Raw genomic sequence first — 288,358 nt, 5'->3', positions numbered from 1 at the left:
ATGACTTCCACATCTATACAGTACTTTCCTTACCTATGGACCTTACTGTCTAAGTACCTTGAGATCAACAGATGAAAAACACTGCAGAAGCTTTGATTATTGCTATCTCTACTTAGAGCACCTGCGTCATTTCAAATCTCAGTGAAACAGTTTTCACCCACTGGCCTTTTAAAAGTCATGTAAGGTCTGAAAATCATTTTGGTTTTTTATGTGATAGACTGTCATATCCATGAATCATTGCCTAAAGAATTTCATAAAAATGAAGTTACACTTCAGTAACACTGAAGGTCAACATTGGGGTTTTTTTTCCCATACTTTGAGAAGTTCTTTTAGAAGCTGCTTCATCATTTATCTATGTAGATCTAGTAGATTGCGAAGACCTACTTTTGGACTGTGACCTAGAAAAACTAAGAGCATTAGTTCTTGAACAGTAGCCTGCCCAATCCAAAGATATAGGATAAATATTTGATCTTGAAATCACAGAAATACCTAATGATATAAATAAATTTACTGCTTCCATACTTAGGTCATTCAACAATTATTTGTAATGACAGATTGATAGTCAGTTTTATCTTAACCAGCATTCAGAACAGAACTGATGATAAAAATATGGCTATGGGAAAATGAAAAACTGCACCCTAATAATGAGTCAGGCCCATATTGTATTACTGGTTAGACAAGCTTAAATCAATTTTAATATTAAATTTAATATTAAATAAACGTCATTGCAACATTATGTACCAGAATATCAGTGAGATTTATGGCATGAAATTACCAAGTTATGCCTGACATTTTCGTATCCAGAGTAGTAACCAAATTACCTATCCTACATACCTTTTGGGCTTGGGTTTTGTATGCAGTTAAACAGATGATGCATTTGAGCCTCATAAACTATAATGTCATCTGCTGATAATTGATTGAGACTACAAATTGGTGGTGCAATTAACCACTAAGCACTTGCAAAAGATTGCCATGTAAAACTGTATGCTCACTGCCCCACGTATCCACAGTATCTTATGCAGGTAGAGTGAGAGGTAGCACTCTGGCACTTATCTCTCTGGGAATTGAGACTGCTCTGCCAAACATTGTTTCCAGTGGTATTCATCCTGTTTCCTGGCTGTTTTGTTCTCAGGGTGCCTTTTCAGATCAACCACTTTTTACTTTTTACCCTTGTTCCTCCTTAAAAGCCTCATGTTACTGCTTACTGCTCTTCTAAGGCACAGTATGTCTCCCTGTGGAGTCTCTTGAAGTTGTCTCTGTCTTTACAGCCAGGGCAGCCTGAGGTGAGCCCAGAGTATCCCCCTTCCAGAGATCACCTTGCTATGGTGCCCTCTATCCTTGCTTATCAGGCTTTGGATCTTGAGTTAATGTATGCAGATAGCAGATGAATGATGCAATAAAATAGAGATCTTGCTCCAAATTAAGATCTCTCCTTCACTGCTCCCATCCTTTTCAGCTTAGTTGGTAATTGAATTTCTCCTGCTAAATTTAGATCCACAAGAGTCGCTGGAGATGCCTCTTTTCTCTGCTGTGCCTCTCTTCTAACTACTCTTCAGCTGATGAAGAGTCTCTGGACTTCTGCTTGGTCCACCTTCCCTGTATATAACAGCCATGCTTTGTGGGCTACAGCCATAGAACTTATCTTACCCAGTCACTGTGCCTTCTTGTCTGTGTAGTGTGGTATCTTCCTGCCCTGACTTTCTCATCTGGAGAACTCTTTTTTTCTTCCACCTTTTCCCTGTAACTGGAACCTGACACATGGCCTAGGGCCAGGGCAAGGGATTGGGTGAAAGAAGAGCCCTCCCTTTTACTTTGAGATTCAGGAGGTCTTTCAGGAAGGGTATTCCTCATGCTGTTTCCAACAGCCCATGCTTTGCACTTGCCGTGTCCAAAAGCTCAGTGTAAGATAAATCCTTCCTTTAATGCACGTGCTTAATATTACAGTACTCTTTGTTCTTAAGGGTGATATTAATCCCCAGGTCACAGGAAACCTTTATACTCTGCATATGCTACCACAGCGAAGTGTCAGAGCAGGGGAGGGGACTGAAGGCCTTGCAGAGCTAAGCTGCAGAGCCTTAAACTGAGGAATCAGCTTAGGAGTGGTTTGGGTCTCACGGCCTCTTTGAACTTAGCTCAGAGAAGGACACGCAATTTACACTGAACATTGGACTACAGTACTGTGATTAGTCAGATTGCTAGTAAGTTAAATAACTAGGTTTCTCATGTAAGTTTCTTTCTCATTTTGGGTTAGTCTCTCACATTTTAGTGATTTGAATTGCTTTTCTTCATTGAACGCTTGTTAGGGCAAACCTTCCTGCTGTCAGAATTCCCATTGCAAAATGTTATTATTCACAAAATTATTTTCACACTTTAAAGCCGGTCTCATGCTGCCCATATTTTTTTACTCTGTGACAGGAACTTGCTTGGTGAATTGCTTGAGATGTAATGGGGAGAAGAGAAGGTTATCATTTGCATAAGTATCTGGTTTCAGGATATTTTGTTAAACTCAGAATGTGAGATCATGTCTTATTATGTTAAACAGTTCACGTTTTTACCATGTTAGTTTGCCACAAACCTATTGGGGTTTTGAAATGCACTGTCATTTGAAAAAAAAATCCAGACCTCGAAGTGGTATGGCTGAAGAAAAAATCTTTTCTACAAAACAATAGGTAAAGAGAAAAGGAAATAACACAGTGACTGGAAAAATATTGTTTCGTTACCATTAAAGGACTAAAACCTGATTAGTGTAAGTAAAGGCCTAGATATGACCAAGTTTGGTGGATCAGTCTTGGTTCCTGAGGGAACCACAATTCACATCACAAAACCACTGATTTTTAAGTCTCTCAGAAATGTGGCCTTCCTGTCAGCTTCTAACCTGGATTCACAGATGCTGCTTTCTAGACCTAAGCCTGTGCCCTCAGTCCAGCCTCAGCAGAGGCGAGGACAGCACTACCTGAGGAATTCCCCATCCAGTACTTCTCAGGCCACACAGGGTTCGTCTTCTTGTGCACTTCTGCTGACCAGCAGACTGTCCAGAAGGATTTGAAGTGTGGGTAGATGTTTGAGCATCCTTTTTCTTTGTGCTACAATTTTTGGTATTTCCTTTTTAGAGGCTAGGCTTTGTTTCCCCTACTGTAAAGCTAATTATATCCAACAGACTTTCCTGAAATTCACGGCATCTATAGTTATCTAATACAGAGGGAAAATTGCCTCCCAGCTTTTCATGCTAACAGGTCTCGGTTAGCCTTGAAGATCTGAATTGTACCCCTTACCTGTCTGAGTTTGCTGTATGTTATTTGTAATAGTCCATACATACTCCAGTAGTAACCCTGCCTGTGTGAATGTATTGCCCCCTCCCCATACCCCATGCAGTTTACACTCAAAATGTAAGATCTGAGATTGTATGGAAAGATACAGACAGAAGTAAGAGGAAAGGAAGACAGGACTGAGATGCAGCACAAGCAAAAAGGTCTTTACACACCAGCTTCCTTACTCTTCTCCAGTTTCCTGTAAGGGGTTGTGGCAAGGGAGAGATTTTAGGGGGAATTTGAACACAGACCTTGAAGTATCTTGGCAGATGTTTAAGGACTTACCTTTAAGGAAGGAGCTTTCCAAAGCAGAGCACCACAAATCTCTTGTTAATAGGCCAGTCACTTGGGAGTAAACACAGAATAAAGCAGACACCTTCATCCCAGGGTGAGCACTGAAAGCTAGTCTGTTTTCATGAATAAGCAAAAAAGAACCAAAGGAACCCCCCCCAAGTCTAAAAGTAAAGCAGTTAAATATGCCCTGTAACGAGATGCAGCTGTGGAGACATGGAGAGATACTGGAGAAAGGTTTTACTTCTGCTTCCCTTTATTTCTTAAAGCATTGCAAAAAGGAAAAGCAGACAAAAAACAGACACAAGAAAAAGTCATTATAAAGCTTTGCTGAAGACATGTGAGGAGTGCTGTTCTCCTCAAAAATGAGATGCACAAGAAATATTTTTGAAGAGTACAGATGAGGAGAGTAATTCATGTGTGGTATATAGCTTAAGAGCCTACTTCCAGTTTTCACGGGGCTAATTAAGTCCCTGATTTATTAAAAACAAAATTTTATGGCATTTCAAACCACAAGAGCAAAACAAGACTCCTGGAAAACCTAGAATTAAACCTTTATATTTAACGTTTATAAAGCAAATGACTCAAAGAAGATATGCAAATGACTAAAAGAGATAGTTCTCCAGCTTAGTGGACATGCAGAGAATCCAAATATTTGAAAGACAGGAGACCTGACAAGGAAAGGCATTTTCCTAAGCTCACAGTGGGAAGTTCTGTTCAAATCCCAGGGATGGCACAGAGCACATTCTAAAGCACCACTTTGAATTGATGACAAGCGGGTAATGAAGATCAGCTTTGTTCGCCAATCAAAGTCTGGAGGCCATTTCTGAAGAGTGAATAAGGCTCGATAGTTAGAATGGGATGGTCTGGAAAATGAAATGAAATGAAAATAAATTATACTAAATGAAGGAAGGAAACTTAGTAATATAGCAGAAGGGGGAAGCCAGTGGACAGACACAAAGGGAATGACAAGGTGTTCAAATTGACAGGTTCACAGTAACATTTTGAATACATAGTAGTGAGCCAAAGTTTGTCAAGGCCAGAGAAGACAATGTTTCAGCAGTTGAGGTGAACAGTGATCATGGGCTAAGGCTTCTAAAGGTACTTTGTCACATTCAACCACATCCACACTGGGCCTGATTTGCCTGTGCGGGGACTGGATCTCAGAACCACAGTACAGGTATGCATCTCTTCCCAGGGGCACAATGAGTTTGGGAACAGAAGCCACAAGCCTTGGACATCTTAGGCAAGCAGCTTCTGTGGAAATATCAAAGGGCTCTTGACGAGGTGGAGATAGGGGAATAAGAATACCAAGAGGGGAAGGGAAGTTCTGGGGAGAAACATGAGTGTCTGGATCAGCGAAAGGTTTATGTAGCTTCTCAGTGCTTTCAGATTTCACTGTCAGGCTGTGAATGAAGCATATTCACCAACAAAACCTGCCCAGAAGCCACTACCAATGAAAGCACATTTTAGTAAAGATGAGATAGTGCAGCACCTGAATCTCTGTCAGTAATGCTCTTTAAAATTTGCATGACAGAGCAAGGTGTTATGGAAACAGAGCATGGGGGATGGGGACCACTTCAGAATCCCTTCTTGCTATAACCTCACCTCGCTTTTCTGCTTCCCACACCTTCTCCTTGCCTCTTTCCTTGCAGTTTTATCTACAAAACCCATAGAATGAATAGTGGCTTTATTATAGATTGTTCATTCAGAGCTTGTCAAAGAACCTGTTCCTGGGAATTATGTCTAAGACCTGTAGGCTTGATACCCTGATGTATGGAAGTGACATGCTTGATCTGCTTGCCTTCAGTCCATGGGCCACCATGTGTTACTGAAAGTTTACAGTGATGTGTGCAAGGCTTGAGAATTTTCATTAGAATACATGTTAAATCATAGGCTGGAGGCTCTGGAAAACAAAGATAAGGAATTTCTGGCAGAGGATTGTAGAATAAAACCCATACTTCACAAGAATCTTATTGCTTTTGAAGTGTAGCAGTTGCAAAAAAAAAATTGAAATTGTCACCCCATAACCCAGACGTCTCTGCAAGTGGGATACTGTAGCCAAGCACCAGGTTGTGACTGGCATCATGTGAGTCAGCAAACTAAAAGCATGTCCTATACCTTCCAAAAATGTATCAGCTGCAGGATTTGTTGTTCAACCCACTCTTCACCGCAGAATCTGATCTCATGTACAAAGCCTTACCCTTGCATTAGTGATAACTCAAACTCCCTTGGTCTTCCCTAGTTTACAAAGTACTTGAAACCACATTTCTAGGACTTAGTAATTCCCCTTTCCCAAAGTCTCTACCAGGGCTAAGTATGAAAGCAAAACCCTGAAATGTCAGAGAGGCCAGATGTGCGAGGGGAGGATGGTTCGTTCATCATCCAAAGTGATAGTTTGAAAAAGCTGACAAGCCTCTACCTCTCTGTTCAGAAGCTCTTTCTTACTATACCTGTTTGCTGACAGATATTATAATTCCCTACAAGCTTTATCTTTTTCATATTCTTAGACAACCACCTCTATAGCAACTCTAAGACTATTAACTTGGATGTGTGAGTGTGGCCACCTTGGTCTCCTGGTTATTTGAGTTGAGTACCGATTAGTGCCTGCTATAAAGCCTCTGATTGCAGCAAGCATCCAACTAAGGTGCTTCTTCACAGCTCCAGCTGCCTCCTGCCACTATCATCACCTGAAAACCCAGCTAGGAAATCCAGCATCCAAAAGAATTCTTAATATTTTGGCCACAGGGATAACGGATACCAGAAAGTATGATAGTGGGCAGTTTGGTTGGCCTGTGTGCTAGGGATGAAGAGGAGAATGAAGGAGGTTTGAAAATGTGTTTCTAGGGGGGAAAGAGATAATAAAACAGGACTGAAAAATGAGTAAGAGGGCTTAAAAAGGAGGATGGGCTTGTGGGTAACACACCGCTTGGGGAATTTTTCTTTTAGGTAACAGTGAGATTATATCTGGTTCATACAAAGAAAACAAAAGTATTGGATGGGGTCCAATGAAAACCAAGCCATACGCAAAATGGGGGCAAATGTTTTGAATTTTATAATTTTGGTGAATTGTTGAAGGAAAGGGGAAATTTTTGAGAAAATGCATGTACATCTTTTCCTAAAGCTTTCTTCAAGCCCCCACCAACAATATTTTTCATTTTTAAATCATCACCCCTTTTGCAAAGAAAACAAAGGTGTTTTACACACTGGCAAAATGTAATTTTGTCTCTTCGCTGCATAGAACCAGTACTGCCTGAAATGAGAAAAATGTGAAGGGAACCCTTTGCAGCAAAAGCAACTGCAGTTAAGCAGAGCTTTCTTGAGAAAGTTTCACTTCCTAAGGCTTTTTGCTATGTTTGCTCATTTAAATGGCCATTGTATTAACCCACTTTTTGTGATTTTCAAACATCAGCAACCAACTTACATCTTGTAAAAGAAAAAGTGTAAAGCAAAAGGCCTGGTTCTCATTACTTTAAGGTCCTAACTGCATCAACAAATTTTGCTGCCACAATCTTCTAAGTGTAAGTGGCATTGCAGTGATGTTACCTGCCTGATATATCAGACTGTGTTGAGTTATTGCCAGAGGTCAAGATTCACTGAAAATACATGGTACACCTGTACCAAGGTCTTTGGGCTAGAGGGTTTAGGCAGGTTTGAAGGGATTTAACTACGAAAGCTATTTGTGGTTGCTTTTTTAATACTGCATCCTGAAAGAGAGTAATTTCATCTGCAAATTATTTAATAGTAGGCTGTGTATTAAGTCATAACGCACTGAGCTGGCGAATGCAGGCTCTGGAGAGAGTGCAGCTATAATTTCTGTCTGTGACTTTGCAGTGACTGATCAATGTTTTGTTGAGTTCCTGGGCCACTGAGGAGCTGGAGACACATGGAGCTGCAGGCTCTGGAGTCTTGAGAAGTTTGGATTTGCATGATAAACTGTCGAGCCTGGGATATAGTAATATATTTCAGGAGCTTGGCCAGTATGATCATATTCTTTAATATCAAGAAAAAAAAACTTAAGAATTTCCAATGAAGTAGTTCTCATTGTTTTTCAAATTAAATTATTTGATTTTTCTTGTTCAAAGCAATACTTTCTTTCAAAAATCCCTGTTATTTTTCAACATTCAAACCATATTTAAATAGCTACCATCAAAATGAAGCATTAACATTTTTTAGGAACAAATGTCTCATTTGAAGCCTCTAAATTATTATTTGTTTTACTTTTCAATTTACAAAAAAAATCAATTTCTTTTTCCTTTCAGTCTGATTGAAATGAGTCCTCTTGACTTTCCAAATTTACCAACGAAACAAAAAAAATTAATTATTCATCAAGTTCCAATGAACACCCTTCATAAAAATTCTGAATTATGCAAACTAATCACCTTCTGGGAAATATGTATAGATCATTTTATGGTACAAGCTTCCAATGTGACTCAATGCCTCTTCTCTTGCACACTATAACCCCCCTCACTCATCTGATTATTCAGACTTTTGCGTTGTCTATGGTTTTCACTTCATTTCCCCCCCACTACCACCATTGATCTTCTCTAGTTTTCCTCTGCTCACAACAAAATATCCTTTATCTTTCGAGATATCAAATGCTACCATCCTGTGAGGCAAATGCATCTAGGAGGACAGAAATAGTTAAATGACTTGGCTCATGAAGTTACTCGCTCTGATGGTGTCAGCAGAAAGGGTGAGGAGAAGCCACCTGCCCCCGTTGCTCCCATGGCATCCCCAGGTAGCAGGGGTACAGGGATGATGGAGATGGCAGGGATGGCAGGCCTCGCCTGCCAGCTGCTCTTGCTCAGGATCTCGAGCAGAGCAGGCATTCTTGTTTCGTACAGGGAGGAACAAGGAACTCTCCTCACAGAGGTCTGGCCTTGCAGGTGGACCGCTAGGGATAGCAAACACTGAGAAACGCAACAGAAATAAGACACAGAACCTCAAACTGAGGAACCAGAAGCAGAGGGGGAAAGGAAGAAGCTTTGATCTCTCCCTCCTCTTGCAGTCACCCCGTTCTCTTCATTTCCCCCTTCTCTGTGCCCTATGACTGCAGATGCTGCACGAGTGAGCGTGGTGGGAAGCAACGGCTGCCAGTCTCCTCCTCACAGTCAACCAACACTCCCCTAAAGTGAATCACAGTCTCTCCCTCCCCGGCAGCCTCTCTGAAGTGGGACCCCAGCCTCATTCACCCACATACTACTACTCTCTTCAGCTGACCTTAAAGAGGAACACAGCTGCCACTTGCTTTTAATATTGCTGCTTGCAGTTTGCACAAGAAGTGATGTCTTCTCTTTCCTGTGCTTCTTGCTCATGCACAGGGCCAGCAGGGCCCCCGGTGTGGTGTCCTGGTTGCCCCAGCTGGGCACCTGTCTTCTCTTTGCACTAAAACGGACAGCAGCCACATGCACGCTGTGCGCGTGGTAATCCACTTGCTCTGTGCCTTCGGAGATTAACTATGTTTTTAGAGAACCTGCATGTGCAGTTCTAGGGGTCCACTTTGTTATCTTAATTAAGTGCCCACAGTTTTTTCAAGGCTTTTGTCCAGTAACCTGGTTTAACGGCAAATGTCATAAAGGCCACAGCTAGAGTTTTGTACACTCCAAACCATGGAAATGCCTACCATAGTTATTTGCATAATTGTTGGCCATTTTTCCCCCTTGGTAGCCGGAAGTTTTCTGCAAGAGTGGCTGCCTACAGCGACCGTCATCCATTTAGCAGGAAAGAGAGGGCAGATACCAAGGTATTTTTTTACCAAGAACAAATCAGTTCTTTGATCCCAATGCCACCAAGAGCTCCAGCCCTTGCAGAGCAGGGAAAAGAAGGGCTTAGCTGGTGGCATCTTATCTTCTGAGCTGTTTGTGCTCATTTCAGGGACATTATGAAGCCCAGACAATCAACATGTCTTCATGGGAAATCACATTTCATGTGGCTTGACTTCTGGTGAAGACACGACAAAAAGTTTATCCTTGTGCTCTTTAGCTGCAGGCTGCAGGCAGCTCTAATTTGCATTGGCAATCATCAGCCTCCAAGAGGAAATTCTCGTCAGCGAGCAGCACTGTTTACCAACAACAGGGCCACCTCTGCTGTTACACTGTGGGCACACATTCGGTGTAGGCACTGCTGTGCTGCTTTTGAGCTGCTAAAAGATTCCTGTCATGACCGCAACCTCACACAAGGCAGTACTAAGCCTTTCCTGCCAAGGGAGGACTGGCCTGCAGTGAGTCGCACAGTTAGGTGTGTGCCACTGCCAGGGCTCAGTTCTTACATCTTAAGTTAAAGTGGCTGTCGCCTTCCCACCTCAGCATTTCCCTCAGGTAGGCCAAAACTGTCATCTTTCAATCTACTAAACTTGTGGGGTTTTGCCGTATTTATTACTGTGATGTGAGTGAGAAGACACTGCACAATGCCTGAATTATCTCATCACACAGAAGAAGGAAGAGCCCCTGTTTTACGGGTGTGATTTCACTGACAGCCTGAGCCAATGGAAGAGCATCACTACTGCTAGCAAAATGGGCAGGATCATTCCCTGCCCTCCAAAATCCCAAGCCCTGTGGCTTGCCCTGCCTTGTAGCAGCACTCGCCCTTGTGCAGCTGTGCAAGTTAAATCCTTTCCCTGCTCTAGTTTATCCCACAGCCAAATTAATCCCAGTGCCAGCACAGGGGGGTGGGGTGGTGCAGCTGGAGGCCAGAGGGGCAGCCTGGATGGCGCTGCCTCTTCCTGACGATGCTGACTGAGATCAGGTAAAGCGGATCATGAAAACATGTCCTAAAATACTGCCAGGCACAAAACTCTCTTGACAGTCAAGACAGGGCTGGAGAATTCCTCAAGGCTTTCTCTTCAACCACTTACATTTTGTTTGTGTTTAAATGTTTCTGAGTCTTAGTGTTGACTCTCCAGCACACCATATATAGTATATTTAATGTATAGTGAAGATAATTAAATCCTAAGAATGTGATGTGTGATACAGCTGAGCTGTGTGAGCAGTGACAGTTCAGGGAATAAATCAATGGAATGAATCTTTGAAATTGAAATTCATTTCTGCACAGTTGCCTGGTGAGGCACCTGAGGTTTACTCAGCATTGACCTCAGAGGCCCCAAGCAATGACTGCAGTAGTAGACTCTATGAAAACGCCACATTTTCTCTGATAGAAAGGGCTGAAGGAGGGGCTGATTGAATGATCGCTGTGAAAAATATCAGCGATGTTGAATTTGGGCAGGGAAATGTCTTCCAAAGGCAGATACAGACAGTTCCCTCCAGAGACAGACAGGCGTGGCAAGTGAATGTGATGGCGTTAAAGCAGGGCTGAACTTCCCAAAGGATAAGGCAAACCTGGACTTGTTGAGGACCTCAGAGGGAGCTCAGGGAAAAGGAGTCCTGGGTGCCCAGAATTTTACTGCAGCACTTGCTGTTCGTAAGGTAAATCCTGCTGGATCAGTCTCAGACATAGGAATAAGGGAAACATGAGGAACCCTGCTACATGCCTGTGTGAGCAGCGGACACTGCTTTGGGTGTTTGCCATAAGGTACTTGCTTCTGGAATGAATGGCTCTGGGCCTCAGGAATACCCTGGCTGCACTCACAAGCATTCTCCAGCAGCTGTGCCTGAGTGTCGTAAGGTATTTAAATTCAAAGATCAAGTGTTAGCTACCAGCTCGCTGTGCTGGCAGGAGGGGAGCCAGCCTTTACCCCAGGGGCAGGGGTGAGCTGGCAGGTGCCCTCACCAAAGGGCCCTACACACGTGGAGCGAGGATGTTCCAGTACCAGCTCCAGTTAAGCAGTTTGGGTGCAGCCACCCGGCTTTGGAAGCTGAGAGGTTTTCCCAGGAGTGTTCCTGGACCCATTTAATTTACCAACAGGCACAGGTCATACAGTCCAAAGCAAGATTTAGCCCCAGGAAAATGGTGAAAAGGGAACTTTTTTTACAGGCTTTCTCAGCAGATGTTCCTGTAACTCTGGGGTTTGGCACTCTGAGGCTTCATAAGTGACTCACGAGGTTCCCCCCTTCTAGGAAGAACATGCCTTTTACATTAAAGAGTGGGCCCCAAATATTAAAAGCATTGCTAGCTTTTCCCCTCCCCTCCCCTGAAATACACCCATATATACATGCTTCACATTTATGGTGTGGTCATCCTCAGGGTTGCCTTAGGGCCAGGTTTTGTAATCTTGTATCTAGGTCTTGTAAATGGGGCTGTGATTGCCATTGTAACATATAGATGATTAAGTCAAGACTCTGCTATAAATGGATAATGAAAAATTAACTTAAAAACAAGTAAAAAATGAGCTGAGTAAACAATAATATTCTCATCAGACCTCCTCGATAGGTGGGCAGAGCAATATCTATCCCTTTATCTTTCCCCTTTGGCAAGTGTTATATCTTATCATGTAGTGTATTCTTAGAAAATCATCTGCCATATCTTCCTGAAGAATTCGTTTCTCGCAAGCCCTCCCTCTTTTCACTTTGAGAGCTGTGGGTTTGTACGAAGCGTCATTGTAAAACAGATCTACCACAGTCAAATGTCATTTGGCATACTATATTCTCAGAACCAGCAATACCGCGCCCAAGGCAGGAATGACGAAATACCAAGGGTAACTATGAAACACATGTGAGCCAAGTCTTTCCTTTCATACCCTCCTCAGCACTGCTGGTCTTTGCTTTAATGCCAAATGGATGTGTAGCACAGCTGGGTCCCCCTATCAGATGTCCTCAAGAAGGGAATGTGTGCCCTGCTTTTTCTACTCCATATTGCCTGTGGTCATGCCAGGGAGGCCACAGCTGAAAGCTGGGTGCCTTCTGCAGGTGACAGACCCATTTGAACTGAGGTCTGGTTGCAGAGATTCGCAGGGCCCCAGACAAGGCACACAAGGCACATTATGGCAGGCTCTGCATGGAATAAGGAAAAGGCAGTGTCAGTATCAGATATCCAGTCCAGAGCTTGAACAGATCCAGTCCTTCAAGTTCATTCCTCATTACACAGTCACTACAGCACCGTTCCCCAGTCAGCAGGCAAGGCATTGCAGGTGTAGCATCCCAGCAGCTATTCTGCTGGAAGGACCACACAGGAAAAAAAAAACAGTGGCCATCCTTTGGATGCGTTTGTGCAGAGCCTAATTCTCCTGCCAGCGAACATTTCATCGTCACCACGCATTACTTGGTGCTGCTCTCGGCATAAATCTTGCAGGGCCGAAGGAGTATCACTGCATGTGGATGTGAGGGGAGAAGCTCAAAGTTTAGTAGTAGTTTGGGAGCTTATGGGGAATGTGGGGACTATTTCCTGCTCTCCTGGGGGGGAGTCATACTTTGTCATGCACAGGGTTAAACTGGGAAGCACAAGTTTAAACCAGGAATAGTTGACTAGATGAAGCAAAGCTTGTTCCTGGGTTTTGTACCATTGGCCTTTGTTTAGCAACTGAGACAAGTGAGCGCTATGGAGTGAATGGAGTTGTGAGAACTGTGGTGAACTTCCCTGGAGCCTCCAGTTCCCTTAGTTTGAGTTCATAGAAGGAATCAGCGAGCAGGCCCCCCGACCTTTTTCTCCCCTCCCCACATCCTCCCGTGTTGGAACTGTCCAAGCCAGGCCTGGGAGACCTCTGGTGCTCAGCCCTGAAAAGCCACTGCTTGCAAGAACATTTGTTACTTTCGGAAATACACCACATTCCTCAGTACCCTGGGGAGAGGCTGAATGGGATCTCAGCAGAAGAGGCACCTCCAAACTCTTTTTCCCACATGCAGTTTTCCAAGGCTCAGCTCACAAACTGAACAGCAGCTGCAGCCCGTTGTGTGTAGCAGCATACCGGAGCGGGTGGTTTGCCAGAAGGGATGCACAGCTTTCCCTCCAGCTCCGCATAACTTGGGCCTCTTCTTCTTGCAGCAGCGCAGTTAGCTGCATGGCACAAAACTGAGGCAAAGCACATCCCAAAATTTGCAGGGTGCTGCTAGTTACCTCCCTGCAGGCCTTTAAAGGCAGGCGAATTTTGATCCAGAAGGATCAGCAGGTGGAGAGACATTGCTCATTGAGGTACCAGGAACTGCCACCTTTCCTAGCAGCGCCCTCCTGTCCCCCATCTGCTTGCAGCAGAAGGGCTGGGATCAGTGTGTGTGAGGAGAGTCGGGATGTGGCCCTCGGCTATGCATCGCCCTTCGGAGAAGGCATGTACCGGGGTCGGGGGGGAAGGGGTGTGCATGTGCAGCGGGGAATGTGGGCGCTGGGGGTTTGCACAGACGTTTGCTGCAAAAGGGCATTTCACTGCCTCCTCCAGCCGGCCTGGCAGAGGGGAGGCCGGAGGGGACCTGCCCAGCGGCGCTGCAGCCTGCGGCAGCCCCGCGGCCTCGGCGCCCGCCGGGCAGAGACGAGCGGGGACACCCGGCCCCGGCCCGGGCCGCTCTTCCCGCCTGTCCCGCAGCCTCCGCGCCCGCGGCTCGGGGCCGCCTCAGCGCGGCTCGCCGGCGTGGCGGCGGGCGGCGGCCGCGGGGGGGCGCGCTGGCAGCCGGGGCTGCGCGGAGCTGCGCGGGGGGAGGGCGCGGGGCCGGGCCGCAGCCCGCGCGTGAGGGGCGGTGGCGGGCCCGCGGCGGCGGCGGGCCTCGGGGTTGCGCCACGTTTCAGCAGTTCGTTGTCATTTCCGTCGGCAGAAACCACCTTACGGTTTTATGGGAGGACACCGCCCCCCCCCACCCCCCCCAAACCTGTCACCCCTCATGCCTTCCAACCTCCTATTCTCCCCTTCTCTTGGGCTGTGTGTTTCCCGTCACTTTAGCCCAACAAAGGGCTGGTGCCCTTTGCAAGGACCAGAAGGAACTCTGGTGCCCGTGCGGAGACCAGAAGGGGCTGTGCGGCGGGGAGTGTGCCTGTGCGCTGGGAGAGGAGGAGGGCACTGCATTTGTGTGTACAAGCTTTAGGGCAGTGCATGCTTCAGTCCGCTTTCACTGACTCTCTGACCACAGCATGGTTAACAGGAGATGACAGTGTGAATGCAGCTTTCTGTAAATTTTGGATGCTGCTGAAGCCCAGTGCGTTTCCACCAGTGCACCCGCAAGTAGACCTACAGCGAATAGGGGCTTGCCGAATCACACGCTGGAGAGCTTGAAGAAGAAAAACCACATATAAGTGTTCCTTGTTTAATACCCATGACCCAAAAGTTCCTGTGCAAGAATGAACCCTTTTTTTTTTTAGTCCAGGGACAACACTGTAGTGCTATACTAGCTCTACAAGTTTAAAGGCAGGGAAAGGGTTTGCAGAATTTTTTAATGTCATTTCAGTCATTTAAAAGCACTCTGCCTTGCATACTTGGGTCACGGTTAGGAAAGCAATTGAATTTCTAAGTGTTGGGCACACACAGTGATCTATTTCAAATGATGGTGGTTGCCATTTTGTGCTGAAAGAAAGGCAGGCATTGGTGAACATTAAATTTCAGGATCATATTCTGTATTTCCTCATTTCCTCTTTTATTACTTGATTCTCATTTTAATTCTTGATTAATTTCTTTCCTTCTGTTTTATTTTTTTATCTCCTTCTAGCTCTAAGGCTGCCCATGTACAGAAGCTTAGTTGGTTTTATTATTGTGAGGGCTTGCATTGAGGTTATATGTTTATATATTTTTAACCAAAAATAGACCAACCCTGTAACTGTTTCTGGCTTTCCCTTGTTTATCGAGTTGCTCAGCCTTTGCATACAAGAGCTCACTGGTGTACTGCAAAACCTCACTGTGTCTGAATTTATAGCACACGCACACTCCACCATAATTAGCAATCCTCACCCTGAACACTGCTGAGTCATCATCCAAATATTCCAGTTTTCATCTATTTTTCATCGTGGTCAAGTCAGACCATGAATCCAAATGACACCTGAATACTGGGTGGATAACATTTTTACCTGAAATAATTAAAGCTTTGAGGATTAGAATCCCCCTGTGTTCAAGTGGAAAAGATGAATTTTGTGCAACCAAATAAAAATGAAAAGAGTAAACAGAGCTGTTGCTTGTGCTTTCCCCGCTGTGAGACATCATTACTTCAGGCAACTCTTCAGGCTCATTTGGGTGTTGCAGCTCTTAGAGGATGGCTGGGCTTAGAGAAGCAGTGTACTCCTGTCCCCCAAATGACCATATGTAAGTTACTGTACCACTGCCATGGTTAGCTGAGCAGTCATGGTACAGAGACAGGGAGTTTTGTGAGGCCATTTGAGATAAGTAGTTCTTTGGCAGTTCTCTGCTTCTGTGAAGCTCTGGGCACTATAAAGCCTTTAAATTATTTTTCTCTTAGCAAGCACTCAAACTCACAGGGTTTTTCTTCTCTGAGGGCTTGCATGTAGCCTGTGTTGCCTAAGTCCATCTTCTTCTGTGGAGTCTTTCAAAGCCTTGAGCCCAATCACACCAGCCTGTGTGAAGAGCTGGGTCAGGGTTTTCTTGCTGTGGGTTGGTGGCATAGCTTCCTCAAGCCAGAAGCAGATGACCTTCAAGAACCAGAAGCAAACTGTTTTCCTAGACTTGTCATCTAACTGATCAGAGTTAGGACTTCGGTAGGCAGGAATTAAGAGTGATGGATGAGCGTGTGCCATTATTAATTGGAACATTTCATCAGGTCAGAGCCAGAGAGCAAGGCCCCATTGCTGGCAGTGGTGTGTATCAGGACACAGTACCTGATGTTAGTTGAATGCGTTGGAATATCATTGGCAGCAGAGCAAGCTCAGGCTGCAGCTCTTGTTTGTTTAGATGGCAATGAACAATTAGGGCAGAAACAGTCCCCCTAGAAAGATCATTTCAATGTCTCGAAATTTTAAAATAATTGCCTGTTTAATATTGTGTAAATGCTCACAGAACTGGCTGCTGGGTCTAGCAAGGAGCTGTGTTAAACAAATACACACCCATTGTAACAGAGGGGATGTGCTGCTGTATTACAGGATGGAGTATCCAGTAGGAAATCTTAATTGAGTACTGATCAGCCTATCCTTTTTTAAAGTACATTTGTGTTAATGCCTTCTCCCAGTGCTATAGTGATGTGTTTATTTTTTTGGTCTCTTGTTAGTCTGGCACATAGACAAACCAGTGTTAGAATCATTTAAAAATCAAGTTGTAAAAGGGGGTGAGACATTTCTGTTCTTAAAATAGCAGTTTCTTTTGAAACTGTTGAATGAGATGGATTTATCTGAGGACGGGTTGTGTGTGTGTGCAGGAGGACTGCACACGCTATCTTTGAAGATAGCTGCATTAACTGTGACAAAGACTAAAGTCTGCACCAGAAAGATTTCTCCTGTGATCTGAATTATCTGCATCCTCTTGCCCAGTCTGGCTTCAGCAAAAGTCACTCCAGACTTGAAGCAGATGAGTCTTCCTTCCGCAAGCATTTGGTTAATATCCAGGTGTGGGTAACAGCAGATGGGAACGGTCCCTTAGAGCCTCTCTGGTGATAAAGGAAAGGCCCCGCTACTCTCATCAGTGGGGACAGAGGTCACAACAGCACTTGGAGGAGCAGCAAACAGTTTTCTACCCACCTATGAGGAAATACCTGGATGTCAGCAGTGTTATCATGATGCTTCCTGCCCAGACCACTCTTCTTTTACAGATGATGTTATGGACTAGGCCTATGATATTATTCTCCTAGGATTTCTGGCAGAATAGCCAGCTTAAGCAGAAGATGAACCAAACAGAAGGTAGAGTGGAGCACAAGATAGGAAGGCTTCTCTCTGGAAACTTCCTAAGGCGGGCTGCTAGCCAATGCAGGTGTTCACATCTAAGGTAGTTCTCCAGAGCCCTCTTCAAATCAGTGGAGAGAAATCATCTCTTTACTGGAGGTGTCAGAAGTTAGATGAGATGAACCCTCTTCTTTAGGCTTTCTGTCATTGGCCATGAGTGTGGACTCACTGTAGTGTCAAGTATAGATCTTCATAAGATGACTGAAATACAGGTCATTTTAACCATGTTGACTGAAAAGTTACAGTCATGCCATTTTTGTGAATAAACAAAGCGATTAGGAAAATAGGGAACTGAGTCTCTGCATAGTCCTGATAAGAAACGGGATCACTCTGATAGGAATGAAAGAACTCAGTTCAAAGAAGGTGGAGATTTGACACCAAATCAGGGGCTGAGCTATTTCTAGGGCAAAATGTTTGTGAATACAAGGTGCCCAGGTGTAGAAGACAGCTATTCTATTTATATTATATGATGATAGTATAATGAAGTGGAGAAGCAAAGGAAATACATTATCTCCCATAAGATATATTAAGTATTTGTGCTCCTTCACTGAGGACTCTTTTCCAGTTTTCATTTTTTGCCACAACAAATCTCTCATATCTTCCACCAGGGTGTTACTTTATTGTGCACCAGAGGAGGGAGATACATGCCCACAAACCTTCTAAGAAACACATTTACAGGAAATAAAAAACACACAAGCCAGTCTTTCTGCCCCACTCTCTGTGTGGAGAGTAAGCCCTTATTCTCTTTCACACCTGTTAAATAGTTTATTTTGGGATTAAACTAGTGCTAACTATTGAAAATGTAGTGGGCTACATAGTGATCATCACATGGTCTTCACCAGGTGCTGCAATGCATGAGTGTTATCTGAGGAAATCATAGCCCACTGAGTGTCATATACAAATGACAATCACTGCTGTTCTAAGTCCATCTTTTTAATTGCTTTTCTGGCAGATGGATTCTGCACAGGGTCTCATTTTCTCACTGCAGGCTGCCTTTGTTTTTTCACACTTTTTAATCAGATAATTCAGTATGGTTTGCAGATACATCACACTGCATAGACATATACAGCACTAAAAAGATCTCTTTTTTTTTTTTTTTTTTTCGAAGCATTGGAGTTGCTCCATAATGGTGACTTAACTCTTCATAACCTAAAACAACTCAATAGAAAGAAAACAGATTTTACACATTGCTGTTTTGGCTTTGAGATAATGGAGAAGCTTCCACTTTCTGTCCATCCTCCTTGCCATGCGAAAGAAATAAAAGGTTGATAGTCAGGCCGCATTTAGATGAAAGATTCAAGCTTCAAGTTGTGTCCTGAAATACTTTCTAAGTAAGAGCATCTGCAAACTTTTTGCAAAATTATTTGCTTTATTCAGCATAAGATGATCCAACATTTTGGCCTCATATGGGGCCCTTTCAAAATGTATGGAAAACTCAAAGGCTTTTAAAGGAATCCATGTCCTAAAAACTTAATGGATTATTTAGGTGGCATGCATAGTTCAGCCTTGTAGTGCCTGAATTGGTCTCTGTACATCTGGTGACTCAGGAGTTCCTGACTTATTTAAATAACTTTGAGATATTTGTCTCGGGGGAATAGGGATCCCATATTGATTTGTGGTTTTGTTGCTTCAGAGTATCTGATTCCTTGAGGAGCTTCTGTTTGTCCTTCTTTTGCTTGTTTGTAACAGGAGGTTGTTCTGAATGTGCTGTTCTTTGTGTGTCTCACTCTTTACAGCAAGACTCTTCACCTCTCAGGACCCAGGCTGTTGCCAAGCGGATTGCTAAATTTCTTTTGAGGTTTTGAAAGAACTCTTCTTCACATGGCTGTCTTCTCTGTGCACAGGACTCATCAAGCCACATGGAGAGGGCTCTGCTTCAGGAGCAGAGACCTCAGATTTGAGGGCAAAAGAGCCATTAGACAGCCTCTGTGCTTGTATTTTTGTAATAGTCCTTCAAACCACTTATGAGTTGACATGCTATTTCCCTGGGGAATGACATTCCTGCCCTAATGTAGAAGTATGTCTTCCTGCAGTTGGTGTCATCAGTGAGATTCAGCATTAGCTAAACAAATACCAGCACATGCTCATATTGCGAAGAAGGCACAGTACTTGTGCTTTCATTCAGCATCGCTGTAACAAATTTCCCTGTCCTGTCAGTTAATATTTGCAAGAACAGCTGGAACCTGGAGGCCACTGGGCTGTAGATGATAAATTTGTTTTGATCCAAGGAAGGGAGGGTTCCTTTGAAATAAAAGGTATTTGATAATAGAGAATCAGTGTTGAAATCTAAATTACCATGATCCAATTGCCAAGGCTTCCTCGCTGCAGAAGGAGGTTAATTAAGCAGCAATCCCTTCTCCTGAGCAGTCTCTGCTTTGAGAGAATGAGTAACGACGTGAGCTGGAGTCTACAGTACATAATGCCATTAGGTTTATTACTCCCTTTTTACAGCTTGCAGTAAAAAGAACTGTTGTAATTAACAAATTAAGTGGATACAATGCTGCAGTCAAGGTCAGGGTGAGGCATAAAATGCAGATCCCAGTTCTGGCCAAGTCACATGATGGCAGGAGAAAGCACCATAGTTTGTCAGGAAAGGAAAATGGGATCAGCTTTTCCTTTGAGTGCAAAGAAATCTCTCCCTCACATGCATCTGACAGCATCCTATCAAAACTCTCCAGGTATGATACATGGGAGTGAAGAGGAAGTTAATGAAAGTGTCAGTAGCCAGGGAAGGGAGAAAATGTTCAACCAGTTAGCCAGAAACTGGAGACACTCCTCTGCAAATTGCTGGCTGTGGCAGGTTATATGTGCTGTTATGAAAAAAAAAAATAATAGGTGGCTCCAGTTCCAAATTTCACGCTCTTGCACCAGTGTAAATCCCAGTCACCACTGACAGTTCACTGTTGTGTAGCGATGTAGAATGTTTTCCTCTTCTCAAGCATTAAACTGGTGCTTGACTGGAAACAAAGCCAGCTAAGCCTGAAAGGCTGTAAGAATATATATTCCTTTCTTTTCATTCCTTTTTCATTGGTTATACACCCAATTTAAAAGCAAGCAGCCACACATGCCAATCACATTACAATTCCTTACATTTTCTTGTATTCTGTTTCCCAGTCAATCAACTCTCATTTGTTTTGCTTTTACCCTCTACACTCTTCAGGGCATGGAATATCACTTTTCAGCTTGTACTGTGTGAAAAAATAGATCTTTGATTATTACTGTAATACAAATGCATATTTGTGATCACAATGATTGCAATCACAGAAAATGGAAATCATAAAGATTGTTTTTCAAAGCTCCTGTTAAAGGCCATGAGATGATTGCTAGCTAATGGTAGAAACACATTTCTTTCAGGAGAAGCTAGTCCATCATGAAGGCTTAATATCTTCCACTGGAGCAGCTAGGTTTTGTTGGAAACAAGACACCATTGCCAGATGGAGCATAGGTCTGCGTGTTTATGTTCTGATGCAAAATGCATGTGAAAAGCCTCAAGAGTTCTGGGTCCCCCAGGATGAGGCAAGAGAGTTAGTAAGATCTACTTTGCAAGAGGCTGACTGATGCATTCAAATAGCAAGTTCCTTCAGGCATGGCTTTTTCCATTAGAAAGGGCCACACTTTGCCAACCAGAGAACAGGGCAATCGGCAGTTACTGAGCAGCATGGGCTATTTGTGCAAGGAGACCTTACACTGAGCAAAGCTGGGGAAATAGAAAAGCACGCTGGAATAACTGTAAAGGAAACATTATATACTCACAGAACTGTCTATATGCATGTATGTTTACCCCCTCCCAAACATATATACGTGTTCCCCATGGGGAAAAGCATTTTGAGTATGTTCTAATTTGAGGGGGTGAGGTGGGGCTAGAGAACCATAAAAAAGCTTCTTCTTGCCTTTTGAGAAACACTCTTTTTTCTTCTGGTTTGTGTATATGTGCTTGAAATGCATTCTGTCCCTCCTCCTTGTATCACCCCCAGCACTGTGATGTTGCAAAGTTGCAAGTCAAGCATCAGCAATTCTTTCCCTCAATGAACTGCTTCAGAGCAGAGCTGTGCTTGAATACAGTGTGAGGGGATTACCTGTGGTTTCTGGGTTGTGAAATGAGAGATATCACTTACAGAGCTCTCTGTTAATACTGCTTTCTTGGCTTCCCTTTGATGATGACTCGTGTAGCCATATAAATAAGTGATAAAGTGAAAAATAAGCTCGGGTAAGACCACCGCTCTGATGTCCATATGTGTTACAAGTGGTAAATAAGAGGCCCATCAGAAGGGATGTGAAATGTGTGGAAGGAAGAAAACAAGAACATTTATATGTTTCTGTCCTAGCGCCTGCAACTTTGCAGGTTTGTTTTTATACTTTTCCCTCTGTGGCTTCCAGTGCTGACATTTGCTGAGGAAGGGATGAGGGTCTGATATAACACCTTCTAAAGTTATCACTGTAATTTGCACTACAATATGAGGAGCTTGACCTAGGTTTGGGGTCCCAGGTGATGTAGAAAAAGGTAGTGAGTAGCCCAAAGATCTTGTGGTCTCAATAAGGAAGATACATAGGAAGTGCCAATGAAAGCTCAGAGGCAGCACTGAGGATAAAGCTTATCCATCTTTGCTTCGCTGTGTCATCTCTACATTACACTGCTTCTTCCAAGTTTTTCTGATGACCCCTTAGCCCAGTTAATCTTGGCCACCAAATTGAGGAGTTGTAGGGACAGAAGGTGTCTTAGACCAGCTTCTTAGCTACCCAGAGATTCAAAGAGCTTCAGGGCATCTGCAGGAAAAGACGAAGGAATAGACTTCCGTCTGTTCTAGAGTGTGGCAGGTATGTTGCACGTTAATACACATAGTAGTATATATTATTTAAAGTTTTGGTCAGACATGTCTTTATTCTTGCTGTACATGAATATGCTTGCAATCTGTGCAAGAATAAATTGCAGACTCATTTATTCTTGGTATGCAAAGCAAGTTTGACAGTTTACAGAGGGAATGTATGCCAAGGATGGCCTGTCAATACCCTGGCAATCTTCATGAGGAATAAAAAATGTGAGTAAGTCTCAACCTCCTGCTCCCAAGCCAGACACATCACCTTCAGTTGCCTCCTTGCTGTGTAATGAGGTATATTCCTGATCTTTCCTGAAGAGCAATGTGACAGATGATCTTCACAAGGCTCCAGCCTGGTGGCATGGACAAATTCTGACACAGGTCTTTGATTTTCTGCAGCCTTCAGTTTGCCATACTCCCTCACCACAGCGTACTGCCATGCTGCTTTACCCCTTTCTCCCACAGTAGCATATATGCCATCTCCTTTCTAAATGGACATGTGCTTCCCAAGCCTGTCTTCTGGTAACCAAAGATTGTCACCCTCTGTTCATAAGTGCTAGGGGACATCTTGGGTTATGGAAAATCTGTGAGAGATGGGCAATCTCTGTGACCACAGGAAAACTCATTACAAAAAAAAAAAACAACGCCTACAACTGATCAGACAGGGATTAGGTCTTTTTTTTCCTGAGAAGCAGGTAGATCCACACAGGACACACAGACACATATGCTGGCAGTTTTCTGTGGTGCAAGGTGAGGGAGGATGGGAGAAATGCATCAACTATAAAAGCAACCATTGTTCTCTGCAGCTTGTGTCTGGGAAGCCCAGGTGGAAGGTATGAGCTGTGGCAGAAGCACGGATGTGAAATTGCAGCTGTGACCAGACTGCGCATTTCCTGGCTCAAGCAACTAATTCCTCTTTTTCCTGTGGAGCAGATGGTTGCCCACAAGATGCATATGCACACGTTAGTGTGGTACAGCGGGTAGAGTTCACAAGTGGTGTGGAGAATGGCCCAGCTATGATTTCTGCCCTCACAGCTGCTGAGCTTCATACATGTGCATGAGGATCATGCCTCTGCTTCTCCCTTCCTTTATCTTTTTCATTTTTAATCTTCTCAAGCAGGGAGCAGCACATCACTCCTGTGTGTGCCACATGTATAGTCTGTGTATGTCACAAGTACAACTTCTAGCCCAGCACAGTGCCAGCCCAAGTGCTTTCCAGATGACACCGTAGCAGAGATGAAGCATGGAGAGACCAGGCAGGATGAGCACACCGGCTCCAGCTGGGGGAGGAGGGACATCTGAGTGCAAGCCAGCCTTCACAGTGATGATGAGTCACCCAGGTACACACGATAACTACAGTGGTGGCCCTTCCAACACCCGCAAACATCCTTTGCACTGTCTCTTGGTTTCCTGTTCCCAGGGCAAAAACTGTTTGCCTTTAGCAAATTAAATCTGTTTCTTCCCTGTATTTTCCCTCTGCCTTGGGTCCTTTAGTATTTTGCTGTGCTTCTGCAGCTACATGCATCTGAGATCCTAAACTTGGAGAGATTACAGTGTGAACTCACTCCTAACTGATTTGAGAATGATACTCAGCTGCTGGCGCTCATGCCATTCAACCAGAGGCAGTACTGGATTGATCAAGTGCCTCGCATTTCACAGGTCTTCACTTCTGATGTTTTTCTTGTGTTGTTCTCTAGTCAGAAGTGCTAAACATTAGTTTTTTTACCCAGATTGCAACCCAGCATTTACATGAGGGAAGACACTCCCACAGCAAGTTGCACAGATGTGCAACTTCCTCACACAGCTAATGATATTAACATCAATTGGATTCCTCCCCTAAGTAAACGGACACAAGAACTTGTTTGCAAGAACAAGGAATTAATCATTATTGACCAATGATTCATTATGGCAGCTATCAAGAACAAGTGAGTTTAATTTTTCGTAAAGAGGTCTGTTTAGTGGGAAAGGTGAATGTCATATTTTGCACTTGGGTGAGAAGGATTAGTCAGGTACTTGGTTTGCTTGGGCTGTAGCTGGGGCACCACAGCAGTGCAACAAGCGCTCCTGCTTGATGATTAGAACAGCTGTAGCAGAGCCACAGGGAATCCACTCTGTTCTGCAGTTGAAACGGAATGGTTATCAGTATTCTCACTGGGCTTGGTGATAAAAGGGAGAGTCTCACGAATATATCTCAAATCCAGGGATAGAGCAAATTACAGCAAATTTGGAGGTGGAAGAAAGTCTTATTTTTAAACACAGATACTCTGAATTTATAATTTTCACTTTTCTGATACTTCTTATATCTCAGAGGCTGGTGAGTCAAACATCATGAATCTAGAGATATCTTAGTCCCAATGACCATACCGTGATTGGTGTGCAATCCAAGATATATGGGGTTTTTTTTTATTTCATTTTTACATATGTACGTAGTGATGGAGAGAAAAGACAGAAGCTTGCATCTATGTTGTATACTTGTTTGCGTGTCCATACGTAAAGTATCCCTCAGTAGTTCCAATGTAGGAGATGCCTTTGCTTTAAGTCTTTCCTAAAATAGTGAGTTCTGTGCAGCGTATGCAGCAAGCAGTGTTTAACTGTGTGCAGAGATTCCCTCTATGTCACAGACACAAACATGCAAGCACAGAAGAACCACATCTTCTACATCTTCTATGCAGACGCTAACACTTGCGCCATGGGTGGTGAACCAGGGCTTCCAGTTTCTGCCAGCATCCCTCAATAGCAGCCCAAACAAAATGTTCTTATGTGAATTGATTGCACGGCAGATAGATAGCCTTTCTTGTTGCAAATCCCCATAGTTCAGCAGATGGGAGGACAGGGGAGGGAAAATCAAACTCCATGCCCTGAGAGCCAGACTATCTTACTGATTTACAAATGACCTCGGGGATCTGCAATCATTCTGGGCACTTGATATTGCTCAAGTCCCCTAGCCTCTCTCTGTCTCTTGCACTCTTTCAGCATAATAAAAGCTAAGGAAATTCAGGAGACTAAATTCAGTGCTGCAGATTAGTGACGGGAAGGAAACTGGATATGCATGAATTAAAAAAGAGCATTTGCCTTCTCTGATCTGCAGATGTTTTTCTCTCAGAAATGCAACTTCTTTTTTTTGCAGGTGGCACCCACACATCTCTTTCACTTGCTGTCGATGATAATAAAGGAGATAAACAACTGGAGCTCATGCAGTTAGACTTAATCTTTGTATGTCATCATCACCAAGCAAAGCCACAGCAATAGGAAAACAGAGCTGTTTTCTGCTGCTTGTTTCTAACTGACATTTTTTCACCAAGTTGCTCATGTAACCTATGGACTCTTTGAACTGCATTTTGTGCCTGCTATCTTTCACAGTTGTGTAGGTACTGCCATGCGGCACTGAGCTGCAGTACATATATCCTCCGCCTATACCCCAGTCTTCATTTTGCCTCTCTGCCTCAGTGGTTTGAAATCAGATAGCAGAACTACAACAGAAACTCCTTCACAAATATTGATAGAAGGGTAACAAGAGAGGAATACTCTGATTTTAAAACCTTATACTGCTGGTTAAATGTAGCACTTGTAAGTAAGCAATCATTTAGTTCAGAAAGGAGAAGAGGCAGAAATAAGAGTATTTTAAAAATCTTTTTTTCGTTAGGTGTATATGCATGGTTATTTTGACCTAAATCTCAGGAAATAACCACAGAACCTTCATCCTTCCAAGGGCTGCTTTTATTGGAGGAAATTCACTAGAGCTGCAGCCCAAACTAATGCATTTCTCTAGTTGCTGGAGACAAGCCCTGGAGTCACTTAACTCCACTTTTCCTGCAGTCAGCTATTCATCCATCCTGCCTTTCCAGCCTGCTGTGGTTTGCTTGGCCATCAACCTTTGAATATAATTCACTGCTTTCATCTCAAGAGTTTCCTGGGACGCAACAGCACACCCAAGTCCACACAAAAGACCTAACCTGGCTTTCACCATCAATGCAGCTAGTTTCTCATTGACACATAGCAACCTGTGCAGTAAAAAGTACTTCTTCAGGAAAGGAGGACTAGGATGTTTTTAATACTGTTATTTCTAGTATATGGCCAGGGAGAGGCAGAAGTCTGCTTTGTGTAGTGCATCCTGCAGCTGGTTTGTTCATTTCCATTCCCTGAGGGACTATTCCAGAGTTTCACTGAAGTGGTTTCAGAGTGGTTTCTCCTTTAACCCCTTTTGCTTCTCCCATCTTTAGTGGTGGATTGCTCCATCACAGCGCTGGACTTGAAAGTAGTGTCAACTTTGTGTGTCTGCAGCAGGGAGAGAGGTTATTCCCTTGCTGTCCAATTTTGTATCTCTCATACTTCTTTGTTGTTGTTAAGATAAAACATTGGCTTTGTGTCAGCATTCTGCTAATGAGAGAAAGAGCTACATGGGTTAAAGCTCCCAAAGGCAACATTCCACCATGGACTTCAGCCTCTGTCCCTGGGCATCAGGAGCTGATGACCTATGCAAACAGAGAAACAATTTCCTTTCTCCAGACAGTTTTGATTCTGATAGGGAAGGCTGAGAAGCCCAGGAAGAAATCCAAGCAGCCTGCTTCACAATTTTCATGAGAAAAAAAAAAAAATCAGCTCTCATCTTGACCACTGGTGTTTGAAGATCAAAGTAGCTCAAGGGCTGTCACAGGCAGCAAGCATAGCAGGAAAATTAGTTCATTCTGACTCACAACAGAGTGATCTAATCTAGTGGGGCACTGACAAGGCTATCAGGCATTAATTTAGCTGTTGTCTAAGTTAGCCTGATTGATGGTTGTGTCCTGCTACAGCCCTCTGTATGAAGCGCTTGAGATGTCACTCGGACTCTACCTGCAGTGTCACCGAGTGCCTACTCTGACTATACCTGGAGCCTCTTACTGCAGCCCTGCGCCCAACGCAAGGGAGCGGACCAGCATCTTTTAGCAGTCTATGCTTAGATTAGAAGGCAAAGTCCCTGCGGGCAGGGAAAAAAACGCAATTGTAATTAAAGAGCCACTCTGGTCACACAAGGGGGCAGAAGAGAGGCTGGATAGGAAAGCTTCCTTCTGGCGTTTCCTGCCTTTGATTTCTTAATTTTGCAACCTGATCTCTTTTCTTTTAAGGTACTTTAGTATGTAATTTCTTAAGCTTCTTTATTTTAGAGCAAAAGGATTTTGTAAAAAGGCCATTTGATCCTCCTACCAGATTGAAACCACTATACTAATTTCCACAGAACTGTACTGTTACAAATTGCTTGTTTGCATCTTTGTTTTTGCTGGTTAGGGAGTAATCTTTCCTGACTGAAAAACCAGAGTTGCTCCAGCCCATGAGAACACTTCAACCTGATCCAGAATAGTTCCCTTGAAGGAATAAAAAGCCAGTGAGGCAAATTAGTGATGTGGCCACATAATGATATGATGGCTAGGAAAACTATGGCATTTGAAAATTCCTCGTCATTTCAATGGTCAGATGAATAAGATGGAGTCAGCTCCCCAAAACTGAAGTGCTCCTGGTAAGTTTATGGGTCCTGAAAATAAAGTTTCTTTTCGTTTTTATTAACAACAAAAGGACAAAAGGTAAGAACCAGTGCCCTGATCCTGGAGATCCAGTAAAAAAAAAAAAAAAAAAGAAAGAAAGAAAGAACCACCATGAATTTGAGACCATTCAACTTTTTCTCTCTTTGAAAACGGGTTTGTATGAAATTGGCAGCCTCCTAATACTTTGTTAGCCAAATTGGCTGCATCAGACTATCTGCATGCCCCTGAGGCTGGAATAGCAACATACTGTAATGTGATGCTCTAACAAAAGCACCTAATTGTGAAGAACAATCCATTTGCATCAAGATAAGCAGCTAGTAATGTTTCTCTCTTACAGCCACTTACAGACACTGACTTTGGCTACAAATTACTGCCTAGTGCTCTTTTCAGCCTTTTGCACTCTTTATTGGACCTTAAGAAAGCTGATGTTGTACTCATTACCCTAACCTGTTTTCTGGTTAGTGTGAGTGACTAACAAAATTATGTCTTAGTCTGTGATTCATCTTGAATAAAGTATTTTCCAGTCACACAGCAAAAGCGTTGCTGAAAGCGGAAAGATTTGATCTTTAGCACTGAAGCCTTTGCTTGTGTACTCGTAAAACTCAAGCTTTTTGTACCATGTTACTTACTAGTATCAAACATGCCATCGGTAGCCAAAGTTGCTTCTGCTGTCAGGGCATGTCTACAGGCATAATGAAGTTGGCAATAGCCAAAAGCCTGCTATGCACAGGAAATGAAACGTACAGGAATTATACGCACTGTGGGAAGCACGTGGTGTGTAGGATTCCCACGTGGTTGTTCGGCACGACTGAAAATCTGAAGATGATGGGAAAAATCAGAGGGATGAAAGACCCCAAATCCTTCGAACAGAAAATGAGTACCTATCCAATCACCACATGGCTCCAATCTCCTATAACAACTCCTTACCATACAAGACAGTCTTTGTAAAGCAAGTAACTAGTCAGGGGAACACGTGGAAGGCTGCACAATGGTGCAGATTAGCAAACTGAATGGGTTCCTGAACTGCTGAGTCCAGCATAGAAATGAAAGTAAAAGACATCATATGCAAAGAAGGAAGATGTGATATTGCTTGACAGATGTGCAGGGTTCATGTTTATAGCTGCAGAAGAAAGAAGAGGTATTTTGAAAAATCTGATACAGGAGGAGGATATTTGAATTTGGGGGATTCAAAGCTGAGGAACATTCGAGAGTTTTTGGCTTTAGTAAACCTGACAACCCCAATGGTGAAGGTTCAAGATGCTGCAAAGATAGCACATGCTACCTCCTCGGCATTCATCTCCTAGGGGCTTGGTTCCTGGAAGCACAGAAAAGCCAGGCTGTTGCTTTGTGCTGTGCTGGAGACGTGCAGAACAGGAATCAGCATGCAGTGGGCTGGAGCTGCACAACCCTTGGTTGACCCCTTGCAACATATGTTGATTGCAGTTCAGATATGATGACTGCAGATCAGATGTTCGTTTGACACTCAGATCCAGAAGTAGGGGAAAGGAGGATGAAAAATTAAATCATTGTTCAGCAGGATTATATTTGCATTTGAATTAAGACCTGCGTGCAAGGCAGAAAACTCTATTGGTGTCCTGTTGCCCTCCATGAGGGCCAGTTTCCGAGTTTGGAGCAGCAACAGAGGGAGGTTTCTCTTTACATCATGCTGTAAACAGCATATAGATCCCAAAGGCAGGGCCAGGGAGGGCCAGGGCTGTCCTGGCATGTTTTGCATTGCCTAAAACCAGATGGAATAAATTAGGATTGCTCTGTTTGTCGTATATACTAATCCACATATGCAGAGCCAGACTCTAGGCTTAACTGGCTTGCTTCTCTGCAAACACTTTCCTTTAGTCCCTTACAGTGGTGGATAAAAGGTATTTACTGGTATCTTATCTCCAACAGTCTGTAATTCGTGTCCCTACAGTGCTTTAATGTAACAGCGATATTCATTTTAACACAGTGCTGGAGCCTGTCCTGTCCTGGTTCTCCTCATTTTTTTCTTCATAAATTTAGGATGTTTCCCTGTATCTCCCTTTCTTTTTGGTCAGTCAAATGAATTAATACCCGTTCCAGATGTTCCAGGACTTACTTTCCAGTATCATGTTCTGGGAGCTATCAGTATGTTTTAAATATGGAAATTACAAAAGTGTTAGGGGAAGGAAAGCAAATTATACCGACATTTTCTTTAGAAAGTAATACTTTCCTCTGACGAGCCTCAGGGCCAAGGCATTTATTCAGGATTTAATTTACTGTATCTATTTAATAATTTTAAAAGGAGATTGCAAAAAGTATAATGAAACTCTAAGGAATATAGATATCATGAAATAGAAACGTCTATATCTAAAAATACACATATACAGTTTAAACAAAGAATGTTTATCCTGTTTTATGTTTTTGATATACATTTGTCATCTCACCTTACCTTTGCACTACAAGATGTGATTTTTTGCATCGCATTGTAATCAGAGCACTTGTTAATGTTGGGTTATACAATGACAACACCGGTAAATTGAACGGAGCATGGCAAGACAGTGCTGTATGGAGATGGAGGACTGTGCCCAGCCTGCTGCTCTCTGCCATGATCATCCACTTCTCCCCTCCAAGTCAGGAGGGAGGTGGCAAGGTGTTAGCATCCCCTCTCAGTCAGTGCCAGCAAAGAAGGCCAAGCTCGGACCGCCATGGGTCCTGCCTGGCTCCATGCCCTCCGCTCCCTGCACGTGCTCCTCGCTGCCTCAGCTGTAGAACAAAGGCGCAGCAAGAGGCTTTTCAGGAAAAGAGAATAAAAAATGTATGTGGAAAAATGTCAGCCTTGGGGGGTTTGTGCATGTGGTGAGGGGAAAGGAGAAGAAATAAATAAAAAGACTTTGTTTTGAAGTTCTTCAACCCAGTCATGAGCTTTTGAGTTTGCTGAACTGACCCAGAGCAAAGCTCTCGGGGCCTGCTGGCTCTAAGACCACAGTCCTGTGCCAAATGCACCGTGTTGCCTCATGGCGGTGGGCGCTCAGGCCAAGCTTGCCATTAGCATTGTGGGCCCTGCCCTGGCAGAGCTGTGCCCGGCTGGGGGAACAGCAGGCACCTCACTGCTGCTCAGAGGTGGCACAGCACCCTCCAGGAACACGGTCCATGGCGATATGACTCAGAAGGAATGGTGTGGGGCTCAGTCAGCAAACTCAAATAAAACTTCCAGTTTGGAACTGCCAAAGTTTTTTTCTTGGGTTAAGATGTCAAAGCAGATTGTTGACACACTTCCGCGTCTCTATTTTTGTCATGTACCCTCAAAGAGAGAAAGAATAGTCTTAACCCAATTTAAAGGAAAGTAAGTGTTGTACATCCACATCTTATTTCAAGGCGGGAATATGGATTTATTTGTCATTTAATTGTTTATTCAGTAGTCTCTATAAAATAAACCTCATTCTCCTTAGTATGAAAAGAGATTTTATGCCAAGACAACCCCAATTACAGTTTAGGATGTCTTGTTAATGTAAACATGCTTAATTGAAAGAATGAAGCAGGTTTTGCTGAAGTCTTTGTCCTTCTCCGGCATGGAGCATTCCTGAAGAACATCTTTAGATAGAAAGGTAACCTCCAGTCAACACAAAGTTCCTTGAAGTGCCCAGAGCAGTCCTTCCAGGCAGCTGAGCACTTGCAGATCCAATTCACCTTGGTAGGAATGAAGGACCCTCTCACACCCCCAAAATTGGGTGCTTATGGGAAAAAAAATTCAAGCGATCTCTAGTTGCTCATAACTGGACCCAGATTTTCAAAAGAGCTCTGGTACAACCTAGGTGCCAGAAGATGTGCATGAATTTTCAGGAGGACTCAGCAGAACGCCTTTTGGATAGAAAAAAATTTCAAAGATTAAAGTAAAGCTCTCCTCAAAATCTGACCTCTATGTCTTCTAATGCTTCCCATATGACTTATGTTCCCTCACTGTAGGAGGCAAACAAAACAGAAATGGGGTTCTTCATGACAACAACAGATCTTACTTCCTCTCCTGCTTGTCTTGATTTTGTCTTCAGGTTGATTACTTTCTCACTCTGTGGAGTTGCTTGTTCGTGACTTCAAATGATTTACAAAGTGTCCAGCATAAGGACTCACATGTTGAAGGTTTAGTAGTTTTCTATCAATCAGCTTGATTTGTCCTGGCAGCCCATTGGTGCCATAGCCTAATAGCTTGGATACCTTCCGGCTGACTTTTCCATCTTTCTTTCAAGCATGTGTTTTGAACTTCAAACTGTGCCCTGATCTTGTAGGGAAGAGAACATTACCTTTTTTTTTACATTTTGCCACATTTAACAGCAGCAAGGGTTTCTGAGGATTAAACACACAGGAAAGGAAATTAAGGGTTAAATCTAAGGCAGCAGTTATTGGGAAAGGTCAGAAGTTCTGGTTCTCCCAACAGCTGAGCAAAACCACAAGTGTTAGGAGGAGATCCGCTCTGAGGTCTGATGCCATCTTTCTGTCTTACCCACTGACAACCCTCAACACAAGTTGTATCACATTTTTGCTTGTCATGTAGAACAATCCTTTTTTACTTCCCTCTCCCCCACCCCCCCTTTTCCCGCTTTTTTATGTTTGTTTGTTTTTTCTTTTAGTATATTATATCAAAGTTTAGCCAATACTTGCTATGGTGTAGGTTTCCATGGTCAATAACAACAAACATGATGAGAAAATGAGCAGCTGTCCTTCCATGCCCAAGAGCAAGTGTCTGCCTAGATGCACACGAGGCTACTGGTGGGTCAGCTGGTGGGTATCACGGCTGCCAGGACCGATATGCGGTGTAGTCTCGTGTTGGCGCATAGGATGGGTAACCTTTGTTCTTCTGGTATGGTGGGTGCCGGGGTGTCATGTTCATGTAGTCACTCTGGTGGTACATATTCTTTTTGGATTTTTGCTGTGGGAGAAGGGGGAAGAGAAGTGGGAAAACTTTTCTGCAATTAGTCTGCCTCACCTGGCGCGCTCATTCATAAAGGGAGAAGAAGAAAGGGAACAGGGTTCCTTTGAGCAGAGGGCTTTTGACTGTTAATAATGGATTTGATTAATTTTCCTTCTTTGAATTAACAAATTGTCTCACCCAACTCTCATATTAACTGGCGACAGTTCTGGCCCTAGGTCCTGGTTCAGGGAAGTAGTCATATTTCTAAGGCAGCCTCAGGTTTAAATACATTTACAGAGGAATTAGAACACATGTTCTCATAAAATAATCTATGGAATTTTCCCAACCTGAATGTAGGTGTCCAGTTTATCTGCTGAGAGATTTACAGTGCTAGTTCTCCAGGTAAAGGAATGCTGCAAACCAAGGATACAAACTGATGCCTCTCACCATCAATTCTCAGCTGTGGAATGACTCAGCAGAAGCAATATAGTCTGAGAAGTGAAGGCTGTCCTCATTTATTAGGAGGAAAAAAGAAATTAGCTTAATTTGAACAGAGTAAGAGAAGGAAAAATCAGCCCAGGCTATGTGTATCATGGCTTGCCTACCATTTACAGCAGTAACACACAATGTATATGTTGTTCTGACCTTTCCTTCAAGGGGCAAAAGAATCAGAGCTGATATTAATCTTTTATCTGTCTCACTATCTGGGCTTCAAAAATCTCAGTTCTACTGTTGAATTCCTGCCATATAATGCCCCTATGAGACAAGGGAAGCATCCTCTCTTTCACAAATGGGAGCAGCAGAAGACAGGTGAAATAATTTGCCTATAATCACAGAGGAAATTTGTGGCTACAGCAGCATTTGAACCTCTGACTGCTGCAGGCTGGGCACAAGGTTAGTGGTTTTGTGTAGCTTAAGGTTTTATTGATCAGGGGCTAGGTAAAGTGCTTCCATGCTTTTTCCTTAATACTGATCATACCTTCTTTTCCAGTCTCCTTTTTACTCCTTAAGTTTCCTTCCTATGTACATAAATATTTGCGTATGCTGAAATGCACTTGTGATGCTGTGGAATTGGAGGATGTTTGTATTAGAAAATCTGATGGCTGAGTTATGCTGTACATGCAGAGTGGGGCAGTTACTGTGAAACATTTTAAGCTTTTTTAATATTAATGTCATATATATGCAAGATGTTTAACATAAGTTACATACTGCTTAAGCCATGCAATGCAGTTGATGCATGTAAATCATTAGATAAAAAACCTTTACCTGTATGTGTTTATCTCCATAATATAGCATTTTTAATTCACCTAAGAGGTAATTTTGCACAGGAGAAAGACATCTTGCTAGCATGAGCGAATGCTGGACTGTTACAGGATCAAAGACTGCTACCTTTGGAGAGGAAAGCAGTTTTCCTCCAGGGAAGGCACTGTGTGAAAATAGACAAATCTTTAGCTGCTTTCAGGAACTCAAGTGAAACAGGCTTGCCATGGCTGTCAAGTATCATATTTTAGGACCTTTTTTTACAATTCACAATGTCACCTAGGCAGCTGTATTTATATTCAGCAACACTCTAAATCCATCCACACTCTGGGTACATATTATCAGGGGAATACCACCACCAGCAGCGATAACAGCAGGTAAAAACTGATGCAGCAAACAGCACACATCGCAATGCAGCCTTGTCACTCTTGCTAGGGGCAGACACGTTAGTACCAAAGTGTGTAGCCATGAGGTACCAAACAAATATAGCAGCAAGAAAATGGTTCCAGTTGTAAATGATGGATTCAAAGCTACAGTATCTCACCAGGGCACAGCACTGTAACGCCAGCAGCTGTTTGCTGTAATCCTCTCAGCTCTCCTACGAGTCAGCCTCGACAATAAGGCACAAAGAAAGACCACTTAACCTGCCTCTGTATTTTCCTATGGCGATGCCCCATTTGATTGTTTTCCATCAGAAATAGCCATATATTGAGCAAGTGTATTTTTGTGAAACACTTAACAGATCTCAAGCTTCAGCTAGCACTGAGAGTGGCTTTCTGTATACAGGCAACATTTAACCTGTCAGGGACTCCAGGTTCTTTATAAAGGCTACCTCGTAAATGTGTTGAAAATTGCTATTTAACACCAAATATACAGGGGAAAGGCAGAGTGCAAGGAACAGAGCTCTCTAAGGTCATTGTTCAAGTCTTTCCCATGTGGTGTAAGTAGAGTAAATCAGCTCTGGGAGATCACGATCCTAAGACTTGTCTAGTAAGATGTCCTTCCGCTGCCTCTGCATCATGGCTCACTCTCTCTTTACTCCAGTAGGCAGAACTGGATGTGACCTGGGCCAGCCGACTCTCCAGAAAGATTAGAAAGCAAAAATAATGAGCCATAAGACTGTATCAGCTTTCTTAGGGTTAATGTACAGAAGCAGACGAGGGACTGCTGAGATCCCCGTGCTCCTTTTCTCTTGCAGTTGAGCTGACAGAAGTACTGGGTACTTGAGGGAATTGCTGGATAGGCACAAGACATCGGTGCAGGTGTTCTTGGGCCAACTGAGGGTTCCCTAAAGGTTGTTTTGCTGTAGGTGAGCTCCTAATGTCAGTATAGTCTCAAAGGGTTTTGCCAGGAATGCTTGTACTAGATTTCCCTGACAGGGACAACTGGCAGAGCTAGAGACACTGTGCTGGTGTTGCTGGTGTGCAGGACATTACTGTTAGCTTTAGGACTCTACTGCAGAGCTCCAGCTGCCCACCAGGAGAGCATTTGGCGTTTCAACTCATGTGGGGCATAGCGTGGGTGTGCATATATAGCTGGGGTGAAGAAGCACTGTGACCCTGAAGTGAGGGGTGTCGGTGAGTTTGTGATAAATGTGGCAAGTGTAGCCTGAGAAACGAGCTAGGAACAAAGAGCATATAGAGCAAAGGGAAACAGTAGTTTCTTACCCAATAGTTAATAAAAACTGCTGTTATTAGCATACTGTAGAAAGCAAGAACTCCAGTCACTGCCACCATAATCCACAAAGGAATTTCAGACTGAGGCTGTATTTGGATGGGTGTCTCTTTAAAGAAAAGAACAAAGAAAACTTTAAGTACATGAGAGCAAAAACCTCAATCTCTGCTTATTTACTCCTTGTTCCAATGTGCCATTTATATTAATCATCCCTTTAAGATGTCTTCTTCAGGACATCAGTTGCAAGAATATGGTTTTACCAGGCAATCCAACTTTTTTTTTTTTTTTTTTTTTTTTTTTTTTTAAGGAAACCGACTGCCTCCAGTAGTCATGTTGGGAGTGTGTAGGGAGGATAGGGAGGATACTGGTCTACAGAGATTTCCCGGCTTACCTTTCACGTGAATGATGGTCCCATTGCTCTTCTCATTGTAGACATATGGGGGTGGATACATGACCTCAATTTTGCAGAAGTAGATGTCAGTTTGGCTGGCACTCATATTCCAAAGACTGAAGATTACTTTGTCTTTATCATGAATCCCCTGGCAGTTGAATTCTTTATTTGAATTACTGCTAGTTTTGGTTATATTCCATGAAACAAAGCAAACTTCAACTGCACTGTCCGTTCCTTTGTGCAGCGAAGCTCGAAATTCCTTCCCTGTTCCATTGTATGTGTAGTTGCAGACTAGAGTTGCAGTTTTGTTAGTTACAGTGAGCAAAGGGCGCTGAGAGACTAAAATCTTGTTTTCTGGAAGGGAGGGGAGGGGAGAGAGTGAGAAAAACACTTGTTTATAAAATACAGTATGAGACTTCAGAACCACACATCTTCCCGTGCAACTCTTCTCCATATCTCCTCTCTCCTGCTGACACTCCCTACTAGGCACTACGTAACCACCAAGCTCCAGAAGCAGTTTCTCACAGGAGTTCTTGTTGCAGCAGCCCCCCTCTGTATAAATAATTATATAGTCATGAGGGGAGACTGTGAGGTCAAGAGTGTTTTTCTTCAGAGTTAGAACACTAGTACATGAAGTGGCCCATGTGATTAAGATTTAATGTCAGGGCTCAGTGGGCTACTCTGTGTGTGTGTATGTATAAGGCCACTGTAGTCCATCCTTTCCTTAGCAAGCAGATTCTCTGGGGGACATTATGGAGTGAAAATACTGTGAATTAAATGCTTAGTTTAGCAGTCAGATAAGAGAATATTATTTATGCATTTGCTTTTTAATCCAAGGAGGAGACACGAAGAGTTTGCAGGTCGAATTTGATGAACCATTTCAAGGGTTTGGACCTTGGATAATGAGCACTAAAAGCATGAATTGCTATCATTTTAATGTAAAATAAGTAATTTCTCTAGCTAGCAGCTGTAGTAGATTCTTAATCTCTCAAAGGACTCAGGAGCTGACTAATTTGACACTGCATTGGCACTTAGCACTTGAATGGCTTGCAAAAAGACACATCACACAAAGGTAAAATTCAATTTGTATTGACCGGACTGATACATAAACAGGAAATGTTTTCTGACATGTAGACCTCTGTGCTACCATCTGCCAAACAATGAAACTCTGCAAGGACTATGCAGAAAGACGACTTCTTCCAAGAAAATTCATCCTATACAAATCAGGCCCTACTTCTTAAACGATGATTCGTAAGTAAAGAGGAAGGGAGTTCTTGCCAGAACTACAGACAGCCCTTTTGTGTGTGTATATGACTGCGTAAATCTTCATGCAAGCTCAGCTCATATAGGTCTTAGTAGCCTTTTATAGATCCCTGAGAATTGCTGTGGTTGTGAGAATGACAATTGTATCTCTTGTCCTCAAAATATGCTGCAAAATTTATATTATTTCTACTTAATCCACGTGAGAGACTTAAAAAAGGCTAGTCAGGGAAATGGAGTGGGAAGCAGGCCAGAGCCAGAATGCCCAGCAACAAGAATTTCACCATGTTTAACAATATTTAGGACCAAATGGATACATTTAGTATGTTCACACCTGCACGAGAAGATGGAGTACCCCAAACTCTTGAGTAGGATACTCCTTTGGGATGAATGCGATACAGAGGGTAAAGTAAACACAGAGAGATGCATGAGATGGCCGGGACTAGTGGTAGGGTGTGGGCAGTAAAAACAACCCACGGCTAGCAGGTTCTCCAGTTACCAACCCAACCCATGAAACCACTGAAGTTCATTTTCTCACTGAAAGCCTTATTTACCAGCCCTCTCCTCTCATGAGAGCAGGAAGGTATGAGACAGGGAATGCTCTACTGCCTTGTCTTTAGCAAGGAAAGATTATAGTCCATCTTCCTTCTGTCTCTTTGTTCAAGATAGCATGGAGGGTGGAGCAGAGCTCGTCACGGCTCTGAAATTCCATGTTTTCAGGAAACCCAAACACTGTGAAACTTTGTTTTGATGAAGGATGAGTGTTTCCAGGCTTTCCAGCAGAAAGAGACGCGTATCTTGGAATCCTGATACTAAGCAGCAGATTAATAACAGACAGGGCAGGTTTCTGCTTGAGGTGCTGCCTGTGGTGAATTTTCATCGAAATGAAGACATTTCAGCAAAACACTTCAGTTTCATCGAATCAGCATTTTCCGACAAAGGCTCTCACATAGGCTTATAAGGCGTTCTAGTAAGGGGTGAGGTTTGGATTCCACCCCTTTAGATGAGGTATTTGGTCATATTATTTTGGCCAGAAAATGGATCTTTGGCCTAAATGGCAATGTGCAAGTCTAAGTCTGCGTTAGAATTGTTCTACCTTTACCACAGCAGAATTCTACACATCTCATTTGAGACAGAGTTTATTCTTCTGATTTGCACTGTAGCAGTGCCCACCACTACAACCCTGATTGTCAAAGGGACCGACTACACCTTCAGAAGAGACCTTTTCTGTCTCAGAGTTTACAACCAAAATAGGCATCCCGGAACAGACACTTGCAAAAGCATAACACTTCAGAAAAACGCTTGCTTGCTTTTCACTGTAAGTACTTAAAGAAAACTAATGTTTATTGCTCAGCCTGATCAGATTTCCGCTATGGCCAGAGGAAAGACAAAGAACACTGAAAATCTCATCACTGAGGGACCACCTTAAAATGTTATTCTGATTCATCTGCAGACCCCTATGATTTACCCCCACCTTCTGCTGTTGTTAGCTAATCTGAATTCCTGATGTTTAGTACATAGCTTCATGCCTTGAGCTCCACTATTTAACTACAGCTTTGGACTATTTATGTCCCTGCCATGGTATTGTGCTAATTGGCAAACAGTCTCTTTTGATACACCCACCTAAAAAAATAAGTTCCTTTAACTTATTTCCACCTCTTGGATTTATGGTCCAGTCTGTTAGCCTCGGCATGCAGGCTGGATGTTGATAACCCAGCCCCATACTGCTGATGTTAGGATGCAGGCTGGCCGAGCAGTGAGAAAATGTTTATTTATGGATCATTAAATGAAGGCTGCTCCTACATGATTTAAGCTAAGCACCCAAATCCATTTTCAGAAAGTGGGTCTACTAGTTCAGATCTAAATTGATGGAGGGAGATCTTTTGGTTTTCATTTATAGGAACTAATTAGCACCACATGAATTGGCTGGACTGCGATGCCAGCAGGGACAAGGCAGGCTTACCCCACAGGCATGTTAGACAGACCTTGTTCTCATCCTCCTCCTCCGGGCTTGGATTTTCTTTCAATTGAAGGAAGTCAATCATGCCAAAATGTGTATTAGTTTCATGGAGAAAACAGAGTAAGGCCAAACATCCTTTACTTCACTTGTGATCTGAATAGGATTTGATTATATTCTTAGTAGGATCTGGACCATTCTGAGCAAACATGGGCTGAGGCTGCTTTTGCCTTCACAGAGGCAGTTTTTCTTGTAAGTGTCGCTTTGGGTTTGTTAAAATGGTGAAACTCTGAAACATTTAGTATGTGTTTCCATTAGTGTATGCTTTCCCCTAAATAGGGTTATGATTGCCATTTCCAGAGCTGTGTTCAGTCATGCTGCATAGTAATAAATATCTGTATCTTGGCCTTACCCAGCCAAGAAAATGGCAGTTATGAAAAATCATTGTCTACAGTTTCAAAAGGCTGTGAAGTCTAAAAATGTAAAATCATTTAAGTCAGTTTGCACAGGCTGCAAGGTCTCTCAGAATCTTAGGATTTATATGCAATAGTGTGTAAGGTCTCTAAACATTTGTTAAACTTTTTATACCTTATTTGTCATGCTAGACATTTGTTAAAATCACATGTGAAGGTTTTTTGCATCATGAAAAAAAAAGCCATCCATATATAATATCCATAAAATACTGACTCTCTAATCATGGACCCCTGATGCAAGCAAAACTTCATTGAAGTTTTGTTTTCTTTCTTTCTTATTTGCCAAGAAAGTGAAATAGAGACGACAAAGTACGGAAAATAACTATTTTGAAGGGGTTTTTTTTCCAGAACTTTCCATGAATCATCATCAGCTATTGGAAAAAATATTCTGCTAAAAATATTTTGTGCTCTCCTTTCTTTCTTTTCTATGCCAGTTGACTTCAAGAAGCTATTTGCCAGAGCAAGGAATCTGGGATAAGTTGGGATTTCTATAAGCACAATGAGGAAATGGCTCACTTAAGTCCCTGGAGGAACAGGGGAAAACCTGAAGGGAGTTTATTTAATCCACAAACAGAAAGCCACACATCTATGTTACAAACAAAGCTCTTCCATTTTTGCTGCTGCTGATCTGTTGTTCAATCACCTTTACTCTTCTTTCCCAGGTACAAGGGTCTTTCTCTTTTACTTTGGTTTTATGTCACCCAGCTGTGTGCCTAATGTGCAGCTGGAGGGATCTGCCCCTTCTAGCCGTTACAGACGTGCTTTCTGCTAGTCTTTCCTACTTCAGTGTGAGTACTGCAGGAAGCATAGTACTACATAAAGCCCAGGTGACACTCTTACTTTAATCAAACTCTGTGCGAGCACAGGGGTTTTTCTTGTCAGTTTGTGAAATTTTTTTATTTTTTTTTAAAAAACAAGAATTTTTTGATGTCATCCTAATCTCAGCTAACCATAAACCGTCTGCATTCTGGTAACCTTAGTGGGCTAGAGGTTGATTTTTAACACCCAGAGACCATAAGCCAGAAGGTTATGCGCGTAGTAAAAAGATGAGGTAATTTGTGGTATGCTGCAGTGGGAACCCACTTATATTACTTATTTCACAAAATACATGGGGCAGGCAACTTGATCGTTGCTTCTCTGACAGACCATAGCAAGGTAATTATTTTGCCAACAAAAAGGTGGGGAAGACAAACTTTGTAAATGTTAGTGTTCATGCAAAAGGGAAATGAACAAACTGATCTTTAAGTCCCTTTCCGTGACTCAGACTCAACCTGCAGCGCTCGCTGGTAGTCTAACAACAGCAGAATGGGACAAATTCTGTTGTCTTCCCCAAAACAAAACACCTGAGGGCTATACTACACTTTGTGTCTTGAGGAAATCCTGCAGGGTTTTGACCTGCCTTAATGTTTTCCATGTACTAAGGATCAGTCATCTCAATCAAAATGAAGAGAAGAGGTGGAGAAAAGGTACGGGTAAAAGATGAGAGCCCTGAGAAGCAAGTGACCTCATGTGCTTCTCTTCAAGCAGTTGAATAGTCTCAGTGAAGCTATTAAGTCCTTCATGCAAAACCAGCGTTTAAATGTCTGTAGAGTCATGGCATAACCCTTGTGTCTGATAACCACACACTGTATTTTATTTTGTTGCAATTCAAAGGAGTTGCTTAAAAGCTGTACACACCTCATGGAAATGTTTTTAAAACTGTTAACCCATGGCTGACACTTATCCCCTCCTGGGGATCAGTGCCTTCTCTGACAACCCAGGGGCCCACTGTGGAAATAATTATGATATTGCAAACACAGAATTATAAACGTGGGCAAAGGACAAGGAAGAGAAAGCCTATGATCGCTTAAAGAAATGTAGATCATGGTGTCATGCAAATTACAATGCCTTCACTGAGGAAAAGAATTATAGAAAAATTAGGCAGAAATAAGGAAAATAGATTCAATAATATCTCTCATATTAGAAAAAGAAACTCTTTGAAGATGTTCTATATGTGAAAAGTTTTGTACTGGAAAACAGACTTTTTTTCCTCTCTGTAAAATACAAAACACTGATATTTGGAGAAGACCCAATAACAACAGTTCACAGGCCAGCGGTTTGAAAAATTATCTGTTTTAAGATTATCCTAGAAAAAGCCCTCATCCCTTGCTTTGCTTTGCATTTTGTCGTACTCCTTGGAAAGACGTGTTAGCTCTGGACATATGAACACTGCATCAGCAAGACAACACCCAGGCAAAATACCCTCAGCCACATCAACTGAAGGTTCGGAAAGATTCACTAAGACTCAGGATTTCAAAATCACAAACAGACATTTTTTGTTGTTGAAGATCTTTTCAGAAAGAAGCTAGGTATCTAGTAAGTATCAATAAACTACTAAACCATGCAAAATTCAGAAACTCAGCAATTCCCATCCTCCCCTCTTTGAGCTCAGTAAGCAACTCTGCTTTTGGTCCTTTTATTTGCTAGTCCTGTGAAGATGTGAGTGGGCTCAGCTCTGCAGCCCATCACACCGAGCCAGGCCGTGGTGGGACCTGGAGCTTTGCACAGGGGACTTGGGGGTGGTGGAGAGGCTGCCCCAAGAGAGGCACTGGCACCAGGTCTGCTCAGCCCCCCTCCCCCCCGAGAGAAGGAACTTGTGAGCAAAATTTGTAAAGGCTGGGGGGAAAAGGTGAAATAAACCCTCTGCTATCTGTGCATGCAATTTCCAAATGCATCTAAAGAGGAGTCAAATTCAAAGAAAGCTCTTGGGTTTTATCTTGGAGGGATACTTGTGGCAGGATAAAAATCAGCCTCTTAGTTATATCAAGTCGATCCATGTGCAGTCTTAGCAGCATGCTCTGTCTCTCCCCTTTCATCCAAACACAGAATAATTTGTGCAAAATCAATTCAAAGCTAGACCAGACCTTCTCCCTCCTGATGATCAAAGTGAGGAAAAGCAGTGGAAAGGATTGAAATGTGGGGGGGTTTTGTTACCTGTTACATCAGCAGTGGGGATGAAGCAGAGCACCACGAGGATCCCCAGGAGCATGGTGCTAATGGTGGGCCCGACGCCTTGTCCCCACCCCCTGCAGGAACTGCCACGTCTCCCAGGTCCCTGCAGGCACCAGCCTTCCTTCCCCATGGGGCCAGGCTGCACCCTCGGCTCCTCACACAACTTCTCTCCTCCTCCCTCTGCAGCACATGACGCGCAGCCAAGTGAAACCACTGTAATGGCAATGCTTGAACAGGAAGTAAAATTGTTTGATGACTTTAGCCTTAGGAAGTCGCTTCTGCAAAGCTCAGTAACTCCTAAAAGGTAGTGGAAGCTCGCCTTTCGAAATAGAGACTCTCGTCCCTGTACTGCAAGACGTGTGCTTGTGTTTGGGGCTCTGCAGGGTTGCTCCTATCAGGGAGAAATGGACTTCCCTACAGGTACCGCGCCGTTTCTTTACCAAGAGTAGGTACAGACGTACCCTGTTCCCATCATCATGGTAGACGCAAACAGCAGCTTCCAAGTTCCTGGTGGCCAAACCCGACCCCTCAGAAAGTTGTGTGCTCAGGAAGCTCCATCTCTCCTCACTCCTAGGAGCAGAAACTTTTCTCTCTTGGCCTGCCAGCTTGCTTCTGCCTCCCTTCCCAGCCCCTGGGAATGCTGACGTAGTTTGGCAGTAGATTTTCTATGTTTGGTAATTTTCATTTTTCTGCAACTGCTTGTCGCCTAAAGGCAGACACAACAGTGCAAGAAATAGCAACCTGGTATACCTTCCCTTTTTGAAAAAAATCCCAATTTACAAATAAGCACAACTGTAATCCAATTGACATCTAAATAAAAACAGCATGCAGCAAGCACACTTCTCAGTGCTTTCACTAGAGGTCTTATTTAAAATTTTTCTCTTCAGTTCACCCGGTAAATGTTCACTCTTTGCCCTGCAAGCTCAATGTCACCTCTCCCCTTGAAACAGCAGGATTGTGAGAGCCAGTTAATGGTATTTATAACTGTGAGGAACTCTGATTATTAACTATTTACTTTTGTCCACCAAAGTTGAAATATTTAACTATATCAATGCCTGTCATTATCTGTGATTTATTTGAGAGAAAAGGGGAGGCGTTTATCAGGAAGACTTTCAAGAAAATTGGGCTGTTGTAGAAAAGGATGAAGAGCCATGAGCTGTTCTTCCTTTTCCCTTAGTATCTGAGGTCTTTAGGCCATGTTTTATCAAAAATTACATATGCAGTCTAAGAGCAGTCTAGGAATTTTAATGATAGTCTTTTGTTTTGTAATTGGTGTAAATTGCCTGCAATACTGAAAGTTTTGGAATTTCCTTGTACTTAAAAAATAAAAAAGAGAAAAAAAAAAAGTCAGATTCTCTTTTTCTTAGCCCACTTTTGTGGTTCCTAGATAAATATCCTGAAACCTTTTTTGAGTCATAGGTGTACCTGCAGTTATCAGTGAAATAGTCTCAGCTTAACTCGAAGTGAGAATCCCCCAACAAAGTTACAAAATTTGGTATCTTTTTGCTGAACGGCCCTGTCTTGGAGATGAAAACCACTGTTGTCACATCTTCTGGCTCAGGTAATTGAACCTACACAACATTTATCGAGCCTGCTGCACACTTCTGCATCCTGGCTGTCAGATCCTTTCTGTATTTGGGATATATACTGGAAATGCGTAGAGTAAATTCTCCCCTCTTAGCAGAAATAGCAGAGTATACTGCAGAGAGAGTGCTACTGCTATTCATTGCACTGGCATATGTTGACAAAGGGGCAGCATTTAGATGGAAATCTGATTGTGGAAACAATTGTGTAGGAAGACATTCTGCTCTAGGAGTACTACTAACAAAAACCAGGAGGCAACAGTGTGCACTGTCTTAAGGGTGTCTCTGGACCCATTTATTCCTTTCCATCCCTTATTGCTCCTTCTGTGCCATGGTGTGGGCAGACCAAGGCACTAACTGCAAACAGGGACCGGACTGGTGGAATAGAGGAGAGGCAAGAGGGGCCACTGAGAAATGATGGATTATCCACTGTGGCCCTAGAGCCCAAGCTGCGATGTGTCATTTCTCTTTGTGCTAATGAACAGTGGTACCAGTATTGTTCTTTCCAGAGCCTCTGGTCCTTCAGTCAAGATTTTAGCTTTGCCTAATGGTTTCCTCTTTGATCCCTGGAGTAAGGAGGGGCATTTTTTTTTTTTTTCCCAAAATAGTTCTTGGCTCATCTGCACTTCTTGGTTTTCTAGGATTTTAAAAGGGCACAAATCATCATTGTGTTCCCGAGGGTACATCTCCTTTCCTTCTTCAAATTGCAGCTCTTGCTCTAATTTAAACAGTTCATTTCCGATCACTTAAATACTTGACTTTTTCATATCACATGTATGATCTTTATCTGTTGCCAAAATTATCATAAGGGTAAAGGAAGATAATATTACAGCTTTCAGCAAGCCGTCTTGCACTTAGGACAAACCACATAAAAGTTTTTCTAAGAAAAAAAAACCCTGTAAATGTCCCCTGATATGCCCTCACTCTTAATTTTTCATTATTCTGCCACCTCTCTAAGCATCTCTCCTTCTCTGAGCATTATCCAAGGGTGTTCTGTAGTAACATTAATTCAGCCACTATTCACTCCTATTCTTACCCCTTTTCCATTCAGATTTCAGTCTGTTGAGTCTGTCTGTACGCTGGCAGACAGGCTCTGCTTGCTGTCACAGTGATGGAAATCCAGACTAACATTATAATTTCAGTGGAGCTAGAGCTGTGAGAGCACCGAAAGAGCTAAAAATGCAATTTGGCCGTGTTTGGGAAAAAGAAGTTCTCCATCCCATCACAAAATAGCTGAAATTACAGTCCAAGTAAATGAGAGGTTTATAAATGGACTTTCAGGGTACACAAGAATCTAGACTATGGGCTTGGGCTTTCTACTCATCACAGTATGTAAATAAAATAACAGCACAGGTATTTGACCGCAGCTTTTCATGCCTACTGTTAAGAAAACCAAGCACTGACAGGAATTATGACCTGAGTTTTAGAGAAATGCTGATATGATCTAGTATGGTTTCTCAGAGGATTATCTCTATTATCTTTAAAAGAGTCCCAAAAAATCCCAAGCAGTCTGCTAGTTTGCCTTTTTGTTAAAGACGGAGGAAGTAATGACCCATATCCTGAGCCAAGCGTTTTCAGCTGTTAAAATCAAGGAAGAGATTCCAAATTTGTTATGATTAAATAAGTGGATAGTTTAGAAGCTAATTTTAAAATAAATGAAGTCTCCCTTCAGTCACTGGAAGTTGTGTAGTGACATAATTGTTCCCAGCACATACTTCTGTTCAGGCAAATTAAAAATGTACATGCATACTAGAAGAGTAATTGCAACAATATACTATCATTCACTTATTCCTGAGGACTCCAGTCTAATGGGAGAACAGTAGGTCCCTAAAATTCCTATTTAAGTACTATAGACAATTAACTTTTAAGCCCCTGGACTATCCTGCAACTCCATACAAATACTAAATTTAAGAGTTGTCTGAGAGAATCTTCCTCTTTCTTCCCCACCATGGAGAATCATGAGCGAGTACCTTGAGCGAGTAGTCTAGGTAGGCTTTATTCTGCTTGTTCTGCATGGTTGTATATTGTCAGCTACTAGAGTAAATGCTTTCTTTCCTACAACTGCGAATCTTAAAACATCTTTATTCTTCCATTGCTGATGCAAGTAATGATTTGTTATGAATAGCGCTATGCATACTTGGTACAGATGGTAGTACATGGGGTGACAGAAAGAGTTTAACAAATAGTCATGTTATTTCTAACTAAGGAGACAATGAATGATCTGTTATTAACCCTCTACTGTGTCCAGTAAACTAATCCTAAGGAGTTATGTTGCATTTGTCATCTGAAGCTCTTCATAAAGTTACATGTTGTTATCTTCACTTTACAGATGGGGAATGGAATCACAGCAAGGTGAAGAGACATGCCTGAGGACATACCTCATGGTAGTGGTAGAGCTCGGAACCTCTATGAGTAGCCCTGCGCTCTCTAGCTTCCAAGGTCTGATCAGTTTTCTGATGGTTTCCATTCTATGTTGTCGTTTCCCGTGCATACCCATGAATTTTCACTGTGTTGTGAGTCTTTTCTCACCCTTTCTGTGAATCCAGATGCCTTCATACCACAAGTACAACCATCACACTTAAAAAGGAAAATCAATATACTCCTTCAGAAGGAATTTTAAGTTGTTTTTTGTACTTTAAGATGTTACAACTGATGTCTGGTACATAGGAACCTTCCAGGGCCAAAGCTTAATATGACATGTCACAGTGGAAAGGGAGCTTTCTTTTTCTGGAAAGATGTGAAATTTTTGTTTCCAGCCCTCAAGATAGCAGCCCATAAATGTGTCACTAATAAAGGACTAAGTGCTACCATCAAACACATATAAATTTGAGAGGGAGCTTGAGGGAAGCCTTCTGTATTTGAGGAAAGAAACATTTCCCTGACAGGCTGATGATTTTTAATGCCAATAGCTGGAAGCTGTTCATTAGTGTTTGTTGGGAAAGGGTAGGAGTTCACACATGTACATTCCTAGCTCTTTTCAAGTTAAAAATCTCATCCAAGCTTCAAAGTTGTAACTGTTTCTTCTGGCTGTACCTATTCCTGGTTTGGACTGTTAGAACAAGTCTCAAAGTAGGTGGATTAATGGGTAGAGAGGGAATGTCTCAAAGCTGCATGATTAGCTCCATCTATCACCTGTCTGTAATATGACATATGACTGCTGTTTTGTTAGAGGTCACATGTTTAGGTAGGAACCCCTGAAATAAAGCCCACAGGTGAGTACGTATATGCTAAATGTTCTGCGATAAAAGAGTTTTCAGATTAAGGTTGGAGGGAGAATAATTTCTGTTAACTGCACTGCCTGCTCCTTGTTTCTCTTGGGTGGAAAAGGTAAGTGAGACCCCTCCATATTGCCATTGAAGCTGACAAAATTGTTCCAGTTTACTTCAGCTGAGGACCTGATGCTTGGGACTGCTAGAGCAAAGAGACCCTGAAAAAATAATTCTGAGCTCTTCTCAGCCTCTGTTTTAGAGCTGCTGCCAGGCAGTTGGAGGGAGCTGGGCTAGCTTTTCCATTTCTGCAGTGAATGGCAGGCCAGTGATCTTCTGTCCTTCCTAAGGAGAGGGGTATGGGAAAAGTTGGAAAATAGCCAGTAAAGGCATGAAGGATATGGCAACAAAGGAGTGGTGACCTGTATATGAGGGAGTTCAGAATGCCTTATTGTTGAAGAGGGAAGGAATTTCTTTCTCCCTCCTTTATCCTGCTGAAAACAAAAGATATGAATGAGCACTGCAGGAATATTACAAGCAATTTTAAATAAGAGAAAGGACCTTCCAAAGAACTTAAGTCTTTGAAATCTTGAGCAGACAAATTCAGACTTCAGCTTTGTGCAAAAAGACAGCTTCCAGACCTGGGGGTCTGCAGCTTGTCCAGAGAAGTTACATAGATCCCTAAATATCAGTAACAGGATTTCTGTCTGCTAGGGCTGTGTTTTCCTATCTCAGGGCAAGGTGGAGTGTCACAGGTCCTGCAAGGTCTGAGGGTGTGTGGAGGGCTGCTGAGGGAGGAAGGCTTTCTGGGCCTGTGCTGAACTGCAGTCTCATAGAGCAGGAGTCCAAGCCTGCGAGGTACACATCCAATATGATCTGCCTGGAGTTGGCTGTTCTGCCAACTGTGCCAGCATTTCCTTTGGGGGAGAAATAATTGACCAAAATTATTGTTGCCAAAAGCAGCACGTGAACAGTATGGGTAATCAGGAAACCAGAGCCCTGCGGTGAAATAAGAATGAAACCAAACTGGCAGTGTAGACACTTGAGTCATTTGGCAAACATTACCTGTAGTAAGGGAATGCTGTAGCTGGGGTTTCCAGGGAATTGTCTGTGTTGCCTTTATTTGTAGAGAACAATCTACATAGCCTCTATTTGCGGGTAAAGCCTTAGCTAGAGAAAACACTTCCATCTTCACTGGGTTCAGCAGAACCAGGACAGCCCAGGCTCAGCTCAGAATATTAGGTTTTAAGGCTGTCATGATCAGGTCCATTTTAAAAAGCTTTCACTCTTTCACTTCCTCATTGTACTATTAATTTTTGTCTCACCCAAATGTTACGTTTTATAATGATGGTAGTAGGGCTATCAGCATGGTACATGTGTGCTGAAGCACTGTCCATCTATGGTTCTTCCTATTTACACAAACTTCGAAGGAAGCATCACTCATATTTATGAACAATTGAAACCAGAATAGAGCGCTCCATACAATGCACTCCAGCCCCTTTGAGGAAGTGTTGGAGGGGCTACCCACCGACCTCGCTCATACAATGGAATGTATTCTTTGAGATTACTTCATTCTGAGTAGGCCTTGCAGGAAATAATTATTTTGGTAGACACTAACACACTCTAACTTGTAGGATAAGCATTTCCAAATTACTCCTTTCCCTGAAGACAGTGGCTTCTTTACGCCTAGGCAAACCTAGCTTATGTCCAAATTCAACAACTTTCTGCCTGAGAAGTGCCCTATTCTTAGACTGTGGTGTTGCCAACACCAGCCCACAGAGTTGTTTTCTGCCAAAATACTATGAGAAACAGGCTTTTCATTGTATTTCTTCCACTTCAAAAAAAGTACTGAGTCATAGCACACTGGAAATATTTGTGCTGGACTGCATAGGAAAACATCATAAATATATTAGGAAGAGTTTTAAATCTTTCCACACAGGAACTAGGGATCAAAATTCCTGATTCTTAACTGTGAAAACTGCCTAAAGCAGTAGCAAGCCCCTTTCAAATCACAGTAGGAAGCATCTGTTTACTCATTTGGATATGCATGTGAATTGTGACAAGTACTTATTAATTTTATAATGGTCTTTTTCTTAGAAAAGAAGCCCGCTTTTATTCAACACGTCAGCATTTCTTTAAACTATTCCTTTAAATGGGAAATTGAAAACAACCATTTTGCTGTTTACAAAGACCTTGGTGGCTTCAGAGGATAGGAACCCTTGCTGGTTTAAAGAGGAGGAAAAAAACCCATGTGTTTTATTAGAAGTCACATCCACACAAGAAGCAGAAAAAATTTCCATGCTTTATTCCAGAGGTGTCCACTCTGTCTACTGGTGCAAGCCATAAAGTCCCTTAGGGAGCCACCTGGGCACTAAATGTTTAGGTTTCCGCCCTAACGTATCTTAGGCCATGGAGCCAACAAATATTGGTAGCCTGGACATGCCAATGGCATGTAGCAGCACAGGCTTATCCCTCATCACGTGAACCAGGAGGTGCATGCACAGACTGTTAACATGAACGGGCATTTTGCTGTCCTTTGCCTTGCATATCGCATGGCTGACCTGCATGACCACCACTAAATGGCTTATGGGAGACAGCAAACTACAGATCGAGTGTATTGTTCTTACAGGCTACACCTGGCCCTTAAACCAGATATTATCCCAAAAGCAACTGATAACCAAACACCATGTGCTAGAACTACCTAGGAAACTTGTATGTGAGCCAGCAGGTGACTATTAGGAGTAGAAAGCTAGGTATACAGGCTTCCACTTCACATTGCTGCTGTCTCATATACATACGGATTCCTATCTAATAAAACCAGAATAATCTCAACTTTTCCTATACACAAAGGTTGACCTGAGGAGGTCCTGCTACATATTGCATATTGCAGCTGTCTGGATAATCTTTCAGATGATATTAAAATACAATCAAATTTTAATATCGCACTAAGCTTTGGAGGTTATTAAAAGCAACGTAAAAACTCCCATTCTGCTGATTTCAGGACAGTCTGAGAGTTTATAAAAATTAAAGTACATTTTTGTAGCCAAGTCTACTAAGGTTTTATGATAAAATTGAAGTTTGTGATTAAATTTCTGAGCTTTTACTTTTATACCTCAGAAACATAAAGTTTTCTGGAATCATTTTTCCTTGGCTTCAGCAGATTATTGTTGATGACTCCATTAGTCCTCATTCTACATCTTAAGGTACTTGCACATGCTTTTTATTAAGAAATATTCTCACAAGTCTCCAAAGTGTCCATGTGCCATATCAAAAAGATAATCATTAATTCAATCCTCCTTTTGTAATTGGAAGTAATTTTGTAAATGTTTTTTACAAAACAAATTATTCTGTGTAACATTTTGCCTGTTCAGTCAAATTTCCCTTAGTTAATATTAGTCAAATTTCCATGATTAGTTGCATGTGGGTTTTGTATTATATGTAATATCCTCAGAGGTTTTCACAGAGCAGCTCTGCAGGATAAAAGATAAATTAGTAAACTGCAGAGCTTTTGGAACTAGAAGAAAGTGATTCATGACTATTCTCATGATTAGAGCTCACTCCTGGTTTCCAGCGGTCATGTTTATTTAAGGCATTAGTTTAACAATTTATTTGTGAGTCCTAAACATTTTGTAAACAATTTTTAACATAGATTAATATTAATCTGGATGATCACCATACAGGGGCATTATTATCTCTTCAGTAACTGATATTCTTCCATCATTGTTCTCCTAATTTAAAAGTTTTAGTTTCTCTGTCAGAAACAATGGCATGTGAATTAGGCAACCAGCCACATACCCTTGGGGGTAAAAATAAATAGGGTATTTTCAAAGACATTGCTCTGCAAACAACTCATCAATTGAAACGTATTTGTATAATCTGTTTGGTGAATATTTACAATTAATCCTACAAACATAGAAGTTAGGATGATGTGATGGTCAGGTCAGAAGTAGGAAAAAATGGACTAAATTAAACAAATCACTTATTACCATAAACAATTCATTTGGCTCTGGGTGTGGGAAAATTGCATTGCACTAATAAAGCTAGAAGAAATAGATTCCTCTTTTTCTGAATGCCTAGAGGGGATTAACAGTGTGAGAGCAGTAAACTTGTATAAAGAAAGTAAATATCATTGATTGTATCAGGAAAATTATTTGAAAAAGCACAATCTGTAGTAGTACGGCAATGATGGGAAGGAGGAGTGTTTAGCTCTTTATTTGACCTGTATTGGAGGAAAAATGCAACCTTCCTTTTCAGTCTTTCCACTTGACTGTTTTGTAAAGAGGTTTCACTGACATCATCACTTTGATATTTCAACATCTGCTCTTGGCTCTTCCTTTCATCCCTGGGGACAGGTTATGCTAGCTTTCATTTGTTCATTAGCTTAAAATAATGTTTTGAACTGAAGCTAATATCAGAGCACTAGAGCCAACATCAGTTCTGGACAGGCAGAAGCCTACAAAGGTGTGGAGAGCGAGAGGCAGCAGAGGACCCCTTGAATTCTTACTGCTGCCTGGCTGTAAGCACTGGCAGGAAGTGAAAAGAGCACACACCGCGCACAAGTCAGGCACGAACAGGCGGTCTAAGGTGGAGTATATTGTTCAGCTGTCATCAGCTGAAGTGGTAAGGTATTGTTTTAAGACAGCAGTATAGATTTCAAACCAGAAGGAACAACTCCACAGTCAAGACCCAGGTTGCTCCCGTGCTAGGAATGCCTGTTTGTTATTGTCCCGTGCGCTGAAGGAGAGCGGTGATCATGGGCTAAGCAGCTGGGAGAGAGCAAACCATCTGGGGCCCAGGTGCTGTGGCTGGGTATGTGTGAGTTCCAGAAAACCCAACTCATACTCATCTCTTCCAAACAGCACCAGCCTCTCTTAACCTGCACAACAAGGAAACCTTTGCTGCTGCTTCTGAGTAACATTTGAGCTCTTTGTATCTTGCTGAGAATAACATAACTCTTGTTATGGATCTAGGGAGTCATGGGCTCTCATACCAAAATCCGTAGCTTCACAGATCACCCTACTTGGCTACTATCTGCCTGCACTGTAGAGTATTCCTTTGTGCCTCCTTTCACGTACAGTGGGGACACTGTCTTCCAGAGCCCATTTTGACCTGACAGCAAAGTCACCCCGTGTATATTTCCTTGCCCTAAAACATTCCAGTTTGTCTGAATATGAATATATTCCTGTACAAAATGCTGCATGATGTTTGCTGCTTTTTATAAAAGGTCAGCATTTGGACACAGTTTGGCCAGACTGAAATCCTGGCCCCAGAAAAATCAATGGGAGTTTTGCCATGGATTTCATCGGTCCAGGATTCCATACCAGCTCATTATTTGACTTATTGATTTCTGTTAAGTTGGTAAACCTGGACTGCAGACCATGTGAGAAGACTGTCTCCCTACATTTTGGTTTCTGATGTATTCCATTGTGATCAGAAACATTTTTTTTTTATATTTTTTTTTTTCCTTGGAATTACTAGCTACTCCTGCTTCTAGTCCTGGACAGAACATGAAAGCAAGGCAAGAGATGTATGTGTTCTTCAGTTAATGCAAAATTGCAAATTTTAGCTTTAGGTCTACACTCCCTAATGTTAGCAAGAGCTCAGGTTTTGTGCAAGACGTAAGCTATGGCTGTGGTATGCTTATGTGGTTACATCACATTTTAGGAAGTGATGCTGGAAGGATGTAGATCAGCTTGTTGATTTGTTATTTCATTTGTGGTTGTTCCGTCAGCATCACTGTTGTTCAAGTAAGATAGACACGGGCTGAATTTTGATGACTTCCAGGCATATCGTCCCACGTGTCGTAGGTGTAGGAACCAGCTGAAAGGCTTGAGATCAGTTTCTAATCCAAACTGTTCAGAACCTGAAAAATATGCTAAGTATGGCTCTTGAAACCATAAGGCCTAAAGCCTTCTAAGTGTGCCATCTCGCCACAGAGCACACGCACAGGTCTTCTCTAGTCTGTCATCTAAATTTTCAAAGCCATCTTTGCTATTAGGTAGCAGAAGTGTTCAAATGGAATACAATTTCAGAAAGATATGGTTGTGGGCAGTTGGCATTGATGGTTTATACCTGGGTAAATGCACTGTAACAGGTGTAATTAAAAACCCATGGAGACAGTTGTATGTTTCTCAGCAAGACCAAGTGTTTCTGGGGGAGACACGATCAGCTGTCTCTGTAGCATTTGTGAAAACCCCGATGATATGAGACTGTTTTCTCCTGATGGGTACTAGAAGCACAAGAGACTTTAGCAGCTGGAGATGCTACCAATTTTTGAAAACTTTCACAAAGCATGCTGTGCACCTTGCATCAGATACCACGCACAGATAAGAAAGCTTGAGAAGCTTCCGCACTGTAAAACAGTCTGGCAGAAAACATCTCTACAATAATGCTGAAGGAACAGGAGGCCTAGAGCTCTCCTTTCAGTACAGTTAAAATGCTGGCCTTGTGATCAAAATAATAAAAACACAGTTAAAGTCTTATTTTCAGAGGAGCTAATTGCTTCCAGCTTCCATGGTCTTCCTTTGGAAATGGAAGGAGAAGGAAGGCAGCAAAAAAAGAGCATAGACCTCAAGAAGGCATATTTTAAAATGTTCAGAGATTTGGTTGGGAAGATCCTGCTCTGGGTGGAAGTCAGGGAAAGGCTGCTAAGAACGAAAAGATAGGTATTAAGAAACTAGAGGATTACCGAGAATGAGTATACAAGCATGGCAGTAGCATATAGGATTGAAACACAAAAGTAAGAGCACAAAATGAGGTAACATGAACAAATTCCCTAAAGGGTAACAAGAAACACTTCTGCAGGTACACTCAGAGTAAAACAAATCCCAGGAAAATGTCTAATTACTGAGCAGAAAAGGGAAATGTTACTGAGAAAGCCATGTGCTGGTTTTGTCTCAGGGGCTTCAGGAGCCAGCTGAGGGCAGGTAACCAACACAACCGACACCACAGCAAAGCAGTACGATCTGCGCCTAGGACAAGGAGAGAAAGGGTTGGAAAGGGCATAAAGAAGCCAACTCTATTCATATTAACTGGACTGGATGAATTATAGCCCAGAATACTTGGAGAATTACCGGATGTAATTTCAGAACCATTTGTGGTTCTCTTAAGAAAGGTGAGATATTGAAGAAGGGAAGAGGGCAAATGTAATACTTCTCTTTAAAAAAGGGAGAAAGAAAAGTCAGAGCATTATAGAGAGATCAGTCTATTTCAGTTCCTGCAAAAATACTGGAAAAATTGCTCACGCCATTATTCATAAGTACTCATAGAAAAAAACCACATGGCTTTCTGGAGAACAGACTGTGTCAAACCATCTAATTTTATCATTTGATGAGGTAATCCTTGCCATGATGACAGGCAGAAGCAGTAAATGCCATATATCTTAATTTTCATAAGGCTTTGGCAGAGCTTTACGTAAGCAAGGAAGAGAAATATGGCCAGATGAAAAGTGGGTATCAAACCGATTGTAAACAAGGCTCAGTTGTTACGGACAATTTTCTGTCAAAATAGAAAGATAAACTGAGATCCTCAGTTCCGAGTTCCCCAGGAGTCTGGTCTGGCCTGGCACTGTTCATTACTTTCATTAATAACTTGGATGATGAATAGATTCTGCTTTTTAAATCTCCACACAGCCCTGGGCAGGAAGGACTGCAGGCATGTTGGGGGATAGAATTCAAACAGTAAAAAACTAAACAAACTATAGAAACGGTCTTACACGGAAACCGTGAAGTACAAGGTTCACTAGCCATGCAGGAGCAGTCTGCAGTATGGGTATGCAGTGAGGAACAGGTGAGGTAGCAGAAGGAAAAAAAAAAACAGATTTGCAAGGACCTATTCATGGATCACAGGCTAAACATTAGTCACTAATATCATGAAAAAAGCAAACACCACACTGCACAAACTGGGACACTGGACTGAGTGCCATGTGAAGTCATCCCTCAGCTTGGTTCCATATCATCAGTGCCTTAACTAGAGTAGCAAGTGGTGGTTGGGGCACTGTGTAGCCAGAAAGCTGTGCCCAGCTGAAAAGAGGTGAGAGGAGTGGAGTAAGGTCAGTCAGAAGTCTGGAAAGGATTGAAGGGTGCGTGTTTATTCAGAGAAGAGGGGACTGAGTGGAGAACTGCAGTCACTGAATACACAAAAGGCTGCTGCAAAGAGGAAGGAAATCACGTGTCCTCCATGTCTGTCATAGGCAAGGCGAGTAGTGATGGGATTGCACTGCAGCAAGTGAGACTGCAGCATTAGGAAAAGCTTTCTGAAGGCAAGAGTACCCAAGCACAGCAGCAGACTGACCACAGGTTTCCATCTCTAGTGCTGGAGGCTTTTAACTGGTTAGGTATCCATCTTGAGCAGTTTAGGTGGCGTACAAATCCTGCTTAGGATCACGATCCCCTCACGCCCCTTTTTCTATAGCCATTGGAAAGTGTCTAACAGCGAGCAGATACAGCACTTGTAAAACTTTGTGAAACTTGTCTAAGTGAAGTCTCTTTCAGCTCACTGTAAGATCATAAATGTAGGGACAATATTTGCGCGCAGTATCCTGCCACCTGTGGAACAAATGACCTGGTTTTCTTTGAAATACTTCACGTAAAATGAGGTTCCTTGACTGGTAAAATTAACATACTACACATCACACATAGTTTTGAGCGTCATCAGCTTGCTCACTGCATTTTCAAACCCATGAAAGCTTTTAGTAAGGACTGCTTTCAGTTTTGGAGTTTTTTATTCAAGAACAATCTATCCGGGGAAGGAAGCCCTGCTAAAATATGTGGTCGGGTTGATGGTGCCCCTCCAATGAAATTATACACCTTTTTACCACCAATCATGCTTTGATGCTCTCATGAGTTATTTATTCAGCAAGTTATCACATATTTATTATAAATCAAATGGCAAGTGGCAGACATCAAAAGGGCAAGCTTACTAGCCAAACATTGCTTGTTCACAAACACTCAGGGCTCATGCATCTGGAAGTTTATTTTATGGGAAAAAGCTTTATTTGAAGATTTCCAGTACTCCTGGGTTTCGGTTCCATGAAATCCAACAAAACAGCTGTTGTGGTATTTTGGGTTATTGCTGCTTGCAGCCTCAGCTGAGACTGGGATGTGTACAAAATAGCGCAAGAACGGGAGCACACAGATGCAAGGCATCTGACGCTGCTGCATTCAGCCAAGTCACCCAGGAGAGGAGGTTGGCCAATGGCCCCGCCATCAACTGTGATCGCTGGGTGTCCCTTCTGAACAGCACTTCTTCCTGGAAAGGGAGGCACTACCTGAAGCGAAGTATGTCTTATTATACGTAGTGCTTATTCAGAAAAAAATGTCCATCCCAACCCAAGAGACTGACTTAAACTCTGACATAACTTGTCATAGGAAGCTTTAGGAATAGAAATAAAAATAGCCTTGGGAAAGTTAGGCAACTCTAGCTTTTTATGATTTAATGTTCTAGCAGGGTTCACTCGGCCTCTTTCTGCCTGCAGTGGTTTCCTAAATGAACTCCTAAATTTTGCCCAGACTGCAGATTGTTAGTGTCTTCAGCTTACAGCTCTGTGGTCCCTGCTTCTCTTTCAGCTGGTAATATCTTTCAGGAGAACCTGCTCTTCTCCAAGACCACAGGCCTGGAAGCCTTTCAGGAGATTCCCTGGGAAGATGCCTGTGGTTGTGTGATCACACATTATACATACGGCACTGCAGTTGTCATCTGCAGTGTTATATGCATCCTCCTCTTCCGTATGGAACAGAGAGCACCTCTGGTCTCCTCCATTCATCTCTCTGTTTTCTAATCCCTCCACCTTTCTGTGCTGTACAGGATTCCCTGCCATGGGACACTTTTTTCCAGCTACTCCTCAGCCTCTCTCCTTAATGGGTATAAATCTTGTTTGCTTCATACCCTTTCCTCTAGACTCTGCAGAGGCCCTTAGAAAAAGGATGCATCCCTACCAATTTCTGTGGTTTCTTTCGCAAAGCACAGCCTGTCCCCAAGTCTAGCCAGATCCTCGCAGATGTTTATTCAAACTGCCAAACTTTTCGAGGTTTGCCCGCTTAATTTCTAGCTAGTGTGCTGGAGTTGTTTGCAGAATGCCATGGTAACGGAGAAAAACACGGCTGTGACACTTCATGGTAAGGAATAGTCTGAGGAGCTGGGCCTGAAAGTCTCAGTGATCTTCACTCTCTCTTCTTCCATTTCTCGCAACCCTTCGGGCAAGGATGTTTCTGTGTCAAGAGCTGGCTGGCCCAGAGGAACACAATCTGTACCAGGTCACCTAGACATGATTGCAATACAAGTAGGACACATCAAGATAATCATGGGTAGCAATGTATTTTAGCTATTCTGCAACTTCTGGAAAGTATATGGAAACAATATTGCCCAACGGCAATATCAAGGAAAATTTTTCTGTGTGACTAATGTGATGAAAATGGTTGTTAAATTTGCAAGGCATAAATGAAATATCGTTCACTGGCTTTTACCTACCAAGTTAATTAACCAGAAATCTTTAAAAAGAATGGCATTGTGCTACTAAGGTGAAAAATAAAAATCCCACAGGAAGTCATCCCTGTTCTTCCTGTCTTTTTGGTACTGTGCCAAACAAGAACTTTAACAGGGGAATGAAAGCTTGTCAGAGTGCTGTTGTATTCTCTGTACTTAGCCCTCCTCTGCCGAGTGCAGAGGGGATCTTCAGGGTACTATTTTCCACCAGTTTTGAATCAAATACAGTGTGACCTTTTCTCACTATTCGACGGTACCTCTGAGTATACCGATGTGTCACGCTACAATATCATCATTCGCTTGGTGCAAGTGCAGACCCATGCAGCAAGAGAGTCCCTTTGGCTTTCCAGCACCTTAGTGATTTGAGTCACAGCACCCACAACAGCAAAGAACAAATCCTTTAATGCTGTGAGTGCAGACCATTCTTTGTATGTCTTTAGTCTCTTTCTTATTGTCAGTTCAGGTTTACAGAATTCTAGTCCGTTTTGGAGCAACAGAATTTTATCTATAAGACAGAGACAAATACACACTGTTTAGTAAACTTGCCCTGTACTGTATTTTCCCTAATTAAAAACAGATAACATAAGACAAAAAGCTTGTTTCGGGTTTGCAATGAGTTTTGTACAAAAACTCAACTCCATGTTTATTTTATCTGGACAGATTACTTCTCTGTACAAATTACCTCTGTCAGTTTCCTGCAACACCTCATTAGTAAATCTAGCAATTAGTGTTGCCATTAGACTGCAAGGGATCCTAGCTTAGAGGTTCACCTGCTTGCAGCACCGTATCGAGCATCAAGCTTGAAGGTACGAATGACTCCAAGCAGCAAAAAGGCACTGTTTTCTAGCCTGCAGCCCACAGAATAAATACAACTAGGGTACAGCCCTCAAAGCACACAGTGTAGTGTCAGGATGGGGCTTTGGAAAGGGACAAAATTTTGGAAGTCAGTAACGTATGAGTTTTCATTTTGTTGGCTGCTACCTGAATATATCTGACTGTGCATTTTCTCTTTAATATAAATTTCCTCAACTGCTTGTCTGCCTAGAATAGGTTAGTTCTGATTGAAAAATGAATGTAACCCATCCCCCAGCAAATCCTTAGACATTGTGTTCCTGTACGGCTGGAAAACCCCAGTGAAGCAACATAACGTCAGCAATAATAACAAATAACGGCCACGGCTTAATGAAGGGTGGCCATTCTGCTCTGGGGAGATGTCTAATGGATGTGGCCATTCTGGTAGCTTGGTCTTGTGCTCATTCTCTTCCCTTCACATTTGTTGGTCCGTTTCTTGTTACATATATGTACAGACAAAACCAGGAACTGCTTCAGTGTGGGGAGGAAGGCTGGCATCCAGATGATATGCTTGGACTGGACTCCATGCCAGCCTGACCGCAGGTCTCCTTTCCTTTGGAATGAGGCAAAAAGCAGGTCTGTCTTTACCCCTGTATGAAAAGCAGTTCTTCCAGGCCTAAAGACCTGCCCAGAAATTAGCTTTATTTCTGTATATCTCTGAGTTGAAGTGCTGCTCCTGAAGTATTAGTGTCTTGTCTAGTTTGGTGTTTCAATTGCTGAGTGCAAGAGCCTGCTCACTAAGGGAGCTGGGCAATTAAAAGGAATTTATTATGTGTTTTTTAAAGTACCACTAAAACAGTGAGGCTAGAAATTAGGACCCAGAACACACATGCATTCAGACAAATATGCCTTAAATACTAGACCTAGAAAACAAAACAAAACTGAAAAGAAAAGCAGGAGGTCTCTCCTTTTTCTCTTCCTTTTAATTTACGGTTACTAGTCCTCACCCAAGACTAACCACTTAGGGGAGTCTCTCCCTGGTTTTGAGACTAATGCCTTCTGACGAAAAAAACAGTACTGGAGATGCAGCTGTGTCTTGGAATCCAAAGATATCTCAGTAAAGAGCACAGGCCAGTCTTTGAGAAGGGTCTTGTTTCAGACCAAAAGTAAATAGCCAGCGTCACACAAACCTGCACAGTGATCAAACACTGGAAAACATGACTGGGTTTTTTTTTCCTTACTCATGAAAGAAGGTGAGACTTGTCTAAAATTGCCTTCTTTATATGATGCTTTAAGCTGGTGAATTGAACCCAGAAGACAGATTTCAAGCATTAACAGTGAAAACACAAGCAACTTCTCATTTTAGAAATGTCTCTTAAGAGCAGCCTTTCCTGTTTAACACTGAAGAATTACACTTCAGAAAGAGGTGATCTTTGCTGCCGTGCCTCTATTCAACCATGATAATAAGCAACAATCTTTCCAGGCTTATTTGTTGTTTCTTTCTATTATAATTTAACATCTTTTTTAAACCCTGTGGAAGCTTTTACTACAGATAAAAAAGCTCGTCCTTTGCTCCTGCATTGTCCTTGTAGCGTCATCTTTATCAGACCACAAAACAATTATGCATATTTATTTATTTTTCTTGTAAATATCTCATTGATGGAAGTAAGAAAGGTCCAGGTCAACAAACATGCACTAACTGTCCTCTCCCAACTCCATTTCCTGAAATCCTTTCCCAGCTGGGAACAAGAATGAACTCAGGGAGTCCTACTCCAGCAGTACACCAAGGAAGAAAGCAAATTTGCCATTCATACTACACTTACTATGTAATGCCCCAGGTAATTATCTTTTCCTGTCTATGCATATACTATTTTAGGTATATACTTACAAAATCTAAGGCAAGTATCGCTCAGATCTTTGACTTGTTGATGCTGCGTGGCTTTCAACTTCTTGCATGTTTAAGGGAAGAAGAATGAGTTTGTGGTTAAAGTACAAGTCTAGGAGTCAAGAGGTCTGGATTCTATTTCTGTGCTGTGCCACAGACTTCCTTTACGCCCTTGAACCACTCACGTGACCTCTTTGCATTTTTATACCCCATCTACTAAATGGGGAATAATCGTTGCTTCATACATGCTGCTGCTGTGAGGCTTAATTCATGCTTCTCTGAAAATGCTTCAGGTTCCTCAGAAGAAAAGCACTTCAGAAATAAAGCCTCATCTCAGTTTTAATATTGTTTGAGCTGTCTAGCTTAAATCTAACCTCACCCAAAGGGAATGGTATTTGTAAATGTCATCCTTATAATGAAAAATCTGTTCTCCTTTTTCTGCCCCCATGCCTTCTCCACTTCCTCCCCTTTTTTCTCTTCCAACAAACTGCAGCATTGTTCAAATACCTCCTCATCCCCCGGGACACCCAGCTGATCACAGACCTGGGTGTGGGGTTTGTTTTATGTGGAGATGTGCATGTGCTTATGTTGCAATGTTCTTTTCTCTGTCTCTGAGCAGGCAAACGGCTCTGCAGAAAGAATAGAGCATATCTGTATTTGATTTAAGCAGGCTTTCAGAACAAGCTGAGCATTTCAGGGAAATGATTGGTCTTTGGTTTCATTTAAAACAAAGGGATTCCCAGACTCTGACAGTCTCTTTTAAATCATCTCTTGAGTGTTTTTGAAGGTGCAGAGATGAGATACTGTGCTCTGCTGTTAATGAATGATTACCAAATGATCCATTACTGAATCAGCATAATACAAAAATTACAATGTTTGCGTGTGTGGAGGAGACGAGAGTGCTTTGTGGGAACTGGGTAACCAACCAAAAAGTGTAACTGTTTAATTAGTGCCATCTTTGTGCTAAGGCCAGCTCAGTCAAAATGTGACCCTGTCCAAAAGCTCCATCAGCTTTAAGGCTGGGCAACGGCTGCAGAGACTCATGTGGGTTGTGAAATCCACACCCTGATTCTGAGTGTGGTGGCTTGTGTGTGCTGCATGTCCCAAAGACAGAGGTATGTCACCTTCACAGTGACTACTCAGGCTAATCTCATGGAGTAAAGGCTGATGGTGAACATGCTGGTCCTGCTGGTCTGTTGCACCACCCCCAGGGCACAAGAATAGCATCAGGAGTGGTGGGAGAGGAAGGCCTTTGTACCCAGAGCACAGTGCACCCTGATTACTCTGGACTACTTTGAGTAGCCCAGAGGACCCACAGCAGTGATACGCTGGTGAAGTCACTCTATAACTGCTCACTTGTTCCCCTGAAGCCCCATTGTGCATGGCTTGGGAAGTGGATCCTTGCATTTAACCTGCACATATACAAAGGTTAGTGCTTTAAAAAGCCAGTCAGTTCCCTGAGCTGCGTAAGATAACCACTGATTTTCAAATTTGTAAGAACCTTCCGCAAAATAAGAGAATGAGTGCTGAGACTCAGCGTACTCTGGGTGAGCAGCATTGCTGTAAATGCTTTGTCAAAGAGAGATTGTCAAACAGAATAAGCATAAATAATAAGTAGAATTTTGGCATGTGAAGAAGAGAGAAGGAGCAAGTTGCTACCAGTAGGTGTAAACACCAGTGCTAAAAAAGACATTGTTTGAAAGACCTAGAAGAACCTTCATCAGCAATGAGAAAGGAAAAACAGAGGAGCAAGGCTGGAAACATTCAGAGCCATGAAAACGAGGAGAGGAAGTTGGAGCTGGCTGCAAAAGGGAGAGGAAGCAGGAAGCCACGATTAAGAGACAGACTTACTGTTGGGGTTCCGAGGTGTGACAAGTCCCATATTCCCCTGCATTGGGTGACAAGTATCAGCTATCAATGGTTTATGTAGGGGAAGGTCAGTTATCAGACATGGAACCTTTACTTAATGCCCAACTTGTCCTTTTCTCTGTCAATTAGCAACAGGAGGTGGTGAGGCATTTACATTATGCATGCTGTGGATATTAGCTTTTAGAGCTGCAGCCCTCTAACCATTCAGTGTTTTCAGGGAATGCAGGGCTCCCTTATCAGTAACTTTAGGAAGTTGCATTAATCAGTGGGGGATTTATTATAAGGCCAAATGGATACATAAGGCCTGCCATAAATTGTCTCACACCGAACCTTTTCATTTTCCAGTCAGTGTTCTCCTGAGGGTTAAAACATATAGCTTTCAAAATGACAGACTCGGGAAAGACTGGGAAAGCAGCAATATTTCAAGAACTATGTGTCCCTCCTACACCTTCAGTACATTCCCCTCATTACCACAAACTGTCCCCAGAAACACTTGATCTGAATTAACTACAAGCTCTGCAATATTTTAAAGATCTCTCTAGGCCTTTTCCTGCCCTCCCCATGCTTCCTTACTTGGGCAGATATCCCAGTAAAAGTCCACGGCAGTTTTGCTTGAGATATCTGTTCAGGTTTCCATTTCTGCTTTCTTCTTTTCAGCCAGTGTTTTGCTCCCTTCCTCTGACTCCTTGTTATTCTCCCCTTGTTGCTTAGCGCAAAGTGAGGAGAGGAAATGACGAGATGATACAAAGAGAGGAGAAAAAGAAACCTGTCAGAAAAGCGCAGTAAGAGCCAGGAGTAATGGGAAAGACTGGAAACTTGGTCAAAATTCATTTCCTAATCTCTCCCAGCAGTGCTGGACACAGACGGTTTGGTGGGTACACTTTGAGTTCAGCTATCCAATTTTTGTCCCACAAAACACATCCCTTTTGCTTGTAGATGTAATTACCAGGTCGAAGCTATCTTAATTAAGTGTGATGGAAAAGGCAATCAACAGATCGCCTTTGGCAGCTGCCCATTGTATTATTTCAGGTCTGAGAGGGGTTGGTATTAAAACAACACTAGGTACTAATTAGATTTCTGTAGGTCTGAACTACTTTAGTGTCCTCTCACAAGACACCTATGCCTTTGCATATCAGCGACCCACTGCGTCAAATCTGCAGGTTAAGCAGTTACTCAAAAAGAAATGGCAGACAAAATGAAAATACAACACATTCTTCTTGATGGTTTGAACCACCCAGAGAAAGCTGCTTTCCTCGTCAGAAAAGAAACATCGTACCACTTCAGCCAGGAAGCAGGTGAAAGTCACAGATGTAGTTATGCTTATTTCTTTTTCTGTGGTGAGTTGACATGTCCTTGTGTAGACATGAAAGTAGCCATGCACATTTTTTTCTCATTTAAACACATCTAGCAGCCACTTGGTTTTATTTCCCAAGACGGGGTTTGGCTTATTTTCTTTTTCAGTTTCAAGATCAGAAATTCCAACCTAGTTTCTTGTCGCAAATATTCTACTTCATGTTTGTCCTGCAGAGTAAGTGTTGCTTAAATATTTTAGGGATTCAATTGCTTCACTTAGGAATTTCTGTCTCCATGACAACCCTTCTCTGCTTTGTAATACTTCCAGTAAACGCGGTAGAACTGACTATTATTTATTTCAAACTATATAACATTTAACAGTGGAGATGCAAAGGGAAATGTAATCAAAAGACAAATACCAAAGAGCTAATTTGCACCATTTTCTTTAAAAATAATTTTCAAAACAACCACATAATTTACTGAATAGGAAGCCTGGCAATGCCGAAAATGCCTCATTTTTTCTCGAAGCCCACTTCCAGGCTCGTTCTTTATCTCACCACTGTGTCCTGACACAGACAGGCTGCAGAGTTCGGCCTTCAGTGTCATCTCCTTGACTGTTAGTGTTCTGTGAAAGAAAGTTACCTTCATGTTGAAAGTGCTTCCCAAGCGTTATATAATTTTTTTTTCCCAGACATCCAAAACAACTGCTCCCACACTGCAAAAAACAGAACTCTATTCTTGCCCGGAATGATGGATGATCATCTGCCACATGATGGAAGGTGTGGCAGGGTCACACAGTTTTTGTGAATCTTAAAAAAGATCCCATACTTCCAGCATCTGGAAACTTCAGTTATGCAAATAATATCCTGTGTATGGAATTTCAGTTTTCTGATCTATAGCTGTGTTGGCTTTCTAATGAAAAATACCACTTAAAGTGATTTGGATAGGTATTTCCATCCTCAGACACGTTCCTACATTTGTGCCTTTCTCTTTCTTCCTGATGCTGTCTTGTATCTACCTCAACCTTCTGGTTTAAACCTGCTTCATATACGGAGTGGCTAACCTGCACATCTGTCAGATATCAGACTTCTGACCGCTGTGCTTTGCGTAAGCTCTCTGTGAGTAAAGCTCCTGGCAAGGATGTTTTTGAAGAGTGGCTTGATTTCTGGGTGCATCTGTAGATGCATCAAAACAAGGCCTTATTTTCATATGATGCTAAATGCCAGGGTCTTTTTAAATCGCACCATGCAAAAGTGGTTAAAGTTGGCCACTCCATATCACTAGTCCCTGCTGAGAGGTTTGCTGCGTAACATATTACTGCTTCCATAACTCTGAAGAGCAGTAATAACAGGCCAAGACTCTGTCTTCTCTGCTCCGGTGTGATACTGGAACTTTCTCAAAGAAATGAGGAGCCAGGAATTACATGTGGCCCAGGCATTTCGATAAGATATCCATATAGCAGTGTTGTTTGGTATTAAAAATATCATGTATCTGAGAAACCTTTCCCTCCCCCCCCCCTTTCAAAAATGAAGGTACATTTTGAGCCTAAAACTTCATGCTGAGTCCATAAAGCATAAACACTATCCATGCTGATGTTTTCGTTAGCATAAGCCACCCTCTTATTCTTAATATACAATGTTGTTTCATAAAACCCCAGATAGAGGATGAGATGCAGCCCCAGAAGTCTCCTATGCTCATCTGATTCCTTCTGGCTTCATTTCTAAAGCCACCCAGCTCTGCCTCCTCCTATTCAAGAAGCACCGTAGTGCTCTGTCATGAGAGGACTTCTATAATTTATAGTGTTAATGACTCCAGGTGGTGCTACCTTGAATATAAAAGTAATCTAATTAGGCCACCTTCTGGCTGAATCTGATTTAGTCATTGACTCAGGAGAGAAAAGGAAGATGAGTGAGTGTGCGTATGTAACAGTGACTGTTGTAAAGAGTAGACGTTGCTGAACACAGTTTAAGTTCTGCTGCCTCCTTTCTCCTTTGTTTTTGTTGTTTTCTTGTGCTTCAAGCATCTACGGAAAATCTTGGTGTAATATGATAATAGCACTTAGGAGAAGCAGGATGATTATAAATGGCTTTTGCCTCGCTTCTGGATCCTACAGACGTTACTACGTGAGGTTTGGTTCTTCCTGATTCTATAATTTGATTTTAATAGCTAGATACCATTGGAGCATGCAAGTCCTACAGTCGATAGTGTCCTTTTACATTCAGAAACATCCGTGAGCTAAGCGCTGTTGTACAGCCTCTGAACTCTAAATGAGCAAATCTGTGTTTGAACACCAGTGTTTTATACCAACCTGGCAGACAGCATTCTCAGGTATCCTGAAAAGCAAAGTGTAATATGTCTTTTCTCATTTGGTAGAGCTCTTTTCTTTCTCCTGTCCTTCATGTTTCTCTTTATTCTATCTATTACATTTAGGGATATGAAGTTTGGGAGCCTTTTCTAAGGGCTTAATGGGGCCTAGGGACCAAACATGTAATTCAAATAATGGCGCTTTGCTGTTGCCTTGAAGCGCACGATAGAACTGGCGCCACTCAGAGTAATGTTTTGGGCTGTCACTATTAGATCAAAGAACTTGGACTGGATCTGCCGGTGTTATTGCTGTTAAGATGGATGACTCCTTTGCTTTAGAAGGGGCTTCCAGTAACCGAGGGCAACACCGACCACCTTTGAACCGTCTGTGTGAGGAGAGGAGTGAACTCTCCATGGTAGCGCACGTCGGGCACCCTCCGGGGAAGAAACAGGTTACGGAGCTCGTTGGCACATCCCTCCTTTTCTTCTTCTAATTTGCGCTCCTTCCAGTTTGGTCTTGTTTCTGTACATTTCTATAGCTTTCCATAGCACTCAGCTTGGAGAACAAGCCTGAACTCAAACCCTGCTAACAAAGGCAGTTTACTCATAGCCATAGGCTGTAAGGAATAAGTTTTAAAGATGCCTGAGTTCTTTGCGGTTGGAACTGTAATACTCTTGTGTCAGCTGAGTACATTTTATACCTTAAGTGCTGTAAAATAAGTGGTCTTTATAAAACAGCTTATCACATGTACTAGTAATGCCTGCAGATTGAAACAGCCGCCAGGCAGCAAAACTGCTGCATGCAGAAAAATCAGGCGGACACTCAAACTTGGAGCTTAAATTAATTCCTTATTAGGGAGCTGAAAATCTTAAGGCAACTTCAAACAAAGAATTTTACAGAGGTTTGAAAATTAAATTCACAGTAATTGTTCTCAACCTGCTTTTAGCTTTTGTTCTAGAATTGAAGAAAACTCGCCTGGTTTTCCAATTATATTGGTCTAATAAAAGTCATTACTGCTCCTTAAAAACACTGCCTCACATAGCGTGTAGTTAGGTCATAGCAAAGCCACCACCACGTGTGCTTGGAACACAGCCATTTAACACTTTGTTCTTTGTATTCTGAGTATCTCACTGCAAAACAGCAACAGTTACAGCTTTCAGAGGAAGTCAGCAAGTACTGGGGAAGGATCATTTGTTTCTGAAAAACCAGCCAGCTGCCCACTTACTTTTCGAGTAAATCACCACATTCAGTTACCAGATTTCAGGCCTGTTTAGAGTATTTATAAAGAGAATAATTGGATTTACTAACTTTATTATTTGTCTTTTTAACCATTAGTTGTTGTAAATAGAACTAACTGAAATTTATGTTCCAAACAGAAGTATATGTTCACTGGAGCTAATTCTGAAAGCCATATGTTAAAGTTGGTACAAAGATTAAACAAAATTAATTTCCCTACCATCTTAGAATCCTTTCTTGATATCACCTGCTCTCTGTATTGGAAAAAAAATAATAATATTGCTTCTCCCTGAGCAATGGGCAGGTACGTTTGGCAGACAAAACACACTATAAGCTCTAGAAGTATAAAACACACCAAAAAAAAAAGAGTGGGATACTCCAGAAGACCAAGCCTCTTTGCAAAACTTCATTTCCATTTATGTCACATAAGAACTTTTAAACAGAAATTTGTGTGTGTTGCCACTACACATTGTTTTGCCTCTGACTCTCACTGTCATTTAGTCCATAGGCAATTCCCAAAGTATTAGTATTCGGTGTTTCTTCCTTGCTTCTCAACAGATTAAATCAATCCGCTCCCACCCGCCTTCCTGAGACAAAAGTTATTTCATCCATGGCTGTCATACATTTCCCAGATAACATTTTAATGTAGTCCCACTGGTCACGACTTTCATAAACTTGATTTACTGTCTGGTTTATTGACCTCACTTTGCAAGGCTTTGCCTCCCTTCATAACAGCTGTGAACATGTTGCCATAACAGGAGTTTGCCGTATGTGCACCAGCAATTTGCCCTTTCATGTTCTGAAATCTCCAGGGAAACCCTGGTCGTGTTAATCTTTAATTCCTGGGAACCTACCTCATACTCAAGACACTCTGGGCATCTTAATAAAAATGTAACTAAGGAAATAATTTAGGGTAACCGAGTAATGTTCACTAAACCAGCAAGACTACGAAGGACATTTTCCAAGAAAATTGTTTATTTAGAGTAATATCCTTGGTCTCCAAATGAGTAGGAATTTAAAATAGACATGAGAGTAAATCTGGGGACATACAGGGCATGCACAGTGTCACCTTTGACTAGTTTGCTCATGCCAATCTAAATCTTCACATTCTCCCATGTCAGTTGGTTTCTATTCCACAGCCCATGGGAATAATGAGAGACAGATCTCTGCAGCTGAACAACCACTCAAGAGCTGATTGGATCAATATATAAATATTTGTAACCTCCCACTGTATATGTGGAAATGGCAATAGGAGCCTACTGCATATGCAGGGATATAGAGAGCTGGCAGCTAGGGAATGAAGGGAAATGGGGCTGCAAGGGGCAGGAGGAAATGACTAAGAGCTGAAGCAGAAATGAGATCACACTAGTACACGGGCTGAGCAGCAGAAGGACAGAAAGGCAAATACAAAGGTGTAGAGGCTGTGGGAAGAGGAGAAGCCCATGGGATGTACAGAAGCAGAATGCAGAGAAAATTCTCATGGCTTAAATAGCTTTTTTTATTGAAACAAACTTCTGCTCGTTGAAAGTTTTAGGCAAAGAAAGCCGAGGCAAAGATGCAAAAATACATAGACAAAGGAAAAAAAAAGGACTGGAAATAGTCACTTGTGATGCCAATAGACAGTGCAATTAAGTAGTTTCTGTAAAAAAAAAAAAAAAAAGAAAGATAAAAGCTGGGTGTCAGGGACAAATTCCCACCTCCAGTAGTGTCCCTGGCAGAGGTGTCCCTTTCTGAAGCAAGGCTGTGATTTTGTCCTAGATGACGAAAATTAATCAAAATAAGGAAAAGGCAGACATTAGTATTCTGTGGGAATCAACAGGAAGAAGCTTACAAATGAAGGTTTAGTGCCAGACACAGTGGAAGAGAGGTTGAATGGTTAGGGGCAGCGTGAGGGGCAGACAAGGGCTAGGCAGCAGCCTCACTAACTGCAGGGTTTCCTGCCTTTTGCTCAGTCCATTCACCAGCACACTGAACTGCTCTTCAGAAGTTCCTAAACTTCTTTTCTGTTGCTTCTTTATCAGCACTTTGATAAGATGGCTTGTTGGCACTCCTGAACTGAGGAGTGTTGCCATGAAGTGCCTCTTTCTGTGTTACTAAACATTACAGCCTTCCTCTACCGTGGAGTTAGCAGATGAACTTTCAGAGGCCGATTATAAGAAATATCTTGGAAGTGTATGAGACCCACTTCTTCTTATCCAAGCTCTTAGCCCAGCCCTGCTGTTCTGTACGCATGTGTGTAGCAGGACTACTTGTGCAGAGTGGTATGTCTGCTGGTCTGGTTTGCAGGGTAATACATTCTAGGGTGATAATAATTGACTGGGTCATGGCAAGAGGTTTGTGGTTGAAAAAAAAATATCCTAAATTATTCATATTCTGTCGGGGGGAAAAAAAGCACCATATAATATTGGATTATGTATATTTTATCATCAAATTGTATGTAAGCTATGGAACTGCATACAATTCTTGCAAGTCTTTGTTTTATAGATTAGTTTTACAAAGCATCTTGTGTTCCTGCTGAACATAAACAGCCTCTCATATCTCCACCCACTACACCAAGTATTCTCCTGATTAATTCATGACGTCTGCAATATTCTAAAGGAACCAGGGAGAAAAAGTAAGTTTTTAAGCCCTCTCCTAGCTTAGGCAGAGCAAACTATCTGTGTTCAAGTCAGCAAAGCAGATTTCTCAATCATTTTTGCTCAACACAGCATGCATTGTTCTTTCACTAGCATCATGTCTGGTTTTTGCAAGGAACACACAGTAGTTCTGCAGCTACACAGTGACGTGGTGGTGGCCCTCAGAGGTTATCATCATCAAGGCTAATGCTAGAAATGGAGGAAGCATCAGGACAAAATCAGCCTCACTTAAAGCTTCATCCACAGCTAGGTGAAATCCCAAACCTCAGCTCTTCCCAGCTGGGGAGGCACTGGCACTGCTGGGTACACTGGTTACCAAGAACTGTCCAGGGCACTGCGCAGAGGCAGGTTCTGTGGGCTCTCCTGGACACTATTACAGCCACCCACACCCACACCATGGCAGAGGGGAAGGACAGGCATTCAACGGGGAGATTTATAGCCCCCCCTGGGCAGGCGAGTAGAGCAGCATGGCAGACTGAGATCCCTGGCTGCTCATCGCTCTGGTCTCTGTTGGGCTTTTGCCTCCAAGTCCCTCCACCTCAGAGCATGTTAGGTGGCTGTAGGCTAATGCCCAGGCATAGAAAGTAGCCCTGAGACTTCAAGGATGGGATGGCAGAAACAGAAAACTTCCCCAGGAGCAAGGACAGCCGCTTCACAGCCACTTTATGACCAAATATACCATCATCTCAAATAGGTGCTCTGTTATCCATGGGTGTCTTTTAGGGCCCAGAGCACGGGTTGCCCCATGCGTAGCACATTGTTTTCACTTTCACAGAATAGACTATCACAGGCTGAGCCTGGCTGGCTGCAGGCATGCTACGGAGCCAGAACAGTAATCCCAGTATTTCTGACCGACCCACTAAAGGGAAGCACCAGCAGAAACAAGGGGAAAGCCCAGTCTCCTGGGGCTTTGCAGGCTCCAAATTGCTGGCTGGCTCACAAGAGGCTGAGTATTGTGCTCAGACAAACAAACACTCGTTGGAATTTCATTGCTTATTAGTTGACAGCTCTTAGAAAACCTTTGTCTGAGAAAGAGGATGGAAAAACAGTCCCCAAAACAGATTTTTGTGTGTACCTCATTCTGTATGTCTGTTTTTCTGATAGGCTGTATGCATAATGCAGCAGCAGGGCATTAGTGTGAGCAGTATTGCTTTGGGAAGTATCTAGGAAACAAGATTTTGATGTCTTTCTGTTCCCTGTAGTCTGGCAGAATGAGGGGGAGACAAGGAAAGGTTGGTTCAAGGTGCTAGCTGTTGTGCCCTCACCTATACATTGATTGCTGTAACTATCTGTCCTCTTGCACTGATGATGAGCTAGGCTTACTGAATGTTTTCAGAGCTCAGTTTAAAGCAGATGTCATTCTGCTAAATTAAGGAGACACTTAAAAAGAAATCGCATGACGGTATTATTGGTATTGTTATCCTTTACCCCCAGAGGCTCCAGGTGCTCTTAATTCTCACTGGAGTGCTAAATACTCAATTATTTCAGAAAAATCTGAGAAATAAAGGTTATGTAATGTACAACTCATCATTTTTGGCAATATCCCTTTAACTCAGGTGTCAGCTGGAGGGGTTCTTGCCACTGTTTCTTCTGTTGTTCTCTTAAAATCCCACTAGATACCATAGCAACAGCTGGATCACATGCTCCTCTGGTGTGCTCCCTATAAGCAGATGTGAACAATGCTGGCTAATAAAGTCTCAGCAAGTGTTGGACAGGAAAAAGGCTGTATTCAGCCTCTACCTTTTTTTTTTTAATAACTTCCAGCAAAGGCTTTCCATCATTTCTTATGACACAGGTAAATCCAGATCTGCAGGCAAAACAGATTCAGGTTACTTCCTCACTTAATAAAAAGACCGTTCAGGTAGCTGACATTTTACAGCCATTTTCTCCCCATCCTATGTAAGCATTTCTTGGAAGCCTGAGGCTGAAATATGTTTCCATATTCAAATGTATTTGCAGTGCCCGAATGAACATTATCTCTGCTTTATTGATGGGTTAGTACTGCTGTTAAATTGATTACACTCTTTGGTATTTTTTGAAACTTTGCCCCAAAGAAGGAATTCAGAACTATTCATACGTCAACTGAATGCTCCATATTCAATTGTGCTCTAATTATTTTCCATGCATGTGGCAAACGTTTAAAGTAATACAGGTCAGTTTGCCCTAACAACTGTGTCTTTTTTTTGAAATCACAGAATAAAGCTTTTCACATGTCAAGTGAACATTTAATAATGTCACCACTTAGAGGAAGTGTTCATAATCCTTTTCCTTGACTAATGTGGAAAATCTATGTACAGCCTTATTTATGTTCATATTTAGGCAAGCAAAAAATAATAATTTTCTCTTTTAATCCGATTTCTGCTTCCAAGTATCTCCCATAAATTCCTCCCATATAACACTAAACCATATGCAGCCTCAGCTGTGTCATACTCCCTAGGTTCAAAACCGACTTGCAATGCATAGAGGCTGCAGCTATGTCAGACATTGTGTAATCAATCTGTACTTTAATTATGGGTTCTTACAAGGACAAATAAATCATACCTCCATGCAGCATGATGGAAGGATTAAAACCCAAAACAGGGAAAGAGAATATTAAACTTATTCCCTTATGCAACTAGATGGAGGTTTACTAAGAAATCAATGCTAATACTTCTGATGAAAATGCAGAGTAGATTCTGTGATTTGTAAAATCTGAAGTGGCTCTGAAAATGCAGATGCCTGTGGAGTTCTTAGACTAATACTTGTTTACAGTGTCTGCATCAATTTAGATGCAAAAACTTAAGGGTTCTAATTATTTTCCTTCTGTTTTACAAAGTCTCTTTTCATTACATACCATGAAGTTAGAAATCCAGGGCGAAATCTTAAGTGTAAATGTCTGCAGCTGATTTTAGCTCTCTCTTCTTTCTGAAGACTAATGAATGTGTGTATTCCTCACAAAGGGTCTGCTTCTGCCACCCGCTTGGTAGTGCTGCAAGAAATGTTTGGTGATTACTGGAAATGCTCACTGGTAAGGCCAGAATAAGGGAAACAGCCTCCAGTCAAGTAAAATGACAGCCCCTGCTCCAAAGCCCGAGATCATTGCATAGCAGGCTGCCTGACAGGCACTTGCACGCATGGCTTCCGTAGGTCTGGAGCAGTCTCTGAGCTGTGTAAAAAGGCACTTGTGCTTAAACAGTGGGCATGAAGTGTGGAAGGAACACAGAATATTAATAGAATAGTAATGTTTACTCAGTGGGGCAGACGCAGGTTTGGATGGGACAGTATCTGGCATTCACAGGGTCTGGGTTCGAGCCCCTCCTGCATGTGTCTCTGGGAGAACAGGGCATAAATGGAAGGGAGCTTCCTGGCAGGCAAAGAAGAGACACCGAAGGCATGGAGCATCCCTGTGCTCAGAGCAGCTCAAGTGTGCTGCCACTCTCCTCCTGGACTGCCCATCGCTGCCATAGGCTGTTGTGTAGCTCCTCACAAGCAAACAGTCTGGAGGGTGGCCCACACTGGGCTGGCCTCAGGACAAACCCTCCAGGGCAGGTGGGCCAAGGGTGCTTATCCTGCTGCCGCCCCTCAGGGTGAGACACAAGTCTGTGGTCCCCAGACCATTGGTTCAGCATTCCTCACGGGAACAGCAGATGATGTTGAAATAATGAAAAACTAGTCTGGTTCAGGCTAGGAAGACGAGCTGTTCTGTACAAGCTGGAGCGGCAGTTTGCCCCTGCCCTGCCACCAAGGACACATCTTCTTCTGCCAAACTATCTAGCTCCAGGAAGGATGCAGGCGCAGGCCTGTAAATTGATATTGCATTTAAATGATTGCAGGCTCTTCACCTTCAGCCTGGTTGCAGCTGACTTGAGGAAAAGCAAGTCCAGAAATCTAGTTCTGTCTGTCTAAGGGTTGCTGAACAACTGGGCTAGTTAAACCAGGCTAAATAAGAAATTAGCAGGCATTGCCCTGGGGATGTTCTTATAAGCCATGAGTGAAGGAAATAGGCAAGTAATCATCAGCAGCTCCCAGGAGGATGAACTGCATGTAGATAGACAAATTTAAAGTCAGGAATAACAATTGTGCTTAGAAGTGGAAACAATTTACTTTATTGTTTCATTTGTAGTTATTGTGCACAAGCATTTTTGCTCAAAACTCCTAGGCAGGCCACATATGTTACGTTTGTGGAAGGACAAAATCATTCTTAAAGCATAACAATAATCACAAAGAGATTGTTTCATCTCAGATCTGTTTATTGACCTTTCACCAAGAGAAAATGCTTTTTTATTGCAGTCTGTGGCAAGAGAAATTCCAGAGAATTGTAAGACGTGCAATTAACAGTGGGTGAGCATTGCAGCTGGTATAAATCAGGGTAGCTACAACTTGGAGATATACTTACTTACATCAACTGAGTGTCTGGCCCCAAGAATGTAAAATAAGATCTGCTCTGCAGAATGAGGCTACTGTTACCGAGGATCCCATGACCAGCCTTTGTATGGTGAGAAAATGCAGAGTTAATAGGATTTTGCTATTAGTGAATTTGATCTGATGCTGTGCTTAATTTTGTTCCAGAACAGCCTGGCAGATACTTAGCGTCAACAAAGCAAAAACGGTAAGAGCATTTCTTACCTATTGCGAACATTTTCCTAAGCGTACCGTTGCTCCCCAGGAAGCGGGAACTCCAGGTGCAGGATCCTGGGAGCGTCCAGGCTGCGAGCAGCACCCTGGGGCAGCCCTGGGCAGCCTCACCCCGTAGAGGGTGCCCTGGAGTTGAGGCTGCTAATTCAGCACTGGCACCGGCACCGGCACACTCCTCACAGACGTTGAAAAGCAAACCAGAAAAACCAAGTTGCACCTCTTTATTTCTTGACGAGTACTTAAAATAGGAATACTCTGACCTATTTTTTTTTTTAAGCTACTCTTGTCTTGATATTCCCATGTAGAAAAAAAATAATCTGCGTGTCAGTCTTCACAGCAGCCCTGTTCTCAAAGACTTAGGGCTGGATTCAGCCCAGCAGCCCTATACTAGGGAATATCCACACAGCCGCACTGAAAGCAGGGGTCATTTGACAGCAGCTCAGAGCAACCCTTTTCAAGCCTTGAGCCGCACAACAACTCAAATAATAGTCACTGCCTGCTTTGCTCTTTTCATGCTCTCTCCTAACTTGGCACGACAATAATAAAAAGCCTCTTTAGAAGATAATGCACACTCTGTGTCACTCACCCTTCCTGTAGTTTACAGGAGCTAAGAGCTAAGGATACTAGTAAGGTCCAAGAATAACAGGCATTTCTGCTGCATTCGAAGATACCTTGGCAAAGTCTTCTGACAGAAGAAAAAGTAAACACTTTAATGCAAACCCCAGGCAGCATCGCCCACGTCTGGCTTTGAATGTAGATGAGGCCAATCTTGAAGAGGGCCTTGCCTGCACAGCAGCTGGTGCCTCAGTGCTTCGGGGCAGCAGAGCCAAGAAGGGAAACCCTGCGGAGGCAAATGCCTGAGCCCTGCCCAGGCTGCAGGGAGGGACAGTGCTCAGCTGGGCACGAGCCTGTCCCAGGAGCACCCTCGACACTGGCTGTAGGTGGGCTCTCTCCTCATGTAACTGTCTGAGGACTGGGTACAGCGTCCAGCAGAGCAGAGCATCTCCCACATTTTACAGAGCCTCTGTTCTCGCTCCCACCAGCTGCTGCATCCCCTCACACATAGTGCTTTCCTTGTTCCGTTGAAGCAAGGACAAGCCTTTCCTGCTGCCTTCTCTCACTAATGGTGGAAAATCCTCAGGCCAGCACTGTAACACTCATCATGACAAGATGGAAGCTTTGCTCCTGACTGAACTTCTTTACCTCTGTCTCTGAGGTGTTTAGAGATTCATGGGAGGAAAGCTGCCTTCTCCTGATGCCTTTTCTGATGATGTGACAAACTGGATTGTCATCACAGGGCAGATGTTTTTGGCAGCAGATGGGCAAAAATAATTAGTACAACAGAGGTATAAGCAATCCTGCACTGTCTGTTCTTCAGCAACAAAGGCCTTAGGCTTTGGCTGCCTGAGCAGCAACATGAAAAAGTGATGTAGTCCGAGGGATCTATTACACTAACCTGAATTTAGCTAGCAGCACAGTTTGATCCTTCACCTCATTCAGAACACCCGTCTTTGACCTCACTTGCTTCTCAGTTAATGCCTTCTGCTCTTCCTTGGTACCAGCATGGGTAAAACAGAGGTTATCAGTCTGCTGTGTAGACTGTAGTAGCTGGCCTTAGAGGGGCAGCTCGTTGCCAGAGTGGATTTTGTTTTATTCTTCATGGGTCACAGCTGTTTCTGAGCAAACTTCTTGCTCCTTCACTTCTTATTTGCATAGCAGGTTGCAAACTTTTCAGGCTACTACAAATGAACATGAAATCTTTGCCACCAAGACATCTTGTCACTTGGCAGACAAATAACATCATTGTTGAAGTATTAAAAGAAATAATAAATCTTCCACCCTCTGTGTCTTACAGCTATCCTGGTCTGTGGAGCTCACAGCTGTTTTTCAGGAAGGAGACAGATTTATGTAGAGCAGTAATGTGCATGTAAATTTCTTCCCCATATATGCTGCCTCCTCCTGTGTTGAATCTTGGCTTTGGTAAGAACTGTCATAACATCCAAAACTTTTTAGCATTGATTGAAGAGACCGTTCACTGTGAAGCCACTCCTCTCTTGGTTCTCCCTGAATTGGTGAAGGAACAAAAAGTAATTCAGGGATAGCATTACAACCAGTAACAGATTCATACTGATCAGATTCAGAAACGTTCATACTGAAAGCCTGCCGTCTGTCCCTCTCTCTGTGAAACTCCTGTTAGATATATTGACAGAAGAGAAGCACTTCTGGATCTTCCAAACAGACGTCCTTAGAATTCTGCCAGACTTTCGTCTCACTCATTTGAATATTGCCCTCTGTCTTGAGAAGAAGCATAAATCTGACGTTGCTGTAAGGACTTATTCCTACCCCATAGAGAATTTTCATTACATGTGACACAGATGCTGCTCCAAGTTTATGCTCAGGGTTTCGTGTTTCAGAACAGACTATAAGTGCTAAGAGGAGCAACTGCATGATAGAACACAGAGAAAGAAGATTACTTAGCCACATAAGGGTATAAATGCAGAGACTATCAGGCAATCTGTCTTAATCTGCTGGTTACCTTCAGCCTGGATGTGGTCTTGGATGGTATCACCCTGCCCGCCAGGTTTGTCTCAGAGGGGCTGCCCCTCCCTGCTTCTGTAAAAGCAGAGAGGGGAAGGACTGGATCTGTCTCCTACTGCCGGTACAGAGCCCAGCTCCTCAAACCAGGGGCTGCCACCACTGTAGCAGAGCTTATGAGCAGAAGCCCAATATACGTTGATCACAAAAGAGGATGCACTTGGAAGCACCTTCCAGGAAGACTATGGAAATCTAGGATTGCTCAGTGACTTTTGTCTTGGGTGTTCAGGAAGGATGACAAAAGGTGAGAGAAGTAGTGCAATATGGCTTCAATTTCTTTAACTCCAGACATGCAGAGGTTGTCTGTTCATAGAAGGGCAACATTCATCCCTCGTGCGCACCAATTCAGGGGATGAAATTTCTTTCACTTGCCTGTCTACTTTGCCAGAGAGGTTCCTTCTGTGATGAATGAATCCAAACACAGAACTCACCCAGACTAAGACCCTGAAGGCAACCTTCATTTAATTTTCAAGAAAGGATCAAAAACTTGATCTGTTCTCTCGTGAGCCATCACCATAGGCAGCCTATTTTCCAGATACCAAGAAAGGCAAAAACCTGCAGCTGGCTCACCACCCTCTTGCACTGCGAAATCAGAAACTATGCCCAACTTCAAATCCACCACAAATTAGTCTGCCTCTGAGACCAAACAGTATCCTTTGTCTCAAACACCAAAGCAATAGAACGGCTCCACCCTCCAGAAACAATTCAGCGCAGTATGACCCGCATACCGAAAAGCATCCGTTAGCATTTGCATGCAGATTTAAGCATGACAAGGCAAAAGAACCTGGCAACTACAATTAAGATGCATAGGGCACAGAAGAGTCCTGTTCAGCTTCTTGCTCATATCGCACCATAAAAAAGAGAGGGAGGAGAGATGCCTTTTGTCTGTCTTTCTTTCTTTCTTTCTTTCTTTCTTTATTTATTTATTTATTTATTTATTTATTTATTTATTTATTTTTTAACACAGCATTATATAGAAAAAACTAATCCCTTTCATTTAGCAAATCCATTTTGTTTCTTGCAGGGTTAAATCCTGCTTGCCTCAAACAAATGAGTAATCCAATTGGCTTCAATGTGACAACTCCCAAAAGGCAAACAGGATTTGACTCCCTCTAGAATGTAGTACACAGATTTTGTGAATGAGCTATTTGAAACGCTGGATACTTTGTGTGCTAGCTTTGGTGCAGCCCTATAAACCCTTGATGACTGTGTCAGCCAGTTTTTTCTTGTGCTGAACATTTAAGTAGCTTCCTATGGCTCTAAATTTAAACTAGGGCCTCTCGCTACAAATCATAAATTTGGCCATGTGGGTTTGTAAGATGGAGAGAAAAGGGAGGAGAAGGAAGCACTCTCTCTGAAAGCAGTAGTTAAGGCCAATTTACTTTTACTGGATGTTTTAATTTCTTGAGAACCACGTAATCTCCTAGGACTCTTGCAAAACTGTAAGCTCTGTATCTCTAATATGAGAAAGCAAGACTGATTGAGCCACATTGTATAAACTTTCCCAGTTTGCTGGCACCAGGGGCTTTCTCATCCCCTCATGGACTGAATTTCTGTGTTCTTACTAAGCCCTCTCACAAGAAAGCAGCCATTTAACTTGCAGTTTGTCTCACATTTGCTACTGACAGTGCAGGCTCTTTTCAGAGTAGCCTGAATTTCTTTGACACCTCCAGTTACTTCACAGAAAACACTTAATTAGACACCTCCCAGCACCCACCTACAACGCTTGCACCACTACAGGAGGGAGCTTCCTTGACAAAAATGTTCACACTGGCAGGAAACCAGATCAAGAAGGTAGTCAACAGTCCATATGGATGAAACCTATCCAAGGAAAATAGCTTCAGTGATCTAATGTTGAGAGCTGAAAGAATGTGGAAAATCACCCACTGTCTGTTTAAAAACAGTCAGATGTGTAGAGGCACTGAGTCCAAACAGCAAGAAAGAGAAGAGAAAATTGCAAGAAATAATGTGCCAAACACATTGTATGTTGATTTAACTATGCCCAAAGTCAGACTTAGTGTAATCAGACAGAACTTATATGTCTTTAGGTCCTCCCCTGATTGGTCATATTGCAGTCTCCCACTGCCCCACATCCCCCAGCAGGTAACAAGGCTTAGGCAACTTGCATTTTTAGAAGAATATTTGCATCGTCTTTTTTTTTGTGAAAGTAAACCCTGCAGAAGGCGAGGGGGAGTGGAGAAAGTTGTTATATAAGCAGTGAGGATAGGGAGTTCTGATTAGGCTTCTACTCTAGGCTGCAAAATAAATAATCAAAGAAAATGAAGATGCAGGTGGTTACACCAGGACTGAATATGGCTCAAGGTTTTGTTTCCTGGACACTTCTTCCCTGATAATACAGATAGTATCATGGGACTCATCCATGCTACGGTAATCAAGCTATAACAGCACCACATGCAGTACATCTCACCAGGAGGGAGCTTATTGGAAACTGGCCTTGTCATTTTTAACGTGTGCTGCTCATTACTAAATTCAAGGATCATACAAGGCTCAAACCAAAATGCTGGATGTGAATACCTCCTGTCTGCTGCACCAGGTTTGATTTAGGATCACTTTGGAGCCAGGGACTCTGTATTCCAGTGCTCCACCCAGACCGCGAGGGTGACAGCAACTACAGCCCTTTGGCAGGAGAGGGACACGGCAGACAATCTTGTGTCCTGCCCTTGGCAGAATGAAATGCTGGAAATTTAGGGCAAGGTTGCAGGCTGTGCCATTCTCTCCAGAGAAATTTTACAGGCAGGACCATGTAATCCATGACTATTTGAAGAAGAAAACTGTTGCACACCTTCTTAAACTACCTACAAGGACTTTGATTTCAGTAATATTATAGCTTTTATTTTGGTAAACATGAAACAGACTCCCAAGCCTTGAAAGAGCAAATATCATTGGAAAAGACGACAGAAGTCACCCATGAGCTAATTTGCTCTTTTGCCAGCTAAGTTGAGATAGTTCCCTGGAGTCTATTTCCTAAAATTTTTTTTTTTCTCTAGTCTAGTCAAATGCCCTAATTAATAGATCTCAGTAGAAAAAACCACAAAATTAAAATAACCCAAAGCTCGTGGTATGATCTGAAGGGCTTTCCAGTTCCACTGTGTGAAATTTGCCTCCCGACAGCGTGTGGGAAGCCCTGAGAGCTTGGCTCCTACAGGAGCTGTGTCAGCACAGAGATGGGCTGTGGGAAGATGAAGCTGTATGAAGCTGTACAAACCTCATCCATGTGAGTTTCCCAGATTTGGGGATTTTTCTGCATCACGTGGATAACATTTCTAAGCCACCTTCTGGGAAATTACTGCCTTAAATCTTGTTCATTGGATCTAGGTATTCCAAATCCCCTAGTTAGTCCTATAGATGTTTGGTTGTTGTTTTTTTTTTTTTAAATCTTATAAAAATATTTAAAATCTTCATCTTAAAGGTCATAAAAGTCAAAGCAGTGCTTAGCCTCCCTCTCCTAAAAACCTGTTGATGTAAACCGGAGTGAAATACCAGGCTGAAGGTGATTTAAAGGGGCAGGAATGAGGCAGAAGTTTTACAGTGACAACCAAGACTGTTTTAAGGTTTAAAAGCTTTTGCTTTAAGAACTTGCAGTGCCATGAAGGAAGGGTGAAACAGGGTTGTAACCATGAACCCAGCTAGTGAGCCAACACCCTGCACTTACAGAAGTTTCAATCCAGTAGAAAACTATTTATTTCTTTTCTGTGAAAAACGGAGGCAAGTGTTTCAGTAAAAACTTCCCTCTTTTCAACAAATACAAGTCTAGAAGTATGGGGTTTTTCCAATGTCAACTGCCAGTAAGTTCCATAAACACCTACAAGAACAAATACATTTAGAGGAACAAAAAACAAGCTTTTTGCTGGAAGATACTGTGAGTTCAGCTGAGATGTCTGAGCACATTTGATGGCCAGTGCTGCTGCTAGGTTCATAATCCTTTCCAGATAACTCTTTGAAGAAAGAAAGCTTAACCCCATTTGACCTGCGCTTACTGAGGGTGTCTCTTCCACTTCAGCAGCTTGAGCCACACACAAAGGACCTTGTTTTTGCAACAGTTTTGGTAGATTTTCAGGGACACGAATGTGCCTGATTCTGAGGGAGGGCTGATGCGGGTTTTGCCTCTGGAAGTTTAGTTGCAGTTTGTTAACCGTAGTTGCAGCTGTTGAAGTCCGTTGTGCCGAAATAATGAAATGCAGCCCTGATTTCCTTTCTTCTGGGTCAGGTCTTGAGAGCGAGTGACGTTCTCAGCTCTGAGAGCAGCTGGGGTCACCAGCTCTCAGAGAATTAGGCTCTCTGTCTCCTATGGAAAATCTTTGGTCTGTCGTGGCTGTTGCTTTGATTTTCTAGTGATGTGTATTTTTATACATTTCTGTAAAAACAAACACAGTTTACCCTACTGCCACACAGATCCCTTGCGATTCCTTGTCAACAATGTAAAGCCAATGTTACACTCAAGCACAGGAATGACTCATTTTTTACAACTGTGGTCTTCTGAGAACATTACAAAGGCTCCAGCGGAAATGGTTTCATTCAGAAGTATTTCCTGCATCACCATCAGTGGCTTATTTTTCCTGGGTCTCCATTTCCTTTGCTTTTCCAATGGTTCGGGTGTTCTATATTTAGCCAGTTCACTGAAGCACACGTGGAGAACTGAACTAAGCGCTTGTAGAAAAGCTTTTCTCCTCAATTTCTGCCTTCGTAGTAGAACCCCCTGTAATTTGACTGTCTTTTTACTCCCACTCATCCCTGCTGAATACAGCTGTATAAGATTTTAGCAGTGCACATTGCATTTTTAATTCACTATGTGCCTCTCCCTCAAACGAGAAGCAGATGACATCTGCTGCCAGGGTGACTCAGCATGTGAAGAACTGCAATCGCAACCCAGCAGTCTATGCTAAATAACCTGACCCATTTACTTCGACAGTCAGTCAAATCTAAATACCAGATACTAGATTAAGGTGTAGGTGGGTGGGGATTGGAATGAGCCTAGGAGAGGTGAGGGAAGGGACAGACGGAGTCACTGAACTACACAGGCAAGCACCGGGATAGGGAGCAATGTGTCGGTGGTGCTTGGACCCCTACCCTGCGGTCCTGGGCAGGGTGCGTGCTGATTTGTAGCCCACACAAACAAAAATATCAGGCAAAGGTATTACTGCAGTTGAAGGGGGAGAGAGAGAGATATGCGGGGGCAGACCGGGGGTGCCTGTATGAACCTGCCTTCTGCTGCAGGAAGTACAAGAGAAGGTAAAATGACTGGTTTCACAGGTGGCTCAGACAGGATGGCCTGCGGGCAGCAGAAGCTCTCAGGAAGCAGTTGCTTGCTTTATCTGCAGCAGTATTTTGGGACGGGGGGAGACAGGGCACTAACCTGCACAGGCTTTGGCATATGAACAAGAGACATTAGGTAGCCAGCAGTTAATCCACTGAAAAGGTGGATTCCCTGCCTCTGTAACAACGGATTTTCATTTCCAAGTGGACAAGATCTTTGAAGGGATAAGAGATTAACAATCTAATGCTTCTCAGTCTGCCTGATCAAGTGTAATTTTCCAGCAGTGTTTATCACTGGCCAAACTTGTTTTTCATCAGAATGTAATGTTTTTACAAGATCATGTTTGGTGGCTGAGCCTTAAAAGGGCCTTCCTGTATGTGTGAAGATATCATTGATTTTAGTATATTCACTGGAAGTTCCTGATTATTTACAAGTCTACTATAGCGGAGCTGGGCTTAGTGCTGCTTTCTTCATCTATATGACAACATTATCTTATGCTTGTCATATTTTCCTTCAGAGTAGAAGGAGCTTTCCATGGATCTCTAAGCTAAGCCCCTCCTTGCAAAAAGGTTTCCTTATTCAGATTTGAGGAAACTAAAACAAGAAATGATTCAGTGGTTTTCCCGAGTTCACACAATGATTTGGAACGTATTTCATGTCTCTGATGAAAGAAGGCAGGTTTTGTGGCTGAATCTAGTGGCAGGAGTCCTTTGGTCTGAGTCTTTACCCTGTTTGTGACCTAGAAGTAATGTTACAGCTATGTGCTTCCATGTGCCCATCTTTTTGTTTAAAGTGATGAGGATGAGTTCTAAATTTACAGTGACGGTGTTTGGAAGAATTAATGGCTGAGGTGAAATGCCCAGGAGTTCCTGGAGGAGTGAAAGCTTAAGGAATTTGCAGGTTCTGTTCTTCAGTAAAAAAGCTCTTTTCTCCTCTGGTAACGCGACTCCAGTTTCAGGGGTCTCCTCTTACAGGAGCAAAAGGTCCTAGATTACTTTCCCCTGAGATCACTTGCAGAGGTCTCTGTGTGTCCTGGTGGCTCTGACTGTAGAGCGTTGCAATGTGCGAGTGAGAAGACGCGGAGGCAGCTGGCATTCATTCCAGAAATACATGGGCACTGGACTTTGCCAGGGCCACGCCTGGGAATGTCTCAGCTCTTCCGCTGCAGGGATGCAGAAGCACAGACTGTTTCTTCCTCGGAGCTGGTTAGTTCAATCTGGCAAACTCACCTAACTTTCTTCTTGGAAAACACTTTTGCACTTTAAAGGTCCTTACCCTTCAAAGGTGTCTGAGCCTCTGTGCAGACTCAGTTGGAGAATGCTCTGGAAAAGGTGGATTGTTGGCCATGATATATGTGACAAAAAGTCAGCCACAAAGAGGGTTTTAATTTCAAAATGCCACATTGCATGCATTACAAAATGACATAAAAAGCTACAGCTGCTCTGCTAATAATTCTCTACATGCCTAAAAATGAAACATTTTATAAACTCGCTTTCTTTCTTCAAAATCCTTTATCGTGATCTCCTAGCAGCCTCAAGCTAGTTATATTATCATAACAATAAATGAAGTGTCCATCTTGCTGTCTCATCCACACAGACATCCTTTATGAACGCTTGCAGCATCTCTGAAGTCGACTAAGCCACTTGCACGTATAAAAACGTTTGCAGTGAAATTTCAACGGTCAGTCCCACTTTATTTTGTTTGATTGCATTTCATAGACATATACATTCAGCTGTTTCCCAGTTCTTATCTAGAAAGCATCCACCCCTCCAGTTACACGGGGAGGAGTGAAGAAAAGAGCAAACTACAGTATTGCAGGAGCTTCAAAGGCAGAGAACAATGCTATCCGCAGAGAAACACATACACACAGCCTGCTGCCCATGAGGAGCTGGATGAAAAGACTAAAGCAGCACAGGGGGAAAAAATAACACAGAGAAGGCCAGCTGTGTCTGGAGGCACAGTTTCAGTTGTCATGTCTACCGTAGGATAGAAGATACACCTTATTTGCATTAGTCATGCTGAGGATGAAGTGAAGCTGAGCTGCCAGAGAGTGTCTTTAGATCCTGAGTGCACTCTGCAAATATCACATGTAACAAATGCATTAAACAGTTCTACTTGAACGGTGCAGCCCTTCGAAGTGGGAGTACGCTGTTGTTTCATTGCCTGCTCCGGTGCAGCTCTAATGTCTGAGCCTGTGTCATCAGGGACCAGAAGGGATGTTCGCTACCACTCAGCTCTTCCAAACAGTACAGAAGGATGACTGAGGACAAGAAGTGTGTCAGAGCTCTGAGCTGCCCATCGGTTCATTGAAACTTGAGACCCTTCAGGAGGAAATACAAACTGCATTAATTCAGTTGTGTACCACAAAAAAACTTTGAATGTGAGCTGTGTTGTAAGTAATCAATACTTAATGTTACAGCGAGCACTTCTTGGTTTCAGAAATACTATCTTAAAGCTACAAAGCACTCAAAGGATTAAAAATAATCTTTGCATGTCCTGCTAAGATAAACGGAGGATGTTTGCACTGGGTTGATCCTGTTCTATTACTCTCAGGCTGTAGCAAGTAAGACAGTGCTCTATTGTCTTATACTTCAAAAAACGTCTTCTCCCCCATCAGGACAGGAATAATTCTCATTTGAAATGAACAACCCCATCACCAATTTAAGGGGAAAAAAGAGTGAGCAGCCCACAAATTCCTTTTTCGTCAAATAGCAAATTCCTGTATTTATCTCTGAAGTTCTGACACGTAGTCTATCTGCTGAGGAATAAACTGTACAGCAGCACTAGAGAGCCAGTCATTAGGCACATATGAACTGATCACATTAACGCATAATTAGCACATAATTTTCTAGAGATCCCATATGGCTCCAATCATATCATTACTAACAGCAGCACATCATACCATCCAACAAGAGCAGGTCAAGCCCTGACCTTTTTCTAGCATACATGTTCTGATAATAATAGATATTATTTTTGGCTAGAAATAGATTTGTGGTGTAATTTATGACCCATCTTATTCTTTTTTCTTAAGAGTGAATGTTCTCTTTGATGATCTTGGTGGTGGTGTCTGCTATCTTGCTGCTGTGGCCGACAATAATATAACAAAGCCGACTAGATCACCAGCTCAGTCTTACAACTGAGTAAGAGTCTGGCATCTTACCAGCACAAATAGTGGTGCACTGGCTGCAGGGCCTAGGAAAAAAATGCAAATATTTCAGCTGTGTAGACGGCTATACAAATAGCAGAGCAGACGAGGCAGCCTCATCTGGGGAGACAAAAGATATGTGTGATGACCTCCTTCCTTCCTTCAAGTTAAACAAGTCAGATCTTACCCCGGCTCATTGTCACAAGTTCCTCTCCACTGAGAATGTGCACAAAGGGCAATGCACTCTATCTGCAACTTGGCGGCATGACAAGAGCCTGGAGAGGATGTTCTGCGGTCAGGTCTCGCTGTGCCCTGTCTGTGTGCCTGCTGTGTGTGGTCAAGGTGCCTGGGGCTGACTGAGGACACAAGGCAACAAATGCCAATTCAAGCTCCCAATTTTCTACCATTCTGTCTCTGCTCCTCCACCAGCACCTTTGGTGTTGCCATTCCACGTCTTTGCTCTGTCTCCCTGTGGTGCCCTGCTTTTCTTGCGCTCTCATTTTTTCTTGAGGGACCACAGAAGGCAGGAAAAGTGGAAGCTGCCTCCTCTCTGCTGAATGTCCAACAGCTCAGTCATTCTCCCTTTTCAGCACGGTAGGCTTGGATGGTGGGCTGTGATAGAGGTTTCCTTGCCCATTTCTGTCTATCAAGTCTGGCACAATGAGCAGCCTCAGCTGAGATGTTTTTGGCTGACAGTGTCCCAACATGCCATCCATTGTGCAATTTACTTGGCTTTGTTTCTTACCACAGAAGTTAACAAAATCCATAGCGTGCTTCTTGCCTGTCAGGAAGCTATACTCTGTATTAATCTCTCATTTGGAAGACAGGCTATGTGACAGAGATGATTAATCCTAGCCACAGATAAGACTTCCTGTCTTTAAATAGTTTCGGTAGATAAATAACTTCTATAATGAAACACTATCCCACATTGGGGTTTTGGTCTAAGCCAGGAACTTTTGAGTTTTCACTCTGGCTTTCAGACAAAATCGCTTTGTGGATAAAAGTAAGTAGAAGACTGATTTTTTTTCAGAGAAGTCAGAGAAGGTATATACCCTCAGCTTTTTTTCCCACTCCTCAGGAGCTCCAGCTCTTCAGCATGTGCAAGTGCAACTCTGCTTCTCTGGCCACTTCTTTTTCTATAAGCTAGTCATAGAGTTTTCCCTGCACATTTATTGAAAGGATAAATTACTCAATGTCAGAAAGATTTCTGAAGATGCAGGTCATGGCTTGAGGCAGATTACGGTCACTCACAGTGCTCAGAGCGTGCTCTAGGGAGCCTCCGTTGTCATCATGGTCCCCACCAGTACTCAGTCTTTTATCTGGAAAATGTACCCAGCAGACCTCATTCTTGAATCTGGGCCACACATACATTCACTACTGCTCACAGGCAAGATCTGGTCCAAAGTCCGTTAAAATCAGCAAGAGTCTTTCCTAATTTAAGTGGGTTGGAGTCAGAGCTTTGCAGGACGCGTGAACCCCAGACTTCCCCACTTGTGGATAGCACAGTGGTGATATAACACACAGCTGCCTTCTGAGAGCATGTTTACACAACTGGGGAAGTCTTGGCCTCTAGAAGATGAAGGACTTTCTACCATGGGCACTGTCCAAATGATATTTAAAAAGTAACATTCAGACTCCTGCAATCTCTCTGCAGTGTTTGCCATTTAAATCTTTTTTCAAATCACACAGAAATACAGCATGCATTGTAGTGATTTCATTCAATTCCCTTCTACCAGATAAACCAGGGAAAGGGGGCTGTAACCACCAGGTCTTGGGGCTCGGGGGAAACAGATGGAAACAGAAAATGTTGTGTGTAGGAATCTCATGCTTGCCAAAACATTTAAAAATAAGGAGTGGTGATGAGATAAATTCTTTGAAAGAGCTTGAATTTGCTCAAGGGACTTTTTTTTTTGTAACATGCAAATTAAATGGGCTACATGCTGGAAGTTCATGCTAAAGATAGCTGTGCAGATGCAGGAGCATCACTGAGCCTCCAGAAACACTGCGACTGCAATTTTAGCTTTAAACTGGCTACAGAGATCAATCTCCACATCCCCACGGCCACACTGCTGCTGCTGCTGCTAGGCCCTGAACTAGCTACACAGCACTGCAGAGACTGGCCCGTAATTTTGCTGGTACTCACAATACTTTAACACAGGCCAAAGCATCAAGCAAAGACTGGGATTCTGCATCCATAAAGGCTCCATAAAGGCTGGCTGCCATGAGCAGAGCTGTGCATGATGCTCTGATTAATGTTTGAATAACCCATTATTCTTCCGTTATGGTGAGAGAATGGACTCTAACATGTGGTGATGATTGGCAAAGTAGTGCTGTGGCGACTAGCGCTCTCTTTTAATGTACCGTGCGACAAACAGAAAGATGAAGCCAGGTTCAACCCTGTCACATAATGATCTTTACCAGTACAAATGTAGGCACAAGGATCTCAAGGACTAGAGGGAAGTGGTCCTTGATCCTTTTTCAGAGCGAAGTGTAAACTAAGACCCGGTACCTCTCCCTCTGTTCCCTCAAGAGGAGCCGGTCACTATAGTGGTTAACCAGAAAAGTGAATCGGCTCACCTGTGTAGCCTCCCAGGTCAAGCAGAGAGAAGCAAATAAAGTTTCTATTTCATGAATTAGAAGCAGCGAAACTCTTTTACTTGTTTACTTTTAGCTAGGTATTTACTGGGAAAGGACTTGGGCAGTGTGATGAATGACTATGCCAATTCAGCACTGCCTGTGAGAGGTGCTTTCCCCAAAACCTCGGCCTTCCCCAGCCTGGAATTCTAGACAACAGGTCTGCAGAGCACTGAGGCTCCAGGCAGCCAGCCCTTCTCAGGGGGCAATGGTACCTCTGCCCAGGGTGGAATCCGCACGGCTACTTTTTCTCCTATAATTTAAAAGCAAATGGACCAAATAGCAAAATCCTTATTTTGATAGCAGTTGCATTCAAGCATGTTTTTGCTTTTGAAAATGCAGACTACTGGGGCTCATATCAATGCAGAACATTGTAGTCAGAAGGGTTTCCAAGAAGAGTTCTCAAAACAAGTTTCTCTGCTAGAAACCTAGGCTACAGCTAAGGTATATCAGTATATGGGTAATATTTTCAGAGGCAGGGGGAGGTCAGCATAAGAATCATTTATCTTAGTTAACCATAACCTCTACCATTAGATCAGACATCCTGCTTCAAAATAGGTTTTAGATACTCTGGCTTAATATTTTAACTCTAAGAGTTGAAATTTAAGCTCCAAATGTCATATTTAAATTCCTAAATATAAGTGGCCTGATTTTCCAGGGTGTTAAGCATATGCAATGCCTGTTGATTTCAATGAGAAATGTGGGTGCCTGACAACCATTTTGGAAAACCAGGCCATTTTATTTAGTCATTGAGACATAGATTCCTAACTTTAAGCAGACAGGTTTGAGACCTTTTCTAGCTTCATGCAGTTCTGCTTCAGCTTTAGCAGAAAATCACTTCCATTAAGAAGTACCCTTGTCCTAGTCCCTTACAGTTTTATTTTGCATGCTGATGTAAGTATTCATTTCAGGCTGATTTTCCAGAAGCAAACAAGAAAACCACATAAATTTGAAATATTATTTTTTATTTTTATGCAGAATAAATCATTTCATAAACATTTAAAAAATGTTCCTTAGAGTGAGAATGACCTCATTTTTATACAGCAATTACTACTTAGATGGAAGGGAATTTGTGCTGCAGAACTGTTCTCTTTAGTACAGATGACACATTTCAGTGGGAAAGGCAAAGTTAAATACATAGCAAAGTTAAATACACACACTGGGTTCCAGCCATATTTGGACTGTATCACAAACTAAATAGCACTCAAAAATTAAAAATCAGCACTGCTTCTCAACTCTGATCTAGATTTATTGTGCTCATCCCACGTGATTCTTGATCAGAAAGGAATAGGAATGCATGTAGCAGGAGACAACGTGCCAGGTCTATGCTAGATTGAATTTGCCAACTGTTCAAAAACATCATCCTACTGGAGGGACAACTAATACAAAGGAAAACAAACACGCTTTAACCCATATAGCTTACACTAGTTCAGTATTAGTTACAGTGACCAGAATGCTTTCCTTTTAGGACGCTCTCATACATATTAGAGTTATAAATGCTGACAAAATTTCCTTTCTCTGATTGATACTCATAAAATGGCACAGGCTTTTAGTGGTCTTAGCCTTAATCTTAGACTTTCAGAGAGAATTAGCAGCATGTGTTGCTTGCATACATCTCCTTGCCATCTGTGGATTCTTTAGGTTCAAAGGAGGCAACAAATACATCAACACTTAGGGAGCCATTTGGATCTAGAAATCTTAAAGAGGAAGCATTTATGGAAGGTTGCAAATAGTCTGAACCTTCACGCTGGAGTGGATGTTGCAGACTGAGCTGTCTCAACATGGGCTTAACAGAAAACAAATTAGACATACCTTTCAGAGAGCAAGGGTAAGGTGGTGAGGGGGCAGGTGGGTTAGGGAAGATTTTGGAGACCTAAGGAAGTAGCAGAGGCAGAATTTGTCTCTTTGAACTCTTTTCAAAGAAAAAGGATATTTGTTTCCAAGGGATAGGTCTGAGCTTCAATACATCTTACTTACGCTCTCCTGCATACAACGTTCTGACCAGCAGTAATTCAGGCTCTGGTTACATTCTCTTGTGGAATGTAACCTGTGTTACATGAGTACACAGGGTTCCTGTGAGTCCACTGTGACATGCCGAAAGGTGGATCCGCACAGGGACAGTCAGATGAACATGGAGTACATAACAACAGTCCTGCTATAAGCTGCCTAACACAAGGCACTACCAAGTTACTCACCGAAAGGGAAATCTGGAACTGTAGTGATGTGGTCTTGGCATGCTGAGGATCTGGTTGCAATGTGACACTTGTATTTAGTGGCAGGATTTCTACTTAGCTAGCTAAAATTGTTTACAATGGTGTAAGAATAGCTCAGAACAGATCATACTCCCATTTTTTCTGACTTTCCAGACACAACCGTAATGTTTTAAACACAGGTGTTGGGCTTAGTCTCATGTCTTTGTGAGTGTACACAACAAACCCATGACATAGTCATGGCTGGATCCTAAGTAAACCCATACAGTAAACATACCCAAGCAAACAAAAGACAAAGGACATATGGGGTGCTGCTGGGGCTGATTTCTGCTTGGTTGTAAAACAAAAAAAAAAGTGAGCACCACTCATAAACTATTTAAGGGAGGCACAGCTGTAACCATCACCACGCTCCCAGCCTGGCCCAGCTGCACAGACTCTACCCACCACCATTTTTCGTCTGTGGCAGAGGAGACCTTCTCAGGAATCACTTGCTGCATTGAGAGCCTTGCCACCTCCTGCTGCAGCTGCAAGTGGCCTGGCACTCCCCACCAAGCCACTGCTCCCCAATCCTAGCAGAGGAGCAGCAGACGTGCAGCCCAGCTTGGAGAGCGGTGACCCACACCACCAGCACCACAACACAACCCACCCCGGGGGCAGACCTGCAGCTGCTGCCTGGGCTCCTTTTCTGGTGAGACTGGAGCACAGCTGGTCACCTTGAATGTTCTCCAATGCTTTTGTAAATCAGGAGGGGTAAGTCCCTGGAAAGACCAGGCTTCTTTTGTATCATATATTGTTTGTATTGTAACAGAGCACAAGCTCCTGTGCAAAAATTTCGTCCTGGTGGAAGAAGATGGATGGGGCTAGTTGACTGGAAGTGCTCAAGCACCACACCTGTGGGAACTGTCACTCTGGCCAGGTAGCTCAACAGCTGGGTGTCTCCAGTCTGGCCGCTTCAACCAGACTGACTGTCCACTGTGTCCAACGGCATCAGGCGTGCTGCTGGCACACTGGCCATTAGGGCAGCAGATCTGTCATACAGCTGCTGCAGCCTGGATCCATGGGCTTTGCTGCCTGCTGCGTGAGTCAGTATTGCCACGCCAGGCAGCAGCATGGGTGTGGTAACCCTGGCCCTGTCTCTGCTCTCCGTGCTCTTTTATCCCAGATAGTCACACATATGTAACAGGGGACCTAGGGCTTACTAAAGAGCTGACAGTCAGTTTTGATACAATACAAAAAGTGGAAGAATATCCAGTGGAGGAAATGGGAAGGGAAGAACAAGAATAGCAAAGATAAAAACAGGCAGTTGCACACATGGATCTTGTGCACTGTAAGCATTGCTAGATTGCTATTTTGAGACATTTGTATTCTTCCTGATTGCTGTGGTGGCGTTATCAACTTTACAGATGTCAACACGGAATGCATATGGTAGAGGTTTGTAAGGGACCATGCAGTGGCTTCATGTATTTGTCCACGGAGTTTACTTTAGGACACAAAGGAGAAGACAGCTTGTACTTATTAAGAGGACAACTGATCAGTAGAAGAGGAGGAAATGGTTAGACTTTGATGAATTTTACAAGGATTCGAAACTTATGTGAAGGGGATCTACTGGGCAAATTGGTTAACATGAATGGACCTCTGGTAGGATCTGGAGGAAGCAGCAAGACTGCAGAATAATCTACCATACATACAGCTCCAGAAAGCAAAGTGCTATTAAGGAGGCTTCCAAATTACAGTCTGGAAGAACTCGCTGAGGTTGCTAAATATGAGCTGGCTGCACTAGCTAAATGCATAGGCATACGGTGGCTGGGGGACAATGGGCTCTGTCTGTTGAAGCTATTTTCACACCGCGATACCCAGTTTGCTCCTGGTTGGTATATACAATAGATGTTGCAAGTTTTTGGTATCTATTTTAGGCCTAGTTGTCAGGTAAATAATCAGAAAAATCATGGGGTTTAAATCTAATATCACAAATAACTTTTTAAAGTAAATTTGTATATTTTTCTGGCTGAAAATCTGTCAGTTTAGTGCAGGCTTATGAGCTTTCCAGTCACATTTATAAAAAGGCATTTAATAAGAAGGCAGCATCCAGTTAGGACTGGAGTCTTACAGAAAAACTACCTGCCACAATATGATGATGAGCCAAAAGAAACCACTAGGTCCTCTTTCTCTACATGTACATATTGATACAGTACAAGTGAAAAATGAGTTTCAAGATTCTAACAGAGACAAAGTACCTTTCACCTAGACAGTATAATTTTGCAGGATTTCCCCCATAACTAGTACCAACCTGGGAAACTTTATGCCTGTCAATTCCTTCCTCAGAAAGCTTGTCCACACAGACTCAGAAGTAATCCTCTAGTAAGCAATATAAGTGTGGCAGAGGAAGATGGAGGGGGATTTTATTTCCAGCTTTCTTAACACCATATGTTCACTTAATCCCACTCTTCATTTAGTTAGAGGTAATCCCTGAGTACTTCAATACTAATTACATGCAAACATACATTATGTGTATGGGTGTACCTGTATATAACACTGCACACGTGTCTCTTTTAGACTGGGAGAGAAATTACACTGATAGCTAAGGCAGTTGAATTTTCCTAGACAGATGCTCCCAAGTCATCTACCTCAGAAATACACATTAAGATTCAAGAAGGAAATGCTCTCTGAAAGAATTACTAATGAGAATTGCTTGGATTTTTACCCATCAAATCTTGAATAAAAATCTTCAAAGTTATTCTGAAGTGCCATTTAATTTTTCCTACTTCATCACTAAAATTATTTGAAAAGTCATGACAGTTCTCTTTGATAAGTCCAGAATCATCACACAGACCATGTTAAACATGCTGAAATGTTTACTTTCCACTTTTCACTTCAGAATGAGGGTTTTTAAATAAATTGTAAAAGTTTCAAAATACAATGAGAAAAAAGCTGAAATTTACTGTTCAAAAATCTACTGTCCATTCATCTATAGCTGTTCTAAAAAGAATCTGAAACTTCCCATGACTATTTTCAGTCGCTCACTAGTTAAAGAACAACTGCACCAGTTTAAACTACTTCCTTAAAAAAATGTGACAAGTCCAGCCAATGCCACTCAAGTGGTCAAGACAGAAATTCCAGTAAATCCTAATGTATGATTTACAAGGCATATGTCAAATATTTCACATATGCACAAAAAGTGACAGAAAAAAAAATAGTTGTGCTCTGTAAACATTTAGTGCAGTTAAATAACACAGATCTTCCAGAGAAAGCTGTATTTTCTACCCAGTCTTTCAACTTGATTGGTGCCAGCTGGCTCCTGAAAGGAAAAAAAAAAGTCCACTTGAGCAAGTCACTATCCAGAAAGTGATGTGAGAACAAGACATGGTTGAGGATAGCTGGGAAAGAACAGTTAATAGTAACTAGAAAAACAAAGAGTAGTGCCAGCACTGAGTGTACCAGAGATGTGTATATCTATCCCGCCAGCTCCAGAAACTATACTACATCACTGCAGTACATACACACAAAGCTCCCCCATGCAACCATGGCGAGTGTGTAAATGAGTTTGACTGAATTTAAAATATTTCACTCTATAAAGAAAGGACGCTAACTGTAGTATACTGGATTTTCACAGTGCAGCAGGAGAAGCTCCAAAATTCAGTTCTATCTCAGACAGCAATGTGACTGATAACTCTATTTTATTGCACATTCATAAAATCACTTATACTTTAATAATTATTAAGTCAGATTTAGCAGATAATTATTCTGTAATGAGGATTAACTGCATATAAGGTGTTTGGTCTTGAAGGAAAGACACTTTCAACGTTTGCATTAAAATGTTGCTCTTTTTCTAACTCAGTAAGCAAAAGACGTCACTTCTGAAGTGAGATGAAATAGAACCTTTTCAGTGTAAAATGAGGAACGTTGTCATAAAGCCAGAAAGTTAAAAGTAATCTGAAAGGTAAATGACTACTTGTTGCTTCTTTTATACCTTACTCCGTAATGGTAACATGGATAACATGAACTCACAAGTCCTGAGAAGTCCTTTCCAGACCGACGCAGAGAAATGCCTAATCCAGACCCCTGGATTATCCTGGGACTCTTCCAATTTGATATCAAGCAGAGCCATTATGCCTAAAGAGTCAGTAAGGCCATATCAAAAAGTCATTGCAAGAAGAGAAGAACTTTTCATCAGAACTACAAGACAAATTTGAGCTGCCAAGTAGAAGCAGCAAGCAGAAACAAATCCAATTTCTTTTCCCACCCCACTCTGCCACTGACCTCCCTTAGTATTTTAAACATATTGTAGACTTGTTTATGTAAAGCAATGGTTCTCATGACTGCAAAACTTTTGGTATACCTCTGTCATTTCACTGTGACGTTAATGACCAAACCTCTGCCATTACACTATAGCAAATGGTTTTAATGCTTTTGAAGTTATGTGTGATGTTTGCTCCTATGCTGAAAATCCTAGTGTTGTTTGGTTGAATGTGTGGAAAAGAATCAGTATTTGTATTTTAAGTGAATTATGTGCCAGAACCTCATAATTCTTATAAATAAGTAACGTCATAATTTTCCGAGGCATCACTCAAAGAAAGAAAAAATACTCCAAGCTGTATTTATTTGCAGAGTTGTTTGCAGAGTTGTTTGCAAAGTTGTTGCCATAGCTTTGGCCCCTTTTTTCAGGCTGTCCATCCTTACCCTGTAGTGACTTGTCCAAAAACTGACCATGACAGAGTCAATGTTCTCTACATTAGCATTTGTTTACATCACCTCTCTTGCTGTTGTCGGCACCTCATTCCAGTTCATGTCACCTTTTTTTTTCTTATGCTAATGGCTAATGGACCTTTTCCAATTCATCTTCACCAGAGATTTTTTTCTCTTGGTTTTAAAGGTACTGTCAGAGAGAAATATTGACTCCTCCAAGAAGATGGTCTCCAAAAAGATGAAAAACCTTGTTTTATGAATGGCTGGTGCAACTACTGTGATTGGGACCCACAGCTACATTATTTTCCCTTGTAATGATATTAAGTCAGATGAAGGAAAAAGAAAGGCAGATAGAGAGTATTAACAGATCTTGGAGGTGTGATAGATCTTAAGGCCTGTAACTGTGATGCAAAAAGCCACTCATTTATCTGCCTCTCAGTAAGAATCTCTAGAAACAGAATTGTTATACATTATTTTGTTCCTAAAGATATAAAAATATATACATTCTAATTGCACTTTAGAGAAGGAAAATTAATAAAGACAGTTGTGCCATTCCCCATTAGTGGAAATGCCCCACAGTTAACCTGCCTCAAGCACTTTCAATATGACTGAATCCCTTGGGTGGGATTTTCCAAAGTGCCAGCATTAGCTCAGCCCTGTTCCCATTAAAATCAATCACTGACTTCAGCCTGGGAGGAGAGTCCAGAGCGTCCCTGCGGTGCCCTGTGTATTGGAAGATCCTAATCTTTGTGTGTGCGGTTGCTTCCCTATATTTATGCGCATGGCTGCACAGGCGCTCAGATACATCCATGAGGGCCAGGATTTTCCTCAGAGGACCTAAAATGGAACCACAAAGCCAGCTGTGCGGAATAAAGAGTAATGGAGGGTAATATAAATCATGGAGGAAAGGGGAACTTCACTTAAGATGGAACTTAATCAAGTGTCTAGTGAAGTCAGTTAATTGCAGCCTCTATTCCGCAATTCACAGAGCAAAACTTTCCAGAACACATTTTCAATACTACTTCACACAGTATATTTTCTATCTATGATCTATGGAATCCAATTGCCATAGGCAGTCATCAAGGCAAAGAGTTTAGTAGAATTAAAAAAGGGATTTAGGAAGCTTTGTGAGCGAAGAGAACATTTGCAGCTGCATGTGCTAGATTACAACAGTGCAGGGGACAAACAAGCTTCCTGCTTCAGCAGCATAAGCTGATTGCTTTGAGGGCCAAGAAGAAATGTTTTCTTGCCTCGTGTTAGACCTGCTGATTTATTGAGATGTGTGGTGGTTATGGTTTGCGTTTTCACTAAAAGGAGCGATAATGATAATGAATGCTATAGGTAGATTATTTACTAGTCTGTATTATGGTCATGCTGGCACTTCCATAAAAAGAGTATCACTCAATGAGTCTGTGAGGAAGAGAATCTCCCAAGCAAGGGACTGGTTTGGCACTGGTGAAAGCAGAATTCAGACCTTGGCTATGAACAAGACTTCCTTCCTGATTGTAGGCAAGTAGCTTACTCTCTCTGCACTTTAAATCATCACCTGAGAAATGGGAAGACAGTACTTCTCTAGTTCTCAGAGGTAGAATGAGGGGAAAGTGCATAAAGAAGAGATTGGTCATGTTTCCATTCACAGCCATCCCATGCTTTGGATTCAGAGCTGTCATCCCACTGTAAATCAGAAGTACTTTAGCTGGAATTAGTCGAGATTTTCCTGATTTACACTGATGAAATGAGTTCAGAAAATGTTTTCATTCCACTGTTTGTGGTGCTCCTCTGTTTGAACTTGTTCCCATGTGCAAATAGCAGCAGCCTTTCCTAAGAAGAACAGTAGCTCCAGGAAAGCTTAGCGGCCTTAACCTAGAACACGAGCGGTTTCTGCAATGGATTATGTATCGTGCTGGCTGGCTTGAAACCCCACAAACTCCTGTCCAAGTATGCATTCCTGTTATGGGCTACCGTTGTCATTACACTTGTTGCTTCAAGGTCAGATCCTCATCAAGATATTCTTGTTTACTCTGAACAGTAGGTAAGATCTCAGAAAAGACATTTTGAACGTATAGGCTGCACAAGCTGAATTATTTATGTTAATGGCTATGGGTGCTATACCTATTGCTAAGAAATACTGTAATACTTCGTCATAACTCCCATTTGGAAATGCCATTATAGGTAGCTGAGCAGCAATAGATATAGTACAGGTTGAGCAAGTTATTGATGCACAGGAAAGGCTTTTTAATGATTTTGTACCTTGAACATTTTAGTTGGCAAAAATGTGATAAAGAAGCAGGTGGAAACAGTCAGACTGCGCTTCTCCTTGTTAGAGCTGGCAGGGGTCAGAGGCACTCAAAGTTTGATGATGGGATAGCTGCATGTATATATAGATGTATATATTGATGTACCTATATATGCACATATATAGAGATACATAGTTTTGATTGACAGTCTTGATCAGATCCAGCCAGTCTTCACCAAAACATGAAATTTCTACTTCACAAGTCATTGAACATTCTTGGGTCCAACAGAGCAACCAAGATGGGAGTTATTGTTTTTTTTAATTTTGAACTCTCATATTTCCAGCCTTTGCCTGATGTGTCCTTTAAGGAAATTCCCCCAGCTGTCTAATGATCCATAAGCCTATGTAATCTTTGTTTATTTATGTTTTCTTATTCAGAATTATTTAAATACAGAAAATAAAACCTTTGAAGGATTCAGAGTTAAGCTCAGCTACCAATGCTGCTTAGCTCTACTTAAAATTGAGATTGATAGACAACATTTAGGGAGAAGGAAGGGTCAATAGCCATGGAATTATTGCCCTGATAAAAAACAGTGATCCGTGTTATCCTTTCTTATTTGGAAGCAGATATACACTTAAACTGACCTTTCAATGCACTCAAAAGGCTTAACTATTTTTATTATTTCTTTAGCTGTTAATTTTATTGGCAGATGTATGACTAAATCCCCTGTACTGCTTCGAAAACCTTACCCAACATCTACTTGCAGGTATGTACTATTTCCCTGGCCTGGGGGATGATTTTACATTAGTAACTGCTGTACATAATTGGATAGTGGTTCTGCAGGATGCACACAGATCCAATCCGGTCCTCAAGCTTAAAATGGTCTGGCTCTGATCTCTACCCTGCATTAAATTAACTGTGTTGTCTGTTGCATGCTTAGGCTCGGGGCAACTTAGCAAGTTTGATATAAAGGAATAACATTTCCACGTGCCAAAAGCAGAGTTTGCATCAGTCAGCTGCAACCTCTTTTTCCTTGTGATACGATTTCATAGCTGAGCATATGAAGCTTTGCACACTTTGTGGCCACGCAGATCGTGGGCTGCTGTGGTGTTGAACAGGACTTGGCAGCGCGTCTGTGCTGGGTTAGATGTAGCCAGAGCTGCCACGGAGCAACAGAGTGAGCCTGGGCACGGCACACCCAGGTTGCTCCTTTGTACCCGTGCGCTCACGGCGCTTACTCCCTGAGCCTGCTTCTGGGGGAGGTGGTGTCGTTCCATCCCTGCAGGGTCACGGAGGATCATTAAGAGAGCATGGCAGGATTAATACAACCTGGAGACACAGTCTAAACCTGCTGATAACACCAGATTCATAGTCACTGCTCGCTCACTCTCACTGCTGATAGTCAGCAAGTGCAGAATGGCACTGAAAATTGAAGTGCTTATCACTTTTATTAAATTATGTGAACCCAGACATTTATTAATCGTGGAACATTTCCACAAACTACAAAGCAGGGTAGCAGTAGTGGTCTATTGTTTTGAACGGCTGGATTAAAACTATTTTATTTGCAACTTCAGGCGGCTACTGCAGTCTCTTTGTGATGAACGCATTCATTTTTATTCCACATTGACAATATAAAAAAAGACATTCAGAGTTGCAATTGAAACAGTCTGATATTTCTGCATCCGTAACTTTAATCTCAGCCTGTCTGGGATATTGTTAATTGGCAACATTTTATTATGTTGTCCAAAATTTGGAAGTGATTACATGCTAAGGCTAATTTATATAGCAAAGATTTTTTGCTATATACATTAGAATTATATGTGTGAACTTGTTCTTTCAAATGACTTAATTGTATGTACACATGAAAATTATTTTCTCCGTGTACAGTGTACAAGCTTGTATTTTAAAGGCTGCCTCTTCATGTTGCTTTTGACATAGCTTACAACCTCAACGGTAAATTAGTATTTACAGAACTAAAACAATTCACATGGTTTTGCATAATTGTTCTCATTTATGGAAAATACTGTGCTTTAGCTGACTGAAGTTTTCTTCCTGTCAAATACTGGCAGATCAAACCCGACGTAAAACACGGCTATGTTATGGCACGGTATGACCGGTTCCAGCACAGGGGAGATGTACCTTCCCAGCCGAAGGCAGAACGAATGTCATCTCTTTCGCGCTAGAGCTTGGAGCCCCAGCACGCTGCCATCTTCCCCAGCAGCCCACGCAATAAACTATATTTACGCCAGCCTCCTCTCCCATAGCATTATCTGCGGTAGCACCCAGCGTTTTATCCCATTTTATAAATAACTTGAAAAAGGGTGATCTCGGCCCTGAAGTTGTGGTAGGATGAGAAATAAGGGTAGAGCGTGGCCGAGGCGGCGCGGTCCGAGGCTGGCCCAGGGCAGCCGCCGCCGGCTCCGCGGGACACAGGACCGAGGGTTTCCGCGGCATTTCCAGGATTTGGTAATTTGCTGCCTACAGAAACCCCCAGTGACAGACGCGGGACGGGGAACGTACCCCCCAGCGCCTGGAGCCGCGCACCGAACCGCACCGTGAGCTCCCGGCCAGCGCCCGGCGAAAGGGCGCTCGCCGCCGCCAGCTCCGGGCGGACCCGCTCTGCCAGGCTCGGCAGCGCGACCGCCTGGGAGAGAGCCAGCGGCCCCGGGGCGGGGGCGGCAGCTCGCCTCAGGGCACCCCGGCATGGCGCCCGGCCGCCCCCCGCGCGCCAACCGACCCTCGCCTGCCAACCGTCGCTCGCGCGCCCAACCGCCGCTCGCGCGCCCAACGGCCGGCCGCTGCCTCTGCGCTGCGGGGCCCCAGCCGCCCCCCGGGCGCTGGCGGTGGGCCCGCTGGGGCGGGGCGAGGCGCGGCCTGCGCGCCGGAAGTGAGCGGCGGGGGGGGAGCCCGGAGCGGCGGCGGGCGGTGGGGCGGTAGCGGCGTGGAGGGAGCGGTGTCTCCGCTGCCGGACAGGGACGTGCTCCGGCGGCCGGGCGGAGGCGTGTTCCGCGCTCGGCGGAAACAAGACACGGGAAAGGAAGGGAGCGGCAGTGGGAACCGGCATCGGCGGCCACCATTAGCGGCAGCAGGGGGAGGAGGAGCAGCAGCAGCAGCAGCAGCAGCAGCACCAGCACCAGCCGCCGCCGCGGGGGTCTGCAGGCGGAGCGGAGCCCGGGTGCCGCTGGCGGCAGCGAGCGGGAGCGTGCCCGCCGCCTCGCCGCTCTTATTCTGTGGGGGCTCGCCGCTGTCCGCCAGCCCGCCAGGGGCTTCTCCTCAGCCGGGGCGAGGTGAGTGGTGGAGCCGGCGTCTTGTCGGGATTTTTTTCGGGGGGGTGGCGGCGGTGGGAGAGCCGGCGGGCGTCTGCCGGAGCCGGGGGCGGTGTTTCCTGCCGCTTCCCCCTCAGCACGGCGGCGGGGCGGGGGCCGCCGAGGGACCGCTGCGGCCGGGGGCTGGGCGGGGAGGACCGGAGCGAAGGAGTGGGAGAGGGGCGAAGATTTCACGCCCCCTCCCCAACCCCCCAGTCTGTGTCCTGCGCCCCTCCGCGCCCCAAAAATCATCGGCTGTTTTTTTCAAACCGGCTTTGCAATGCTGATGACTGGTGAAGGGTTTCTTTTTTTTGTGTGTGTGTGTGTGTAGTTCCCACCCCACCCCCCCCGGCTTTTCCCTGTGTAAGGCATGCCTCAGAAGGGGCTGGGAAGTGAGCCGGGGATGCGCGAGGGATGTAGTCGGTGGCATCCAGACAATGTCAGCTTGGGTGAGTCTCCACCCTGTGGAGCTGCAGGCAGCCCAGTCCCCTGCACAGGCATCGCCGGGTCTCTCTGTGCCACCCGGGGCACAAAACGCGCTCAGATCCTCTCTCCTCGTGCAGAAAGGAAAGATTGCTTTGGATTATTCGCTACAATGTTTCGTTAAAAAAAAAAAAAAAAAAAGACTTGAAATCTCTTAAGCTTTTTAGCCGTACGACTTACTGAGGGCAGGCTGGTTTTTGGAGAGCCTCCAAAGCAAGGCTGGTGTCTGCATTGGTTTTCATGAAGATGGGGAGAGTGGTGTGTGTGTATATATATATTTTTTTTTTTAATTTTTTTTTTGCATGGGGAAAATCATTGATGCTGGGAGGGGAAGGAGGAGTGTCTGTATACATGAGTGTCACATGACCTGTGTAAAACTCATATAGGTATACTTCTATTACTCCTTTATTAATGCTAGCTATTTTAAGAAGCCAGTGACTTATATGTTCATTTTGGAAGGTTTTATTTGTTTTGGATTTATCATCTTGTGTGTCAGAAAATAGTCATCTGCATGTTTGGGCACTGTCTTTGTATTTTGCCATTTTTTTGTAGTATTCAAGGCTTTTTATGTTTTTACTGGGTTATAGGTACTCAGATGGGGGCAAGCAACAGTATGTATAGTACACTCCTTTAATTGGAGGAGTACAGGTATACTTGGTTTGGCACGAGTATGCTATTTCATATGGCTAATATCTTTACACTGCCATTCATGTGATGGAGGAATGGGGAATGACTGCAGAATCACACCTGCTCCATTTTAAACAAATTGCCTCTCTTCATCTGTTCCCCCTCGCTTCCCTGTGCTCCAGACAGGGACACATTAGGTTGTAAAACACCTTTGAGCAGAAAAATAAATTTATATGTTTATTGATGAATGAATTTAGATGTTTATTGAAACAATATTTCTAAAAAAGCAAATCTTCCTATTTTACTGTCTGTTTAATCATCTCTGCTGAGAAGTTTCCTATTAAAATAGAGGAACAGAAAAATCGCTTGCTAAATCATCTTGAAGAAAAAAATATAAGTCATAAATTCCAGTTCTAGGGAATACTTTACATGTAGATATAAAGGTGTAGACATGTCCATATTTAATATGCTGATATCCTTCTTGGTGGGTGTGGTTGATAGTGGAATATAGAACTGTTTCTCTGCACCTAAGTGGGTATGTGGTTTTTCATATCAGCGGGTGACACTCAAATTACCTTACAGAAATCCGCTTTAGGGATACTTTTGCTTTCATAGAACAAGGAGGTAAGTGGCATCAAGGAATTCATTTATTACCCTACTACAAATTTCATTTTCAGATAGATATTTCCTTAAAATGGCTTGGGTTTTAGATTTATATGACATGCAATGAAGAGTTCTTCTACCACTGTTTCTCTTGACTCAGCGTGGGATGACAGAGAGAAAAGTATTGCTAAAGAGATAAGCCACAATTCAGGAAAGCTGTGTAGTATACCAGTTGTTAATCTCTCGAAAGAATATAAAAAATATATAAAGGGGCACTGACAAATTTGATATAATCTTCAGTCTGCCTGCCTTGCGTAATATTTTGAGGCCACTGCCTTCAGGTTTGACTTTAAAATAGTTTTCTTCCAGGGGAGTATTGCATTGATATAAACCGTTTGGAACTCCCTATATATGGCAGCCTGTTCCTTTCTCCATAAAGTAAGCCGTAGTATGGAGAACACATGTTGGTTTAAAAGAGTGTATGAGACTGTCATGGTAACTTTGTAGGTAATTGTTCAATTTCATTGATTTTAAGAGGCTTTATTTTTCAAGAGAATATCTCAGTCTTCTGAGTATCAGTGTATGTGGATATTGCCTCATTTCTCCCTTCTCCCAAACCACTGAATTTTTTTTCAGCTGTAAAGCTAATGTGTTGCTTCTTTATTTGAATTTTGCAAGAATATGAACATGTGCTCCTTTATCTCTTCCTTCAGCATCAAGATTTTTAATAAAATCAGCTAGCTTTTCTAGCCAGAAATAGTTATTTCTTTGTGCTCTTACTTAACATCTTTATGCTGTATTAATCTGATCTTTATTGGTTGTACAACTTGCCTTCCTTCTTCAAATGTCTTTGAGCCACTGGAGGGGGGAAAAACCAAAACTCTATCAAACTGGGGCAGAGTTAAATCTGAGTGACTAAGCCAGTTAGGCAAATACTAAGAAGAATAGTGCTGAAGATCCCAGCCATTAAGTAATTTAGATCACATTCTTAATAGCAGAAAAAATCCAAATCTCTTGGTTACAAATGAAGCTGAAGGTTGCAAAATAATCACACTGTTATGTTAAACAATAGTTTTATGACTGAATTTTCCAGTAGAACTGAAATAATGTATTTCACAGCTTCCCATTAACATCAGTTCATACTGAGGACCCCACTGGTTAAATCTAGAACTTGTTTTGGGCACTTATCAAAGCCAAAAACGTTCAACTTGTATTTCAGCCCACAACAATAAACCAAACACTGATGGATGCTTATTTTGTGATGTTTCTCACCCTTTCTCTGCAATTGCTAGAAGAAAACGTATGTTGATTTACATCTGAATCAGGCAATCTCAGATAAACAAGCTTTATAAAAAGAGGCAATCCAGATCTGTTTTATTGCTGAAGTTTAATAATACGTAGAAATGACAGCAGACTGCTGAGTAGTCACGTTTAACGTGTTTCTGTGTAGAATGCTAATTTTGTTTAAGGAAATGTAACTTACAAACCCAAACTTGTTGTATTGAGTAACTCCTTTTAAGGATTCAAAAAATATCTATCATAATTGTCAGTCACAGATTTTGAGTAAGTACATGCATTGAATGCTCTCCACCATTAGGAATGTCTGTAAGGTTAGGGAATGCCAGTGAAGAAACTTGTACTATAATTAATTGCCTGTTATAATTGTTCTTCAGATTGGCAAGGGATTTAAATTTATTTTTGTTAATCTGCAAGCATTATAATCACTTAAAACCTGTGTTCATTGAAAATGGCATATTATTTTCAAGAGGTTAATACTAGAAATTGGTAATAACTATCCAATTAAGCATATCAGTCCCTGTGAGAAAGACAAGTAAAATTCCATGATGATTCAGGTTGCTAATAATCATCCTTGTAGTTGAAAATCTTATAAAGACTAGAAAAAGTATCTGCAGCATACTACTTATGCAACTTGATCCAGATACATTGGATTATATTTTTTGACTTTTCAATGAGTTAAAGTCACTTCTCTAGTTTTTCCTAAGCAGTAAATTTTATTTATTTGCTAGGACAGGCTGTAGTTGAAGTCTTTAATGTAGATGTTACACAGAATAATATTTTTATTGAGCTTGCTTTTTTTTTTTAATACGTCTATTAGTGAAAAGCACTTGAAATATCTTGTTCCGTGAGCTAGCACTCTATTTGTTAGGAGTTGTATAGGGGAAGATGACGTGCACAAGAGTTTGAAACTGGCCTGAGGGTTAAATATTAGGAAAACTATTTTTTGCCGTCTTATTTCGTAATGAGTTAGTTGAATTCTGTAGAGAGGACCGGGTAGGGAGGAGGAATTCCAGAGCTACTATGAAAATAGTTTTAAAACTTCATAGTCATAGAACATAATTTTTATCTGTTACTGAATTTCTAGTCACAGAAATTCATCAGATTAATTTAAGTTGACGTAATCAGAAAGGTGGTTGAATCTTCATTGCCTCTGTTCTTTCTTGTTAGGAGAATGGTGTATAAGGTGAAAGTTTTTGTACAAAAATATTATAGTGAGTCTGTTGAAGGAATTGCTATATGCAGTAGCAAAACTGTTATCATGTGTTTGCTTTTCTTAAGTAAATATTTTAAAGTGTTCAAGAACTGAAGTTGTTGCTGGTAAAAATGCACTGATGTTGCATAGAGAAAATGGTAGACTGAATGAGGTTTGTTCTCATCTTCTGTGAAAACTTTATTAAGTACCACCCCTTTTTGGAATGTTAACGTTGTGTTGTTCTAATTGTTGTATTTGACATCTGCTGAAATGATCTTGTACTGTCCAAGGGTGTCAGTATTGTCAATCTAAGCATTTAAAATAGCAAGTTGCGTTTGTAAACTAAACCAGTCCTCTTTTGCTTAAGCAATGTTAAGCACAAATCCAAACTACCTTACTGTTTCCCACTATTTATTATAGCACAATAGCAGATTTCTAGCAGATCAGGATTCGAAAGAAACAGGAACAAAAAGTGACATCATTCTCCAGTTTTGTGGCTCTCATCAGTTTAATTACTTGTGTCAGTATTGTGCTTTCCTCTAAAAAAAAGTCTTGGAGAAGTTAAATAGAGGACCTGGTCATTTCTCTCAAATGCATGTATGAAGTGGAAAAATATGCTAAATAAAACATGTGCAGAAAGGGGCTGGAGGGAGACTGATTGGCATCCTTCATCCTCTCTGATAACTTTAATGTTCAGAAAGCTTTGGGAGCAATTGCGTGAGGACTGGCAGAAACTTCTGTTCATGTGACAGTGAGAGTTGAAGTTCACTGCCTGTCACTGGCATAGAGACCTTGGCTACTGCCAGTGCTGTGATTATTCCATCATGTCCTTCCCTATCCCCAAAGACCTCATAATTTGCTTTGTCGGACCTGGCATATTTTTTTGTCCTTAATACTGCGTTAAAGAAAAATTTAAAAAAAGTGTTAACTGTGCTATGCTTAGAGTTGAGATGTGCAATACAATTATTTCTCGTCGTTGTTTTTTTCTTTAAATTGTTGCCTTCTTGGTTCTTGCAGTAGGAAAGAACAGTTTAGTAGTTTGCTCCCTAAAGAATAGCTCCAAGTAGAGCTTGTTGCTTTCCAATGATACATGGACAGATTTCATCTTGATGCAAATTCTGTAATTTATTACCACTTTCCTGCTTTAAGAACAGCCATCTTTAGCATAGGAAAGGTAGTTCATTCTAGGTGAGCATAGTCTTAATGCCTGAACTTGGTTACAGGGTCCTAGTAAAAGCGCTCTGCCAAACTAAAACTGTTGTTGAGCAAGCAGTTTTTGCTTCTACTATCCTACCTTCGTGTATCAGTGACTTGTGAAAAACTCTGCAGGTTCTTTGAGGAAGTACTGCAAACTCTTCAAGGATTACTCTATGCAAAATTTAACTTTATTTTCTGAAATCCAGTTGGTCATCGTAAAAGAAAAAATGTTTTCAGAAGTGTCCAAAAGACTTAATTACTAGCCTTAATGAAATTGTAATTGGTAAATTTGCATCACCTACTTGTGAAATTCGATTTTGAAGGCTATGTCATTAAATAGAGTTAGAAGTGCAAATAATGAATATGAATCAAGCATTGATGATAAAATAATCCCGTCTCAAATGGTTGAATTCTTACTCTGAGATCACCTTTCCAGTTAAATCCCTTCAATATATGTCATAAAATTGCCTGCTGAGTTAAGTGGAACATTAAAAGTTGAGTGAGTTACTGCATACTGTGAAAAATGCTACCTTTACAACACAGAATTCATAAAGGGGTGTTTTGTGTGAAATTTCATTCTTTTTGGAACTTACAGATGGTGCTAAGACAGTTTTGCCCCAATATGTTGTTTCAATCAGTGATGAAAAAAATATTTACTGTGTTTTTTAATGTCTCTGTATTTCTTTTACATTGTTTCATTGATTATTGCGATGAAATATCTGTCTAAAATGCCTATTTGATTGGTTTAATCACTGAGAAAGTATACTGAAACTATGTTTGACAGATTTTCGTCTCTGACAAAGGGCTTGTAGATTTGTAGTGGTACTCCTACATTTAACTCCGTGAAGTTGCTGAATTGATCCTTGTGACATACCATTGGTGGAAAGACAAATGTTCAGAAAGAAACAGCTTGTGTACATGCTTGCTGGCTTTCTCTCCTCTTTCCACCTCTTCATGATGAGATGCCACTGATAGACTTTGTTTTAGATGCTATAGAACACAGCATTAGCAAAACAAATGTGCAGGTACTTTGGAGGAAGTAAAGTTGGTCCATGTGTTGTTTATAAACTTCTTCCAGTCGTTAATATCTGTACAGATGCATTTGCTGTGCCTGGAATAGCCACAGGTTTGCAGTTCTCCCTACTTTGATCTCTGACAGTGCTGACCCAGTCTCAAGAACTGTATGTTCCACTTGGTATTTTTTCTAGTAGGTCACTTAATAAAATGGTGTTAATAAGAGCAAAAGGTAAGCAATTGAGATTAGAGACGATTATATTTCTTCTCCTTATACTTTTCCTGGCAGAAGTATCCTTAGGTCTTATTTAGCTTCAGTGATCGCTAAACTGTTGTGTGTTAAAAATACTCTTAAAAAGAAAAGCCTGGTGAGATTTGATACAGGAAAGTTCTATGATCCACTTTACAATGATCCACAGCATACCAAGTTGGTAAGACTGAAGGGGTGATGAGTTGTGGTGAAAGGTTCTACCTTTGGGGAGTTGCTGAGAGAGGAAGAGAAGCTACACCCTTGTGTACACCTTCCTAGACCATGACTGTACAGTTTTGGAAAATTAAAGGTTCTTTTATCTCTGGGATGTAAAAGCATTTTTAAAAATAAAGACAAATTCCCTTCTAGGCTGCTGTTTGCATCTTACAAGTATTAAAAGCCATCTATCCAGGTTTTCATAATCTGCTGTAGGAAATACTTTGCACCGTGATTTTGTTAATGAATTAATTTTCATATCTAGATGACAAATGTTATCTACACTTATTTAGGCAAGCTGGTTTATGAAATGAGGATGGGTTCTAGCTCAATACTGAAAACAGTAAGTTTTCAAGATGTTTGAAAACATATCATGAATGATTTTGGAATGAGACTGACTTTTGCAGCTTAATGATAATCCTGTGTTTTTTCTCCTTTGTGTCTGAGCTCATTGCTTGTTACTCCTCTTCTTTATGGTTTAGAGTGGAAGTATTGAATTAGGAGTGAACAGACATACACTCTTAACAAATGTGAAACTATTTTCTTATGACTATGACAGTGTTCCCTCAGGTTTTCTCATATCATTTGCTGGGAATACACAAAGATAAGTTAAGATCTGAAGTTCTTAAATTTGTGTTAACTCTGAAACTCTGTGTCTACAAGGAGAAGACACCCTATGTGAAATAAATGGCATATCTACTCTAGCTTTCTTCAGAAGTGAGGACAATATTCACTGCCCGGGGAGGTTCCTCACAGTTGTTCAGTGGGAGGTACACTACTGATGGATTGTGTCTGGACTTAAAATAAAACCTCAGTCTTTGGTATTGCTCTGTGGGCTATTTGTAGGCAGTTTCCCGCTCATGTGTGGTTGTTTTGCATTTCATCCTGGTTTGCCTAGTTCATGCCTGTATAGTGATGAGGCATCTTCCATAGAATTTTTGATTCCATGCCAGAAGCCAAGCATTCCAAGGTCTATTTATCCTTAGTTATCTCCTTTATTTTTCCTTGCTTCCTGCTTTTTTTTATCCTTGCTTCCTGCTTTTCTCCTTGCTAGAAGGATCACCATGATCTCGTTGCACCATTCAAAATTGAGTTAATAATTGTTGGAATCTGTTTTAATATACCAATGCAAGTTTGGACATTCCAGGTGTCTGTAATCATTCTTCTTCACAGGTGACTAAAGACCTTTTACACAAATGCATTTTACGGGGCATTTAAAAAAAGTAATTCCCCTAGTGAAAAAACTCCTTAAGTTGTTCTGGGCTTTTAAAGAAAAATGCCTTCTAGACCTCTGTTCTCCAAGGAAGTTGTTGCTTATGTCTTTAATGCGCAACTCAAGTACTTGGACATGTAGTTCTGAGTGGCTTTGATAGAAACATGGATGATTGCACGCTATTCCTGGAAAAGCATTCTGCAAGTTTGTGGTGTGTGTCAGTGACCAACATTTCTAGTAGTTTGGATTTTAGTTAACAGTACTTCTGTCTGAGGCTTTAAGAAAAGCACTTATATCTATTAAAAAGTGGCATTTTACTTAGCAGGGGAGGGGAAGCTGGTAGTTTTCACTCTCTAGTAACTGTGCAAGGTAGTAATACTGACTAAAACTTGTGAATTCCTTTGGCCATCTCTGAGCACATCACAGGTCAGGAGAACAACTCTACCTGAAGCTGGGTAACAGAAGATAACTTTTTCTTTCACCTCTACTCAGGTATGTCTATCAATAAGTAACTTAGTGATATCTTATGATCAGTTCTGTGAAACTGAAAGGTTATTTGTCAGATTGACGTGAGTACCAACAATAAATTCCTGCTCAGGGAGGAAGGAAAGGAATTATTTTTTGAAGTAAATGTTCAGTTGTTCTGGATTAGAGACCTCAGAGATTCTTTCTAAGAAGCATAGCACAAAGGAGAAGTCTCATTTTCAGCAATTACACGGAAGGAGAAGGAGGGTCCTATAGTAAAGCGTGAATGTTGTCTTCCCTTTCTGGCAGCTGGCAGAGGGGAAAATTGAAGCAATAGGGAAATGAGTGAAATTGTTAGGAGGAACCATTAATCCACGTCACAGTTCTTAAAGTGAAACATGCAGTGTTTTTATGAAGACTACTCTATATTAACTAAACTTCAGTTGATAGTGCAGCATACAGCTTAACCTTTTATGCTTGCTGTCCTTGTTAGTGAAAGTCAGAGACTTTCTTGTTAAAAATAAAATAGAAAACAAATCCCCCAAAACCCCCATTCAAGTGCTTGTGATTAGCTTGAATGAAACTTTCTATTTTGATATTGCTCGTTCCTGTTTAGCTTGAATCTGTGTAAAAACTTCATAAGGTCCTCAAAAACAACAGCAATTTTAAAAAAAAAAAAAAAGCCCTTGTAATTAGTTATTACTACTTTGTAATGAAAAATCTTAAATTATCTTTTATCAACTGGAATGGAGTATTCCGGGAATGACTAGTGTGCAATGTGGGGTTGAAAGTCCAGTGCAGAGCAAACAAAGTATTTTCAGACTGTGCACTTTCAACTTCAGTGGTGGTTCATTTCTGAAATGTGATAACTTGGGCGTCTCTCCTCTTGAGAAGAGGTGTCACTTAATCTTCATCCTCCTGATATACTTAAAAGTGTCATTTAGGAAGTTAGCTTGGGTAGACTCTTACACCCAAAAGTTTGGGGAATTATTTTATGTGTCTTTTTTCCTGGGCCTCGATCCTTCAAAAGTATATTAGGTTTGTGTGGCCTTTACATTTAAAATGCACGTAGTGTAGGAAAAAAAACATTGTCGCTTGACACAAATTACTTTGATTTAATGTACAGGCTGTCTGCTCTCATTCTCATGAAAAGAGCTTAAATTGAACTGCTGTTGCTTGCTTTCTGGCTTAAAGACTGATCTGAGTGCAGTACATGAGGCACGTTATTGTATTATCTGTAACTTTTAAAATTATTCCTCATATCTAGTACCTTCTGATGATTACTGTTTTCCACTGATTCTTGTGAAGTGTATACTTACTTTGAAGATGACAACATGAATTGTTATGTCCTTGTATAGTGTGACCTTGGGCCAACCTCATATCTTTGTACACTGTGAAGTAAAAGGTGCATTAGAATTTGAGAAATGAGAATTGAACCTAAAAACAGTAATAAAATAGGTTTAAAGTGTTTGTAGAACAGGAGAATGTGTTGTAAAGCAACGTCTTCCTAAGACTTTATTTATAGTTTCTCAATTTTGTAGAGCATAATAAAACCCATACCTTCTGAGCTTGGATTCCACCTCTCCATTTCCCCACTGGTCTTGGAAGGTATGCAGTTTTCCTTTTATTTAAAATGTACCTCACCTGAAACTAGAAGACCAGAACTTTTTAGTTTTCTGTATTTGTGCTCATTATTAACTTTCTGAGATAAGGTTAGTCTGGCATACTCTTTGATACAACTATTGACAGGCTGTGAGCATTTGAGAACAACATTTGTATATAAGTTTGAAGTTCTTTACAATTAGGGTGGTGAAACGCTGGAGCAGGTTGCCCAGAGATGTGGTGGAGGCCCCATCCGTGGAGACATCCCCTGGAGACATCCCTCATTCAAGGCCAGGCTTGATGAGAGGCTCTGAGCAACCTGATGTAGTTGAAGATGTCCCTGCTTACTGCAGGTGGGTTGGACTAGATGACCTTTAAAGGTCCCTTCCAATCCAACATGTTCTGTGTTTCTTGATAGGCGATCTGATGAAATATGATAAAATGTTACAATTTATTGGTATGTCTTGTGTAGTACATTGTTCTAGTTAAAGCTGTCTAAATCTTTTATTTTTCTACTTCAGAATCTGTTGAAAAGCAAGATGAAGGGCCAGTTGTTCTCTTACAAAAATGTTAAAAATTGCAGCTGACCGTATGTTGTCTGCATTCTTTTTGTCTTCCAGTGTGGATTTAAATATTTGAGTTTACAACTGCGCATGCTTTCACTATGTTATGATATGCCATAGGAGTTGAGAAGGCATAGCCTACTGATAAATTCAGCAGCTGTTTCTTCATTCCTAAAATGACTTTTGCTGGACTGCTTTTCTTAAAATGTTGGTATTTTAGCATGATTCAGGCAGTATTACTGACAGGAATATGGAACTAACATATTCAGAAGTAGGGCTTTTCTTGTTTTTGCAGTATGATTACATATATATAAGTATATAAAGTATGCATCTTAAATAATCGTCTTTTAGCATGTCTATTTATTCCAAGACGCTCAGACTGAAGTATTGAACTTCTTGGAGTATAGTGACAGCCAGTGTGACATCAAACCAGTGGTATTTGGAGTATGAAGTTGGTTTCTTTTAATAGAATTTGGAATACGTAGATGGTTAACTGGTTAAAGTGTTACATTATTCGTTCACTTTTCCAAAAAAATGGTTAAAATTTTGCCTGACACGACTTGTTGTGGAAGACTAGTGCTGTGATGGAGTCATCTCTTAAACTAGAGAACGCTACTTTGTGGGGGAATTTGAAGGTCCTTTTGCAAGCCTTAGCTTATTTAATATTTCTTTCATAATTTCTGAAGTGTTTCTCGCATCTGTAATGTGATTAGTAATATTTCACCAGGGGGACAGCGGCAGTCTGGTCCTGCATGCGTCAAGAATCGTCTGTGTAGTTACATGGAACTGATTTGAACATATGGCTTGTGGCTTGTATTTCAACTTTAGTAAATAGTGACGATCTTCCTATCATTAGGTGTGCATGCAGTAGTCTGGTATTTAATGGAATGCAGATTGATAACTATGTAGTTTTCATGTATTGCCACTATGCTTAATATATTTTATAGATCATGCTTAGGAAATCCCTTTGTAACTAACTGATCTTTTCTCTTTCCAAAGATGAGCAAGATAAGCACTGAAATGATATCCATGACTCTGCATTCTGTAAAAAAATTGATTTGTGCCATCTGTGTATTGCTGATCTTTTATAGTGTCTTGAGGAATAGGACATTATTTAGAAAGAGGAAATTAGGTCTGCCACAGTGGAAGCATTACATTATGGATTAAAAGCTGTCCTTGTCATCTTTGAACCATACTACTTTTGCTGTCCTCTTACATGCATGTTTTTTTGCTTTATACAGTCTTACAGTTCTCTTGCTGAGTTGCAGACCAGTAGTTTTGAAAGTTGTATGTTTAGCTCTCTTGTCCTCTTTTTGGTTATTGGTCTTGGAACGTTTGCTTCTGGAATGCTGCTTGATTTGAAGCAGGATAGGTAGAAAAATCCTTTTTTCTGTGCCCACTTTCTTCCTGTACTTGAGCTTATGTTTGCATGCGTGCTTTTAAGTTTTGTTGGCTAGAATTGTCCCACAGGAGATGTTCTGTCCAGTTCTTGGGGGTTGTAGTATTGTTCTTGGTGTTCCCCATCTCAAAATGCACATGGCGGGAGGTTGGATAATATAATTAGCTCTGCTAGTCCTGTGCTTTGTGCATATTCTCCTCAGCTGGGAGAAATTCATTAGATAATGTGCAAGAGTTGAAAAAGGGGCTGAGAACCTGCTTTCTGTGACTTGATTGCATTTTAAAAAATATAAAATGTCATGAATAATAGAGCTGGAAAGAAGTACTGTTAGAATTGACCTTACTACTAGCACAGTAGGCTGTGAATGATTCCGCAGATATATTGCTCTTTTAATTGTTTTCCTCTGAGAGAAGGTTGTGACATCAGATGAAAAATTGAGACCAGGAATAAACAAGATTTTAACATTTTTTACAGGTATTTCTTCATAAATGATCTTGTGGGGCACACTCTGGCTTTTGCTAGAGCTGTTTTCATCTCCGGATCTCATAAGTGGTTGCGCTGAATTGAATAGAGATGGAGACATAGAAATAGTGTGAACAGGCAGGCATGGATTCCTGGTAGTGGTATTGCCATGGGACCGTAGCCAGTCATTTCCCCTAATAAGTGTGAAGGTCCACTGGCAGCTCTGGCAGAACAGCTGCAGCTTGTGTTACAGCATACTATCACCTAGTTGTTGAGTCATTCACTGCTGATCTTCTTAGCTACTGTCCAGTAAATAATGAATTTTGGCGAGTTCCTTGACTAAAATTTCCATGTGCACCTTGGTGACCAGTGTTTTGAAGAGTGGTTATTAGTCTAACTTTGCACTGATTACAGTTTTGTCAGGCTTTTGCTATACTGCGGTATATTCTGGCAATATACGCGAAGCTAAGATTTTAGAATACTGTTGAACAATAAAAGGAGAGCAAAACAACATGACCCATATCTTCATCTTTTTCTAAGTTCACTAAAAACTGAATTGGTTGTATGATTTCCTTCAATATGATGGGAAAATTGTCCAGGTAATTGCTTCCTTATTTGTTCTATTTATATATCTATCTATATATATATATATCTCTATATCATCCTTCAAAGTGTGTTGCAGTGTTTCTGTCAAATGCAAAAGAGCATCTTCAACAGAATGCCAAATCCAGCTGTAGGAGAACAGAAGTTGCTTCAGCTTCACCAGCACAATTTAAAACCTACCTTGTGTAGTAGTAGTTTATTAAAAAAAGAAAAAAAAAAAAAAAACAAACAAAACACCAAAACAACGCAACCAAGCCAACCCCAAAACCTAACTATGAGAGAAGGTTGTGAATGTTCTAAAACACTTATTTATTGAAACTTATTACTAATGGCTTATGTTGGGGTATGTATATATATGGCGTATATATACCTGTCAACATATATATGTATGTGTGTGCGTATATACACACACACATACATATATATATTTATATATATGTTAGCAGGTATACTACCTGTTTCTTGCCTAGTGCTTTTTATGAGCAAATGTGTAAAAAGTATACTGGTGTAAATAAAGGTAAAGTTTTTTACTTTCTGACCTCTCTAATACAGTTTCAGCTAGAAAGTGACAGCAGTGAGTATTAGGAATCTATCCATTGTGACCAGCAATGTTTAGCACTGCAACAACAGCAATATGTGGAAATCTTTCCCAACTTTCTTCCACTGACTTTTGGGCTTGTTTTTCTTCTTCCTCCAGAAGGTGGGCTTTTCTCATTTGTTTTTCTTTATTTGAAAAGGGGTGGGGAGTCTCATGGTTGGGTTTTGTTGTTGTTTGTGGGGTTTTTTTGTTTGATTTTGGTTTTTTTGCGTTTTGTTTGTGATGGTGTTTTTTTTTTTTTTTAAAGAAAAAGCTTTTTAAGGTCTTCCTTCCAGTCTTTGCGTCATAAAGTAAATTTTAAATAGCGTACTGTCTTTTGTATGTGTGTAACATTGTTCAATCCCAAATACACTATTTTAAGTCTAATATTTCTTGATTATTTTTTTTAACACTGTTTCTTCTTCCTGCTACCATTTCCTCTTGGAAAAAGAAGACCCAGTTTGTTTTAGATGAATTGGAAGACTTATGTAGAGAAACTTTGGATTTTCTGACGTTGCATATACAAATTGCTTGGATTGTCTGCTTCACCCTGTGGATAGTGTAGTCTTAAGCTTTTTCTTATGATGGGAAGGATAGGTCTTCTGGCTTCTTTCAGTACTTGATTACGAGAGAGAGGTGATGTGTTTATATTTATGTGGGAGCTTTGCATCAAGGAATATCCTGTACCATAATGATGTGATTGGAATTAGTCACTTCAGCAGTTTTAAAGGCTTTTGCAGGACTTGACAGTTGGAAAAGCCTAATTTATTAGCATTAATTTTATTAATAATAAAATTTACGAGAATTTTTAAACTGCTTTGTTAATATCTTTCATCTAATTCTTATACAGCATGACCTGTGAACTGAACTTGTGGATGGTTTCTGTGTTTAGACATGACATTGTTAACTAGATTTATTCTTTTTTTTTTTTTACTTACATCCTGAGGTTATTTTGAATGCGGCATCGGAAATATTTTGCATACGCGATTTTTCTTCACTTTTCTTTTGTACGTTATTAAATGTTTTGGTTGTCCTTGACCTGATTTAAAGTCTGATTTTTGTTCCACCCCAACCTGCAAAATGAATTTGTCAATCGACTTCTCAATGTTCCAATTCATACAAAAGTATATAGAGATTAAATGCACCAGAAATACTCAGGGATTGTTAAGCCTAGATATATAGCTCGGGTGTTGGTGGATGTTTTAATTATTTTTTTTTTTAATGAAATGGTTTGTTATCATTTGACCTGTTTAAAAACTGTTGCTTTGAATTATGTCAAATCCTTTCAGCCATTAATAATGTTATTCAGTCTCTTATTTCTCTCCTAGTACATCTGTGTGCTATGAAAATTCAGATGTCTTGTCCGTTACTTCCTCTATTACTTTTATCTCAAAGGCCTAAAGTTAATTTCCCTCGTTTAGGCTTAGAATCAATCAGCTTGTCTTTTATCAGGCTGCAGTGTGAAAACGCATTTTGTTCATGAAATATTTTCATCTGAAGTCTAGTGTGGCACAAACCCTGTTATATCACTAGAAGTCTTACTGAAAAGCATCAATGACAGTGTTTTTGGATGCTAGGATTAAAATCAAAAGGCACTGATCATGTTCTGAAAATGTTTTACTGCAGTTAGACTTCCCATTTTAAAATTAGATTTCGTTATGTTTGTTGGTTTTACTGACGTGCCATACTAGTTGAAAAGCTGGAGTTCTACCTTGCCCTAATTTTCCATCTCTTAAGAAATTCCTTGTTTGTTTTGATGGTCAAGAACCAAACTGTTTCTTTACAGTTTCAGGTCTCCTTTTACTATTGAATAGGAGAGGGGCAATTAATGTCAGGGGATACCTTGACATAAGAGCTGCATTTCTAGCTACAGGATCATGTTCTTTACCCATCCCTCTACATGCTTTAGAGTTAGTCAAGTGAACTAGCTGATGTGATATAAGTGAACGAGATGAGATGCCCTGACCTGTATGAATGCACTTTAACATGCTTCCTGTGAATGGAAAGGAGAAAGTGGGGGGGGAGGTGGTGCTTTAATAGAAAGAGCTCTAATACCTCATCTTTGAGATAGAATGACGGCTCTAATTCTGAAGGGTGAAGATGGATGAAGTCCATCACCTGTATAGACTTCAGGACCTCCAAAGAAGCAGCTCCATTTCGTTCCAGTGTTCTGCTCTTGCTGATGGAAACAGATACATGGCACTATCAAATGGAACATGCCATTACAGTCTGGACATTGTGCCTGGCAGAAGTAATTAATAAATAACTATACATATTATGTATTTTAGTAATTATAAGCTACCTTTACTGCAGGGATGTGTTGGGATGCAGGGAGAATGTGCAGAAAAGCTCCCAGTGGAATGAAATTTATAACTCTGCAAAAGTGATTTCCTTTTTGGCTTGTAAACCTGTTCTGATTTGTCACAAGCTAGCCCTTTAAGGTATGCTAGGCTCTAGCTCCTATCAGTAAAACTTTATAAATCCTTTGGAAAAATAATCGGAAGAAGTTGCCAGCAAGACTTAAACCTGAGTGGGTGTTTAGAGGTCTGAAGGAAGGTAGAAGACCAATAAAAGCCGTGAAATAATTTCTTCTTATTTTTTTTAAGCTTCATTGTAAATCCTTTCACGGTGCTGCTTTTTTTGATTTAATGCAGTTTGAGATAGAGAGCTAAGATTCAAGCGCAATAATCTTTTCTATAAAAAATGAAACTAAAAAAATCTTCCAGCCAATTCACACCTCACTGTTAGCAGCTAGAAGAAACGAGACTGTAGGCTAATGGAATGTTCCACAAACTTCTGCATCTGCATAAACTTTTTCATAGTAGACAAACACAACTTGGAAGTTATTTTGCTTTTAAATATTGAGGTGCTAATGAATTAAGAGACTTATTGTAGTGTGGCTTTTAAACTGGTGGCTGTCACCTACATTTTCAATAGCTACTTTTGCTGCTTTGTGGTTCATTTTGGCTACAGCAAATTAATGCAGATTAGTTGCCAACCCTTGTCCTTAGCAAGATGCGAATGTGGTCCAAGTAATTACCATTTCTAGTGTCACAAATGACATTCCTTATACAGTGTGGGTAACTCTGTACAGCTGCTTTAGCAGTAAAAATAGTCATTGTGGTACACATTCCACTTTTATTGTTGTATTATATAGTTTATTCATCTGGCTCAATCCTTAGAGAGGTCTTTATACCGAAGAAGATATTTTTGAGGAAACAAAAATAATTGTTCTTTTGGGATGTTCAGAAAAAAAACTCACTCTGAGACTTGCCAAATTGTTACACAGCTGTTAAGATGATATAATGGTTTTTTGTTTGACTAAGGTTGTGAATACGAACTTCCTTCCTCCTGCATTTATAATTAATCTAGCTGTATGCAGAATTTGTGATAAATCTCTTCCAAATTTCTGTTGAGGGAGAGTACCTATGAAATGCTTACAAACTTCAACATGCAGTTTATATTTGCTTATGAAATGGGTGACCTAATTTTCTGTGAACTAGATATAACCTCCTCCCCTAGTCCTGCCAAAAGAATGTATGTCTAGAACAAGAGTTTGTCCTGGATTCATATAGCAGAAAAATATTCATCTGTGAGAACTCTTCACTGGAATACCCTTAATCTTGGGAGGAGTTCACTATGGTTAACTCAATAACGCAATGGAGCATACTTAGACTTCAAAAATGGGCTGAGCGCGGACAGTAGGTCCTGTTTTGTTTGTGTATGTCAGGTATTCCTGCATTTGTTGTGAGCCATGTTTCCTGCTGCTTTCCAAATTATACTGAAGGAAATGACAGCACCGGCGATCAGCCTTGTGGACACATGCTTAAGTATTTTGGAAAGGAACTGAGACTGGCTGCAGTGATACTGTAAACTGAGGTAGTATTTTGCCTTATGAAGGGCATGGCTCTTTGAGCATGATGCAAATTCAGTATGCAGTACAATATGAGCTCGTTTTTAGCTGTTTTTTTAACTAATTTTTAATGCATAGAAATGGCATGTAATTGTTTTCATATGAGGACATGACTTTTTTATGTTCTGTAGGAAAATACCAAGGTACTGTGCATTAATAAAATAATCCATCTATAAAAAGTTTGGGGTTTTTAACCATATTGTAGTTATCAGTATGCCCGTAAAAAGTGTTTCTGTTGTTTGGTGGTTTTTCTTTGTTAAAAAAATATTTTGTTAATATAATTATATTTGTAGCCAGGACAGATGAAGGAATTTAAATATCTGACTAGCTGAGAAAAGTAATCTATAAGTTAGTCGTCTTGCAAAGTCTTCCATTTTTCCATTGAATTCAGGAAAGAACGAGCCTTGATGGTTTCTGATGTTAAGATGTCATGGCAAGAAGTGGCAGCAATGTTTGTTTGTTGACAAACTGTTGCTTACCTGAAGTTTTATGAAGTTTGTGGATTTGATTCTTGGTTATATAACAAAATAATAATAAATACAGTATATGTTTTGTGATCACCTTTACAGCCAGATATTGGGAAGACGAAGACCCTGCTTTCAATAGCAACAAGCTGTTTGCGCAGAGCATCATAAGAAACTAGAGCCACAGCTGAGAGTGCAGTTGGCTGGTACCTTTGTTTGAGTACTGAGCTCTGTACACCTGTTAACACCAAAAATTTCCAAGATGTCATTTTAGGGAAGCCTTGAGAGTGTGCTAGTGAGATGTGTCTATGCTGGACAAGGACAATGGGAAGTGGTCATTCTTCCTTCTCCAGGAAACAGAATCCAGGATCCGTCTTCATCTTTCAGTAAGAGAAGGATCACTTCAAACACTGAAAAACAAAAATTATCTGTAGTTGCAATTAAGGTTCTATTTAAAAACTCAAGAGTTAAGGTATCCCGGGATCTACAACAGAGTATTCTTGTAAGTACTCTTTACGCTAAGTAAAGGTCTAGCAGAAGATATTTTAAAAGTGTTATTCCAAAGGAATTCTGCAGTCTTGACCCTGGCAACGTGGGGAAAAGATTAGAAAATTCTTGCTTTGCCAGAGTTACTCTAGACTTAGCACTGTTAATATCTCATCATTACACAGAATTTTGTGAGCCCTTAGTTTAGAATTACGAGTGGAATTTTTTTCAGTATTGAAATGTGTCCAGGTATTCTTATGAAAGAATTTGAATGTAGGTGTTTCTGAAAATATTATGGTATGACATTAACCATTCATGCTCAGATCTTTTTGGTTTTTGAAAAAAACTAACAAAATCCCAAAATACAGATGTAGTTATTAGCATGTAATGGTTTATAAATCCCGGAAGGCTGTGAAGTAATGTAGGAGGAAGGGTGCTCTGTTGTGTGCATGAAGCAGGTCACCCCATTTCTCTTTCTCATTGCTAACAGCAGTCTCTGAGGGAGGCAGCTGCGTGCTGGTGGTGCCAGGAGATTATGCATACTCATCTAAATGAAGTCACATACAAACTTTGAAACAAATGTGAACTTGAGTATCATGGCTTAATTTTTGTATGAAGACTGCATAATGTTTATTACACTAGCAGGAGAGGCAGCCTATATCAACCAGTTAATATATGCTTCAAATAATGAAAAATTGAAGTGACTTTAATTTCATGGAATTGGTAGTAAACTGCACAATTATAGCTGTACCCAAATTAAATAGTAATAGGATATCTCAAGTTGGATCGTGGAGTCCAACTCCCTGTTCCTTGCAGGACTACCTAAAACAAAGTCATGTGACTTAAGAGCATCGTCTGGACTCTCCTTGAACTCTGACAGGCTTGGTGCCTTCACCGCTTCCCTGGGGAGCCTGTTCAGTGACCAACCACCCTGTCAGTGAAGAACCTTTTTCTAACGTCCAGTCTGAACTTCCCCTGACGCATCTTCATGCCACTTCTTCATACCATTTCATGTAGCAAAGAAGTGTTTATATCTAGGGAAAGAATGTCGTTTGTTCCTGATAATTTGGCAAAACTGTGTTACAAATACAGGCCTGTTAAAGTGTAAGGCCTTCCTTTCAAATTTTACTTTTTAGTGAAATTTGTGTGGCAACAAGTATTCATTTGTACGTTTGTGTCATCAGTTCTGTGACGGATTTTAACAGAGCTGTACCTTTGCTCATGCACAAACATTTCAATGTTATAAATACCTACACACTGCTGTCTTGAATAAGTAACTTAGATTGGAAAGAGAGTTTTCTTTTATTTTTTTATAAATAATATATTTTAAATTTATATATGTGTGTGTGTATATATATATATTTAAAAGCACAGATGTCCTTACATGTGTTGCCTTTGGACTGGTTCTGAGACTATCAATTCCACAGATATATGCAAGGTCCTGTGTTTACAAAATAAATTTAGTTTCCACAAATGTCTGACCAATGCTTATCAGCATTAAATGAAAAAGTACGACAGAGAAAACACCATTTCTGTATTTAGCCTCTGATTTGAAAGCTCTCTGTAACAGTATGGGCATGCTGTGTTTTCATATCTTGTGCTTTAGTGCTACAGAGTTAATGCAGGAAGTTTTCTGAACTCAGAATTATTAATGTATTTATGAATGGTAATGCTCCACTTCTTTCAAATTGTTCCAACTTCTATTTAAATGTAATCTTCTCTAGGGGTTAACTTGGTATCTGAAAGGTACTAAAGCATTAAATGCTCGTAATCAAAATTATGAGCTTTAAATATGTTTGTAGGTAAAGTAATTTATTATGACTTGTCATTTTACTGATTTGGTAAAACTGATCCAATTTTAATATAAATAAATGCAAATGCAGTAAAATTATAACTGTTTTTCAGTGTCATGTATATGTGTTTGCATATGCCCTACAGTAGGTAGCATTTGAAATTTTCTCTGTACTAATTGGAAAGGTGGTCTTTTCTATTTATTATGACCTTAAGAATGTAAGTGAAGTGTTTGAGTTTTTTATAGTACACTCTGTGAGCCAGAAGTGGAGTTGTAAATGGCAGATGAGCCTGTTACAGGTGAACTTGCTGCTGCCAAAAAGGGGAAGTCCCACTTGTTTCTTTTTCTGTCCCTTCTCCCAGCTGTCCGGTATGAACCGAAAGAATGTGTTGGCTCTAGTATTTGTCCAGTCAAAGGGTAATCTGTTTCTGCTTGCTAACTCAGCAGAAAGATGACTTTGGTGTTTGGAGTGTTGAGTGAGTTTTCTGGTGATTTGCAGGCTCAGCGATGTTCTGGAGCAAAGTGCTAGTGGATGGAGGGGAAGGAGAATTCTTGCTTTTCTTGACAGCAGTAAGGTATTAGACTGGCTCAAGTTTAATGTGTAAGTTTTTGTTTTAAACTGTAGGACAGGAGCTTTTTTTTTTTTTTTTTTAAAAAAAAGACATTGGGAAAGCTTGTAGAAAAGTTTTTCCAAAAGCTCCTTTGGAAAGGACTGTAGACAGTTGGCTCTGGAATAGAGAGAAAGATAACTTTACAGTTTTGTTGCTTTTGAGACAGTTGTCAGTGTTTTCTAAATGCAAAGAAAACATTTATCCAAAATGTGTTGGTTTTCTTCCTTTTTTTTTGTTATTCTTTTTTTTTTTTTTTAGTGTCCTGAAGCTCTTAAATGCCAATAGCAATAACAAATTTGCCTGAATTTCTCAAATGCTTTGCTAAAAATAAGTGTCTGTAGATTTACTCAGCTGATACAGTTGTAGGTGTGTTTGATGAATGTGTTGATCATGCAGCGTAATGCAGCTAGGAGGTAGGCTGTCTCTTTCACAATAGCATGTTCCCGAGAATAGGTCAAATTGAAGGATTTGATGTTGGAATTATCTTAACATTTTGGTGCTCAGCTTCTTGATCGGAACAGGCGGTGTATTCCAGCAGAGGATAGGAAGGAAGAAGGAGGAAGGGTGTGCTGCACCCCCTCCTTTCCTATGTGACTGGAACTGTTGAGTATGCACAGGCTGGTGTGTGCTTGTTGGTGAATTTTTTTCTGAAAGGGCAAGCACAAATGATCTGCTACCTTCAGCATATCACATGACCTGCTCCCAGCTTTGCTCTTCCTATGCAACTTGAATGCGGTCTGTGAGAATTGTTTTGAAAGTCATTCTCCTGCTTGTCTTCATCAACAGAGGAGCTGAATTCATCTATTACTTTTTACTAAGTAGCATGTCCACCGTAATGGAGGAGAGACTCTATGGCTGTCAGGAAGGATGGCAGTCAAAGGGTAGTTGCTATCAGAAGAAATATCCTGCATTTTGCTGCTGAGGATTCTGTGGGAAGGTGGTGTGTGGTGAAGCCCATGCACCATCCTGTAGAGAACCATTCTTTCTAACTTCTTAAAAGCTGCAGGGACTCTTGATGTTCACAATTTGGTTGTGATAGCAGGGTGTCCGTCCCCCAGACTGATGAGTGCCACGGAGTATCTCATTCCTGTCCCTATGAACTTATGTTTCTTAGCATGCAAATGAGACTACTGTACAGTATTCTTCCCTTGCTGAGAAGCCTTGATGTTCAAAAAGGCTCATTCACTTTTTCTATTAAAAAAAAGTTGCATAGAAAACAAGTGCCTGTGTTACTTTCAGATGGCTTTAAAACTAGACATAAATTATAGCAGTCTGATGTAAAAATTATGACTTTAAAAAAAACTTTTTTGTGAACTTTAAAATTATTTTAGTTAGCCTTTGGTGTTCTTTTTTCTCATCATCTAAATCTGTCTTACCTTGGTTTATCGATGTACCACAGCACCAAACTCAGACGAGAGACAAGAATAATTGAATGCTGTGTGATAGAACTTCCAAGCATGTTTATAAGCAAAATGTAATGTGAAACTTAATGCGCAGTGTATATACATCTGTGTGTATAATAGCTGCACTCAGTCACCTCCTTAGGGTTATCTTTCACTGAATAAAAAAAGCTTTTTTTAAAAGTTTGGGAGGGATTCGTTTTAATCAAGAAACTCTGTGGAAATAGTCTTGAAACATGTTCATGAGTGGCAGTATGGAGTCTGTTGACTCACTTGGTTTATTTTATTTTTTTTTCTGCACAGTTGCAGTAGCAAAGCACTCTACTGTCTTGAGTTTTCATATGCAAGAAAAGTTCCATTCACAAAGCTACCAAGTGTCGTGGCAGCAGACTTTACAGTAGTTGTTTATGAGACTCAGGTGCTGAGCTGTTTAGACAAGGCCACTGCAGCTTAGGATCTGAACAGTGTTTTTTAGGAATGCTGGCCTAATCCCATGAATGTAAATCCCTCTGTTTAAAGTCCTTCTTTAACAAGACCCAGCTGTCAGCCCTGTCTTCCACGGTTGTTCTACTGTATAGAAATTTTGTGTTCACTTCCTCAGTGGCATGATTTACACCTTCTTTTTTCCTTCTTGCTCTGGAAGCTGATTTTCTTACTTTTTCAGGAATGTGTGCTTTAAAACATTTTTCCTGTGTTAAATATTTATATTTGCTCTTAATCTCTGCAATTAAATTCTAGATAAAGTCCTTTTGGTATGCATCAGTTGGTGCTTAACTGGCTTTTAGACTGCTCTAACCTTTGACATAGCGGAACTTTTTTATATTGACACTGCTTTCTTGCTTTAAGTGCTTTTTTTCTAGGGAGTGAGTCCAGAACTGGCTGGTGTTTTTCACTCCTTCCCTCCCTCACTATCTGCTGCCAAGATTTACTTAGAAACTAAAGCAATGCAACTTTTTTCGGTATGAACATGTATCTTTAGAGCACATCTTAAGTTTACAAAATCAATTACAAAAAATTTTAATGAGTTTCATGGGGTTTATAAACTAGAGATCAAGGTCTGTGCTCAGCAGGCAATGCTTAGATTCCTGTTAGCAGTCTGTGACAAATTTCATAGCTTTATACCTCAAATTGCTGATACTGGTTTGAGTTTAAGATAATTCAATCATCCTTCCAGAGAAAGGATGTTGAACTGACAGAAGAAGCAAAATCCCAAGTGAAGACAGTATTAAAAAGAAAAAAAGCAGGGAGACATATTGGCAGTTTTCTCTGTTTTCTTAGAAACTTTGGAGAGAGTTTTTCAGTGACATTCTGCTAAAATGGCAAATAAGAATTAAGTTGTATTTTCAGCCTTTATCAGTGATGAACATGCCTTTCTCTATCTGCTCACAGACTTTCTCCTCCTCCACAGAAGCAATTTCTTCAGGCTTTACTAGAGAATAGTGGTGGTGGAATTGTTACAGGCTTTGGCACCCTGCTCAACCAGATGTCTCACAGAAGTTGCTTTGTGGATTGAGGTCACTTCTGGAATGGCTTCTGTCTTACTTTTAGAGGAGAAAAAGAGCAAGTGCTGAGAAGAGTTGTGCAAGTATAGGACTTCAAGGAATTTGGTGGGGTTTTTTTCTTGCCTGGTGTGGTTGTCAAAATACAACTTGTATTCTTCCAGTATCACCATGGAAAAAGGTGAGCTGCAGTTTATGCAGCAGGAAGTTGGCTTTCTGTCTTGTTATTGCGTGTGAGGTTTATGGGGATCTGAAATTGTGCCTAATTACCTGCAAGACCCAAGAGAAGATGCTGATAAAGTGCTGTTTTGAAGCAGTGGTTCTCCTGCAGTTGTGAGATTCATAAACATGTTTTTCCACCTATATCCATATCTTGCAGAACTTGTCTGTACTTTCTCCTTTTCATGCAACGTAGTTGCTCCCAAACTTCATTGTGTGGCAAGGGGCCCTTCAGCCTATGTGCCTCACATCACTACCTAGTGAGTTGTGTTGATTTACTGCCAAATGATCCTCTCCCTTTTCCTGTCATAGCAAACTGCCCCATTCCAGCCTTTCTTTCCAGTCTTGACTGCTAGGACTCATCTCTGTCCAGTGCCCCATATCAGTCTTTCTCCTAGACTCACAAGGCTCTCCTCTATGCAGTCCTTCTAAGTCTTCCACAAGGCACAGCTTTTCCATGGAAAAGCTCCTTGTAGTATTTCTGTCCGTTCTGGTAACGTCATGGTGCAGTACCGTACATCCATTTTTTCCCTCCATCAGAGTGGCTATCCTCATCTGCCTCACATCTCAATAGACCCATCACCCTTGGCAATAAAAAAGTGATGGGGATAGAGAGGGGGTTTGTGTCCGTGCTTGCAGTTTGCAGTGAAGTTGGAGGATAAAGTTGACTGCCAATTTAAATACTTAAATCTAGTCTTACCAGTGGCTTAAAATATAAAATTGATTGGACCTGTTGTTTAGGTATGTTTATTTTTTGTTTAAGCCAGTAGTAGTGTGGTTTTTCATTCAGCTTGTTAGGAGTGGGTTTAAAGTAAATCAAGTGTCTTCTTCTGAATTGAATATACTTTTTCCTTCTTTGATAATATTTCAGCCAAAAAATTATTTCCCTACTTGTTCTCTAAACTCTGGTGTTTCTTAAAGTTATGCTGTTTTGTAATGGCTGACTATAAACAACAAAATCTGTTGATTCATAAATGCTCAGAATGAAATACCTATGTACTTTAGGTGTATCAAACATTCATTTGTGAGTTTTCTGAAAAATATATAGGTTTTTGTTTTGGATTGGTGTGTTTTGCCCTGGAGATGATAGGTCCAGCTATAGTCAAATGCAGCTCTTCACAATGTAATCTTAATTCTTACCAGAAATCCTAAATCAATTTCCAGCCTGTTGTAGCTGAGGTTAGTGTAAAGAATATACCCTGATACGAAACTTTATATAAAGCAACCTGTGAAGAATGTAGCTTATTTATCATCACTAAAGCACTGCTCTTCCATTTTTTTGAACCATGGTTCATAGGCTGTCACTAGGACCTTGTTGAAAGGGATTTGGCAGGTTCCTCTGAGTCTAGATAGTATCCACATTGTACCGGTTGCCAGTGTCTGGTGTGGTATCTTAAGTGAACATTGGCATAATGATTATTTTTAACCTTTGAGAGGGCATCTTTGGCAAAAAATTAGTTTTTAACTGTACTAAAGTATAGAGTAGCTCAGAGTCTTAGGAGGAAATACTCTCACCTGCATTGTAATTTGACCTATGACCTAAATGATTTTCTTAAACCTTTACACCTCCTTGTTGGTTTGATCCTTCATATATACCATCTTCTATAAGCACTGTTAAGATGTCTGGCTTTTGCAGGTAGTTGGCAGTTACTTGCTTTATTTTGTTTTCTTATAGTTGAAAGACAGTCTAGTATATGTGTAAAAATGAATTTCTTAGAGTATTTATTCCTGGTGGAAAAAGACCCTCTTACAGGCACAATAGACCGGTCTGTAAAGGGATGTGAAAGGGATTGGTTGGCAAGCGCTTCTTCCCTTCCCAAGTGCAGGATCAGCCTAAAAGTGCTGCTGTTAGCCTGGTGATTGTTGTTACTGAACCACAGCTATAAGAATATTTGCATATTTCCTGGGATCTATGTGTAAGACCAAATATGATAGCAATATTAATTGCTGTTCTTAGTCTGCTGATGGAGAAGAGAAGGCTACATAATCTTTTCTGGAATGGGTGAAATTGCAAGAGGCAAGTAAGCTTATAAAAAAAACAAACAAACAAACAAACAAAAAAACCACAAAAACAAACAAAAAAAACCCCTTACATTCTAGTGCTTTTCTGGGTTGAAGAGAAGAACCACAGGGCAGTGTGGTAGATTGGGTTCCTGTGGAACTGTTATTCAGGGAGTGGCCAGAGTGGCATGAATGTACAGCATCTGTGCACAGGCTAGTCCCACCTGCTTCTGTTGCATTATTAAACTATGCTTAGTTTAGAGTTGGTAGTAAAGTGGTTTCCTTTAAATGCAGCTGGCAAGTGTTTTTCAGAGCCCATCAAGTTTAACTATGGATGTATACAAAACCATTCTTTCATGCTGTGTCTCTTCTCGTGTATTGTTTGAGACATCCTCCACTACAGAGTGCACGTCCCTTCGTGCAGTTTCATGCATCTTGGTTCAGTGACCTGCCGATCCTGAACTAAGAAGTTTCCTGTTTGCTAGGTTTCCTTACCAGTCACACTGACATAGAAGTACCTCTTTTTGCATTGCTTGAAAATAGAATAATCAATGCAACCAGCATTTTGAACAGCAGGATCAACTTTTGGATCATCATTTGGACTGTTGCTAGTATTATGTCTGAAAATGTTGTCCTCATTGCAAAATAGAATCCTTTAACTGGTTATGAGAATACCATGCATGTTTCTGTGCTCTTTTTGGTCAGATTTTATGTTCTGTTGTTACATGCAGGATGTTGCCGAAGGTACAGTTATGGATGTAGACAGTTTTCCTTGTTCTGTCTTCCCAAAACCATGAGCAATTTGCTTTGCATTCCTTGCCTTGGCCCTTACCTGTGAAATAGAAAATGGAAATCTTCCTTCCTTCATTCTTCTACGTCTGGTGTAGTTTTGATGATAAATGCATGTGACGATGTTGAAGGCTTGCATTTTCACTTGAATCATTAAGCCCTTGGGAAGTTTCAGTAGAAGTTCAGACATCTAAGTTCTTCGTTTCCTTTTCTAAAGGCTTTATACAAGCTTTAGTGGAGCTTCAGGCTGGCTGATCAGTATGTGTGAGTCTACCACATCATTAGATGTGCACTTCTGGATCTCTTGTCCACTTCCTTTGTGTACTCTGGGGAGAAAAGGATTGCCTTAGTGTTCTCATATCATTTGCAGCTGTGTATTAGGGCAATAACTGTAATTGAATTTAATGTTATGCTTCAGGACTTAAGTGAGTTGCCTGCTATGATCAGGAGTGTTTGTCTTCTCCCTGTGCTGCTGCACATCTTTCCCCCCACTCCCCATTAATGAAATATTTAAGGGTGTTATGTTTTCCTGAAATATGTGGCCCTAGCTAGAATTGGGAAAGCAGAGCAAGGAGCCCAGTGTTCTGAGGCAGAGAATCCTCATTCTGAGATGCTTGCATAGTCTGTCTTGCTGTGTATTCAAGCTAAGGGCTAGAGTTGGCTGAAATGTGTTCCACCTCTATCCCTCAGATCAAATTGGCAAGAAACGTCCAAGGGCTTTTCTTTTTCCTAATCTGTATGGACCAAGAATGGCCTCTTAAGGCATCTGAAATTTATTTTGCTTAGTAATTTTTACTTATTGTGGAGGTTCCTTCAACCTGGGGGAAGTTTAATGACCTGCAACATATAGGAAGTGTAATCTTGAGGATTTGTAGGAAGGATTGTTCTGAAAAAGAACCTCAGGACTAAATAGCAGAACTGGTTCCAAGTCACTTGTGGCTCTTTAATGGGTGAGAGAGATGCTTCTTAATGATCATTTACTCAAACAAAATTTGCCATTTATCTAAAAACCTCAAAGACAGATTGACCTGATTGTGTATTTATGTCCTCTTCAAATACTGTCATGAACATGTTCAAAGTATATGTTGTCTGGAGTCAAGCATAAATAACCCCCTTAAAGCTTTGAATTTTGTATATTTTCAAACTGTGTGATAAAGCTTAACTTGACTATGAAATGTTTTTTTGGACATCTGGCTGTCTTTTGTCAAGGTTGCAGCTGCTTTAAGATATTTTTGTTTCATTTATAATACAAAATGCATCCTCTGCATATTTTAAAAAGATCACATATGGAAAAAAAAATTATTTATAGACATACACTTCTTGAAGTTACTGCATTAAATTTAGTTCCACCTCTCTTTCTCCATCAACTTCTTAATGTTTGTTCTTTTTTTGGACTTCATTCCAAAGCTAAAACTGAATGGGAAGAGATGCTATAACAGTGTTTGCGTTATGATAACTGCATAATGAAGATTCTGTAAAATTGGAGCTAATCTGTGTTTTTAACTAGAATCATAGAATTGCCTAGGTTGGAAGGGACCTTCCAGATCATCTCGTCCAACCATCAACCTTACTCTGACAAAAATCATCACTAATCTGAACTATATCTCTGAGCACTATGTCTGCCAGTCTTTTAAATACCTCCAGGAATGGTGCCTTAACGGCTTCCCTGGGCCTGCTGAAGACAGACTACACTTAATATAGATTTAAAGCTATACATTTTACTAGCTTTCATTACCTCACTTTTTTTCACACTGAAATTCTCTAGTCTTAGCGGGTAAGACTAAGATGTTGCCTCCTGTAGCTAATGAGTGTCATTGTTTTAGAGAACACCTCCATTTTATCCTCTGCTTGAAAAACATTTTTTAACTAAGGCAACTTTTGTCTTTATGGTCTCTGGCTAGCAGTTTTTCAGAGCTGTCTTCAGGGTGTCTTCATAAAGAATCTGCTGTGAGACGTGATGTAATCTAGGAAGCTCTTTTTATGGGAATTAATTTAATGTCCACTTGGGTGCTCTGGCTGGAGTCTTGGTTCAGGAAATGGGACACAATGATTGATAAAGCCCCTTTTCAAGGCAACATCTGTTTGGCTAGACGTGAGACAGGCACTGAAATATATTGGAGAGAATAAAGGTTTTACTGTGTGCCTTCTCAGCAGCGCAAATTTCAGATGCAATTAGATAGATTCTCAGTAGACATTTCAGTTATTTTGGTGTGTCCTCTCTCTTATAGGAAGAAAGGTCTTTTAAATGTGTTTCAATATACAAGGGGTCACCCTATGGAGACTAATTTAAAATTTTAGGCTTCAATTATAAAGAGCTAGAGTCAATATAAATAGTAATTATAATAGAAAGACCACTTAAGTGATAATGAGAAACTAACTCTGTGGAATATAGGGTAGACTGCTGCTTGATCCGCTTCGCATTTTACCTCTTTCTTCAAAGTTTCAAACAAAGAAGGGGCCGGCGGGTGGGTATTTTGTGGGTGGTTTTGCTGTGGCACATCGGAAGTGTTTCCCATTGTTTGTTAGAAATTAAGATGATGAAGTAAACTTCTAGTATCTTCAGTTTGTTTATTTCAGGAAATTATGGGTGCCTATGTCAGCTATAGTTAGAGAGGGAGTGTACGAGCTCTGATGGAATACAAAGGGAGTTAGTAGCTGTGGTGGATGTGAATATGGAAAATTATGTTTTTCTTCATGCTGTGAGCCAAAAAGAGCTTTATTCTTTCGTATTTGTATTGTCTGTGAAGAGTACTGTGTTGACATATTCCTGGTTAACACACTGTCTGCTTCATTCTAAAGATTTGGTGCTGAATCTGTGAAAGATCAGGGAGCAACTGTGATACGTTTGACTTTCCTGGTTAGAAACTCTGGGCGTAGTTGTTGAACAGCCTGTTATAATCTGAAAGGCATAACAATGCTGTCATGAACAGCACTGAGTTTTAGAAAACCTGTGTTTGCTGTGTACAGCACTGGTGTATTTTGGGGGATTCCAGTAACAGTGAGACGATTTGCTTTGATGTTACCATCTGATATCTGATTAAGACTTTTCTTCCAGTTGCTTTTTCAAATAATTGTTTCATTAGCAGTTGCTCGGATTTACGTAAGTTGCATGTTCACTTGTGTTGCTATAAATATTTGTATTACAAACTAATTGATAATGTAAAGAAAAATATTTTTAAGAGCTCAGAGCAAATGTTGTTTGACTGGTCTTAAAGTACAAACAGCTAGAGGCAAAGGCAAGTTCTTGTACAGGCATGTGCCTAATTTTAGGAGTAGTGTTAGAAATCATGCTGTGTATGTTTGACTGAATAGCTGTTACTTTCAGCAGCTTTTAATTGATCTTTTATTGAAACTCTAGCCTGTCTGCGATTCAAAACATGCCTTTCCAGACATGAAGATTTCTTTTCTGTGGTTTCAAAGATACGTTCTTGCATGTCACATGGATCAGTGGGTAAGGGAGGGAATATTGTGGACTGTCCAGTTTTACACTCCCCATCTAAACCTGAGAATAAGGCCTTACAGTGAGGATGACTGTTTCTCATACTTATTGGATTTCTGCAGTCTGGACCAGCTGCCCAATATAAAGTAAAAGACTTGAAAATGAAATATGCTTAAACTGCACATTACTTGAAAAATTTTTGTTTATTCTGTAGTTGTCTTCCTTTTCCCCGTTGCTTTGAATAGATCTTGTATGTTTCATGTTCTGCTCTTGACTTCCTATGTTTGAAGAAAAGGATTTATTGCTGAAGTCCAACGCCCTATTTTAATTTTGAAGAACAACTTAAAGAACCCTATGTTACTACTTTTTTGCCAACCCTATTTCTAAATTGCTACTATTTAGTTTATTTTAAGAAATAAGTAAGGAATTAAATAAAGTCAGTTTTCCGAAGTAATGCAGAATCCCTTATTTCCTTGATAGTTGGAATGCAGTTAAGTTTGACAGGACAGAGCAATTGAGTTGTGGCAGATAATGTGTAGATTAGAAAAAAAAAATAAAAATCTGAGTTGGGGAGGGAGGGAAAGAAGGGCAGGAAACACATAGCAGATTTGAATCAAAGGCTGTCACATTCCTTAATAATCCAGTGACCCAGTATTGAAATACACAAGTAACTCTGAATGCTTTATGCACCTTAATTATGTCTTCAATCTATTGATGTGTGATTAGGTGCAACTATTTCTTTCTTGGATCTTACATTGAGGCAGGTAGATATTGCTGTGCAGGACCTCAAGATCTCACAGGTACCACAGAGTATGTGAATCTTTTCATGTGTGCAAGGCATAGAGTCAGTATTTTTCCATTTTAAAGCTGTATTACATAAATAGGTTTATTTGTTTAACTGGTACAAAAGAGTGCACAGACATTATTTGATTTTTAAAATGTGGCAACAGATGCTATCTTTGTATAATACATAATTTTACATAATACAGCATTTTAACTGTTAAAAATATTGCCTGAGTAATTTCAGAAGCGTGAGGTTATTGGTTATAATGGTCTCTTTGCTTTTACTGAAGTGGTAGAAGCTTTATCTTTTATCAGACATTCAAGGTGTTTTCACCATGTTGTGTGACTACAAGCCTGGAAAACTATTGCCTGAAGCACAGTTTAAAAGAAAAACAAAACTCAAAGTTGGCTCAAAAGAGTATAGTGAAGGAGGCTTTCACTTGACATAAGATTTTTATTTGGGATGTTTTGAATTTGAATTTTTTGGCTGACAGATTTGTACCTCAGCTCTTGAATTTGAGAGGCGTTGGAATGTCTGTGTGCTGTAGGAGCCTTGGGATGTATTCAGCTAGTACCTATGCTATTTGAAGCTAAAAGAAAACAAGTGCTCTTTTGTTCAGGTTTTCATCTAGATTACTCTCTATGTAAACTGGGTTATAGGACATTGAATAATGCACAAAGAATTTTTCCATAATTTTCTAATCCCCCTCCAAATCTTTTTTTCAGGAGTGGTTAATTTCAGAATATTTTATGCTTATTAAGAAGAAACATGGAGGTAGTGAAGCGAGTGATCTGAACTGTATCGTTGTCTGAGCGTGCTGCAGTATTAAATTCAAAGGAGAAATGTTAGTGTCAGTTATAGCATAAGACTTCCTTATTTTTTACTGAAAAACATGATGGATTTGATTGATCTCTGTAGTGTGGACAGAGTATTAATATGAAATGAATAATTTATGTGCTCAAACTACCTTTCATTACTTACCAGAATGTCAAGAAAAAGTGTAGAAACGTGGATGTGAGTTTTGGCTATTGGTTTGATAAAAGCATTTCAATTTTTTTTTTTTTTCTTGTGTAAGTCACCTTATTTGTTTAAGCGGTCAGGTGAATGAGTATTGGAGGTGAAATCCTACTATAGTTTTGCTCTTGTATTTATGCGTGCACACTGTGCTTGTGTACTTGTATGGTATATTTCCAAGCCAGCTCCAAACAGTATGTTTTCCAAACCAGAGTATGGTTTCTTTTTGGTTCCTGAGGCAAGATTTTTAGAATGTGACAATTCAGTTACTTGTTCAAATAGTGTTTTGAACGTTTGTGTATTGTCTGTTGCATCCCTATAATAGATTTGTAACAAATTCCATAGCTGTTTTTAGCAAGAAAATACTTAGTTCAGTAACAAGCACGAGCGTGTATGAACGAGTTCAAATAATAGGAAAGGTTGGGGTGAAAACATCAGTTGCCTGAAAGAAAGATGGCTTGTTTTCATTTGGGGGTTTTATGATGTCAGTTGCCTTTGAACATACTTAAGCATCTCTAGTTCAAAATGCTTATTACAGTGCTTCTGAAATTACAGTGAATAAACAGATTCTTGTTACTGACCCTTTAAGGGTATTCAGAAATTCTGTATTTTGTTTCTCTGATAATTTGTATTCAGAATTCTGTTTTTGTTTCTCTGATAATCTTTCCATCAGTAATTAAGTGTGATGTAAACAAATCCTGTATTCTGATTCTTTTACAACTACTTTTTCAGTGCAGAGTGTTTTCATTATAAGGAAATATTGTTAATATAAAATTTCCTATTGTCGTGAACTGGGTTGATTGTAAGGTAGGAACTACCATCTCAAAGTGCAGGTCTGCAGAATTGGGGTCTCAGTGAAAGACACTTTAAGTACACTTTTGATTATAACTTAGCACTGTTCTAAAGCTGTTGCTTTCTGATAGCAGCAGTTTGTTAGTTTCAGAATTCTGCAATTGGTGTCTTTTCTTAAAAAAGTCAAAACGGTATATTTGAAGCATCGTTCTTGGGCTTTTCATCTTTCCTCATGTGTTTTGATCATCTTATGCTTGACCTGGCATACTAAAAGCTACAATGGTTTGCATTAGAATCAGCTTGAAAGAGTGTTTCTTTTTTCCTAAATTATTGGTAAAGTGTTTTTTCCTTACAGCGTAATTAAAGTAGTAGGTTATGTTAATGTGTTGCAACTGGTGACTTCTAATGAAAGCCTCAGTAATTTTTCATAAAATAGTATTAGAATACTGTGCTTCATGCATTTAAAGGTGAACAAACCTAATGAATGGGTTTGGAAACTAGACAGTTGACTTACAATGATTATGGGTCTGCCTGTTTAAATAGCATTTCGAACAGATAAAGTTGACTGATGCAGTTCATAGTGGATTATGAAATAGTAGATAGAGCACACTTTAGTGCAGGAAGCCTTACTTGCACGTAGAAGACTATTCCGTGTTGATACCTTATTTTATCTAAGTATCGCAAAATGATGCTGCTCGTTTTCATTAGGTTCTATTCTGATATACACTTGAACAGAAAAGAAGGTGAAGTGTTGAAAAACAACTTGAATCCTGAAATTACTTTGGCACTTCACCTAGTATGAGCTAGGCAGAAGCAACAGCTACTTAAACTCTGCTACCCTGCAAATGCTTTAGGAATGTAAGTGGCTTACTTTATGGTGTCACACTAGAATAGTTATTCCTTTTCCATTTCTTATTTAGCTCTAACTGACACCTTCAAAAAACCCAACAACAGAACACACACAAAAAACCTCAAACCTGTGCAACCCTTAAACTTATGCCATTTTTTTTCTTGTCATAAATAAAAATGTCATCTCCTTAGAAAGGCATGATAACTCCCCATTAGGTCATGATTTGCTAAGGTATACTGTGTTTGCCGTGATAAACAACAGTGAGAAAGAAAATGCTTGTAAAAGGGAAAATTTCAAGCTTTTTAATTGGATTGTGCATTCATTTTGAGTTCTTATGACAAAAAGTTCAGATACAGTTAACTGAGCGTTTTGTCTCTGCCTGAATTTATTGAATTAATCCTTTAATTAATGCCCTTTGGGAAATATCCTTCTAATAGTGGAGCTTGTGCTAAGAGACATCCCTTTTACACAACTAGAAAGTTAATATTGGCTGTTTCTTCAGTGAGACACTATCCTCTGTGTGCCTTTTGCAAGCAAACGTTGACAGGCTCATAGGAAATGCAGCTGACGTTAGGAAGCTTGGGTGGGGACTACAAGGAGCTGGCAAATACTGTGGGGTTTAGTGCCAGACGTGCTGACACAACAGTACTTCACTTGTAAAAGTTTTCTTTAGGCTGCTAATTCTGTCTTCGGAGTAACTGGAACTAAAGCAGTGTCTCTGATGCCAAGTTAAAATAGCTAAAGCAACAGTTTATGGGAAATTGAGAATGCTGGTTTCTTTCCACAGCTTAGATCCTCAGAAATATTAGTAAAAAGGACAAGCTCCTCCCTTAATGAAAGGATGAGTTGTGAACAGTGCCATAGAATGAATGCACTGCAAAACAAGTCCCATCTAACTGTAGGGTAAGTGGCAAAGACAGCTCAAAGAGGGAAAGGCTAGCGTTGTAAAGTATTTGTAAATACTGCGTTCTGTCTGTGTTATATCACAGTTTCCATTTATTTGATTTGCCAGTTCGTAGTCATATTTCCTAAGGCGTGCTTTTAATAGCTTCCTTTAGCCTTCAAATAAAAGTTCTTTACTTCAAGTGTATCAGACATTGAGAAATGCTATGTTGTTGAATGCGAACACTGTTACAGCAGTTTGACTATGTCACCTGAAGTATAATGTGTTTTGTTTTGCATTCACAATATTTCTGGTCCACGTAAAAGCCTAAGGAGTAGTAAAGCAAAGCTTTGAAGGGCCATGAAAGTGCAATCCAGCTTCTGTTTGTTTTGCAGAGGTTCAGGCAGAGTATGAGTTGCTGCTACCCTGCTGTCTCCATATCTGTACGTGGGAGGGTTTTCGGGTGACATCATGGAGAGGAGTCTTGCAGGGGGAGGCATGCCTGACATAGAACATAAAAACTGGTGCTGTCTTGGTGGAAGGATGCAGCTCTATTACATAAGCATATTGGCATTTTTTGAATTTCAGCATCACTTTTAGATTTTTAGGAAGAGCTTCCGTCCCTTCTCTGGAGTGCGAGAAGTACTTAACAGGACTCAAAATGAGTGTTGGAAGAAATGAGCTTCAGATGGTGAATTTAATATGTTCAGTGTTTGCTTGGTGCAGCATACCATGCCAGGTTAGCTTTAATATTGTTGGCCCTTTTAAGGTAAGCAGCTGCATTGTGCTATCCCACAAAAGTAAATCTCAGTAGGAGACTGAAGCGGCTTTGCCTAGAGCAACTGGATGGTAGTATCTTGCAACTGTGGGAGGCATTGGCTTTTGCTGACCTCAGAATTGTAGATCACCTCTGAAGTCTCCTGTTCCCTGATTATTTTATCAAGGTAAAGTGAAAGATAAGCAACATATAAATAGAAGGAAAGGCTATTTTTAAATCATGGAGGGGTTTTGCATGAACTATTGTCATATAAAGTAAAAAATGGATTGAACAGTTTTTCTCTGACATCGCCGTTATCCTCTTTTGTAACATCTCTTGTCAGTTCAACTTTGCAACACTGTGATGTCTTTCAGACCAAGATTTGTCTTTTCCTGAAGACTAGCATTTAGAAAGTTTGCTTTTAAATCTATGAAATGTAAACTGGTGCTTTCTGTAAGCTTTGTAGCCCACGACTTGACCAATCCAAGCTGTACAGCACACCATGAATTTTTTCTGTAGCTCTTGGTGGCCATCTATTCTCATGTCTCTCTGGACATCCTATAGCACATCTCTAGGATTTGCTCTCCTGTAGTGCCTGATCGCCCCCAAATTGTTGCCTGTGTCATTTTCCCTCAAGTACGTAAATTTTCATTCTGAACCAGACCCTGGGCTTAACAGTGTGGATGTACCCAGGAAGGCACAAGCCCTCATATAAGGGGCTTGGAGGACATGTGTGAGAAAGAGAATAGAGACTTGTTTAACACAAGGTTAATTTCCTTTGAGGTGATAACAGATAACCTTTGGAGAATGTTAAGTTTTTATCTTGGTCCCTCAAATTTGTTGAATGAAGGAGGGTCTGATAGCTGTGATGGTGACTCTTTGCTTCCAAGGAGGAGTTTCTTTGTTGGGTAAAAGTTGTGCAGTATGACTGAAGTGATCTGGACAGTGTCCAAGATTTAAACTGTCTCATGGGATGTATTGCTGGCATTCTCTGTGGCCTGTTTAAGCATTTTTGTTTACAGATGTGTAGAGTCAGCTATTTGCAGTGCAGTGAGACTGCACTTCCTGTGGGTTGAATCATGTTGCTTAACTGTGGTCAGCTGAATTCCTTGGACTAGAGTTGAATTTTTGTAATGTAAAGTCAATAGACTTTGCTAACAATAGCTGGCAATGAATGCACGTGCGAGGCTAGCATGAAATAATTTCTGATTGTGTATGAAATATTAGGGACTGTTCTTCATCTTTTTCTGCATAGTTCTGACAAAAGTGAGCTGCAAGAATGGCTTTGTAGTTATCTGTTGCAGCTTTCACACTAACTCTATACTTGGGAGCAGGATAATAAACTGAATGTATGCAATTTTTATAAAGCTTACAGACAGACATGTGCTTCAACTTCGGAACATTTTTTCAGAAACTTAGTAGTTGACACCAGTTTTCTTAGACACTGATAAAATTTGAATATCAAACTTTTTTTTTTCAGATGGAGCAATTATCAGATGAAGAACTTGACCATGGTGCGGAAGAAGATAGTGATAAGGAAGATCAGGATCTGGACAAGATGTTTGGGGCCTGGCTGGGGGAACTGGACAAACTTACACAGGTTAGGGAGATCTCAATCATCTCAGAATAATTCTTTATAAGTTTACATGTTTCTTTTCAGTTGGATGCTAACTTAGCACTGACACTTGCAGTAGGGTAGACCGTAGCATGTGACCAGCTCAGTGCTCTTTAAAGGTTTCTAAATTGGCTTGTTTTCCCCATCTCAAAGTTGTTAAATTCATTTTTCACAATCTGCTAGTTTGACCTTTCCCAAAGAGTATGATTCCTTCTGACAACTATGGAATTGGTATTATGTCCTCATGTATATAGAGAAACACTGACTTTAGCTGGCTAGAGGTAGTCTATATCTCCAAACATATAGTTGGACATCTATTCGTTGCACTTGAACAGCAATGAGGAACAAGAAATTGTGAGTGTTGCCACTGATGACATAGTAAGGTGCCCTGATGCACCCTAGAGGACTCACCATTATTCCAGAGAACTCTTCCTGCATCAGAGAGGCAACTGATAGGACATCTTCTTTTGGCACTTCGTTCTTTCTAGTGCTTTTCCTTTCCTTCACAAGAAGATCTTGTATTTTGCATGGTATGCCAGACTCCTGGCGTGATAGGCAGTTTCTCTGTGACTGCCTGCTATGTTTTTTTCAGTTATGTGAGCTGGCCCTCCTGAATAACATATTTCATCTTCCCCCTTTGTCACATAGACTTAAGCAAAGGTATGATAACTGAGGTTTCAGTAAGCTAGAGAAGAGGCAACTTTTCTCATCTTCATCTTACCCAAAGGCTAAAGGAAAATTGAGCTAATCATGTGGCAGCATTTCTAATTCAGGCTCATCTCTATTATCTTCCGGTTAAATCTCTGCCTGCAAGATCTAAATGTAGATAGCACTCTAGGGGTAAAATGTTTTGGTTTTTTTTTTTTTCCCTGAACTTGTGCGTGCAGGGCAATAAAGAATCCTGCCTTTTGAGGTGAGTGGAAGACTGTGAAATAAATCTGTGTATTGTAATTCTTATTGTTTTTTAACTTCCTATGAAGGATTTGTAATGGTAAGTGGGAGCCATTTTGAAGGCATGGGCTCTGTAAATTACAAGCGAGGATCTTCACAGAGGAGCACAATGACTAATTGGTCTTAAACCTTTTGTTCTCTGCCCCATTTTTTTCAGGTATGAGCAACCTAGAAATAGAAGTATATTTGCAGCTTACAGCTATACTGTTGACGTACAGACTTTATGGTGATGTCTCAATTTGTGTGCTGATCCATGCAAAATTCTTAAAACCTACTAATAAATAGTTAAGGGGAGGACCCACATGATTGGTTTCTCAGTTTCATATTGCTGTAAAACACAGTCTGCAACATAGCCTGACAGTTGTCCTTCTGTCTTTTGTGACTATGGAAAAATGACATTTCCCCCAAAACTGTGAATGAGCTCATATGGTTTTGTATAAACAAGTTAATGCAGTTAGTTGTGTCTCAGTTTGTTTGTTTGGAAAGTGATTGTGTCTTGATGCAGCTGTCCCAGTAAACTCCCAGTCAAGGGGGGTGATTAGAGCTAATGAGCTCCAAAGTGCTTTCTCCTGTAGTCTCAGCATTTGTTGCTATTTGTCAGCTGGACTCTTAAGATCAGTAGGAAGAAAGGTTTTTTGTCCTTAAGTTCCTTGAACTTTAACTTTTTAGATTTCCTAAATGTTTATTTTGGGGGGAGGTTGAAAGCAAGACCCAGATTCCTTTCCAGAAAGAAGTGCTTTTTAAAAGATTTCTAATTGTTAAGGTGCCCATGAGATCATGTGATTTCACTTTGCTCTCTTTAACTGGTGGTCTAAGAAGAACCATTATAAAATGTAGTCACAAAATTTGCAGCATGTGCGAGTGGTGTTTGGCACTGATGCAAAGTGCATTAACGTTTATCCTGCTGTAGTTATCCTGCTCTATAGTGCAGATTAAATGAAGGAAATCTTACCTTGCTTCTCATGATCATTCAGAACTAAGCTTTTGTTGCTGTTGCAGTTTTCAGCAGTTCTCCAAACTGGTAGTTTAATATCATAGTGTGTTGTGGAGAATGTGCTCTAGTAATAGTGAGGGCATATCATATGTGTTTCCAAGGATATGAAGTAACTTAATTATTATTAATTTAAGTAAAACACATTTTAGATGCTTTTAAGCAGAATATATTTGCTTTACAGGAAATCTTTTGTGGCAGTCTATGGGTTCAGTCTGAAGGAATGAGCCCTAACATGCCTATTCTGTTTCCAATTTCACTGCTGCCTCTAGGGTTACAGATAGATATTTTTTGATTATTATTTTTTCAATTGTTTTTTTTCAGCTGTTCTATGTGGGACAATATGTAAGGTCCATCAGAGGTACTAAGGATGACGTTTTTTCCACCTGATGGAAGACAAGGCTGCTTCTCTGGCTTTTCCTCATGAAGTGATGATTGAATTCCTAATAAAGTGATTTTTTAAATTTTTTTTTTGAAGCTCAAGCCAAACTGATAAGAGAGTTCAGCAAAAATAAATATTAGGGAAAAAAATAGTGCATTTGATTTTTAACAAAGGCTTAGGTAAATTGAAATAAAATTTGAAATAAAAAGCTTAGTTGGGACATTTTCATAGAATCATTTAGGTTGTAAAACACCTTTAAGATCGTCAAGTCCACGGGCAAGTCTACTACTGAACCATGTCTCTAACCACCACATCTACACATCTTTTAAATACCTCCAGGGACAATGACTCCACCACTTCCCTGTACAGCCTGTTCCAATGTTTGCTAACCCTTTTGATGAAGAATTGTTCCTAATATCCAACCTAAACCACCCCAGTGCAACTTGAGGCTGTTTCCTGTTGTCCTATTGTTTGTTACTTGAGAGAAGAGACTGACCCCCACCTTGCTCCAACCTCTGAGTTGATAGAGAGTGATATGGTCTCCCCTGAGCCTCCTGTTCTCCAGGCTAAACAATCCCAGTTCCCTCAGCCGCTCCTCATAAGACTTGTGCTGTAGACCCTTCACCATAGAATGGAGTGGGTTGGAAGGGACCTTAAAGCTCATCTAGTTCCAACCCCCCCTGCCATGGGCAGGGACACCTCCCATTAGACCAGGTTACTCGAAGCCCCATCCAACCTGTCGTTGAATACCTCTAGGGATGGAACATTCACAACTTCTCCAGGAAACCTTTTCCAGTGTCTCACCACCCTCAGAGTAAAGAATTTCTTCCTAACAGCTAATATAAATCTGCCCTCTTTCAGTTTAAAGCTGTTACACCTTGTCCTATCACTACACTCCCTGAGTCCCTCCGCATCTTTCCTGTAGGCCCCCTTTAGGTACTGGAAGGCTGTTATAAGGTCTACCTGGAGCCTTCTCTTCTCCAGGCTGAACAACCCCAACTCTCTCAGCCTCTCTTCAGAGGAGAGGTGCTCCAGCCCTCTGATCATCTGTGCGGCCCTCTGCTGCAGCGTCTTCATACCAGCGTCTTCAGGAAAGCTTTATCAGTACAAGCATTGCTTAGATTCAAACCCTTTGCAGGCCTGTTGAGCCTCAGTGACAGCAAGAGCTAGATTCCCCATGTAACATTTGCTACACCAGGGGCAGCAGCTCCGGCCTCTGTCATGCAATCTCTTGGGTCACCAGCTGGATTGTAGTGCCCTACTGCTTGCTACTTACAAAAACGCTGGTATTTATTATATTATGCCCACATTAGCCTTCATAACATAAGAATTCAATGTATTGGGTAGAAAGATGTCTTGTCTCTTTTGTTTTTTAAAAATATTAATTTTTCTAAAAAAACTTATCCTGTGTAACTGGCTGGGGTTTGCTTAGACAATTTCACATTTCTTACAGGAAGGGCTTATTGAGAAAAATGTCTGAATTTAGCCACTTTTAAATCACTTTTAATAAAATAGAATTCTTTATTGAATGCTTTTATATGCTTATGCCATGATTATGCTTGTAAGCTAATGATGCATTTTTTGGAGAGAGCGCCACAGTTTGTGTTTAGATACAGAAATGATGTTATAGGTAGGCCAGTCTGTGTTTCAAAATGAGCTAGTATGTAACACCATGTAAAAATGTATTGGGAATCTGCTTCTGTCCTTTTGATTCTAAAAAAAAAAAAAAGTAACGTGATTAACATGTTTTCTCCATTGAATATCTGAAGCTAAATCTCTGTGGTATGTCTTTTTTTTTTTTATATGCCAGGAGTTTTTGAAAAAATTCTCCTAGAGAAAATTAATTTTCATTCATCTTGAAGATTTGCTTGTCCAGCTCCTTGTCAAACTTTATTTTACCCTTTTTTTTTTTTTTGTCTTTTTCAGAGTTTGGATACAGACAAGCCTATGGCACCAGTGAAGAGATCACCTCTTCATCAGGAAACGAATCTTGCCAACTTCTCATATCGCTTCTCCATGTACAATTTGAATGGTTTGTTTGAATTATTTACCTCCTCAAATATTTGTTTAGGAAAAAACCCTGTTCTAGCTATAAATGAGAACACTGTAAAATATAGGAGCATTTAAATACACTTTTAGCTGAAGAGAGAACATGTTTGCCGAAGGCACTGCTTTCTGATGGCACAGAATTTTGAGTATCCTAAAGCGGTATCTTTTACAGCACCTAGTATCTGAGAATTGTAGTCTAGTGTACAGGAATATAGATTCTGGGATCTGGTCTCATGAAAAAATGGATTTATGCGTATCAGTTAAATGAGGAGAAAGAGCATCTTGCTTCATGGGACTGGATGCAAGAATATAGCAACAGAATGCTTTCAAGTTTAACAAAAAATAGTGTTTTTCCTTGTCTTAAAATAGCCTCCTGTGGTTGTAATACAGGAAGCCTTAATTTAAAGGCTTGAGTGTGTGTATAGTATTTTGTGGGTTTTTTTAAAAGCAGTGTCACATACCTTGCATTGCTTTAGCAGAAAACGCTTAGCAAAACACCTATACTTTTTTTTATTATAGAAACATGTTTTTAGATTCTATTCACAGGACAGCAGTTTAAACTTTTCACATGTAATCTGAACATTCATAGGTATCTTCTGTCTGCAAATGTATGTAACCGAAATAGTTTTGTGTTGTTGTTTTTTTAATTGCTCTTAGGTGGGTCAAGGGTAGTAGTGTGAATAAATTTCTGCTTAGCAGTGAGCAGAGATTTTGCAATACAGATGGGAAAACAAAATACAGCTTCCTTTGCTCCCTTACCCTAACTGTTAAATTTGATAAAACAAAGTGAAGAGTTGCACAGACAAATGAAGTAACTCTGCATATACTGAAAATTCTTGTTTATTGCAGAAGCCCTGAATCAGGGGGAGACTGTGGATCTAGATGCCCTCATGGCTGATCTCTGTTCCATAGAGCAGGAGCTCAGCAGCATTGGGTCTCATTCAGCGAACAATGCTGCAGTGAAACGGCTTGCCACAGAATCCAAAGCTCAGAAACCACCTGCTAGCCGACCTTCTACTAAGCACAGCAGCGTGAAAGGATTATCGTCCTCATCTGGTAAGGTGACTAAACCATCGCATGCCAACGTATCTTTGGATGACATCACTGCACAGTTAGAGAAGGCCTCTTTGAGCATGGATGAGGCAGCCCAACAGTCTGTTGCAGAAGACGCCAAACCAGTAGTTACTGCTCAGCACAGGAGGACAGCATCTGCTGGCACAGTGAGTGATGCTGAGGTGCGCTCAATCAGTAACTCCTCCCGTTCCAGCATAACCTCTGCAGCTTCCAGCATGGACTCCTTGGATATTGATAAGGTGACGAGACCTCAGGAACTGGACTTGACATCACAAGGGCAGCCAGTCACTGAGGTAGAGTGTCATTAATTCAAGACTTCGGTTTGTTGGGTTTTTTTTTCTTCAAACTGTTTTTCTTTCTTTTTCTTTTCCTTCCTCTACTGTCCCCCCTCCCTCCCCCCCAGCCTCATGCTGACAGTCCTATCTAAATATCTTCAGCGCAGTGGGGTTGATCAAAGATTAAGATTGCTTTTTCATGGGCTGCACATGCTGTGGCTAATTCTTTCTCTATCTTTGTTTCTGTCTGCAAGGAATCTTTTTAAAGAAAGTGTACTCCTTTTTTTTTTTAAGGGCTTTTCCCATTTATTCCTCCTCCTAAGCCAGTCATGGATTTTAATGCTTATATTTTTATTCTAAGTAAATCTCATATATTGCTTTTAATTTAAATCTGAGGAGTGCACAGATGTGGAAAAAAGAAAGTACAACTGACAAGATTACATTTCTGTTTCAGTACACTTAATACCTGAAGCACATGGAGCAATTTGAGTGCCTATCTGGAGCTATACTATACCAGTAATTTGCTACTACTTAATATTCTTGTTTAATGCATGACAGGGAGAACTCTTTGAAGCAATGCACAGCACAGAAGAAAAACAACTGGGCTGGGATACAGCAGTAGCAGATGTTCATTTGGGATTTTGGTGCCTTGGTGGTGTTTAATCAGAGAGAGGAAACTTTTCAGTAAAAACACAGCCAGTTTGGGGAACATTGAAAGTGCTGGTAACTTGTGGGAGGAAATGGGGAAAATGTTGCGGTGAATTTAGAAAACTTAAACTAGAAGCTGTCTTGTAGAAATACTCTCTGAAACAGAAATCTGGCATGTTCAGAAGTCAGTTGTACTAATACACATGTTCTCTTTTATGGGAGAAAACTGGAACGAGCTGAGTATATTCTAATCAATAATTAACACTAATTTGAATGAGCTGTGCTGAAAGCATGCCTCTACCCATCCGCAGCAAAAGTTGATCTGATGTAAAGAGGGAATGATGCAGGCTTGTCAGTCTAATGATCAACTCATCAAGGTCACACTTAGATTTTAATCTTTATTTGAAATGGTGAGAAATTAATGAGTGACAGTTTAGGTAAACTTTCTTTTTGTATAAAAAGTTGGTGTTCAGTATGTTTTTATTGTAAAATTGCATTGAGTGACGCAAAACAGAAGTAGGTAGAAATGTGTTCTTTTCTGTTTGGAAAATTAAAATGCAAGCCTTGCATTATTGCTGTAGGCTTAAGTATTGGCAACAGCCTATGACAATCATTGATTATATTGTTGTTTGTTTGTCAGTCATTTTCTTTCTGTGGTATGACAAGGCTTATTTTTGGGTTTTTTTGATCTCTGATTCTGATATCTCTCTCTCTTTTTTTTTTTTTTTTAATATAGAAAGTTAGGCAATATTGCATTTTTATCTCTCCTCAGGCTACAAAGATTATTTACTTGAATGAATCACTTCTGTAATTTGCATAGCACAAGAAAACCTTGAATTTTGCATTTTTAATTTTTAAAAATGCACGATGTTTTCTGCAGTTGATTTTGTAGGTCTCCCTCTAGATCTCAGCCTCTTTTACTTCAGGATTGATGTGCTTGAGGCATCATTAAGATTGCCCTTCTTGTCTCCCAGATTTTTCAGTTCTTCCTGCGGCATGAGTAATCAACCATCCACCTGCTGCACTTAAGTAACTTGGTGTTGGTGAATCAAGAGACAGAGGTCAAGAAGTTGCTTTGTCTTCACAGGAAGTTAATCTATATTGCTGCAAGTGTTGCAGTTGCTTTCTGAGCTCTTGGCCACTGACTGCAAGGCTCAAAATCACGCCCAAAAGCTTTTCTCATAAAGACATGTGAGAGCTGCCTTTGTAAACCCGGTGATTGCTTCTCATAAGAATGTGGCTATTGTTTCTCTGCCCAGATAAGTTGATAAGAATAATTCCTTTGAAGGAGGTAACCAGAAAGTGTTGGTAATTTGAGAGCCAAATTCTACTCTCCTCTTGAGAGCAGAAACCTCTACAGTCATTAACAGTGCTGCTTTTTTTGCTCTATCTGTTCCTTTTAATTTCAGTAGCCTGAGGAAGGTGTTCAACTCTCAGAAATTTTCACCAAGTTTACAGAATTGGTATTTGACTGTTCAAGTATTGAAACTGTTAGATGGGATGGGACTTTTTATTGTGAAGCAGCTTTTGTTTTTCCTCATCACTGCTGAAAGGAAAAAGGGAAAATCACATTTTTTTGGAGTTTGTGAGAGATTTTGTGCTGGTGGTTGCTAAAGAAATTCACCTTATATATGGGCAGAAATCCAAGGATTCTTTGGCAGAATCAGTGAGCACCAACAAAGAAGTTTATTTCCTTTTTTATTCATCTAGTGACTGAAAACGACTGCTTAGGATTTATTAGTCTTCATGGCTTGGTTGTGAACCAAAACACCTTTTCATAGTATGTCTGAATTCTACCCTCCCACCCACACAGTGACTCAGTGGTGCTGTTTGTAATGGAGGACATCTCTCTGAGGAAGTAGCCTTTGAAGAAGACCTAGTGCCCACATAGGAAAAAAACACGATTTTTATGCAGAAACTGGGAGAGGCTATTACTTCCTGGCCATAGCAGATCTGTTTTGAGATTTGTTCTTCTTACATAGTGCTTTAAGTTAGCTCTTTTCTTTTTGCCTATCTTCCTTGAGACTGACTGCAGTTGAGCTGACCTTTAAAATTTTTCTTTGCTGCTATGGCTCTTACAAAAGAGGTCAATGACTTGGCAGCTCTGCCCTTTTGACCGATCCTTTCTGTTCTCTCCAGGCAGCATAGGGACTTTAAAAAGTCATCCCTTCTTCCGCAACTTAGTTTTATTGGAATCACAAGAGGAAGAACATAACATTAAGTAAAATGGAAGACTGTTCTGATAGGAGGAAATACTTGTGAAAAAGGAAATTAAACTTTGCAGTTATTAACTTCAGTATTCCATCTTAAAAAATAATTCTGCTGTGTATTTAAGAGCTCACTGACCTGGAAACGTAGGGAAATCCTGTAGAAGAACTGTCATGCACTGGCCCACTGAAGGTATTTATAGTCTAGTATGCTTTCTAACTGACAATAGTGACAAATGTTATGGAAAGGCTGCAATTCTATAGCCATCAAAAGTGGGAGGATATGACCCTTTTCCCTTTTCCCTTTTCCCTTTTCCCTTTTCCCTTTTCCCTTTTCCCTTTTCCCTTTTCCCTTTTCCCTTTTCCCTTTTCCCTTTTCCCTTTTCCCTTTTCCCTTTTCCCTTTTCCCTTTTCCCTTTTCCCTTTTCCCTTTTCCCTTTTCCCGTCTCACCTCCTCCTTTCTCCTAGCTTTGGCACTTACTGGTACTTTAACACACAAAAACTTACTGCTTGTATTTTGAGGCTCGTTCTGCATTATTTGGGTGAATTGCATAGGCTCAGGGGGCTCTGATGTTTGCTGATGTGCAGTTGAGGGATTGTAGCCAAGAACCGGAGGCTGGAAGGGAGAGCAGGAATACACCCATTTGTGGTAATGGATTATTCAAATCTTTTTGCCTGAGCAATTGGACGGGCTCCTTAGTGTCGTTGTCTTCCTCTTAGCAGTCTGTGCTGTAGGAACCTCCTGGGGTTGAAGATACATCAGCGTCATGCCAGATGGTAACTCTCGGTGGTCCTGTTGGCCAGGATCTTCCTTGTTCTCATTCTGAATTTGTCTCCGTACCACTTCACGGAGAGTTGACTGGAATTCCCTGGGTTGTCTAAAATCACAGTTTTATTAGTTGTCATCATGATTTTTAAAACTTTCTCCCTTTCATAACAATTCTTAACACTATCTCCTTGGACATTGTGATCATTAATGTCTTCAAAGGCTATTGCTTTGCAGTCTCATGATCCTTGTCTTGGTGGTACTAAGTGTTGTGTGTCTGCACTTACGTTTTTGTCTTCAGTCTCCTCTAAGCATTGCTGCCTAAGAAAAGCTGTTTCCACCCCACCCCAACCCCCTGTAATTTTTGTTAAATTGAAATTTGTCTTTCACAAAATTACTTCCCAAATCCCTGCTTGAACAGTAATCTTCCTCAGATTGGTAAGTTACTTTTTGTCTTCTGTGCCTATAGTTGCATGAGCGGCATACACTTTAAATCTTGGTTTCTGCATGTGGGATACTTTACTTGAATGTAGACCGAATGAGTGATGTGATACTATGAGTCAAGGTAGGGGAAGTGATGACTGTATGACTAATTTGTCCCTTCCACCCACCTGTGTTAACTTTTTCCTTCTTCCTTTGGTCCCTCTGCCACCAAGAAATTGTCTCTATTTTCAGTGAGCTGTGCTGGAGCAATAGGAGAAGAAGGTAATGGGAAGAGAATAGAGAGCTGTGTTGATCATGCTAGTGTAGCTAGTTATGTCTGATCGGTGAAAGGGTCCATTCATGGACTGTCATTGTTACTGCCCTGCATATACTCAGTGAAGAGGTTGCAGATAAGTTTGAAGTCTGCCATCTGGTCTGGCACAGTACAGCATCACTCCCCCTCCCAGAACGATGGAGTTCGTTATGACTGTAACCCAGTTTGCACAGCTGAGAGATTCTGACTTACAAAGATAATGCATAATTTAGCAGTTGGTAATGCTACATTTTTTTTTTCCTTGCTTTTACTTAAATTCATTGTAGTTTTAGACTTGAGGGATCAGAGATGAAAATCATGATGTGGACTGCCAGTGCATTAAAACTACAGGTTATTTGCTTCACTTGTCAGAGAAGGTGGCAGTAAAGAGTAAACTTTAATATTAGTTTCTTTTGGGGAAAACAAGGGAGCTTTTGGGGGCATGACAGTTAGTCATGGTTGTGATGTAAGCTCAGCACACATAGACAAATCTACATATTGGCTAATATCTTCTCTGGGATAAAGTGGAAATGGGCGTAAGTTTGTGTTCCATAGCAAATTTGCCTTGATTCTGGTATGGACGCGTTGTCACTAAAATAATATTTGCTACACAGTAACATAATGCAGACGATTTTCTACCTATTAAAGATTATTGCAGGTCATGTTTTATGTGCGGTTACTAAATGTTACAGTGTATGAAAATGCAGTTAACTGTTACTGTATGCAGAGAAATCAACCCATAATATATATGGTCTTTGGTAGGCAACAGTATCTTAAAATAGAGTTGGATTGCTGAACCTCGCATGCTATTTGTAGGTGATTTAGAGAACAGTTGTCGTCTATTTTAGCTCTTAGAGAAATAGAGCATTATTGGCTCTTGTATTCTGGGAGCTTAAGGTTTGAGTGGTTTTCCTTATGTTCCATGTTTTGTGTGGTTGGCAGATGCTAAAGATGTTAGTCTCTGATTTGTGAGAGTAGTCACAGATATGCAACAAAGAAGGCGTGACAGGCATTTGTTTTGGTTTTCTTCTAAAGACTTTTAAAAATTAAATTATTTTCTTTTTCTTCCAGTTCTATTATATCTTTAGTTTTGTACACAAAGAGTATTCTGGGGTGTTTCCGGTTATCCTTTTCCTAAGCTGAAAATCGTCAATGTAAAGACTTAATTTGAAATACAGTTAGACCAGCTCATCCTCTTTCTTTTTTTCCAATTATTAGTTACAAAGTGTTTTTGATAAGACAACAGTAAAGGAAAACTGTGCATATCCATCATCTTGAAGCATTACTTTGGCTTCAAATTTTGTTGGCATAAGAAGTGTGAGCCATCCAGTTTTCAAATGTTTTTGGAATACACGTAAAATGACTCTTTACTTGTCAGATTTTTAGAGGCTTTCAAAGCATCCTCTTAAATAAACATCAATTTATAAAATATAAACAGTACTTATGTATTTTGGTAATCAAATGTGCTTGGCTATTCATCATGAAGTTTATGCATGACAGTAAAATGATTTTCATCCTATGATGCTCTAGAACCCAAAGATTACTAATACTTCCCTTCCTGCCTCTTTACTTGTATTGATTAAAGAAATTGCTATCACAGACTTCATCAGTTGCAGAAGACGGTTTGAATTGGGTGCTGTGTAAATAAACACATTTTAAAATAAATCTCACTACTTTCATGCTAGTTCCACAGCACTTGGGAAAAATATTTGTGTTTATGATAGGATTTATTGAGGAAAAAATTCTATCAGTGACACAGATAAGCTAAGAAAATGGTTGCTCAGAGGCCGGAACACTTACTAGATTAATCTGCAAGAGACAAAATGGCATAGATCAATGACCAAGTTAAATCTAGGCAACATACCTCTCGGAAAAAGCAGTCTTGGACTAAGCCACTAGACCTGAGTTGAGAAATGAGAATTCTTGCCTTATGATGTTACCAAATTTTGTCAAAAGCGCTACAGGGAGTTGTAGGCTTTGGTTGCAGTTTCCAGTGAAGATATCACTCTACAAATTATTATTAATTGTTATTAATTAATGGAGCTTTTAAAACAGCCTCTTTTTTTGTAGATATACCAGTTCACTTAAAATCAAGACAAATTCCTTTACTTTTTCTGCAACTTCTAATTAGATTAGGGAAGAGAAATACTACATCTGTAGGAAATTAGCAACAGATTACTTGTTTGTCCTTACTTCAGGTTGCCAAAAATCAAATTTGGAACAGATGACAAAAATTAAGAACACAGCAGCTGATCGTGGAACATTAAACTCTTAAGAGGAGAAAAGAATTTACACAGTTTTCTTCAGTTGTATATACTTCAAACTTAAAGGATGAAAGGGTTTGTCAGGTTTGTAAAGGAGTTTGAACCCAAAAAATGAGACTTTGTGTTTTGAAGAAAGAACTGAGAAATGTCTGTGTATGTTTTGCACATGCTGGTTTGTGTTTAGTCTGTTATGGTATAACAAAAGTCTGCAAATACAAAGAAAAGTCTTCCTTTTTAGTTAACCAAATTTATGGCCTTGGTTATAGTTTCCTATGTTGCACATTTACTAGTCAAGTTATTCAAGATTCAGAGCAGCCACATCAGTGGTTTGCTTTGTGAATGCAGGTTTCATTTTTTTCATATGGCTTATCTGCTTTTAAACAAAAGGGTAGATTTGTGACTTTTAACTCCCCAGCTGCGTATACCTGTTTTCTTCTGGTGGTTGATCTTTGGATGATTGGATGTCTACAGTCATTTTCTTTTTTAGGACTGATTCATAGTTTAGAAGTCAATGTATAAGCAAATGTTACTTAGTACAGTTACTACTTAGTGTAAAAGGCAGCAGATTCAAACAAAACCAATTAAAGCTATGTGTACTTTTATTCCTTAGGTTTCTTAGCTGCTTTGATGTCTTGTTTTCTGTGCTGCAGGTGGAGCCCTTCACAGGATGAAGTATCTGATATTTTTTCTCTAACTAATGCAGTTATGCGTGAATTAGTGTTACTAAAGATTGGGATTTGTTTTTCCTTCCTTCTTTCAGTCTTGCACTTATTCCTTCTTACAGTCTTCCACTTACCGTCTCTTTTTGGACAGATCAGACATGATCTGATTTTCCATGAAATTATACTCCATCTTATTTATTTTTTCCTGTTACGCCTTTTTTTTTTCATTTGGGAAAATTCCACTGCAGATATACTTTTATTTGGGATTTCATGTTTAGTTTATGCTAATTTAGGTCCATGCTGCTGATAAATTGGGTAGTCTTGCCCCATCTTGTATTGGCACTGGTGTTTGTGCAGCTGCCTAGTGATTTTGATCAGCTTGTGGTCTCCCTGAAAAATAATCCTTCTGAATTAGTTGTTCATTGATCACTGGACCACATGGTCAAAATCACTGCTGTCCACACAAAAGAGACATGAGAGAACATGGTTGGGGGAAGGTCAGGACTCCCTCTTTCTTGTGGCAGTTTAGTCTTAGATTTCTTAAAACCACTAGTGAAACTGTGCTTGACCTGAAAGGTTTACTAGCTTTTGCAATTCTTTCTGTCCTGCTGTGTCACAAGGAACTGGTGTTCAACAGGGACGCATCACAACCTGATCTGAGAGGTGCATGGGCTGCGAACAGTGCACCTCATGCACATGGTGCAGCAGTTTCTTAATTTGAAATGTCCACAGACATGTTTATTAAATTGCAGTGAATTTCAATAGGTTTATCCTGTAACTGCCAGAACTGGCATGAAGCCATAAGCATCCCTAGTAGTAAAGAAATACTTGCTATAAATTAGTATGTATTATTTTTTTCTATTTTTTTTTTGTCCTGATTGGTTTGTGGGGTTTTTTTAAAGTTGCAAAGTCAAACACTGAAGAATTAGGAAATTACAGTTGCCTGCAGTGAAATGGAGTTGCATGAGTTCCAGGAGGAGGGGTTGGCCTCTTGGGAGCACAGAGTAATAGCTCCAGATTCTCAATTCCCGTGCCTGGCTCCAGTGTGCTCTGCAGCAGCCAGGCATTGCAATTCCAAGAAGGCTGCTGTACTCTCCCACCATAGACCCAGGCATTCTCAAACTTGGCCAATCTGTTGTTCAAGGTTAGTAGTGTGCAGTCTTATTGAGGGCTGAGCAGTGCTCTGTGAGAGGATGCAGCCTTGACTTTATTTATTTATTTATTTATTTATTAAGTGTGATGCTCCAGACTTCACTGAGACTTCTAAAGGCTTATGCTCAGACAAATTTGGGCAACTTCCCGTGGGACAGCACAAAGCAAGTCTTTGAGGATGCCCCTGCCAATTTTCTATTTCATGGCCAGATGTGCAGAGGTCTTTAAAAACAACTATATTTTAAATGAGATGCACCTTCCTTTCCTCTTCTGGAAATAGTTCATCTAATGTAAATGACCAGTAATCATCCTGTAATAGTAACTCATCATGGAAGATTTCTGTCATAGTGATTATAGCTTGGCAAGTTTTTTGTAAGCAATTGAAAGCGCATCTTGTATGTGGAAGTATCAGGCAGCTCTGTTATCTAATGCTACTGCTTCAGTTTCTAAGTGTCTATTTTCCTCTTCTGAGGTTTTGATAAGATTAAACTGTAAACCCTTTTGCATCTGTCAAATCTTAGCTGTGTAACTCGGTTACCAAAATCAACATGCCTGAAACAAATACTCTTCGGTACCTTTGAAGGAAAAGGAGCAAGCATTGGATGACACACTGGAAATCTTGGCCACTCCCCTTTTTAGTAGCGTAATATTCAATTTTTGATCCCTTAACAACTTCACATTAAGAAGCTTGACGCTGCCATGAACATTTTGTCCTGAGCCACGAATATCTTTTTTTTTTTTCCTTCCCTTACTGAAGATTGTGGAAATACAGAAATACTTCCTCTTAATTTCTTTTTAAATAAATTATAGCATGAGGGCGCTCAGAGGTCTGAAATAGTGTGACCAACTGTAAATAAGATAAATCTGTACTAAATGGACATTCTTCTTATATGTACGTAGTAATTGTCAGCAGAGTGTATTATGTTATTTACTGGTATGGAGGAACTGACATGGGAAGCAGATAAGCTTGTGTAAAGTGACAGTATGTTTTTTTTCTCTTTGTAACGTTTAGAGAATTTAACTCTCAGTTGCTGGCTTAGTGAGCAAGTGATTGTGCAAAGAGAATCTTACCTGGGTTTATTTTCTGATGTGTTTCAACAAAGGTAAAAAAAAATCTGTTGTGTGTCCCTGCAGATGTTTTACTGCAGTGCTTTTTTCTAAGATTCTTGACTCTTTCCCTTCTTACTGTGAACAAAAACATACTTGGACCTTATCGCTTTCTCCCTTCCCGTAGGAGAGAACCTGAGTCTCTTCTCTTCAATTCATTGATCATTTGTCTATAAGAAATTTGCATGAGGAACAGTGCAACTTCCTAATCCAGTTTTATTTCCTTTGCTCACGTTAGTCATCATCACTGCTTCTTCTGAGCAATAATGAAGCTTTTCTTTCTTCTCCTTCCCTTTCCCCTTTTCCTCTTTTGCATCCTTACCTCCCCATTTTCCTACATTTTTTCTGTTTCTCTAAGACATTCTATCAATCAGTCCAAGCACCCCAATAACTTTCCAGAAGAGGAAGCTGAATTGACTCCTGACATATTTATATGGCTTCTGTGTGTCAATTTGCCTGTAACAGAAAAAGCACATTAGTGACTTTAATTCCAACGTATATATGTATACCAACAGTGCAGTAAGGTAACCACGTGTATCGTTACAGTCAAGCTTTTTAGTCTTAAGTTGACCGTTGCCTGTTTTCTAGTTATTAATTGGGCAAGGCCATTTGAAATACACTTAACTTTTTTTCTGAAGCATGATTGATCTTGGCAGTTATAGAATGGTAGGGCAGAATAGAAAAGTAGAATCATTTTAGGTTGGAAAAACCCTTTAGATCGAGTCTAACCATAAACATAACACTGCAAGTCCACCACTAAATCATGTCCCTAAGCACCACATCTACATATTTTAAAAATACCTCCAGGGATGGTGACTCAAGGGGTTCCTGGGCAGCCTGTTCCAATGCTTGATAAACCTTTCAGTGAAGAAATTTTTCCTAATATCCAGCCTAAACATCCTCTGGCACAACGTGAGGCCATTCCCTCTCATCCTATCACTTGTCATAGAATCATAGAATCACTTAGGAAAAGAGACCGATACCCATCTCGCTACAACCTCCTTTCAGGTAGTTATAGAAAGCAATAAGGTTTCCCCTCGGTGGTCTTTTCTCCAGCCTAAACAGCCCCTATTGCAAAGGAAAGGGGAAAATAGGGTTTTTTAAAATTAGATGTTCATCATTTTATACTGTATGCTCTTATACATTCCATGTGAATACATAATCTCAAAGAGTTTGCAAAGAAAACTTTCAGGTTTTCTTTCCCATCTTTGTCCTCCTTTGGGACAAAATTACAAAAATAATGTTTAAACTGTTTTTAATTCTTGTTCTCTTTTGAAAATAGTGATTCTAATTCTTTAAGCTGAAGTTTAAAGAATTCAATGCACTGATGTAGTTGAAATGCAAGCTATATTAGTTACCTTTTCAACAAAGTTTTGTAAGCATATAGGTCTCTATTGGACACTCCTTACTCAGTTTCCCTCATTTCAGTTATTTTTTTAGGGACAGAAGGAGGCTTTTAAAAAAGATCTTTGTAGTGTTTCTCAACTGTCATAGTAAATCCAAAATAGTGGCACAAGAGTGCCACCAGCTGGTTTAATTAGGTGTGTGTTAATGTTAAATGGTTAGAGTTCTGCAAGAATTGTGGCAAGATGTTTATGTACGCAAGTCCTCAGTGTCTTACCTCAGTGAGGTAAGGTATTCTGTTGTACATACCTTGAGTGAATGATGTCTTTCAACCTACAGATAATATTTAACCAGAAAGGAATTTTTCTATTTAATATATTTAAGGCATTAGAACAATAAGATAAAATACTGCAGAAGATTGCCAGGTCATCGTTTTCTTACACTTCCCACCCAGTTTTTATTCATTATTTGTAAATTGACAGTGTAAAGAAAATGTTTGGCACCTTTCATACTGTATTGTACTGTTTTTAAACCCTGCATGTGTGTATTCTGAGCCCTTACCTTAAAATTAGAGGAATTGGATGCAACTGTCATAGCGATGAGATTGAATCTTTCTGAATTTGTCCCACTTCTGGACTAAGTGATAATCACATGTGTAACAAGAAAATGGATCAGTGTTCAATATGAATGTGATTGTCAAGGTTTGCAAAAATGTGCGAGTAGAACTGAAGAACTGAGGCAATGTTTATGGCGTGTTGCCTGTGAATGGATGGCCTGCTACAGTTGCAAGATGGGCTTCGCAACCTGCATCCTTCAGAACCTGGCTAGGCAGATGGGTTTATCACCTCGTCTAAAAGGATCTTTACTTCTTAAAATCCACCCATCACTTACTGTCTGCAAAACATAATTCTAATATGCTCAGTAATTCAGTGTTATTTTAGAAATCATTTCAGGTTGGTTTTTTTTTTTTTTTTGAAACTAGCTTTCATCCTAAGACCTCAGAACCTCAAGAATTAAAGCGCCCACTGAACTGAGAAGTATAATAGGGGAGGCAATCTTGAGCTTTTGGCCGTGTGAAGGATTATTTGTCATTTAGTATAGTGCAACCAATTATATTCTGAAAATCTGAAAGGTATTTTAATTTTCCTAGTAGTCCATCTGTTCCATCATGTTTTGCAAATATGTTTTGTAGATGTAGGGTTGGTGATGGGTATAAAAATGTTTCAGCATTGAAAAAACTTTCTGGCATAAGCAGCTACTTTGTATTTAAGAGGAGTATTGTTCTGTGAAATGCAATAGTCAACAGCTGGTGCATGAACTTTTGTCATTCAGGCCTGAATATAATGGATGTTACTTTCCTGTCTTCAAAGAAAGTATATAGGAAATCTTTGAAGTCCAAAATGTAATTTGGAACAAGGCGATATTCCATGTTTTTATAAACATCAAGGCTAGCTGTCTTTGCTGAATGAACTAGATGTGAAAAGTATTTACAATTTTTTGTCCTGGCATCATCTAGAACTTTTAAATGTGAATGTTAATTTTACTTAAATCTAGTTTTCTATATTGTGATTATCCATACCAGCTAAATTTCATTACGAAGACATTAGTAGGCTTACTTATATACTTTTTGGTTAGTTTTGGTATTTTGATCGTTGTACCCCATTTTTTAATACTAAAATGTTTTCGTACTTTATACTTACATGCACCGCTGTTTTCTCATCCCTTGAGAAAAGTATACATTTTATTTTACAGAAAGTCAATGTTCCGATCAGCATATCTTTTCTAGTATTTTGAGGATTTTAAAATTATTTTTAACATTCATAGTTTTCAGTGTGACTTGGAATAATTGCTGCTGGGAGTTACAGTAGAAACAGTTCAAAACAGTCATCATTGCGATGTCTGTTTTATACTTCTTATATAAAATGAGTTAAAAGGATAATTTTCCTATTTTTTTATAGTTTTCTTTTCACAATTTTTTCTCTATCCTGGTCTTCTGAAGTAAATTGAGTTTCTGAAACTTAGCTCAAAGTGTGCTCCGTATTATGAGGAGGCACTAAAACATAATTGTTTTAATGAATAGTTTTTTATGTATTGTATAAAAATTGTCCCAAAAAGAAGCGATTTTGGCATGAAAAGAAGTTGCAAGCGTATTTGATACCTGATGGTAGGCTTCATATTTCCTTTTTTTAGGGAAGGAAGAGTATCTTCTGAAGATTATAAAGAAACAAACTTAGTGAGGTTCAGTCTCCAGCATGGCTAGTATTATGGCCTGTCCAGCATTACTGTTGTGAAGTTTTGTAACACAGTTTTTATATCAACAGATTCTTCACTTAAACAGTTTCTGTGGAAGTGCAAATTACATGATTTGATGATGTGACAAGGAGAAAAAATTCTTATTGCCTCTTAAGAATCCTCTCAAAGCCCTATCACATTTTCCTTCCAGGCTATGGTATTTTGAGTTCTGCCTGAGCAGTGGTGTTCTTAGATTAACTGGGTATCCTAAGTGGAGTCAGACTCTGTATTAATAATTTAAAATATCAAACTGTAAGTGTTGGTTTTAAAAATTTTTTTTAATGATAGAGTGGTTTTATAGAGCCCCTTTAGTAGAAAATTTTAATATCTGCGAATGCCTATTAAGTGAATTTTTTTTACGTATAATGGAAATAACTTTGGGAAGCTTTTTCATTTGCACTGCATTTGCCTTAGTGATTTTATACAAACCCTTATGAAAAGGTATGGCCGTAATTGATGGCTGTATTTTATTGAGAAAGCTATCCTAAACATAAAAAATACAGCTTTAAAAAACCTTCTAGCAGAAGTAAAGAATCATAACTAGCTTTGTACTGTGCACAAGTTATATAAGTCCCTGACTCAGTGTTACTCATGTTGAATAAGCTTCACTGAGTATTATAGTGAATGCAGCAATTAAATAGTCTTACAACAGTGTTACAACCTAGCTCTTGTATAATTTTATGCTTAGTATAAAGAACTGCATGTTTTTGCCTTCTCTGAAACTTTTGTCAAACTTTGGTACTTTCATAATACTTCAAACTGCTTTCCAAGGATCTTCTAGTGTTCTGGTTACATGACAATTTAAAAAAAATATTTAAAATGAAAATACCCATTATGAGAAATTATAGCCTTGTACTGTGGAAGTGGTCAGCTTACTGCAACAGGATAGAAAAATGCATGTCATTGAGGGGGTGCGAGGGATAGGACATACTGCTTTGTGTAGTTGGAATTGTTTTTATATCCTGAACAAACCTAGAATGGTGCACTGGGGGAGAGACTTCTTTGTTGCCAGGGCATGAGTTATCGTTGCTGTAATGGGAGCAGGTAGAAGGAGAACAGATGCTTTTCACAGTGGAAGACTAGAAATGACTGCCTAGGAGTAATTAGTGTTTTGGTTTTGCTTTTCTGGATTTCACTGGTGTTATTTTTAGTCTGGGAAAGTACTTGGGGCAGAAAAGTACGTTAATTTATTTGGAGAGATCAGGCATTGATACTGTTAGAGCTTTGATATATATTTGAACTCCAGAAGTAGAGAGGAAGACTGGGCTATTTAGATCCTCTGTGTGGTCCAATGTAGTATCTTAAGAAAAAATAACAAAATTTTTATCTTCACCTGAACAATGGAATATTCCTACGAGCCTGTAGTAAAGGGCGACATTTGTCCACCTCAAAGCTTGGTGTTTGAGCTGAAGTCTTTCTCTCAAAATAGATTAAATGCTTTAAAGCTGTGGATTGTGGAAAAGTAACACATTGTTGTTCTAAAATGAAACTTAATGCTTTTCTTTCTCTAATGGTTTGTGCAGGTCAGATATTTAAAAAATATTATATACACATAGTTGTTGTTTAGCCAAGCTATAATTTCTGGAACTTGGGCTTTCCTGTTGATTTTCTGCTTCTGCTCATTCTAACTTTGGGGTGTCTGCAGTACTGCAGCATGTGTTATGCAGCAGGAAGGAGCCATGCACAAAAGGAGCCATGCACAACAAACTGTTGCCTTCCTGTTTCTAGACATGTCTCTCCAGCTCAAATTCACATAAGTAGTTGTCATCACACTGTTACTTCACATTTGACTGGCCTCTTCTCATGAAATACCACCATTCTTGATTTCCAGAATAACTTTCCTGTGGTTATCTGTTTTCATATTTTGCTGCAGGTCTGGAAAAAGTACTATTAGCAAATTCCCCAGGGGTTATTATTTTGTAAGAAATATATGAGCATTCCCATTTCTGGGTAGAATAAAAGAGGGAGGAAAGTTCCACTGTACTTAAATGCAAGATGGCAACAGCCAAAATGACCAATGATAGAAGAAGGTTAAACGATCTGCCTTGAGTGTCTCTGTAGGAGAAATATTCTCCAGTAAATAGTATTTCCATTAAGAAGAGATTCAGTATGCCCTCTTCATCCTGACACTGTTTTTGACTGATAAGCTAAGGCGAGAAGGTGGCTAAACCCTAAGGAAGATGCTACAAGTGTACATTGTCATGTTCTTTCTACTGCAGTGATCCATTCACCAAGAAAAAGTGATGCGTGTTAATTGCAGTACATGATGTCTGACAAAAGACTCTCTAAAAGAATTTCCGTGAACTTGTCTTTGGATTTTTGTGTATATTTTTGAGCCAACCGATTTATTGAGCTAACGAATTTATTCCAGAATTCTGTAGTAATATATTGTAATGAGACCATTCTAGACTGACTTCATGTGAAGTTAGAGCTTCTGTGGAGGAAAGGATCCCATTCAGAGTGAAAACGCACCTAGCAGAAATCATAAAAAGAGGATCAGTGTGCCTTCAAGTTAAGCAAAGCTGTATTATTCACCAGCAATGTTAGCACCAACTCAGGCTCGCTCAGACTGAGTAAATGAACTGTTGTTTAAATGATAGCCTTTCTTAAGTATAATTGGAGTTGCTGGAAATCCTGTGTATGTAGAAAAAGTAGGGTGTTCATCAGTCACAGATGATATCATTATGCATGTCAGGAAATCTAATCTGAGAATGCTGTATGATTGTAGACAATGCACGAGACCTTTTAATTATACCAGGTCCTGCACCACAAACCTCTCATCAGTGTGTGCTTGAGGAGTGAAAAATTTGTCACTTGGCAGCACTGCTGTGCTTCTAAAACATATGATGCAGACACAGACAGTAATTAATTTGCAGCCAGAAAAATTTTCACTCACTCTGTAGCATAACCTGTGTCTGTATTGGTGGCTAAGTACCAGGTGGAACTTGGGCTGGAGACTGGGTTTTTTACTTCAGATGCTGTGTAGAGTCTGTTCTGAGCTGTAACTTTTAAAGCCTGCTAGAAATCCTTAATTACTCATCCCAGCATGTGGCAGTCACATCAAGTAAACTCCCCCTGCAGGAACGGTATTCACCAAGATATTTGATATTGCCATGCATGAAGTTGTAGACACGGTCCCCATTTTTTTCAGGAGGCTATACCTTACTGTGGCTCTGAAGAAGAGACGGAGGATTCTGTGCCGCTAATTTTTAAACAAGAGTCTAGTAGGCTGCTCAGTTGTCATGCTGCCTTCTATATAGCATTGAATCAGTCAACACAAATAAGGTTGAGACAGATACAGACACATGGGACAAAATTTGCAGTACAGTGGTGGTACGCAGGAGATATACGTAATGCTCTTGTTAGGTGCCACAGTGTTAGCCTAATTTCCTTAGCAGGTTTGTGCCTATGCTATTCTGCAAATTCCTCTGGGCTGAGGGTTTTGTTGTTCCTCTGTAGCAGATGCTGGAGAAGATGACCATTCTGTTAATTGTCATTAACTGATTTTTGCCTTTTGAGAAGTCCTTCTATACTGGTTGCTACTGATTTTGCTTCCCCTTTTTAAATGGATTAAAATATATTTTCTGCTAATTTCTAAATATGGGGATCTGTTTCTAACTTTTGGATTATATAATTTGGATCATACAAGAGGACTCAAGTCCTTTTTAATAAAAAAAAAATAAATTAATTGTAAGTCAGGTTTGGATTATTATTATGGTAACATCTTTTTCCTTTAACTATGGAAGCAGCAGCCAATGTAGAAAGCCTGAAACAAGTTCCTTGTCTCCAGGATGGCCAGTTTTTAGTGGCTTTATGTTTATGTAACAGAAGTAGAATGTTCAGTTTTAGAAGACGGGTCAGGAATTTGAAAAGTATTGTGAGTGCATGTGTTCTTATTTTATAGTTCTAAATGTCTTTAAAAATAAGCTGTCTCTTGCAGAAAAGAAACCAGTAGCAGGTAAGCAAAATTTTTCTTAATTTTATTGTGTGATATTTTGTACAGGGGACATTCAAATAGTGTCCTCTCTTAGCACAACTGCTTTTATACTAGTATGTTAGGCTCGTAGTATTTGGGAATGTTCATGTGTTTATGGGAGGGAATTAAAGTGGTGATGTAGGGGTTTTTTCCTTAATCTCTACTTTATCTTCTGTAATCAAGACACTATAAAATTACTATACTGACTTCTTTTGACTTATGTTCTTTCTCTTTCTTTCTGCACAAGCACTCCTATTTGGACAGGGAAACCTCCCTCCTTCTGAGAAACATTGCAGGAAAGCCTTCTCATTTGCTGACCAAGGTGATGCTTCTTCTTTCCACCTGAATGTGACTATTTCTATGTAGAAAGAATGCTTTTGGTGTGTGCTACGCTCCTCCCATCCCTGCCCTTTCCAGGAACTTGTGCATTTACTTACATGATTTTCCTGATTGTCCAAGGTGGTTTTAAAGACTGAATTTTATTGTTTGTTTCTGCGGATTTATCAAAATGTTCAAGTTCTTGGCAAATACTTAATAGCTATGTCAGCAGGTAAAATGCCTTAGCTGAAAAGGAAACGTTCTGAGCTACAAGTTCTTTTGTTCCTATTCCCAATCACTAGTTTAAAAAAATAAAAAAGATCACAACTGTGAAAAATATATGTGAGTATTCAGTACTGTTAAAAGGCAGTAATATCCTTAAAATACATTCACTTGCTGTATTGAAAATAAACTGAAGGTTTTTATTTTTTTTTTACCATTTTTAATGCTGTCTTGGTATAATGTGTGGAGAATATCCTAGTAAGACAGTGGTATAATGACCCAGGTATGTACAAATCCTGATTGATTTAAAATTCATTTTCTTTACAGGAAAGTGGTCAGTAATGCACTGAGAGGGCACAAATTGCAATTCAGATTAAGAATTACATTTTCTATACATATTTCCTTTTGAAACTAGAGTAGGAGGGATGGAGCAAGCTATAAATCTCCTTGATGAAAAAACAAGCTGGGATGAGGAACATACAGCTTCACATTGTTGAGAAGACTTTGAATGTTCAGTAGCTGAGGTGTCAGATGTATCTGATGCTGTTACCTACTGCAAATCACTCCTTGGGTTGTTTTTCTAAAATAGACACTCTATAAGAGAAACCTCAGGCAAGCCTCAAGTGACAAAATGTACCCTGGCGACTTCAAAACAATAAGGATGATATTTGCTGGGCATAAGTAGTCTGTATTTTCTAATAAAAGGTTAGAACCAGTTTACTGCTTTTTCTTAAATACCTTAATATTCTTCTCGAAATGCTCAGCATGCATCTTGACAAAAAATCTTGAGGCTGTCTAGAGGAGTATAAACAGCCAAAACCAAGTCATTGTCTGCTCTTCTGATTGCTTTGCTTAAAATTTAAGTCCGTACCTCTCTCCTTTCCACCCTGTCAGCTCCTTGCCCTCCCCCCTGCCCCCAACAGAGCAAAGAGCCACCAGGCAAGCATACCTTGCTTCATTGCAAATAGATTAACAACAGCTGTGGTACAAACAGAAACCATAATTTTCTCTCCTTCATCTCCACGTGTTTTCACATTCTCCCTTCTGGTTATTTATATATGGGATGAGTGTTGGTTAGCATATGGAACTTCAATTAAAAAAAAAAAAGTCAAGTCCATTACATCATATGACCATGGACTACCTCATATGAGTGATTCTAATAGACTCCTGAAGTTAAATGTTAGGATTTATAAATCTTTGTCTTAGTGAATTACACTTTGTAGCCCCTTGAGTCAGGTGCTTTTGATGAGCTTGCTGATATTCTGAGGATAATGTTTGTTGTTATCTCAGCTTAGCCCTGTCTCAGTACACCTGTGCCCTCTACTTCTGACTACTGAGCAGACGGTCCTCCTGTGGACACTTACTTATTCTCTTATTACCTCCTGCGGAGAGGAATATATTTAGGAAAATGATTAAATAGAAGTCCACTTTGCTGCTTAGATCTCTTCAGCTTGCTGTAACATTAGATAAGTCCAAGTACGACAGAAGCAGTCCCAAGAAATGGGGCTTTTCCTTGCGATTGTAGCAAGGTGTTAGATCAGTTAATTGTAGGATCATGTTGCAGCTCTATGCTGGTATCTCTGGTGTGTCAAATATTTTTTTTTATTGTCTTATTGTTTCTTGTGTTCTTCTTTGATCTGCCTACCTCTTATACTGAGACTAGAGAGACTCTGTGGAAATGATAATGCCATTTTTGTCCTCTGGTAATATAACTAATTGTAAAAATTCTAGTCATGGACTAGATTCCTTTTGCATTACAACCACACACAAACACAGTTCCTGTCGCAGCATAGGACATGTCTTAGCACAGAAAATTATCTATTCATTGTGGTGGTCTCTTCATTTTTAAACATAATTCTGTGTGTTATTGTTCACACAGCATTGAAACCCTTTTTTTGAAAACAGAAGGAAGTGAAGGCATATCAGCGAAGTAAGTTAGTGGAATATTGAAAATAAAGCAATGTATCTTTAATGACAAATCTGCAAGCTTGTTCTCCTATAGGGTTGGAATTAAGCTATCAAATGAATACTAAAAACTAAGCTTATGGCTGTGAAATATAGAGCACATGCAAATAATTTTGAGACAGTATTTAGGCCTCAAATATATCCTTGTTTAGGACATGAAAATAGGAAATAGAAATGTAACATGCTGGATTTTGAAGTTACCATTTCTTCTACCATTCTGATGCATGTGAAGCTGAAACCACATTTAGAAAGCCAGATGATGGTGATTTAATGATGTAATGCTTCAGATCTGTATGTCAGCATCTGGAGAAAGGAATCATGTTATACCTTCTCTTCCGAAATATCTGATACTTCATTCTCCTTTTCTTGTTGACCTGAAAGGCAAACATTCTTCTTAGGAATGTTGATTGCCATGGTTTGTAGCCTTTGATTCCTACATACTGTCATCCCTTCAGACCTTTGAATACGTCAGTTGTGAAGTTGGCTTCGTGCATCTTAAGTCAGTCTGATGCAGATGTGCTCATTCTTGAATGGAGCATCTGTTTGAGATTTTTTTTTAAATGCAGTTTAAAAATACAGCCATTAATTTCTAATCTGCAAAGGATGTAAGCACAATCTGAAAACATCAGCCTCCTACAGCCAGTTTTTGAGGAAGTTGTGATGGCCACACCTGGAAACCACAAAAAGGATGTAGGTGGTTAGTAGCAGGGTTTTGTGCAATGCTGGAAGTCAAGATACAAAATTTTTATTCAGCAAGCTGCTTTGTACTAATCTTCTGTGATTATTGTGGCGTTCCTGTGTAGTTTTAATGTCACCTTTGTCTTGGAATGAATTATAATAAGCTATTGGGGGTACATGATTAGGTAAGCAGTCTATGTTCTCAAATCTGTTTCTCTCCTGTTCTGCATATCAGTCAAGCTTTTTGTCCAACTAAAACTCACCAGTCAGTCCTAGTGCCTTGTCTGTTATGTTGTAGTCTTCTTTACACTCTCAAACTTCATTACGGTGGTTTCCCTTCTTTCTTTTTTTTTGGTTTGATTTGGTTTTTATGTGTGGGGTTTTTTTCTCTCCTCTTTCTTGCTTTTTTTCTGGTCCCAGATCTAGTACCTTTTCTCCTATAATTGTTTGCCTCAGGTAGCCCCAGTGAAAAGCCTGGTCTAGAGCTGTTACAAGACAGGTCCTGTTCAGAGGCAAGCGGGAAGATAATCTAGCGCAGATGGATGCTTCAAGGGATAAAGAGCCAGTGAAATTCCTTGCAAATGCATTTTGTTTTTTTTTCTTCCTCAGTACTAGCTTTGTCAAATCTAGTTCAAGCGTTCTTTCAAGGGGACAGCAGAATGTATGCGCTCGCCAAATAAGATTATATTCTGCCATACCTTGAAGCATACCTTCAAGATGGCATGATGTCTAGTTGGAGGCCATTAATCAGTGGTGCACTCCAGAGGTCAATACTGGGTCCAGTACTTTTCAACATCTTCATTAATGATCTGGATGATGGGGCATACGCTTATCCTAATTTCTGGCTCAGGCTTGGACTAAGTCCCCAACCTGTGGCCCTCACCAAAAACTACTCCTCAGAACTGATCTCTTTGGTCCAGCTTGCCATTGGCTGCCCAATTGCAGCGCCACTTCAATGGACCCTCTAGGTGCTCTCTTTTGCTCAGCCCTAACCCTATAGACAAGCTGACAGTCGTAGACAAGCTGTTACGTATGGACTTGATAAGCAGATATTGAGGTAGACTGAAAACTGGCTGAATGGCAGGGCCCAGAGGGTGGTGATCAGTGGCACCAAATTTAGTTGGAGGGCAGTAACGACTGGTGCACCCCAGGGATCAATACTGGGTCCAGTCCTCTTCATCTTCATTACTGATATGGATGATGGGGCAGAGAGTGCCCTCAGCAAGTTTGCTGATAACACCAAACTAGGAGGAGTGGCTGTGATGCCACAAGGTCATGCTGCCATCCAGAGGGACCTTGACACTGTAGTGCTGGAGCGTGTCCAGAGGAGAGCTACCAGGCTGGTGAGGGGTCTGGAGACCAGGTCATATGAGGAGAGGCTGAGGGAGCTGGGCATGTTTAGCTTGGAGAAGAGGAGGCTGAGGGGAGACCTCATTGCCCTCTACAACTACCTGAAAGGAGGGTGTAGAGAGGTGGGGGTTGGCCTCTTCTCCCAGGTGAATAATGACAGGACCAGAGGAAATGGTCTGAAGTTGCGGCAGGGGAGGTTTAGATTAGATATTAGGAAGAATTACTTTACTGAAAGAGTGGTCAGGCACTGGAACAGCCTGCCCAGGGAGGTGGTTGAGTCACCATCCCTAGAGGTATTTAAGAATTGTCTAGATGTGGCGCTTCAGGGCATGCTCCTAGTGGCAGAGATTGTAGGTTGTTTGGTTGGACTCAATGATCTCAATGGTCCTTTCCAACCATGAAGATTCTGTGATTCTGTGACAGGCTGGAGAAATGGTTTGATGGGAACCTCACAAAATTCAACAGAGGGAAGTGTGAATTTCTGCACCTGGGGAGGAACAACCTTGTGCACCAATCCATGCTGGGGACCATCCAGCTGGAAAGCAGCTCAGCAGAAAAAGACCTAGCGGTCCTGGTGGACACCAAGTTGACCATGAGCCACCAATGTAACCTTGCAACAAAGAAGACTAATGGTATCTTGGGCTGCATTGGGAGGAGTGTTGCCAGCAGGTGAGTGGAGGTGTTCCTTACCCTCTGCTCAGCAATGGTGAGGCCACACCTGGAGTAGTGTGTCCAGTTCTGGGCTCCCCAGTACAAGAGAGCTACAGAGCCACTGAAAAGAGTCCAGCAAAAGGCCACAAAGATGATGAAGGGACTGGAGTATCTCTCCTGTGAGGAGAGGCAGGGAGATCTGTGACTCTTCGGCCTGGGAAAAACAAGGCTTGGGCAGATCTCATCAACATATACAAATATCTGAAGGGAGATACAGTCTGGACACAGTCCTGGGCACCTGGCTGTAAGTGGCTCCACTTGAGCAGGGGAGTTGGACAAGATAACCTCAGCCATTCTGTGAAAAATGAGAAAAACGGGTTCCCCAGAGACGGGGACATCCACATCTATTTTAATATGGACAAACTTAACTTTGGCTTTTCCTCATGTTCTGAGGTAGTTGAGGTACTAGTTTTGCATCCTCTCTTCCTCAGCTTCAATTTGAGATAGACAGTAGCATCGCAGTTTTCTACCCAACCAGTTGGTTTAATGATATTACAGGCAAATAAAATTCTGATCTTGTTGAAGTTGCACAGTGGTTCTCTTTAATAAGAAGTAGCACTGCCACGTTTGTCTGTGAAAATTTCTTTGCGTCACGCTTCTAGCATTAACACTTTGCCAAATACTATATGTTGTTGTAGTATGGTCCAAGATCGTCAGGGAGAGTGTGAAAAGCTGTTGTGGTTTAACCCCAGTCTGCAGCTAGGACCATGCAGATGCTTGCTTGCTATCCCCTTGTAGGGTAGGGAGAAAAGGAGGGGGGGAAAAAAACCTCATGGGTTGAGGTGAAGACAGTTTAATAGAAAAACAACAGAAGAGAAACAACACAAGTTGCTTTCACCACCCAATGATCAGTTGCCCAGCCTGTTCCGAACTGTGATCGCAGATTCCTGCCCCCCTCCCCGCACCCTGCCCCAGCCAACCCCTGTTTATATACTGAGCATGATGTCTGTGGTATGGAATATTGCTTTGCCTTGTCTATGCTCCCGCTCAGCTTCTCTGGGAAGCTGAAGAAGTCCTTGACTAATATAAACATCACTTAGCAATGACTAAAACAATATGTGTTTTCAACATGCTTTTCATAGTAAATCCAAAACACAGCAGTTACTAGGAAGAAAATTATCTCAGCTGAAACCAGGACAGTTATCAACATTATTCTCATACTAAATCCAAAACACAGCAGCTCATAGAAAAAAAAAAAAAAATTAACTGTCACAGCTGAAAGCAGAACAAAAACTTCAGCACTTGGTAATTTTCATCAAGCACAAGGGATGTTCTGGAGAGATTCATAGATGCCATTATGCATTTAAGTTCAAGCAGCTGCTCTCTATCTCTTGGCCTTCCTTCTTTGCCCTGATAGACTGTGAGACAAAAAGATTCCTTCTGTAGGAACTTGTGACAAGGGCTAGTGTGACTGTGAGATGCATTTAAAATGTAACTGCTGCTTTCCAATTTCTATTCAGAAGCCACCTTCTGTGTTAGTTAGGCTTCTAATAGCAAAAAGCTTGCAAATAGTGCACAGAAGTAGAACAAAGGAAAAATATGGCACTGGCTCAGTGTAATGTCATTGTAATATTTAAAAACTTTTTGGGTGAATAATTCTCAGACACAGTGCCCAAAACAATTTGCAATGGCCAATGCTTTCCATGCATGTCCATATTTTTTTAACATAATACAATATGGTGACAATAAGTCAGGAATGTGCCAGACATATAGAAAACTCTATATTAAGTTGGGAAGGAAGAAGGAGAGAATATGGGATATGTCTACATTAAGGAGGATGGACCCCTCACCAGGAAAATGACTGCTGTACACTCACATTCAGTGAGCTTTGAAAGAGAATAATGTCTTGTTTGCCCTTCTGCTTTACTCAGATATAGGTTATTCTGGGTTATTTTGAAAAGAAATGCAATAAAACATGTTTTGAGAATAGTCATGAACTACTACTGTAAACACAAGTTCACTGTAAATAAATGGGCTGTGCAACTATTGCCACACATTATTTTTTTAGAGTAGGGCTGTTCTTGCCTGTCCTGATGAGTTTATCAAGAAATACAGAAGAACTATTGTTAATGTTCACTTATTTGGCTTTCCCCTTCCAGTGCTGATCACATACACACTTGTTCTAGTGTTCCATCATTTTTTTTTTAATAATAAATGAAAACAACCAATACAAAACACTTCATTAATGTCCTGATTGGTACACCTTAAACATTGGGCTGATAAAGATGTCTTGAAGTTTTGGGGAATTAGGTACAAATTGAGATATTAATATGGTTTTTTCAGGCAACAGGAACCTCTGTTTCAATAAAAACTCTGCAGGAAGGAGAGTCCTTGAAAAACGGTGATTGACTTTCTACCTGAGGCTAGATTGTAGCTGGGAAAATTAACAGTGGATACTTGCTTCTAGTCTTACAGAAGTCAATGCTACTTGTCTATACAGTTATCTTCTTAATCTGCATTCAAAGAGAGACTTCAGAGAAAAGATTCAAATATTAAACATAAAAGAAATTTCTTCTTCTGTGCGTCGTGTGGTCTATGCATCTATATTGCTAACTTAGGCAAAATGTGGACTTTGCTACTTACCTCTTATCATTAAATACTAGCTTTCCTAAATACTGTAACCCTTCTTAAGAGATTTTGCCCCCTTTTTTTTTCATTCTGCCTTTGATCTCTATAAAAGGGATCAGTTAATGACACTTCAAAATGTACAATGAAACAAAAAATAAGCCCCAACGTAGAAATGAGGCATGAAGTTATTTGAGCAAGGTCAGCTCTGTCATAGCACACATCTTGCAATAATTAATGTTAAAACATGGCTGGAATATCTTTAACTGCACGTTTTACTGGAAACGAGCAGGAGACTGTGATCATCATTATATTAAGGAAGTCTTAAGTTTAGATTTTTTGGGGTTGTCCTTTCCAATATTCCAGTTCAGGCTAAAATTATTAAAAACTGAGTTCTGGTATAAAAATACAAAGAAAAAGTCATTAATTTAAGACTATTGCATTGCAGAGCTATACTCTTTCCATTTTAGTTCACAATATGTTTGGATATTTTGGATGAACAAGCCCTTAATATAAGTATGTTGCCAAACATTCTTTAAGGCAGGTGTGACGGAGTTGTCTGTGCAGCCGCAGCAGCACTATGGCTGCTACAGCTGAGAAGTGATGCTGTGCAGGGCAGGCAGGTGTATCAGCCGTATCAGGGGTTTACGGTGGTATATGCTGCTTGTGAAACCATAACCTAGGCAGCAGTCCTGCCATTTGTGTGTATGTTTATGACCCTTTGGCAACCTAACTTGCATCACTATTACTAGAAGGATTTACTAGCAATGGGGAAATAAATACCTAAGTTAAATGTGATTGGGCTGTATGTCCTGGCCTTATTAGTTTGTGGCGTTGAATAGTTTATGATTGCAGTCAGGTGTTTTTGCTACATGTCACCTTTCTCCGTGTGCAATGAAAAATGTTGTTAGCTTAGTACAAGCTGATGGATTGCACATGCTTCCTCCCATTGAGGAGTTGTCTTGGTTCCGTCTACGGGGGTGAAGAGAGCCTGTGTTTGTGTCTGAGTGCAGTTTTGGGGTGGCTTTGATGGGGAGGGGATGTGTATGGATGTTTTCTTGGCTGTTAGGAGAGGAACAGAATAAATTGTTGTGAGTTTTGAAGAATTCTGTAGTTACTCAATTATTTTATTAAGTAATCAAAGTAGACAGTTACTCCTCCTGCTCCAGTGAAACATTGTTTGTCGTATCAGCAATGATGCAACAGTGGCCTCAGCACTTAAATATAAAGCAAAACTTGAATAACTTAAAATCCTTGACTACTATGTGAAAATTTCTAATTTTCGCTTTCTTTTCCTCTGTGCATTTCTAGTAAGTAGATTCAGACCTCTTCTTGTAGTTTGTTGCTGGTTGAAACTGATTCTTATTTTTATAATTGTAGTTCTGTTTTTTTGTTTCAATTTAAACCAACTTTGTTAAACTCTAGTAAAGTATAAGAAATCCTGATCTCTGGACCCACATTAAAATCAATGGGAAATTAAAAGTAATTGGTAGGTGTTAAAATAGTAAATCTTCAAATTCTTTTTTGGTTTACATTTTTTTATTATTATTTTTTAAAACATTTTAGGGAATGATGGATTATAAACTTTGAGGTCTACAAAGTCATCTTAGCTGTGTTAGTGCAGCTGTGTGAGAAGCCCCCAGCTGATTCCTTGTTGCTTGCTGTCTTGTTGCTGCGTGTGCCTGTGCGCTGTGGCTGTAAGGTGCTCCTGCTGGGATTTGCTATAGATAACTGCATTGCACAGGTGTACAGTGAAATGGGGTGGAAAATTGTGCTGCTTGACTTTAGTGAAGAGCAAACCCAAATGTGCTGTCAACCTTTGCACAGCAATAAAGGTTTATGGTTGGGGTAATGAGCAGCTTTTTTAAACCATAAATTACAGTTTCTCCAAATGTGTGATAAAATAAAAAATCTTTTGCTTTTGCTGATTTCATAATGCACAGGTGCATAGCATCACTTTTAGAAACTTACAAGTATTTAAAACCTTCGTGTTCAGTAATAATTTATTTCTACAGATGGAGATGGTTAATGTTAAGGAAGAATATTTTAGAATTCTGTCTGTGTTTTACATTTAAATGATTCTAGGTATCATGGCACTATTGTTTGTTTGTTTTTAATAGAATGCTGATCTGATCTACCCTTTCTAGGCTACCTGACTCCAGCTTTATGGTGAATAAAAAGCCATAGTTCCCTGTAGACTAATAAAAACCTATGTTCCTAGATAATTGAGTTCCCAGATAATGTTTCAAGCTCACATTATATCTGCTTGTGTCAACTTACTCGTTCATTTTATTGAACAGGATTATGTTTCTCATAAGGCAGCCTGTTGTCTTGTCTAGCTGATACTTTTTCCAGTGCATATTATGGTCACAGGTGTGAGGGAGCAAAAGCTGTTAAGTTAGAGTACAATAGATATCAACTTTAGTAGTTGATAGGAATATTAGTAATTCACTGAGAACTGGAAAACTTAAACTGTCAATTTCAGGATAGCTGAATCTTGACTTTTACAAGAAAAGCAACCTTCTAAACACATGGTAAAGAAACCACGAATTACATTCATACAAGAAAGCAACGCAGAACTGAATGTCTGTGGCATGCTGAGTGATGTTGTAATGGGCTGTGCTACTTCAGATCTGAGGAAAATCTTCATTTTTCTTTTCTAAGGAGATTGAATATTTTGCAGGGGATTTGTTTATTATTCTATATGTTTATTTATTGTCCTAGAGGTTTTAAAATAATTACGATGCTTTTAGATATTAACCACAATGAACATCCACTATTTACAATTTCTAAAATCTGAAACCTGCATATGGCATCTTAAAAAGAGTGGTTGCTTGTTTAGCTGTGTATTTCAAATCCACTTTCAACAGAAATATCAATAATCTCCAGAAATTAAAAAACAATACTGCTAGTCTTACAATATACAGATTTCTTTAGTATCAGCAGATAGAATAGATTTAAATTATCTGAATTTTTAATGCATTTCCAGTTGTAACAAAAATAGATTAGAACTTAGAAGAGCATCAAAGAAAGAATGCTCGTTTATTTATGTGTCTTAAAATACTTAAAGTGAGCCTGGATTTAGTAAAGATACAGGGAGCATTCAGGCTACTTACTTATTGCAAACAGATTTAACAATTAAAAGTCTTCCAAACCAATGCATATAGTATGGAGTCCTATTTATCGGATTTGTTTTCCATACTTTCTGCGTGCTGTTAAATTCTGATATTTCTCAGTGTGCTATTTATGTTTTATGTCGATCAGCCAAAAATCTATTGGGTGTACTCAAGTGTATGCTCTTGTTAAATACGTATTGTCCAAGTCTACGACTGTAGATACATGATATGCTAAAAATACTTGGTAGTAATGCACAAGGCTACTTACAATATGGAAGAACAGAGAAATGCGAAATGTGTCTGTACAAAATACATACCTCCAGTATGTTCTTTTGGAGATAATGGCGGTTGTATTTCTAAATGTTAGGTATCTGTAGTAACACTTTTTGTCTTAAAAAATAATAGTCTTCATCATCACTAAGATATAGTTGAGGATTTATAGATGGGTAAATCATCATTTCAGTTCATGTTTTAAAGTATGGTAGCATCAAAATTAAATCCACTCAAACCTGACTGCAGGTTGCATTAACTGGAATTCTTTGTGTTGTGTCCCCCTAGGAGGAACAGGCTGCTAAACTCAAAGCTGAGAAGATTAGGGTTGCATTAGAGAAGATTAAAGAGGCACAAGTGAAAAAGGTAAATTATTTATACTGGTTTATAAGATCTTTATTTTAATCATACTCACCTGGAAAACGTAGGCAAAATTCTTCTCATTTGTGTTTATTACCCTTAAGTTGCCCTAAATAAAATAGGTACACTGTAGTGTTCTGATCTTAAGTGATAATGTAATTTCTCATCTAGACTGATCTAATCAAGAAAATCGTAGTATATGGAATAACATTATGTTTTTCTTAAGGAATAGCTTATTTTGCAGCTAGTGCACATTGAGAAGACTCTGCCAACTTCCACCAAGAGCTGAAATAAAGGTCCAGCCTCCTGTCTTTTATATGAAGCAGTCACACATTTAAAATTTGGGTCTGTTTTCTTTACAGACCCCTTCCCGTTACACATAGCAAGATTTTCCAGTGATAGATGGAATACAAGAATTCTAGACTGCAGTCAGGGGTTACCAAGCGGAGAAAGTCTACTGCCACTACTTGATGCACTATTAAAGAATTGAAAGCATTCCGTTGAAATTTAGCATTCTTATTTTACGTTTGGAGTTTTTCAGTAGCTTAAAATGCCTTTTACATTTAGTGTTTATAAGTCAAAAGCTAAAAAAACCCTGTCCTGGCTGGAAGATGGGAATTAGCAAGCCAGTCAGTGTATTACAACTAGCATGTTTTAACTTTTCCAGCTGAACAAGGTGTAAGGAAGCATAACAATCGGCAAGAAGAATCTATTATCTTAAGCCTTTTTGATTGGTTAAAAAAACGGCTGCATTTTTCTTTTTTGACAGTGACCTCTTTAAAATGTCTATGAAAAGCCATTCTGTTTTAAAAGCAGATTTCTTTCACACTAATGCTTCACACTCCCCAGAAAAAGAGGATTTAGTATAGGTATGTTGTTTACATAGTCAGCGTTTTTGGAAAATATGGAGGAAGTGGGCACAAAGCTTGAATTGCATCTGAAAAATTCTGATTCTATATAAGGTTGCGCGGAACTCTGTATCTATGTTTGTTCCACCTAGTTATGTGAGAAAAATTGTCACAAAGACACTTATTAATCCAAACAGGACACTTTGGCAGGAGGGATTTTTTTTCCTTCTTAACACACAATGAAAGCACATGGTCATTGTATTGGGAAGACCTTTATATGTACTCTCTTATACCGAAGGAGAACAGTATCTTGTTAAGTGTCTGTGATACAAGTATCTAACCATCATTTATGGCTTTTTACATTTTGAGGGAGTGTTTTGCTTGAACTTAATATTTTATGCTATTTTAACAAAATCTCAGAAAAAGAAACAAGATCTTAAAAACCATGTTTTTATTTGAATTGTGGGAAACTAATCTTTCTTATTTTGCTGATTTTCTGCTTAATAGCTGGTGATCAGAGTCCACATGTCTGATGACAGCTCAAAAACAATGATGGTGGATGAGAGGCAGACAGTGAGACAAGTATTAGACAATCTGATGGACAAATCGCATTGTGGTTACAGTTTAGACTGGTCATTGGTGGAAACCATCTCTGAATTGCAAATGGGTAAGTAATAAATATAAACATTTATAATTCTTATCTATTGATGTAATACTTGTCTATATCTATGTCCTCAGAATTATTTGAATTCTTGTCTTCATAATGTTCATCATCCCGTTCATTCGTGTAGTAAATGTTCATTCATGTAATAAAGCTCATGAATGACGTTGTTTCAGAAAGATCTGAGGATGTTTTCTTCTTTCATGTTAAAAGCATGTCTAAATTCTAAGATGTGATATAGTAATTTTACTAATGTCTAGTCACTGAGCCTCTTGGTTTTGATGTATTCCTCATGGAAGAAACAGGTAAGGGATAAAAAGCTTACTGTGCATCCTCCTCTCTATAAATAGTATTTTGTACTGATCCTAAAAGCTCTTATTACAAAAAACTGTCTACATTTCTTTCTGTTAAGTGTTTTAATGCAATTGGCAATAATGTCTCTAAGGGCAATTAAAGCTCCTTTGCACTCCATCACACATACCACAATGTAAGTTGTTCATTTAGTCAACGGATGTAGCATGTCAATGGAAAAGAAGGGGAAAAATGATAGAAAACCAGTATTACTAGTCCCCGTTATCAGAGAAGAATTACATCAAAGAGTTGTTAAGCTTCTTACTTGTTGACTAAAAAGAGGCCCAGAACTGATTTCAAATTAAAATGCAAGTAAATATTTCCTGTTTCTTTTGGTGAAACCTTTTCTATTTCAGGCAATGTAGCATGTTAACTTCGCTAATTGTTAGACAAAAAAGGCCATTTTAGGGTGACAAGGTATCCTTTGAATATTCTACCTTCCATATGAAAAGTAACAACTTACTAGGCTCAAAACCTTAAAATTGTAATAAATTAAATCTTAAGTTGCGCAATTTTGAAACTAGAAAGAATTTGCATAAATTATATGTAAATCAAAATTAGGTATATAAAAATCAAAGGTGTAATTCTGTAGTATTTTACCAATGAGAATAATTTGAATAAATAACCTTATGAGTTCTGCAATAGTTTTATGTTTCTATCACTGAAAAATCTTTGAATGAGTATGTAGCAGGATCCTGGACTCAAGGCTCAACCACGGGTCTTTCCCATCCTGAATTTGCTTTCATAACACACTTCCATTCACTGTGCAGCCTGGGAAGTATAAAGGAAAAAACATTGGAAGAAATATTTTTAATTTCTGTTAGAAACAAAGAGCTAGGCTGCAGACAGAAAGATAAACTGGTATTTATCCAAATTAACAGTGTGGCTGAATTAAGGTTATTTTGAAATGAAACCAGGGTTAACAAATCTCTCTGGTTGGGTGTTCGGCAAGTACATACATACCCTATGGTATGGGCTCAGTGACATACTGTGAATGACAGAATTTAACTTCTGATAAACCTAGGAGGGATGCGAAAAGATTAGAATTCAGTTTCCTCTTTCATTTTGGCTTTCATTGATCCTTGGTAGAGCAACTGTAGTTTTTCATAGATTTTATATATGTGTTTTTTTAAAAGACGATCCAAAATGCAGTCAGTTTGATTCATATATTTTACACTGGAACTTGAAAAACAGATGAAAAAAATATTACAATAAAGCCCTCACCCTATGTGCTATTGTGTATTGTATTGTGTTATTTTGCCGGTGGTGCCTCTTTTAAAACATTTTTTTCTGGCAATGCCTGTGCAAGAGGAAGGAACTCCTTTATTATAATATTTTCCCTTAGCAAGACATAGAAGACCCACATACCTTTACAATGTATTTCACCATGTTGTCTTGTCAGTTAATTGCTCACTAATTGCACCATTCAATAAAATGCGGTGAAAGCTTTAAGCTAACAAACTGCGGAGGAAGACATGAGGCCTGTGGTGTTCCTGGTTGTCTTTGCATTTTATGTGGTCTGCTTCAAATGTGTGTGTTTAACTAATTTTGAGGAGTCTGATTTAGGTACGTGTACCTAAGTGGAAGTGGGAGACCACCTGTTACTATCTAATGGTTTAATCAGGTGCTTTATATGTACTTTTAGAAGAACTCAATGGTATTATTTCCAGAATGCAGAATGAAATGCTTTGCCCAGTTTTACCCTTCAAGTTTGTAACAGAAACAACTCTGGAAGGTTTCTTTTGATTGGGAGAAAGGTTGTTTTCATTTTTTAAGTGAGAGCAGAATACGTCTAGGAAGTATCTGAGTTACTATGTTTTAATTTTAGAGGGTATGTTTAATAATAGGAATATCGCATGATATACAGTTTTACATACTATAGGTACATTATACTCAGTGAATAAGTTGTTTCGTGTTTGAGTTCAGTTATTGTTCTTGTAATAACAGTTGATATGTTTTGAAAGCTATCCAGTTTTGCTAATGAGGCTGCAGTGAGATTTAAGCTTTTGTATCATAGTCCTCTGAAGTTTTTTTGTTTTGTTCTTCTGTTAGGTAACACCTTTTTTACTTTCTTGGAAGACAGTATTGCTGTGTTGCTGATAGAGCTTGATGGAAGTCATGAATTGTAACTTGAAAGCTTCTTAGAGAGATCTCATTGAGACCTTAGTAATGTTGTGTTGTCATCTCAAACCTTAATTCATTCCCTACAGATGACATTTTGTTGCATTCACTCTGCTTAATTACCAAAGATGTTGAGATGTCATCTGTCATCTCAGTCTTCATTAGTGGTAGCTCCTAGGTCGGGTTGTGATCGGTGCCATATACCCTCTGTAAAAAAGCCGTGTAATTGATTTTGTGGAAAAAAAAATCTTCAATTTTTTTGGCAATTGAAAGGTCAAGCAAGTCCCAAAGGATTCTGAAAGAAATAATTTGCTGCAATGCCACTGTGTGGCCTCTGTTAAGAGGGAAAAAATTGTGGAAAGCAAGATTCTACTTCAGTGTCTTTGAAAGGAGGAGAAAGTTGGTCTAGTGGTTTCCAAAGATATATTCTTCCTTATTTATTTTAGAATAAGGGGTTTCAGATATTTCTTTACCATTTCAGTAAAAGATCAGAGTTCTCAGAAGCCATCATTGATACATCATTTATTCAGCAAAACAGATTGTAAGAAATAGGCAGTGTCAGTCCTCAGATTTCTTCTACCCCCACTAACCATGGGTATTCTGCATTTCAGAGGCATTTTGTTTCCCCTCTGATCATTGTCTTTGTTACTTTTTTGATACCTTACAAGTGACATAATGATTGGGGATGTAAAAACAGATTTTGTGCTGAAAAGCTGCCTAATAAATTCCTCTAGGGATTGTGTGGACCAGAGTACATATAAATGTGATAACCTTCCTATTTGTACTCATAACATTTGAAACGTTGTCTGCTGTGTTCATGTGGGATGGTAGGCTTTGTCAGGTAAAAAAAGAAAAACACTTCATATATTGATGGACCTATAAGCCTGAGGAGACAGAAGTGAAAGCGTTGAGTGAGAGTGTGTGTAAAACCAGATACGTCTGAAAGTTGACTAAGTTCTTTTAGTTTCTTAGTGTAAACTTCCCCATTTTAGTAGACCTTGAACTCTGTTTTCTCTCCATATATGCCTTGTCTCCCAGATACGACTACAGAGTAGTTTCTATCACAAAATGTGACAGATTCAAATGTATTTTGCTCTCTTGTTATTCCTGCAGAAAGGATCTTTGAAGATCATGAAAATTTAGTTGAAAATCTTCTGAACTGGACAAGAGATAGTCAAAACAAACTAATGTTCGTGGAACGTATAGAGAAATACGCACTTTTCAAGAATCCGCAGGTAAGCCTGAGATTCACATTAAATGCGTGTGCGCGTGCACACATGCATGCCTGCTTCCACTTTCTTTCTTTTTTTGGTAGCGTTCATCTCCATACTTTTATTTTGATACTTGTGTATGTATTAAAATGCCAGGCAGCTTTACATTTCAGCACCATGTACATCCATATTGTGGTTGGCACAAAATCAAGTCCCTAGCAGAAAACCATGAGCTGAAGCAATCTGTTTGCTAATGTGTTTGTGGGTAATTTTAATGGAGGTGAAGGCAAGCAGTCTTATGACGTTTACACCAATACTTACTGCTGTTCAAAGATGTAAATGTGCAAGAAAGGTGTTGACAGATATTTCTAGTAGTAATGCCTCTCCACTGTTGCTGGCAAGAAGGGGAAAAGAAAATCAAAGAGAATAGCTACACCATGGTCAAATGGCAAGTGAAGAGAAGAGAGCATGTGTCCCTCCCTGTGGACGCTGGGACCTGCCTCTCTTCACCTGTGTTTCTGTTGCCTTCTTAGGAAACCAAAGGCCCCTCTTCTCTCTCAAATAGCCTCAAAGGCCTCTCTTCTCTTAAATGATGGCTACAGATTTGGTATCCAGCAGCAGTTCAGTACTGTAAGGGAGTGGAGGAAAATAAATGCAAAAGCAGAAGGTGTCTCTGAAGAATTTCAATTGAAAAGAATTGGAAAGAATATCCCTTGATCTCTCTTTTAACTCTTACCTAATGTATTCTCTTTTGGCGTCATAGATTACTTTTATGTCTGTATGGCATCTCTGTGGCAATGTCTTGGATGTAAACTGAGTGTCAGTTTTGCACACTCATCCTTTGGGACACCATCAGTGTACTTGATTTTTTTTTGTGTGTGTGTGAGCAAGAATTGAAAACCAGCCCCTATTCAAATGCTTTGTGATGAAGCAGAAAAACTCTCAATTATTTTTAAAAGCATGTAGTTGATACTTTTACTATCAGTACATATGGTAGGCACTGTCAACAAGAATGAGGTACCAGCATAAAACCAGTATTTCTCCTTAGTTTAAAATACCGAACTGGCTAAAGTTTGTGAATATTGTTTTTTTTCCAGTATAAGAGATAGAGGTTAGGAAGCGGAAGATTTTCATTGTCCCAGTCCTTTCCAAGCTGAAGAAGAGTACAAAACTTCTTATTATACAGTACCTATGCATAATTAGGTTCCTTTTAAGAAGAGAAGGAGTATTTAGTAATTCTTTATGAAAAATAAATATTTTTATTTAGCAAACTTGTCAAGGCAAGGTGGAAAGAAGTACATTGCTTCAGTGTCACTTCTTTGAGCACATAAATAATGGCAGTATGTAACAAGTTTAAAGATTCTGGGTTTTTAAATGTTTTTATTGTGGGATTTTCAAGTTCATGGTATTTTTATTTCTGGATGCATCGTACCAGGCAGCTGTTTATTTTGTGGAAAACCAGGACAGTGTATTTATGAGGCTGTTAAGATAAGGGTATGGACCGATTGATGTTTCTGGAAAAGGTGGTTATAACTTAGTTCCATTTGGTATTTAGCAGTGTGACAGATAGTTTCAGTTGGACTACAAAGTTTTGTTCAATTAATGTATTGTTCTTTGATAATTGCTGATTTTTTCTTACTGCTACAGAGAGGTGAATGAGAAATGTTATTTGCCTTGATTTCAGAATGCCTATAGAAATATTAAGCTTTCTCTTGTTACAGAACTATCTTCTGGGGAAGAAAGAAACCTCTGAGATGGCAGACAGAAATAAAGAGGTGCTGCTGGAGGTAAGACTGACAAAACAAAAAGGTTATAGTGGTCATTGCAGAGTCGGAAGCTGAACTCTAAAAGATTGTAATGATTGAAATTGATGAACGGAGCTGAATGTAATTCTGGAACAACTGTGAATGGAATGTGTTGTATTTGAGATAAACGGCTATTTTTATGTTTCAGATATGATCAGTTAATAAAAATGTGTCTTTATTTTCTTTAATAACTAAAATACCATACACAGTGATAATCAAAATGAGGTTACCTGTAACTGTGGCTAAAACCGGGTGAAATTTGCAGAACTGCCACTTCTTTTTTTCACCTGTGGCGGTAGGGATTTTTTTACTAGTACTCACCGAATGGGTGTTCTCTACAAAATTGTATAGCATTCGTTGAGTGACTGGTCTACGTTAATACTTTAAATTTTGTTAGTAAGCAAAGTAGTTAAAAATTGTTTCAGTTATGTTTTAAAATAAGCAACCAAATATTAAATTTAAAAAATGAGTGGCAGAAAAGAAAGTCAATTAATATTGAACTCATTATGTAGTTTACAGAACTAAGGACAACAAAAAAAATGTGTGGAGCAAATAAAGCAAACAGTAAACATAGCCTCCATAAGCTGAAAACTGAATGGTCTTGTGACATTTTTGTAGACATGTAACTATGCTGAAGTGTCATGGCTTCCACTTGATTTACAGAATAATGATTATTGTTTCAATACTTACACAAAAGTGAATGTTTGGGGTATTTAATTTTGGATTATACTGAATACAATTTAACTTATAAATAGCATACGCGTGCTCTTAGTATATTATTAATATGGGTTTTAATAAGCGGTGATGTGAATACTGTGGATCAAAAAGATGCTTGAAGCCATGACATGCAGAGGGTTGTAATTCTATCTAATTCTCTCTGTCTTCTAGGATTACTCATAAATCTCTCTCCTACATATTAATCTGGACTGTATTTAAACCATTTGTTTTCCTCAGTTAGCTCTTTATAAATAGAACCTTAACAGAACTTGTAGTGTTGGCAAGAAAGTGTCAAGAAAGTACTCATGGAATGAATTATAGATGTGTCTGGTGTATATGTAAGGGGGTTTTGTGTATACTTAGATTTATGAGGCTATATCTATAAGGTGAGCTCATGACTATAAAGCCAGTAAAGCCATTGGGGGATCTATTACTGATAAGCAGTGGTTAGAAAATCTTTACGGTAGCTGCTAATATTTTTGTTGTCATTCTTACACTGAGAAAATGCTAAGATCCCCTATTATGCTTGAATAACTTACAGCTTCTAGAATTAATCTCTAATTCGTATTACTGCATGAAAAAAAGAGCTGTCCCTGTTATGTGTGCATTCCTTAGATAAAGAATTGCAGAATTTCAGTCATTAAGAACAAACTGCTGCACGCTGGATGTTTTGTCTCTTTCTCTCTTCTCAAACCACTGTGTTTATTGGCAGGAATGTTTCTGTGGAAGTTCTGTAACTGTGCCAGAGATTGAGGGAGTTTTGTGGCTGAAAGAGGATGGTAAGAAGTCTTGGAAGAAACGTTACTTTCTTCTTCGAGCTTCTGGAATCTACTATGTCCCTAAAGGGAAGGCAAAGGTATGCTATTTTAAAACAATTTCCCTGAATTGTTTATTGCTGGTAAATCATGCACGCAAGAGTCAGCCTTAAGTTTTGACTTAGCTGTGCCTTGCCTAGTGCCACATCCCTTAATTAAAAGTGCAACTTTATCATGGAAATATTGTGTAGGTTACTGTGGTAGTACTTGATGTAAGGGTGTAACCTCAAATTTAAAAATACAAGACGAAGGGTCTGCTTTTTGAATGAGCTCAGAGTTAGGTGTTCAGAAGCACTTAAGGAAAAATGATTGGTGGAGTTAAGAGGCTGTCTTTTCTTGAGCAGAATTCAGATGAAGGATCAAATTGCACTGCAAATGCCAATCATAAAATATCAGACCAGCTCCACAACCAGTTTGCATAATTTTATTGTTTTCAGTTAGTTCATATAAATGGGATTCTTTTTGGACCAATTTGTGCTACGTTTTTTGAAACTGGTAAATATAATACCATTTCTTTAGTGTCACTTACTGCTGTTCTGTGTGTATCAATAATGAAAAGTAAATAGAAAGCTGCTACAAATGCATTATAGCTTCAAGGCTATAATAAGTTCAAGTTGTCCATGAATCCGTCAGTCTTGACAGCCTCAGCTGATCCCCAGTACAGGAAGTCCACTTCCCACACAGCTGGCAATGAAGAGGAAATCTCTGTCAGCACATCAGCTCCCTTTAGAAATGGATATATCTCAGATGTTCTTTCCACAGCGCTTTGCTTTGTTAAAACAATCTATATGCAAGATAGCCTGTTCAAATTTGGTGCCCTGCGGTCACTGCCAAACATCATTAGAATTGTACTCACGGTCACACTGGAATTTGGACACCTTGATTATTACGAAGATGAAATGTAACCAGCAGCTGTTAAAAAGTTCCTGGTCAATCAATACTATTTACTCTCTATTGATTACCAACTCTGAATAAATATTAGTAGTCCGGTGTAAAATGTTGTCAAAAGGCAAAATGCAGACAAAACACAAAAAACCGGACTGAATTTGGGAAAAAGATATCCTGGTTTAAAATTAACGTCTGATGTAAGATGTTATGCATGGCTGTATCTCCTTCTTGTATTGGTAGTTTTCGAATCAGATTGAAACTAATATTAGACCTTAACTAGACCTTATATTCATATTGGATCTTAACACTAGATTGATTTTGTCAGTGTGTATGGTTTTCTTATAAAGATGTTTTGTAAATCATTATTTTTGTATTTAATAGGTCTCGCGGGATCTCGTGTGCTTTCTACAGCTAGATCATGTCAATGTTTACTATGGACAGGACTATCGGAACAAATACAAAGCACCCACAGACTATTGTTTAGTGCTAAAGGTAACTTGTTAATTGTTCTTAAAATTCCGATACTGAAAAGAGCAATTAAAGATCTTGAAACATTTCCACACTAATCTTAGTCCCTTATAATAACTACACTTTCTAATGGTGAGCAAGAGCTGATTAACACCATGTTAATCTTGGGAGAGATTATAATTTAGAATATGCTTCTTACAGTAATATAACAATTGGAAAACTGTGCCTGGCAGTTTTCAGGGTGGATCTCTAAACTGTTTTCATTCTGCACATGAGAAATCTAAAGTGCCATAAGTTACAGTGACAATGAGAAAGCTATGTTTAGCTATATTTTCTGTGGAGTTGTTGTAATGAGCCTCCTTGACAGAAAGACAGTAAACAAATGAGAAAATGCCATGCGGGGACTAGTGCAGAGGGAAGAAATGGCTATGAATCACTTTCTTCCCCATCAGGCTGACAGATTTCCTCCTCCTGCCAGAAGATCCATGTGGATTATGTGGTGGAGGAGGAAAAAATATCATAGAAGCAGCAGAAGAATGGCTTCACTGGATTCATCTAGCAGTCTAGGTTTCTCTGACAGTGGCTTTCTTTATAAGCTGCTTAGGGGAAAATTAGAAGTAGAGGACAGTCTTGCAGAAATACTTGCACAGAATACTTTTTCAGCCTTTAGAAATTTAGGAAGCCAGGGAGTGAATCTTGGCTGTTTAATAGCCATAGGTGCAGTCTTGCTCTTTGAGTATGTCCTGCCTCTTTTGGGATTCCAAGAAACTTTTCGCATGCTTCAGCAATTGGGTACACCTTCTACACTCTTTTACTTATTCTGAGTTGCTTTCCATTTCATTTTCCCCTCGTTCTTGTATAGGAAGTGAAGAGTTAGTGAACAATGGTTGCATGTTCTCCGTGCTCCTCATGACTTTGTAAACGTGTTTGTGTTGCCCTGAATTGTCTTGCTTCCAGACTGATGGTTCCCAGTCTCTTTAATTGTTCATCATACTCTGAAACATAACATTGAACTCTTTTTGTCCCTTTGGCAACTCTGTACCTTACAACAATTAAGGCTCAGTGAGAAAGGCCCTTGAAAGGCTAACTTCAGGGAGTTGCCATCTTCTCAGAGTGTAGGTCCAGAGTTGTGCAGAAATTGGTATGAGACTCAAGTTTATCCATACAGCCCAACCTGAGGGAAACAGGGTGCTATAGAGGGAGAAACTTGTGAGTATAAAGGACAGGTAGAAAGAACAAGTAGAAGAAAATGTTATGACAGTGGTGATGACCTGATCTTAAACTGTGAGATTAATAACTTAAGCACTTCAAGTTATTATAAATTGCATCAACTCATCTCCCACTCTCTTGACTCCCATACAGTGTCCAAAATTATGTCAGTTCCTGCAGCATAGCTAGCTACAAAGCTATTTTTAAGCAGGTTTTCACCGTATGTTCATAGCAAGTGAAGTGTCTTCATGGATTGGAAAGTAGTGCAAGTAACAAGAAATGGTTATAGTTGCACTTACAGTTCTCCTTTGACCTCTTAGCTTCCCTGATTTGTGGTTCATCTGGTGTTGCATATGTCCGTACATTAGAATGTCGTATGTGCCTGGAGTGTGTGGCTACCTGTCCGCTGCATGAAAAAAGGATTTAACCTTCCAATAGACAGGACAATGTACATTTGGACCCACTGAGAGGTAGACGCTGAATATCAAATATGAGTCATGATATTAAGGGAGAAAGCTGAAACTGGAAATATTTTCCATGTTCTTATAGGTCATTGGTGTAGTTAATTGAATGCAATAAAAAGCAAAAATGTCAGTGTTTGTAGGTATTTATGAATTCCTTGAAGAAAATTGATTTCTTCTGCTTACGTGTCATTTTCTATCCGCATCATTTGGACAGGTTAATAGTGATTTATTTTTTCAGACTTGTTGACCACACAGACTAAGTCTTATCTAAATAGAATTTTTTTAAAAGTATTGCCATTCTGAGCATAATTGAATACATGAAAATGTTAAAGCCAAATTTTAATGCGTCTAAATTTTTCCTTATTGGCTTATTTAAGTAAATTAATGGGGTAGAGTTAGTTGCGTAACCTAGACAAAGTTTTCAGTGTGGAACTGATGAATCACCAAATTACCATATTAAGTAGGATTGAGTTCTGCCTTCCTCCATTCTTAAAATGTTACATCAGTGTTTTATATTAGTACCAACATATAGAAGCCATACAGGTTTTTTTTAATAGAAATTCATTTTTGTGACACAAAGATTCACTAAGCTGGGAAATATCTCCAAAACATGAACGTGTTTTTGGAGAGGTGAGTGGCAGAAATTCAAAGGCCGATTCTCACCGAGTGAAGCCCAGAATGGATTTGTCTTTACATGTTTGCTTCCTTTGTTTCTGTTGAGCCCTTACTGTGAAAGACAGCTGCTGTGCTATCATTAAATATAACATTTGTAGTATATAATATTAGCTCCTTGGTCGTAAATGTTAGATTCCCGAGAGGTTCTTTTATTTCCATATAGCCAAATTTTTTAACAAGTCCAGGAAAAAGATGGCTTGTTAGTGAAGTAATTTTTTGTGCTTCTATAGACTCTTCTTTTTTGAACAACATGTATATGAAAGAGGCTGGTAGTGAAAAATGAAAACAATTATCTAACATCATAATGAAGTTAGTTATATATATTCTGTTTATGGAGATAAACATGTTCTTGTTCATTTTGAAATAATTATGTTTGGAAGACAACAGGAGAAAATATTCTGAAAAGAGATTAAATGTTCTTTGATATATGTTTCAGACAGTCTTCAGTGAAACTTAAATACCTGTGATCATCTAGCAAAAGTCTGTGTCACTGAACTGTAAGCTAACACAGGAAATGATAAGAACTTGAGTGTTCAGAGTTGCCCCAACAGCTGTGAGACATATAACTTCTACAGCCTGGACAGGAAACAACTGAATAATCCATCCAGAATGATTTTCAGTGTCTGATTTTTGAAAAATACACTTTTCGTTCTTGACTGTTGAAATGATAAATACAGCACCTTTTCTTTTTTATACGTGCATGTGGGAGCAACAGGTATTTTAGATGATAGCCCTGTATCAGTAGGGTGGGGACCTTGAAGGCTCTACAAGCTGCAAATGGAATTGTGCTTAACAGTGTCATTTGTGGAGTGTCTCCCTCAAGCCATACAAAAGCAGAGAAGAACAGTGTGCGTGGTGTCCTCCAGTCTGTTTTGGTGTAGAGTAAGGTGAAATATTAGTTTCTTCCCTTAGGTGGTGAGTTAGTCAATACAGCAGTGAAAGGAGACAACTCTTTACACTTCAGCAGTCACTTGCTTGTGTTTAGGAAAGGTTTTTACAAGCTGAGACTGTTCTGACTACTTGATTTGAGAGTATAAAGGTTTCTAAAGAGCCTCACAGGTACAGAAGACTCTGTTAGTATGTAGAAATACTAAAATACTGAAAGATTCACCCTTTCTCAGTGTTTCAAACCTGCAATTGATGCACACTGGACACATTGCCAATCTGTATGTGAAGAAATCCTCGCTGCCACCTCCTGAAATACTCTCAAACATTTTTAAGTGGGCTCAAAATACAGACTACTTGTGAAGAGCTTCCAGCATTAAGTTTATCTGTATAGACTGCAACAGATAAATGGCTTTTCTTGCATTCCTAGCTATTAAAATATTGATGAGAATTAACAATTTTTCTGCAGCATCCTCAGATCCAGAAGAAATCCCAGTATATCAAGTATCTTTGCTGTGATGATGTAAGAACTCTACACCAATGGATCAATGGCATCCGGATCGCTAAGGTAACCTCCTCTGGACAGTCCTGCACTGTTGTCATGAGTTGTTGTCATCTGTTTGAAACTATTTACAGTTACCTAGCAAAATACATGCTAAATCTAACTTCCCTCTGTTTAACTATTGTGATTGTGAACTGTACAATCTTCCTGCATATTTCATTCCCTAGCAAAATTGTTAGGCTTTATTGTTGTGATAATTCAGTAATTGTGCCCTTTCTTCTTGTTTCTGCTGCATCTCTTTGTCACGTGATGAAATTCTAACTGACGTCATGGCTAGATTTTAGCCAGCTCTCTTACAGATTTTAAAAAGAAGGTTTATGAGAAAAGAAGAGAATTGAGAAAACAGAATTGTTTTCTAAGATCCCCGCGTTGGTTAAATTTATTCATTGGCCCATTTCTTGCTTGACACCCTCTCTTCTAGCATAAGTAAACTGTTTTTCTTTCTTCCAGCAGTTCACTAATAAAAAGGGAAAAGGTTGGGGTAAGGGAGCTGCCACTTTTGTTAAATAAAACAAAATGAAATTTGAACTGGATTAATGTTGCCGGAGCTCCTTAAAAAAGAGCCTGTTGTGTCTTTCTGGGGTGGGGGGAAAAATGGTGGAACAGAGAAGCCAGAGGTGGAGCTCAACAGTGTGAAAAGGATGCACACCCTATACAGTTGTTAAATTTGTTTGTCATTTTGCTTAGTACGGGAAGCAACTATACATGAACTACCAGGAAGCACTGAAGAGAACAGAATCAGCATATGACTGGACTTCCTTGTCTAGCTCCAGTATCAAGTCAGGCTCCAGCTCATCTAGTTTGCCAGGTAATAACGTGGTCTGTCTCATAATAGAAAGACTTGATTTAGCTTTTTTATCATCTGCTATCTGGACACCTCAGGAAAGACTATTGCAGAAAATGGTCTGTTTCTCCAAAGTCTTTTATGCTATGTTTAGTCTAAAACATAGACTTTATGTTTAATATATATATAAAAACATATAAAAAACTAATTTTTTATATTACTTGCAGTGTTGTATGTATTTGGAACATATAGTACTTTCTTGTTCACCTCCAAAAAAGAATGTTTTTCTGATACTGAGAAGAGGTAACTTCCTTTCAAATTCCTGATGCCTTTATCTTCACCTGTCTGAAAAGACAAAAAACAACTATGTTTTAATGATACATAGAGACTTGTGCATCTAGCTCGTAAACTGATTTTGTTGACTGAAATATTTGAAATTGGAAAATGAGAAATAGTCTCTGCCCGAAGGCAAGATCCAAACAATGCCTTAGTGACAAACTTTGAAAATACTGTTTCTGTTCCTGTTGCAAACTGTGTGTGCCTGCAGTAACATGCTCCTCTTTACCTCTCAGCAGGACCCGGACTGGTTTTTTGTGGCACATAAAATTTAAAAAATTGATGAATGGTTTATATAGCCTCATTTCACTGTTCAGAGCTGACTGACACTCTGCCAGGTTATTCTGAACCCTCAGGGGCAAGCTTCATTATTGAAAACAGGTTATTGTGTGAAAGTGTTTTGCTCATCACAGAAACAGGTCAGGAAGTAATGCTACTGAATTGGAAAGGTTCAGGGAGTAGCCTGTGAGAATAAGCTAAGCAAATTCAGCCTTACTGGGAAGGCACCATATTTTTAAAACTGTGTGGAACAGCTTGCTGCGTGTAGCAGTAAATTCTCAATTACTGACAATTTCTCCATACAAGCTGGGTGTTTTTCTGATAAAATTTGTCTTGTCCACAGCCCACCAGCCATGCACGTTCTGCCAGAGCTGCAGTTCAGCCTGTGCCTAGATGCTCTTTTTCCCCAGGACAGCTTGGGACTACACAGAAGGCAGGTGCCAGGCTGGCTAAATCTGTCTGGCAGTGGCTGCTGCTGTCTTTTTAAGATACCCCATGGACCCAGAGCATCATCTGCGTTTGTTGGTTGCAGGATGTGTATCACTCCTCTTCCCTTGAGAAAAGGAGAGGGGGAGGAATGGAGAGAAGCCTCGGCTAGCGTAGTTTGCCTGTCCTCAGCCTGTGCCGAGCATCTGTGTCTAAGGTTGTGCTGGGAAGGAGTGCAGGAGCTGTTGGGTGTTTCAGAACTGTTACAACTGCAGTGTGGTTTTACTCTGCAGCGTATCTGACATGCTGTCATCTTTGTGGAGCTTCAGATTTGGTTAATACCAGGGATCTGTTGCACTGTTCTGTTTTCCAGACAGCAACGGCCTGGATGTGAGCTAGAGCTTATGCAGTAGTGGGAACAATGTCCTTTGGTGGAATAACATGTTTAACAAGTGTGACCAATAAATGTCACACAGGGTTGCATTATAAGGACACTGACTTCAGTTTTACATTCAGAAACATGTACTAACTGTTTCTTAACTTTCTTCCAAACAGAATCCCAATCAAATCATTCTAATCAGTCTGACAGTGGAGTTTCTGACACCCAGCCAGCTGGACATGTCCGTTCCCAAAGTATTGTCAGCTCCATGTTTTCTGAGGCCTGGAAACGAGGCACTCAACTGGAGGAATCCAGCAAGGTAACAAGAAGACTTTAGTTTGAGAACCAACGCCCAACAAAATGTACAAGACAGAGTGATACCTCTTCTACCTCTGTCTTGAGTGGGATTTCTTCTCGGGATGTCTTCTCTTTTTTACTCTATATTATTGACATACACTGCCATATAACTGTTTTTTCAGGAATCACTTTTTCAGGGAATTCAGACCTGGAACCTTCTGTTCTTGCTTTTATTTGTGTGCACAGAAGCCCTCTGTTCTTTGAAGGCATGATACAGCCCTTCCCATAGAATCCTATTAACTAATGTTGAATAAAGACAAAATAAAAAGATCAGCTGTTAACAAGTTGAATGAAATTCTTTCACTGAGATCTTTCTCCAGTTAACTAGCCACATCTTTCCATTGGAAGGATGTGAATAACTGAGACCTGAAGGCAGGTGTATCTGTTTAGGAAGTACTCCAGCGGTTTTTACTCAAATGTTTTCTATTATATTTGGTGGAAATGGAAACAGTAAACGTAGATATGGTCAAAGCAAAAGTACTAAAATAGACAGCAATTGTGGATTGGGGCAGATCTGATATCTCTTGTTGAGAGTTACAGAAGATTTTATGCCATTGAAGCCTGTGGCTCAGGTCTGTAGTGGTTTGGTTGGTTTTCTGTCCTTTCTGTGGTAGTTGGCTGGTGGAGTTCCTGAGGAGTACTTCCAAACACAGCAGAATTGCTGCTTAAGCTATCTTCACTCCTGCCAATTTTGAGTCTTTCCAAGACCCCAGGTTCAGGCTAGAGAAACAAGCTTTTTAAAACTAAAAATACAGGTCAATACACCTGGCATTGGTTCATCAGATAAATGACTAAAAATAAGACACAATGTCACATTTTCAAATCAGAAAGCACACATGGCACAATGTGAAAGCTGACGTGGCTGCATTCTTTGGGATTCCTAAGTTTTCTTCAGTGCCTGCTGGCTTGGAAATTGTCTGATTCTAATAATAATGTAGTACTCAGCCCAGGAATGTAGCTTGCTAAATTGTGATCCAAATTTTTCTACTGCATGAGTGCAACACCTGGTGCATGTTCATCAGCAGATGGTTCGTGTATGTGTACAGGGTGCATCATTTCTGCAGGAGCGGGGTAGATGCAAAAGATAAGGCACTTGCGTCTGTCTAGCATGTATCTGACAGAGGTGAGAGAGTACTTGCTATGAGAACTGTAATTGTCTCCTATTATTTTCTCCTAAAGTTTTGGTTTTAATGTGAAAATCTTGCTGCTACAAGCTCTGTGAACTTTTAGAGAAAAGTTTGAGGTTTACCACTCAGGTCACTGCTGTTCTTATCAAGTCCATAGTGCTGCTGGCAATTGCTCATTTAAATAAACCCCACGAATTTTTATGTTATCTGATTAAAGCCATTTTAAAAATAAAATACTCAGACTGCTCCCTGTTGAGGGCCATCCATGTTTCAAGATTTCATCAATTTGGATTCCTTTCTATGCACAAGTCCAAGAAAAGGTATATTTCTCTTCCTCGTGCATAACACAGGTGAATGTATTGCCTGAAAACTTCCTAAGAATCCAAATGAACCATGTAAAATTATAATTTGAAGCCATGTTAAAAAACTCTGAGTAAATTGGTGACAAGTTTACCGTCAGTGAAACTGTAGTACATGCTTTTTTATCCTGTATAGGTCTGGCCCAAGGAACTTAAATAACTAATAAATCAGACTGTCAGTGGAAAATGTTAAACTGTGTGGCAAGAAAGGAAACAACAGTGTTGAAAAAAATTGTAAGTTCAGTTAAAAGGTAGTTGCGGTGATGTTGAGACATGCTGCTTTAGGCAGATTAGTCTCCAGACAGTTATTCTAGAGGTGGTTATTCCACAGTGCTGTGGTGACAAAGCTGGCGTAAGAAGTTCATACGGGCAAGGTTGCTGCAGGTGGCAGAATTAATGGAGACTTGTCCAGCCTGTCCCTTCCCCTTCTGCAACTGCTTTCTCCCCCTAGTCGCCATTGTCTCATGCCCTTCAGCAAGCCGGGCAGCACAGAGCATGCTTTGGCTCAGCAGAGAGAGCACGTTGAGGCCGGCTGGCCAGCAAGCCAGGATGTTCCACTGGTTGGCCAGCGGCTAACTGCTCAACAGGTTACAAATGGGTCAGTTCTGCCTGCTTTTCCCTCATTTACCAGCTGCCAGTAACTTCACAACAATTTCTTGAAGTTGAAATTATATTGAGATTTCTAGCAGTTTGTCATATTTGACTGAAATTTGCTAACCAACCAAAAAGCCACCAGCATAGGAAAAGAGATAGCAAACAGTTCAATTGCAAAAGCTTGTTTTCTTAGGAAAAACAGCTAAAAAAAATAGCAAGGTTACTGTTTTAAAAAACAGATACTGTTCTTTTTATAGCATTTCTAAGAGTTCCAGATAGTCATTAAGATGCGTGTTACAAATATGAATTTGAGAGTATGCAATAAGTAATTTTTCAAGACACACATAAGGAAATCACGTAGTTCTAAAGATGAACAAACTTCTTCTATAAACAGAGTTTCACTGAGTATCTTTCTGGTTGTGGAAATTTAATTTGATGCTGTGGAGATGGGAGGAGCTCCCCCTCTGGAGATGCACAGTGTTCTTCTCCCTATCCTGCGTGTTTGATTTACTCACTGCAAAAACGACTGTCTTCCATGCCTATGAGGAAAATTCCTCTCAGTTTCAAATATATCTAAGATTAAAACCCTCACCTTTTCCAAAATGCAGGTGATCTGTCCACTTCATATTTTGAAAGATTGCTGTTTTCCTAAAGAACACTTTATTCATCTGTTCACGTTCTTCACAGTTGGGCAGTGAAGATCTCATTATGTCTCATTTTGCGTGTTAGATTTTGAACACGTTATTTCAAATGGGATGCTACAACAGGCATCAAAACGTGTGCTCACTGTGTGTGCTTTAAGTGACAAATTCAAGATTCTCCAAGATCTTGCCGTTCAGGGGTAGCTATTCTGTTATGCCTCGGTCTCCCTCTCTCTCTGTTTTATGCCACTTTATTTTTCCTGTTGCCTTTTGCTGTCTCAGGTGTCAAAAGTGAAGCTCAGCACAGCTAAGGTCACCACACCTGTGGTGCCTCATACAGGGCACAATTAAGGTCAGGTGGTGCTACTTGAAAATTCATTAACCTGGGTGATTGGGAGAATGGTAATTTACAGACTAATACTTGCAAGAGATCAAGATTTCTCTCCTGTTTTATTATCTCAACACCTTGATTTAGCTACAGAACTTCGTTACACTCTTGCCTTCCAGACCTAATGTGACAGGTAGAGTCACCCCTTGTGTGTTGTAAATCACTTTGTTGTTTCTGACTCTAATCCTTTTGGTGTTTTTCTGCTCATATAGAAACTCTGTGCCCCTGTGTTTAGAACAAAGCCATGTGCAAATGTGCTCATGCTGTGCAAATGAGCATAACTGGGCTAACTTGTGGCAAAGTATCTACTAATGAAGGATATAGGTACTCAGTGTGGTCAGTTGCCGTGTTGGTATTGCATTTCTAAGGCATGTTTCTGTGCTGTGCACTGAAATTCACAACTTAGGCTGTAGACAAACCACTTTGTATTAGGAGGATGTTTATAAATTTGGGTAATGTGATTGTGTTTAATTTTTAACAGGAATGTAGGCTTACAATTTTAGAGAAACAAATTAACTTGAGCAAAACCCACCAAGTAGACTAAAACATTGCCTGCTGCTTTCTCGTTGCTCCTCCCCTTAGCCAGCTTTTCCCCATCTTTCCTTTCTTTTTTCTGCATAACGTGATGATTGCATGCATAGCTTTTCTTTCCCAAGCTAAGTTTCTTTTGCAGATCTCTAAACATTTCCTTGTGGGGAAATTTTCATAGGAAACCTCAGTTCTCCCTATTTTTCCTCATTTTTTTCCTTGCCAGTCTTGAATAGCAGAGCATGTGGAGTGAAAGGATCTCAGTAATATTCCTGCATAGAGCTTCCTCTTCACGTGTTTTAGAGCAGTTCGGGATTTCTGCATTTTGTACCACTGAACAGTGTGAGGCCTGAGCTAACTGACGTAAAGGCATGACCGATGCTGTGGGAGGCCATGTATGGTTTAACTCTGCTCTTACTGAGCTGAGGAGATGTCCACTGAGTCTCTCGCGCTGCCTGATGTCCTCTGTCATGGCCTGTGGCGTGCTCTCTTTGGGTCATTATACTTGCCCAGAGGAGGACCAGCGATTCTCGCGGGGCAGAGCTGCCCGCCCCACAGGGGTGACCGGCTGGTGTATTTTCTCACCGACATTGAGCCTTGCTGGGACCAGACCTGGCTCCTCTGGGTCTCGCCAGCTGCCCCCCTGCCTGCGTTGTCTCTTGCTGCATTGTTTTGCTAATACTTCCTGCATGCTGTAACCTGCCACTTAATTTTTAATGACAGGCACATTTAGACCTTGACTTTATAATCTCTTTGTCTCTCTCCCTCCCTCCCTCTCTCCCTCTCTTATCTTTCTCTTTTTCTCCCTTTCCACTTTCACTAAAAATCCCTTCCCAATAGGCCCGAATGGAGCCCGCAGGTCGCCCCTTCATGTCTGTCGCACCTCCTGTGTCCCCACAGACAAAAGTGGCGACCCCCTACACAGCATCGCAGCCGTCCCCCCCGCTGCCCCCTCCACCCCCGCCGCCCCCGCCGCCCCCGCCCCCCCCTCCGCCGCCCCCGCCCCCTCTCCCCAGCCAGGCCGCCCCGTCAGCGGGCTCACCTGCCACCATGTTTGTCAAGTACAGCACCATCACCAGGCTGCAGAACGCTGCCCAGCACGGGGGGCCTTTTTCCAAAGCTCCTGTGGCACAGCAGCCCCCCCCGCCCCCCCCGCCCTCGGCCAAGCCTCAGATAATGGTGCCCCCCAACGGGGTCATGCCGCCTCCCCCCCCTCCACCTCCTCCTCCTACACCCGGCTCGGCCATGGCACAACTGAAGCCGGCACCTTGCGCCCCTTCTGTGCCACAGTTCACACCGCCACCGCCGCCACCCAAAATCCATCAGGTTCAACCAAATATAAGCCAGGCCACTGCCACCTCCTCGTTGCCACCACCTCCTCCTCCTGTGCCTGCACCACCACCACCCCAGGCACCCCCAAAGCCTGTCATGGCAGCTCTCCCCCCACAGCCTAGTGGGAAGGCAGCGTCACCAGGGGTCACACATGTCACCCCTCCTGTGCCAGCTCCCTTGCCCCTTGCAATAAAGAAACAACCAAGTGTCACCTCTCCCCAGGTGCCTCCACTGCCCCCAGCCCCTCCCGGCCCCACTCCCCCCCCAACGTTCCCAAAGCAGCAGAGTTTCTCTGTGAAGCCTCCTCCATCCCCTCAGTCCCCAGTGCCGTCGGTGGTGAAACAGATAGTTAGCCAGTTCCCACCTCCTCCCACCCCCCCTGCCACTGAGCCGCAGCCTCTGAAACCCCTTCCACTGACCGTGGCTCCACAGTCACCTCCAGCAGTGAAGGCAAAGCCCAAATGGCAGCCTGCTTCTGCTCCCTCACCAGATTTCCCCCCTCCTCCACCAGAGAGCAGCTTAGTGTTTCCTCCTCCACCTCCTTCCCCAGCTTCCTCTGCAGGTTCTCCCCCCCCTGACAAATCAGGGTCTCCAGTCAAAAAGGCCAGCAAGACATCAAGCCCTGGAGGGAAGAAACCACCTCCAACACCTCAGCGAAACTCCAGTATCAAGTCCACCAGCTCCACTGAGTACCATGAGTCCAAGAGACCTTCAGTGGACCGCCTTGTCAGCAAATTTGCACACCCACCAGAGCCGTCAGGGTCTCCTTCCAAGGAGTCATCACCTCCTGCAGCCCCTCCAAAGCCAGGAAAGCTCAACCTTTCTGGGGTGAGCCTGCCCATTGTCCTTCCGCAAGGAGGGGTCCCGGCCAAGGCTCCTGCTCTAGGTGTGTCTGGGAAGGAACCTGTGGTCGAATTCCCTTCACCACCATCCGATTCAGACTTTCCACCACCACCACCTGAAATAGATCTTCCTCTCCCGCCAGTTGAGATCCCATCCGTGTTTTCAGGCAGCACCTCCCCAAAAGTCGCTGTTGTCAATCCCCAGCCTCAGGCATGGTCAAAACCATCTGTGAAAAAAGCCCCACCACCCACACGTCCCAAGCGGAATGACAGCACTCGATTGACGCAGGCAGAGGTCGCAGAGCCACAAGGGTCAGCTGGTCCTCAAGTGCCCACTTCACCCAAGTCCAGCCTTAGCGTTCAGCCGGGATTCCTGGCAGACCTCAACCGGACGCTGCAGCGGAAATCCATCACCCGGCATGGCTCCCTCTCCTCCGCACGGATGTCCAGAACAGAGCCCACAACCACCATGGATGACATGGCCCTGCCTCCGCCTCCACCAGAGCTGCTGGCTGACCAGCAGAAGACGAGCAGCTTCGGGGGCAGTCATATATCTGGCTATGCAACATTACGGAGGGGGCCTCCCCCTGCCCCTCCCAAAAGGGATCAGAACACCAAGCTGTCGCGGGACTGGTAGTCAGTCCCCTGGGGCCGCTGCTCTCCATGACTTGTGGGCTGCTCCGTGATCAGCCAACCTGTGGTCTTGCGCACTTGGAGAGAATGCGGGGACACGGGTGATAGCCCCATCAAAAGAGGTGATCTCAAACTGTAGCTGAGGCTAAATGTAAAGACGTTCCCCTTTCATGGCTAGGCCAAAAAAGCTGGGGGCTTGGGGTGTTGATATTTTATTGGGAAAGGTGGGTAGAGAGGCATTGACTTATCCTTTCAATTTCTTTTGCCCTTCATATGGATTGGACCAAAACCCCCTTTTTCTTACTTTTTCTGCATTTAGGGGAGGGGGGGAGATAAATTTTTGTAGTGTCTGTCCATGTGAGACATGTTTGTGCATGTATTATAAGTATAGGTATATAATATATTGTGATATATTTCGTCGCAATTAGAGAAGATAACCAGAATGTTTTTGTAGAACCGTATTTATTGTTTCAGTCACTATATTATCTGGAATCGGACTCCGTAACTAGTCAAATCTTACCATGAAGATGTACCACTTTAAAGAAAGGAAGAAAAAAAAAAAACCACAAAAAACAACCCACAAGCCTCTTGGCAGTTTGTGGTGGGTATATGGTGCAGAGCTGAGGTGTTCTGCTAGTAACTGTACATTCTCCATTGATTGAAAAGTACAGATGCAATATACCAAAACATTCTGGTCATAATACTACTGAAAACGAGTGTGTTCTGAGGAAGAAAATAGATTTTATATATAGTGGGCTGGAGTGAAATATATTTATACTATAAAGAGCCTCCCCCTCCCTTCCAAATAGTTTAAAAATATACACCGCTACAAATTATTTCAAAGTTATTTGTCCATGCAGTAAGTAGGATAAATATATATTATTCCAATCCATTATGCATTCTAACTTTATAGTAGGCTCAATCATTTGTTTTTGTGGCTCAAGATGAATATATTTGTGTTAACCCCTTCTGAAAGCTGCCAGGACTCCTGCAATCGATGCCAACCTACAAGGCTGACCCGCGCCGATACGTCACTTGTACGTGTAATTCTTTCCCTGAATGAACAGGTAGGTTTCTGTATACACAACGTACAGTCTCACCTTGTCTGTGCCTGACAAGGTGTATTATCTTTAGAAAAACAAGCGTCTGGAAACATTTAAAGCAAGTATTGTTTGCAATTCATCAGAAACTGTCAGGAAAACTTTCCCTTCTAGAAAGAGAAGGGAGTGGTAATTCCAGGCCAAGCACAGTGGGAATTCTCTTTTATTTGACCCACCAGAGACTGCGACCAATGCATGAAGCTGTTAATTACAAAGTTGCATTTCTAGCAGTCGAGGGAGAAGACTGGAAGAAAACCCAACCTCGAGAGGCAGTAACATTTGCTAGTAATGTAATTTAAGGGCCCATACGAGTGGAAAGTAGACTGTCATACTTGCTTTGGTTTTTTTGTTTGTTTGTTTGACACCAATTCACAGTCAATCACCAGATCAAGTACTAGAGTCCCTTTTCTTGTACGTCAGTAGCTTGATTGTACAGTCTTACCCACGTATTCGGACGTTGTGATAAGGTAGTGTAGTTGGTGTAAGTGGTCTTATGCATCATGCATGTTCATTACCAGGTAGTGGTACACAGCCTTTGTAAAGTAACTAAAATGCTTGGACTGTACCTACCCCATCTTCGGTTGTTACAACTTCCTCGTCACCATGGGGATACTGTCATGGCTTAGATGGCAAATGGTTTTACTGTTTGTTTACCTTTCCTCCAAAAGCAAACTTTAAACGCTTTCCTTCCCCCAAAGAATGACACAAAGGAAGTGGCTTGCCCTGACAGTATCCTCAAGCATGTAAAAAAGATGTAGACTAATCTCTCATTAGAGTAATTCAGGCTGATAGATTTAAGAACTATTGTGACAGTGTCCCCCATTCCTTTTCTTTTTTTTATAAAGTGTTTTTAAAAAAATCCAAATAATAAAATAAATGTCTTTGTGAATAATTTATGAATAGGAAAAAAGCTTTCTAATTAGAGGGGAAAAATGACACATCTATAACTATATAGTTTTAAATAAGTGCATCATGAAAAGAGAAAAATTAATGGTGCTGTCTCTGCTGACCTGTTTCATATGATTTTTTTAAAATCTGTTTCAGCACCTCTGGAAATTGTTTTAATATTTCAGACTAGTTTTTTTGAGCAATAAGAGTATATACCATTGTGTGCATTTTTAAAGCACTGCTATGGAAAGGCACTTTTTTGTATCTTTCAAATTGTTCACAAAGTTTTGTTTCTACTATTTTTGTGCTTATGAAGTGTCCTTAAAAGCATTTGCATTGTTGATTTCAAGCATGCTCAGTGTAGCTGGCGTATAACTTCACAGGAAGCTTGTTAAGCTATACTGCAGTTCATGGGTGCTGTAGTTTTCAACACTGGTCCTCCTGCTGCTGTGTACTGTATATGCCGCCCCTGGGGCCCGTACCCACCAGTGGGGCAAAAGGGGCACAGGCACAGTCGTAACTCCCCAGCTCTCACTGGTGATGGGTGGGTAAGCGGACACCTTCTCCTACTTCCTGGCAAGATGCATCTGGGCTGATGCAATGCGTGCTCTCAGATGAGAGCAGTCAGGGAATTCTGCTCGCCCCATCTGTTTTTCTGCTCCCCCCCACCCCCCCGACAGCTCCACTGGTGTGTGTCAGTTCCAGCCCTTTTCGTTTTATTCATTCAGTGCGGGTACCTCTGGGCTTTGAACTCAGCAGAGCAATGTTTTGAGTGCAATTTCTTCAGAGGCATTTGAGCTTGATTCTCATTTTCCCGTGACCAAGTTCATTTACCCGGTATCTCTCCCTAGAGAACGAATCCATGCTTGCTACTGCAGGCTGCCACGCAGCTTGCTGTGAGACAGAAGTTTTACTCTTAAGTTTGCAGCAAAAAGAATGAGCGTCAGCAAAGGTGGCACCCTGTATTCCTTCTTGTTACAACTTACGTCCTAAGCCAGTAGTGATACAGAAATACAGTGAGTGGCTGCAACTTGCTTCCTCTCAACTGAGCACTAAAATTTGGCTACAGTGTGGTTCAGACAACCCGGTTGCCTTTTCAGCTTATGAGACCCCTCATTGGAACTTGCTTTTCCAATGTATTTACTGGTTTGGGGACAGTAAGTATTTATGCCTTATTTGCGAGTAAGTTATTTCCCCGAGTGTGCTGGTCTCATAATTGCACCATTATATTTATTTAAATCAGAAAATAAAGGGCCCAGATCTCAGACACACGGCAAGAAGGTTCCTGCTACAAACATGGGCTGTAATCCTTTTGGTGCTATTAAAATGAGCATGTGAGAGCTGAGCTTTCATACTCTGGACACAAAGCCAGTAGATGCTTTGATCCTAAAATAGTAAGAGAGTGCAGCTGCAGTTGTGTTACATGATGAAGCGTGTGGCCTTTGACACCTGTTAAGGTGGGTGTTGGGGAAAGCCCTGCTGCTGCAGAGGCAGCTGAGCGCGTACAGCTGCATTCCTTAATCTGTTCCAGAGTTGGTCATTTCCTGCCTGCCGTGCAGCAGGAGCATCCACCTCTGTGAGCAGCAGCGTCCCTCCCGTTCGGCCAGGTTTCTCTGTGCCCGCGGCACAGGTGTAGAAAGCAGGGAGGTAGTCTTCTCCGATACTTTCATTGTAATGCAGGTCGCTGGGAGTTGCTTTGGAAGCAAAAACTAGGCTTTTATATCAGCACTAATCCTACAGGAGAAATTATTTTAAAAAACAAAAAAGATTCTAAGCAAACCATAGGTAACATGTTTGAGGTGGATATGCTGGAGGTTCTGTTTAGTCTTTCAAACCCTGTGGCTGGGGGAGGAGGTTAGGCACAAGTCTCACATAAAATAATTGTGCTACGTTCTATGGAAGAGGAAAGCTCCTGCTTCCCCCTGTGCAGTGGTTTCCTCCTGTGGCAAACCACCGCTGCTCGCTCTGACTTGGTGCGTGACCTCAAAGCCAAAGAGCTCCTCTCCGAACTGACTCTGCAGTTTCCTGCAGGGCAACAGTGACTGACACATCAGGGAAACACAGTGACGGTACCTGCATCGCTTTGGTTTCAGGTCTGATGGGAGAGGGAGCAGTTTTTTCAAGTGCATTTTAAGATTTACTGTTCTAGACTTGCACATTTAAAGGTTTTCTAATTTCTTCTTTCTGTGCCCTTAGGCAACCGGATAACTCAAATCAATCAGCTCAGAGATAAAGTGTGGCCAGTTTTCCTCTGAGTTAAAATTATTTTTTCTGCAGTTAAAGGAACCAAAAGTGCCATTTCAACAGCAGAAGGGAAAAAAAGAATTTTTTGCTTATTACAGAAAAGTGCATAGAGCTAAGTTGTTTTACTTCAGTGGTACCATTGCAGGTAAATTTGTTTCTTATTCAAAATATGATTATAAGAGGGGTCTTACTACGAGTATTACTTCAAATACAGAGTCACGTTAAAATCAGTGGCACTCCAGGAAAGCAATATAAATTCCTGACAGAAGGTAGTGGGGGGATGCAGCCGGAACATGTGCGTTTGGAATTTTTTTTTTCCTTTTTTCATTGTTAAGGTGTAGATTATGGACTTGTTCAAATAGTGCTCCTCATTTGGAGGAGAGGGAAATCTTATTTCTTTGGGGGAGATGTTTTCCCAAAGCCCATTCGTGGCTCCTGGTGTTTAGCTTTGCATTCCCTCGCGCCATTGGGGCAGACTCCAAACCAGAGAGGATTTAACACTACAGGGGATAGTTTCTCTTAGACTTCCTTTTTGTAATGTGCTGGTGGGTTTTAAGTTTTTATTTTGGAATTTTAAATTTGCTTAAAGTTGAATAATTTTCCTTTCTGTGTTCTTTTTCTCCTTCAATTCAAAAAACGCCCATGAAGACTGACAAAACCAGCATTATGTTGCAGGGGTCAGCACTCACTAATACTGTGATCCAGTGAGTCACAGGCTTTGTCTAGTTTTGAAAAGTTTAAGACACTAAACTGCAGATGGGGTGACAGCACATGCTTATCCCTCACAATGTAAATTAATTGCCACTAACATGGGAAAAATAGTAATTTTGGTTAATGGCTATTTCATGCTCTGAGGCACTCAACAGGGCAAGGACGGGGTGAGTTCTCTGTTCATCAGAAGCGTGTATCGTGTATCACTTGTGAGAAGTGCTGGAGAAGCTGGAAGAACAGGAGGAACAGGAACTAGTGTGATATGCACAGTCCCCCAGGGCAGGGATTTAGTATGGGAAATGAGTGAGAAGGAACTTGAGTAACAGATTTTTGGACACCCCACCCACTCCACTCCACTTATTTAAATGCTTAAAGGCAACTTGTCTTTTAGGAGACTTAGGAATTGAACCAACTGTTCCCTACAATGGAAAATAGTTTCCTCCCACCTTTCCTAAGATGCCAAAGATGCATTCTGAGCTAAAGTCCAGGTACGCGGATGTGCTTGCACCAGCCTCTCCTGAGGCTAAGTTGCCAGGAGCTGAAATGCTGCCGATCTGCACAGCTGTTTGGCAAGGGAAGATGTACCTGGTAACCGGGTACGCGTCTGCAAAGGGCAGGTCAGCAAACAAACCTGGGCCCAGGGCTCCCTGCTGTGGATTTGGTGCAGCACTATAAAGCTTGTACTTCTAAAAGGAAAATCAAATGCTTTGTCACAAGTTGTAATTGCACATCTTAGGTCTCCTTCTAGTGGGCTGCAGTGGACCAGAAATTAACTAACTGGAGCAGCAGTTTGTTTTATGGCTTACACTAATTGTTAGCAGCCACTGGTGATATTCTGTATAATACTGGGGATGCAAATGTAAGAAAAAAAAAAAGTGTCATTGCAATGATGATTTGTCTGTGCAGCAAACTTGTGCTGAGTGCTGTAAATACATTCATGTTTACTGCTTTAAAAAGAAAATTGCACATTTTATCTTTCAATGGGATTGCCTCCCCTCTTCTTCCCTTTCCAAAAAGAAAAGAATCAAAGCTCTTTTAGACTGATAGCTTCAGGTTGGGGGGAGCTTTGCCATATTATAAATATATATAAATATATGTATAAATATACTTTTTTAAGCATGGGAGAGGACAAAAGAAATACTACATTATAGAGTACCCAATATAGATCATTATACAATGGAATATGCACAATTCAATAAAGATGTAGTTAAATTTAATAATCATCTGTTTTAATCCTCTGTCTTACCATTTTCCTTTTTCATGAGTTCGGAACCCACGCTGCGTTCTCACGGCATCAGTGGTTTGTTTCCCTCTGCAGGGATCAGATATCTGATGGCCTACAGGTTACCATTTATATGCTCACTCTCAATAAAATTGCTTTTTATTGTTCCTTTGCACAGTTCTTTCCTGTGGGTCAGGCTGTACCCGTAACATGGTGCACACCAATTACAGGTGTAAAGAGGACCCACTGTGAAGGCTCACCTTCATCGGCCTCCTCCCTCAGGCGTGCAGGGTCCTGTACAGCTCTGCTCAACGCAAGAAGAGCTGATGGCTGGTAAGTGTTCCTGTGGCCCCTCTCCGGGGTCCACTCTAGGGAATTCAGCTCTGTTCACCTCCTCCTGGGGTGTGCTCGCCGACTGGCCCTGCATCAGTCATCAGCTTTTACAGCAGAGATTTGAGGCGTTACATTAGTGGTGATTACAGAGAAATTAGCAGTTACACAGAAGCGGAGGAAGGAGCTGCTGAAGGCAGCAGGCTGGATGCCAGTGATCACATCTTTGCTCCTGCATACACAGGAGGCCATCCCTGTCCTCCTTGGGTTGGTAAGTCTGTAGCCAAAGACAAGGGACGTGACGCGACGCAGCAGTGGCACGCTCACAGAACACACGGTGTGTGCTTTGTTCTTTTTATTTAGGGCTTGTAACAAGAGGGTTTAGTACACAGCAACAGTTAATTCCAAGTACAATTAAAAAAATTTAAAAATTGGGGTTTGCACTCACTGGAAGGTGGTTCAAATGGCACACACAATAAAACGTTACTGGCGGCATACAGCTCCCCAGAGTCCTGCGGGCTTGGTCATTTACAGTGGGCTCTGCACTCATCCACTGCCTCAGCAGTGCCAAAAGCAAAGCACAGCGTGCTTCTCCTCTGACTGCAAACCAAAGGTTGGGGCGGGTATCTGCTTTCAGAAAAAAGTGCATGGACAAAATCCATGTTAGACACTGACATTTCCAGAGAATTCATAGAAACTACTTGTCCATGCAAGTTGCAAAAGACACTTTTTCAAATGTGAAAAGAAGCACTTGTTCTTTACAAAAAAATCTCAGACATGTCAGCACTTTAGCAAGGCGCTGTAATGGAAATGAATTTGTACACAGCTCTTCTCATTAGTCAATAGTGGTAGGATTCTTCTGAGGTTTTAAGAGAAACAGGATCAAAGGTACTGCACACGTTTCAGCAGAGTCACCACGTTGGTGTTCAGCAAGATGCTGGGTGTAGGCTTACGTCTGGACAGCAGGCTGCTGCTGACTTTATGGTTTTGTAATACGTTTTGTAATAAGCAAAGGTGCTAATAAAATTAATGTTTAGAGTACCAAGAAAGATCACTTCCTGCATGGGCAGGAGATTGCACAAAATACATGGCTGTTTTGTTTTGGGTTTTTTTTTTTTTTTGAATGAATGAAAGCAGCAGAACACAATGGTCTGTGAAGTATTCTTTGTAACAGCAGTTGGCAAACCTTGGCTGCATCAAGCTTTCAGCAGCCTTCCCATGCATACAAGGTGGGGGTCCCACTATTCTTGCAGTTTCAAAATCAAAAGTAGATCAATAGGACTGTTACTACACATTGACTTCAGCTACTGGGGGGGACACACACCAAACCCCCCAAAAAACCCCACAAACTGTTACCTTCTTGCACTATTCTGACCTCTGTGTAATACCATTTTATCCACAAAATGTGGCAGTGCCTAATACTGAGAAATGCCAAAAGGTGGGGAAGGTGAATATACCTGTAAGCACAGTAAATGCTTGAAAGTGGTGCCCCATAAGCTGTAGCCCATCATCTGCCTGCTAGTGCTCAGTTTACAGCACCATCTTCTCTAGGGTTGTAAATACTTGCCTTAGTGAATGCAACAGCTTTGTGTGTTTCTCACTGCCACTGTTGTCAACATAGGAACAGAAGTCGTTGCATGGGGTTTATAATGCTTCCTGAAACACGGCCGTGCTCAGTGAGTGACTCTCCACTCTCAATGCAAGCACTGCTCCCAGTGGGAGCCACAGCGCCATGGTCTTTCCAACAGCATTCTCTTGCAGCGTCCAACAGGTTGCCCTGCAGAGACTACAGAGCCACCTGTTCCACAAGATGTCCTGTCCCACCTCTGGGAGGAGAAGCCCTGTAAATGCTCCCAGTTTACTAACCTGCATAAAGTCCCATCCTTTGCAGAAAGGAAAACATGGAAGTTCTGCTTTTGATTTATGCCTGAAGACCAGAGACTACTAAAACTACTAAAAGAGAGCTCAATTCTAGCAGAGAGAGAGGCACATCTGCAGTGCTTGCTAGGAAGTGGCAGAAGTTGCTGGGAAGAACACAGAGTCATCATCAAGCACAGGTGGGAGACACCACAGAAGCACAACAGTTTGCATCAGTGCCCAACCCTCTTCCACCTCCACTCAGCGATATGCACATACACACCAGGCAGGCAGCCTGCCCTCTGCCAGAAAGGGAGCATCAGTCCTGCTGCCGCCTCACTTACTTTCTTTTCATGCTAAATAAAATACCCTAGATAAAACTGCCACTGTTCAGAAGCTGCATCACTTCCAACATTAACTTTGGCTGCCACCAAGAACCCTCAGCAGCAAAGAAAGAAAATGCCCAGGAACCGTGAAAGGAAAACAAACTGCTCTAGCAAGTACTAGCTGGGTCTAAGCCTTCCTGGCACCCACAGGTAAGCCACCCAGCCACAGACCACTGTGGGGAGCTGTGGTTCAAACCAGCAGCAATCTCCAGCCACTTTCAGGAATATCCAAGTCACTTGTTCCTTTTATCACTAACCACAAGGACAAGCTGAGTCCCAGGAACGTGGTCAGCCTCCTGCTAACACACACCTAGCTCTGCCATCTGTCCCAGGGCCGTGCCGCACATTTTGTCCTCCAGTGAGAGCAACGGCTCTTCAGTGCATCAGTGTCTGTCTGTGTGTCACTGGTCAGGCATTGCTTCAGCTCTCCGGTGCCTACTCCAGCCAGTGGGCATGGGCACACCATCAGGATGCTCAAGCGCAAAATTTGCTGCTTGCCTCTCCTGCCCCTCTCAGCCCTCTGCTGCAACAGCCAGCGAGAGAAACAAAGAACATTAATCTACCATGGGGGTGGAGTGGGGGGAAGAGAGGAAAAAAATAATAACGGGTGAGACAGATGCAACCTCAGCCATCTCTCTTAGGCTGGAAAGAAGGCATCAAAATAACCTGCTTCGGCACTAGATGGGGATAGACTGGGTTGGCCCTCCTCTCACGCAGGCAGATGGCAGAGAGGCAGCTGTAGTTAATAGCTTTGTCCCTGGGGCCAAGAGCAATAAAGAAATCTCTCATACAGCAAACCAAAGCAAAATACACCACTAAAGAAGGCTGACTGATTTCTGTGCAAAATGAAAACAGCTGGCTGGGCTAAGGCAGCTCTCACAAAGGGAGAAACATGCTCATTTTGGCCATATAGCACTCTTTGGACTATTCTGGAGTGTCTCCTTCCCCCCACCTCCCCATGGATATGTACTGCTGATTCAGCAGCCTGTGATGCTGAACACCATCAGCTGTGGCAGCAGAACTCAGTGAAGGGATGTTGTGCACCTATTTGAAACACTGAGGTGTTCCCCCCCATTCTTCAACCCCATTTAAAGTAAACATGTAAATTAAAAAGGGGCGGCAGGACGGGGGGAGAAGGTTTGGGGGAAGGAGAAGTACAAGGGACAGAACTGGAAACACAACCCTCACTGACTTTACTAGCATGCAATCTACGTAACATTAATATACAAAGCCTGTTTACCTTGGCCTGGTCTATGACCATTACATCACATCATCCCCAAACAAGCCACAGAATTAAAACCTGTACAAAATAAAAAATATGCATAAAACTCAACAAGTTTCTTTACATTAGTACTGCATAATAAAGCATAAAACCAGCAGGAGGTGACCCAAAAATTCCATCCACAGCAGCTCTTGCAGGATAAACAAGTCCATGTGCTATCAGTGGGGACCAAACTAACCCCTGGCCCATCAGCCCAAAGCAAGTTCTTTAAGGAGCTTCACGCGTTCCACACTCAAGTTTTGCAGCCTCATCTTCTGTGCTGAGCTCTGACAAGCGTTCGGCATTTCCCAGTGTTCACACTGCTCTGCTCTCCCAATACAGAAAACTTGCACGATGCCCAACCAGCTGAATGACTTTTAAGGACATGGGTGTGTATCACACACAGTGGAAGTACACACTATCCCACCCACCTGTCAGAAGAATTCAAGCGCATGCTCTTACACAGACTGAGTTACAGACAGATTTCAGTAATGCGTGACCTCCCAGCTGGAGCACGCGTGCACAGGGAGCAAGGTTCAGCTCTCATTTAGTAGCTCGCTAAGCTGCCTGTGTGCTCAGTCTTTATGACAAACATACCAATGGCAAGAGAAACCAGGAAAGCTCTGACAGCCCTGGAAAACACAGCCACCCTGTGGGCCCTACAGGCTTGTGCAATACTGCTGTTCAATCACCCTGGCTGCTAGCCAGGCTGCCAGCACCACCTCCCTGCGCAAAAAGTGTAGACCTGCCCTATGACACTTCCACTGACTGCACAACCAGTGTTTCTAGGCTTGCTCCCAGAGAAAGGAGGGGCTGAGGGAACTGAATGTGGCTGCTTCTTTTAGTCTTGCTGCGAGACAAAGGTTTTCACAGCGGAAGGTAGAAGGGTATCTGTTCTGGCTAACATGCATCCCAAACAATAATGCTGTCAGCTTCCAGAAAGAAGACAACAGTGTCTTGGCTACACGGCTTGGACTGAGCAGGGGAGAAAGTAACTTCTATCTTTGCACCAGTTTCTTCAAGGTTGTACCTCCTGTAGGCTTTAACCAAACTAGTTCCCAATGCATTGTGACAGGAGTTAACACACTCTTCCACAAGCTCACAGCAGGTGACCACACTCGTCCATATCCCACAAATACACCTTGCCCTCTTTGTTTCCTCTTTCTTTCCCCTTGCGCAGCTATGGCTCCTCCCCGCCCAGGTTTGCACCAAAACTGCACCTCCGTCCTGATATTGCGCTAATTACCAAGCAAGGGCATTGGGTCGACTACCTGTATTGTTGCCAATACTGTCACAAACTCAGCCCCGGTAGCGCTCTCTTGCACACCACTCTGTTTTACACACAGGCCTCAGAAGACAGCTGCAGCACTGGCTCGCCTTTGACAAGCTACTGTGGGTACCAGCTGGAACTTGGCCAGGCGACAGGCAAGAGTTGTCCAGGAAGATGCCCTGGCCCAGGAGGCTCTCACCATACAGGAGTCAGCTCATTTTTCACGCTAACAGGACTGCAACAGGAGGTTTAATCAGTTTACTCTGTTAATGCATGACATTTACCCAAAGATAACATCTAGTCCTTCCTCGTCCTTCCTAAGGACAGACTATTACAGCCCTCACTTCACACCGATCTGCTAGGCCAAACCACTGAGCAGCATTTTTATCTTTTTAACTAGGTTAAAAAGCAAACTATCAACACAGGGGGCTACAGAGCCTTCACTTGGTATTACTCCACCCCAGATCCACCAGTACAGCTCAAAATATCTATTTCTTTATAATAAACAAAGGAGAGGGCTGGGGGAAGAGCTAGGACTACTACTAGTTACGGCTTGGATTTCCATGGGAAACCAGTACACACAACAGCCCTTTTTACTTCCACTGAAGAAATTTTGGCAACAGACATGAAGACGACAATTGCCGTTTGTCCTGCCTCTGCACAGGGCTCTCACAGTTCATATGCAAATCTAGTCATCAAGTACAAAATAGCCAATTTACAATACCTGATTGGATTTTTAAGATTATATTGTGCATAAGACTAAACTTGGGGGTAAGTTTCTCTAGTGCAAGCAGGCGTGAGTAGATTTGAACCTTAGATCACAGCCCCTAGAGTTTATCCTCAGACCCCAGGAGGACCTGTAAACTTTGTTTCGCCTTCACCGTCAACGGCATCTGTGAGTTCTGTTTAAACCGGCAGCACCCATGGCAAGTAGCTCCCTGCGGAGAGGAGCACATTTACATCAGTGCAGAACACAAAACAAATCTGTGGCATTCAAAAGATGAGGAAATGGGGGTGGGGGTCCTCTGGACTGCAGCCATCTTAATTGTCTAAACTGAAAGGTGAGTGAATGAAAGCCAGCTCTGTGTGCCCCTGTGTCAGCCTACATGTGCAGAGCAGCTGCAGAAGTGTTTACGCTAAGATGCATCCAACTATCTGGAAGTCAGTTACAGGAACAGCTCTGTGCAGAAATCCCAGTGCTTGCTAGCGCACGACTGTTCTTCCAGCTGCACAGGAGTGTAGTGTAGAAACAGGAGGGATGTCCACTGGCCAGTAACCCTTCACCACAAGCATCCAGGACATCCCAAACGCCAGGCACTGCTGCCAAGGGTAGTACCACGAGGGCACACAGGATTCCTGAGACAGATCCCAAAGCCTGTCAGAAGAAGTCAGAATTCGGAGTGAAGTATCAGCTACTCAACGAGTTTGTTACATCTCAATGGGTCAGCCTAATTCAATGTCAGATGGCTCAGGATAGCCTCTGCTGGCAGCCGGAAGAGCCATTTGTTCAAAAAACTCAAATCACTATTGTTTTATAATGACAAAAAAAAAAAAAAAAAAAAAAGAGTGGTTGTTACAATTATCCTTCATTCGGTTATACTGGATGGGGCCCCAGAGGCTGGTGGAGATCTGGGAGGCCCTCACAGCTCCTGCAGCAGGAGGTGCAGTTTTCTGTCCTCTAGTCTTCACTCTGAGTAATGCATGATCGACTCCACATAGTTCCCTGGGAAGAGCCCCGTCACTCCATTCATGACCCCCTCATACCAGCCATCATCATTTTTCTTGATGACATAAATGATGGCACCTTCCTGAAACGAGAGCTCATCTTCTTTGTCCTTCGTGTAGTCGTAGATTGCCACCACTAGGAAAGAACAGAGCACGACTGTTAGGAGAAGTACAGGGAGGAGGAGGAAAACCAACCTACCTTGTACAAAGTTCTCCACATTCAAGGCAATCTCAGAGAACTGCACTGCCTCACCTCCATGTGTGCAGAATGACCTGCTGAGAGAGGCAGCTTCTTCCAACCTCTTTTATAAGAGCTCATGCTTTGAAGCACATGGGCCAGGACTACTTTTCTTTCTTACTATTTCCACACCCACCAGAGGAAAAGGTTACAAATATATGATAAACTTTTGGTGTGGAATGATACAAGGAGATGTATGTAATTACCCATGGCTATGACCAGTCAGACCTACTCCAAGATTCCGTTAGATATACGTGCAAAACCAACTAATGGTCAGCAGGAAAACATGGAAGAGGGAGAAGTAGTAAGAGCTCTCTTCAGATCACAGTAAGAATGAGCCAAGGCTAATGTCCCAGACTTCCATCTACCTTAGCTACCTCCACATTTAAATCTGTAAAATGCGTATGTGCAGTCCCAGTAGCTAGAAGTCACTCCCAGGGTATACAATGCCAAAGCAGACGAATCCCAGTTAGGAGCCAGGAAGAAGTAAGGTGATTCTCTGAAACAAAATGTATGCCTACTGTATCAGGACATTTTTCTTACAGCTGCAGAATATTTTACTGAAGGCACGAAAGCTGTTAGGAAAGTCAAAGAAATTGGACAAAGCACTGGCAAATATTAAAGAGAGCATTGTCCTGAAATGGCAGAAAATAGACATCAACTTGGTACGTTTTTCCATTCTCAGTCCTATCATTATGTGTTTCATACAAAAAATTAGCTATACCAGACTCTGAATACTTCAACAAATAACATCAGTCACTGCTTTGAGCACTTGGCAATGAAACATGCAGTGCTGCCATTGAAACGAAACGGATGTTGGGCAGGAATCCTAAAATCTTGCACTGGAGATAGATGGGAAGATTAAACCAAAGCAAGGAAAAAAACATTAACAGCATGTGTTCATAAGCACAGTGTCCAAGAGCGCTACTAAACTCATCATTCCTTTCAAAAGAAAAGAGGCCATTTGCTTTTGAGGGAGCAAAGGAAACAACAGAAATATTTACTAAGGAAACGTGGATCCTGAAGAGATTATAAAGTAAAATATACAAATCAATCCCGGTGGAGAATCAGAGTATGTACAGATATTATTTTTTTTTAATAAATCTCACAAACGGGAGATTTGTAGCATTTAACCGGAACATATTTAAAAAGCAAATGTTGCTGGCTCTACACTTATGCCAGCACAGTTGTTAAGTAACTAATTCTAACTAGTTTTAGACATATCATTCTAAGGGAACAAAACACAAATGGAGAAATGAGTAAATTTTTAGCTTGAAAAACAGAGGTCACTATATGAACACGTGATACATTTAATTAAAGTCCTTCTAAATTCCTTTTTAACTGCCTTCTAGACCTGTTTATTTCAAAACATTTCTTCCTACAGTCACTGTGCTGTTGTTCTTCGTTCTCTTGATAATAATAATCCAAGGATCATAGTAACTTCCAATTCCTTCCTTTCTCATTTTTGAGCATACTCTCTGTTACTGAATGGATTCATTATTTCATGATCCCAAGTAGGAAACTCTATTCTAAGTTTGGGATGAAAATATACTTCTTGTTAAGCCTCTTGTAAAATTACCTGAAGCCTGGTTTTGTGTTTATATCACCATTACCTCCTCCTGCACGTTACTTGTGTACTGGCAACGTTCCTTTCGCTAAACAACTGTTTAATCCTTCTCTGTAGTCCCACCAGTTCAAGCTGTGAGCTTGTCAGTTACCACGAGCTACCAGGAGCCCAGGCCAGTATTGCAAAAAAGGCTCCAGATGAGACAGGAAGCAGCAATACTGACTCAGGAGATGGCATCCTTCCCTGCGAGGCTGAGCCAGGACCTCCTGGTTTCTATCTGAACACATTTCAGTGCAGATATGAAAAACAGAATTACTCGCTTAGGTTGATATTCTTCCAATTGGTGATCTTTGGTTCTTCAACAATTACACAGAGTTTGGCTGAACTCTGTTAGATCAAACTGACCACAAATGTAGGCCAGACTGATTATCCAACTGAAATCTGATAGCTGTGACCACACACTTTCTCTATGTGGTATGAGGGCAATTTTTCCTTCTGGATACCCATTTCTCTCACCTGATTTGCAATTTGGGACATTTTCTTACCTTTTCATGCCACGCACCCAGACACAGAGCTCAGTGGAAAATTGCAGCGTGCTTTCCTGGACATTGCTGGTTGGCTGTTGCTATTACAGCCACGTGGTAGTGTCCTCAAGTTCAACGTCCCCAGTAACTGTATCCTACCTAAGAGTTTCTCCATCTGTTCAACATAAATCTGCTATTCAATTCTGTCCTCAGCTGTAGGTTAGAGCATGTCTTAATGTTAAATATACCTCCCACGCTGCATGTCCCTTTTACAGAACTGCATCATACTGAATCCCACCTCAATATATAGCAACCCTCCATATTTGACACCTCCTTGGTGTCCCAGCTTCTACATTCTCACTTTTGCAAAGGTTATCTACACTATTCCTATTAGAAGTGTTTTCATATGAACTTAAATAAGTAAACAGTCATACAAAAAGAACAAGCACAAATCCTAGGAATTGCTACTCCGCTTATTGGAGCTAATAGTGTTTGAACAGCCATTTCCTTCTATGAGTTTTGTCTGCTTTGAATCATGTGGCACAGAATACTATTTATAGGAACTTAAGGAGTTGCCATAGAAATAATTATTTTGCAGACAATAAAGCATTATTAGTTCTCAGCAACGTAAGTATACAGAACTTTGAGTATGAAAGTCCTCTTTTAGCATGGGGCTTTTCATTAAAGTTAAAGCCAAGCACTTCTCTCCCAACTCCTGCAAAGTAGTCAAGTCTCAAGACATGGGTTGAATTTAAGTAGAGCTATTCATATAACTAAAACAGAATCCACCCCTATGACAATATCTCATTTTTTCTGGTATCCTAAAACTACTATTTAAACGGTTCTTCATACATTGTAAGCACATTCATTTTTTTAATTACTTTTATGAGTGTTTCTAAGAACAGACCAACTTTTGAGATGTTTCAGTCTTCTTGTTTTCAAAATACAGATCAAAATTATGCTTTTACATGGCACTCTACATCAATACGAAAGAATGTTTGGTTTTGTGTACTTTTGTTTTCTGCAGGAAAAATGTTCTGACTAAAAGCCTGGCTTTCTCCAGCTTATCTTTAAAGACTCCCATTACAGTTTTGCTATCCCACGTGTTTTTCACTGTAAATATCAAACTACGAGTGCCTGTACTGCCTGCTCAGATGGAACAGATCTGTGCATATATGAAGCTTTATAAATTATTTTAGTTCACAAGCTCATAGAAGGCACACAGTAAAGCAGATCAGAGAAATATGCTATAATTCAAATGTCATTGTTTCTTCAAATAGAAAGTTGTTTTCCCAGGCCACATGCCACGTGATTTCATAGCTTCTCTTTCCCACATACACACGCACATCCGTTGCATTAGTATGAGACGCTATGAACAGGCAATGCACATCAGGGTCCTCCTTTTCCTGTTTCGCTCCTAGCTGAAATGCTACTGAGGATTTGCTGAGGGCCAGGTGGCAGGAATAACAGAAACGTAACAAAGATAGTGATATAAATGTAGAATTAGGCTAAAGAGTGTCTTATGCCTGGAAAAATACAGAGAAAAATCTTGAGACTCACTCTCCTATCAAAAAGTAACACGCCTGCAATCTTCATCCAGCACAAAATACACCAACTACAGTGAAACTGAGCAGATACTGTGCATTCTTAGAAATGCCTGATAAGGAGGAGTTAAGTAATACAGCACATCCAGTATTTGCTGAAATGACCTGCACTGGTCCCAACCTGAAGAAATTTGCCATCCTCCACCAAAGGAAGAAATGCAGTATCAGGAACCCTGCTCCAAAACCTGATTTTGTGAAGCCAGGTAATTCACATCAATAATCAGGAATACCCTCCAAACTGTACAGCAAGAAGAGTACTTTGTATATGAGATCCCCTTTTTCCCTGTCCTCCCTCATGGAAATAAGCTTCCCTGACAAGAACAAGCTGAAGCAACTTTCAATCAAACAAAGAGCCTGTGTGCACCAACAGAATAATAGTGACACTTGCTGTCAATCACGGGTGTGGAGAGGTCAATAGATAGAGCAAGTCATGTAAACACCCTGCAACTCAGAGCCACTTTGACAAATGGTCTCAGCTTGTCAGCTAAGCCTGGGTACTCCATGCACTGAACACTTACCCAACTAGACAGAGGACGGGAAAATAACAAAAAAACTCCCACATACCCCTCCATCTCCCTCGGGAATAGTAATGTTTTCCTTGGGCAGGAGTTGGCAGAAAGTGCCTCTTCCATCTTTTTTCCCCCCCCTTCAAGTCCTGCACTGGGTTTATCTTTGTGGCATTCTTGAATTTTTTTCCCTGATGCAGACTGAATGTGTCTAACAGTCACTCGGCAGAGATGCCTTGTTGCTTTGCGACATAAGATTTTATATCACCCTTCACTAAGGGGTACACAACCCTGTTTCATACAGAACACAAGGCAGTAGATTTTTTTCATATTCGAGTTCCCTAAGCCATTTATCTACTCAGGTTATTTTACCTGTAGTTTTACTCCAGCATGTTTCCACACATCTGCTTCAGAACTGGCAGACATCTAGATGCAGCCACGCAGCAATGCCTCAGTTAGTCCTACACAGACCCAGCGCTTTTTAGCTCAGCACAGCCCCACACTGATGCAGCATTGCAGCTTCCAGAGCCCCAAACACATGTTGCAGCACTTCCCCAGATGCACCCATATGTTCAAAGTTCCAGTGCAAATGCAGCACCAATTCATTCATTTTTTACCTCATGTGAGTTTGATTATTAGGATTAAGCAGACTACTGAAAGGTGAGTCTTAAGTAGATTACAGAAGATTTAAAATATAGGTAATTAGCCAGCTAATCATTATCTTTCCTTTGTGGAGAAAGGGGTGAAAGAGTCAGACTCAGAAGAGTAGCTTAACTTTCATTCTTTAAGTTGCCATATGGAGGAGCACCTCTACCACAATACCAAAGACTGGCTAGGAGTGAGTCTAGGCAGACTCCACTCCACGTCCAAAGCGGCATGGCAGGAGCTTATACAAAATGTTGTTACAAACACAACGCTACCATCTCTACTAGCTCTAAACCTACCCTTTTCTAAGTAGGTTCTTGGTGCCCAAGGAGGGTCCTCCTCAGCGTATGGATCACTGTACTCCACCACAGCTGCTTCCTCCTCCTCATAATCCTCTGGAGGTGGGGGTGGAGGTGGAGATTCATCGAACACTGGCTCATCCACAGGCGGTGGCGGGGGAGGAGTATCTGAAACTGAAAATAAGTATAACCATGAAAATGTCTCTGGAACCATGGTAGCAGGTTGAAGCAATATTCCCTATCCCAATTAGTTGCACTGGGACCAATAGTTAAACTTGTGGAAATACACTAGAGACAATAAAATTCAGAGAAGGAAGAATCAGGTTCCTCCAATAAAATTATTTCCTTTACCCTCTCTCACAATTTCAGACAAGCTTGCAGAGCAGTAGAGAAGGCAGAATTCTGGCTACATACAGACAAATCTTTTCATCCACTCAAAACAAAAGCCACATCCAGTAATAAACCATAGCATAAGGAAGCGGCAAACTTACTGTTTTCTTGAACTCTGGCCACAAATCCCATTAGTGGTAACTGTGGAGTTACCTGTAGAATGGAGGGGGGAGGAGGAGCAAGGGATGCTGCCACAGAAATTAAAAAGAGAGAGGCATTCAGTTAGAAACACAACAAAGCAGCAAACAGGAAAGTAGACATCATCACCACTCAGACAGTGTAGCAGTGTGCCAAGAAGCTGAGATAAAAAAGCTGACATTCAAAGAAAAATGGCTCAGGTGGTTTAAGCATATTCCTAATCCTTACTTCAAGGAGACTTCTCTATTTTTAAAATTTCCAACCCAGCTCTTTTTCATAAGATTAAGAATCCATGTTGAAGTATTCTTCTGATTTGACAATGAGATTCCTTTAAGTTGAAGTTTATTACTACAGCAATATAGCAGTTTATGAAGAGACCTAATGAACAAATTTATCAAGACAATTCCCTCCCTATAATCCTCCACCTTTCAGATCAAATTGGCATTTATAGAGGAGGCTTCTATAACAGCATCCATGAATCCTTAGTAATGCAAATGGATATAAGTAGTTTTCTCCAAAACATAAGCAAACCCCATCAAATGAGTCAGTTATTTTAGGTGAAACAGAAAAAGATGCCTTTGAGAACTGAGCGTACTTGGAAGACACAGGACTTTTAGCTCTATTGGTAGAACAAAGCGTACTGTGCTGCTGCCCAACAACAGGGCCTATTCCAGACGTGCTGCCTCGTTTCCTTCCCACCTGATTTCGCAGACCACTGCACTGAACTCTGAACGGCCCTTTTACTGGTACCAGAAGAGCTGTCTTTCTTTGTACAATACATGTGAATTCACATTTAAAGAATATACTATCAGCCAGTGGCAAATGTTATAACACTGAACTGTGGCTTAGGCCAGCAATGAAAGTTTCAGTTCTCTAGTTAAGTTTAAAAAAAAAAAAAGTTAGCTAGTTTTATCTAGTTTTAGTATCACTTTGCAAGAGTAATGCAGTAATATTCTTTAAGCAAGTTACAAGATTATTTTTCAGAAAGCACACCTCAGGAAAAGCTAAATAATTTTCTTGTTAGTAGTGGCATACAAAAACATTTAGTCATGTCCAAAAGAATGAGGGGGAAAAGGTCTACAATTCATTTACCAGTACATTAATTTAGCTTGCAGAACAGAACTAAATAAAATTTCAAACTAATTCCAGAACTGGTAAGAAAACTGCCATGTATGATGTAGTATTTTTCATAATTAAATCACATCATCATAGCAAATGAAAAGAACTCCAGAGCATATAAAATTCACATCTCAAAGTTTCTTCTGTTTGCTTATTTCAGTAACTATTTTTTGAAGTGCTTTGGATGTCGTCTGTTGCTCACATTCACATTCCTTTAACAACCACACACCCCAAATAATAAAACCAACAGAGCAACCATCCTTTTTGTTGCAAAAATATCCTTGTACCTCCATATAAAGCAAACTCCATTATCTCACCATTTAATTGATGTTTCTTGAGAAAAACCGAAAAGCATTTCTAATTACAGCTTCTTTGATTTGAATGACGTGACCCCTGAGAGTATTTATTCCTTCAAGTGTAACCACAGTGGCTGGAAAAATACTTAGTCTTGCATTTTTTCAAAGCAGTAAAAGGGAACTTGAATTTTAAGTCCTACTCAAACGCAGTAGTATTCATGGATTCAACATTCTTGTGCAACTATGAAGTCCATGCCTTTTTAATTATATATGCTATAAAAATGTTCAGTTTCAAAATGTTTCCTCTATTCAACGTCATATGGATTCATACAATTCATACCTATCATATGAGACTAGCTTCAGTTTCCTAAGTCCCCTCAGTGTACTTTGTTCATGTGCTATATATATTTCTTTGAAAGAAATAACGAGGTTTTCCACGTAGAAAAATAAATCACTCTAGACAAGCACTCCAAGCAAATACAAAAAAATCCCTTAGTTTAGTTTGGGCTGTGTGGTTTAATCAAGTGGTGATGCTAACAGTAGCTGACATCATTCCTTTTTTATCTTATCCATTTGGCTTTGTGCTTCACTCTATTTACAGAGCAGGGACTATCATATTATATTGTCTCTATATGATATAAAATGACTCTAAGCTAGTTTTGACCTTTAGGAGCCAATACAATAAATATTTTATTAATAATGACTTTGTTTACAAAGTGCATCAGAAGAACCTTACTGTACCTCCGCTGTCTCAAAAGATGAGATAAACACCAGCTTAAACATTCCGTCCCAGATTCCTTCCATATAGACCATTGGTAGATTCATCTGTGCAGTTGTTGTAAATTAATTCAGAAATGCTCAAGAGAACCTTTCACTAGATTGCTTCAGCCTGGTAAGAATTCAGCTGTACAAAGAGTGTGCAGTGCAGACCACCATCTCAATACTTGCCCAGTTTCTCCCACAGGGTTTTTAGCCTGTGCTGAGCTTTATACTGCTTAGATACTGGTATCTAAGGTTGCAAAGTTGAAACACTCATTAGGTGGCATGGCTGGCAAGAGTGGCTTTGGGACAGTCATATGCTGAGATCATTTACAGTCTGCATTCCTTAATATTTTCTATTCAGTTATTAAAAAGGTCTCACCATGAAGTAGAGAAATTATATTATCTTAGAAGTGTCATTCAAAAGCACAGGGCAAGGCAAGTATCTTTCATCCTCCTCTGAAGTGAATAAACAAAAACGACTACACACCAACATACTAAAAAAATGGAAGTGCAAAAAACAGTACTGCTTTACTGCCAAACAGCCTGCAAAGAAGAACAAGCCTTAGCTGGCACACTCCTCTGCCTGTTGTAAGGTCTCTTTTTCACCTCTCAAGTTTGCATTTTCTCCCTCTCTCCAGGAATGCTGAGAAGCAATCATGGCCCCTGTCCTGTCAGTGCTAAACCCACTCCTTACAGACACAACAGTCCCTTTCTTCTTAGGGTCTTCATCAATTATGCATGCGTAAGCATCCTCTGCTTTCAAGGTACAGGCCAAAAAAACTTGGTTCAGTATAACTGTAAAGCTAATAAATTCTGTATTCTGCTAGGTATATTTATAAAAAAAGTACCTTACTACAACTGCTTATCAAGTATGCCAGTATAATTGAAATACTTTGTTTGTGATTTACAATGACTAATAATGATAATCATTATCTTCCTTTTGGGCACACAGACTGAATTGTAGTTATGTAACTTAACTGAAGTCTATTTGGCATCTTCTGTGATTACCTATTAACAATGCAATGGTAGCTTGCAGAGAATTATCCCTTTGCTAAAGCAGAAATGCACAGCGGTTGTCAGAAACTCTCGGGATATAGTGAAAATCCTCTTTACTGCAAAGGTAATCCTGAAAGGTTTCTTTTATTGCTATTACCCTTTCCTTCTTGCCTATTCCCCTTCAGCCTTCATATGCACATAATGTGCTTAACAAATACCACACATTTCAGGCAACTGGGCTGCAATTTAGTCATATAACCTCCTCCACTCCCCTGTCCCCACCAGGACCATCCATTTCCTTCTCAAGTTAAGCACACGTATCTCTTTGCAGGGTAGCTCACAAGCAGTAATATTTGAACCTGATCAAATCCCTTAAATGCAGATTGCAGCATGTGACCTAATTCCAAGTTCAGTGCTCAGTTAAAAAAAAAAAACACTATCAAAAACCACCACCACCACAACAAAACAGAAACGCACTGTAGTGCTTGCAAGTCAACATTCAGTCTTGCTGGTAATTGGGCATCTCCTAATAGGGAACTTTCAGTATGTCTCCTACATCTTTCTGTAGCTTTGCCAAAAAAGAAAGTATGCCCTGCTCTGGTATCAAAACCTTAACATCACACCAGAAGCACAGGGAAAAGGACTCCTTAGATGAAAAGCTACTGTGTTTTACCTGACACACAGGACGCACCACTCCTTGTTAATATCTCATCCTGCTTTTTAAGACAGGTCGCCCATTAAAATGGTCACCCATGACCTCTGGACTTATCAGATGACACAGCTCCCTTGCATCCCATACCAAACACCACTGAGGTATCCAATGCTTACCTTTGTATTAACAAGTGCAATTTCCTGAACTGTACATTAATCACAAGGAAAAAGCATACAAGATAAAGACTGATTAATGAAGAATCAGTGTTATGGTGCAAAATCAAATACCCATTCCACATCAAAGCAGATATGTGACACATGGTGTTGTAAAGGACGAAAGCTTGTCTAATAGAGACTGTGAAATCAAAAGTAATTTATTTGGCAACAAAGCCAGTGTTGTTTTAAGCTGCTTGCCATAATGCAAGCTGAACTCTTTACTTGGACAGCAGCTTTGGCATGGCTACCAGCAACATACTGGAAGTTACCTGAGACTAACTGCAAGATCTGCAATGGAGACAGAACGTAAGATTTCAGAGATCTGAAGGCCACTCCATTCACCACTGTGTTGAATTCAACAGAGCAGAAAAGCTTTCTTACCTGGGTTCTGGTTATAAAACGGGCCCCCATTCATCTGGTTCTGAAGGCTTGTCTGTGATGTGATCGAAGGAGGACGCCGATATGGCAAAGATCCCCCTATTGTTGGGGGTGTGTGTCGAGATGCAGGCCTGTTCATGCTGTAGAACTGAACGGGGTGACCTAGGTTAGAAAGAGAAATATATTAGCAAAAAGAAGAATGATGCCTGCCTTTTTTATATCTGCCTTCAAAAATCAAAGGCTGGGAAAGATTTTTTTGGTTGCTTTTTTTTTCAGACAGTCTGCATCCTAGGAGCGGTCAGCCAGTTCAGCTGCCAGACTGGCAAGACACTGGATGTCTCAATAGCAACACAAAAACCAACTCTCCCAACTGCCCGTACTCAGCACTGCTCACAAAAGCCAGCATGAAAATACAAAGGTGTCTAAGCTACAAAGTTTCAAAACGAAAGAAAGTTATTCGCAGTTATCCATTTTATATAATGTATTATAATAACTTCTTGCAAATTTAGTTATTTATAAACCTGCAAAAATATAGTACTTCACAGTCCAGCAATTAAGCAACATACATGTACAAACTAACTATATGGCATTTCCAACATTTAAAGCTATGACCTTCTACAACTGAAAAAACACTACACTATCTTAGTGCTGTTCAGGAAATAAGCAGAGAATCATGCGGGGAGAACAGAATGTTAGAAACTGCTTGAAGGATGGAATAAATTAAACCATACTCCTCTTTCAGGGAGCTGTCAATTGAATCAACTCCTTAAAAACTTGCTCTCCATTTTAATCACTTCCTGTATCAGAATAATTGATCCTGAATCTAAGCAAGCAAGAAATGAAGCAAGACCACCAAGCTATCTTCTGTGCTCGCATAAAGTTCTCTAGCTTATATACTGTATATAACAGTAAACTGGATTTGTTATACCCATATGGGTTACTACCCTCCCTAACTATTCTGCCTCCACCATTTGTGCTAGAGGTAAATTTCAGAGCTTGCAAATAAACAAGAGAAGAAGGGATGGTCACTGTGGTTGAGGAGACATGCATGCAGGGAAGTAAATATGGAAACAGAACAAATGAATGAGCAAATTTTTTAAAACCTGCATTGTTCTCCACTATGTTTTGATTGCTTTGCAAAACTTCACACTAGGTCAGTAAATAAAATGCAAGTTGCTTGCTGTGTTACTTGCTTCTAAGAGCAAATGCATGAATTAGAGATTCACGTTCCTCCTGCTTTGTATAGCTATGTACATCTCAAAAAATGTACTTTTTACAGATGAGGAAGAAGAACAGTTACGAAGCAATCCACCTAGTATATCAGCTTTTTCACATTTTTCCTAATGCGTCTGTCTCCCTGTTACTCAATGTACTCGTAGAAGTTAGTGGTAGTTGGACAGAAGGGAGGAGAGAAGAAACAGGGATGAGGGATCTTTAAGGACCAAAAACTACAACCTCATAAACAGTAAACTATCCAGTCTCTTCGAATACTTTATTTCAGAGAAGCCACGCAAGCAACATTACTAATAGCACAGGGAAACAAAAGCTCTTAAAAATACTAAGTAACCTGAAATTTCTCTTAGGGAATTGTGAATGTGAATTTATAGCCATTAAAATATTAATCTCTGTTTGATTTTAACTTGTCAAAAATACAGAAGCAATATGGCTTAAGAACTGGGATACTGACAGTGCACCAAAAATGGAAAACTGATTGAGGCCCCATGACACAGCTCATCTTCTAAACATCAGGACATCTTCTGATACCCAAATTCATCACAGTTCCAAAGCTTCTAGTCATAGTCATGCATTCTAGAATATGTATTTTCTAATTCTATATGAATCATAGCACCTTAAACTAAATACAATTTCAAGAATGCCCTGGCACCTGGTGAAACTCTTACTAAGAGAGGCCAACACTAATAAACACACAAACCAATTCACACCGTTGTGATCAGCCTCCACTATAAAGAAAAGTAACAAAGCACGTAGGTAGCTATATATGAATTTGGCTGTCTAAAGGAAATCTTTAGAATGCAGGTGTAACTCATAATCAAATGCTGATACAGAACAGTGTTACGGTTAGTAAGTACTACATGCTGCAACTTCAACATATGAGAAAATGAAAAATGTAGGGTGATTTCATAAGCATTAAAAAAAGCAAGTTGTAATATATACCATAAGTACCACCTATTAAAACAAAATGCTTTAGTACAATTCTGCGTAATAAAAGCTTGTATTTTACCTGGCACTGAACACAAAAAAAATGCTCTTTTAATCAAGTCATTGAAAGGAGACTTGTCATATAAATTATACTTTGCTAGATGCACTTTTTTTTTTTATTCCATTACTAAAGGAGAATAATCAGACCCAGAACTATCAGTGCTGGTTCTCCCCAAACATAATTATTCTATGAGATTCTCAGTATCCAAACCACAATAAAATGATAATTTAATAAATAATTATATAAAAGTAAAAAAAAAAATTATAAAATTAAATAATTGCTGTTTATAAAACTGGCACACCTTGAATTGTCTGCTATAACCACTACCATATAGTTGGGTATCAGGAGATATTTTCTAGTTCTATTTAAAAAAATAAAACATTTAAAAAATCAGTGCTTCTGAAGTAACTTTGAAAAGCCTTGGATCATGATCACGTCTGGGTTCATCTGCCCACCATCTGGAGCAGACACTCACCTGTAGAGGGTGTGGAAGAAACAGCAGGGGGAGTTGGAGAGGTGAAGCCATCAGCAAGGGGCTGAGCTCCTGCAGCAGCAGCAGCAGCATCTGGGGCAGCAGAGGAAGGGGCAGGAGCAGGAGGAGTGGGGGCAGGAGCAGAGGTAGCAGGAAGGGGAGAAGTGCCAGCCGAGCCAGCAGGGGCTAAGTGAAAAGAGGAGGAAGAGGTGGCGTTAATAAGGAGATATGTTAGCAAGGATTAGAGAAAGCCTTTGACTATTTAGTGTTAGGTATTTATTAGATGCATAGTATTTTAGAATGCACGAGGAGATGAGAGAAAAATGGAGCTGTTAAAGAAAGGCTCATTCCTAGTAGGTAAACGAGGGTCAAGGAAATCCACTTCTTTCCAGGTCTGAAGCGAACAACCCCAAACTTTTCACTGAAAGCCATTACTTTTCATTAGTTACACTGTAGTACGGCTGCCTTTAGCTTTTGTATGAATTAGAAAATATACAGAGGAGGAAAGCCAAAAATTTCCAGTTCTTTGGTTCAGAAGCATCATGTATTTCAGGTCACACTGCAAGCCACTGAAAGGGCTGAACAAAGGGAAAAGGAGTACTAACATCACTTCCTATTTCTGGAAAGACTGGGGCAATTACAGTGAGCAAGTGTCTTTTTGGGACAACTCTGTTAGGCTTGCATTAACGTACTGAAGGTCTACTCTGTGCCTGCCTCTCATTTCATCTAATCTTCTAAAAGCATGCTTCTATATATCTGCATGAACAGCCAATGAAAAAGCATTTATTTGCTTAAAAGGACAAGGGAGAAATTTCCCCTAGCCCACTGAAAAAGGTGGTGTGTCCTACCCAGTCACCTGCAGGCAGCCAGGAAAAAAATTCTGATAAACAAATTAATATATAAAAGAAGCATTAGAGCACATCAGGCATTGCCAGAAAAAGACACTACTTGATTCACACTCATGCTATCAATAGCAAGCCATTTTCAAGGCATGCATGTTTCTGGATAATGAGCTTTGAGACTTGTCTTGGGGTTTACACAGCACTGTGTTTAGAAGACTTGCAAATGCTAAAGGTTAATGCTGAGTCAGAAAGAGGAACAGCAAGTTTCCATTTACCTGGATAGACACTGGGAGGAGACGGTGTGGGAACAGCAATAGGAACACCCACACTTCCACTTCCACTGTTCTCTCGACTACTGCTCCGACTACTTGGGTGGCTTCCTCCACTACTCCCACTGCTGCTGTAAGAAACCAAAATAACCCAGAGTATGAATATGCTGCTGTGCATGCTGAAATGTAAGATCCCTCATATAGCACTTTACTAATTCAGAGAAGTAACAGGGAACAAGAGAAAAGAAACAAGGATGACACAAATCTATATAAAGCTCAGTTTCCCCAAAACTCTTCACTTTGACTACAACACAACAGGTTTTTAAGTCAGTCTTAGTGAACTTGCCCAAAAATGAAATACTTCTGGAACATTGTTCCAAAGCACATCATTCCACGATTGTTAAATCCCTACTGAGCAAGTACAGAGCTTTTTCTTACAAAACGTGTAGACTCTTTAGACCTGGATTTTTATGCTTTCATAGGAGACTACTGAAATCTAGAAACTGTAAGATAGTAAAGTAGAAGTTAAATTTTCTTACATTTTGCATCCATCTGTTTAGCTATCCTCAATGACGTTTAAAAAATAAAGACTTCAAGGGATGTATTTGGACCCATCACATCATGAAACTCTTATTATCCTAGAGGAAAGGCTAGCCTTCTGCAGAACCTTTGGTAATAAAGTTCAGCTTTATTCTGTGTTTGAAGTTATCAGTATCCTTAAAATACAATGCTCTTCTTCAGCTACCCAATCGATAAACATGTTTTGTTCAAACAAAAATGCAAACTATAAGCATATTATGCAGTCCTTCAACATGTAGAAGTTAAGTTGTGTACGAAGCCTTTTCCCAATTTTGTAAGCATTTCGTAAAATACTATCATGACCTACCTCCTTGAAAGACTTCACAATTTCAGTAATTCATTAAGTACTGTAACTAAGTGACAGCAATAAAATTAAGATGACTGGAGGATTAAGTGAATAATTTTAATGTGATTCACTATTCTGGTTTTATTAGAATACATTCTCGTCATGCCAAATGACGTTCCCAGTCAATATCATGAATTAGCAAGCTTCACTGTAGAGGTGCAGATGGATTTGCTATTTATCACAGCATTTTTTGCTCATATACTTATACAATACTAACCACACTTTGTACAGGACTGCACTGAATACCTGTATGTGCGATTCCTCTGATTCACAGAAGCTGTTCTAACAGGACTCTGTTGTGAGGGAGCCATATTGCGTGTTGGGCTAGGCACGTAGTCATTTGGTACCACCGGAGGACGTACCGGCTCCAATGTACGATAGGGAGAGTGACGCCTACACAAGGACAAGCATATTTCAGAAGCAAATTAAGATAATACAGACAAAACCAAAGATTTTTTCATTCTTTAAAAGATAGCTACATATTAATTGGTAATGGGAGCTAAAAAAAATAATGTGTTTTTCTGTAAGTTTGCAGTATCTACTTCATAGAATAAGAAAAAACAATTAAGGATGTTCTTCAGGTACTTCAGTCTTCCTATTAATAAACTCTGTGTTGCACATCCCATTATTGTTTTAAACATAATCCACATCTTGTTTTAAAATAAAGCACCACAGTCTGTATGCATACACATAATCACATACCAACAAACAGCATTCATCCCAGTTATAACACATTCTCCTAAGGTCAAAGTCAAGTTCATAGACTTAACAGGAAAGTACTTTTATCACACAAAGCATAAATAATTAATGAACAGTGCCACATACTAATTTTCCAGTTGTTTATCACCACCTGTCAAAGCCACACAGTTAATGACTTTTTACTCTAAATTTTGTAGTTGTAATTGTTCTGCAATGATAAAAAGGTTCCTGTTGAGAAAGGCTGATGATGCCCATGTTCTTCTCACAGAAACGTGCTAACTGATATATAAGACACGATCAATATAAGAAGATGCAGATATAACACCTCTTGACCTCTATGAATGGTTAAAATTAAAAAAAAAACCAAAACACAAAAAAACAAAAACCCCAAAACAAAAAATCCCCACTCTACAGAAAAAGAAAGAATCTTTCCTTTTTTCCCTTCTGTTCACCAAAGCTGTTTAAACATTAGGTAACTGCACTTACCCAATAGTTCCTTTTCCAGACATCGGTGGACTCGGTGGCTTCTGGGTGGGTGGTGTTGTACGAGGCAGCCCACCCATCTTCATATTCTGTGTGCTGACCTGCATGAAAGAACGGGGAGAAAAATGGCCTTCACTAAGCTCAGCTTCTAGAGGGAGAGACACTGAGATGCCTTTAGCAATTAACTCTAAATAGGGGAAAGTTTAAACAAATAAAAAAAATTGAGAGGCCATGCATTTTATTTGCAATTTCCACTCTGCTAGAAGTCAAGAGTTGCGCTCAAAGGACTCTTTATTACATAGAGTTTTTAAAAGTTGTATATGCAAAAAGTGAATTTGCCTTTAGGCTATCACATAAACATTAAATCACATACAATACAGACACTGTACCTAACTTGGTTAAACCTCCCAGACATCTTTTGAGATAAAGGCAGTTATTTCAGGTCGCACTACTGAATGGTAAATTTGCAAAAATAATTTTTAATACTCTTTAAAAATACTAAGGTTACTAATAGGCCACAATTTAATGTAATTCATACAAAAATGGAGAAATCAAAGTAATCTCTAAATATGATCCATTAATGTTTTAATGTTTTCACGGTACATCAACATTTTTTAAGATAATATTTACTGTAGATATTATTTATGTATAAGTAAACATAGAGAAAAAGCTACATGGAGAAAAATACAAAGATGTACTTTTTCTCCCCACCAGATTTGTAGCAATTTAATCTCTAAGAATTGATAAATAAATGGACAGGTAGAAAAATATTTAGCTGTGATGTGATGTAACTGCAGTTGTCTCCTCCCCCTCTTTCAGGCTAAAATACTAATGAAGTAACTTTTATATAAAAGAATTTACTCTAAATTCTTTAAAAACCTCATCGGCATTCCTGACTGATTGATCAGTCTAGGAATCGTAATTAATTGTTACCGATGTAGGCATTTTGCTTATTGGTATACTGCCAGCCACAGATAATTCTCTCAATGTATGCACCCTTACAGGAATCAGTACATGGTCTTCTCACAACTCTCTGTTCAACAGCTTTGATTTACAAATGCTCAAACGGTTGCTTTGACACAGATATAGTCAATAAACCTAAATAAGTATGCTCACGTCCCTTTTTCTGTTGTTCCTGTCATGGTCTATTTCATAGCGTTTATTTCCAAAATATAAGTCTTGCCTACTGCCCCATCTCCCATATAAAAAAGGCACAGTGATCAGGCACTAAGAGTATTTGCCAACATCGTTAAAGGCAAATTACTCCTTTAAAATTTGACTGTAACAACTCACTTAAAACCCTGGCAATGTTTAGATTTGTGAATTGATAAATATTGATGACAGTGTAAAGAGTAATATATTCAGTATTCTAATCCACTGAAACTTGATTCCCTGGCTCTAAATAATCCCAGTGCTATCACATTTTCAATCTGCTGGGAGGCAAAGAACACCAAGCATTGGAAGAGGTTTTTTTGTTAAATTCAAAAACAGATGTTTGGATTTAGTTGTGCAAGAGTACTTTGTAATGTCAATTTAAGACAAAATTCTTTTGCACAGCATTATAGTCCTTTAAGCCAACTCTAAGCAACAAGAAATCTAAAGTTAATTCAAGTGAGGGATGAGGTAAGCACTGAACTACAACTACTGGAAGGGAAGAGGGAAAGTGTAAAATGAAGTACATTTTATTCTATACACGGAACATTAAGAAATAGCACAACATCTGAATTATTTTTTTAAAGTTGCAGCACCCCCTATAATTCCTCTTTCATTAAAGACACCTGCTTCACGCAACTTATTTGAGCTGCCCAAAAAAAACCCCCAAAAAACCAAAACACCACTTTAATTAACCACTTTCTGCACTGTCACGCTGTATTTCAAACGGCCCATTAAGCATAGTGGGGCAGGGGTTTCACATATCTTTAGATGACAGCAAACTTAGACCAATCTGTGTGCCCCGGAATAGTCCATTTAGGTGTTTTAACTGGCTACACTATTGTTTCTGACTAGATGATGTAACCACTAGCCATGACCTTAAAATTAACACAGAATTCAATATATTTAACCATAAAGAAGCTTATTATTTGTATACAATCATTGCAGGAACAAAAATGAAGTTTTAGGCTTCCGTGTAGCTAGAGCTACATGAAAAGAAAGGACAGTAGAGGTAGAGGATGCAGCGACATTGCACAGGATACAGTAAGGAGTGGAAGTAATACTTGCCTAACGCAGAACTCCAGTGACTGCTAGTAACTTTCATTAACACCGCGAATAAACATATCCTTGACATAGGATGGGAAAAAAGCTTTAGAAACTGTGGCCAAAGAAAAAGTGATCCTTTTTCAGCCAAGAAACTTCAGTCATAAAGCTGCTGCCCTTAAGAAAGACTAAATGGAAAGATGGGGAAAACCATTCCCAGAGTTTAGTTTCGGGCTCTTTGAAATGACTTTTCAACATTGAAACCATAATGTTCAAAGAGCAAATAATTAAATTCAAAGGGCTGTCTTCAAATCTGACAGGATCCATGGCTTTAAGATCAGCTACTGAAGTTAAACAAACCTCTCTGAGTAACTTCCCCTTTGACTTATGGCTAAATAATCACAGAAGAGAAATGAAGAATATAAAATTATTCCAACAGTTCTGATCAAAATGGACAGATCTGTGGAAATAATATCATGCAAGACGCTAAAAAAAGGTTACAAACTTCCTTGAGGAAAGAAAAAAAAAAGACAAACATTTAAAACTATAAAAGTTGCAACTTCAGATGAGATACAAACGTTGTAACATTTCCAACTGTCCCCTTCTATGCAGACTTCTACTAGGAGAAAAAAAAAAAAGGAAATAAAAAAGAAAAGCCATTAATGCCCCCCCCCCTTGCAAAACTTTACTGTATTGCCTTTTCCATTTTGCACATCTGGTTGCAAAGATAGTTTCCATACACAAATCCTCATCCACACACATCCCTCTTACAAACTTCAAAAATCCAAAGCAACCATTAGAACTCAAGGTCACGTTTGCATTTGCTGTCGAGTTTCAAAAATCCATTTTCTGGAGAAAGTCGGGATTTGTCAGAAGTTGCACTGTTTCTGACGACATTTCCCCTAGCTCCAGACAGCTGCAACTATCCAGATGCAACTGGTTTAATTAGAGGGTGAAAGCAGAGGAATGCATCTGTCCTTGGTGACTGGTTTGACTGCAGGACCCCACAGATCTGTGGTTGGTTTGTCATTAAGAGCTTGCAAATTCTTTTAGAAAATTGTGTGGCAAAACAAAGCCTGCAACCAGAAACACAAAGGAGTATCTCTGCCTTTGCTCACAACCGTCAAAACAGTGAATCACTGCGCTAAAAAAAAGAAAAAATTAAGATAGGTGGTAATGATTTGGGCACAAAGCTCAGAAAAAAACCCATCTGACTGTTCTAAAAGCAGGAAGACAAGCCTGTGACCAGACAAGCAGTGCACAGGGTAATGCAGGGATTTTTCCAATTCTTTTTTTGCCTCTTCCCACGGAAGCAAAAAAGTAGACAATATTACTAACTGAAATTACATGGAGGAACACCAAATAATTCTAGGGAGATCTTGTATAAGTTCTTTTTCCACTGGCTACCTTGCAGAAGCTTTTTATATGAGAATTAGCAAGCAACACATTACAGAAGTAAATGCCTTCTAATCAAAGCTGTAACTCTGTCAGCACCGGAGCTGGGATTTGACGCTTTGCTGAGGAAGAAACTGTATAAACAATTTAAAATAAGCAGATCCTTGGTAAGTAGCACATCCCGGAGGATGCTCTGAGATCCAGCTCCACAGTGACAGCTATAAAATGAACTGTAAAGAAACGGACCACTGTGGATCATTCTGTTTAAAAAGGGTACAACAGTATTTCCTCCAGTATTTTCTATATTGAGCTACACTATCAGTTTTAGAAAGCTAACATCTGATGACTTCAGGACATGATATAGGACTGACTAGAGTCCTTAGAAAATTATCATTTTAAGTTTACTTTTTTTGCATAATTAAGACTTTTTTGTCCAATTTCCAGTTTTGGCAACTAGTTTTTCACAGATTCCAGTGATTAAATCACCTTTTTATGGTCCTACATATGACTGAGTTTCCTTCATATTTACATTTTTATAAACATTTAACAGACTCAGCTTCTTTAGCACTCCACCCATATAAGAAATTTGTAGTGAAATAAACTGGTTAAAACGGAGAAATCATGCAGTTTATTCCAGTCAATTATTGGGAGTGTTTTCATGAGCAAAAAAATTCACTGAATAAGAAGTGCAGAAATACATAGTTAGTCAGATATAAAAGCTGGTCATCAGATGTGCAAAAACTATTTGCACCAGTGCACCTTAGTATCTAGGTGGCTGTGAGGCACTTACCTGCAACAAAGATTTCAATCCACATTTTTCCTCTTCTGAACATCTCATTGCCAGTTGAATTACCAAAACCAAAAAAGTGCTTTGGTTTTTTTCCCCAAAAATCCTGAATACCAGACATTCCACACAATCAAACCTCAGGAGAAGCTACTTTCTAAAGCCAAAATTGACTCAGCCCAGAAATTTTTCAGTGGTGCTTTATGGTCACATTGGATTTTCTAGAACTTTCAGAATGTCAAAAGAATCAACTTTTGCCCAAAATCTACTAAGAAGAAATGTCTTATCAATGATGTTCCATGGATTATATTCAGAAACTTCAAGCAGCTGCCCAACCTTGAGCAATTTTATAACTGACTCCAGCGAAAACAACCCAAGGCCAAATGCAAACTACCTTCCCATGCTTTGCTTCATCTTGTTAACGCTACAGAGAGGATGAACAGATTTTCAGCCCATCATCTGCTACCTAAAAATGCCTTTTCAGGCTATGCTCAACCACTCGAATACTTACTCTGCATGTCTAATTAAGCCGTATGTTTATAAGTTGATTAACCAGTTGATATGGAAGTGAAATGGCTAAATTTCAACGCTGTCTTGGCAAATGACCACAAGTAGAAGCTTCAGCAAGTAAGTTTACTTATTTTTACCACATCCACCTACCTAAAGTAATTTAAGAAACAAGTCTGGTAAATTCCAAAAGGCTTAAACAATGTCATTTTCAATTGATTTGCTGACAGGAGGATGCTACAGATACTCCTCTGACTTGTAATTTTCTTCAAAATCTGTTTAAAATTTAAATTTAAGCTACCCAGACACAAGCATAGTTAGCCCTGCTACAGTCAGTCAGTTTAATATTTTAACTCTCAGCTAAGACTAAGGTTTCTCAGCAGCCATGAAAAATAATCACTAATAAAAATGAAAAATAATCACTAATAAAACTAATCACTTCATATCCAATCTGTCATAAGTGAAGTAAAATTATTATTTGCACAGATCTAGGGTTAATAGCCGCCTTTTAGTTTTCTTCTTTTGGGCTGATGTACAGTGACTACAGTGAGACTTAAAGAATAACTTACGTCCACCAAGAGGTGCTGCGCTGCTTTTTGCCCTTTTTGGTTTTTTTTTTAAACCCTCATGCTTTGGCAATGAGAAGCTGATTGACATACTGTGATTTCCCAAATCAAACTTCTGATCAGGTAAAAATAAAGTAAAAATAAAGAAGTATTTTAATTGGCATTATAACAAAAATATGTTCTTTTCATTCCAAACCCACAAATAGAAAAAAAAATTCTCTGAAAAGCTGAAAAGACTCTTATCATCACTGCAGATGATGCACAGATATGGCAGTTCACACATCATCTATAATTATACAATTTCAAAATTTTTTTTAGGATGGTCATTACTTGTTTATAACTGCAACTGCAGAGAGCAACAAAGAAAACTGAGTTTGCAAATTGTTTTTTTTTTTTTTTTAATCACTGAGAAAACCACCACCAATATGAACTGTGCCCAGAATAAGGCATATGCAGCATTAGAAGTATCCATTTTGTATGGATAGATAGAAAGAGCCAGGGAGGAGATATATTTAGCAATTCTCAAGTAAAATGCATTTAAACACTACGTGATTTGAAATACTGTACCTCACACACTTATGTAAAAACATATTTCAAATGACATGAGAGAAATCTCTCATTTATTAAACATTTTCCATTGTGATAAGATGTGCTACATACACTTAAATACCTTACTAAAAGTACCATCTGGCCAATTCCATAGGGACATCCCTGGGATATCTACAGTAATACCTGGTTTTACAAGCAATCTTTTCAGGAACGTGCAGGATTTTTAGCTTTTTCCAGTCATGCAAAATATTTCACATCAACTTGGAACTTCATTTAATTAATATACTCACACTACATATTAGTATTCTATGTTCTAAAATACAGACGCCTCTCTAAAACTGTGGCTGATGCTACTAAAAAACTTTCGTTCCCCCTTTCCCCAAACCAGTAGCACTTCAGGCGGGTGATGATATCACAATACTCAATAAAGGTTATAAACCTATCTATTAATTAATGTGCTATGAACTCCAACATAGTATCATGTAACTTCATTTAACTGCTTGTCTAATTGATTTGATGCTTTTTATTGCTACTTCTGTAGCCACTAAGGCTACTAACATTTAAACCTCTGTAAGATCATTGAGAATTTGACCTACTTCAGTTCTTTGATGCACTATTCAATATTCAACTAAATAAATCACTCAGCTTGTTGTTTAAGAGTTATTAAATATTTTACAAAACTATGAAATTTGCGACAATTTTCATATATGAGTGCCTCAGTATTTAAATAGTGCAAGCAGTTTCTGAAAAAAATAAGGATACTGCAACTTTAAAAAATAATATACAGATTTGAATTTGTTATGCACCTTTGGAGCTCACGATCTGAGCAATCTCACACTGAAACATTAATCCAAATCAAATCATAACTTACACCGTATATAGGATAAAAAGAATATTACACAGGGGGAGGCTCATATTCAGCTGCTATCTATTGCCTATATCTTTTTGTCTACACCAGGCCAGCACAACATTCCTCCCTTGTAAATGATCTGGTAGATACGCTGAAGGCAATCAATATTTTGCCACAAAGCTTTTAAAATGAACTGTGTTAGCTTCCTTACATAAATAAATCAATTTATGTCACAAAATGTTTATCTGCAATGAAATCATTCAACAGGAGGTTGGATACACGGGAGGGAGGGCAGGTGTTGTTTTAAACAATCAGTAACATTCATGTTAACCATCTCCCCGTGTGTAATAGTCTCAGAAGAATAAGAATGGATATCCAGCCCTGGGATTTCTTACCTTAAATCTAAGCAACCACTTAATGCATAAATGGAGCAAATAAAAGAGGTAAGGAAAAAAAGCATTGAAAGGTTAGTTGGAACTTCAGGATATGAAGAGAAAGGAAAAGAAAGAAAAAGTTAAGCATTCAGCATTAACAAAATAATGTATCAGTAGATCATAGAAAGAGTGGTTAAAGCAGAATGTGTTATGAACAAAAGATTTTCAAGCTGAAAATTTTAATATACGTTGACTGCACAGCCTTTATATTAACACCTTAAGATTAATGCTCAAATGCTTGCACACTGTTTACTCAAGTTCTTACAGTGCTAACAAAAAGTGAGCTGCTTTCAGAATGGATCATGAGATCTAGATGGATTAACTGCAGAGATTAATTTATTTGATCTGTCAAAGAATAGCCTTATCAATACCCTGAGCTCATTTGAATTGTTACATGCATATGTACAGCTAGCTAAAACAGAAGCCTCTAGACTATTAAGCTAATATATGTTCTTTCCTGGACAATGCTGTTAGTTAACCCTTAACCTGATGCCATGAGGTATCTCTTGAATAAAGATCAAGAGCAAATAATTACATCTTGTAAGAAGTACAGCACTCTACATGGATACAGCACCACATATCAGTATTTTCTAAACTATATATATTAAGACATTAACGAAGAGCAAAATCTTCTTTTAAAGCCTAAGTGCTAACCTTTTTGACATTAAGTCCTAAATCTTACCGGCACAATACCATGTATCTTCTTTCCCCATAATATTTTTTTCAGAATACTAGTCCTTTCATTTCAATATCATGTGATCTTTTTTTTAGTTCATATAATCTAAATGTATCGTTACATTTCTTACACATTTTGTAACACCGAACATTAAATATGCAGAATCTCAACAATGGAGCATCCAGAGTGACTACTACATAGACCCTAACATATTAAAAAAGAAACATAATCTGATTTACTAGAAAATATCCTGTCTTTGAGTTTAAAGTTCCATGGATCTATTAATCAAAACGGTCTCTGTTTCACATGGCTACACTGGAAAACCAGGTCCCCCTACACTGGCCAGACAGAGTGGGCAGTTACATTACAGGGTCCACGAGCTGAGACTTTTTCCTCAGCAGCATTGCCTGATAATGACAGTGCCCTAAGACACACCACTTTGAATGGATCAAACTAAAGAACTATTTGGAGGGAAGAACAGATGGGAAGACTTTGTAACTCAGGAAGCATTTGAAAAAATTGAAAGCAAGTCTCTTCCAGACAAAAGGTTCTTTAGATTTTTTCAGCATTGTAGCTTCAGGGAGGGAAGATAAGGAGGGACTGCTAGAATTATATAGTAGCACTTAAATTTTCTCTCATCTATTAAGAAACCATATTGTAGAGCACCTTTTCCTGAAGATGGTATCCATTAATGCTTTGAATTCTGAGCGGAAGGAATAGGTGCTTAAGTCTCTATACTACTCCTCTCAACACGGCATACTGGATTTCTTGGCCAAGGATGCTCCCATTTTCTCCTGTATTATTCCCTGTCCAGCCTGCCATCTTTCTCAGGGCTTGCAATGAATGCTTGCTGCATTAGCTCTTTGATTGTCCTGAAAATGCTTAATTCTGGTCCAAGTAATAGAGGAGAAGCCCTATAGCAGAAAAAGCAGAAAGAGGACAAAGAATGCAGACTGAGGCACCCTAATGTTAACTGGAACTCCTGAATACCCATTGGAAGGGAAAAATGCCACAGCTCAAGCAATAAAGAGCTATAAACAGGCAAATCTAAAGCTCCTACCCTTTTTCTTTTTTTCTCTTTGTTCTCCAGCCAGAGATCTAGTCAACTACTCTGTAGTTACTCAAGCAGAATAAAACCAACAGGTTCATAAGCACAACTGGCCACTTTGTCCCCACCAGCAAAAGAGTGCTTCTTTCTTCTGTGCTGAACACAGGATTAACCCGATTGGAACAGATCTGTGGATCTTAATGTTAAGGATAGCATGATGTAAAGTTCTTTGCTTATTGTTTCACAAGTACACAATATTTTTTCATTTTCTAGATAAATATAGTACATTGTAAATATCATTTATAAGATGTTTCAAGCATATCACAAGCATAACAAATGGATGCAAATATGCATTTGAGTCATCAACCATTTGATGAACCATGTTCTTTCAGAAGAACGTAATTCATTGCATCACAGTCAGTATCATTCTGCCACATTGAGGTAAGTGGGACATCAATTATAATGGTTTAGAGCCAGTGCTAAATAAGATTGTGCTGCAGAGCAATTAAAAACTATTCTTTAATGAGTTCTAAAATAATCTCATTAAAACAAAAGTGATCATTAAAATATTAGTAACAGTAATCCTACAGGTTAATATGCTCCATCCATATCCAGAAGGAGTTCTGCTGACCTGCATAAATTCAAAATTTGTAAGAAATGGCACTAGATTTTAATACAAGACTGGTAATAATTTCCTGGTCAAAACTGTAGCTATTAATGCTGAGGGTTTTTTGTTTGTCTTGGTTTTCCAAATCAAGCTTAAAGAGTCACTTCTCTATTTTAAATCTGTTTAGGGTTACAAACTGAGTTTGACTCTTTTGGTAAGAAATGGGGGAAAAAAAGACTTTTCTGTTAAGAAACAGGCTGTTGAGAAAATGTTGAGTAAAATAGCTTGTGAAAGATATTTAAATAGCACTGTTCAGATTTTGAATTTTAAGAGTTTGGTTAAACAACTTATTGCCATTTAAATGACTATCCAAACAGACCGTTCAAATTGAACAACATAGATGGCCTAATGCAGTTAGGTGTCAAGCAAAAGAAATTCTGGTGTACTTTCACTGGAAGAAGCATCTTACCTTACTGCTACTTAGCAGGTTTACAGATTTGTTAGTTTGTCATGTAAAATTGACACTGCTTTGTGTTATTTACCTTTCTTCTCCTGGAACTTTAATACTGTCAGTGTTCTCATTTCCGTATTTGTTTTCCTGGCAGCACAAGTTAACAATGAGCTCACACCTGCTGAGACTGTATTTACATTCAGGTTGTGCTTTTAAAAAACGTATATCTAATCTCACACATGATATTACTGCTGTTGTGTACACTGATCTAACAGTTGCATACAAGAGCCATCAGTTGTGTCTCAGTCTGATCTTTGCCCTGAAATTCCTTTTTTTTTCCTAGTCTTAAAAGGGAGGACCAGCTGGCTTCAAACTTGTCATGAATATTCCCATTCTGAAACCCCATATGGCACAAAAGTTGTAGAGAGCTGACTTTAACAAAGCACGTCACAGGATATGGGTATAACTAACTCTGACAGAAAGAAGAAAAGGAAGCACATAATACTTCTCATGCAAACCCTTTCTTCGGGTAAGCTTCAAAGTAAACCAGTGGCAATTACAGCTGGATCATCCTTTGTGGTGCTAATTCAGGCATAAAAGTGACAGTCATTAGCCTTTCAGTCCCCAGGTATATCCCTGGCAACTAATTCGAACAATAATAGCAGCATCACACAAGTAGGTATTCAGAAGCATTTTAAAAGGTGAGACCCATAGTCCCAAATATGCTCAGAAATAAGATTCAGTGGGTTTGCAAGGTTTAGACGTACGGGGGCAAGGGAACCGGTACGGGGCAAGTGCAAATTGGACAGGACTCCTCTTATGTTTATAGACAAACTGGCCAGGCAAGGAGAAACTGGTATATTACCATGAAAAGCATCAGGTTATTTTGAAAATATACAAAGACAATGTATTTGCAGTTTGGCTGTTTTAACAATATCACCTACCTTCACTCCATGTCCAATATCATCTAGAATTGTATAATCAATAGGTTTCCTGATGTAGCGAACTGGTCGCTCCAAGTTAGCTGGTGCAATGATTTTGTGAGTTCTTGAGGTGTTTTTGTTTGTAGTCAAGATACCAATTTCTCTTCTAGCAACTTTCTCTTTGTGAATGTCCACCGTCTACAAAAGACGCAGTGTATTTACTAACAGTGGTATGCATTTGAATACAGAGTCAGTATAAAAAAAAATTGAATCAGTTCCAACGTTTCGAAGATCTCTGTATACTGTGCTAAACATATCACTACATATACTTGATTACATCATTTTTGTTCAATTTACTGTTGAACTTGCCACTTCTAAGCCCACACTAATAGCCACAGGTTCTTTGGGTTTTAGGTTACTCTTTACAGTTCAGCAAAATTGCTTCTCCTTTCCATTCGTAGTAGTTCCCATGAATTTACTGACACTGTTTTATATGATTCTTTCAATTATCCTTTTTAATTTTACAATTGCTTTCTAAGCTCGTCTTTGAAATAGTCTCTAACTAGATGAAGTGTAAGGATAGCTTCCCAAACCTTAACTTTTATGACGTGAAAAACAAACCATAAGCACCTTTTCTTACACTGTAAACCAGTTTGCTAAACTAGGACTGGTAGTCATATGACAGAATAAAATTTCACTCAGACAAATCAACAAGGTATTTCAGTCATTACAAATCAGTCATTACGAAGTAATGATTGGATTTTAGAAGGTGCTCAGTACTAATTTATCCACAATAAAGCCAGTGGTTAAGCCCAGTGCCTTCCCTTGGAATGCCCAAATCCAACACTGAAAATCCCTCCCTCTACAAATTACAATGAGTACCACAGGAGAATCTCCAGTGTAAGACAAAGCCCTGCTGAAAATTTATTGCCTACAAACATACTTGAATCTTGTTTGGTAACAAGACTATGAAAAAGTTACCAAAATGTCTATCTATCCCTCCCAGGAAAATAAAATCTCTTAAATCATTGTGCACAGAGTTGCTTGCATCATTTAAAACAAAAATAATTCCTTCTTCACAAAACAGATTTCCTTATAGGAAAATTGCCAGAGTTGTGAACAAAGTTTTTAACTATAGGGTAAAAAAAAAAGTAAGAAAACATCCAGAATCACCACCATTGGGATTTCTAAACATTCATAGGATTTCTTGCTACCACTTTAGTGATTATGAATGGTATCAGAAAGACTTTTCACAGTTAGGAGACAGGCTCTGTAGTAACTAAGGAACAGGTACAAATGAGAATTCATTTTGATAACACACATTTTTTAATTTTATTTTTACTGTGGGCAGGAACTGGGGCAGTGGGGTTGGTTACACTGTTTTACCCTTTTGTTTGTGCTACTGATAGCAAAACAAGCTAAATGGACCCTGTATTACCTTGTGCAATCATCACAACTTTTAAAGCTACAAACATTTTTAAAAAACACCACTTCCAAGAAGTTGTTTCTTCACATTCTTTCCAGAGAAGAATTTACACAAATACCAGGGGCATTATAAGGAAGCTTAAATTACTGTCTATCAAGATTACCTAGTATTTCCCAGCAACATATTTTCAAGATCCTGCAACTTTGCTAAAATTAAGCACCGAATACAGCTTTTTCATGTACCTTTCTGCCACCTCTAGAACCACCTGCCTAGAACTGTAAGGTTTCTACTAAAGCTGCACAGCTATTTCTTAAAACAAAGCTACAGAAAAATAGATTATTCAAGGTCAAAATACGTTGGCAACCCTCTCTTTGGAAAGCTTGAGTTTGTTGAGCAACAATTTGAAATTAATAGGTGTAGTTAAACTATCTGGGACACATCCTCCATCACTCTCACACAAACCCACCCAGATCTGGCCAACATATAAACTCTGTAGAAATTCACAGTGCATACAAGCTTAACAGAAACACATATATTTCTACGACTACTTAACATCTAAAGCGCTCTCCAACCAATTTTTCCAAAATCCTTCCTGAAGCTCCCTGTGATGAGCAGGTCTATATATCATCGCCCAATACAACCGTAGTGTGGATCAGATCTTCACAGCTCTTACGATATTATCAACTGTACAAGCACCAGTGCAAACAGAGCACATAAACATGTTCCAGGCCAGAGTACCAAAAGTGTACCGTTCTGCATCAGGGTAAGATTCAGTATTTTATCTTCCATCACAGGTTTTTATCCCTTCTCTGTGACAGACCCTTGCTTTTGCAGCACAGTGGAAGGAGAAGTTCTGGAACAAGTAGCAGTCACACTGAAGAAATCATCTACAGAATTCTCACCTCATCTGTTGAGGAGTTACAAAGCACATACTTTCTTGATAAGCTAACGGTATGTGATTGCAACAACTTGGAGGACAGTCTCATGTTTAATACCACTGGAGAATTCAATGTCTACAATTATCTCAGACTTTATCTGTGACCTGGGCATGTGACTAGAGAACTGCAGAAACCTTACACTGACTCTTGTATGTTCTTTGTCTCACAGGCCTCTGATACCATTTGCTAGAATGTTAAACAACCTCAGCTGCAACAGCAGCTGCACCTCCAGCGCTATATGATGTTTCAAATGTACTGAAACATCAAAATCTTATGGGTCTGAATCTGGTCATTCAAAACTAGTGTATGCCTTGGACACTACACCCTCAAAGCCTAAATTTCGATCAACAAATCAGAAAGAAAGTGATTTGTGCAGTGTTGGCAAGATGATTTCTTCCTTTGCATTTCAAGAGCTTCACCTCTGCAATTTTAAAGATTTTTTTTAGTATTTTCTTATGCATTTACCTATAAATGCAATGTGAGTACAGATATTTAATGCACATGTTATTGGAGCAATGGTACCTTGGCACTGTGGAAACTTGTTTCCATGAATGAAAAGCAAGTTTTTTTAATTATTCATAGGAGTTGTGAGTACAACCAGTTTCCTTAAGGACTATGGTGATCAGTGAAGCATGACTACAGTAACAAACAATGAAATGTATAAAACCTAATTAAAACCTCTAGCTCATCTAATGGGAATTCTCTTGCATGATGACTCAGAACATCTCTTTTACCTTGAATAGCTATGGAATGACTGAGACTACAAAAACGGCATCTAATTCTGGTACATATTCCTAAATTTGTATTGAAAAGCATTTTTCTGGCAGGCAGGTTTTTCAAAAATTCCGTTTTCTTACTTAGTAGACTACTGGAGTCATAAGATTTTACGACACCTATAAAACAGCAGAAAAGAACATTGAGGTATTTGATTAGTAGGGAAGGGAACAAAGATTAACCTGATACTAAATAAAATGAAAACATTTATCCTCAGCATACAGGTAATTATCGCCTCCAGTACTAGCATAAATCCCTTAAGTGAGACAGGAGAATGCTAGTAGAATGTTTATTTAGCAGTTTTGAAACTTCTACTGAGAAGTTTTTGGGGCTAGAGCTGGACTAACAAAACAGCTGGCTTAGAAAGTCTGTCAGGAAAAGAAGATGGGATACAGTGTTGATAATACAAGGATGTTATTGCTGAGGACAGAGTCAAGGTGTTTTCTGCTTCTCATATCACCCCACCAGAGAGTAGGCTGGGGTACACAAGAAGTTGGGAGGGGACACAGCTGGGACAGCTGACCCCAACTGACCACAGGAATATTCCATACCATGCAACATCATGGTCAGCATATAAAGCTGGGGGGAGGCTGGCAAGGGGGCTGCTGCTTGGGGACTGGCTAGGCAGTGGTCTGATGGTGGCTAGTAATTGTTTTCATTTGCATAACTTGTCTTTCTGGGGTTTTATTTCTCTCTCCTTATATTTTCCTTTTCATTACAATTTATTATCTTTAGCATTATTATTATTTATTATTGTTGTTGTTGTTATTATTGTTATTATATTTCAATTCTTAAACTGCTTTTATCTCAAACCACAAGTTTTCTCACTTTTACCCTTCTCATTCTCTCCCGACAACCTGCTGGGGAGGGAGGGAGGGAGTGAGCAGCTGTGTGGTGCCTAGCTGATGGCTGGGGTTAAACCACAACAGCACTTTGAAACTCTAATCTATAGTGACATTTCAGAAATAAAAGTCTCCAGAAGCCTTGATTTCTTCCTCTTCTCAAAACACTCTAATTTAAATTTATCTATTTGTTGTCAGTCTGTTAGTCTGTTTTAAAATTCAGTTAACAAAATCTTAGAAGAAAACGTTGCTTAAATATAGCGTTGCTAAGCTTTTATTTTTTTTAAATGTAATTCAGTAGAATTTAAACAAACTAACTGCAAATTACCTTGAAAACTGGATTATTACTTTAAAATGAGTAACCGTCTAATTTTGACATGTTAGAAATGTGACATTAATTGCCTCAGCTCAAGTGGTATGTAATTTATACACAAAGGAAGAGGTCATAATGATACAAAAAATGCTGAAAAGCTACTTGCTCCATAAACGAGTAATGTATACGATGGAAAATTAGACTTGCATTACCATTTTTGAAAGAGTTTGGCTATTCTTGTAACTTGCAAGAATAAGACAACTAAAAATGGTTACAAGCCTTTATTGACATCAATGGAAGGTGCAAGTGAACTTCCCTGCAGAGACCAACCAGCTCAGACACGTCGCTACAGTTAAGCTAAGCAGCACATGCTGACTACAGAGAAGTTCAAGTCTGCGGTCTATTCAATACCTTTCCTCACAGCCAATATCATGGGCGTAAGATTCCGTAAAAAGAGGATGAAGCAGATTTGTCCATCTTGCAATGCCACTGGAGATAACTCATCACTATCACTGATCTTTGTGCTTGTTTATATAATTAGCAGCAGAGAAGTTTTAAAGATGACCTTGCTAACTAAGAGTATTTTATAACTAAACCTGAAAAAATATTTCTCATCATACAAATATTAAAACCTGAAAATCTGCCAGATTAATTTAAAGAATTTGGATGTTAGCAACATTTCACAGTCTCTGCTAACTTGGAAAATTTTAACACAATTTTTTTAACAAGTATAAATATTTATACAGATGATCTGTATTTAGGATTTAAATTTTCAGCCAAATATGAAACACTGCATATCATCTAGTTCTGGACAAGGTTCAATAAGGCAGATAAGAATAGCTTCATCAGCTTTCAGACCAAATCAAAGTAATCTTAAATTTTAAATCAATAGGATTTAATCACTTGCATAAAAATAGTTTCAATTTTCCTTATTCAGGACCTATATATAATCTGAAAAACCACAAATTATTATCAGTTTCCTTTTCAGCTCTTTGATTAAGTTGTCATACAGAAGGAAACATAGAAAGTGATACAAATTGGCATTCTATCAATGAACAAAGAACTAAAATATTTTATCTTCTAAAGTTAATCACATCTCTTCCAGTTTAAGCAACACTCAAACAACGCAAGCGCTTTTGAAAAAGTTTTCTTGCTAAGAGCCAAATTATTTTGTTCCCTTCTTTGAAGAATGTGTGTAATCCCAAATCAGAATTAAAAGCAGGATTACACATCAAGATATCACAATTTGCATCAGTGTTTTCTAAACTCAAATATCAATACCTACTGACCAAAGCATTAATGCAATAATGCACTGCAAGCAGATGGTAAGTACCAACATGTTTTCTGTTCTACATTACTGACATAATTTCAAGTCAGACTGACTGAAATCATAATTTGGCAATAAGATATTATACCATGAGATATTTTAAGTGGTACTAGAAACAGTCCACTAAACCTTACACCAAACGCAGAACAGACAGAGGAAGTCTTCTGCAGGTTAGTCTTGTTCCAGAAGTATAATGAAATTTCCTGAAAACAAGTTATTTATTACACAGAAACTGTGACAAAATAAATTAATTTTTTACAGAAAAATAACCACTGGAATTCAGACAGACAATATAGCCATCTACAACATTCATGGGATGAAGCCATTTCTGAATGTATTGAATTCACCTTAATATTAAGTTCCTTGGATCAACACACTTCATGTATATAATATCCAAAATAAAAATACTGTCTGCTTCTCTGATATAATTTCTCTAATGAAGATTTGGAGAGCATCCTCCATACATATGATGCAGACTCAAAAAAAAAACCCAAAACAAAACTCAATTTTCAATTCTACAGCGATATTTAAAAAAAAAATTAACTATGTTTTGGTTGTTCAAGTGCAGCCCATGAATTTTGGCAGATACATCTTGCTTTAGGTGTTGGGTGCTGGTAATTTAATGCTCCATTTTAAATAACTAGCCATTTGGTATAAATGCCAAAGATAATCTAACCTAGCATCTCAATCTGCATAAATCTCAGCTTCTCAGAAGGAAAACATTTAAAATGCTATGGCCCTTTTCCCAAAAGCTACTTTACAGAAACTGTGTGACAAAATGAACTTTACACATGTATAAAAATGCAAAATCCAGTGAACTCTGAATATTTTTACTCATATACTGTCTTTTGCATCAGGCTCTTAAATAGTTGAATAGGTGGCATTAGCCTGTCAAGAAGCACATGCATACACACACAAGCACACACACACACATAGACACAGAGGCATACACACACATACACAGAGTAATCTGTGACATTTTCCGGGAAAAAAAATGAATTAACTTATTCATGGACTAACAAGAAGCATGCAGCAGAAGAAATCAAACTTCTCAGCTTATTTCTGAGGATGCAGTTGCATGAGATAACTGAGGCAATCTAATAGTGTACTACTACCAGAAGGGAAAATCTTTCCCACCCCTTCCTTTGCACCTGCTCTTGAATTCATCTGACCTCTCAGTGAGCCAATTCAGCACACTAAGACAGCATAAAATTATTCACTTCTTTTGCTGGTTCAAACCTCTACTAGCTTAGCAATGCTTTCAGCACCAGCAAGTTAACAGATAAGCTCAATCTGTTCATTTCCTACCTTACACAGCTCCTACTTTCAAACGTCTTTCTAAATATCACCATATTCTTTCTTTTCATTTATGACACTATCACATGGAGATCAAGAAACCCTAGCAGCCAAAAAGTATTGGTCAAATAAGATACAAAATTTTCAGAAAGGATGCCAACCACCTCTTCAGTAACAAAAAAAAACAGAAAATGCTGTATATAACTCATAATTTCCTCTTTTAATCCATCATTGGCATATAAACCTCCAATAAATCTATCATCCATCCTCAGCTCATTTTGGCAGTCAAAATTCTCTCATCAACATGGTGATGGGACATGGCTTCCTAATAATAGTAGCTTAGTTTACCGCTGCTCAGAAAAACTGCAAAGAATGGCAGGAGTTCTGCAGTCATACACAAACGTGAAACATTAATTTTGCCTTCTGATCACATCATTGCAAAGTACATTTTATTAAAAAAAGCCAGAAGCAAACTACTTTTGTCTCTATGCTTTTGTCATTAGATGCCAGTATTACAGCAACAGGAAAAGTAAAAAGATGACAAGTATTGTTTTCCACCATCCATTTCATATTTATTTCTTTTAATTTTAAGTGCTGGTAGCCAATAACTACCAAGTCCAGTAAACCACCAAGTAGAGTTAGAAAGCTTAATCTGACCCTTAACATAACGTTCTGATTTTTCCATTAGCAATTTTTCTGTCCTTTTCACTTATACAGAACAGACCCCTCTTCAACCAATAAACTAGCCAAGAATACGTTTACTCTCTTGTCCTATGCAAAATCCTCACACTAACACAGATAGACAATCACATAATGAGACCCATTCCCAGAATTACTATTAGAAAAAAATGCATCCTTCTGTTTTAAATGTGACTATTTTTCTCATTCACAAAATGTCAGGTGAGAGTTTTACTTGCTCTGTAATTTCAAGAACAAAGAAAAAAAAATCAGGAAAAAAGTCTCACTTGTGAAATATGGTTGATTGAAGATTCCATGCGCCGAAGCTGGGATGCTTGGATATCCAGCATTTGAAGAACATTGTTGGCCAAAGTGTTGATCAGATAGGCTACGCTTGCTAATGACTGGGTTGTGTAGGCTTTGGTTTCTTCCAGAGCTCGCTGCTTATCTGCTGACTAAAAGCAGAAATAAAAGGTTTATTTAGTAAAGTCTCTCACACAAAGATTCTTGTCATTAACTCCTTTGCCTGTCTCTAAAAGACAAAGAATTACACAAGTCAAACTAATTCTACATCAAAATTACCATTTTTCCATTCATTCCACAAAAGATACTAACTTTCTATTTCAAGAGTTTCTGTTCTTTATAAAGGAATTAAGCTAGTATACCTGCTCATCTTTTCTTGAAATACTTAAAATGCAACTTCTTATACAGTATTTTAGCAATAAATTTTAAAAGCACTCTGAGATACTTATTCTTGAGTTCTTCTAAACTTTGTACTTCAATTAGATCTTGTAACAGCCTGCAAGGACCTGCCAAATACCATATTCCTCATCTCTCCCAATTATTTAGACCTCATTAATGCCACAAATGGTTGTTCACAGTGAACGAACTATAACTACCCCTTAAAATGGTAGCTGAATAAAATGTGAGAGGAATCATTTTTAAAAAGAACAAGTCCATGTTTTCTTTTTAAATATGTTTTGTGCTTTTCACATTGCCAGTATTTTTTTCTATGAAGAATCAGTATGATCCATTTTTCTAGTAGTAGAACACCTAAAAATATTTAGGCCATCAAGCCAAAATACATCCATTAAAAGTCTAAAAACATGCATACATTGCAAACAACATTAAAAATAATAAGCTAAGAGTCTAGTTGTCGTGGTTTTGTGTTTCTCCTTGAATAATAGTTAACATCACTAAGATCAAATTCAGTGCAAAAAATACAGATTAAAGCAATGGTAAAGCATACAATTAAGATGTTAAGAAAATTTCCAGTTTCCAAGGCTTTGGAATACACTGAATTTAACTTTCAGATGATCTTTAGCCACCTCACGGGCTGATAGTGCTATTTCTAAAGCAACAGTTGACTAATGTTCTCTAATCCCACCTGCCATTTTAATATTGTATTTCATAATTTCCTTTCCTTTACATATTATTCACAGAGGTTGGGTATTATTCAAGAAATGTGCTTTTATTAGAGGGGGAATACAAAGTCAATTCCATAACTTTCAGCACAAGCTGAATCCACCATCCAATTTATTGTATGTACCTTGTGAAACACTGAAAGTAAGCATTTCAGGAAAATAATTCTTACAGCCCAAGATATTTCCTTAGACCTTGTAGTAAGACTCTTAAAAGAAGATTGCTAGCTTTCAAGGAAAAAAACAAGCAAACTCACATATAAACACAGACACAGGACTTCAGTTAAATGCTCACGTGAAAGATACTCAAAACTTTTTCTTTCCTAGCAACCTCTCCTGTGTCCACAAACAGCAATGGTAACTTGTGTGGCCTGTTAGCATTCCTTCTTCTTGCAGGCCACACTGGTACTCCTTCCTAGTCTGCTTCTAGAAAGGAGGAGAGCGGCAGTTGCTTTTCAGCCACAGAAGAGCTTCCACAATGGTGCAGGAGGGGAGGAATGCTGTAGAAGGTAAGCACACTTGCCTGTGTGTTTCTTTCTCATGCAGCAGCCAAAACCAGACTCAGCAGCAAAAGGAACTGAAAATTTTAGGAGACAGCTTCTCAGGGCACAGTATGATGATGTTCCCCAACACAGCACGCTTGTAAAGGCTGCCTTATATCCAGCTATAAAGTTAGATAACTGCTCTCCCCAGAGCCCATTTAAGAACTCATGACTTGTAGCCAGCTGGATAGCATGTCTTTTATATAACAGAGCTCCAAACTCAGCCTAAGGACTCCCAAGCGAAGGAATAGAGAGCTCTTTGCCTCTTCTCTCACACTGTTGGCTCATGCACTCCTCCCTTCCCTCTCCCTACTCATAAACTCAGCTCAGTCTGCAAATATCACTACAGCAGGCATACATGCTACTGGACACTTTCACAGCTATTCAAACAATTTCTGAATGGCAATAATAAAAATGACCAGAAGCTTGTCAGTTTTGCTCTGCAGCTGCTGACAAAGTCTATTTATAGAAGCAGAAACTGCTGATTTACATTAGCACACTGTACAACCAGAATAGCTAAGCAGAAGCCAGCAAACACATTTTTTCATTAATAGTCACAGTGTTTGAGAACAAAAGGAAAACAATCTATCATTTTAGAAATTATGACCCTCTGCTATGATTTTACTGCTTAAAGAAGCACAAATACACATACGTGTTCAGAGCTAGTCCTTCCACTGATGTAACCTAATAGCTAAATAAATTCAAGTCACCCCATTCACATGAGTTCAAACCAACTAGGAACTGGCTTCTCAATGTTCAGACACATTAAAAATTTCAAAAAACAACAATCCTATAAACACATTTGGAACTATTATTAGCACAAAACCCCTTTTGATTGAGAGGTCTAGTTTGTGTATTTGGCTGACAACCTGAACAACTATCATTTGCTCTGCATGCCTTTATAGAGAGCCCAAAATTCTCTGAAGCAAACTCCACTCACGCTTGGCACAGCAAAGTTAAAGTTTGAACTTTCTCCCTGGATACTGAAAGATGCAGCATGTGTTGAATTTTCAAATTAAAATGACTATTTGAACATACTGTTGTCAAGCCATTTCACAACAACAAAAAAAATTAATCAGTGATAGCGTTTTAAAACAATCAAGTCTACCCTAAAAACTTTCAAGAGATGGAAACTTGAGTCTCTCACAATCACTAGGAAAAACAGTCTAGAATACTTACAGCAAATCTAAAGTTCCTATGTGGAGATTTAATAATGAACATCAGTTAAATTTAACTTGAAATGGTAAGTTGTGTTTAGCACAAAATCTAACTTTTAGTTTGGAAAGTAGATTTCCAGACATGGTATCTTATCATATGCTCCAATGTAACAAGCTTCCCATGTATACTCGCAATGCACATCAAATCATATTGCTTACAACTGCTGCCATGCTCAAACCTAGCAATGGATTCAGACAACTAAATGGTACACTAATAACTGACTATGTAACTATGTAACTAAAGGGATTTCTGCAAATAAGATAACAATTTCAAGTTATCATTAACCAAATTCAAACATAATCCTCATCAGTCTAAGGTCTGATATTCTGATCTTCAGAACACCAAAATACCAGCCAATATGCTTCATACCTGACTGTAAGGCAGGCAAAAAGTTATTTCGATATCCAAACCTACCAAAATTCTCTAGTAAAAGTTAAAAATAATAATTCGGCCCAAATCAAACTGAGAGCCTCTCTACAGTAGTTTCAGTAACCTATGGAATACTGTTGCTACATAGAATATTGAAAACAAGAGAAACATATTCTACTATGTTCATTGTAACAAAATAAAGACTCATTACTGTGAATACTTAAGGATATTAACCAGAATCCTTGAAGTCCTTCAGGTTCTCAGAAACGTTACAGTTAGCATGGTTAAGAACTGGTAGTAAGTATGTTTTCAGCTTGAATGTTTCAGCTGACCTAAATTAAATACCATGATATAGAACATTGAATACCTCTCCATTTTAAAGTCTTTAAATATCTTTAATATAGCACTCACGCACATAAAATTCTGCACGTCTATTAAAAAAATGGACATCATAACACCTATACACACACCACTCTAAGGGAAGCAATGCTTCCAACTGTTAGATCAGCTTGATTGGTACTTCATTTTAATGGATATTAGATTTAAGAAATCAAAGTTTGACAAATAAGTCTTCTACAACACTGCCAACATAGGCAGCCTCTCATTCCTAGTCCTACCACATCCATTCAGTTGCAACAGTACTGTATTTGTAGGGCCGCGTGGTTGATTGAGTACCCAATCTAGTTTACAAATAACCTAAGAAATAAATGGTTATTTTAAACTCCAATCAGTTCTATTATCTTCCCTGCCATGCGAACTTGCAAACACTTGCCCTACAAAAACTAAGTAGATGCCACAAAGAAAGAGCAAATTATGTTTGCTGAATTATGGTTTGAGCAACTAATCATGATATTGTAGAGACTCAGGCTCTAGTTTCATTAGCAGTACCTGTGGAAGTAGAGGTCCCCAATACAAATTGCACCCTCCCTTCGCTGTAGTATAATAGACCAGGAGGTGAGTCCCAAATGAAAATTATCTGATCCATAAACCAAATTACAAGTTTTCCCTCATCCAAACCACTGCATAGCCACAGAACACAAGGAAGCACACAATCAAGAATAAAAATGGAAGAACTATCCAGAGTTGCTCTGCTTGCTAGAGAAAAGGAACAAGTGCTGGAAAGTAGACATCACTGCAGTTTTGGAAGCCCTTCACTGCCTATATATTTTATTTTTTCTTACAAGACCTGTGCACAGTGCCTCATTTGTTTCCTTTAATATTTTTCCACTAACTGTGTTAAGGATGCTGCTGCGTCTCCACCTCTTAAGCTTCCAGCTTCAACTTTTCAAACAATGTTAAGAAGATACTTGAGCATAACAGCTGGATCATCTTCAAAGCCTTAAAAAGATAAAATGTTTAGATCATTGATGTCTTCTGTGCCCACATTATCCAATTTACATGCAGCAGCTTAGCATCTATTCTGTTTATCGTTTTTCTCCACACAATACACAGACCAGGTGGTCCGCACTGACTCACAAAGCAGCATCCTTTTCTCCTGCTCTCAGCAGCGAGAGCACCATTTTAACTCACCACAGAGAGCTCATCTGATGCTCCTGCCAGCCACATATGGGGTGAGGATGTTCTCAGCTACTGCTGGGAGAGGCTACCTCTGCTGCAGGAGGAACTGGTCTCCCATGCACCCAGACACAGCAGCAACCATTGCTCTGCCCAGCTCTCCTCTGGACAATGTTTTCCATTTGTAGGAAGCACCCCCTACTAAAATGGTTGTTTTGCCTCCTCCAGAAAACAAAACAAAACTATAGACTAGATAGAAATATTTCACAGGACGGATCCAGTCTGAGAGCTACAACATAGACTACAGCAACAACTCTATACAAAGCTGGGACTTTTAGGTAACAGGAGAAGATCAAAGTCATTCAAGTCAGCTATGAACGCACAGACTTCAAATTCAGTCTGGAAAGGTATGTATTACATACACAGTGCAGTAGTACGTGCTTGCTTTCAGACACTGCAGAATTATTAACATTTTCCACTTCTAAATGCCAATCCAAAGACGGACACTAAGTCTAACACAGCTCATACAAATCTTCACCTGAAAATATTTCTCATTTTTGTATTTCATTCTGTAACCCACATTGCTAACATTAGAAAGGATGTGGAATTCAACCTAAGTGCAAAGATGACTACCTTTCATGTCAGGATGCACATCCTAGGCATCACTTTTTCTAGCCATTCTGAAAGTTCCATTTACATAGCACAATTACATTACCGGATTTGAATAAGAAATGGCCCGGACTTCTGGCTATATAAGATACCCTTTTACTTCAGGAATTAAACCTCTCAATGTTTTTTGTCCTTCCTAGGGAAATACAAACTTTTGTATTTCTAAAAGCAATATAAAAACAAATTACAAAGAAGAAAAAGTTATATTGAATGGAGAGTGTGGGGCATATGAGGGAATAAAACAGGCAACAAGGTATGCAAAATACCAAAATAATTTGGCTATATGAACAGTAAAAGGGAATCTTACATGCAAAGAGCACAAGGAGCACAAAAAGCAGGGCTAGAAAGGAACCAAAAATATAATGCATTCTCCCACCCCAAAGTGAGATCAGCCAGAACATAGTGATAAAATCTGTTATGCCACTATTAAGAACTTGAACAATTTTGTACAAAAAGACAGCTATTAACTCAGAAAGAAATTCTACAAGGAAACAAATGATGGAGGCAACATAAGCACTATACTAAGATTTACAGAGTATCAATCCAACTAGATGAGAGAAGAAATGCTACCAAATTACAAGAAAAGGGAAGACTTCAAAGACAGCAACACATTAAAAAAGAAAAATACAGCTTTTATGAATTGGAAAGAGCTAATTATGAGAGGTCTGAAGGTGGTGCATGAGAGGAAGCGCTAAAAGCTGTTGGCAGTTTAGTTAGTTATTGTAGCTAGGTTTTTCCTGCTCTAGTTCTAAAAATAAAAAAAAACCCAAAAAATTATTTATTTTATCGCCCGTCATCATCAACTTGGAAGTTCAGAGTTTTCAGTTGGGCTAACAAAACTTATATAATGAATTCTATTAGATGAGCCAAAAAGTCTGGACATGATAAATAAATTGTGTTTCTTATTACAGAAGATTAACACAAGTTGTTGACTTTAGTATCAATATGACAAAAAAAAAAATTCTTCCAAGATTAATACTCAAGTATTGAATTGAGAGGAGAAAAAAAAAAAGAAAAAAAAGAGCTTTTCATTCCTGAGCCTATCACTCACAACTAGCCTAAACCTAAAACTCTCTTAGAAAAAAAATGAGTTCTGAATGGAAAAATCCTGATTCATACTCAAATCACTTCTACAGTGTACAATGCATTTATGCAGTAATATTTAGGTGTCAAAGTGGAAGCTGAGGTTAAACAGTTTGACATGGGACTAACTACACTGAACGGTGTGTCCAGAATCTAATAATCACTTCCACAACATATACAGATTTTCTTGCTATTGTTCAAAACAGTACTGTTTAGTGAAACAAAACTCATATTTAATATATGTGACAAAAAAGTAACAGTGACATTTTAAGAATGAGACAGAAGATTAGTTTCATTTAATCAATATAACAGTTGTTTCTTTTAATTGCTGTTAATACAAACTCAAGCAGGCATTTGTCTTAAGAGCAGCAAGCAAAACCCCTCAGGTTTCTTTTGAGGTTGCATCGGCTTCAAGAAGCCTCAAGAACAAAAGCTGCATGCCACAGAGTTCAACATGCTTGCATTATTCAGTACGAAATGTGCCCAACTGTGATACTGACAAAGCACACTTCAGTTTTCCTGTGAAAAATAGAAGACTGAGCTCTTATATCATCCTTTCCATTTTAATTGTTGCTGAATTCCTTGAAGTTACTGAAAGCCTCATACATAATTAAATATTTTACACACATTTATTCAACTGCACAGATGGTATTTGCTTAGCCTATCCAAGTGCTTTCTGAGATCCCTTCATAAGCTAGAAAAAAATGATTGAGAAGAAAACTGAGCATCATTAATCCAATAATTATTCCAAAACCATGCCAAAAAGTTACATAACTGACAGTGAAAAATACAATAGCTTTCTGTTTTAACAAACTACCTCATTAAATACTTACTTGCTAAAGAGTATCCCTTACTCCTTCTTCACTGCCAGAACCGCTCATTCCCAGCATGAAAAACATGTACCATACAATTCATAAGCAGTTGGTCTATAAAATGCAGGTTAAACAAGCATGAAAAAGCAGAAGCAAACACTGACACATTAAAACAGAAGGAAAGGAGATCTCCCAGAAACCTCAAAATTTCCCTTTTGGATGTGCAGGAGGATACACATATTCCATTAGTACATTGAACACAGAGGGAAACCCAGCCTACCTGTTCTTTAGTATAACCAGAGCACTAAAGTACTTGAGAGTTGGGAGTAAATTTTTTTGCTCCCTGTCAATTGTAAGACTATTCATCTCTAAGTGTAAACATTTTTCTCTACATAATTGCTTATTCATGTAACTACTGCTGTTACCATTATTTTAGGAAGAAGGAGGCCTAACTTGACCGGTTTATGACCCTACTCAAATGTATACAAGTTTATTTTAAAATTAAGTTGGTAGTCATCTAGTACTCTACACCCTAAACATCAGGAATTAATCAAATGTTAAGAAACATAAGCAAACATTTCAGATATGAACAGGAAACACTTCTTCACACATACCCTTCCACAAATGCACTAAGTTCTTTGACAACTTGCTATTCTTCTGTATTCAAAGGAATGCACAAGCAGCAAGATACACTGAGACCACGTAACAGGGAAAGCAACAAGGTATAAACATCTGTCAAACTGAAAAGTACGTTTCTTCACAATTGCATCCAAAGTCTCTACTCAACACCTAAATGAAGGCATTTAAATTGCCATTCACACAAATTTCTTTTAAAATTTAAACACCTTTAAACATGAAGTTACTGAACTCTTCTGAACACAACTTAAAAGAAATGGGACTTGGACTACTCTCATAGTACTGTGAATCCTACATATTCTACATCTAATCAAACACACCATCTTTTGAGCTGAGATCACACAGCAATCAACACCTGTATAGGTGTCGTGGTTTCGGCTGGGATGGAGTTAACTTTTTTGCTAACAGCTGGTGTAGCACTGTTTTGGATTTGTGATGGGAAGAGTGTGATAGCGCACTGGTGTTTTTGATTATTGCTAAGGCCTCTTCTGTTCCTCATACTGCCCCACCAGCAAGTAGGCTGGGAGGGCACAAGAAGTTGGGAGGGAATACAGCTGGGACAGCTGATGCCAACTGACCAAAGGAATATTCCATGCCATATGATGTCATGTTCGGTATACAAAGCTGAGGGAAGAAGACGGAAGGCGGAGGGCATTCGGAGTGATGGTGTTTGTCTTCCCAAGTACTGTTACGCATGATGGAGCCCTGCTTTCCTGGAGATGGCTGAACACCTGCCTGCCAACTGGAAGCAGTGAATTAATTTCTTGGTTTGCTTTGCTTGTGTGTGCAGCTTTTGCTATACCTACTAAACTGTCTTTATCTCAACCCATGAGTTTTTCCTCACTTTTACTCTTCTGATTCTCATCCTCATCCCAACCAGGAAAGTGAGTGAGTGGCTGCGTGGTCCTAGTTGCCAGCTGGGCTTAAACCATGACAATAGGGAACTTCAGTATTTGGGCCAAACATAATCATTACAGAAGATACCAGTTTTTGAATTAAAAATGTATAAATCTGTCATTAAATTTTATAATTCAAACAACATTCAAAAAGCAAGCAATAAATGCAATATTTAAAAAAGAAAGCCATTTCCAAATGCAAGGTTAATTTCTTTCATCATATTCCACTGATATAAATATAAATATGGTTATTTCCATTTTTATAATTAAATTATGATGATAATTTAGCTTAATTTATCTGCATACTAATAGAAAGCACGCTAGCTGAGGAATATACTCTTAGTATTCAGACTTTTGGAAATTATTTGACATTAGGTTACTCTTGTTTTTCATATTACTAAGAAACTGTAATGATTCACTAAACTTCCTGATCATAAGTGTGACTCCCTAATTTTTAAACCAGCTGAAACTCAGAATCAATAATCTGCTGCAGTCAATATCAGGTTATTCACATTAAGTTGAAGACTTTTGTTTGCATTGCAGTTGACTCATTTCATATTTTCATTTCTGTGCTGAGCCTCAAAATGTAGGATTGATTAACAGCTAGGAAAGCTACCTTTCAAAGAAATATACATGAAGCCTGACCTCCTAAATGGAAAAGCAACTTTTTAAAATACATACGGCTTCCAAGCTTCCTGTCAAGCCAAGACAGCTTCCTGTCACTGAGGGCAAAACTAACTCACTGATTTGAAATCTATGACAAGAATATCAGTCTATTGCACCCAAAATAAAAAGATAACAAATGTTAGCTGTGGACAAGCACAGCTTCCCTGACGTTTAATCAGTTGCGCCACTGTTTTCATGCTGCCAGCATCACTGCAACAAATCACGGAATCTTCAGAGTTGGAAGGGACCTCTAGAGATCATCTAGTCCAGCTCCCCTGCTAGAGCAGGATTGCCTAAAGCACATCCCTCAGGGCTGCATCCAGGCGGGTCTTGAAAATCTCCAGAGAAGGGGACTCCACAACCTCCCTGGGCAGCCTGTTCCAGTGCTCTGTCACCCTCACCGTAAAGAAGTTTTTCCGTGTATTTGAACGGAACTTCCTGTGTTCTAGCTTGTGCCCATTGCCCCTTGTCCTGTCGCTGGGAACCATTGAAAAGAGCCTGGCTCCATCCTCCTTAAACCCACCCTTTAGATACTTGTAAACATTAATCAGGTCCCCCCTCAACCTTCTCTTCTCCAGGCTGAAGAGTCCCAGCTCTTTCAGCCTTTCCTCATAAGGGAGGTGCTCCAGTCCCTCAATCATCTTGGTTGCCCTACGCTGGACTCGCTCCAGTAGTTCCCTGTCCCTCTTGAACTGGGGAGCCGAAAACTGGACACAGTACTCCAGTTGTGGCCTCATCAGTGCAGAGGAGAGGGGGAGAATGACCTCCCTTGACCTACTGGCCACAGTCTTCCCTATGCAGCCCAGGATGCCATTGGCCTTCTTGGCGACAAGGGCACACTGCTGGCTCATGGATAATTTGCTGTCTACCAGGACCCCCAGGTCCTTCTCCTCAGAGGTGCTTCCCAGCATGTCTGCCCCTAACATATACTGGTGTTTGGCATTCTTCCTTCCCAGGTGCAGGACCCTACACTTGCTTTTGTTGAACCTCATTAGGTTCTTCTCTGCCCAGCTCTCCAGCCTGTCCAGGTCACGCTGGATGGCAGCACGGCCCTCTGGAGTGTCGGCCACCCCTCCCAGCTTGGTATCATCAGCAAACTTGCTGAGGATACACTCTGTCCCCTCATCTAGGTCATTAATGAATATATTGAACAAAATTGGTCCAAGTATTGACCCCTGAGGGACACCACTGGTTACAGGCCTCCAACTGGACTCTGTGCCGCTGATCACAACCCTCTGAGTTCTGTCACTCAGCCAGCTCTCGATCCACCTCACTGTCACCTCGTCTAGCCCATACTTCCTCAGCTTCCTAATGAGGATGTTATGGGAGACAGTGTCAAAAGCCTTGCTAAGTCAAGGTAGATGACATCTACGGCTCTCCCCTCATCCAGCCAACCCGTTAAAACATCATAGAAAGCTATCAGATTGGTCAGGCATGATTTGCCCTTGGTAAATCCATGCTGACCACTTCCAATAACTTCCTGTTCCTCTATGTGTTTGGAGACGACATCCAGAATGAGTCGCTCTATTACCTTCCCAGGGACAGAAGTGAGACTAACCAGCCTGTAGTTCCCTGGGTCCTCCTTCTTGCCTTTTTTGAAGATTGGAGTGATGTCAGCCTTCCTCCAGTCCTCAGGCACCTCTCCTGTTCCCCATGACCTTGCAAAGACAATGGAGAGTGGTCTAGCGATAACATCTGCCAGCTCTCTCAGCACTCGCGGGTGCATCCTGTCAGGGCCCATGGATTTATGAATGTCCAGCTTGGCCAAGTGGTCTCTGACCCGGTCCTCCTCAACTAAGGGAAAATCTTCCTCTCTCCAGACCTTCCCCCTTGCCTCCAGGGTATGGGATGCGTGAGGGACGGCTTTATCAGTGACGACCGAAGAAAAGAAGGCATTCAGTAACTCTGCCTTCTCTGTGTCTTCCACCACTAGGGCACCCATCTCATTCATCAGTGGACCTATATTTTCCCTAGTTTTCCTTTTTCTGTTGATATACTGGAAAAATCTCTTCTTGTTGTCTTTAACTGCAGTGGCCAAGCTGAGTTCTGATTGAACTTTGGCCCTTCTAATCTTCCCCCTGCATAGCTTTGTTATATCTTGATAATCCTCATAAGTTGCTAAGCCCCTTTTCCAGAGAATGTAAGCCTTCCTTTTTTTCCTGAGGTCCAGCCAAACAAAGCTCTCTATTTAGCCAGGCTGGCCTTCTTCCCCGTCAGCTCGTCTTTCGGGACATGGGGATGGCCTTCTCCTGTGCTTCTAAGAGCACCTGCTTGAAGTATGACCAGCTTTCCTGGGCACCTTTGCTCTTCAAAACTGCCTCCCAAGGGACTGTCATCTGTTTCCTTAACCATCACCAGAAGCAAACTTTGTCTTTATTTCCATATATTCACAAGCATATTTCACATGCAAATGTCCTGCTCTTCAAAACTGGCGAGTTCCAATTCTTTGAAAGTGGAGCCAAAGTCCTGTTTATACAAAAAAAACCAAACCAGAGCATGTTGCATTCATATAAATTTACTAGGCAAGGTATAGTAAAGTTTGTTCACAAGAAACTGAATAGCACAATAGCACCCAAATGTATTTGTATCTGAAATGTAGTTAACATGTAGTTATATTTATAGTTATTCATCACTTATTTACAGTATCAGATGTAGCTCTTGCTTGAGAAGCAAGCAGCAGTGAGAGAAACATATTCCCCATGTGCTTTTAAGACTTACTGCTCATTCTGTTAATGAATGCAGGCTTCACCTTACTCTGTTAGCTCTTCTGCAATAACACAGCTGAAAGAAGTGGATCATTTTATAGTTCATACAACAACATAACTACTATTAGAGTTCCAAATACAAGGCCAATTTTGGCTTATTACCAGTACAAATTCAACATATTTGTGGCCATAAGAGACTACGGCAATACAAATGTGCTGAATGAAGAAACCCAGAAACAGCAAAGATCCGTAGACTTAACTCTACTGTCTCGTGTATCTGTTGTTCTACAATTCTTCCTCCACCAAGGACGCTTCAGTGTGCAGAGTTTCCACTGAGCGTACAAGTAAAAATCATTGATTAATTCAATTCAACTCAAATTTGATTTTGCAGCTACTTGATAAAAATAAAGCAAGTCATTGTAGCATTTGCAAAAGTTACTTTTCAGATGCAAAGCGGCCATCAGAAGTTAGAACAATCATATAATTACATTCTGCTGTACAAAAAAATATTATTTCCACCAATTGTTTCTCCTTAGTAATATCAGATGAACAGATTTTTTTTCTCTCTCCCTCAAGAAATCTGACAAAATCTACCATTTCTCAGAAAGGATATCTATTTCAGCTTCCTAAAACATTATCTAGTCGCAGGGGTTTACGTAACATCTGAGTTATTTCCCAACTTTGCCAGTTTCTTCGTTCCAGTATAAATTCTCAATTCAGTTCATTACATAGCAATGACTAAGGCCAACTAACGCCTTTAATTTAGAGTCACAGGCAGAGTTATCTGTGGCAGTAGAACCAGTTTCTGCTTCCAAGTGTCCACTGCCAGACATTACAATATAGCAAGAAAAGCTAAGTAGGACGCGCAGCCATGTCATCCACCGTCATAGTTTATAGCCTTATGTACCAATGTAATTAGTCAGATGGTAGCACAGCTTGTAATTGCCAGAGTGCAATTGCAGCTTGTAAGGGGAAGATATGCACCCTACTCAGCCAATAGCTCCCAAAAGAGAGGCAGGCAAATGTGGAGATGACACCTGCATCAGATACCATGGCTACCTCAGGCTGCCACGGAGCTGTGTTGCAGAGTCACATTTCACTAGGCACTGTAAAAAGGAGTATGGTAGCCCAAGGAATACAAGCTGCTGGAAAGCCTTTGCTGTCTGTCTACAACAAATACAATACTGTTGTCCTCAGAACCCTTCCCACATTGTCAAGCCAACTAACACAAGTCTTTCAATTGCCATTCACTGTCCCTACTTCCTCACATAAGCACACTCCAAAATTTTATCCTTCTAGAAGTTATTATATTTTAAATTAGCTAGCTTTAATAATCATGGCTAAAAAAAAGCTTTAAAAGAAATAAAGCAGCACAGCTGCCAGGTAACAGGAGTATGCCATTTCAAAGATAGTAGATAGAGGAGAGGGCTTAAACTAGCTGGAAGCAGGAATTTGCATAATCACTCTTCCATTTCTAAGAAATAACTACACTTGGATTACACAAATCCCTTGCAGTGATCAATTAACTCTAAATTTGAAATTATTCTTACATGGACGTACTGAAAGGAACAAACTGTCTTCAAATACACGCTCACAATCTGACAGAACAAAAAAAAAAATCTTTTATTTTGTATAAAAATGTAGAGATCAAAATAAGAAATCTTCACAACAACAACTGCAGCATACAATACTCCTCTAGGAGGCAACAGAACCATTAGCACCATACTAGAACTCCAAAACCTAGCGATTTATGCTCAAATTAGCAGAGCCTAGGAGAGCTGCAGTGGCAGCTGATACGCTCTAAAGCACAGAACTAAAAAAATCAGAAGAGGCTTCCCTGTATTTCTCCATGAAAGGTTCCCCAATCTTTCCTGCTTTCTTTTTCTGCTTTTAAACAAACAAACAGCACAGCCTTCCTTGCCTATTGTAGAACCATCTAAAGACCAAAGTTTCCAGCTCTCCAATGCTACATCTTCACACATGCCAGAGTCCTATCACCCAAAATGCACATTTGCACCCTGTTCCATGTCCAGACACAAATATACTCTTGTCTGACTCTGAAAAATCACGACAGTCCACAAAACTCACAGGCCTTTTGCCTTGCTCTCGTTGTAAGAGCTTGCCAGAAAAAGAACAGAAACAAGCAGACGACAGGTCAGTTTGTTCTTTATATCCATGTTCAGCCTGCTGAAAGCTGACCTGTTGTACTGCCCATCTGCTGACAGTGGTGGTAGCACTCAACGATACTGAACCAAGAATGAAGTCTAACTAAACAAACTATCACGATCAACAAAAACAAGTGAAACAAAGTTAGTAAAAGTTAACTCTGAAAACTGCTAAGCAAAAGTAGCGCCACCTTATTCAATAGATTTGTTCCCTCTGTGCCCTGAGAGCTGTATCTGCTCACTTTTCTAGCAAAGAATGTTTTTACAACCTTTTGCTCCTATTACCATAGCAATGGACACAACACAATATTGGCAGAGTGAGAAAGGGATTCTAGCCTCTTATGCAGAGACTGTTAGCCAAGCTCTAGGTCTCCGTTCTGCACTCCTTGAGTAACTAGTGAACATTTTATAAATATAAAAGTCATGTCCTCAAGAGAGGAGTCCCAGCCTCATTCCCAAGGGTAGACTGCTAGAAAAAAGGGTTTTTCAGAAGTTTATCAATTTTGTTCGTGTTTGTAACAGAGTTGTCAACACGTAAAAAAACCAAAGGTTGCAGGAGGCTTTTCATTTTAACTAAACTCAAACTTTGCCATGCTGCTACAATTTAAGAATCTCAGAAAATAAGCCAAAAAAAAACTTTTCTGCAAGCGCTGTAATTACCAGTTATTCTGTTTTCCCCAGTTTAACCAGCAGTTTTGGTCCATTTACTTCAAAATTAGAAGTAAACCTTCTGTCAATTGCTATGTAGCTCAAGAATGGCAAGCAAAGTCGCTATATTCAACCTGCAGCATATAACTTAACATCACAGCATAAAGTTTTCTGTAATTATTTCCAGCGAGATCTGTATTTTACACACACATTGTCCTAAGCATGACCTACTTTCACACTAATTACAGTGCTTCTTGCCCAGAAAGAGACTGTTCTATGCCAACAGTAACTCAATTTTTTAAAGCAATATAAGGACATTTTACATGCATAAAAGGATGTGCATTTAATCTCCCATATTAACTACACTGCAACTGTAATGCAGTCATCTCCACACAATTTAAATACTATTTCTTTCTGCAAATTAGCCAATTACTTATTTTAAGAATTAACAAGTATCACAGTGAGGTATAAAAAACAATATGCTCGACAAAAAAATCCAACTTGGGCAAAATTTTTCTCCACAGACAATAATTCTTACATTCCCCAGACTGGAAAACACAGTGATTGTATTGCAGGTCACAAAGCCATTTCAGAATTTCTCTCCAGCAATATGGAGTTTTCCGTCTGCTAAAGAAAAGCCAGAACTTGAAACACATAATCTACCAGCGATAAAAGTCTTCTTGCTTAGCTATAAAGGATGATGTCTCAGAATATCAAGTCGGGGCAAGCCTGAAGAGATTATACTTTTCTAAAAATTCCTTCAAAATAGTATCAAGGATTTCATACAATGAATGATTAAGACTGCTGTCTTAAAGCAAAGCATTGGCAGTACCTGATAGCCAAAATAATGGAACTGGACACGCCAACAGAAGTTCTACAAATTCTACATGGTTGTTTTTACTTGTTCACCCACAGAAAGTAGATTATGTCCCAAATACCTTCTTTGAATCAAGAGGATAGGAGGTTAATAAACTTAAATGACCAGCACTAACCCCATGAGAATGACAACAATACCAAACAAGAGTTTCTATTTCTAAAAAGTTCAAGTTCCTTTGTTCTAACATTTAAATGTCAGTTGAAGGCAGCACTTAACTATAAATTGTATGAATGCCACACAAAATTACATGCTAAGAGTCTTTGAAAAACATGACTTCAGCAATATCCCAGTCAACATCCAGAAGTAGATCTCTGTTCAGGACCTTGTAGAGGCAGCAGCCAAGGACATACCTTGCAAAGAATCAGACAATCAAGTTATTTGGGATCCAACACAAGATGGAGCTCTCTAAACTTGAGAGCAATTATAAAATGAAAGATAAGCAGCACATACAATGGAACAAGAAGTTCTACCAAGTCTGTCCCAAAATGTTGGTTATCACAAAAGCTAAAAGGGTGTTTCAGGAAAGGACAGATGAATGAATCAGACAAGGTCTCTGAAAGTAGTATAGAGCATCTGCAATGCCCAAAAATTAGCAGCTGCCCATCTTTGCACGTGTATTAATCATGTTCCAGACCTCAGCTTCCACTAAGTAACACTTTTTTACCACAGAAGCGGGGACTATTTTAAGATTATTTCCCCAAAACATGCACGCAATTTTTCTTTTCTCTGTTTGTCTAATGTGAGACAGATTTCCACCAGGCCCTTTTCAATTTTTTCAGATAGTGATTTCTGCACGTACTGGTGCTGTTCTGCCCAAGATCTGTATAAATATACCTTAGACACTCCTATATCAACCAGGACACATTTTTTTAAAGCTATGGAACACCTTTTTTTTTTTTTTTCCTCCAATCAATATTTATAGAGCGGGAAGAATTCATATTGGACAGACAAGACACCATCTGTCACAGACATCTTGGCAGAAGCTAAAAATGAACTGCTATTTTTCCCCTTCAACGGCCACATCCAGAGTAGCCCAATAAAACTTAAACTCAGAACTTTCATGAAGTAAATCAATCCACAAATATTTTGCTAAAAGAGTAACTTTAATCCCACAGTTAAGAATTATTATGCTGTTTTCCATATAGGGCAAATTTCATCATATCCAACTACAGCACCAATGCAAGATAGTTTTAGACATTCTGGTAACTCTCACAATGGCAAGAGCTCTCAGCCATAAAATACATGACGAAGGATGCAAGTATTACATGCAGTCTTGAAGCTGGCCAACTCAAACTGCACCAACAGCAAGCCTGCCACTTACAAGCATAATACAAGCACTATACCGTAATCTAGCAACTACTCACATCCTCATGCTTAGAATCATAGAACCATAGGGTTGGAAGGGACCTCTGGAGATCATCTAGTCCAACCCCCCTGCCAGAGCAGGGTCACCTACAGCAGGTTGCACAGGAACACGTCCAGGCGGGTTTTGAATGTCTCCAGAGTTGCAGACTCCACCACCTCTCTGGACAGCCTGTTCCAGTGCTAGAGAGCATAACAGTGTTATACTGAAGTTACAGACATGAAAGATTATAGGATAAAAGTAGAAAGCGACACCGCAAACTTGTGAAAGAGCACAAGATCCCTCTCACAGCAGTTCTGTGCTGCATTACATGATAAGAAGAATCCCCACCTTTGTGTTTACATTCACCATAATTATGACACAGAATGCATCTCAAACTTCGCTTATTCACCCAATTTCAACAACATTCTTGTTCTGACAATTCTGACCTCTTTGTTGTCACAAGAATAGAAACATTAGAGATGTAACAACAAAATAACATTTCAATGCTGAATGCCTTTTCTATGTCACAAAAGGTTCTCTTGCCTCACATTCTTTCATTTTTTTATGTGAATTCATTTGCTTTCAAGTTGCCCTAATAGATTGTTACAACTGTATGTTGAGCAAGTTCTACTACCATCAGAAAAAAAAGGGCTTTTCTCTATACCCTAATGAGTGAAAGTGCTGCACAAATTACCTTTTCATTTGACAAGACACGTTTAAATATTATCACCTCTCTACCTATCTAGCTATGTTAATAAATAAAAGTGTTCTGGAAAGGCAAGAAGAGTTTCACAATATAAATAACAGAGAGGCTTTAAGACAGAGAGGCACAGAGAAATCAGGAATTTTCAAGCTGCTTTTAAGACAAGCAGTTCTCTCCTTCATTTTGCAGAATGCCCAGCCAACAGCATAACCTCTAATCCTCCACCTTCCTAGACACAGGCAATTGGCTTTTTTGTAACACTCACCATCTTCCAGTCATCTTACTCAACACTTTATCCCTAAAACACAGGAAATACCACCCTCTTTCCCCCCCTACATTCAGCAGAGGAAACATATGCAAACAATTCTTGAAGGATTATGTTCAAACACAGCCTTAAGTGCATATGAAATCCAGACCAAAATGTCCTTGGAAAAAAACTCCTTCCACTCTGTTTGTAAACAAAAGCAGTACTCACCCTGATTTGTAGAGTATGAGATCCAGAGATGAAAAGCATGATGTAAGAGCTGCGTTACTTAAAACCAAAACAATTAGGTACAAGAAGTTGACTGTTCAAGTGGTGATTTGTTTTGTGCAGAGGCACAAATGTAAAGAATGGCATCTACTTGCTACACAAAAAAAACCCCAAGAAAACAACAAAATAAAAAATAAAAAGAATGCAGTTTGACAAACTAACACAATACATACAAAACAAAAAAAAAACCCAACCCTGAATAATCCTTTTTCTATGAATGTATAAATGGTTAAATAATTTATACCTCAGCATTAATTATCTGTCTGTTGATCAAGTGAGTCTATCTTGCATAATATATACACTCTATAAATCTTACTTAAATGAAGGGTCTTAATATGCTACAAATGTTTACAACAGGCTCATTACAGTGAAAATGTTTGTTTTCAAGGACCTCTGCATTTGGTATATATTATTATAGATTATGTATACAAATAAGTAAAACAAAAATTAGACTTTTATCCCTCTCCCTTGTTCTAGTCATCAAAACTGGATTCACCCTATTGTATTTGTGTTATATATCGAATTATTGACTAAAATAAATGTAAAGACTGTGTATTTAAAAAATCTAAAATGTAAGTTTTAAGCAGGTCATAACATGGTAAAGATTTACAAGAGTTCTATTAACTTGTCCCATCAAATGGTTATAGAAGTGTCCTCAATTTCAAAATGGTTTAAATTAACTATTATAACCACCAGACAACTATGACAGAGATTCAGAGTCTACAGATAATGTTTTACTTTCTGTTATCCAAACTGATAGAGTTATACAGATGCACATATAGTCAGAAAGAATTTCTTCTTTGTTTTAGGAAAGGACTGCTCTTATGACAATGCATTGAGAACTTGAAAAAACAAAAGTCTGCAAAAACAACATCCTCACTAGTTTAGGCTGACTACACACTACTCTCTCATTCAGAGTTTGCTCCTCAGAGCTTCTGCATGCTCAATCACTCTGCCCCTTCTGAGAGGGAGTCATTTCACGGGCATCATTTCCCTAAGCACATGAAAGCAAACAGGCCTAAATCTTTGAAGATAATTTCTGAGATCACCAACAGCTGGATAAAGTGAGAAAACTGAGAAGTATATCAGAAAACCGTGCATACTGATTTATCATAGCTAACAAATACATGTAATGTCAAAGTTTTGTGCTTCTCTACAACTCCATTCACTCCCAGTTCTCTAGTTATTAGCTATGGTGGGAAAACCCAATTAATTTCCCTAGCACAATTTCAGCACTTGCATATATATACTCCACCACATAAAAATCTTTAGTCCTCTTTCCTACATGTGAAATGTATCTAGATAATATCTTAATTGTCATGAGCAACTTGACAAATTAATTCCCTCTCCTTGGAAGGCCAAACCAACACCAATTTGTGCAGTAAGCATTTCAAAGGAATCAGGATATATGGTATTCAGAATACAGAAAATATATTAAATAGGTGCAATATCCCAAATAATCCAGTGAAATAGATTACAGTGGACAACACAAAACATGTCATATAATGGGCATAAAACTCCATCGTGGACCAATTCAGAAAATTGCAAGGCAAAAACATACGAAAGAAAAAGACAAAACTGCTTATATTCTCATTATTTATTTAAGATGTTTAGCCTTTTTTAGAATGCCATTAAATCCTGAGCCTTAACTCACAGCAATAATTCCACAGATTACGTTAAATAGCATTACCTATCAAACTAAATTTATTATCCATGTATTTTACCCAAGAAAAGTGGAAAACTGGTGTACATAGTTCATACTCGTCACAACTTTATTTGCATATTCTTATATTTTATTATTTATTTTGTGTCAGAAAAAAGAGCCCCTTTTTTGAGGTTCTGCTCATATAGGCATTTTTCAATCTCTGATATCTGTCATCCACCTCAGCCTCCTATTTTTCTGCTAGCAGAGTGGGGGTAAGAGGTTGGCTTTTGGTTTTAGTATTTGCCCTTTTAGATATATTTATAAATAATGAAAATTACTGTAAAGTTTCCATAATGGCATAGTATCTTTAGTATTCTATTATGTAAAAGGTATTTTTCTTCTTTCGGCTAAAGACTTTGTGTTCCCACGCACATACTCTCCAGACAGATAAACTTATGTTAACTGATTCAAAATAGCCATTTAATTTAGGATATTTAACATATTTACACTCCCCACAAGTTGCAGCAGACCTGTGTTCTTTACCCAATAAAAAAGCAGGTAGACAACAAACTTTTGCACTCTGCAGCATTCTGCCTCGCTTATAAAGCTATGGACAAGCTCCATCTCTCATGCCAGCTTACAAATTTACCACCTAGTTAAAAAATTAGAGTGAACTACAAACTTTGCAATATCCAACATCTCTCAAATTTCCAGTTCAAAAGGATACTCTTTGAAATAATTTTGAGAATTTGCACTGTATATTCTGTAAACACATACTATTTAATCATTGTTATTAAAGCAAATCAAGACAAATCTGTGTGCTTTGAATTCATCCTAGACCACTCAGTAATAAATGGCTTTGTATATTTTGTTCGTTAAACAGACTAAAGTTTTCTCTTTGAAAAGACATCAGACTAAAAAAATTCTATTTCAGCTATGTTTATATACCCCTGTCTGCTAAGAACAGCAGTAGCAAGAACAGACTTTGACTGTTCTATGAGACAGACTATACAGAAAGACAAACACTAATTCTGCTTTCAAAAGTCGCATATTACAGAAGGTTATCTGTCATGACCCTTTCATGTTTAACAAGTGTCAGCCTCTACTGCTCACAATTTTCACTAGGGGGGAGCAGAAACATCACCTGGCTTTCACTACTAACCTTCAGGCCCAAAGAGCAGCACCACTGCTGCGCAAAAGCTTGAAATAACCAAGTTTGATGCCTGGTATCTTGAAGAACTTCTCTCTTACCTTACAATCGTCAATCTAACTGCCCTCAGCAGGGATGGCCCCACTCCTTCCCTACTTCATTCCCCCACCTCCCTCTTTTCACGCTCCCGCCATCACTGAGCAAAGACACAATGCTTTTCTTGTCCTAGTTAGTTTTCTGTTGGTTTAGCTAACTGAACTGTCTCATAAATAATGAGATAAGGACCAGACACAGGACAAGGATATAGGTAGAACTAGAAGCAGAAAGATGTTACATCAGCTCAGCAATCTTGCCCCTAAATAGCAGTAAAGCCTGATATTTGCAGCTTTTGACAGGCACTGCTTTAATTTCTAGCCACCTTACATTCCAAAGGTTTACAGGTGAGTAACAGGAAGAATTTATACACTTAGCAATTTTAAATTTAAGTTTTCAAATCTACAAAACCAGACTTTTCCAGGATGGTCCAGCAAGCAGACCATTCAACCTCAATACTTCAACACTGGACAAGCCTGTTAGGGCAGGCCTTTGTAAACCTCAATCTGAATGCCTCTTAGTATTCCTGCACCCAGCACAAAATTCAGAGCCACTGACAGAGCTGCCCAGCTGGTAACACACTGAACAAAATGGAAGTTGCTCTCTGCCTTCCATTGCTGGAAAGACTGGGGCAGTCTTCTGAAACCCTCAATCCCATCAGTGAAACTTTAACACTGACAAGCAAGTAAATATTGTTTTTTAAACCTTTCATAAGCCACTCAAAAGCAAAACTTTCTATTTTTGTCTACATAGCTATGATACGAAGATTTCCTTCAACTCTCAAATTCATATTTAAACCACTTTCTTCTCCTTCCTTGAACCCAGTGAACTGGTTCATATTATCACAAAAAACCAAAACATCACAGAAATTCTTGCAAGCTTTATCCTAATTCTTTATCAAAAAAGGTTAACCAAAAAGAATAACAGAAATTAACATCTACTTTGTAATGATGTTTATCAACCTCCCAATAATTTTTCCATAAAACGTTTCCCACAAAATATCAAAAATCAGGATCATCAGCTTATTTTATCATTTATTTCCAACAGAATTCATAATATGACAGATAGTTATAGAAATATAAAAGATAATAGTTCACAATATAGGAAACAGTTCTGAAGTTTATCTATTTCTTCGTTTAAGTATCAGTTTGAAAATTGAAAACAAATGAAATCATTTTGATAACAACAGCATGCAGGTTGAAATAAGCATCTTCAAACAAAAGCACCTCAGTCTTCCCTAAAATCTGTTATAGTATCAGCTGCAATAGCAATTTAATAGCCACGATCTGATCTTCTAAGAGTATAGTTTTATAAACCTGATGTGATCTATAGCATAAATCAACTTTGACAAAAGAAAAGCCAGCTCAAAAATAGACAAAAGACCCCAAAGTTATTCCCAAGAATTTTGACAGAGTTCATACATATTAAAGCAGTAAATTCACAACAAAATTACAAAATACCCTAATAAAAACATTGACATTTACCTACAAGAGATTTTAACTTTAAGAAAATATGCTAAATTTACAACTTCAGCACAAAGCTAGCTTTGGCTATGTGTATAACCAAAAACATACAGGCTACCAAAACCCCAAACCAAATAATATTTGTTTCTCATCCTGCAATTCACTGAGCATAAAATCAACTTCATTACCATAACACTAAGCCAATAATAATAAAACCAACACTTATATTTCAAACTGGAAGACTACTGAGAATAGATATTACAATAACATCTACTGGGAAATAAGCTACAGGAAAAGTGAATAGCATATATAGAGTCCATAGTTCAGAGCGTATCACTATAAATTTGACAGAGCAACTTGCTCATTGCACACGGGAACCAGAAAATCAAGATTTCTCACTGAAATAGGCACAACACATTTGCAAGAACATATTAGTTCATTCACTTCAAGAAAAAATTGCCAACTTAACCTGTGAGAACCCTGGAAAGAGGAAATGCACCTAAATTCAGTGTGCTGTGATTACATGCTTCATCTGCTGACATGCAGTTTTGCTTCATAAAATATCAGTAGCCCAATGAGTAAAGTTCCAGGTACGGGTATCCAATAAAATATACAGAACTTAGATTACTGAGCAAGAGTTTAATTTCAGATGCACAATTAAGTGCGGAAAGATAGTATTTGAAAACAAAATCCAAGAAAAATGGAATAGCTAGACATAGAGTCTATTGAAAATTTGCTGCAAACCTTGGTACTTAAATCAATGTTTTCTTCAATAAAATATTCTGCTGAATGTAACAGAGTAAGATTTCACTTGCTTAAAGCAGTGACTGGAGAAGCTCTTGTCTTACATGGTGCACCACAGTGGTGCACCACTTCCTGCCTTAAAATCTACAGCGCTAAGCCACAAAGATTAATGACTGCAAACGCAAGTAAAACACAAGCAACAAACAATAAATTTCAGAGAGCTTATTAACTGTAGCATGCAGAAGCTTGCTACTCCAAATTACAATTCTTGATCAATACTATTCAATAACCACAATTTGAAAATAAACTACAGAAGCGAACAACTAGAATGCCACTTGTAACTAACATTTAGGATTACAACACTTAGTTGCATATTTACAACCTGCATATTTACAAATTTTATTTTCCCACCTATACATACAGTATTACCAGCAGCAACTCCCATTACCACTAATAAGATGGCTTATGCTATTTCCACATCCACTCAATAGAGAATCAATCTTACTCTTCCTGAACTCCATGTTGAACTTGTGACACTATTAAATGCATTAAATTTGCTTTCCTGGCAAAACACTGCACAGTTAATGCAAAAGAAAAGTAGATTGGTTAAGTGATAAATACTTCACCAACTTTGCTAGCTACATTGATTCACCTAAAAGGAACCAGACAAGATGGTCCTATACCTAGATTATCCTCACTAAACTTAGCAACCTATTAACAAGCTCAGTGTAAACCTTGAGTATAGAGACATGCAATAACAATTTGTGCAACTATTTAAGCAACAGTATCTTCAAGCAACAGTATCTGCCAACCTTCTTTTAAATTATCAGGTTCTTAAAGTTTAGACACTTGGAGATACAGTAAGTAAAAGGCAAGGAGGAAAAGAAAAAGTAAAGAACCCAAAGAGATCACTAGTATTATTATTGGTTCCTTTATAGTAGCACCAGAATCCACCATGCAGTCACTTACGCCTTAAGGGAGCATGGAGAAAAGAGGATTGTGAAACCTCTTGCAGGCTGAACATGAGAGAGCACCAGAGGGGAGACACTGAAGAAAGTAGTAAGACTTTCACTTAGTTAGCCAGCTACTTCAAATTTGCAGAAAGCATCACTTCTTGAAATCAAAAGAACAGTGGCCACATACAGTCTTATTAATTGTTAAGCTTAGTTTCCCTTTAATTGTTGGTATTTATTGATAACGACCAACACAAGTAATTGTTAACAGGAAGTGTACGGAAGAAATATCCCCTTAGGCGTATGTATGGGGTTTACGTGGCAAGGTTTTGGTAGCAGTGTGGCTGCAGGGGTGGCCTCTGTGAGAAGAGACCGGGAGCTGCACCCATGTCAGACAGAGCCGGTTCTAGCCAGCTCCAAAACAGACCCACCACTGGCCAAAGCTGAGCTGGACAGTGATGCTGGTGGTACCTCTGTGATAACATATTTAAGAAAGAGTAAAAAACACTGCGAAGCAGCTGTGACAGAGAGGAGTGCTAAAAATTGGAGTGAAACAACGCTGCAGACACCAAAGTCAGAGAAGGAGGCTGGGGAGGAGGTATTTCCAGGCACTGGAGCGGAGATCCCCCTGCAGCTCATGGAGATGACCATGGTAACACAGGTTATCCCCCTGCAGCTGATGGAGGACCATGGTGGAGCAGATATCCACACTGCAGCCCATGGAGGACCCCATGCTGCAGCAGAGGGATATGATCTGAATAAAGCTGCAGACCATGCAGAGCCCAGGTTGGAGCAGGCTCCTGGCAGGAGCTGTGGCCTATGGAGAGGAGTCCATGCAGAAGCAGGTTTTCCAGCAGGAACTATAGCCCATGGAAGACCCACACTGGAGCACTCTGTTTCTGCAGGACTGTAACTTGTTGGGAAGGATCCATGATGGAGCAGTTCTTGAAGAACTGCAGCCCATGGGAAGGACCCATGCTGGAACACTTTGTGAAGGACTGTATCCTGTGGTAGGGACCCCACGCTGGAGCAGTGGAAGTGTGTGAGGAGTAATGAGTGGCAGAGACAAAGTGCCACTGACCACAACCTGACCACAATCCCCATTCCCCATCCCCCTGCACCACTCTGGAAGAGGAGGCAGAAGAGTTGGGAATGAAGGAGTGAAGTTGAGCCTGAGAAGAAGGGAGGAGTGGGGGAAAGGTGGTTTTAGTTTGGGTTTTGTCTCTCACTATCCTACTCTATTTCTAATTGGCAATAAATTAATATTCCTCAAGTCAAGTCTCTTTTGCCCATGACAGTAATCGGTGAGCAATCTCCCTGCCCTTATTTCAACCCATGAGCTTTTTTTTTCTTACTTTCTCCTGTTGTTCTGCTGAGGATGGAGAATGAGAATTGCTTGGTAGGCACCTGGTAGACAGTCAAGGTTAACCCACCATAGCATACTACTTCAATTTTAAAATCATACAGTTTCTATGAAGTCCTACCATAGCCTGGTATTCACTCATTGCCCTTAGGAGAAGGATACTATAGCGTATTGTCCGCACATCCGTTATTGATATTTCATTAGTTTCCCAGTAATTTTAAAGGGTTTCAACTTGTCAGCATCTTCCTGAAGTTGTAGACTAATATTCACTGGAGCTAATCAATATCTACTTTCATGCCTGCAGAACAAGTGTTCCATCAATGCTAAGCTTCATCACCTCTTCACCAAAGCTGGATTATAAAAGAAACAAGTTTAAGGAACAGAAAGGTTGAAACAACTTTCCTCTGATATTTACATTTCTGATTGTTAAATAAATTTTACAAATCTAACTTGGTTGCCTTTGTAAAGGTGATACACATCTCATCTTCAATAAAGAGAACAGAGATCTTTCTTGAACTTGTTTATAAACCATAATACCTGCAATTCCCTATACACTTACACAAGTTATATACTGGTATCAGTCACTACAAGCAACTCTGCAGAAATTTCACATTACTGAAGCTATAACCACTAAGTTACTATTTGTAAAGGACCACCATTTCTGTAATTTAAAACTAGTATGCTAATAGATGACTTATTCTCTTGTTCAGCCTACTGGAAGATGCTTCCAAATCTACAGCTGCTCGGTTTTGCTTAGAAGGTCTAATTAAAATTAAGAGATAGTAGCAAACAGCTATGAAACTCATTGATTTACAGACTGTAGTAAAATCACTGAGAAATAAGTAGTTTTCACCTTTATGTCTATTTAAATAAAGCTATCTGCAGGAGCTGAAAGCAGGTACTTCTAATAACCAGAAGGATGGAATATTAAGAACAGCAGTAAAAATCCCCTTCCCATCCTTCCCCTCACAAACACCAGCAGGCTGTTTCTGTACGTAAAATGCAACACAGTCATGGCAACCTGAAGACTACGAAGAGAGGAAAACCAGAAGCTCAGTCTCTAGATCTGACAAGTAAAGCATAATAATCTTGAAAGGCTAAGAAATACAGAGCCTTTTAGAAGAATCTGGACAACACTGCACACAGAAATCCTACGCTCCTTCTGAAAGCTGAGCAGGGCACAGAGGCTTAGCTTTTCACTCAATTCTGCACGCTAACTTTGGTGGTGGGACTTCCCCTTACCCCAGATCTGTTCCTGATAGATAGTTACGGGCTGAAATGCCTCCATCTGGTAATTTTTTATGACTCTCTTAACAAAGAGCTAGCAGACACAACCATTCAGTCACTCTAGAAAGCTCCATGCATTTTACAAAATGAAAAGCTGATTTTTTAAAAGAGCGATGATCACAAGAAACAAGCAAAACATTATTCCAGAATAGACTTATACAGGACAAGCTCAAAGAAACTGGACAGTCCAAGATAATGTTGGAATTTATGTTAGTATACCAGTAACAAGATGTGCAAATCACAAAATTGCTTGGTCTTGTTACTTACACCATCATAACTAGAATTTTTGTTTAGGATACTCCTGAACAAAAATCATGCAGGAATATGAAAATTTTGTAAACACAGCACACTGTCCAGTATAACTATTCTCTGTTTTTTATGAAAGACCCAGATAAATCCATGTAGACTGCAAATATGGTCTTTTTTTATAATATCAAGTACATCAGATAATTAAGTTTTATAGAATAACTCTGTTGCAGTTTAGACTGAGACTGAACTTTGTAACAGAGGACACAGCACTAGTACATAAAGTGTTGAACAGACAGTATAAAATTTAACCTGTGATTGACATCGTGTCAGATACCAGAAAAACATTCTCTGAAATAAAAATGTGTGTCTTCCCCTTCTCTTTTAGAGAGACATAGAAATATGTCTCCCTGACAATATTTCTCTCTATGATATAGAAATAACATGTATAATTTCTCAGTTATTAGAAGAATAAGACCTTTTTGGCAAGAAAAGTTATCTGATTTCTGTAGTAATGCAAGCAGATTAAAGTGAGCAATTTATGCATTTATGCTTAAAACCAAATTATTAAAACATTATTAAAGTAGAATCATAATCATAGGAAATGTATTAAACTAATTGCTGTAGTATGCAAATTGAAATTATACTTCAAGTTTTTCTTCTGTCAATTTACTTTCCTGTTTAATGGAGTAGTGTCTCCTGAAAAATACACCAGCTTACCAGGTAACTGATTGGCTGGAAGGCTGTGAGTCCAACTTACACAGTGGGAAAATTTAAAAAGAACAACCATTGGTGAAGAACAATGAACGAAAAAAAATATTTTTCCCAAACAGTAGCCTTTCCTCCGTCATTGCTGCAGGTCCATTTATCAAATATTTGCTGTATTTCCTATCATTTCCCACAAAACTTTAAGCTGATGTGCTCTGATATACTGTATCACAGACTCAAGGGAAGGTAACAATTTATGTAACATTCCCTGTTGCTGAAGTAATGGAGCTCACCAAGTATCAATCATAATTTGGATAAACACTGACAGAATTTTAAAAAAATGGATTTTTCATTTCGTAAGTCAAATGAGTTGCAGTCACCACAACTCTACTACTATGACCTATCAATTTCCACACGTAAGAGATTACATGTTACATTATTTTGAAGCTGCTATGATGTTGCTAATGGAAGGAAAGAGAAAAAACACATTCACTTCAGCACCGAACTTCAAATTATCTGTTAAACTGACCTATGCCTCCACTGACTTTTGCAACAGTTTTTATACTTGACAATAAAACCTCAAAGCATCATCTGACACAAAAAGAGAAGGAAGCGGCTTGTCTACTGGAAAACACAGGCCAATGCAGCCTTCAATGTCCCCATCACCGCACTATCATCCTGCAGATCAAGTTCAGATCTCGGAGAGCTTCTGAGACTCCTCTAGGAGATCTCAAGACTATCCACGACAAAACCTTCTGTCAACAACGAAATGCTGAAGGATTACAATAGAATTAGTCCACCTTCACTACATGACTTTCCGGATGATTACTCTTCCACATGCTTCCAAGCTATCACATGCCCATCTTCACTACAAAATACAAGGCTGCTGTTTTTGAATATAATTTGGACTTAATTGCCCATAATAGCTTTGGAATAATTATTATTATTAGAAGCAAAATCTCCAACTAACCAATAGTTATATCAATTTACCTATTCCCACTCTTGCAGAGAAGAAAAAATCAGCTTTGTATAAGATCCTGCGCAGGAGTTTATGTAGTTCTGGTACTGTGAAGGTGGGGTGGGTTCACTGACAGATTTTTTACTAGGGGACTCGCATCACTAAATCCAGAATCCCCTCATACTGGACCTCTTCTCTACAATAATCCCACTCTATGGTCTTTCAGCCAATTCCAAAGGCTAGAGCCTGGCTGACGTCCTCCATTCTCCACTTGTTTAAAATTTAAACATGTTCATGCTGTGACCCATACTGCACATCACAGTCAACACTCACAATACAATTTCATTCTTTCATTCTCACCTCCCCCTTAAAGCTCTCTGTTGTCACGATGCTTAGATAAATTGCCAACAGTCGGGGTATTGCTGTGTGGTGGCCAGAATCCATCAGGCTGACCAAGAGTGCTTCATTCTTTTCCTTCACTCACCATCTGTCTGTATCCATCTCCTATTATCTTAGACTGTCCTTACAGACTGTATGCTGTCTGGGGCAATAACCATATTTTTTTGTTCTCTATTTGTACAAAACAACATAGAGTTCTCTGTAGTTTTTATTAAAACAATAAAAGCGGAGCTGTTCAATACAGATTTTCTAAACTTTGGTTTATAGGAAGAACACAAAAAAGGGTCAGAGAAAGAACAAAAAAACTCCAAACTACATCCACCTCTTCCTGTCCAGTTCTGCCTTTCAAGACTCCTCTCCCCTATTCCAGAAAAATCAGTTTCTCAGTTTTCAAAAAAGCATACATTTAAATACATGTATGTCACGTTATGACTGTAAGAAAATATTTCAATATATTTCTCTTAAGGAACACAAGTCCCACTAATTCAACATAGGAAAAGTTATTACATAATAGAAAACATCTATGTAGTTTCACTGTAATTGACGTGTTTTGTAAATGACCCAAAATATGCAAAGTCTTCTCTCTGAAGGGCAGCTGGTCACTCAACAATTCAAAAGAAATAGAGCTTTTTTACAGGGACATTTTTACGTACTCTCTGTCACTGGTTAAATATTTTCTCCCATTTTCGCTGCTAGAATAATCTCACCACAGATCTCATCCCTACTTGTCGTCTGGAAACACACAAGCACTCTCCACTTAAGGGACTGAAAGCAAAAATAAAACTGGGACCCTTTGTACTTCTCTCAACATTGGCGGCACAAACCCACCTCCCCCTCCTTTCATTCCTACAGACTCAGACCCTTCTTAGGAATGACGGACAGGTAATATTTCTTCTGTTTGTTTGTTTTGGGGGAACTCTTTCATTTGGCCCTACAATCACTATCAGAGAAAACTGACTATATTTTGCTTCGCTTCTTAGTAAAAAGAGAAACAGAGGAAAAATCCAAAGTCCTAAGATCAACCTGGCAAAAATCACATGCTGCAGTAGCAACTTGTGCTTGATCTCTTTCTCCCTAATTCTGTATCATCTCCACTACATCACACTTTCATCCCGCACCTATCACTTGGTAGCTGCCCATCCTATCGAATACTGCGGCGCTACTTGGGAAGGGAAATATAAACCGTCAGGCATATCCCAATTAAAATGTGTGTCATTGTGCTCTAAATTAACAAGCACGAATACTGTATTTACAGCAGTCAGATATCGCCTCGGTTTATCACATCATCTCAGTGCTGTCAGCAAAGGGGAGTGGAAGGTGGGAAGGGAACGAAAAGGAGCGACAGAGACACAATACGAAATAAATATTCAACACGCTCACAAAGTGGAAGGAATTTAATTTAGAAATCAATTAAATATTTAAACGCCTCGTCACGCCGGGGTAGTTCATTCTGGAGGTGAACCGGCTTTCCACGTCCCCGGGCTGCAGCAGCCGGTGCCACCCGCCTGTCACCCTCCCATCGCCAAGGGGACGGGGGTAGCACGACCCCGCTCCCCTCACCCGCCCGCCCACCCCGGGACCGGGGGCAGCCTCACGGCAAACGGCTGGGGGACACACACACGATCCTGCCCGGCCGGGGCTGCCCACCCTCCGCCGCCTCAGCGCCGCGCCGCCGGGGCCACCGACCGTTAGGCGGTGGAAGGCGACCGTTAGGCGAGGACGGCGACCGTTAGGCTGCGCACGCCCCGCCCCCCTCTCCGCCGCACCTGGATGTAGTTGGTCTCGCAGTACTCGGCCACCCGCTCCAGGTTCGTGTAGCTGTCGAACAGGGCCCGGCGCCCCCCCGGGATCTCCTCCTCCAGCAGCATCTGCAGCTCCGCCATCTTCACATCCTCTCACCCCGTCCGTCCGTCCGTCCGTCCGTCCCTCCTCCTCCTCGTCCCGTCCCCCCCCCCCTCCGCCCCCTGCCCCCTCCGCGCGCGCGCTCGCGCCGCCACCCACCCACCCCCCACCCCCACGGCGCTACCCGCCGCCCGGGCCCGGCCTCGCGCCGCGGGCAGGGAGCGCGCGCCAGACCCCCACCGCGGCGGGGGCGGGGCGCGGCCGGGCAACACCTCCTGCGCATGCGCACGCCCCCCCGCCCCCCCTTCTCACGCCCCCTCCCGGGCGCCCACTTCCGGCCCGGTGGAGCGCGGCGGGCGGCATCCGGGAGGGATCCGGCCGGGTCGCACCTCACGGCCGGAGCCGAGGGGAGGGGGCCCTCCCGCCTCCTTCACCGTGAGCATCTCGTAAGAAAAGCCCCTGGAATGAGTGAATCCTGTGTTATTTTATTTTAGGGGTTTCTTTTAATGGCCGTTCGCAGGTAGGGGCTCGGGCCCCGCACTCTCGCCCCGGTAGCGGCAGCGAGCGTCTCACCGAGCGGTTGCCCTCGGGGTGTCCCCCGGCACCAGAGCTGGCACCAGCTGCCGCGGCCCAGCATTAGTCCGAAGGGCCGACACCAAATAGAGATGTGTGTTTTCATTTTGGGAAGCCTTGGCTTTTTCTTTTTTTCATCGTTCTGGATTAATTTACTCAATGGCAGCCTGCTAGCCTGCCCTTTCCAGAGACATAGGTCTAACACCACATCTACTGATATCACTGGAAGCTTTGTCTTTGAATACAATGGGAGCTAGGGTCAGACCCTCATGCTTTTAACGTAGCTGCTGCTCAGCTCTTCTGATCAGCAGAGGAAGAACAAAATGTTTCTTTTGTGTGGATTCTGTCTGAAAAGCTGCCATTGTACAGGGGCGAGAGGAAGGGTAAATTCTCAGCCGCCAAGTAGTCAGCTTTTCAACTTTAACAGAGAAAAGTGTATAATGAAGGGTCAGCAGAAACAGAGGAAGGACAGCCTCATGGCTGAAACAACACTGAAGACATGAGTTAGGAGATCTGTTTGGTCAGTTCCTGGCTTTAACACTGACTTCCTTTGTGTCCCAGGCAAGTCCCTCAGTATCTCTACAATTGTGATGAAAATTCCCACCCTTAGAGAAACGTGGAAGGCTTTCCCACTGAATTCCTTCACCTGAACCTAAAAGTAGCATTTCTCCCACAAAAAAAACCCACAAAACCAACAAAAACAAACCCCCAAAAATGTAATCAGCGCTCTCAGCAGAAGTGTCCCAGCTTTCTCTAGGGGAGCTCATTTGTCTCTTTGAAATCAATTGCAGCTGTGATTACTTGCCTCATGTTCCCATGAGACTCCACAGAGCTCCTGCTGCTTCTGTAAGTGCAGCCCTGGGTTATTTGACATGCCTTACGTACTCTGATACGGCAGCCTGGTATCTTCCCAGCCTTCATGTTACAGACACTTCTGTGGTAGTCATGAGCTAGAGAAGATCCAGTGCTGTGGTCCTTGTACACCAACCTGGTACTGTGGGAACAGTTGTTCTCATGCCTTGAAAGCTGTTGCAAAGGCATCCAGCTAGATATGCCTGGCCTCCAGGTGACTTCTAGAATTACAAACAGATTGCAAACACCTGGTGGGGTCAAGCAACAAACATGTAGTCTTTGGGCCAGGCCTTTTAAGTTTCTTCCCTTAAAAGAAAAAAGATATAGAAATCCCTGCCCTGAGGGATGTCTGCCTGGAGACATTTCCTCTTAGCTTGCTTAGTTCTCCCATGTGAAGGATGAGTCAGGCAGAGTGTTCATTATACTGCTTTAAAAACCCTCCTGTGTAAAGCATTTTTCTCCCATTTTTTTAAATATGGGCTAAAATTCGCAACTTCCAACTACTTGATTGTGTGTTTTAATTTTTCTACAAGCAGCTCAAGTGCCACGGGTAATTCATATTTTACAGCTGTGGTAGTTTTGATCTCGCAAAAAGGCTTAAGAATCACAAGACCCCCTGCTAGAGACCCCCACACACACCATGTGTGGGGAGATGACTGGTGACTGCTTAAGAGCACCCATACCCTGTCACCCAGCAGCCATGCCTCAGCGTAGAGCTGTGCTAGCATGGTGTCAGGCTGCCTGCAGCTCTCCGCAATGGGTACTGGCACTCCCTGCCCTCAAACGACCAAGGACTGAAGAAGTGGGTGTCATGCAGCCTTGTTCTTGGTGCCGTCTACCCCCAAAGTTTGTGAACCATGAGTTATACACCAAAAAACCCCTGATTTTGCTGCAGTTAAAGAATAAATCCTGGTTGCCAGCCCCCCTTCTGATTGATTGAGAGAGCTGATCTGAGCCTTTGCTGCAAGGGCTCCAGGAAGAAAAGCCAACCAAATCAACTCAAAAAGGGCTCCTGTACAGCGTGGAGCTCCAAGGCTTGTCCCACACCTCCAAGAATCAGCCATGGCCAGGCCTCCACCTTACCCTAGAGCCTGCAAACTGATGAGTAACACCTTCACACTTCAGTAATGGGCCCCACGCTCCCTCCTCTACAGTAGCTTCAGCTTGGACTCCGCTCGCATCACATCTGCTGCTGCAGCTCCAGGAGTTGTTCACACCCACACTCCCAGGACTCTTCATGTTTGCACCAGGCTGGAGGCAGGCTGAGGCTTTCCTCCTCCATTCATTTGCTTCTCAGGTGTGAAGTCAAGCTGTCATTTGGCAGCTCCCCAGTAAGCCTGCATGATCTTTCCCTTGGCAAAAGGAGAAAGCTGTCAAGATGTAAGGACGAAGGTTCTCCAAAGATGCTGGTAGGAGTTTTAACCTGGATTACAAGCACCAGACTATAGGGAGGGGAAACCGTTAATTGTATCATCTCCTCTCTGTGCTTTTGGGTGCCATCAGGGCCTGCTTTCTGTGGAAACTTGGAGAGCGTGTCTGCTCTCAGGTCTGCAGTCAGCGTCACCAGCCTTCTTACAGGGAGCTCCCCCACCTGCAGGTCAGGAGCCTCTTGACCTCTCAGTGGCCCTGCTGGTGGTTTTTCGGGTGTAAGAAAAAGCATTATCTGAAATATGTGGAGACAGCTGTTCACCAGAGTAGCTGGACTAACCTGTCTGTGTAATTAGGTGCTTGTTATCACAGCATGTTTACATTTTAATAGGGTACTCTTTTGTGGATTTAAATTTAAATATGAAGAGCCCTCCTGTCAGAATAATGGCCATCCTGTAATCCTCTGTACACACACCAAAAATAATTAGAAATATTGTTTAAATTAGACCAACTGAATCCAACTACCACTTCCCTAAATTTACATAAATGACTTCCCATCTGTCAAGTGATGTGCTAAACTAATTTTAAATTTTTATACTCCCTCAGCCCTAATTACAGCATTATACACTTTAACTTTTCCAACTTTTTTTTTAATCCTTTTGTGCAAGATTTTCCCTTAGATCAATATCTTCAAGACTGGGAAGCAAATGTGTTTTCCACCTAAACATGCTGTTCAAACAGTCACCAGAAAATAGAAAGGCAAGCATCTAACTGGAGACTCCAAATTGGAGGTCAAGATCCAAAAGCACAGGGAGAGCACTATTCTTCCAGGTTCTTTCACATGCATTAGGTTTTTACCTCTGCCAATCACACAAGGGAGTCCCCGGCTCACAAAAACTTGCAGAGACAAGCAGATCCTTTGGTCATGTGCAATCTTGCAGCTGGGCACTTTGTGTGCATGTCCCACATACCACACTTTGAATTACCAATTCATAATTAGAGTAAAGTAATAATGGAGTAGCTCAAATGCCACCTATTTTTTGCACCACAGTAAGAAATCACAATCAAAAGCCTCTTCCATTTTCTTTGCTATATGGAAAACCGAACAGCACAATCACCACGTCAGGGTATGTAAGTAAACATCTCATTTAGACAGATGACCAGGTCAGACCTCTGACAGATCCTGCTGCAGGTCTGCAGTTCACTTGTGTAAATAACTCTGCTCTAGTTTTATGAGGTTCCCATTTCTGAGCATTTTTCCCTTCCCCCCCCCCCCCCCCAATTTTGGAAACAGTAGAAACAAAAGCCGAAAATCCCTGTGCTTGCTGCATCACATGGAGCTGAGCAGATCTGCAGCTGGATAACCGACAAAGGACTCTGACACCAAATATACAGTCATGTATACTAATCATATACATAGGCCCATGCCCTTTAGCCAGCAGGTAACATTTACTGGAGGGGTAAGGGACGGAGGGAAAACTGGAGGATTGAAGAAAATAGTCTGTAACTGAAGTATGTACCTTCACTCCCTCAACAAAGACAAAGTCATGCCATTCTGCTCGCTTCACATAGTGTCTGGCTCTGCCCCTGGCTGGCTGGCGCGGCTTTGCCAGTCTCATAATCCAAAGCACCTGAAGGGAACAGCAGCTTATTTAACTCCCATGGCTATTCCAGAATGCCAGGGGTGGCCCTCCGGCACAGAATGCAGCTCAAACACGTCCAGTGCTGCAACAAACGGTGTCAAGATCCCGAGGCGTCTTAAACACACAGCCCCCAGTCCTCACTAAAACAGAATGAAAAACCCACACACCCTGCAGCTCCACATTCTCCTCCTGCTTCCTCGGGCATTCAGCAGTTCGCTGGGCAATCAAGACTGTAACCACAGATAACCTCTCTGCTTATGAGATACCGTGATTGCTGCACAACGGGTAGGAGAAGTGACCCATGGGGCAGTTTACATTTCATGGAGGAGCCGGCCCTAACATTGCTATTTTAGAACCACCTCAGACAGAGGCAGTGCGTGATTGACACCTGATACCTCACAGCACCTCCAGAGAGGGACAGGACATGTTGCAGAGATTCAGACTGTCTGTTCTAGGATGTGTCTCATTCCAAATGCAAAGCTTTTTTTCTAGGAATTCAAGTTTTCTCTTGAACTTTATTTCAACATAGCACTGTGTGAGAAGGACAGAGCCACTACAAGGGGAGAAACTCTCCAAGGGGGGAAGAGGTCAAGCTAAATATGAAAAATAATGATCTCTTTCTAACATTTCAGACTTTAAAAGAAAACAGGCAACAAATGGTCTCAAAGAGAAACCAGCACAAAGCATAGTTGCTCATCAGTTTCCCTCCAAGGGTTCAAAGGACAAAGCACTCGGGGAGGGGGGGAGGAAAGAACTGCACTAATTTGTTTTTCTTTCCTGACAGTATTCTTTCTCAAAGATGCCAACCCAGACCAACTGCCGGTCCTTTCCCACCCTGTCCTGACCGTTGTGGCACCCCTCAGGTAAGGTGTGATACGGCTGCTGAGGAGACAGACCCCAAAGGGTAGATAGAGGAGCTAATGCTCCACTACAGCACGTAGGAAAATTCACCTTCTCTCAACTATTGATTCCGGGTCAGTACAGACTGGAGCAGATGTTACTGGCCTACTTATGCTTTTTTCACATTTTCAAGTTTGCTTTCCAGCTACAATGGTTAGAACCATTCTCTGAGGTCTTTGTTTCTTCCTGTATGTAATTAAAATTCAGATCTTTAGGTACTCTTCCAACTCCAGGAACTTGCCCCCTCAAGCTTTTTTAATCCTGTCCTGTTTGTAATCATGCTTTTACCACATAAACCACTTTAAAAAGCTTTTTATGGCCTTGCACATTCTTAGGAGCCACCAGACAAATGTGTGTTGTTCCTGGAATTATCATAACTGCCTTGCATGGGAAGGATAATAAATCACATCTCTGAAGTCATCTTTCCTCCTTACATCGTGCATCTGATCAAGTAATCCCCTTTCAGGAGGCCGTGAAGGCCACTCCTCTTTGCATAGCTTTTGTTCACTATCACAGTTTGCATCTCTGTCCTTCTCCTAACTGCTTTGTCCTCCTGCTTGGCTAACACACGGGAGCATTTCAGCCCTTTCTCTCACTCACAGCTATTTTTGACAGTATGGTAACAGCACAAATCTCAACGATGCAGTACTGCCTAACAGGAGATGGAGACTGATGGCTCCCCATCAGTCGCAGCAGCTTCACCCACCTCAGCCTGAATCTGGTTTGACAGAATATTTATGCACAGAAGGCAGCCAGGCCTCTCTGCACTGTCTCCTCTGAAAAAGAGCTTAAAGGACTCATTTATTTCAAAGGCAAAGACATCTCTGAATTATATGAGGGAGCTTTTAGCAGGAAAGAGTCAGAGCTTAAGCTGTACCCATCCTGCTACAAACTAGTCAAAGTCACAACCTCTGCGCCCTGGAATATGACAGGACGCAAATGACCGACTCTCATGTGTCAGCGCACAAGATTTGATCTCTCATACAGGTATAAGGATTTCTTTTCCCCCATCTTTGTCTCTTTAGGACCAGGCTTTCCAGGGAACACAACAGAGCAAGGCGTTCACACCCCTGAATTCAAATGGGCAGGGTATTTAATCTATTTTGCAGGTGCCAACCTTAGCTGACAAGCTTCTGTTGGGTTGTGGCTGAGCTGGGTGTGGAACTGGGGCGTACAGCAGCTTGTGACATTGGTTTCAAGAGCCCCTATCGGACTACTGCTTCCCCAACTAGGGAATGGGATTGCTGCAGGAGACATCACTAGCGTGGGGGCAGAGGTGACTGGCTGGAAGGCCAGTCACGGGTTGGTCACCCTTCACCTAAGGGAGTCTGGGGTTGAGACATTACTGCAGGAGAAATGAGGCTGAGCTCTGCTGTTCAAAGTAATCATACAAGTCTGTGCCGATCCGCGGCCTCACACAGAGATTTATTTGAATCAGGTACACCAAGGCAATTCATCCTCTAAACAGCCTCATTCCCCGCTCTGTGTGCTCACTACCCAGGGGGCCCAGCCACGCATTAGTTCCCCTCCTTCCCTCTCTGCGCTCCTCTGCAGCATGTATTCGCTAAATATAATCTGACAGCTTACTTTCTCAGGTCCACAGCCTCAACACCCATGCATTGCTTCTCTGTGCCAGCTCTATTTTACAAGTCAAGTCGGAGTCTCCCTCCCAGCTCATCTTGCATGAGGAATGCATCCTCGTGTCCTCTCCCTTTTCACACCCATAGCTGTTGTTGGAAGGGGCTCGCACAGCCATTTGCGGTAGCACATCCCTCAAAAATCTAGCAGCCTCAGAGCCACGCAACCAAGAATTAACTGTTCTGGTTGTTTTGCAAATGCCAGATAGCCCTCAGCCCTTAATCGGTTTGTCCACTTCTATTGCTTCCAGTTTTGGCTTAATTCTAAGTCTCTTTGAAGCCATGCCATCACATACATATAATTTTGTTGCATAAGGGGGTTTTCATATCCAAGTAGTATCTTACTACTCTTCAATAACTTTCTGCCTCAGCAGCTTCAAAAAGTGCCATATTCCTCCAATGTGCACTCACTCACAATGACAAATGTCATTGAAATCTGCGTTCCAGTTGCATCACCTGACCTATTGCACACCAAATCTCAACAGCCTACTAATTATTCCAGAAAAATCTGGTCCTTGTCAGTACATGTGACATCTCCAACCAAACGACTCATTTAGCCACTTGCTACCTGTAATCCTTGATTCAGGAATGCAGAGTTCGTTAGAGTATTGAGTGTTATTTAAGTATTTACATCGCTAGGATAAAGAGATTATTCCAGGGCACAGACTGGCTATCATCTCTAACATGTAGGAAGAGAAGCAAACATATACAGCTGGTGTACTTTTGTTCCTCTACTGCCAATCTGATTTTTCAAGCTGTTTTTATAGAGAAGAAAAAGCAGAATGGAGAAATCCTTATCTTAAAAAAATGTCTGGGAGCTCAGTGAATTCAGCAGCTCTTTGGATAAAATACCCGCAGCAGCCTTTCCCCTCCCCTGCCTCCTCAGGAACCAGCAGTATTTCTCACAGCTTTCCATTAACTACTTTTATTATCCGAATGTCTGCCCACATGAGTAATTGAGTGAGTCACATCAGCAAAAGACTTGGTGGAGTTTTATGAGGAGGCTGCGCTGTAAAATTTTTTAAAATCACAGTTTAATTTACAGAACGAGGATTTTTAGCTGTGGTGACAATTTCAAGACCAGTGCTGCAGTAGTGGGAGAAAGAAACACAGAGGTGATAAGCATTTCCAGTTCTTGAGGGTAATTGAGAAAATGTGATTGCTCAGCTCAGCTTACCACACCGGAACAGTACAGCTATAAAATATATACAGGCTAATGCAGGATGTATGTTTGCAGTACTTTTACCTTTACTGTGTAAAAGTCACCATCAAGCTTCCTCAAGCACAAGAGAGGTTCAGTAGAAACTATGGTTTATATATAGCAACAGACCGTACCTAGTTATCACTGCTGGGATATGAAACCGGAGGCCTGATCCAGGAAACCCTCTGTATCATTTCCTTTTTCTTTGCTTGATGGCAATACTAGACTTACAGAGACATCTAGGCATTTAAATAGTCAAGTAGGTGCTTAATGAGATATTCAAAATCCAAACACCTAAACAGCTTAAAAAATTGGTTTCTAATGACTGAAAGCCACAACTAAGATCTACGCGCAACTGTGCTAGGCCAATATACAAAAGTCACTGGTATTCAATGCAATCATACAGCATAAATAATAGTCACAGTCACATAAAGGTTTGTAGGCCCAGGCCCACGCTTGAGGTTAATTTAGAGCAGTCTGTTAGCAAGCAATCAATTTGCTCCTTCCTTTTACAATAACAATACCATCAAATCACAGCGCAGGCTCCAGCAAATTTAATATGAATTCTGCACAGCAGAAGGACTAAGTGCTTCAGACACTCTCTGTTCCCAAATATCTTGTTCACCAATGAATGTGGGGCAGCTGCACCAATTGGTCCAGTTAGTTTTCCATCATATGCGATGGTGTATTCTTGGAGGCATCCCTGTCAGCTCCCATTAGCTCACACAGCTCCCTCCTCTCCTGCCAAGGCACCTTTCCCCCATTCAGACTCCTGGAAGAGCTTACAAAAGCAGGACAGATACCTCAGAGCCAGGGCATGTTGAGAAGCTAATCTGCCACACAGTGGGCAACCTCTTTTCTCCTAAAGCAGGACAGTGGCAGGTGGTAGCCAAGCTGACAGAAGGCAGGGCTTTTCGGACTGGAAGCTGTATTTGTGGAAGCTTAGAGCAATGTGAGAAGACTCACACATGTTGCGACAAGGCAGCGGTTCTTCACTGCCCCACACAGCAGCAATCCAGTTACTGCTGTCTAATGCCCGCAGTGCCCCAAACCCCATCATTTTACCAGGCTGACTTACAAGCAGCCAAGGACGGAGTAAGAGTCAGCTCATGACAGGCTGCTGAGAAGGGATTGAGGGTGCTGCGTTTCTGTTATTTAGGTTTTGCAGAGTTCCTGCATCTCCTGGGGTTCAGCTGTAAGGCAAATGCATGGAGCTACAGCATCAGCGTGTAGCACAAAATACCCTTAAAGGAAGGGATGGAATAAACATATGTAATCGATAACTCACAGCTAACAAGCCCTGCATGAGTAAGTCAGTTGCTTTTCAGTCCAAGAAACTACAAAGCCAGGCTATGCATTTTCACGTTAGTGCTGACGTCAGGGCATGAATATTATTCCCAGAATTAAAAATAATATATCTGACAGCAGTGAATTCCGATAGAGGATCCAACAGCGACATGAAAAGTGCAGCTTTTTCCCACACTGCCAATAGGCTTTATCAATGAAGATGCTGGGAATTTGACAAGAGTAATAAAGCTGCCCAAGCCATGACATTGCCATAGCCAGATCTGAGCATTGCTTATTCTCTATCAGGGTCTCAGCCAATACGAAACAATGTTACCAAGGGCCACTTTCCACACTTTGACAATATGAACTTTGCTTTTTCAGACACCCTTATTTGCTTCCCCTCCCTTGCCTCAAAAGCTAAACAACCAAATATGACTTACTGTTTTTCTCTCACAGATTTTTGTTCCTTTCCTGGATTCACGGCCTGGAGGAATTTGGTTGGGGCAAGCGCCTTAATGCATGAATAGCACCTTCTCTTTTATATATGACTATTCATTCCCCCCCAGCCTCCCCTCCCCAAGGCTTCTGAATACAAAGTACTGTAGGAATCATTTAGTCTATTGCTGAAACATCTATTGCCCCTGAGCCAGCAGATACACAGCACTGCTGGAGCACCTGGTTTCATCAGTTAAATTAAAAAACGGAATCCAGCTGATGGCTGGGCCCAGCAAGCTCTCTTTTAGAGAGGATACCCAGGGCCTTCTGCCGTAAAGCTCTGAAGGGGAAGATGATCGCTTTACCCTTGCTGCAGTGTCTGAGTCATTACTGAGTTGGAAGCGACTGTTAAAAAAAAAAAACAAAAAAAACCCCCTTTTTTGGTGAGACTAGAAAGTTGGCAGCCAAGCAGGCACAGCACTGGATGTCTCACTGCCAGGCCTGTGACAGAGCTGACCTGCCTGGATGCCAGCAGGGAGGTGGGAGCAGAGCGTGCCAGTGCCCCCGAGTTGCTCAGCACTGCAGAGACCAGAGCAGAGAAGCTTCAGAGAGGTTCAGAGGTGGCCCCAGCACTGACACCCCATACAAAGAGCAAACATTTCCTGCCTAATAGTGTTCTGGCACATCATATGCCCACCTTCAGCGATGTTTCACTGTCGTCGAGGTAATAGAGGCGCTCACCAGGGACACATTTTACCTGGTTCCTGTGCCCTTTCAGTTCTGCATCCTCTCCTCTTTGGCCAAGGCAAAGAGGCCTCAGCTCCCTTATCACCACTACTATCACTTACCTGTATGTCAATTATAATTAAGATTTTGCTCCAAGTTACACTGGTTTTAATGTGGAATCCTGCGAGATTTGTCCTTGTGACTTTTTACTGGCCTAGTATTGATCTATTTAAATTACTTTTCCCATTAAACAGATGATAACTGCTTGCGCCAGAGATGTTGGTGCAGATACAGAACTATGACTGATGCTTTTTGCCTCCTGGAAGCAAGGCTTTTCTTTACAGCAGCATTAACATCAGAGCAATCACATGTACTTCATTTATCTTGGGTTTGGCTCCTCTGTAAAAGAAATAGGAATGACCTGAAAAGTAGGGGAAAAAAATTCTTTCCACTCCAGCCCTCCCCCAAATCTTTTTGTGGGAAACATAACTGTGTTTTGAATGCTAAAATTCACAGAGATTTAAAAATACTTATCTTCAAGGAATGTTGCCATGGAAACCCTTATCTTCTCTCCTTCTCCACCCTACATATGTGAGGAACATTTCATCTTTTTTTTTCCTGCATGTGGTAGTTCCTCTTCGCCGTCTGCTACCGCCAAAAACCTGGCATTGAATCCTAAGAGATGTCACACAGGCCTTTTGTTTAGTTGAAAAGTGACTGCTAAAAAACAGTCCTGAGCTCAACTAGACAGAGATGCCAAGATGGGTACATCTCGGGCTCCAGAGAAAGATGCCTGGAATATTTTCCAGCAATTCCTGCTTTGGACAAGTGGAAAGAAGCAGCAAGAGCTGCTACAGCAATTACAACAGTCCTGGTGGCATAACCCACGAGTGATGAAGATTTTCCTTCTCATTAGAAGCCTTTTTTTCCCTTCCCTGTCACTCTTGATAAAAGGTGTAGGGAAGCGGATGAAGTCCTGTATGCTCGAAGTGCTTTCATGAAGGTACTGCTCTACCCTGTTCCTTTTGCCCCAAAGCTACATGAGGATCTGAGCCCGGAATGGAAGCCAATAAACTGCAGACTTCACTTTGCTGATCAGGATACATCTATATCCAAGGGTCAAGGTCAGGGAGGCCCTTCTGTAGCATTAACAGAAACCTTGGGAAGGTCATACGTGGCCCTACTGAGGGGTGAGAGAACAGATACCTCCTGCTGTCAGCGAGAACGTGGGCGCAGCACCCGAGACAGAGAGAGTGAGAAGGCAATGCTACTTACCTGTGAGTTAAGTAGTACAAATATGCTCATGAACAAACTATGCAGGTGAGATAGATATATTGTTTTCCCAGTTGGGATTGCCATCAGCCCCAGGCTGATATAACTGCCCAGCTAATGGGGGAGCTGGCATAAGAGCTGCCCAGGGTATTTTAAAATCAGCAAACGTCCACTCTGCCCAACAACCAACACCTATTGTTGCAAGTAGCAAGCAGGACAGAAGATGCCAAGACCATCCTTTCCATTTAATAATGGAAAATAAAATATGCAGCCCTCAACTCTGTGCTGCATACCACAGCCATTACCACCAAGTCCTTATAATGCAGGAACAGAAGAAGGGTATTACTAATTTGCAATAATGGCTCTATATGCAGCCCAGGTTAATTGAAATCTAGGGGTAACACCATTCATGGATATTTTGGAGGTAGTGGGAGGCTAGCTCAATAAGCTGTGTGCTCTGCTCAAAGTTATGTTAACAACTGTCTCACCAGTTGCCACCCGTACAAGGGGCAAAAGTATAAAGCTTTGTCAGCCAGAAACAGCCATGACAATCAATTAGGGATGGCCTGACTGCTCCTGGCACCTGCGCTGGCTGCCTGCTTCTGAGAGCAGCAGGTTGCATAGGCACAGAGATATATTTAGCCTCCCGCCTTTCATGAGTTCATAGCTCTCTGTAGAAGCTTGTTATGCAGTAAGAGTCCAAGGAATGAAATGACAGCTTTTCCGTATGCTTTTCAAAACTATCCTGTGGAATTTGTGAAGCAGCTTTCTGGCGTAAAGCAGGAATATGAAGCATAAAAAGCAATAATTCCCTATATTATAGAAGCAACCTCCCCCCTTTGGCTTTGTTCCTAGACTAAGGCGTTTTCTTCCACAGGTTGCAATGCTTGCCCACACCCCCGCGTTACAGCCAGAAGGGATCTGTGGGCCTTAGATGTGTCCCGAGTGCGTGGGTCTGAGCAGGACTGACAAAACCCTATTCTCTATTGACTGGACTCCTGAGACTGGCAATCTGTATAGTGCTGGCGCTGACTCAGGCTTTCCCCAGGCTGGCATCTAACAATGCTTCGGCTCTGCCTGCAATCTTGTGACACGTCTAGCATAGACTCCCTATGCCCAGTCATCTTTATTTTCACAAAAATTTGCGAAAATACAAAAATTTACAAAACTAACAGTGTTGAGATTTCAAACATCTGATCCCTGTAAAATGCAGCTGATTTGGCCCAAGGGCTCAGAAGTTACTTGTGAGAAGAGAAAGGGGAAAATGGCCAAACATAAACGGGGAGGGGGGTGCGCTCTATGAACACAAGTATTCCTTAGGAAACCAGGCCAAACAAGAACTAGCCCTCAGTGCATGCCAGACAAAGGGTGAGGGGAGAAATGGGACAAAACTGGTATTTCAAGCTTCCAATCAAAACAGATTAAAATTTCACAAGAAAGCTCTGATTCATGAACATGCCGATACAAAAAAGGGGGTTTGCTGCACAAGAAAAGGATCCACAGCTGGGCTGATGAGCGTTGCACTAAGTCTTATAGTTAGGCTGTTTGAAATGATCGACGCACATAGAGTGAGGAACGGAAACTTACAGGCCTCAGCAAACAATGTGGCTCTGACCTCAGTGTCACTCCGAGCACCGCATAACAAATGCTTGAGAGCGCCTTACCCCCCCTCCTTTCCCTCCACGCTCAACACATTTCCTTAAATGATGAGTCAGGATGGTTTTTTGACAGCAGTTTTGAGCAAACACAAACTAATCATTGGCTTTCTCCAACGGCACTTTGGGCTGCATTCTCCTCTCGTATCAGTCACAGACTCCTGCAGTCTTGGTTACTGGTTGCAGTCTTGGTTACTGGCCCAGACTGAGAGCACAGTCTTACGGGATGCAATACCTGTGCAGGCTGACGAAAATTCGTAAGAAATTATATGGAATTACTTCCATTTTTTATTCCTATAACTAGGTAAGGGCTGTTGCAAGGCAGTTGGTCCATTCAGCTCCAGCAAGGCAGAGAAATGCTGTAATAGAGATCTGGACAATTACACTTGGTAAGCTTTTCTGGTGACCGAAAGTTTCACTCCTACAACACAAGAAAGCAGATCTTTGCCACTCACTTATATGACAGTCAGCTATTCCTTGCCCGGTTCCTCGCAGGCACAGTGCTATCCCACCATTTTTTCCCAAGAAGGCAATAAATTAGCCTCCATTTTGCCTCCTCTGCACACCAGGGATGCTTTAAAGTCAAACCCTTTACCACGCTGATTTCTTCAGAAGCTTTAGGAAACATCTGCAACCTTCAAGAAAAAAATGGGCGTTTTTGC

At 40.4% G+C, this 288,358-nt stretch overlaps 3 protein-coding genes across 10 annotated transcripts; 1 reads left to right on the top strand and 2 right to left on the bottom strand.

Annotated features, from left to right (window-relative positions):
- Positions 1-30,653: 30,653 nt before the first annotated feature.
- On the bottom strand, positions 30,654-42,678 carry CD28 (CD28 molecule). 2 transcript variants are annotated; one of them, XM_063341353.1, is made up of 4 exons: positions 42,489-42,678; positions 35,826-36,179; positions 35,428-35,543; positions 30,654-32,550 (listed from the first exon to the last, which is right to left on the bottom strand). In XM_063341353.1, the coding sequence occupies exons 1-4, from the start codon at positions 42,634-42,636 to the stop codon at positions 32,476-32,478; spliced, it is 693 nt and encodes a 230-aa protein (XP_063197423.1). In that variant the 5' UTR covers positions 42,637-42,678; the 3' UTR covers positions 30,654-32,475. The 2 variants fall into 2 exon arrangements, with proteins under 2 accessions (XP_063197423.1, XP_063197422.1); XM_063341352.1 differs by having other exon boundaries at positions 30,654-32,518.
- Positions 42,679-100,085: 57,407 nt separating this feature from the next.
- On the top strand, positions 100,086-201,689 carry RAPH1 (Ras association (RalGDS/AF-6) and pleckstrin homology domains 1). 2 transcript variants are annotated; one of them, XM_063341508.1, is made up of 15 exons: positions 100,086-100,473; positions 137,430-137,549; positions 141,815-141,920; positions 142,787-143,304; positions 160,688-160,762; positions 171,924-172,001; positions 173,351-173,510; positions 177,090-177,211; positions 178,909-178,974; positions 180,422-180,565; positions 181,794-181,904; positions 185,583-185,681; positions 186,363-186,483; positions 188,056-188,198; positions 192,714-201,689. In XM_063341508.1, exons 2-15 carry the CDS (start codon positions 137,430-137,432, stop codon positions 194,682-194,684), a joined length of 3,834 nt encoding a protein of 1,277 aa, XP_063197578.1. In that variant the 5' UTR covers positions 100,086-100,473; the 3' UTR covers positions 194,685-201,689. The 2 variants fall into 2 exon arrangements, with proteins under 2 accessions (XP_063197578.1, XP_063197579.1); XM_063341509.1 differs by lacking the exon at positions 160,688-160,762.
- A 610-nt stretch (positions 201,690-202,299) lies between these two features.
- ABI2 (abl interactor 2) lies at positions 202,300-274,285 on the bottom strand. Of its 6 annotated transcripts, XM_063341510.1 has the most exons (12): positions 274,072-274,283; positions 242,782-242,949; positions 234,922-235,098; positions 231,157-231,174; positions 223,918-224,015; positions 222,979-223,125; positions 221,814-221,938; positions 220,700-220,882; positions 218,007-218,165; positions 213,549-213,635; positions 213,058-213,231; positions 202,300-207,810 (listed from the first exon to the last, which is right to left on the bottom strand). In XM_063341510.1, exons 1-12 carry the CDS (start codon positions 274,186-274,188, stop codon positions 207,635-207,637), a joined length of 1,629 nt encoding a protein of 542 aa, XP_063197580.1. In that variant the 5' UTR covers positions 274,189-274,283; the 3' UTR covers positions 202,300-207,634. The 6 variants fall into 6 exon arrangements, with proteins under 6 accessions (XP_063197580.1, XP_063197582.1, XP_063197581.1 ...); XM_063341512.1 differs by lacking the exon at positions 220,700-220,882 and having other exon boundaries at positions 274,072-274,284; XM_063341511.1 differs by lacking the exon at positions 231,157-231,174.
- Positions 274,286-288,358: the final 14,073 nt, after the last annotated feature.

The sequence above is a fragment of the Chroicocephalus ridibundus genome, chromosome 7, assembly GCF_963924245.1.
Source record: "Chroicocephalus ridibundus chromosome 7, bChrRid1.1, whole genome shotgun sequence".
Classification (NCBI taxonomy): Eukaryota; Metazoa; Chordata; class Aves; order Charadriiformes; family Laridae; genus Chroicocephalus; species Chroicocephalus ridibundus.
Note: the sequence above shows the minus strand (reverse complement) of the source record. Positions and strands in the feature narration are given on the sequence as shown.

Excerpts from the sequence above, each read along its gene's own strand:
- CD28 (XM_063341352.1), bottom strand. The coding sequence starts at position 42,636 with ATGGGGAAGGAAGGCTGGTGCCTGCAGGGACCTGGGAGACGTGGCAGT. Across the intron at positions 36,180-42,488 it reads CCCCACTGCTGATGTAACAG|AAAACAAGATTTTAGTCTCT; the intron begins GTAACAAAACCC and ends CCTCCCTTCCAG. Across the intron at positions 32,519-35,427 it reads CAGTTTTTATTAACTATTGG|CAAAAATCCAAAAAGAATAT; the intron begins GTAAGAAACTAC and ends CTTCTCCCACAG.
- RAPH1 (XM_063341508.1), top strand. The coding sequence starts at position 137,430 with ATGGAGCAATTATCAGATGAAGAACTTGACCATGGTGCGGAAGAAGAT. Across the intron at positions 177,212-178,908 it reads CACTTTTCAAGAATCCGCAG|AACTATCTTCTGGGGAAGAA; the intron begins GTAAGCCTGAGA and ends CTCTTGTTACAG. Across the intron at positions 178,975-180,421 it reads ATAAAGAGGTGCTGCTGGAG|GAATGTTTCTGTGGAAGTTC; the intron begins GTAAGACTGACA and ends GTTTATTGGCAG.
- ABI2 (XM_063341510.1), bottom strand. The coding sequence starts at position 274,188 with ATGGCGGAGCTGCAGATGCTGCTGGAGGAGGAGATCCCGGGGGGGCGC. Across the intron at positions 220,883-221,813 it reads TCCTCCCAGTGTCTATCCAG|CCCCTGCTGGCTCGGCTGGC; the intron begins GTAAATGGAAAC and ends CTTTTCACTTAG. Across the intron at positions 213,636-218,006 it reads GTTTTATAACCAGAACCCAG|CATCCCTTGCTCCTCCTCCC; the intron begins GTAAGAAAGCTT and ends TTTCTGTGGCAG.